Source organism: Octopus sinensis, linkage group LG1, assembly GCF_006345805.1.
Source record: "Octopus sinensis linkage group LG1, ASM634580v1, whole genome shotgun sequence".
Taxonomy (NCBI): Eukaryota; Metazoa; Mollusca; class Cephalopoda; order Octopoda; family Octopodidae; genus Octopus; species Octopus sinensis.
The window spans coordinates 57,590,509-57,831,506 of record NC_042997.1 but is presented as its reverse complement, the minus strand read 5'-3'; the positions used below and the strand labels follow the sequence as shown (position 1 = coordinate 57,831,506).

Genomic DNA, 240,998 nt, shown 5'->3' with positions numbered 1-240,998 from the left:
TGTTTGAAAAACATTTTGGAAAAAAAAAATTCTGGAGAAACTAACAGATTCTGAATCTGATATTAAAAAAAAAAAGCATACTCATAGAATATAATTCAGAAAAATTAATTTGAAAGAAAGCCAAAAATAAAGTTATAATGCTTGTCATATACTCCAACAGTGGTTTTCAACCATCTTTTACCTACGAACCCACTTTGATTACTATTTTGCTCTGGTAGACTTACATAGCCATTCAATGTTTAAAAACTGGTTTAATCAAAACTTCTTTCAAAATTTCTATTTTGCTTTTCAAACATTCACTTGTGTAGTTTGAACTATGTAAAACATTAAAGAAACTAAGTTGTTTCTTGCAATAAATGAAACTAAAGTAAAATTTTTTCATGTACTCTTAAAATACTACTTTGGATCTCCAATTTACTATTTTGCTTGCATGGAATCCCAGTTGAGAATCATTGCTCTAACATGTAGAGAGCAAGACATTCATTTTAGCTTGGATTTTGTTAGCCCCCACTAATTTTTATCATGTAATGGTTGTTGGATTTGTTTTGAAGAGCAACTCAGAATCTACAAATGTATAAAATAATCCTTTTTACTACAGAGGCAAGGATTGAAATTTTGGGAAAAGATGCTTGTTGATGATATCAAACTCAATGTGAAGATGGATAAAATGCTTAGTGTCATTTTATCCAGCATGCTAACAATTCCGTTACCTCAGTATATATCAGAAATTAGTTATAATTTTTTAAAATTATTTACATTTGACAGATATTTGCACTGATCTTGTTAACATGTTTCGGCTTATATACCCTCCAGCCTTCATCAGGTGTCTTGAGGAAATCTTGAACCTGGGTTCCGTGCTGGTGGCACATAAAAAGCACCATATGAATGTTGTTGATGCCAGTGCTGCCTCCCATACCAGTGGCACATAAAAAGCACAATTCAAGCATGGTCGATGCCAGTACCGCCTCCCGTGCCAGTGGCACATAAAAAGCACCATACAAACATGGCCAATGCCAGTGCCACCTGACTGGCCCCCATGCCGGATGCATGTAAAAAGTACCCATTACACTCTCAAAGGGCATCAAGCTGTAGAAACCTTGTTAGATCAGACTGGAGCCTGGTGCAGCCTCCTGGCTTACCAGTCCTCAGTCAAACCATCCAACCCATGCCAGCATGGAAAGTAGATGTTAAACGATGATATATATATACACACACACTCTAAAAGGAATAGGGATTTTAAATCCTCATGAGCATCCTGTTAAAATCTAAACTTGGCTAACCTCATCAAATATTAGGAAACATTTTGAATCACTTAGAATAAGCAATTATAGTTGTACTCCTTTTGATTGATAAATCTCAGCTGGAGACGATGTCTCCTGGGGCAAAATTACAGCAACATTAGTCCTAAACTAGGACTGCTGTGTTATGTTGGCAAACAATCTTTACTTCGCTTTAAAGGATTTCATGTAAAATTCCAGAGTATATTAGAAAGATAATTGTTCAGCTAGAAGTGGCGAAAATATGAGGACACAGATCATGTTGCATAGCCAGCTGGAGATGATGTCGCCTGGGGCTAAATTACAGCAACATTCATCCTAAACCAAGACTGCCATGTTATGTTGGCAAACAATCTTTACTCCCAAGTACTGTTGCTGAATATCTCACGTTGTGAGATTTAAAAATAGCAATTTTCTAATTTATAGATCAGTGACTAGTTGTCATTTTGAAAACTATTTCGAACAGGAATTTGGCAACACAACCTCTAGCCAAACAATTATTCTGTGCTGCTGAAGGGAAATAACCCGGAAATTGCAATACACAGATATTGTTTTGAGCTGAGTTGGGGGTGCTAGATTCCCTTGTTCAAAAATATAAGGACACAAATCATACTGTAAAGCTAGCTGGAGATGTCTTCTGGGACTAAATTACAGCAACATTCATCCTAAACCAAGACTGCCATGTTATGTTAGCAAACAATCTTTACTATAAATATATTATGTTTGCATTTAAAAGTATTTAGCTGTTCCTATTCCTGAAAAATTAAAATGTTTTGGTTTCTTTTTATTTTTTAAAGTAAGTATAATTACATATTCACAAAAAATATACTCATAAAAAGCAAACAAAGAACTGAAGCTGTGAACATTGAAATTTTAGTCGGCTTTTGATTAAAAGAAAATTTTCATTTACCCATTTATTCAGGTTCTGAATCTCTGAGGTTCAAAAGCGTAAAACTATTCAAGTTCTAGTTTTTAAAAATAGCAAAATTATAAAAGTGGGGATGATAAAAATAAATGTCAGAGATTAAAATATACATACAAAAATGAAAATACTCGTAGTATGAGGAAAAAGTTAAGAAAATCTGAAATATTGAAGTTTCCTTCTCCACAATTCTAAATTGATATTTAACCCTTTAGCATTCAAACCGGCCAAAAGTATTCTGCCTGTTTTTTGTTCAAATTGGCCAGATCTGGTCTCTCACACCAACCCTACAATATCGTTTTAAAAATTAACAGCTACCTCATCGAAATCTCAGAGCTACAAGATAATGCATGATTAGTTCAAGACAATGTGGATAAAAAAGGATTAACTTTGGCAGAATAATGCGAACACTAAAGGGTTAAAGCAGAAATGTGGAAAAAAGTTAAGAGAGTTGCAAGGGAGATGCTTATCCCAAAACTGTACCCCTAAATTTAATAAAGATTAACCCTTTAGTAGACCAGTCATAGCCACCCCAAATATTCCACCTGTTTTTATGTTCAAACTGGCCAGATCCAGCCTCTCACACATACCCTACAATGGTTTTCTAAAATAAAATTAACAAACACATCAAGTCTTGAACCTATGAGATAATGCAGGATTAATTCAAAATAATGTAAATAAATAAGCATTACATTTAAAAGAATCTGAATGAGGAAAATGAGAGTAAGATGTTTGAAACACCAAGCTCCAGAAATTAAATTTCTTAGTTCAAGCTTCATCTGGAGAGGTCTTATTCCAAATATAGAATTAAGACATGGAGAATATATCTTTTAAAACTTTATATTGAATACAGTCTAAGAAATATGGATTTATATATGGAAATTATTTCAAAACATGCCAACATACCTCTCTAAATCTACATTGATGCTTCACAATTGCCTATTTAAGTTACAAATATACAATCAGCTATAACTTTCCTATATTTCATTCAAATTCAGTGTATCTAGAACATTATTATCCAATATGTCTTTTGAGTAAGGTATGATTTGAGAGTGATTCCATTGTTATTTCTAGCAGGTCAAGCAACTGGATAGCAGTTTTCTTATTAGCTCATTCATTTAGGTTTTATAAATATCAAAACATTGTACTTGGAGGAGGAACCTGCTGTACCTACTAGAAAAAAAGTCACATTTGATATAGTCCAGTGAAACAAGGAATGGTTATACTAAGAAAGCCTTCATTAATGACTTGAACCTAAAGAACAATCGCTAAACTACTTGGCTTTTGTTCCTTCAAATTATTGGAAGCCTACAGAGGACACTATATGGATTTCAAGCCTAATTTTTAAAGATTAGAATGTAAAACATCAACTTTAGAAAACTAAGATGTTCACCCAACATGCAGAAACAAATAGACATTGAGAAAATCTACGAGTACTATCATGTTTTACAGGAATTATTTCCCCTGATAAAGGCAACAACTTAGATCCAGCATTGTATACTTAAAATTATCAGTTCTGATTTTTGTTTACTTCCAGCATTTTTTGATATTAAATAGCATACAACCCACTATTTGTTGTGGGTCGCTGTACAACACTATCCCACTACTTCTCCAAGCAGACTAAAGCTTACCACTACATACTCTCTCTAAATAACTCATTCCTTGAGCTGGAAGTTTCCCAAACCCCTTACATTTTCCCTGTAACAAACAGTTCAATAAACATCAAATCCCCTATAAATTTGGCACACCCTAAATTCCAAACTGAAATCACCAACCTTCAATGCCTAAGCAGTTGTAATCACTTTCCTCACACACATGACAAAACACTACAATAGACAGACTTTCTCACAAAGTATACACATTTCACAGTTTGACTATTTCCTACATGTGGTTAAGAAGTATGGGCTATAATCAGACAGTACCATGTTCAATCCCACTACATGGCAAAGTAAGCTTGGAGTGATATTGCATGAGTGGGTTAAAAACATGCCAATTGGCCTTTATCAGAGTCCACTCTAGTGCAAACATTCAAGCTAAGAATAACCTGCATGTTTTTTTCATTCCACATCACCAGTCTCAAAGACCAGGAAAAGATAGAAACAAAAAACATTGGTACTACTCTTCCTTCTGAATAAAAAAAAAAAAAAAACACGTCAAGAATATCACAAAGAATTTACATAAACAGAAAACTTGATTATTTATTCCATATTGAATAAATATTTTTGACTTGATATTAGAAATCATGAAATCAAGGCACTACTGATACTTTCAAATATCTTTATTAAAAAAAAGAACCCATCAAAGAATTGAATTTGCCAGTTTGCAAAATATTGGCAAAATGCTTCTAACATTTTCAAATGTTTACCTGGAGAATTTTGTTTTGCATTTTTTTTGTTTTTTTTTCTTTTCTTTTTTAACCAAAACACAAATGTTTCTAATTTCAGTTTTCTAATATATATATAAGACACCAGTGACTATACAATTAACCATAATGCATAACTAAAATCATTAACGAGAACTAAAAGGAACATTTCATTGCCTCAATTAAACAAAAACTAAGCTGGTTTCTTCAGGCCAAATCTCTGCTATAGATATTACAGTGATTCATAATCAACATACAAATTTGAAATCAGTAGTAAACATCTGCAAGCAAAGTAGTAAGCATTACCAAAGAAAAAATTATCATATAATCACAATGTCATCAAGTAGAATACTACATTAATTTGGCATATTCTACAAACAAATAAAAATTATTTAATCATTTCACAAGGATAAGTTTCCTTCCAATTAATAATGACAATGGTATGAAAAAAGTCAAGACAATAAGAAGCTTTCAATGTTTTAAGCAGCACAAATTTTCTGTTGTCTTAAAACTTTATACAAAATATTACTAATAGCAACCATAACCTGGTTACACTAGAGGAAGCCCTCAACCACACCCAATCATTATAGGAATTATTTAAAAAGTGGGTGTAGGAAGAGGGAGATATTAAAGAGAAAACAAAATTAACAAAATGTTGAACAACTGGACTAGAAATAGAATAGATTACAAATGTTTTGAGATTATTTTTGATGTGAGTGTAAAAAAATTCAATTAGAGCAAATGATAAGGAATGGGAGAAGTATATTAAAAACTACGATTTCCATTATTTAGTGGAGTAGCCAATTTATGCTTCGTAAGTCCAAACTTACTTCCCAACAATAAAAAAATTTTTTTAATCATACAGCCAAAATCAATGCCTATTATAAAAAGGGAACAATTTTTAACACTGTACCTTAAAGGAAAAAGAAGTTCACTCAAAATTCAACAAAGATATTTTAATCAGTTTACAGATAGAAAAACAAAATAGATAATATCTGAATAAATGCATGCCCCTTGCACTACTGTGTTTTCTTTATTTTATATTTTTTTATGGGTAGAAAACACTCCGAAAAGATTTAAGATGGTAGCACAAAGGGTGTCATCTGACATCTGTGATCAACTTGCTATAGTAAATCATCTCCAAAATTCTAAAGATAAAAAGACTACTAGATACATTAGGAACAAACTAACTAGTCAACAGTATAATAGAAATCTCTAAATACCAACAATTGAAGCCAACTCTACAACAAGTAGCTCACATTCAATGTCAGTGTCAAGAGACATTTTATAAGCAAAAATTCCTCTAATTGTACATCCTAGAAAAGTAGTTTTGTAACAGAAATTGTATCCAGATGTCAGCTTTCCGAAATATTTAGCCTTCAGTAAAAAAAAATTTAGAAGAAACTGCTTTAAATGTACATTTTCAGAACAAACATTTAAGCAATTTATCCCAATCAATTTTATCAAACAGGCTTTATAATTCTATAATTATAAAATAAAACTAGATTCTGTTAATAATTTCTCAAAGTGGAATTAATAACAAAAATTGCCCAGCTTCTTTTTCTGATGTCTGCTTTGTTTCTTAAGGATACTATTAACTGTCAATGGCAATACTAGGCAGTATCATAGGGTAAAGTCCTTCATCAATGATAGTATACTAGACCAGTTATACGACTTATTTTAGTTGGAATTATTGAGTGAATTCAATTATATCACTGATACACTGTTTTATCTTACAGAACAGAGATATGATCATTATATCAAAATAAATGAGGATAAGGGTACATATTTCAAATGTGCCAAAAATGCATACCTGAAGTTAAATGAAGAAGCAGTAAACCCAAACCACTTATCAAAACAGGTAAAAGCAACAAAGAAACTTAGAAAATATATTGCCAGCTCAAAACCGAGATAATGTTAAATTGATGGATAAAATATTTTAGAGTTTGGAATGGAAATACAATCAATACATTGTCTTTCATATTTTAGAAAATAAATTTTGGTAAAACAGAGAGAGAGGAAAGCAGAAAATTAAAATGAGCTATCAGATAAAAAATAGCATGTAATAATTTGTCTAATATAAAAAGAAGCATGAAATTGGCAACCCTTATCAACCAAATATTTGTGATCTGTGAGGCAAAAATGTGACCAATCAGAAAAGCAACATTAGCAAACCTCACTTAGTCTGCATGTCATTAAGAAGTCCATCAAATTAGCAGATGATACTAAATCCATCATCTGTATAGTGAAGTCATTCATATGTGTGTGTATATATATATATATATATATATATATATATATATATATATATATATGAGAGAGAGGGTTGCTTGCACAAATACTATGGTTGAAAAACATTTTAAAATATCCCAATATCCCAGAGCAGTTCTATGACAGCCACAAGGTTGCAAAATATTCAAATAAACTTTCAGACAATAGGGTTGCAAAAAATAAAAAATGAGCATCACATCTTTTTCTCATTAAATAGAAAACAATTTTAGATTGTTCTTCAAAAAGTAGGAAGAGGGAGTGGGGGGAATAATGGAATAGTTAGTGATTTGAGTTTAAAACTAATTGCAAAGCCTTATTGATACTATACAAAGAAAGTTAGATAAGTATATGATATACATTTTTATATAAAATTTGTTAAAACCATTTTTTTTAGTTTTTGAAGTGGAAATATGATTAGCAAAGTGGTGGATTAAAAATGATGACTTAATGGCAGATAGTTATATACTTAGATTAGAGTAGGAGATTGGTGGAAAGAGTCAGAAAACTAAAACACACTAATTCACACTGACATCCATAGTAAAATCTTTCTTTCCTTGCAAATTAGATATTTCTGAGGTTTTGGTTGTGGAGGAATTGTCGCTGAAAGATGTCTCCATTGAACCAGGTAATTCCACTTTGGGCACCAAAACATATTTGCCATGCCCAGTGTTGTGCACTTTGAGGAAATAACTTATTTCTTCTGGAGAAAGTTTTTTGGAGATGCACAGGTAATTCTTGCCTTCATGTTGCCTGACATCCATTTTCAGATGTAAGTTGAAAGCAATATTTGTGACTACTTTCCTTTCAAGAGAAGTGATGCCAGGACCAAAAATGAGATCATCCAGAGTCTCCTTTTCCACATACTCATTCATTAACTGTTCCATGTATTTGACAGCAAATTTGTTCAAACCATCACTATCAGCATTTTTCTCATTTTTCCCATCTTTGTTTTCAGGCAGATTTTCAAAAATAGGCAACCCTCCAAGAAGGTCAATATTTCCAGAACATTCGTTTTCCAACACTTTTCCTTGTTCAACAATCTGTTCATAGGGAATCCAGCGAGTTGAGTCATCTCTCCTCACAATCTGAAAATAATATAAAAATATTCAAAATTTTCCATTTTCAAGACAGTGCTTTAGCATGGTCTTAGTCGTAAATGCTGAAATTAAATGAAGGACTGACACTGATAAATCTATTTCCATACTGATATTAGAATCTTTTTGATGAGAGGGTAACAAATAATAAACAAACCAAGAAAATTCATGAGTAGTAATAAACACACATCAATAATGCCTACATATGTTACACAATCATCATCATCGTTTAACGTCTGTTTTCCATGCTGGCATGGGTTGGACGGTTTGACTAAGGTCTGGAGAGCCAGCGGCTGCACCAGACTCCAATCTGACCTGGCAATGTTTCTACAGCTGGATGCCCTTCCTAACGCCAAGCACTCCGAGAGTGTAGTGGATGCTTTTTACATGCCACTGGCACAGGAGCCAGTCAGGAGGGCTGGCATTGATCATGTTCGGATAGTGCTTTTTACATGCCACTGGCATAAGAGCCAGTCTGTGAGTACTGGCATCGGCCACATTCAGTTGGTACTTTTAGCAGTGTTGAAATTTATGTCCAACAGAGTAGTGGTTCATTGTAAAGGCGTAAAAACAATGATGAATGCATATTTGAGTGAACTGATCTGTTCATTTTTAAAAGATGTAAACATCATTTGTTTAACATCCACTTTACCATATTCACATGAATCAGAGAAAATTTGTTGAGGGCAGATTTTTTAAAGCCACATTCCCTCCCTATCACCAACATTCACCTGTTTCCAAGCAAGATATTTCACCTTGGCAGGACTGAAAACAAGGGATAGTTATGTTCATGTATAACTATTGTGTGATGCGAAGACAAGGCAACAAACACATGCACGCATGTATAGATACACATGACAAACTTCTTTTTAGTTTCTGTTTACCAAATTCACTAATTATTACATTTGGCCAAGATACCCTGCAGTGGGACTGATCCAAAAACCACACAATTGGAAAGCAAACTTCTCCACCATGCAATAAAATGACGTTTTAATGAGATGTAAGTATAATTTGCTTCAGCCAAATTTAAAAGCAGTATAATATTTCTATAATAAAATCTTAACTTTTACATGATCAGTTGTCAAAAAAGGAAAGAGTATAATTCAAATGCATAAGCTAATGTATAATACTGATAGTTATTTTGATTGACCCCAAGGAAAAGGAGGCAAGTTAAGTCTGATAAACTTTAAACTCAAAAGACAAAATGAAATACAATAGATAAGGACTTTACTTTTTCATCCAAGTACCTGTAAATTATCAGAATATCTTAAATTAGAGATACCCAACATAACATTACCTCATTATAGTGTTATTTAATACATAAAACTATTCAGTCAATATGCTAATGTTGAGTGATATTGCATGATATGTATACTTGTACATGTTTAACCTCTTTGCTACCATATTCCTGTTGAAATATGCTGTCTTTGTTTCAATTTTGTAAACAATGAAAAATTTAATAAAATAACTATGTCCTTATTCAGCTATTGTTTGGAACATAAATTAATTTGAAATGTTGATGTAAGATTTTTATTTACATCACTTTAAAAAGGAAGTTTGTATCATAAAACCAAGGACAATCTCAAGCAGGTTGGTACCAAATAGGTTGACTACCAATTCAATGTGCCTCAAGGATAATGTAAAGAAACCACAATTGTCAGTTATATCAGTTATAAAAGGAAGAAGCTTTGAACCAACAAAAACTGACAGCTCTAATAATCAGCTAACACAAAAATCGAGTTTAATGATAATGATGATGTAAATACAGTTTACCTCAAATGTGCTTATGTCAAAATTCTTTGCATTATGTGGCACCAATGCAATCACCAAATTATTCTACAATTCAAGATTATTCAGTGGAACATTTAAAGTGCTACACTGAAAAAATTAACTAAACCTAAAGAAAGATTTATCTCAAGGAGGTCAAAATTTTTGATCCAAATTAAAAACAAAGAGAATCAGTTAACAGTTTTCTGCTATGATTCAATACACATGCTTCTTCTAAATCCTCTATAAAGATGATCCAAAAGCAAAGCTTATAAAATTTGAAGTAAGGCTTTGCTTAGAAACTTACTTGAAAAGAAACCTTACTAGAAGTGTCTAAATCTGATCACCTTGATTGACTACATCACAACAAATATAACTAAGGTAGAAAAATTCTAAGACAGTGGTGACTATTATTTTTTTGTTAGAGAATGATCGATTCCATTAATAAATATATTTTATAAATGAAATCAATCATGCCCAGACAAAAAAATGACAATTCACAATTGTTCTAAGAATTTTGTCCACTTCAAACCAGGTTAGATTTGTTGCAATAGCATAGTCAGAGTAATACAATGAAGTTCTAATACAAAAGTATCAGACACAAGTTTCTATTTAAATCTCTAAGCATATTAAAACTGCACCAGTTGTGGACCATTGCACTTTTCTATGTTTTGTCCTACATACAAGAAGAAATGCTTTAAACACACTAAACTTGACCTTTTCAATAAAATCTGCAGGTCAAAATTATAGTATTCTACCAAGTTGGTCCACAATGTTAAGAGTCTAAAGAGGGAGTAATTTTCAATATTAATTGTGCAATAATTCACATCAGGTTAATTGTAAAGTGAACAGACAACTCTTGCTAAGCATTCATGATCTTACGATGAGTCAAAACTAGATTTGGCACTACAACATTGGTTCACTTTGTAAATAAGCACAAAAAAAAAAAAAGCACCTGAGCTCTATTGTGGTTATCAGCCTTCAAAATTTTGGAATAATCAATGCAGATATTCTGAAAGTTATGTCCTATTATTATGAGTATTTAGCACCAATAAAACACTAAAATTTTACTATCAGATACAGTTACAAATAAAATTTGTCCAACTTCGGCCACAGCCCTTGAGATGAAACTAGTAAAAGAGTATGCACATCATTAAGGCATTAATTGTAATGAATGCAGGAAAGACAGCACTGATTACAAAGATCATTAAATAAAGCTTTTCACGTAAATTTCTTTAGCATTATGATTTTGATTGCTTGCTGTTTTTTATGTATATTTATTTTTTATTTCTTTTATTTGCTGTTTGTAATATATATTCCTAAAAGAATTTAAATGAAAAAATAGTTTTCTGAAGCTAACAATTTTATTTTACAGCTTAATTAGCACTCATTCTATTTATTACTAAAGATGATGTAGAAAGTTTAATAAAATTGAAGTACTAAAAAATGCTTATCTATGAAGAGAATATTAGGTTACAGGGGAAAATAATTTATAAATAAATATAAAATTGTATAAAGTAATTTATTCAATGTTCATTATTAATGAACATTCATGACTATAGTTAACCTCAATTTTTTCAATACTAGATTGCAACCTCCTCATTTTTAACATTCAAATATAACAGTGTGGTCATTAAGAATATATTTTTCATTTGTATCATATCAATACAGTTGTGTAGGTTAAGTTATGTCATTCACAATGCCTTCTTGTAACATGAAAAAAAAAATTTTCAACTTGTGCCATGAGACCAACCTACAGTAAAAAAGGCTTGGGGGAGGGGGAAAAATCTTGCTAGGAACTTGTAGAAGCATATCTAAAGAACTAGTCTTAAGTTAAGCAACAATGCTTATAATGAAAATTATTAAATGTATGGTGAAAAGAAAGGATAACTAAGATATTCTTACTCTGATAACATCTTGAGTTTGATAGAGTTTCATCAAAGCAATTGCAGCAGCAGTGTTACGAGCATTGTTCTTCGAAGATGCTGAGGCCTCAGCTATTAGTTTCTTCTGGATAAGCATCTTACATCTGTTTGAAAAATACATCAAATGACATCTGAACATGAGAAGATGACACATACATTCAATTACATATTTATTCAAGATATCTGTTACATTAAAAGAAACAGTTGTTCTCTGATTAGGAAACTATAGCAGAAGATTGTATATTCAAATTCTGCTATATCTGTTAGCATTGTAACTAGCAGGTTGTTCTACCATTTCAAATTCCAACCCTTACAGGAAAATGGATACAAGAATCTGATATTATAAGAACCCGTGGAAGAGGTAGACCCAGGAAAACTTGGGACGAGGTGGTGAAGCACGACCTTCGAACTTTAGGTCTCACTGAGGAAATGACCAGCGACCGAGACCTTTGGAAATATGCTGTGCATGAAAAGACCAGGCAGGACAAGTGAGTCCAGCCCACTTATGCATGCCTTTCCTCCCTTGGACACACAAAGACCTGTTGAGGCAAGCGAAGTCGATATCGAACCTCATCCGACGACAGGCACCTTTGCTTGCGAAGACCCATTGGGGCAAGTGAAATTGGAATCGAAATTGAACCAATCCTATGACTGGCACCCGGCAGATGCATGGACCCCTGGACTGGAGATACATAAAAAGCACTATCCGAATCGTGGCCGATGCCAGTGCCGCCTCAACTGGCTTCCGTGCAGGTGGCACGTAAAATGCACCAATCCGACCGTGGCCGATGACAGCCTCGCCTGGCACCAGTGCAGGTGGCACGTAAAAAGCACCCACTACACTCACGGAGTGGTTGGCGTTAGGAAGGGCATCCAGCTGTAGAAACATTGCCAGATAAGACCGGAGCCTGGTGCAGCCTTCTGGCTTCCCAGATCCCCGGTCGAACCGTCCAACCCATGCTAGCATGGAGAACGGACGTTAAACGACGATGATGATGAAAACTGGTTAATGTTATTTAAAATGACTATCAAAAGTTCTGAGCAGTGACAGAACTATAGCCTTTATAATTAGTGCACCCCAATCACCAAAACTGGAAATTATACTGATTTTGCAAGTAGTAAAATAGGTAGTATAAAACCAGTATTTGACTAACAAATATTCAAGATATATTCATTATTACTTTAATATCATAATTGGAATAAATTGTAAATAAACAACATTCTCATTGAAGCCTTCTCTTACTCAAGATCATGTAAAATAAACTAGAAAACTTGCATTCACTATTGCTTTAGAAATTCTATTATAGTATATTCTCAACAGAATTTTATTCACATTTTAAGCTGTTAAAATGATACTTTTTCTTTATTCTGCCTGATACATAAAAAAAAATGTAATGTTTAAGCTTTTCTCAAAGTAAAACACCAGTTCAAAAACTGAAATAGATACAGTTAGTCAGCTATATTAAAATAACACTACACCAACATATTTTGCAAGATAAGATTTGTTAGAAGCTTTTACAAACTTCAGGGATTGTGCATTAATGATTATCACCCAATCCTGAAACAAACAAAAAAAAAAAAAAATCACCATATTCTAACCATGCAACCAAATCCTTGACGTGTGTTTTAAATTTGTTAAGGAAATTAATTGTAAAGTAATACAATTTGCTTAGTTTAGCTAACATCTTTATTTTTAAAAACTCAAAAAAAACCTTTAATTGAGTATTTTTAACTTCGAGAAATATTTGTTAGCAACAGATAAAAAAAATAGAAAACTACTTACTTGAAAACATCTCCTTGTGGTTCTATTTCCCATTCCATTAACATGCCACACATTGTAGAACTATTGTTGAGAATACAGAAAGCATGCCGCTGCCGATCATATTTCCAGTCTTCATGTTCCATAATTACTAAATCCTCAATAGATTTGGAATTTTCTGGACTTTGAATTCTGAGCCTGCGAAGTCTTGGCAAATTAGATTCACCATATTTTCCAAATCCCTTCACAACTATATCAATTACCATTGGATCAAGTTTATCTTTCATGGTGAGAGTATGATGCTCACTGATCAGATAGTTGGGTGTACTGGTACTAAGAACCTCCCATGCATTTGTATAGGCACCAATTTGGGCATCCTTTCTGGTGTCACCTTCACCCTTTGCTATTAGAAGATTGTCCAAATAGAGTTCACAAGCTAGCGTCCGTTTCTGCATGTCACCTTCAACTTTACGATAAAGGCAAGTTGGTGACAAACAACACTGGACAGCCATTGTATCAACAGCATTAACTGTATTTGCTCGATGTGCTGACTCTTTGATTAATTTAATTAATGCTTCCAGTTTAGATGATAAATCAGTGAAAGTGGCTGTTTCTCCAGTTGTTTTTGGAGATTTCACCTCAGTACTAGATATGTTGAAACCAGAATGTTCCACAGGCTGTTTTTTATTACCCTTCATTACAATTTCAAGAGCATTATTTTTGATGAATTCAATAGCTTGTTTATAGGCTTCATGTTTAGCATCCTTCTTCTTACAACCCATACCTCGTCCAACCACCACATTTCCAATGGTTACTGTGCCATAAAATACAGCTTTGCCATTAGCTAATCTGGAATCTGATGGAGTATAAGTATGTTCTAAAGTGCAATGTGAAGCAGAGAAGGCTTGGATGAAGGCAGAAATTTCATTGTCAGGTTGAGGATTGGTAGCTTTGAGCTGTGCAATTAACTGTTGGAAACCCACTTGTTTCTCATTGCCATGAAACGTTTTTTCTGGAGCACAACTCAGACCTTTTTCCTTACAAATATCTACCACTTTCTCCCAGGAAGGTTCAGTTTTATTCTTAGTAAGAGAATTAGTCAATTCTGCTCTCATTTTTTCTGGACCTGGATCTTTCTGTTTTACAATGGACGCAACAGACTGCTTTGTCAGAACTTCAACAGCCTTTTTATAAACTTCATGTTTTAACTCTTTTTTACTAGCAGCTACAGCTCTAGCCATGAATTTACCTTCAACTGTTAGTTTGGCAGTGTACATAGATCGGCCACCAATGCGCACCAACTCTTCAACATCATAAGAATGATCTAATTTAAGTTTGCAGCTAGTCAAAGCATTTTCAATTGTCTGAATAGCATTGCATTTGGGGTAATCACGCTTGAGCCAGAGGGTAAAGTATTTTATTTTTTCAGATATTGTCATTTTTGACGTATCGGCAGGTAAATTAACTCCTTGCAAAGGGGAAGCTTTTGCATTTTTTCCTTTGACTCCTTGAGATAATCCTTTTGCAGCAGCCTGGAGATTTCGTAGACCAGCTTTCAATGAACCTCGATCACCAAAATTTGCCAAACCTCCACGCTGTAGTTTTCCTCGTGAAGCAGCACCTCTCTTTGCTAAAAGAAATTTAAAATACTTAAATCATAAATAAAATTAATTTTTCACACACAAACACAGAAATTTATTATGTAAATTAAATTTGAACATTTTACAAAAATGGCAACTGGATAAAGTTACATGATGATGATGATGTATATATTTAAATATAGTAGTAACTTACCATCAACACCAGCTCCTCTGCCAGACTTCCCTTTATATTGATTCCCTTGTCTGAAGGTATCAGATGCATCAAGTAAGAAACTTAGATCAATGTCGCTGTAACCTTGAACAGTTCGGATAGCATCTCTGATGCGGTTAATTTCAGATCCAACACCACCACCACCTCTTCCTGCACCACGTCGGCCTCTTCCATAAGGGCTAGACCCAGCACTGCCAAATGTCAAAGAGTTCTCATCAGTAAGCCATTGGCCCCAAATTGGTTGGTTTCCAATACGTCCACCACGGTTGGAGGCAGAACCACGTTGTCCTCGGCCACCAAATTTACCGCCACGCTGTTTTTGATCATACTGATAAGCTTGATCACCAACATAATAATCATCAAATGCTCCTTGGTTATCAAAATAACCAGCGCCAAATTCACCAAAGTCTGATTCATCAACATATTGTTCAGCAGAGTAATCCCAGCAATAATCGTTACCCTGATATCCTGCTTGATATCCAAAGTTTTTCATACCCTTTTGTGGAGATTTCCCCTGCCAATGGCTGTTACTGTTACTATTATTATATTGTGCCACTGATCCCCAATTTGAAGTAGCACTTTTCCTCTTTGAGTCATTCCAGTTTGTATTGTATTGACCAGATTGATTGGAATACATTGCATCGACACTACCGTATTGATCTCCTTGACTACCATATGACTGGTTTAATTTAATCATTTTGTTACTTTTTTTCTCTTCTCCTGGGCTAGCTGACTGCCACTGACGTTTGTAACCACTAACATTGCTAGATAATCCAGCTCCATAGCTAGTAGAAAAGTTGTTGCTGTTACTGCTGCTGTTGATAAGATTGCTGCTTCCCATACCATCCCAGGCTGTTGCTCCAGAATTCCAATGATTGCCATAATTTGAATTGTAATCAAAGCCTGACATTTCTTTGCCACCTGACCATTGACTGACTCCACCTCGATTCATATTTAAAATCTGGTGCAGTCACCTGCAAATAGAAAAACAAGCAAACATAAAATCTAAATATAACCCAAGGAGAATTTTTTATTTCATCAACTTTTATATATGTATTGAGTAAACTAGTAAACTTTAATGATTGCATGTGCTTTGTAGAAAATTATGTCAGAAAATAAAAATAATTTATAAATCAAACATTTTGATTTAAATAACTGTTGCCAATAATGTGCAATTAAATTATTGTCAAATGTACTACATATATATATATATATAGAGGAATGATTCATTCCTTAGAATACCCACTTAGATTAAAAATCAAAGAAAAAGCTAAAAACTTAGAAGCAAAACCATGAAAATTTCATTCCTATCTAACTCCAAAGAAAATATCCAGAACAATCAACAACCAAGAATTCATTCACTTCAGTGCTGATACAAAACCAAGATGATATTCAATCACAATTTAACTATTTTAATAAAAACTTCAACAGATAACGTTATATAAACGCAGAATTGGGGAGTTTCTGGCAATGTTTATGATTCCAATAGGAAATACAACCTGAGTGTCAATTCAAACTGTTTAAGACACATCAGAAAATTAACTCCAACATTGTTTATACTGATGCCATATTTTCTTTATGCAATCACAGATTAGCCCAACAAATTCAGATATTGCATGGATTATCAAAGCAATGGTTGGCTGGTTGGTTGTTCCTAATACCAAACATATCACACACTATTTTAAATATTCTATATCTCACACAAGACTTTGCTCTCTCCATTTCCTCTTTGTTGGCATGAACAGAACAAGTCAGCAAATCTACGACAAAAATATGGTCTATATCAGATATATTTAACTGGTGAGTAATTAGCAGTCATTTAAGAATGTCAAAAAAGTGGGACATGAAATAAAAGGAATCTAAGACACAATACTAACTAAAAATTTAAAACATTACCAAAGAAATATACTTGTTTAAATTGAAGATTAGTAGCAAAAATTATCTTTCTTTTTTGGTACATTAAGGGAGGGGAAATAACAAAGCAGTTAAAAAGTTTTTTAATCTTACATCATTTTAGCAATGCAATCCGTAAAAACCTACAATTATTATCTTATCCTTTATACTTATATATCTTAAGGGGTTTTACTGAACAAACTTGTATGCTTAAGTTTAGGCAATAAGTGGAAGAATTATGTCTGTTATGTAATGCAGTGTTTTTTCCAACTCTCTGCACTAAGTTCAAATACTGCCACAATCAACTTTGCTTTCCATCTTTTCAAAATAAAATAAAATACTAATTTAGTGAACAGAATAATTGTTCTTTTTCTTTCTCCTTGGACTATAACTGCAATTCAAACGGTTCAGTTCTGTCACACTGGATTAAGACTGTGTCTGTAGAATACTCTGCTATTCACAAGTAGAGATTCAACTGTAGATTGAACAACTGACTGCTCATCATGGCAAATGGAGGATATAGCATCTTATGGTCTGACAATAAAAATGACACTCGTATATCAATTAATAAAGCATAACAAAATTGGGTTGGCTCAAGACATTGATTGGAACTATCAAATATGCATCAGCAGACCAGTATTTAAACTTCAGGTGCACTGCAACTTCATCCCTTCTCATATTACTCTACAAAATCCTTATACTCTCTTAAAAAATGTCAACTTGCACAAGTGAATTTACAGGATGTTCCATTCCAAAGTTGATCCATGAATTTTTTAAAGCATTGAATCATCCTATATGCTATAGAACTACATTTCTGAATAAAGCACATCAATACTTTGTGAGTGCCTTGGTTATATATCAAAGAATGTATTGTAATATTTGATACTTCCAAAGATTTTTTTTTTTTTAATGGTTCACTTTCTTCTACTTTTGAAAATTCAAAATATTTAAATTTAGGAAAAAGGAAACCAATGATCTATTGGTTCTTTGGAACTTAGCTTCAACATTGTATCAAGTGACCCAAGATAGAAAATATTAATAAAAAAATTAAACATGTTATTGCCATAATGTAGCTGTATAAAGACACAAACAATCTATTTTAATGACTAGATTATCAGTAAAACATGTTCAACTGCTCATAATCTCCTAAACATATTACAAATACAGAAATCCACTACCTCCACTTGTTCTAGACAGGCACAAAATAAGTCATCAAATTTCATACCCAGCTCAAAATCTATAAAGGTATTTTAACCACATAACAAATGCTAAGGAACTGCCAGTTATACTCATTACCAAACCTACTGATATTCTTTAACATCCCAACTTGTTACAATGAATCCTACATAACCAAACTACTGCATAATGGAAAAGGTTAAGTCACCAGTGAAGCTCATGTAAATAGCAAGCAATGTCCCTCAAATCATACTCTACTGTCATATATACAAAAATGTGTGATTACAGTGTTTTTTTTTATCATGGGTCTGCTCAATTAAGGTTGATCTGGGCGTAACATTTTGAGCCATATCTAACCCAAATATCCTACTGTTTTATGTTCAAACAAACCAGATCCAGCCTCTCACATCTATTCTACAATGTCATTCTAAAAATAACCATAACATTACGAAAATATCAAGTTATGAGATAATGCAAGATTAATTCAAAACAGTGTGAATAAATAAACATCATAACATTTGACTGAGTAATCTGAATGCCAAATGTTTAAGAAACAAATAATCAAGCACAAATCAACAAGGCTAACTGAGCTACTGAATAATTAATTAAGCTGCTTATTTATATATTAAAGGCATAAGTAAATTGCATTTTATAGTGGTTCTCACAAAACTGCTGTTTAACAGAAATGAAAGATAAAAAAAAATAACTATTTTGGTAATTAATTAAATAACCAGTGTAATAAACAATGGTTAGTTAACACAATAACATATCCCACTTGAAATGCCTTTATATTTTAGCTATGTTGGCACTTCCATTAAATAAAATAGGAGCTTCACAAGAATCAAGATGTTATTGCCAGGGAGAAAGAAGCAAATTTTAAAACCTAATAGTGCAAAGTTCTAACACATAGAAACAACGATGAGCCAAATCCTTTGTTTTGAAGCTCATATCAGTTAGCTTTAAACCTTTGTGAGATTAACAAAATAAATACCCTACATCGTGTTACTTTTTACAGTCTCCCTCGCAAAATATAATTTAATTCAAACCTAAAATTCAGAAATAAATATTTTCCTAATTAGTATTAATTGAACAGTAAACAAGTTACTGAACCAATTGTTTAGCAGTTCAACATGCTGTTATATGTATGATTTGAGGAAAATTTGGCTGCTGTCTGTAACAGGTCAGGCAACCAAACAGAAGCCCCTTTAAAGTAATTTTTGCTCAACTAAAAATATGTAAACAATAAAAAGATGACAAATCTACATGTTTAGGACACTGTTCAATATTTTAATCATCAAAACAGTTATTAAATGGTAAATATAAACCAATTCTTGGACAATAGTTTCTGATTGCTTGGATACACATTAAATTAAAGCAAAATACAAGTTAGAGGAAGCAACATGTTGAGACACCATATCACACCATGATATGTGCATAGACAAGCAGTGGGAAAAGCTTTGTAGTTGCTGGAACATATAATCTAACAATTTAAGAGAGAACAATAGGGCAATACACTCCTAGGTGTATAGAGTGATCATAACTGGAACAACTGGATCAATGGTTTGCTCAACTATGGTTCATCTCCTCACATATCTGAAGCATAGACTGCATATAAGATGAAATGCAAAAATTTTAAATCTATTATTTCTATTTCTATATCTACTTTGGCACATATTAAAAATTTTACCCATGCAATATCAAAAGCTGAGACTCTTCACAGGAATTACTTATTAAAAATGTCACCTACAACCTGAATCCACAGGGTCAATGCTCATAACTTGCTCTAGCATTAATCATACAATCCTTATTGAATAGAACTTGTCAATTCTAGTGGTGGTTGTTGCCATCACCAACACATTAAGGTATGCGGATGCCTACATTGTGTGAGGTAGGTTTGACTAACACAATGCAAGAATGTGAGCTTGACTACTTGCCAGGTGCTATAATGATTTGGTCACCCATGAAGTCATACAGTTCTTATCATTTAGCAAGCCAACCAACCCATTTTACAAGATTACAGAATTTGATCCCAGTTGGAAAGATGAAACAAAAATTGAATGGCAAAATTGTAAAACAAGTGGATATAAAATCTCTTTCCTATCTGTATATGGTTGTCAAAAATAATCTCAATGTGGTAACAAGGGCTAGCAAGAATAAGGAATTTATACCTCTAAGTCGTACCATTATCAAAAGTGATCAAGTACATTAAGAAATTCATTAGTGTGGAAAACTATATTTACTGTCCTCTTAAGAAATTCCCATAATCTAACAAATATTATTCACTTTCACAAAAATAAATCAAAAGCAATAAATGGGCTAAAATTTGTAAACAAAGTTTATTCACCAGCTAATAAACTAATTAGCTGATAATTGGTAAGTTTCCTTCCAAGATGATATTGGCTTCAGTTTGATATAATTATGCCACAGCTATGAATCCAAATACCTTTTTTAAAGCTTATTTTCAGATAAAATACTTTTAATTGCCAGTTGCTTTTTTTTTTGCCTTACTAGCACTTGTGCTGGTGGCATGTGAAATATTCGAGCGAGGTCATTGCCAGTGCCACTGGACTGGCTCCTGTACAGGTGGCACGTAAAAAGCACCATTTGGGCATGGCCGTTGCCAGTACCACCAAACTGGCCCTCGTGCCAGTGGCACGTAAAAGCACCCACTACACTCTTAGAGTGGTTGGCGTTTGGAAGGGCATCCAGCTGTAGAAACTCTGCCAGATCAGATTGGAGTCTGGTTCGCCAGACCCCAGTCAAATCGTCCAACCCATGTTAACATGGAAAGCGAACGTTAAATGATGATGATAAAATAACCCTTTAGCCTTCAATAACAGATATCTGGAATATAAAACAAGTTGATAAAAGAGATATTTAAAATCCCTCCAAAGAGTACACATTCTTCTGAGTGTATGTATGATTGTACAGTTTTAAGTTCACTTTGCAACACATGGTTCCAGTTTCAATCACCTTTTTGTTTTCCCTGCACTGTGAGCAAGTTTGCTTGGATTGTTGATCAATATATCAAGAGTAGAATTTGACAGGCAAAAACTATGCAGAAATTGTTTGTGTATTTATGTTGTTCCATTATTACCAGATCATAAACCAAGTGTTAATACGATGACCCTTGAAGGCACCCAAACTAAAACCAATAACAGAATATAATACCAAATGTTTGGCACAAGTTGCTGTTTTAAATCTTCAGTGGATACACTACCTACTGCTAAGAATACACACCCAATTCGTGCTTAGTAATTATGCGAGTACCAATGAGTAAATAAGGTGTATATGGCTAACCAATATTTTTAAAGTTCAAAAGAAAGCCTTCACGAAAGTCATTGAAAATACTTACTGAAATGACCAATCCACCATCTACAATTAACAGTTTATCATGTTTAAGCACTAATGATGAAAATACTTTTTAGCAAATAATTGACTATTCTTAACACTGATGCAACTAAAGTTCACCCGTTAGCATTCAAGTTAGCTGAGATTTTGATGATGTGGTTGTGTAGTTTTAGAATGATATTGTAGGGTAGGTGTAAGAGGCCAGATCTAACATAAAACAGAATATTTGAGCCGAATGTAGCTGGTTTAAATGCTTATTCCATTCTATTTCTTTGTTCCATAAGTCAACTTCTAAACTGCTAAATATTTTTGCTTCTCATTATTACTATTTTTATTTTAAGAATGCCTGCAATATTCTCATATCGTACACAATCACTTTCCAAAACCCTAAGTTTTTTGGTTTCATGAATATTTATGACCAATATTCCTCAATCACCATCTACTTAGTTACTAATGTCATTGAGAAAAGAGCAAAATAATTTTGCACTTTTAAGTTTCCTACCTCAGTTACTTTTTAATATAGATACATTCAAAATACATTTTGAATTTAAAATATCATGTCTCAAATTTTCATAAATTTTAGAATTTCATCTGTCTGAGCACTTTACTGGAAACAGTCATAACAGTTTCGACTGACCCCCAACAGTGTGTCTGTCTCACCAAGAACTTAACAGAACAAATTCAAGATTTTCTCAAAGATTGTATAGTAATGACAAGGTGACTCCCAATTTGCAACATTCAGATGAACATAGAAAAGTGTAGTACTTTTGCCACAGGCACTGCAGGTATAAATAAAACATACCAAGTTTTTCATACAGAAAAACGATTATCAGTATATATGTAAAGCAACTGCAATTTGCAAGACAATGACATTATCATCCTCTGTACATTATAGGACATGATTACAACCCATCAGAGTTGAATGGCAGTACATATTTGACACAGTCTTCCTGTCTGTAACAGCCAAAGCAGACCAGAGATATAATAAAATATACCAAACTGCAGTTGTTTTATAGCTGTCCTGAACAGATTTTTAACTAGCTTATACTAGTTGTGTTGAAGAATTTTTACAATTCCAACTCAGCCTAAGAACCAAATAATCTAAACCATTCTTTTACTATTTAATTCTATTCTAAGTCTTTCAACAAGACATCAATAGTATGTAATAAGGATATGGTAATCCATATTTGAAGGATCCTAGCTAAGAAATCAAATGTCATAGCAAGACTAAGAGAGAGAATAGAAAAAAAAACAATCTTAAAACCCTATGAATACAAAGTTTTTGTCTTAAATGTAAATCTTAAGTTGGCTCAAATTGTTGGATTTGACTGAATCAGTTGTAAGATGGACAGTACAGCATTTTCAGACAAATTTGTGAAACAAAGATTCCCAAATCCCAACAACTTAAGAGAAAGTGCTTCAATTTTGGGTTTTTTTTTAATGCTTTAAATCCATTTTCTAATGCATGAATGAATGTTTCCACTTTTCCTTCCATAAATTTTATACTTCAATATAATTGGGCTGAATGTTTCGAGATAATATCCCAATCAATAAATATTGATTAAGAGAGAAACAAGCAGACTGAATAGAACAAAAGATTTAAACTTTAGAAAACATCACTCTACAACCATGAGGTTTCAAGTTCATTGCACAGCACCTTGGACAATTACCTTCTATTATGGCCCCAGGACAACCAATGCTTTGAGTGAATGTGGTTGCCAGGAACTGTATAGAAACCCATTTTGTGTGTGTGTGTGTGTCTCCATAGCACCATTTGACAATCAGCGTTCACTTGTTTACATCCCAGTTATTCAGTGTTTCAGCAAAACAGACCAATAGAATCAGTGCCAGATTTCAAAAAAAATTCTGGGGTGAATTTGTTCAACTAAACTTGTCTAAACATATTGGCCCTTTGAGCCTATAACTAATAGCCAGTAGTAATCACTACAGTCCAGCAAAGGCATTCATATATGTTAGAAATAACTACCAAATCTCACCCAAATTACATTCTAAAAAGAAGTGGGGTGAATTTGTTCAACTAAACTTGTCTAAACATATTGGCCCTTTGAGCCTATAACTAATAGCCAGTAGTAATCACTACAGTCCAGCAAAGGCATTCATATATGTTAGAAAATAACTACCAAATCTCACCCAAATTACATTCTAAAAAGAAGTACAGTCAATACCATACAAGGCAGCAAGAAAGCTTTAATTAAAAATCTAAAATAAGGATGATTTCAGGTAAAACAATAATAGAAACTGTTCAAGTCGTGTACAAACAAAATCTAATTTAGATCCTTTTTAATGTAAATTACATACCAGCCGTATGATATACATATAACTATACACTATTATTGTTATACTATAAAAAGGTTGGTTTTCAACTAGTGTAGTGTAGCAGAAAAAGCCTTTTGGTACCAACCCACCTCAGACTGCCCCTGATTTTATGACTGCTTCCTGTTTTAAAGTGATCTAACAAAGCCTCCAATCATATAAATTTATGATTCAAACACCAGCTTGATATTGAAATTGTTAAATTCATTATTTTAAAAACTAACTGAAACAAAGACAGTGTATTTCAACAAAAATATACTAACAAAAGGGTTAAGTTAAATGGTTTATTCTACTCTTCCATTCTTCCACATTAGTCAGTTACATGTAATATACCATATTTTTACATGTCCTATTATATCTAAGAGAAAACATATGAAGCAGAAATTTTTTTTTTCTGGGAAAGGAACTTTAAACTCTTAATTCACTTAGTCGTTATTACTTTGTATTTTCTGATAATGTCATTATCATTATCGTAATAAAAAAAAATCCATCAAGCTTTATATCCTTAGTTCAGCAGTTTCATTAAACCAAAGTTAGGGCCAGTAACCAAGACAAATAAATTGTATGAAACCCTGATATGTTTTAATTTGTTTTTTGTTTGCTATTTAATCCTTATGATACCCCCAAGACGTCTCTTGGTTTTCCAGTATTGGTCATTGTTTCAAGCTTTGCAAGAGACATCCAGGTGAATATAATTTTACTTGTTTTATCCTACCCATCAGGTTAAATAATAACTACTTTCAGTTTACAATCAGTGGAAATTAGGAAAGCTACTAGCTGGAATTTCAAACAATACTACAATTAATATTAACTTGTAGTCAGGTTCAAATCATTAGGAAAATTAATTTCATCTTACTGTAGCTCAGAGAAAACTGATCTTTGGAATAGTATTCCTGAATTCCATAAATAAACAAGTTTTTAAAATTTCTTATGTCAGAAGTACTGACAAAATATTTTATGTTGCTTGGTTACATGCTTATGCTAAGTCTCAACTTCCCCTTTCCAAGATTTATCAATCTTTCTACTAAAGGAACAAGGCCTGAAATTTTGGAGGCAAGGTTAAGTCGATTACATCAACCCCAGTGCTCAACTGATACTTATTTTATCAAACCCCAAAAGGATGAAAGATAAGGTCAACCTCAGTGGAATTTAAACTCAGAACATGAAGCTGGAAGAAATCTTAGATTGAGTGAGTTATAACTTAGAAGACATTTTCCCAGCATGGTCTCACAGTTCAATGATTGAATGAAATTAAAATGTTACATTCCTCAAACTTTCAAATACAAGTTGATTTACAAAATGTGCAATAAAATTTCACAGAGTGCCCATAACTTAGAATAAGGTTCATTCTCCTAACATCCTCAAATATTTCATAGCAATGAGCTCCAACTCTTTACCTAAATCTAAAGCATTTAAACTGTTTTTCATCTAAATTTATTTAAAGAGTAAACTATATTTTCATATTAACTTTATAAACCACTTAGAAATAAACTGATCTTTGTAGGGGTAAAAAAAAATGCAAGGGTGTCTAATACCAAATTATATTTCTGTAAAATTCCCAACGTTTTTAAGAAAGCAGATACAAAGCTTTTAGTTAAGTTATAAGTTGCTCAAAAAACAACTAAACATGTAAGCTTTAGCATTAAAGCAGTACTCAATACTTGAATCTTTAGTATTCTAATTAATGTGATAGCTAATAAAACAAATAACAGAAAACTAGTTAAATTCCTAAGAAATTAAGTATAAGCAACTGTAGCTCAGCTTACCTCTGAGTGTTAAATATTAGGAGTGGGGTTTATGTAACATAAAAAATGTGCAACAAATATTGAAACGCATATTCAAAACAAATATACCAATTAGAATGTCAACTTAAAATCATTTAACAAAATCAACACTTGTAATCTAATTTTGAAATGAGAATTAAGCAAAACATGAACTGGAGGGAGGTTAGTAAGTCAGAAAGAAAGCAGAAGTCAGAATAAGCCTATATTAAATGCTTATAAGGAAAATAAAATCAAACATTGGTTATAAGCTTATTACTTAAATATGTTTTGATGTACAGAAAATTGAAATGTTAGATATGATGGCTTAGTAAGAAAGGGAATATCTTTCTATAAACAAGCATGCAGACCGTTTCAAGTTCAAGCCAAAGAAAAATGCATGCTGTCTTCAATAAAATATATTTTATTAGCCATAAGTCTTTTAACCAAATTTCCAAATATAACTGAAACATCTGATTAATTTCATAAAGAATGCAATATATATATATATAATGTATATATATATATATATATATATATATATATATATATAATGTATACATTTCAGTTTAAATTTAATATTAAAATTAATGTTTCCTATTTAATTTTATCAGGCTTAAAATCTATGGGGAAAAAAATTAACCAAGTGCAACTCTGGATGCAAAAAATTAAGCAACCCAGCCAAAAATATTCATCTAAGTAACAACTAAAATCTAAAAGCGGTGTTACAATAAAACTTGGATAATAAATCAGATAAACAGACTAATAGCAATAGCAAAATAAAATATATTTATATTAATAACAAAAGGAAACAATCTGCAAACCAGTTCTATGCTACTTGTCAGCTCCAGTTCAATAAATTACTTTTAGACAGCAAGACTTTTTTTCAATTACTTTTAAGGTGAGCCTTACCAAATGTGCAAAGCAGGAAATAGAATTGAATAGAGCTATTAGACAAATTAGAAAGATAATATAGCAATAGGACAACCTAATGCAAACAAAGTTGGTATTGTACCAATTCTATTAGATGTGCCAAGACAGAAGGAATAAAAATAGTGAGACTGGTAACTGTACATTAATATTCCAAGAGCAATATGCATTGGCACACCACAAACCAGTGGAAATATTAGGAGAGGAAGTAGAGCTTGAAAAGGAGCAAAGCAATGATTCAATGTGAAATGGGAGTTCTAAATTAACAGCTATCTATTCATAAAGGGTTTTTACTTGCTTTTAGGAAAAATTTGGACTAAGATGTTATACAACTTTAAGGAAAAAAATTAACACAATAGAGCAGCCACTGCAGTGCATAATTTATGCAATAAGAAATTCCTCACCATGCTTGGAAGAATGACCATCCACCAGTGCAGACTAGAGCCCCAGGGAGAACCTGTGGTGGACAGCAAAGCAGAAACTTTAGGAAAGTGGTATTTCACCCAACCAAAAACTAAATTCTGCAAATTAAAAACCAGATTGGAACAAGAGAATCCTAAAATCTTAACATTCCTTGCCAGGAGCATGCCCAACAATTAAGAGTCTTACCAATATGGGAAATGGGATCTTGCTCATTTCTAAGTGGTGAATAAAAGAAAATATATAGTGTAATACTATTTTAACATGTATATGCATGTGTGTGTATATTCATATACACACACACATATATATGCATTAATGAAACAAACTCCAAATTTTTTAGTACCTTAATGTTTGTGTAAGATTTATTGTAAAATATAATTTTAATATAAATTATTAAGGAACTTTTTTTTTAGCAAGGCTCTTCACAAAATTGATATATGTAGATGTAGTCATATACAGTAAAATTATTCAAATTGGTAAATTTAAGTTTTAGTTGTGCTAAAGATTTTCCAACACCCACAATTACTTGGTTTGAAAACACTAAATTTCTTCTAAAGTACAGTATCTTTTGCCTTTAAGTTACCTAAATACTGAAACAATTGGATAACTCTTAAGCTAAATCTTGTATCCTGGTCAAATAAATTCATCTTAAAAACTCATGGAAAAATGCAAAAATCTGTCACATTGACAATGCTTCTAAGAATTCAGACACCAACATGAATTATGCATATCATTCACATCCTTAACATGCAAGTTATTATCATTATCGTAATAAAAAAAAATCCATCAAGCTTTATATTCTTAGTTCAGCAGTTTCTTTAAACCAAAATTAGGGCCAGTAACCAAGACAAATATAAATTATATGAAACCCTGATATGTCTTAATTTGTTTTTTGCTCTTTGCTATTTAATCATTATGATACCCCAAGACATCTCTTGATGCTATGTTACAATCTTCTTGTTTTAAGTAATCTTAAAACCTATTTAACTGTGTTAATTTATGTTCCAAATACCAGCTTAAAAAGTTATTTTACTAAGTTTATTAATTTCAAAATTAACTAAAACAAAGGTAGTGTATTTCAACTGAAATATTGTAATGGGTTACATTCAAAATTTAGATAACCTGTCAAGTATTGAGTTTTGTTAAAGATGTTAAAATCCTAAAGGTAAATGTTAGTCTTCAGAAACCAGTGATACAGCTACATCTGAAACATTACCCCACACATGCTTTAATTACTAATCACACCTTAAACTTGTAATTTCTCTTAACAGTTGAAGCTGGTATAAATTACAGAAGAAACTTTAGCCCAATTAGTCACTGCAGTTCTTTTTGTATTCCACACCCATTTCAGCATTGGGATAGTGTCATATAACCATTTTGGAGCATGCCAAGTATATTCATCTTGACTATATTCAATGTTTTTAATTTCAGAAGTGTATAAATTTATCTTAAAGACATATTTAATGGAGGACTGATTCATTTAGAATTAGGGCTAACTAATGCATAAAAGTGTATTTAGTGTTTAATTTCTGAATACTATTTTTTTTTTTTGTGCAAGTGTTTTCTTATACAGCAGCTTTCTGATACTGGAGAGTGACAATATGTACATAGCAGTATATTAGTTTGTTTCTGAGATGAAATCAATGCACAGCAGTGTTGTAGTTCATCAGAAACAAACAGTGACAATAAACAAAAATACAATATAAAAGGTAAACCAAAAGCCCACAAGACTATTGGAATCCCTTTTAAACAAAAGAGCAGCAACAAGTAAATCCAAATTAACTCAATCAGTGGCTATGATAAAGAAAAAAAAAAAAAAAGAAATTAAAATTATCTACCATCTAACTTATAGAAATACCCATCCTCAAAGTGTAGTGCCTGTATAAATATGAAATTAATGTAAATCAAATACAACACACCAGAAAACAACTAAATAAAATACATAAAAAAACAAAAACCTTTATAATAAACTATTAGCTAAAATTAGTATAAAAAATATTTTAACACCACAAAGAGCAAAAATTTTATAAGTAAACTGGTATAATCTGTTAATGTCTAACCCTTTAATCTACACAAAGAATATAAAAGTGTAAATAGCAAAATAATTTTGTATAATTTGGATTTACTTGTAGCAAAATGAATATGAATGTTTTTAGGTCTGTGATGAGGCAGAAGACCTAGTGACTGAAATAACAGATACCTAATGTTGCATTGTATGTACAATAGCAAATGCAGCATTAGATAAATCTGTAATTTCTTTAAAACAAAGTCTCCTACCACATCACAACCACTAACTGTCACATACCAAATCTTTACAATGGCTTTTACTCTTTGTTAGCACTGCCAGGTGTCTTGCTGCTTTACAAGAAATATTTCCCAACCTTCTCAGCTTCTTTTCTCGTGAACCTATTTAAAAATGTGTTGGTGGCAGAAGAGGGAAAAATAAAGAAAATATTAGACTGTCAGCAAGTGTATAGAACTTGGGGTAAAGCCGGTACTTAGACACTGACTAGCAAACCAACCAACTTACACCCAACTTATGTAAGTGGCTGAAAACAGTTACTTTTAGAAAAAGTAATTTTTCCTTCTTTAGAAAGCTTGTTGAAGTAAGCAGAGCTCAACTCCTTTCTCAATAGTTTCAAAACAAGCCGTTCGTAATACTTTGAAAACAAAAATTTTTTTTTAAATTTCAGATCCATTTGCTTCAATGTCAGTAACATGTGAATGCTTCATCAGCATCTTTTCCCTACAGATTCACCCCAAGATCAATATAAACATGTAAACAAAAGTAAATTACATTATGAGCAATGTTAAAATGACTGAAAAATCATTTTGACATTTTCTTTTCATAATATGAATTAAAACTTCACTTACGGAATATGTGCATCCCTAAATATATATACTTTTTATATTCACATGTGCATGTGTGTATATATATATGCACACATCAATATTACAATTCTAAACTATGTTTACATGTATTAGTTTAAAATTGCAATCATATACATATATATACACTTACAGATATACATATCCGTAACATTCAATAATATATATTTGTATGTATGCATATATATTTTTGCAATATATACATGGATATATATGATACACAGTACATGCATATACAATATATAAGCTGTATATGAATATATGCAGTAAATATGTACACCATACATACATACGATGTTCAGATATGTATACTACAGTGTATAATTGCTGCATATATGCACTATATATATATACACACAAACAAACTGTATAAGCAGTAAACATCAATATACAGCATATATATATATATACATACCAATTATGTATATGCAATATATATATACACACAACCATATACCTGCAATGTATACATATACAAGCTATATATACATGTAAAACATACATGCAATATACATACACATATATAAACTATATATATGCAATATACATATACACATAAGCTATATGAAATACATTTACACAAACTGTGTCTGTGCAACATATACCCACATATCGACTGTGTCCGTGTGACATATACCCACATACCGACCATGTCCATGCAACATATGCCCACATATAAACCATGTATATGCAACATATGCCCACATATAAACCATGTATATGCAACATATGCCCATATATAAACCGTGTATATGCACACACGTCATGTCTATGCGATATATGCACACAAGCCATGTCTATGCGATATATGCACACAAGCCATGTCTATGCGATATATGCACACAAGCCATGTCTATGCGACATATGCACACAAGCCATGTCTATGCGATATATTCATACACAAACCATGTCTATGCGATATATATACATACATATAAGCAATATATACATATAAACTATATGCTTATATATATATACATACACACACACACATGCAGTGTATGCTTACACATACCACCACATCCACATGTGAGAGACCCGAGACCTGCAGAGGAAAAAAAAAACTTGCATTTAAGCCAAATATTCGTTCTTCACGCTTCCGGTGTGAATAAAATCAAAAGATAACTAAGAAAATTAAAACACCATTATTTAGTGGCAGAACCTGTAAATAACTGAAATTTACTAATCTTGCAGAAGGAAAGTAATATTTTATTGGCAAAAATCAAAATACAAAAATTTATTTAACATCATTTTAATTTCAGTCAGAACATGCAGTGACCCGTTTAGTTTCACGAGAGATCCATCGTATGAATATCTCTTGGTTTAACTTGCCATACTTATACAAGAACTACTGCAATAAAAGAAAAAAATTAACAGTATAAGAATTACATTAAATATATATAAGAAATGCAATAACTGATACATATAGTCCCTTCCTATATGTCCTTCCAAAATAGCATGGGGGTGTTTTTTTTTTAAATTATAAACCAAGTCTTACATAATACCAAGGATATTCTATAGACTTGATACCTTGACAATATCCCTAGGTCCATTGAACTCATTTAGTCCTTAGACCTCGGATTTGAAATTCATGTTACTTTCGTAGCGAGATAAAATTTACATTGAAGCTAGGGGAAATAATTCTTGAAGTATTTTCAATATAAAATCTCTTATTAAACTTCCATTAATCACTTCCTGTGTTTAGTAATATAACAGTTTGCCTATGTTTGGTATACCCGAGACCCACATCTACAAGTTCACTTTTTCTTTTCATGAGGACAAGGCCGATTAACAATTCAATTTTTTCCTGAAGCAAATTACATTTATTGAGGTGCAACTGAACCCGTACCTTCGATAATTTTACAGAATTCATCTAATATTGTTATTCGAAGGCTATTTTAAAAAATTACCTATAACATTGTCAACTAAGACTGTGAAGCAAAAATAAAAACACTTATTGACACCAGTTTTGTAAAGTGGCATTGGTTTAACGTGAAAGCCCATACATGACCTGGAGAGAAAAAAAAAGTAATTTCTTTACAATGTTTATTTGAATTCACGAAATGATGCTTTAGGTAAAGAAAGGATTTCAAATACGAACGAATCTCAAAACTCCACCTTAAAAAATTTCAAAAACGAAAAGAAAATTAAAACTCGGTGAATTAAAGTTAATGGTCTAATACTAGTAATTTTTCATGTACGCAAATACAAAACAGTAGTCGATTGGCAATTAAACAATGAAAACCTGCTCCGTGGGTCCAATTCGCCTGAGGTTTTTTCTCTCTTAAGGCAAACATTATCACGTTTACGTGTATCAGAGGATACCGCAATATTTGGGTAATTTTAGATTGGAAGGACATAAAAGGATTAGAGTAATGCATTCTATATAATTTTATCTTCAGTTTCACAGAAAAATTAGAACCACGTTTATATACATAAAAGCTTAATATTCAGAATTTCCTGTCTGACAGCAACGTAAGTAAGTATGCTTGTCACGAAATTAGACATGGTAATTAAAATCGAACTAGAGATATTTTAAAACAGGATGAATAAAAAATATTCAAAGTACTTTTTAACGTCAAGCACCACCAGAAAGAAGTCGATTGTTGCGAAGGAAATTAAGTCCATAAGTAGACATAACTGTGTGTAACACATACGCACACCCCCCCAAGAAAGAGGCAACTGAATGACTTTAGATATAAGCTTGGCCATGAGAGATGAAATGACAAAGGGGCGGAAAGAAATACGTACACGACCAATTTTCGGCGTAACAAAAACTGTAACTGTAATGCTAACATTAAACCCTAAACACCGGGTGTACGTATTACTTTCGCTAACAAACGTTTAAAACATCTGCATAATGACAAAAACCACAATTACGTCGAAAAATAATGCCGAAGTGATATTTTCAGTTGTCACATCACATTCTATAAAGTAGATAGCTATGTACTTACATACACGAAGTGGATATGCAATCTTCCAGATACGCTTTCAGGAAAGATATGAATTTAGAAAGCATGCATAGATACACTACATACGCATGCACACAGACATGTGCAATGAAGAGCAGTGATTTAAACTGAAAAATCTATTATAGGCTTCTTCAAGATGGCTACTCCGTGCCCAGCTTACTCATACAAAGCGAGTCTACAGGCTACTTTATGAACTGTAAACGAATTAGGTTTTCTTTTTCAACATAGGTACTGATCAAAAGTACATGTAAAACATTAACATTTCCAGAAGTTGAAAGTAAAAAACGAAAAAGCAGAGGATGTAGCTATGTCTATGATATTCAATTTTTAATTGATGCTTCAATGCGACTTTAGGCGAAAAGAGAAAACTTACAGAAAAGAATGAAGATTTATTAAAGAGGTAATGATATATAAGGACTGGGTTAAATAAGAAACTACGACGTTAATCTATTTCTTGAATAAAGGAGTGTAAACCGATGCGAATGTTAGCAAAGAAAAATCTCGAAACTAAGTTGGGATAACCGCTGTACAAGACTGATGGCTCTGCTTCAGCTAATTGTGAAATGCAAATCACGATCTAGATTCGAGTGGAGTCCAGCAAAATTTAAAATACTAACAATTTTAAAATGAAATAAGTAAAAGCTAATAAAAAATGATGCAAAGCCTCGTGTATGAAAGGATAAAAATGTGCCACTCGTTAGCGACATAGAGGGTGTGAAAAAGCTACAAATAGGAAAAATAACGACTCGGTGAGGGAAGAGAAAATAATTACAATTAGATTAAATAACGTGTATCCAATGTTTCTTGATGACGAACGTCAGAGAGAAACACGTGAAGCAACAACGAATTAGGTCAAGAAAACTGAGGCGATAAAATAATAAAAAACAAGAGGGGGTACAAATACATGAAAATCGACATAGTAAAAAAAATCATACTAGCGAAATAATAAAAAAAATTATATAAAATAAAGGGGGGAAAAAATTGGAGGAAAGAGACAAAGACGGCGACTGGGTTATCGACATCACTGAAGGAGGAAAATGTCGGTGTCACACAGGCGCGATGAGATTTTTTTTGCCAAAGATATTTAACAAATAATAATTTTAAAAAAAAGACAAAGTTTAACAACAGAAGTCATTCGTTTCATATACCTGATTAAAGTCTTGTATGGTATCAACAGCAAGCAAATAACTATAATAATGAACGACGATAAAAAGCTAGAGCCAAAATACGACGCACTGCAATAGTATCAAACCGGTATTAAAAATGGCGATCTAATTAACATAATATCTGTCTGTGTCCTTGGATCTGATTGGTTGGTGTCAGCACTCTCCTCATACATAGATTGTATTTTTCTTTCCTTTTCTTATTATTCATACAGATTGACTTATTTACTTTTTTTTCTCTCACACACTTCCCCCTCTTGATTTTCTTTTTTTACTCTCTCCATCCGATATCTCTTTCTGACTAAGTATTTTATCTTACTCTCACTGGTTTATTACCCTCCTATGTCTGTTTTCACTTAATTTTTTAAATTTCGTTTGGTCATGAGTCTTCCTCTTACTCTCTCTTTAAACACTCATATTCGTGTACAAGGAATCCATATCTGAGATTAGACAAATAAAATGTTAGCATTAGTGATATGAACCATGTGTTACATAAAAAACAAGAAATACAGTGTTAAAGAAGAGAGATGCAATAATTCTTTAAACCCTATAAATATACTATAAAGTAGAATTCGAATAAATGAATATTTATATAGTTAAGTTTTAGATCAAATAATTAAAAAAAGCTAAATCGTTTCTTTGCAAATTTAGTAACATGTTCAACTCTGATGTCCTCATTATACATATACATACATATCCTCGCGCACGCATACATTCGTATAAAATCCTGCAAGTACCATTTTCTCTATCTAAATGCAAACGCATATTTTTAATTAAAAATGCCTTGACTTTCTACACTAAATATGCCAGAACCTACTTAAAATTTTTAAATAGCAGGCAGCCCCCAAAATTTTCCTTTCCCCAATCATATGTGATACATATATGTACGCGTGTGCGCGCGGGGATTTTGGGGTTTTTTTTTATTTACATGTTGCAGAAGAAACAGTTATAGTCAATACGAGACTAGTACCTATCTAATTGACTTCCGGAAGTATAAAAAGACAATGTAGATCGCGCGGGATTTGAACTTAAAATAAAGAACGTTGTAGCTATATTTTGTTCGATGATCTCTTGTATCTGTTTTCCTCCATTTATGTGGTGTAAAAGACCTTTCAATCGTTTAACTCAGCTTAACTTAGAGTCAGCTCTACTAGAGCGGACCTATGACCATAAGCGTTCCAACAGTGCCTATCCAGTTTTTAAGGCATAATGTATAGTGGGCTATATAACCCAGTATGTTGATCATTTCTTTCAGGTAGATATGATGTAGAGTAGGTTTGACAAAGTTCTAGCAGACTTTATATATATAATAAGTAGAAAATGGAGAAAACATTTGATCAACAAACAAATTGACCAACATCGGTTAATTATTTTTCAATACAAACCTTAACATTGCTAACTGATGTTGTCAATTTGTTGATCAAAAGTTTTCTCCACTTTCTGCCTATTTTAAATTTGATTCCTGATAAACTCTTGTTTATTCTGTTATTACCTGTACCCTATGAGCATAATGTGCTTGCATACCCATGCCCAGGGTTAACATAGATAATTGTTACCCGTTGTAAGAACAGATATTATTGTCCCTTAGACGGTTATTTCAACCGCTAACTCTACTTACTTTATATAATACATATATATACACTCCATATCATGATCCACAATTTGGCTGTTCTAGAAACAGCTACAAGAGACTTTATATGCTTATATTCTCTTTTCTAATTAAATGATGCCATATGTTTTAGTTTTTATCCCTACACATTTTTTTCTCTTTTTTTTTTTTCTTTGGTTCTCTCTACAGTTTTCGGTTTGAACGGGTTAGTTAGCGTTCGGGGTGGGGGAAGGGTATCTTTTTTTTTTTTCACAAATGTAAATAAGCCCAATCTGTTTCTTAAACGAGGGACATATTCATACGGCACAGAATGCTTTTTAACTCAATAGACGTCACTGATTGGTTGAAATTGAAGAAAAAAACAACAAATATCTTACAAACTATAGAATTTTCTCAATAAAGCCAAGAGAAAAAGATGTTTTATAAACACATTCTACCAGTATATGAAGTTTAAAATTTTTTAGTTACCTAGAAATTATGTTAAAAACTGCCGTTCAAACCGAAAAGATCCCAGTTTTCTTCCCAAACATTAATCTAATATACGTACCTATTGTTCCCTCAACTGTCTTCGTCTTTTATTTTCTGTAAATTTGAACTATATATATATATATGTGCGTGTGTGTATTATATCAAGGGCTATAACTGTGCGTAAAAGTCACACGCTTTGATGGGATTCTAAAATCAAACTACTTGAATTAGTTTGGCTTTAGAGTCCCATTAAAGCGGTGGCTTTTACGCTCGATAATAGCCCTTGATATTATAATGTATTTTATATATAAGAGAAAAAGTTTGATACCTTGTATTCATTTTTTTTCCTTAGTTGGTTTACACGCTGGCTACTCGATAAAATCTCAGATTTTATCCTTATATTTTATGTGTGTGCATGTAATTCAATTGTCACTAATTGTGGGCAGCACTTACATTGCTAGAAATAAGAGTTTTAAAAACTCTTAATCGCAAGGAAGCACAGTTCCATACACTGACAGGGAAGATAACTGCCCCACACGAAGCAAGATCACTATACTGGTCTAGTTTTGCTTAAAATTGAAACTCATTAGTAGTGATTTTCCATTGCTGGGTGGTTTGGCTAAATCCTGACGATCAGTATATAGCATTTACCATATGAACCAATGGCTGATTCAGTGAAATGGTAATGTGAAAATTATAAAATAACAAGGGCAACTGGACGCAATATAAAACCAAAAAGGGAAAATTCAGTTAATTTAAATGGTGCATGGTGGTTCCTACATTGCCAGGAATAAAAGTTAAAAGCCCTTAGCTGCAAGGAAGCATAGTTCCATACACTGACAGGGGATATAGCCACTCCACAGCAAGCAAGATCACTATATTAGTCTAGTTTCACTTAAAATTAAGGTTCATCAGTAGTGACTTTTTGATTTAATATTGTGTATAGCTGCCTTCTTTATTTTATATATATAGACAGACAAACAGATAGATAATCACAGAAAATGTTATTAGAAAAAAATTAGCTTAAATAAGATGCAGTTTGGTTTTGTACCTCCTTTTTTTGCTGACTCCTTTCTAGTGGGAGAACTGCAAGAGTGAACAATTTTCCAAACTTGACATACCTTGAAGGACAAATAAGCTCATAAATCCTTGATTTGGGAGCTTATCTATCCTTCTCATTAGAAGTTAGTCCCAACTTCTACAATATGATTGATCTCTTATAAAGGAAATAATTTCCATAAACCAAGAATCTATCTTGTATGTATTTAAAATACATGCCACTAGCCACTCTAACTTACTTCTTTCAGCTCAGTTTATTTTATGTGAATTACGTAAGCCATAAATATGTTCTTACTCTATTTTGTATATGTCTAAATGTACCCTTTGTTGGAAATAAGGTAGTACAATTGTAGTACTGATGATGCCTATCAAAGCAGAAACATGACTGTTACCTCCAAATAATCAGACTTTTTTCCTGAGGAACATGTCAGTTTTGGAAAATCTTGAGATTATCTTCCCTTCTTATTTGGAGTTGATTCCAATTGTCATAAAGCAATTGCTCTACCATCCCTGGAAGCAGAGATACTTTCCAGAATTCAAGAGAATCTATTTTATAGGATATTAAATATACCCTTACTCATCTCTGTTGTTCAAATACATGCCCACTGATCTATTGTTTGCAGTAGGTTGTCCTGTTGAAGCTATCAGCTATCTTCTGTGTACTTTGTTCATTTTCTACCTACCTCTCATTGTACAAATCATTGAGCACTTCTTTGAAGTCTGGCTAAAAGATCTTTCAGCTTTCATATTTTCTTCTTCAAATTGTCCTGTGCCTCTGAATCCACCTAACTCTTATTTCATTGTCACTAATCACTAATCTCTTTTGAGTGGTACATTCTTCATCAGGAGATTCATGATTCACAAATTTGTCTATTGCATTTTATGGTGAATATAAAATTTATATGACTTCACCTGTTTGCCTGAATGGCTAGTGATTAGAAGTCAATCTATCTGAATAATAAATTATCAAGAGTCTGTCTATCTGGCTTGATGTATTCGTCTGAACAAAAAGGATTTGGCAGACTGTTTAACCAAACTGCAGGGCAGCAGGATAATGGAGGAAAAGGAAATAATACAGACAATGAAGAGAAGTCATCTCCTTGAAATTTTTAGAACATCATCTACCGGTGAATTATTTGGATTGTTAGTTACTGAAGGAAAACAACTGATGCATAAGATTCCTGAATCATTTTTTTTTTTTGTCAAGAAATTATCTGGAAGAGATTGCCACAGCCTCTTCTTGGACAATCTAAAAGTAGTGCAACACTATCAGAAAAATAGTTTACACCTGACTCAACATCCTCTAAAATAGGTTACTCTATGAACTCACACTAGGGACAAACATATCTTTCAGCTCTTATGGTGATATACATTTTTTTCATTTTTGTTTTCCTCAGAGTTTAGTCAGTTTTCATTGATGCAACCTCTTTTTGATTATGTTCCTTGAAGTTGATGGACAGTTTTCATCTCTGCTTCTGACCCAAGTCATTTATGTTCTTTTTGTTCACCTCCAAGCTCATAGAATTGTCTAACATACAATTTTGAAGAGACATTAGACCACAATGCTCTCTGGGAAAAGTTCAAACATCAAAGAAAGCTCTACACAATATTTCACAACTACACATATACTATTTGCATTGGTGAAGTGATTACTCTGGAACATTTTTAATGCCAAAACACTAGATGATGTCACTTTAAAACAAGCCCTGAATAGATGATTTGTATGTACTCTTTTGAAAATTTGTTACCATTTGCTGATCCATGGGCTGTAGGGAAAGAGTAATTCTGGAAAACAGGAAATGGACTTTGATAAAATCAAATCCCTGTGACATTTAGTCTGTGAAACTAGCAGGGTGTGCTGGAGTATTGTCCATATCAAGAAGAACCTTAATTTGAAGACCCTACTCCTCGAGATAGTCATGTACTGTGGGAGCAAACATATTAGTGAACCATGCAATAAATAAGTTCCTGGGAATCCAGACATTTGTGCACAAAGCTTGTTTGTGTTGATGTTCTTAAAGACACTGAGAGTCTCTGAATTATACACTAGGCATGGTTTCACCTCCAAGTCCCTTGAGGTATTGGTGCTGAAAAGTAAGGTTAGTATGTATGCAGACAACCTAGTCTTTTCCAGTGTGATATAAGTTCTCTTGATGCAATTAACAGATTTACCATACTTCACAGCACTGTGAGTACCAGAACTCTTTCAACAAGATTTGAACCAACTCTTGCTGGCTTCCAATTCTACTGGTTTTGTCTCATTATTAGGCAAAACCAGTAGAATTGGTTTTCAGAGTATCTCTCTCAAACTGCTTGTAATGAGGCTTAACTTTTTCACAAATGCATATTTAACACATTGAAACACCATCTAATTGTTTGTCTTTCATCTCAACGTTAGTAAGTGATTGCCCACCTCATCAGTATGCAAGGCATATGTATTATTAAGGTTGCAACTGATTACTAATAATCTTGAATATTTTTTCTCTCAAAACAGTACTGATTGCAGGTTTGGCCAGGCTATATTCTGGACTAAGATAATTTAAATTGACACCATCTCCTCTCTTAGAAATAATTCCTGTCTTTATTTCTGCTCTAAATTTGCAAGGTTTTTTTCTTCTGTGTGGAGAATATATTTATAAAAGAACAAATCACAACATTGATTTTCATTTTTTTTTTTAAGAAATTTGTTTTTTTTCATATTTTTAATGAAAAAAAAATCTAAGCTCTTCTTTGCCTTGAAAATAATTCTGCCTTAGAAGAAATAACAGACCTCAATGATTAAAAAATAAAGGATGTCGTTTTACATATGCACTTGTAAGCAGTCAGGAGTACAGGTGTACAAATTGAAATGCAACCCCCCCCCCCCCAAAAAAAAAAAATAACAAATTGAAAGTTTGGTAATGGCATTTATTTCCACCAAGTGACACTTATGAGATCAACATGCTGTCTATCGAAAGAATGCTCTTTGGTAAATACTGATGAAATTAATTTAAACCTTTCCAATTTCCCTTATCAAAACTGCTTGTGCAACAATCTAACATATAAGTTATTGTCACCTGAGAAGAGGATTTTTTATGCTCAAGAAATAGAGTGTATTTAATAGAACTGTATTTGGATCTAGTTAGTTTGAGTCACAAAATCAGCCCCCTTCTAAAATGATGTAAAAAAAATCTGAAAATTTGTCATATTAAACATTCATTTCTTATTCAGGATCTAGTTTGTTTCGTTCACAAAATCTGCATTTTTTAAAAGGAAGTAAAAAATCTGAAAATTGCTTATCTTGATGCAGTTTTCCATGCTTATTCCTATGAAGCCATGAACTTCTGGAGAAAAAATTTGACACACACAAAATTTTTTTTTAATTCATGGTTTTAAAATACAGAAAGTCCGAATCTACCATTCGTTTCTCTTTCTAATTTCCAAATAATTTTTTAAATACTTCAAAATTGCATAAATATGTGTGCCAGAAACAGTAGTTAAAAATTAAGGAAATAGATTTTTGGAAGATGTTGTGTTATGACTGACTTTTATTCCACTATTCTAATATCTTCTGAAACTTATATATATACATGTATAAATGAATACAGAAATGTACAAATATATACACACACACATACATTTTTACAGAGTTAGTTTTATATACATCATTGTTTATATATATAAATATTTCGGCATATTACACAATTGTGCCCCAATGATTTGCTTCTTCATAACCTTGAGAAAATCAAATATTTCTTTTCTACAAATACGCTTCAGATCAAGTAGATTCCAAATAAATTGGAATTCATTGTGAAAACAGTTTGTCCCCAAAGTAGTTTTAGAAAATTCACACCATGAGACTTTGCTTTATATATATATGATAGATCGTTAGCTCCTACACGCATTTTTTTCTTTCCTTGTTTTTTTTCTGTGTATCTTTCTGTCGAAGAGCGTAGGCTCGAAACGTAAAAGACTTGTTCTATTTCTATTCCTGAGCGCTATACTAATACATTTGTATATATATATATATGTATATATATATATATATATATATATATATATGTATGTATGTATGTATGTACATATACGTGGGTGTATATGTATTGTTTTAATTATATCTTTATGCACATACACATACAAAACTGTCACAGTATCGGTTACGACAACCACAAGTATTCAAAACTTCTTCATCACTCTTCCAACTTCGTTTTTCCTCTTAAAAAGAAGGCTTTCATCTACCATATGTCATACCACTGCATGGCTGTCTGTCTTCTAATATTGCTGATGGACATTCAGCATATCACTGGTATTTCACATATAAAGGATTATGTGAAAAAGTGTGAAGATTTTTCTTTTACTTTTCCATTTCTTTTATTTGTTTCAGTCATTTGACTGCAGCCATGCTGGAGCACCACCTTTAGTCGAACAAATCAACCCCAGGATTTATTATTTGTAAGCCTAGTACTTATTCTATCGGTGTCTTTTGCTGAACTGCTAAGTTACAGGGACATGAACACAATAACATTGGTTGTCAAGCGATGGTGGGGGGACAAACACAGACACACACACACACATATATACATGACGGGCTTCTTTCAGTTTCCGTCTAGCAAATCCGCTCACAAGGCTTTGGTCGGCTTGAGGCTATAATAGAAGACACTTGCCCAAGGTGCCACGCAGTGGCACTGAACCCAGAGCCATGCGGTTGGTACTACTTACCACACAGCCACTCTTGTGCCTGTTAATTTCTTCCATAAAAGTGTTGAAAAAATTATTTGGAAATTATAAAGAGAAACGAATGGTAGATTCAGACTGTCCATATTTTAAATCCATGAATTAAAAAACATATGGGGAAGATTTTTTTTGTTGTTATTGTTGCATAATCATATCAGTTTCATTATGCAGAAGACAGAATCGAAAAAATTTGTAAAAGTTCGTAAAAGTACAAAAGTTATGAGGGGTTTTAGCACATGCTTACATCATAACTCCACCCATTCATGTGTGTGTGTGTCTGTTTTTCCTTTAGTTTTTGTTTACAAATGAGCCAATGAGGTATTCTCTGTATGGTTGTTTAATTTGCTAGAAATAACAGCCAAATCTCCCTCATACTATGCTCTTGTTAGTATTAAGGGAAGGGAAATTGTTTATTCCTCTCCATCATTATGATTAAAATAAATATTTTTGACTTTGTTTGGCTCTATGAATTTAATTTTTTTTAATGCCTCTGTCCATTGCTTGATACAGGAAATTGGAAAATCCTGACCAAAACAGAGAAATTCTAACTTGACAAAAAATATAGAAACACAAAGAAAAGGTTCTGTTTTCCAAAGCCAAAAGATGTTTTTAGCTGGGGTGTAATTTTATAATTAAAACAAATTCAAAATTTATATTTCAGTACCATGTTTTCTGGTGTATAGCAACAGTTCAAATGAGCCAAAGCCTAAAACAAATGTGTGCGGCTGTGTGTGTATGTGTATGTGGGGTCTTTAATAGCCATAGGTCTATTTAAGTTCAATCGCAAAAAGGAATTCAAAATGGCAACACATGCAATCATATACATACAAACGTACCCATACATACACACACATACACAAATACATATCTATCATCCACTCCCAAAAGCCATTTTGATCCAAAATTCTAACCACCATTCTTTATATATTTGCATTCAAACACACACACACACACATTTAGCTTTTTGCTTTTATTCATTATTTTTTCTCTTAATTATCTGTCACTATTAATCTGTTTTTAGTTTTTGTTTTTGTTTTGGGGGTTTCACTTTAGCAACAACAGTTACACATGGTACCAGGAATTTACTTGTCATCAAAGTGGAAAAAGTGTTTATTAAGTTTTTGAAAATTTGAAACAAAAAGGCATGGTTTTTTAAAACCGACTGTCTCAGAGATGTGAAAATATGGCTACTACTTGTTAATTTGAAATTAAACTTACCAAAGACAAGGGTCTTCCAGTGCCCCTTCCCAAGTCTCTTAACGCTCCTTTTCTCCAAAACAGCCCCTTCAAGCTCCATATGGCCTCCATTTAGAACCTTTGCTTTAGAGAATCAAATTCTCCTTATGTCATTTCAATCTTTATGAGTTTTGTTTACTTTCATTTTGACACATAATGAACAACAGTGTGAACAAAGGGAAATGATTCAACATTAAGCTTTTCATGTCTACAGCTGAACACAAGCATATGTAATTTGTGTGGGCGGACCCTAATGATTTTTTTTATTGCCTTAGATTTTAATTTGGGAAATTTTTATGGAAATCGTTCATTGACATGATTATATTTGTTGCCAAATTAACAGAAAAGTGTTCGTTAGCAAAGGATCCACTGTATATATTTTATATATGATTGCCTTTACAGTTTTGAATCAAGTGGACAGAGACAAATAGTTTATAGTAAATAGTTTATTTACAATGTTAAAATGATTCTCATTCCTTAAAGGCTGTTATTGCAAAAGTTAGAATTGATAGCAAGCAACCACTTGACTTTTCAGGCAAAGAATTTAATGCTGTTCTTGCTGTTATATCAGAATTGGACTCAATACTGGAATTTGAAAAACTAGATCAAAAGGATTCAATCTTGATTTCTACAGAAGGCATATTTGTTATATTCTGCAAGGATTGAATCAACAAAGTACTACAGTGTCCCTTTAGCCAAGACAATGTGTGAAGAAAAGAATGAAGCAACAAAGGAATTTTAAAAATCTAATTTTATTGATGGCAAATCTATATTCTCTTCTAATCTTTCAATTTTGGATACTCTTGACTCAGAAAATTAACTGCAAAATATCACAAAGAAACTGCATGGAAGAATGTTTATCATTTTGTCAGAAGAATCCCAATGTTCCATTCTGAATCCAAATGCAAGGTAACTGAAATGCCAACTTCATAAAAAAAAATTAACAAAAATGTTAAAACAATCAAGAGAACATTCAACCATCTTATAATCAAAATAACATTGTCCAAGAGATGAAAATGCTTGAAGTTATTAGACTTGTAAAGACTGTTCCATAACTTTCATTACCATTCCCCTAATTTCCATCAAATCAGAGTGTTTTTTTCTGTGGTAGATCTCTGCCACAAAATAGTACAACATCTCAACAATATATGCCTCTAAAGGCAATAATTTCAATCTAATTGAAACACTTTTGAGAATTCAGGAAATTTTAATTTTTTTTTAATAACTTGTTAAAATGTTTTTTAAGTATACTCTTTAATAAACAAAATAAAGTTTGTTTCAGAGCTTAAAGATAATATTAGGATTTATTACTGGAAAATTTAGAGGAACAGACCCTCCATTTTTTTCAGTTTTGTTTTATATTTCTCAATTTCTGGGAAACGGTGAGTTTCAGGAAATTAAGAAGCCTCACTGCTATTTTTATCAGGTTGAGCAACCATTTAGAAGCTCACTTTTAACTTTTTACTGTTGTTGCTGATTGACCAAAATTATGTTCATATTACTAGACTTTGGCAGGATTATAATTCTTGAGGTAGGATATCGTAGTGTGATGAATCTTCTGGAGACAAGACTTGAGGTATAATGTTTCAGGTAGGGTTTAATTAAAGTCATAAATCACTGACACATTTCACTGATGACAATGCCAAAATTGCCACTGTCATTACTGCTACTAGCAATACAGCCACCACTGCTATAACACTATAATTACCACCATTGATACCTCTATCATCATAATCACCACCAACACTAGCACAAGTGTCACCATTATCCTCAGTGCCTCCACCATTACTACTACCACCACCACTTCACCCCCACCCCCACATGCTGAGATGTACACCATCAACAATAAGTATAGAGAAATACTTATTGAACTCTGACAGAGTTCAGTTTACCCACACATTGTGTATCAAGCACCATAAACTATGGACGTGTAAAAATAGACTGGGCAGTAGAGAGAATGTAAAATGCCCAGACTATCATGGTGCATCCCATATAATCATCATTACATGCTGGACTAAGTAGAGACATGATATAACTGAAAAAATGGATTTGTGGATTGCATCATGTCATTTGAAAGGCTCCTTGCATGCTATATCCTGCTTGATCAGGACTGAAACCTGAAGATACACAACAATAACAATCAATTGGTAATGAGCTGACAGACTTGTCAGAATGTCAGAAAAATGCTCTGCGCTGTTTGTCCTGGCTTTTTACATTCTGAGTTCAAACCTTACTAAGGTCAACTTTGCCTTTCATCCCACACAGACTTGATAAAATAAAGAACCAGTCAAGTACTAGATTCAATAACTTATCCTCTTACCTCAAAATTGCTGGTACCAGGATAGTTCTTATAACCTGGCCACTTTTCTGTTTTGATATTAAGCTCCAACTAACAACCTTAGTATCAAGCAGTCTCCTCTTTGCCTTTTATTATTCTAATAATCGACTGCCTTTTGTAATATTTTAACTGTTCCTGATAAGACACCATCTCTAGAGGTCAATAAATTAAGTATTTTATGCTCTGAGTTCAAATCCCTGAGTTCAAAAGGTTGACTTTACTTTCTATCTTTTTGAATACTGGAGTTGATGTAATCAACTAGCCCCTCCTACCAAATTACAGGCCTTGTGACTATAGTAGAAAAGATTATTATTATTATTATATATAAATGCATATCTATTCAATTACAAATATATTCTTATATTTTTAATATCTGTATGCAGTAAAACCTTTTAAAGAAACTAGTGTGATGACAGAAAATAAACAAAACAATATTTTACCATGCTAGTTTTTAATGTAAATACAATGGATAATTGGGTTATAAGATCTTATAAATTTTCTTTTGGATTTTGTTTTCTTATAACTATTTAGTTTTTTCCAGACTTTCTCCCCTTCCTTTCTTGAAAAATGTCGAAAGATGGAACTATGTTAATACTTGATAAATAACTATATTAAATTAATGAATATTAAGTTGAAATAACTTTTGAAATAATGTAAATATACGAAGAGTTAAAAGGAAATACATTATTTCTTTTTAAGAAAAAGAGGAGAAATTTTTGAGAATACTGGTCAGATATATTAGGCAGATTCCATAAATGGTAATTGAATTTTTTGGCAAATCTAGGCGTGTCTTGTTTCCTAGTTTCAGTTCTCTCTAAAACCTGGTCCTAATATTTCGCTACTGCAGAGGTCAAATATTGTTTTATAACGAAGTACATTTCAGTTCAATGGACATACTGTTTTATTCCTAATTAAAAATATGTTATCATTTCATATCAGTATCCATAACTATGAAATTATATATATAAATGCGTAAAATAACTAATTCCAGAAGATTTATAAGCGTTAACAAATTTGGGCTGATCACCGTTCCATAACAAAAGACGAACATAACTATTTCAACCAATCAACTCACATCTTGCATTAAGTGGTAGGTTAGTGAAAATTTCCCTTAATTTAGGGTTTAAGAAATAAGGTTATTTTTCTTTCCAAAATGTATTCTTTTTCGGAAAGCCAATACCCTTTCCGATAGCTAAGGATCATATTATTCCAATGGATTATAAGGCTGATTTACTCCTCATTATGATCTAATATAAATTTTGCGAGTTAAGGTAAGTTCTCTCCGGTAAAAGCTGAGAGGCATTTTACACTTTTTTAGTTCGACATCTCGTCATTCCTTTTTTACTGTTTTATTCCTTGATGATCAAACTGTTAATATTTATTCATAATTATGCTCAAATGAAGACTTGTGAACTTTATTTCTACGCTAACATAAAAGTGTGAACTTAGCTGTAATTCTGTCTTAGTGAAAAACTATACAAAATTGTATGTACCCTCATATATATTCTAGCCATTAAATTTTATATTATTCTCAAGTTTCAGAGTTTTATATTGCTATTTACAGGGAAATGCACATTCATTTATGTACACTGTTGAAATGGATGCACTGTCACTCAATGATGTTTTTTTTAAAACTATAATGTGTGGTCGTAAGTGGAATAACTTGGCGAAAATTCTAAATCCTAAAGTAATGTGACTACAATCTAGTGGAACTCATTGACTGCACAGTAAGCAAATTGCTCTCTTCATTAAAATACTAACTATACGTCTTACACATACACAACATGTTTACCTATGATATTCAGTAACTTACTTATTTTCTTTATTAATAAAAATAATAATAATAATAATTACTCCGTTCCACTCCCATTTTTACGAAATCTCCCCAAACAAGATATTCTAGTCGATTGAAATTTCCTTGATTTTTTCCCCTGAACTCGTAATGATATATATATATATATATATATATATATATTGCGAGAGATGAAGATAAACACAAGCTTATATTATTAGTTCCTTCGTACATTTCACCATATTTTGTTACTTAAGAAAGGAGTGTTTGCCATACAGCCATATCCTTCCAATGAATTTATAATCATATGTGTAAGAAATCACTTATTGCTAACCATTGCATTTATGTTTACCAGTATTTTAATACAGTGTTGTCATTGTTTGTTCGTATCAAATGGATGTATAGTTTAACTTTGAGATTTTGTCTGAAAAAGCTAAGCAAAGAATCTTCGTTATCGTTCGAATTACTAAGAATAACAGCCTAATCTCCCTTAAATCTCATCCTACCGTATTTATTAACAGAAGGACAAGTTGGATAATGTATTCGTAGGCATCTATAGAAAGCCAAGATGGTTCTGGTTTAGCATCTTTCATCGTAGAACTGTTTCATTAGGGCAGACATTGGTGTAATCATATTTATAGTAGCAAGATCAGCCTGATAATTCAGGGCAGCTAAGTTCATGAATCTTGTTGGATAAGATGCTACGTGTTACGTCACTAACATCTTTACCAGTGATTGTATATATATGTATATATACACAAACATACTCATAGACACATACATCCATGTATGTTTATATGTGTGTATGTATATATGTTCATGTATGCATATGTTTCATATGTATGTATGTATGTGTATGCATGTGTGTGTGTGTGTGTGTATGTATATATATATATATATATGTATATATATATACATACACACACACTTAAATGTGTGTGTATTAATATCACTGTATTGGCCAACTATTGGGTGTTATACACCCCTGGTCTCATGCACTTCTTTGCATTGATGTAGCTTTCAAATATTGCTACTCCAATGGCTAGATAGGCAGGCCAACATTCCCTCTCAACAGAACCTCAGCCCATCACAGGGGTACCGATTTTCAGCTGAGTAGACTGGAGCAATGTGAAATGAAATGTTCTGCTCACAAACACAACACACTGCTGGTCTAGGAATCGAAACAACAATCTTGTGATTGTGAGTGCAACACCGTAACCACTAGGCCATGCATGTTCACATGTATATGTACATGTATATATGTACATATATGTGTATGTTAATGTGTATCTGTATACATGTGTGTGTATTTGTGTGTATATTCATATAATATATATATATATCATCATTTAACATATGTTGTCCATGCTGGTATGCTGGAAAGCTGTGCCAGTCTCTAATCTGACTTGGCATGGTTTTCTACAGCTGGATGCCCTTCCTAATATCAACCACTCTGAGAGTGTAATAGGTACTTTTATATACCACTGGCATGAGTGCCATTTGTGTGACACTGGGGTGCATTTACGTGCCACTGGCATGGATACCAATTTGCGTGACACCAGTATCTGCCACAACTGCAATTTTGTTTGGCTTGGGAAGAATAAGGCCATCTTCTTGCAAACAAAAAAAAAAAGACTCCTCAATTCATTGATATTTAGCATAGCCACTTATGGAGCAGAATGCTGGATTATTAAGAAAATTGATGTGCAATGAGTGACTCTGCACGTACAGCAGATTGTAAGCATCTTGAGAGGAAAATTGGGCATAAGTGGCATCAGATGTGGTGTTCAAGAGAGGAGACTGCACTGGTGTGGTCATGATGGTCATATGATGCATATGGATGAGGACAGTTGTGTAAAGAAGTGCTTATCTCTAACTGTGGAGGTAATCAGTGGAAGAGGTAGACCCAGGAAGATAAGGGTTGAGGTGGTGAAGCATGATCTTCAGATGTTGAATCTCATGGAGGCGATGACTAGTTGTGCTTGAGGAGACACGTTAAGCCGAGTGAAATTGTAGTCGTGGTCAGTAGTTGGCATTAGGAAGCATCCAGCCATAGAAACCAAGTCAAATCAGACTGGAGCCTAATACAGCTTTCAGGCTTACCAGTCCCAGTCAAACTGTCTATCTCATACCAGTGTGCAAAATGGATGAGGATGAAAATACAAGCATTTTCACAATGGAATTTTAGACACGTTCTTAGATTAGGTTGGACAGATAAAAGAACTAATGAGTGGGGTCTTTGCAAGATAAAGTGCCAGGAAAGACTGTTAAATACTAAAAGGAAAAGAAAATGGACCTTCACCAGCCATATACTTAGAAGACAAGACCATGACAAGTTCCTGTAAATAGATGTGACATGTGGCAAAAGAACAAGAGTGAGGCCTAAAACAAGATTTAAACACAGATTTAAACACAGAACTATGCAGACTGACACAGGACAGATATGGGTGAAGGGCTGCAGTGGTTCAATTATTTGACACTTTTATCTAGAGAGAGGGAGAGAGAAAGATATATGCTTGTGTGTATTTATACATATGCATGTGTGTGTATTAGGAAGAATATTCAGCTGTAGAAACCATGCCAAAACAGACATGGAGCCTGAACAGCTTTTCAGCTGGTCAGCTCCTGTCAAACTGTCCAACCCATGTCAGCATGGAAAACAGATGTTAAATGATGTTGATATAGATGTATATTTGTGTTGCCTCATCATGACAGTGTGACAGTTGCAAATGAGTGTCATTCATTTCAAGTATTCTTCAAAGATATGCCTGGCCATGGGGTAATACTACCTTTCTTGGAAACAGGTAAGGGTCAGTGACATCCAACCATAGAAAATCTGCCTCCATAAGCTCTGCCTGACCCATGCAAGCATAGAAAAGTGGACATTAAAGTGGTGATGATAATATACATATGTATATTTGTTAGAACTAACAAGATAAATAGAACTCAATATATGAGTATGTATATTTTATTTTTCATAATCAGTGAGGCACATGGCTTAGTGGTTAGGATGTTGCACTTATAATTGTAAGGTCATGGGTTTCATTCCCAGACTAAGTGATACATTGTGTTCTTGAGCAAAACATTTCATCTTGTGTTGCTCTATGATCACTTTGTCTATCAGACGTGTGGTATAGTGTGTATCTGTACAGGTAATGTTGATTTAATGCATGGAGTGAGCTAATGTGCGTCATGAACATCTGATCATTATAAACAAATCATCCAAGCAGATTAGTTCCACAAGAAATTGTAGAAACAGCTTTCTTAGGCTTGAAAGACTACCATACATTTATAATCAGCAGAATTTAGAAAGTGATTCAAGGCCATGCATGAAACTCTTGGCCCTTGAGTACTTTGTAACTTCTACTGAATAATAAAATATATGGATTTATATTGATATCATCATCATCGTTTTAACATCCACTTTTCTATGCTTGCCTGGGTCAGAAGGTATTTGTTATTGCAGATTTTTTACTGCTGGATGTCATTCCTATCACCAACTAACACCTGTTTCCAAGCAAGATATTTCACCAAGCCTGGACATATTTTCAGATAACTAACGTCACTTGTATGACTGTAATACTTGTTTATAACTAAAGGAAGGTGTCAAGGCAAGGAGACTCAAACAAATCCACATGCATGTATATATATTTGTGTGTGTGTATATCTGCGATGAGGAATCGGTTTCTGACTGAAGAACGAAGGCTTTGAATGACCCGTCTGTCTCTTATGTTCGTCCCTTCGTGTATTTCACGTTATTTATTTATGTAAAGGTTTATTATATTATTATTATATATATATATATATATATACTTTATTATAAAATTGTTACAGTTTCATGTGTGTGTGTATGTATATATGTGTGTGTGTATGCTTATATGTGTATGTAAGCACAGTTGTGGCTGTGTGGTAAGAAGTTTGCTTCCCAACCACATGGATCCAGGTTCAGTTCCACTGTGTGGCACCTTGCGCAAATGTCTTCTACTATAGCCTCAGGTTGATCAAAGCCTTCTGAGTGAATTTGGTAGATGGAAATTGAAAGAAGCCTGTCATATATGTCTGTGTTTGTCCCCTATCCCCCATCACTGCTTGACAACCAGTGTTGGTGTGTTGACATCCCTGTAACTTAGCAGTTGAGCAAAAGAGACCAAGAGAATACTAGGCTTCAAAATATAAGTTCTGGGGTCAATTTGTTCAACTAAAACACCTCAAGGTAGTGCTCCAGCATGGCCTCAGTTATATGCCTGAAACAAGAAAAACAAAAAAAACACACATATATATATATCTTGAGGGTATTCAAAATGTATAACCCAATGAGGTTGGCGATTTCAGCCCTATCAAAGCTCCACATAGAGACATCAAACAATGGATCACCATTTTTCTTCACCCAGAAGGAATTGCGTAGACTAGAGTTGACTTTTTAGCGTTCATGATGATTCTGATGTCAAGATCACTTATGCTGGTAAATTGTTCGGCAAAAGTTAGGGCCTTCAGGAGGAGTTGATAGTATCAAGAATAGGCTTGCAAATGATACCTATCTCACTTTCGAAGGGGTTGATCAGCCTGCATTTGGGATTAAAGAAGAAATTAGTGTAACATGGTGGGGGTTGCGTGGTGAGGCGATCCACACGATCCTAGGCACAGAAATGGCTAAGAAATTTACTCCTAAATGATATGGTTTCTGGTTCACTTCCATTACATGGCACTTTGGATGTCTTCTACTATACTCCTGGGTTGAACTAGCCTTGTGAGTGGATTTGGTTGGTGGAAGCTGAAATGATCCATTACACACACACACACACATATTCATATATGTGTGTGTATCTCCATCACATGATAGTTCTTAAATAAGTGTTACTGTCATATAAGCAGTTTCATTCATTTCCAATATTCAGTGTAAACATGTTTGGGCATGGGAAATTATTACTTTGCTTGGAAACATGAGAATCAGCAACAGGAAAGGCATCCAGCCATAAAAAATTTGCCAAAATAACCTTCAACCAAGTCATGCAAGCATGGAAAAATAGACATTTAAATGATAGATATGTGTGTGTATTGAAAAATTGCTATTTCAAATGAGTTAGTATAATAGTTAATCAATGCTTAGAACTCTATGTAAAGCCATGTATATCCAAATTCCAATCAAGTATAAACATAATTTGTCCTCTGGTTTTTCTTTTGGTTGTTTACAGAGTGTTAATCTGGGAGCAGAATAAAACAGATTTAGTTTACTTTTTATCCTAGCGTTGTAAATTACATACTCTTTACATGTGCTTTACCAGCGATTGTATGTTGTAATTGTTATGTAGATGATTGCATAATCACATTGAAATGCCGGATCTTCGGAAGAAAGTGGTAATTTAATCCATAGTTATTTACCGGCCTTACTTGGTTGGTGATGTTAAATATGAACTGTAGTGTAAATTTAGGAGAACGTTCTTTGTACAAATAGTTCAGAAAAGAGGAAGGTTATATTTTTTTTTATTTTGTCAGTGAGATAAATATAGAAAAATCAAATGCAAATGCAATGGTAGTTAAGATATCGAAGGAAAAAAGGAAATTCAACACTTGAACTGTTATGGATCAAAGTAAATTTCAAGTTATCAGTGGTAAATTGTTCAGAAGTTAGTGTAAAGAAAAAGAAGCTGGAATTCAGTATATGAAAAATAAATCTATGTACTTCTCACACATGCATGTTCTCACACCCATATATCAGGTTTAGTAAAAAATAAGCAACATTTTGAACTATGAAGAATTTGTACTGGACTTTTGCAGAGTTTTGAATTTGTTTTAAACATGTTTTTGCAATTGTCTGATAATGCAGATATAGATTTGCTCAAATGCATCAATAAATTAACATTGATATTCTTTCACCGTTGTTACTATCATCTGAAACGGAACTGTCAAAGCATGATATTCAAGCAATTTTGCTATTCAACTTCAAAAAAGGACGTAAAGCAGCGGAAACTGTTCATGATATCAGTGAAACATTTGGTGAGGAAATGACCAGTGAGTGGTCAGCTCAAAAACGGTTTTGGTTTAAACGATTTTGCAGTGGAAACCTGAGTCTTGAAGATCATGAGCTTTGTGGACACTCATCTGTCACTGATGATGGTCAATTAAAGACCGTCATTGAGAAAGATCCACATAAAAACCGCTTGAGAACTGGCAAAAGAGCTTCAAGTTAGCCAGAAAACTGCCTGCAACCATTTGCATGCAATTGGAAAATCAAAAAAAGCTTGACAAATGGGTACCACACAATTTGAATGAAAATCAGAAAATGTGCAGATATAAAATTTGTTTGTTGCTTCTCTGTAACCAGACCAATCCATTTCTCAGTGGTATTGTAACTTGCAATGAAAAGTGAGTTCTGTACAATAATAAAAAAACGTTCTTTGCAGTGGTTGGATCAAAATGAAGCACCAAAATCTTTCCCTAAACCCGAGCTGTTCAAAATGAAGATTATGGTGACTGTTTGGTGGTGTACTGCTGGATTCATCCATTGTAACTTCTTAAAACCATTACTTTTTAAAACATATTGCCATGAAATTGCCAAAAAGAATGAAAAACTGCTATTCCTCCATCCCAGTCTGGTCAACAGAAGAGGGCCAATCATTCTTCATGACAATGCTTGACCACACATTTCACTAATGATGCTCCAGAAGTTGAGGGAACTTGGCTACGAAGTTCTTCCCCACTCTGTATATTCCTCAGACATTTCTCCTACTGACTACCACTTTTTCAAGCACCTTGATGGTTTCCTGCAAGAGAAGGAGTTAAAAAATCAAACCGATGCTGAAAGTGTATTCAAAGAGTTCATCAGCTCCAGAACTTCAGATATTTATGTTACCAGAATAAACAAACTTGTAACTTGTTGGCAAAAATGTGTTGATTGTAATGGTATTTGCTTTGATGAATAACATTTCTACATTGTTGAAATGTATTGTGATGAATTTCATGTTTCAAAACGTTGCTTACTTTTTACTCAGCCTAATACATTTATAACATTTTATTTACTTACACCTACCGAGATATGATTATAACTGTAAATCTGAGCATACACATATACAAAAAGTAGCATAAGTTTAAATATACACTCACATGCATGTATACACAGTTAATCTCTACCTCTTCAAACAAAACATTTTTGAAGATATTGTAGAATATGGTAACTCTTATAAAATGATTAAGTATAATGATATATAACACACTAAAAATAACATAAACTCTATAGTTACCCTATAAATCTGTATATCCCTAAAACATGAGATTCAAAATGTGGTAAGCAATGTTACAATATCTGTAACACCCACAACTCTTCATTTCATTGACCCCAAAAGGATGAAAGTAAAGTTTTCCTTGATGGAACTTGAACTCAGAATGTAAAAATAGGTAAAATGCTACTTATCATTTTGTCTGGTGTGCTGACAATTCTTCCAGCTCACTGCCTATAATAATAATGATGATTTCAAGTTTTTGTACAAGGCCAGCAAGTTCAAGGGATGGGGTAAGTCAATTATGTCAACCCCAGTATTTAAATGTTACTTATTTTATTAACCCCAAAAGGATGAGAAAGGCAAAGTTGTCCTCAGTGGCATTTGAACTCGGAACATAAAGATGGATGAAATGCTGCTGAGCATTTTGTCCAGTGTGCTAACAATTCTGCCACTTCACTGCCTATAATAATGGTGCCACATAAAAAGCACCCAGTACACTCTGTAAAGTGGTTGGTATTAGGAAGGGCATCCAGCCATAGAAACCAAGCCAAAACAGACTTTGAAACCTGGTGCAGACTCTGGCCTTGCTAGTTCCTATCAAGCCATCCAACATACTAGCATGAAAAATGAATGTCAAATGTTAATGATGATGACAACATACATGAATTCAACCTCTTTACAATAAGTACTGGGGTTGATTTGTTCGACTAAAACCCTTTAAGACAGTGCCCCAGCATGGTTGCAGTCTGATGACTGAAACAAGTAAAAGATAAGATGGGTTTTTTTTGTGTGTGTATATATATATATATATATATGTATATGTATGTATATGTATGTATATCATTTAACATCGATCTTCCATGCATGCATGGGTAGAACTATATATATATACACACACACACACACACACATAAATCATTGGCCAAATCATTTAAGTTTATCTAAAACAGGTTTGGTAAGTTCTCGGAATTTTTTTTTTCTCTCTCTCTCTCTCTCTCCTTGAGACAGGTACATGTATATATTGTTGTTTCATATAAAGAAATAGAGATTAACGATGTGTATATGTGGACATAAATTTGAATTTACACTGCTTTGCATAAAGGTATATATTAAGACATGAATATACACATGTTGGTATGTGAAAGTAAATAAAAAGTTATGTACGAGATCTGATCAAAAGGTATCAGGACTAGTGCTATAAAAAGAAAACTACAACACATATCAATTTGGCATTTAATCTCCTTTGAAGTAGTTCCCTTTTGAAGCTATATACTTTATCCTGTGTCATTTCCATTGATGGAAGCATTCCTGGAACTCCTTTTTTGAAATAGTGAGCAGCTTCTTCATCACATTCTCTTGGATTTTTTTCAATGTCTCAAAATCCTGTTCTTTTCAAGTGGGATTTGATTTTTGGAAAGTTTCTTGGCTATAATAAACTTCAAACTGTATCTCTTTCCATGCACACACACACATACACATATTTTCCCTGCCATGGTCACTGATAGAACCTCTGTGGTGTTGTGAGACAACCAAGCCCTTCACATTATACTGCCAACCACTGCTATAAACAATGGAAGTGAGCAAAAACGTTATAACAAGTTTAAGGTCAATCTGAGCCAAGTGGCTTAACTCTGCTTACTTTAGCTCTGCTTCCATAACAGCAGTCCTAATACATTTTTATCAGATCTCATATGTATATGGGTCTGTGTGAGCATGCATGCATATGTGTATGTGAGTGAGTAGATATGTATGTCTGCTTCTTACAAACAAAATTCCACCCTCTTTTTTGTTATTACAATCTTCTGAACCATTTATCATTGTTAACTTGGAATTAATCTTTGATCTCTGACAGTTTAGGTGTTGATATTCCATTTTTCCCTTTGACATCTTGACTACTCTCCCTTCTTTATCTTTATTTCACTGTGATAAAATAAAAATAATAACCTTCCTTTTCTTAAATGCTACATACAAAGTAATTTCTAAATAAATGCAGTTCTTATTCAACATTGCCATCCAAGTAAGGTTGGTAAATAACTATGGTTTAAATTACTATCTCCTTCTGAAGATCTGGCATTTCAATGTGATTGTGCAATCATCTATATAACAATTACTGCAGAACATACTAATATTTGCTGGTGAAACACATGTTAAGATTATGTAATTTATAATGAAAAGATTAACTAAATCTGTTTTATTTTCCTCTCGTACATTACACACACACACACACACACACACACACAGGGTTGGCCAAGGGTCACCTGACAGTAAATGAAAACCATTTAATTCCAAAATTTATTTGTGTTTAACAACTGAATGAATTTAGTAAAAGCATTTAAATATGAAACATGAAAATTGTTCAAACTGCAGTCCTCCTTGAGCAACACATTTTCCCCATCGAGTCAATACAGAATTACAGATAGTATTTATGAATTTTGATCTGATGTCAGGTGCCTTCTGCCCCTCCACAGAGATAATGATGCAGGCATGGTAATGTGGTTAAGAAGTTCGCATTTCCAGCCACATGGTTTCAGATCCAATCCCACTGCATGGGCAAGTGTCTTCTACTATAACCCTCGGCTGACTAAAGCCTTGCAAGTGGATTTAGTAGATGGAAACGGAAAGAAGCCTGTTGTATATGTGTATGAATGTATACTGGTCTAGATATCACATGATGGTTGCAAGTGAACACCACTATCATGTCTTCAGTGAAAATAAGTTTGGATAAAGGAAAATATTTGCTTACTCAGAAACAAATGAGAAAAGGGCACTGGCTGTTGAAAATTTGCCCCAGCAAATTCTCTCAGATCTATGAAAGCAAGGAAGCGTGAACATTGTCATGATTATATATATATATATATATATATATATATATATATATATATATATATATATATATATATAATGTATGTGTACACTAACACACCAGTATTTTGCGAGTAAAATATAGTTGACAGAAACTGTAAAAAGCCTGTTGTGTGTGTGTATGGCAGTGAAACATGGGCTGTGACAGCCAAGGATATGTGTGAGCTTGAAAGAAATGAAGTGCATGTTCAACAGAGTGTAAGCATCTTGAGAGAAAAGTTGGGCATAAGAGGCATTAGATGTGGTATGCAAAAGAGACGACTGCACTGGTGTGGTCATGTGATGTGTATGGACAAGGACAGCTGTATAAAGAAGTGCTAATCTTTAACTGTGGAGGGAACCTGTGGTAGAGGTAGACCCAGGAAGACATGGGTCAAGCTGGTGAAGCATGATCTTCGAACTTTGGACTTCACAGAGGCAATGACTAGTGACTGAGACCTTTGGCGATATGCTGTGCTTGAGAAGCCCCATCAAGCCAAGTGAAACTGTAGTCATAGCCAATGCTGGTGTCACATAACTTGCACCTGTGCTAGTAGCACGTAAAAAGCACCTTTCGAGCTTGGTCTTCATGAAGACAAAGTGGCCAATGCTGGTGGCACTTGAAAAGCTCCTTTTGAGTGTTGGGCCTCACAGAGGCAGTGACAAATGACTGGGACCTTTGGCTTTATGTTATGCTTCAGAAGAAGACCGATCAAGCCAAGTAAAATCACAGTCCTGGCAGATACTGGTGTCATGCAAATGGCACCCGTGCCAGTGGCATGTAAAAGTACCCATTACACTCTTGTATTGGTTGGCATTAGGAAGGACATCCAGCTGTAGAAACCATGCCAAATCAGACTGGAGTCTGGTGCAGCTCCCCGGCCCCAGTCTAACTGTCCAAACTGATGCCAGCATGGATAATGGACATTAAATGATGATGATGATAATATATACGTGCATACACTTTTCTTATTGAACCTGAAACTGACAGTTTGCCTAGTAACTTGAGTTTCACACCATATTTGTTCATATCTCACATTTTACAATCATCATCCTTTTTGTGCTGCCACCCATTCCTCACTCTTCTCCAGCCTACTTGCTAATGACATCTATTGCTCTCTTACTCAGTTCTCTCTCACAACAGCAAACATGTAGCTGCTGTCATTGCCTCCCTAGTTCAATCAATCTCCCATTACTCTATCCTTTATCACTCTCACCTTTTTCAAAAGATTCTCCCCTCATATTCATGCTCCTCTCACCTACTCACCTTGATATACTATAGAAAGCCTTCTGGTATTTTAACCATATTACAGCTAATTTCTTTTGTTTGTTACTGTTTTTCTCTCTATCCTATTAGTAGCTGCTTTATACAGTACCATACTTTCTTTTTTCCTTCAACTTGCCTAGGCATTATATTTGTAGTGTAATAGCTAAGAGAACAAAACTTTACTGCTTTATTCTGCAGTTGTTTGATAAAAATTCACATACAACAAACTGTCCTATAACAAGTATCAGCAATAACAACCAATCCCTCTTGTGTATAAATTTTGTTTTCACTATAAAACACTAGGTTGTACCACTACATTGAGACCCAACTACACTTTAGCTGAGAAAATATATTGCATGTATTGAAATAATTTTCATGTGAAAGGAAAGCTGAAGGATTGTAAAAGACACTTTGTAAAAATTATTCATATTGCCCTTCCCTACCTACTTGCTTGTCAACACTTGTGTGGACAAGAGAGAGAAAAGTCAAGTTAAACCTTGCAGAACCAAACAATATCTTAATTTTTTGCAGATTTTAATTTTTTACTATTTTTACAACACTAAATGCATACATTACAACTGCGAGCTAGTTGGCTTTTGTTTTTCCCAGGCAGCAGAAATAACAAAAATTCTGAAAGTGATAATATAAATTTAACCAGTTTATAACTTTGTTAAATCAATTTTTTGATACCCTTATCAATATGGCAAGCAATTATAGAATTCCTAAAAAAATAAAGTGCTGGTGAACATGTTTTGTTTGATGAAAAATGTTTTTTTTTTTAAATGGATAATAAGTGCATTTGTCTTATTTGCAATTAACAAGTAGCCATTCATAAAAAAATATCTCCAAAAATGCTTTGTTCATTATTGCTGTGACCAAGGCCCCTGCCTCTGGCTTGATCTCCCAATCAGTTCCACAACCAACCATTGATAGGTACATACATTTTTGGTAATGAAGTCCAAAGTTTCTTAAGGTAATCTCTCACCTATTCTGCTGTCTCTTGGATGTAATAATCAACACAGGAACTCATGGATTCCTTTATCCTATCCACCTTTTCTAAGATAGTTTTTAAAATTGCTGCCATTATTTTTGGTACAGACTTTAATCCAAACATGGCTCTGATTAGACAGTACATTCTATGTTGATAGTTTACCAGTTGGTACTGTGTGAAGGCACATAGCTCAGTGGTTAGAGCATCGGGCTCGCAATCATGAGGTAGTGAGTTTAATTCCAGGACCTGTGGGGGGGGGGGTTGTTCTTGAGCGAGACACTTTATTTCACATTATTCCAGTTCACTCAGGTGTAGAAATGAGTTGCAACATCACTGGTGCCAAGCTGCATTGGCATTTGCCTTTCCCTTGAATGACATCAATGGTGTGGAGAGGGGAAGCTGGTATGCATGGGCGATTACTGGTTTTCCATAAACATCCTTGCCCAGACTTGTGCTTCGGAGGGTAACTTTCTAGGTGCACTCTCATGGTCATTCATGACAGAAGGGGGTCTTTACTCTTTACTTTCACAACATTTTAGTCACTTGGAACTTGTAAAGAAGCTGGTTTTAGGTCAACAGTTGTAGCTACTCCTGTCATCTGTGACCATGTTCAAACGCTCTCTCCATATATGTACATTGCATCACAGCTCCTGTGACGTGTTATGTGATGATTCAACTTCCTATAGTCAAACACTAGTCTTACCTTGTTCTTTGTTAGCTGAGCTACTGTCATCAATGGCAGTTACCTCATCAAAATTCCAAACCTACAAGACAATGCAAGATTAATTCAAAACATGTGAATAAATACTTTGGACAGAATATGTGATTGCTAAAGAGTTAAACTTTCATTCTTCCATTTATCATCTTCCCCAAGAGTTGTTATTCTTTAATTCCCCTACTCTAATTATATTCTTCTCTCAATTCTATAATTTCTTTCTCTCTTCCAGTCCTTTCTCTCCCTGTTCACTTACCATTACTCCTATTTGTTTACTGGGACTGTCTCTGTTTGCCATACGTTGTCACAATGACTGACACATTTAATTGGATCTATTTTCTCTCTATTTTTATTTTCTTTTATATTTCTCCTTTCTCTTCTGAGTCACTCTACTTCCTCTTTCTTTCCACCCCCTCTCTTTCCTTTTCTCTTTTCCTTATCTTGCCTACATTTTATTGTTTACGCTTTAATTTGTTTCCTCTCTTTTTCCTTTATTTATTTATAAATACTTTGTCAACCAATATACATTTAAATGTAAGAAGCTTTTTTTCCGCCAAATTTTAAATATATATTGGCCTATATTTTAATAAGAGACATTTTTTTTTTCCTTTTGAAAACCAGCAGTGCAAAACATAATTGTTATGTGTGTGTACATATATATATATATGTGTGTTTCCCTGTCAATTGCTCTTTAATCTTTCATCACTTAATCATTTTATTGAAACGTTTAACTGTTTTTATGCATCTTTTAAAAACTGTCTGTGGATATTTATATCGTGAACATCAAAAATTCAGAATCTACAAAACATATTTTTTAAAAGTTTGTTTTAATTTTTTTTAATTATAATTTTTTTTTTTAATTTAAAGTTAAAAAAATTTTTTTTTTTTGTCTATAAGTGTAATTTATTCCCATCAGAAGAGCATAAATATAATTTTGTTACATTTCAATACATTACCTGTTTCACTTTTTGAAATCTTAAAATGCTTTTACTTCTATTTTAGTTTATTAAGGATGGAAATACAATATACATATGTGTAAATATAATATATATATATATATATGCAAACATACAGGTGTAGTTGTGTGGTAAGAAGTTTTTTTCCCAACAACATAGCTCCAGGTTCACTCCCACTGCTGCGTGGCACCCTCGGCAAGTGTTTTCTGCTCTAGCCAACCAATGCCTTGTGAGTGGATTTGGTAGATGGAAACTAAAAGAAGCCTGTTGTGTGTGTGAGTGTGTGTGTATACACATAGGATAGATATACAAACATTTATGTGTGTCTGTGTTTGGCCCCTGTTGCTGCTTGACAGTTGGTGTGTTTACATCCCCATAAATTAGTGGTTTGGCCAAAGAGACCAATAGAATAAGTACCAGACTTAAAAGAAAATAAGTATTGGGGTTGATTAGTTTGACCAAAATTCCTCAAAGTGATACCCCAGCATGGCTATAGTCTAGTGATTGAAACAAAAAGTGAAAGAGAAATGCAATATATATATTATAAACTTCAAATGCAAACTGAATACATATTCAAAAAAAGAAAGAGTACTAGGATTCTCAATCTCTGAAACCTTCATCTGTCTCTGTTTTTAATGAAAAAGGAATATTTAAAAAATTAAAATACCTGTTTTTGGCAGATTCTGAATCTCTGATATTCAAAACATAATAATTCAAATAGCTTTTTTTTTTATATATATTATAATCAAAAAATTGGAAGATTTAAGCAATCCATGTCAAAATGAATAGGTATCAATCTCTCTCTCTCTCTTTCTCTTCTTTACTCATTTCTCCCCATCTTCCTGTTTGCAACATTCTATCAGTGTCTGTCTGTCTCTCTCTCTCTCTCTCTCAACTTATTTCTGTCACTCACACACACACCAAAAATCTTACGAAGCAAATGCAAAAATTAAGTAAAACCTCTGTCTTTAATAAGATTACTTTAAGCCCAGTTAGTTCTATGTCTTGCATCCAGATTTGGAACACATTATCTAATTCTTCAATAGATTCAGCAATGAGAAGTAAGTCATCAATATACAGAAGTTTCCATGAACAGGCAGTCTTAAACTTCTATGTTAGAACTGGAAAACTGTAATAAATATGAAAGACTTGAGAACTGAGCTTTGATTGACATCAACCTGCATGCTAAATTCTTACTGACCTTGTTGCTAACTCTAATCTCGTTGTGTGTATGTATGTTTGCGTGTACAAGCATCACCTGCATAATGGAAGCATTGCATTCCTGAAAATCTTGCCATAATGCTAAATTTATTTTGTGTTGACTGACTTCCATGTTAAAAATGGTAGTAAATGGGGAAAATAGTTTTTGTGTGGAATTCCACATTATAACAAGAATTTCAGGAATGTAATAGTTCCGCAAAATGAGGGGATGTCTTTATAGTGATGTACATTCATATGTATGTATACATATACACTTACCCCTTCTCCTTCAACTTCTTGTCCTAACAGTTCAATCTGCAGGAGCTGAAGATGTGTAATAGGAAAAAGTAAAGGTCTGGTCAGTTTTTAAACCAGTATGAATGCAATAAATGGAGTGTGTGTGTTTTTTTTTTTTGTAAATTCTTATTATATTTATATATTTATTTATTTTGTAAAAAGATGTCCTTCAAGATATTGTATTCCTCCTTTACAAGACACTAAGAAAAACAATTGAATTTGCTCTCTTCAAGCTGACAGTTCATGCTATACTTCTAGTACACTGTTTCTAATCGAGAAGGGGAATGAGAATTGCAAAAAAAAGAGGTGGACAAGTTGCTTTGCAACATATCAAAGAAGGAAGAAGTATTTGGAAGCAAACTCTATTTGTCTTCTTATTAATAAAGAGTGGGGCAAATTATTTCCATAATGTAGTTGAGGAGTGGGGGGGGGGCTGAGTTTGTCAGTTTGTGGACCATTCCATTCACTGCTGCTTTAAAATGTTCCCTCTTCTCAGTGGCTTTTGCTTATGCATTGCTACATTTCAAATTAGCTGCCTTTATAATAACAAACATATTGTATCTGGCTGCATCATAATTACATAGTATCAGATTTGTTTACATGGCAACATATTTGGAGGTTTATTTATAGCTGGCACAACCATAGAGTTTTGCCTTCCCAATTTCAAAAACTTTTTAATTGGTACGTTAAATACCAATAAGGAAACTCTGCAAATTGAAATTTGGTATTAAAACTCATCTGTGTAACTTGTTTGTATTAATGTCCCAGCCAAAGCATATATCTAATATATGCTGAACAGAATCGCTTCAAATATTGAATAAAACAATGAAAGCTAAATCATAATGTGAACTGTTCTTTTCCTTTCCCCATTTTTTTCAGTTTTTAATTTGTATCTAGTTCTTTTATTGGTTAGACATGTATGGTTTGGATAGCACTTCTTTCTTTTGATTGCCCCAGAGGTTGTAAAAAGTTAGTGTGAAGAACAATCTAAAACAAGGATCAACAATTTGTGTGTATTAAGAGTCTGTGGATTGGAAATGAAATTTTTTTCTGAAATGCTAAAATGAGTTATTTGCCTTTCTGATCAGCAGATCACATTTCTACAAATAGTTTTGGAAATGAGAACTACATTGTTAATGAGGCATTCTTGAATGTCTGTGATGTCACAAAATGGTAGAGGATTGAATCAACTGAAATTTACAATAAGGCTATTACTGTTCCATCAAGTACGAGGAATTGACTTCTAAATTTCAATATTTTCCTGTTGGTTCTTGTAGATGCAATAGTAAAATCCCAAATATATAAATAGGTTTTGAGTCTGGTGATTATGATGATATTGATGTTGGTAAGTTATGTAATGGTGGTATTCAAAAGATGGATCTTCAGCACCAAATATATACCTGGTAAATTTGACTATTTGAATTTAGCAATATGATCAGCATTGAAAGAAGTTGAAAATAAGAGCTAGATGAATCCAAAAGTTCTCATCTCTGTCAAGACTGACTTACAGAGCACCTGTTGACTCTTATCTGTTAAAGTGATGAAGGAATGGAGGGAATGTTTGGCCAATTTATGTTGTATTCGTTGGTAAGTGTTCTTTGAACTTCAACTAATAGTTATAAAATAGATTAGAAATAGAAATACATATTTTAAACAGAGAAATCATAGAAATTAAATGTGCACTTAACCTTGTATAATATTTTCACGTGAAATTCTACCGAGATCAACTTTGCCTTTCATCTTTTGGGGTCGATAATTTAAGTACTAGTTGAATACTGTGGTCAATCTAATCGACTGTCACCCACCCCCAAAATTTCAGGCCTTGTGCCTAGAGTAGGAAAGAATATTTTCATGTGCGCCACTGTGTGAAAATCTATATGGCTGCTCAACTTGCTAAAAACAGCTGCTATTTCTCCCTCAAACACAGCTACTGTCTAAATTTGGGCCACATCAATGTCATACTAAATATGCTACTTGAAAAAATAAGGATTTGTTTAATCATCTTTAATCATAGGTTTACAAGATCAAGACTGTCTTGGGGGTTATACAGCAAAAACTATTTGTAAATAAATTTCGGTTCATGGTTTATTTTTATCATGGGTAGGGAAGGTTGCTTTTGGGATGGAATAGTCTATTCTTATTTTGTTGATTCAAGTTTCATAGTCTATCAGCTCGTATTTTCTTTTTCAGTTCCTCAGTTTAGCCTTATATAAAAATGATTGAGTTGATATAGTATTACTTTATCAACATGTTCGGCAAGAGTTTTGATCTGAACACTTGTATCCCATATTATGTTTTGGAAGGGGCATCTTGGTCAGAACACATTGCTGTATTAATAATTTCTGTATTCTTTCATAGTCTCTCATCAACAACTTATTTCTTAATCATTAATATTTGCTGCACCAGGAGTATGATTGAAGATTAAAAGAATAATGACGTGAATAGTAAAGCTAGTCCATGTATTTAAGATGCTTATTCCAAAATACAATATTAAATATCAGATGACTGACTGTGTTGTGAATTTACATAGTTACTGCAGATTAAAATTATTTTAGTTGATCTAATAGCCCAGTGCTTATTGAAATTAACTGAGATCCATCCATCATATATATATCCATTTCAATGTCTATTTTTCCATGCCTGCAAGAGATCAGATGGAATTTATTGAGTTAGATTTTTTCCTATACCCGGATGCCCTTCCTTTACTTATGTCCAAGTAAGGCAAGATTTCCCCATGGTCAGGCATGTTTTCACAGAATATTGGAAATGAATGATACTGATTTTATGACATTGATAATCATTTACAGCTACCACATGATGTCAGGTCAAGGAGACACAGACACACCACAAGTTTCTTCAGTTTCCACCTACCAAATCTACTCCCAAGCTTTTGATTGGCTTGAAGTTTTAATAGAAGATACTTATTCAAGGTGCTACACAGTGGGACTAGTAGTATATTTACAGCTGAGTGAGTATCAGAGCTATGAATTGAAACACATTCATTGCTGGGCGACATTCAGAATCATGGCCATTGAATAACTATTCAGTGCTTGAACTCTTCACCTTTGTAACATTTTGTAACCACTGTGACATTCCTTAAAAAACAATGTTTTCATTGTCAGTGTCACATTAAACTATCTGTATTATTCATAATGGATGATATTAATAAAACAAATAGTAAACACTTGACTCAGTAATTGTGTTTTAAATGGGTGTACATAAAAAGAGGATATATTTATATTTGTTATGTTTCCTCATAGAAAACAGTAGGGATGAAACTGGATATTTTAAGCCTCTAGCATTCAGATTATTCTGTCAAATAATAAACACTTGACTCAAACAGAAATCATGTTTTAGATGGGTGTGTAAAGAGAAGATATACAGGGTGAGTCAAAATTATGTTAACACTTTTCTGTTCTGTTACAGATAGACGTTCCCTATAGCTGCCATACTCACATTGGAACAAAGAAAGGTGGTTGCAAGCTTGATGGAAGTGTTTGGCTCGTCAACAACACAGTGCATCAAAAGTTTGCTGAATGATTTCCAGATTGTGACCCACCAAGTCATTTAACAATTTGTCGTATCCATGACAAGTTTGTATCGACTGGATCAGTAAAAGACAACTATCAAGGAAATGCAGGCCAGCCCAAATCAGGCAGAAGAACCTTGAACATTGCTGCTGTGCAGCAGGCCGTACTCCGGAGTCCATCTAAATCGACGAGACGATGCAGTCTGGAAACAGGGATTCCACAGAGAACAATGTGCCGAATCCTATCCAAAGACCATATCGCATACAAGTTGTCTAAGTTTTGACAACTCAGCAAAATCAGTTTCATGTGGAATGCTGTCAGATTCTAGCTGAAATGACAAATATCCAACTGGACATTGTAAGTCAAATGGAATTCAGTGATGAAGCCATTTTTCATACAAGTAGTTATGTCAACTGACATAACACCATTTTCTGGGGTACTGAAAACCACGTGTCATTCAAGAGCAAAGGTAAATGTGTGATGTACCGTGACCACTACTGGCATAATTGGACCCTATTTCTTTGAAACTCCAACAGTGACTTCAAATGCCTACTTACAAATGCTGCAGGAGTTTGCCATTGATGAAATACCTCTACGAATCATACGGACAGAGTATTTCCAACAGGATGGTGCACTGCCTCATTTTGCCCATACTGTTTGTGCTTTTCTCAATCAAACATTTCCAAATCGTTGGATAGGTCGTGGTAGACCAGTGACACTCCCTTGATCTGACACCCTGTGACTTCTGGTTATGAGGCATAGTAAAGGAGCACATGTATAGCAAAAAAGTTAAATTTTGACTCACCCTGTATTTATTGTTTCCTCATAGAAAGCAGAGTAGGGAGAAGTAAACTGGATATTTTAACCCTCTAACAGTCAGATTATTCTGTCAAACATAATGCTTATTTATTTTGAATTAATCATGCATTATCTTGTGGTTTCAAGATTTTGGTGATGTGGTTATTTATTTTGGTGATGTGGTTATTTATTTTCAGAATGATGTTATAGGGTAGGTGCAAGAAGCTGGCCAGTTTTCACATTAAACATGTAAAATATTTGGGCCGGATATGGCCAGTTTAAATGCTTAAATGGTTAAAGCTTTTATCTTAGCAACACTGATAAATTACAGATTAACAAGTGATTTGAGAAGTATTAAGAAAGTTTGCTAGTTGTATATAAAGTTCATTGATGTGCTATAAGATGAACCTGACATTAATGGACACAAGTATGGCTGTATGGTAAGAAGTTTGCTTCCTAATCACATGGAGCTGGGTTCAGTCCCACTGTGTGACATCTTGGGTAAGTGTCTTCTACCCGAGCCCCTGGCTAACCAAATGGGTTTGGTACACTAAACTGAAAGAAATCTGGTTTATATAGATGTATGTGTTGGTGTGTGTGTGTGTGTTTACTGTCTTCTTGCTTTGACAGTATGTGGTAGTTGTAAACAAGTGTCACTGTTGTGTAAGTGATGTCCTTTGTTTCTAATATTTTGAGAAAACATGCTTGGTCAGGGAGAAGTACTACCTTACTTTGAAACAAGTGTGTGTTAGCAGTAGGATAGGCATCCAGCCGTAAAAAATTTCCCTCAACTAATTGTTTGACCCATGCGAGTATAGGAAAGTGAACATTAAAATGATGATAATATTATTCCTGTCTCCGTATTTACAAGACATGAACAGCCACATTTTCTATTTATTTCACAAAATATTATGCATTTAAAAATGTTGTGTGCATGAAATTAAATTATATTATTGTGTAAAGAAAACATTCAAGTTTCGATAATGTTTACGACACTAATACCTGAATTTTTTTTTTTATACACCCCTCATAGTATGTTTTTATTTTATGAATTTGTGTGTTCTTTTCTGTTTTGATTCCTCAAATAACTTGAAATAATTTTACTTGTTTTCCAGATTTTGCAAACAAAACCTTTATTTTGTTTTTTATTTTACTACAATGGAGCGCCCTCCGTCTCCAGCACGGCTGGCCTACACCTCAGATAAACATCCGCGGCATACATTAGAGGCCATCAATGTTCTTCGGAAATTGAGAGAACTGTGTGATGTGGTGCTTATTGTTGGACAACGAAAGATTTTTGCTCATCGTATGATTTTGTCAGCATGCAGTCCTTACTTCCATGCCATGTTCACTGGAGAATTAGCAGAGAGCCGTCAGACTGAGGTCACCATAAGAGACATTGACGAGAATGCCATGGAGCTTCTCATAGACTTTTGTTATACTGCAAACATTACTGTTGAAGAAAGCAATGTACAGACTTTACTGCCAGCTGCATGCTTATTGCAGCTAGCTGAAATTCAAGAAGTGTGCTGTGAGTTCTTAAAACGGCAACTGGATCCATCCAATTGCCTTGGGATTCGTGCCTTTGCTGATACTCATGCCTGCCGAGACCTCCTAAGGATAGCTGACAAATTTACCCAACACAACTTTCAAGAGGTAAATTTCGTTTTTTTTTATACTGTTTTATTTCTTGTATTTGCAATACCAATTGATAAAGGCATTACCAAATGCTTTCTTGCTCCCATGACTGATCAATATATTTAGCACTTAACCGCACTATCTCTACATATTTCTATCATAAATCAGATTTCTTATAACAAGCAATCATTTATGTGCATGCATGCATGTGGTGTACATACATCATGTATACACAAACACACACATACATGCACATGTATATGTATATGTAGGTGTTATGAAACCTTGCAGGCATGTGTTTTCTATTATAGCTCCAGGTGGGCCAATGCCTTGTGAGTGAATTTGATACATAGAAACTATGCATGAGCCAATCATATATCTGTGTGTATGTGTGTGTATACTCACACACACACACCACACACACACTCACAAATATGTGTGTGTGATTTGTGTTTGTGTTAGTTTGTTTATATCTCTGTAACATAGTAGTTTGGTAAAAACAGAATCTGACAGAAGTACCATACTTAAAGAATAAGTACTAGTGTCAATTTAATCAACTAAACCCTTCAAGGCAATGCCCTAGAATGGCTGCAGTCTAATGACTAAAACTTGTGCAAGAGTAAGAGTGTTCATAAATTTACTAGTCACAGCTTCTTCAAATGAAATAATACTGTGTAACGCGATTTTTGTCCCTGGGTAGTAACTGTTATTTCCTCTTTGCTTACTCCTAGAAAGTATGAAAAATAACTAATATTTATTTCCTTCAAACCTTGCTTTTGTTACATTTATTTAAACCCCAAAGAATCCTTCTCAACACATTGCTATGATGCTCCTGCACATATTGTCATGGGACATGCACAAGTGGTTATAGTGAAGCAACTGACAAGCAAATCTGTGGTACTGAGCAGGATATTTGCTATAATGATATTTCTGCTTCAGTAACTCTGCACTAAATGTAATGGAAAATTGGTCAGTTTCAAATCATTGATATCCAGGTCACAAAGCAAAGTTTGAAGGGAATAGTAGTCATTTCCTTTGATTTCTAGATAAAGGCAAATAGGAAATAACGTTTATAGACCAAAGACAAAAAAAAAAAGAAAAATTAAAATTTCGTTACACAGTGTAATACTTCAAACATAATAAAAGTATAGGGAAAATAGCTGAGTGGCTATGATATTGAGCCAGGTGTTCATATCTTAATTCACCTTGGTATCAAGAATGAACATCAGTTCTTCAGGGAATGTTAAATCAAATTAGACCAGCATACTATAATGCAGTTTCAGAGATACTTGAATTTTCAAATGATAATGTTTAAATTTTTGTAGGTGATGGAAAGTGAGGAATTCTTATTACTTCCTGTGAATCAACTTGTTGATATAATCTCCAGTGATGAGCTGAATGTACGAAGTGAAGAACAAGTCTACAACGCTGTCATGGCATGGGTCCGTTACAATATCCAAGAGAGAAGGCAGCATCTTCCAACTGTATGTCAAGCAATACAGAATTCTTTATTCTTTAATAATCTATTAATTGTATTTTTGGTAAACGAACAAATGTATATAAATAAATATTCCTTTTGAAATATTCTTGCAACATTTCTTAAATAAAAGTTTCACATTTATTTTTCTCTGCAAGTATGATTATATTGGAATCAAATAATGTTTTCATTAATATTGTCCACAGCTCAGCAAACTGGGTATTTGATTGCTTACTCCTAACTACCCATCTGTAAAACTGAAATAGCAGACTGATATACTCAAAGAAATATAACTTAGCCATGTGTACAATATTAGGCTTAACAAGCCAACCATGTTTCATTGGAGCAGTGTTTCCAATATTGAACCATGCTCTATGCAACTTGTCCAAAGTAGTGTCCTCGTGACTAAGTTTCAAATCTTCCAGAAGTTTCAAATCTCAAGTCAATTCAAACTGAAACCATTCTGCCACTTCATTTTGAATTCTAACGTTGAACTTTTATTGGGGGCAATTATGTAAAATATGCCAATGAGAGCTCTTTTCAACCTGAAAGAAATAACAACCAAATTTACCTTAAATCACATCCTGTTATTTAAAAAAAATGGACATTATAGTACTAGAAATACCATGGCTGACTAAAAGATGGTCATGACTGGAATGCTTTTGATCAAAAGCCTGCTCATTTCAGGTTGTCTTGGTGCCAAAGAATGACATAAGACTTGAACCTGTGAACTTCACAAAACAACATTTTTTGTGTGCTTTTTAAAGTTGTACCATTGAAAATTACTGTTTTTACATTTGTTTATGGCTTCTATGAAAACATGATCAATGTGTACAACCTTAATGTACTCCAACATCTACACATGAAGTTTTACTTAGGATACGTAACTGAATGTTAGATATATTTATTTAGATATCTAATTCATAATTTACTTAGATACCTAAATTCCTTACCAGAAGAGGAAAACTTTAATAAAAACTCCCAAAGTAAAGGTATGTTATAATGTAAAGGATATTTTAATTGCTTTTATAGACTTTGTGTGAATAACAGGAAATATTTCTAAAATGTCTATCCATTTATAGGTCTTACAGCATGTTCGTCTCCCTTTGATGAGTCCGAAGTTCCTGGTTGGTACTGTAGGATCTGATCTGCTTATAAAAAGTGATGAATCCTGTCGTGATCTGCTAGATGAAGCTAAAAACTACCTCCTCTTGCCTCAAGAAAGACCCCTCATGCAGGGGCCACGAACAAGACCTCGGAAACCCATTCGTTGTGGAGAAGTATTGTTCGCTGGTAAATATTCTCCTTGCTCCACTTTTAATGGCTTGTTCTTTACACAGCATATTTTTCTTTATTTAACAGTCTTGTGACCGTTTCAAATCTTTTCTCATTAAGGCAAATGGTATGTTTACTATTAACACTGATTCATTTATTTTCAAATCTATGCTGGAATAGTTGGCATAGAATTGAAAATAGAGCCATATTGTTAGCATTTTTATTATATCCCATGTTTATAAGATGGTCCGATATCAGTATTGCATCTAAAGCAAACAATCATAAATTTTACTACACTGCAATTGCATACAACATGTGGTACCTATTGAGAGCTTTTGAGAGTCAAGTATCACATTGCAGCAGCAGTAACAAAATATGTTCTAGCTTGTTGATTCAGCTATCTTTAACTCTCAAACAGTGGCTAATAAATAATAAACTTTTACTCTGTCTTTTTGATAAATATAGTTTCATATTGCAAATGAAAAATGAAATTTCTCTTGAGAGTGGTTGTGCTGCTTTTTTGATTTGAACTAAACAAATAAGTCAGTTTGTTCATCTTAAAAACTTTTCTTGTTTTGATATATAATCCTTAAAAATCTTCAATTGCAGTTGGTGGATGGTGTAGTGGTGATGCGATATCTAGCGTTGAGAGATATGACCCTCAGACAAGTGAATGGCGCATGGTAGCACCAATGAGTAAACGACGCTGTGGTGTAGGTGTTGCTGTCTTAAATGACCTTCTTTATGCTGTAGGAGGCCATGATGGACAATCTTATTTAAACAGCATTGAAAGGTAAGAGTTTATCACATATTCATTTTGTAATAGGAATGTACTGACAGTCTTTGACATTATGTATTAACCTGTTCATGTGATAGCAGTCAATGTTGAGTAGTATTTATGATGTAAGTAAACTTGGAATGAAGTAATTGAATGAGATCATAAAAGTGTGAACCTCATATTGAAATGTATCGATTGTTGTATGTTGGAGAGCAAGTAGGAGCTTTTGTGGAAATACATGAGTTCAAATGTCATGTTAAAAAATATTCTACATCTATATATTCATGGAAATTTAATTAAAACTTACCTCATTTTCATAGCAGATACATAAATTGAACTGCAATTATAAAAAAAATTTATTAGAAATTTATGTTTGATTTCTGAGATAATATTTTCTTCAAGAGATGAAAAAATGCTTAGTATTTCTGAAATAGCTTGACTATTTAAGTAGCAGCAGTCTGTACTTGTCAAAATTTATTTAGCAAAGGCCTCAGAAAATATATTTTCTGGAAGATTCGCAGAAGTCTGTACTTGTCAAAATTTATTTAGCAAAGGTCTCAGAATATATATTTTCTGGAAGATTCGCTCTGTCTTCTTGACACAGTGTACATAATTTACCTTATGACCTTTAATGGCAGGTATTCAGACATTGTTAACACTTTAGTTACAATGTCATTATCTGAAATGATTATAAATATGAAATCACATGTAGACATCAGTAACATTTCCATGTTATAATGTCACAATGTAAGACACGTAAATTGTTATTTTCCTTCCATATATTTTTCTAATTCCAATTATGTTGTTTTTTCTTAATACTTGAAGATATGATCCTCAAACAAATCAGTGGAGCAGTGATGTTGCACCAACTAGCTCTTGTCGAACAAGTGTTGGAGTAGCTGTATTGGATGGACACATGTATGCAGTTGGAGGCCAAGATGGTGTATCTTGCTTAAATTTTGTAGAAAGGTATTTTGGGCTCTTTTTCCCATCTTTCAAGGTTGAATCTGTGCGCTAAGAAAATCCTTTAAGGTTCTACAATCTATTTCAGTAGGATAAATTATGAATTTATTTCAAATTCTAGAGATTATTTGAAGGAACAAGTATGTGTAGTAACTACAAAGGAAAAGATATAATACACTACAATAAGCTTTTGGCTATATGAATAGTAACCAAGTAAGACCAGAAAAAAAAGCATAGATGCTTGGAGAGTAGTTATACGTTAGAAAGAGAGGATGGGAGACCAGTGTTCATGACATTTGCAGAGGGTAATGAGTGAACACGATGTTTATTCTGGGATCTGAAAGATAAGACTTACCAAGTATTATGAAACAAGGAATGGCAATTGTGTCAAGTGGGCGTGAGTAAAGGGCATCTGCATAGTTCAAACAAGAAGGGACAGAATAAAGAGATAGTGCACCCATGATCAATTCAACTAATTCAACTGATCTGTAATCAGTTGAAGATTGTCATAAGTTAATGTTTGTCAGTTGGTCAGATGGCCCTCTGTTGGATGTAACAGCAGTAACATCCAAGACAGGTAAAAACTACTTCAGTGTGAAATTTTGGAAACAGAATTATTAAGCTTTTAAGCTTTTGGCTTTATGGTGACGAGATTAATTTGCGAGGTCTGATGTAAGGTAAAATAAAATAGTATTTATAATGATCTGATAAGAAAATGCTAAAAGATATATTTTCAGAAAGCAGTTTTTTTCCCTTAAATCTTTTTAAAAAGATTAAAGTATTTTCTTTTTTATTTAGTGTTTTATTTAGTGTTAGAAGACGGACGCTAAACGATGATGATGATGATGATGAATGTAGTTTGGAATAGAAACATATCAGTAACAACGAAAACTGTTAAAATGTTGAATGAAGAGAAGAAAGCTATCTCTATAATTTGGAACCAATGAGTGCAGTAAAAAAAAAAAGATGCATAACAATGTCTATTTTTCTTGACATCTATTTGTCTAAGAGTTTGATGGTTTTTCATAGTTCTACAAATTTCAATGTTCGCATACGAGTTGTTGATGATACTTGTACTAGAATAAGAAAAAAACCAAAAGAATTTCAATCATTAACCTGGGAAACTTAGAATGTACTTGAAAGTAGTATTACAAGACTAAAATATATGGAAAAATACTGGATTGTGAATCTCCCCAATAGATGAAGAATACTCTCACTAGCAAATAGCTATGAAGTGTGTATAAAATTTTTTCTTAGTCACACTGGCTAAGAGAAGTGGTGTTATACTGTAGCTATATTAGTTTTCAATCAGTTATTTAGTTTGTTAAGCACACAACCACTATCTACCAAATTTTTTTTCATCCATCAGAGAATCTAGGAAGATCAAGGGCACAGTCCCTTCTTCAATCTGCTGTACATGTTTTTTTTTTCTTTTTTAATTTCAGATATGATCCTCAGATAAATAAATGGACCAAAGTGGCATCTATGAGTACCCGAAGGCTTGGAGTAGGTGTAGCTGTACTTGGTGGATATCTGTATGCAGTTGGGGGCAGTGATGGTACTTCCCCACTGAATACAGGTAAGGATTGTGTTTCATATTAATGCTAGCTTCTATTTCAGATGGAAACAGGACTGTTTGTGAAAGTAAGTGCTTAGTATATTAGATAGAAGCCATTTTTTTTTGTATTTGACTGTAGCCATTACAGTGTGTTGTGTTGTCTGATGATAGTAGAAATGATGGTGGTGGAAGTGGAATGTTAGAATGAGAATTTTGTTATGTGATAGTAGTAATAGATAGTCAGGTTAATGTTTACTTTAACTCCTGGTCATCAAAAATAAATTTCTAATAGGTGTTGAAAAATATGTAGTAAACAAATATAAAAACAAAAATTTGTGCAAACAAATGGGGTGGGTGGGGAGAGGACTGACTTTTGGAAAATTCACACAATCTGATTTTTTCCCCTCATAATTTTCTTTATAATTGTAATCTATGCCATTTGGAAGGTATTTCTATAAAATTTCATAAATATGTTCCATTTCCCTGAAAGTTATGAAGGAAAAATCAGATTGTGTAAATTTTCCAGAGCCACCCATTGTTCGTTTGTGCAAATTTTTGTTTTCATATTCGTTTTCTACACATTGTTTTTGCTCCTTTTATACTTTTTTTTTTCGTTTTAGTGACTGGGAGTTGAAGTAAACATTGTTGTTGTTGTTGTAGTTCCAGTCAACCCTAATCAAGTAGATTTGTGGTACATAGATTAGCGAGTTAACTGACAGGATCCAGTATTTATAAGTACTATGCCTTCACTGAGTTAAGGACCATACTGTGCGCTTCATTATGAGTATTTCATTATATGCATTTATGTGGAATTTTTCCATAATCTGGTGTGACTATGCTCATATTTTCTGCAGTATGATCACACTAAAATATATGTGACACTATTTTGTCAAATTATCAATATTTATCAACTATTTTCATTTTCTATTTTGGTTCCTTTGTTGCAACATTTCTTCATCAGTTCAGTCATTATTTCTTGTTTGACTTGGTTATCTTGGACAGTATCAGGGTTCTGTTGACATAATTTGGAAAACCATGACAATAGCTTTAGAATAAAAAAAATCTACCTTTAGTCACATGAGAATCTGTTCTTTTGGACACTTTGCATTCACTGTAATCACTATTGTGTACAAAGACAAACTCAACACCTCATGAACGTTTCTTAACTTTTCTTTGATAAATAGCTGAAGAAATGAGCATATTAACCTGATTTTCCATGCCCAGAAAGGTTCTGTTTAGGAGATAAATTCATGAGGATGACCCTTTAATCAGAGAAGTTGAACTATGAAATACTCACATTTGTTTACCCAGTGGTTAAAAAGAATACTGTACCAATCCATAATGACATGTCCCATGCTCCAACTGGAAATATTGATATTCCTGAAAATCTCTTTCACTTGCACATCTGATGAAACAGTTACACTGAAACCTGATTAAGCATTACAAACTAATGAACTGTCTATAAACTTTGTGCCACATCGTCTTACTTGCATTAACCTTCAAAACACTGATTAAATTTTTGCATACTTACATGCAAATACTGAATTAATTTGTTAAATGAAACATGTGTACTATGTCATATAGAAATGTTGAGATTTCTGGAAAGTGCTCCACTATAAAAAATGAGTTAACTTAGTTCCCATGTCTCAAGTGAACATGCACAGAACAGAGTATACTTGATTCCCACTCAATAAGGGTTAACAGACCTGTTGAAAGATACAGATCTACTTGAGTATTTTGTATTAAATGATTAGACTTAAAAATACTGAAATTTTCTGATATTCTAATATATGTACATAACTATATATTTATATGAAAAGCAGGTAATAATTTTATGTAAATAATGCTACATTATAATAACAGAAATGGTTTTCAAAACTTGGAGAGGTTCTCTAATTACTACTTGCTAATACTGCTGCAAATCATCTCTTAAACTATTATCTCTACAGCTCTGCCAATAGATGTCAGTGAGACTTTTTAATGAATTAAAACCTAATTTAACTTCTACCTTAGATTATTTACACTTTACATTGACATTTATTAATAGCTGGTTTTGAATAATACAACTCTGAATTGGAATAACTAAATTTGACTTGATAGAGGAGTTATAGTAAGATACAAGAAATGATATATATGATTATGTAACAGCAGCAGTGATAAGTTTATTCATTAGGAAAATGATTTTAACAATTTTCTTAATTTTTTTCCCCTCTCCAAACAATCTAGTTGAACGCTATGATCCAAGAACTAATCGCTGGAATCCAGTGTCGCCAATGGGAACCAGACGAAAACATCTCGGTGTTGCTGTATATAACAACATGATATATGCTGTTGGTGGTCGAGATGATACAACAGAGTTAAGTAGTACAGAACGGTATAACCCTCAAACAAACACATGGCAACCAGTTGTAGCTATGACCTCACGACGCAGTGGTGTAAGTGTTGTAAATTTTCTATTTTTGATTTTATTGAAACTCAATATATTTATAGTTTAAATATGATTTTGTCTTAAATTCAAATTATATATTTAATTTAAATCCATCAATCTATACCCAATTGTCTCTTCTGTCATACATTTACCTTGTATTCTATTTAACCAAAATTCTATTCCTTGAATATGGTTCTTGGTAAATTTATCCTGATTACATCCAGTTATCTTTCAAGACTGCATCAATGAATTCTTCTTTGCCTCATGACTATCTCTCAGACTTTTACATATTTAAAGCCATAACTTATATGGTGTCCTCTGTTTCCTTAAAACATTAAGTTATACATATAACTCAACAGAGACAATTGCTACATTGATATCTCCTAGAAGTTTTGTTCTTAATGACTTTCAGCTTCCAAAAGGCAATAACTCTGGTCTAGAAAAGTTTACTCAGAACATAATTTTTCTTTTTAGCTATGCTTCTTTGTCATTTCTGAATGCGTCTTTTCAATTTGTGGATGGAATCTCACAATTCAGGACTTCACCATAAATCTGCTTTCTTTTTTGTGTCTTCTTTCTCATATTTGTGTTCTCAGTTATCAATTCTATTTATCAGTGCATTAATTAACAAAACAACACTTTGTTCTGTATCTCCTATTAATTAGGATTGTCTTTTACTGACCAGTCTATCACTTTATTCTCAGAATTGAAACTTTGTTTCATTGTGCCTCTGGGAAATCAGTTAATATAGCTATAAGCTAGGCACTTTCACACTTCAATATATAAGTATTTGAAAGTAGGAAGTAACTATGTTGCTGTATTAAAGAAAAAAATTCATATTCAGATATCCTCCCATGAAAAAATTGGATGTTAGTAAAAATTTTTTAAATCAGTAGAATTTGTTTTTATTGTAGTTATCGTTTTTCTTTTTCCAGGTGGGCTTGGCAGTTGTGAATGGTCAGTTAATGGCTATTGGAGGGTTTGACGGCACAACATATTTAAAAACCATTGAACTTTATGACCCTGAACAGAACTGTTGGCGACTATGTGGAAGCATGAACTACCGTCGTCTTGGTGGTGGTGTCGGTGTGGTGCGAATGCCACAGCATGAACCCCATCTCTGGTAGCACTAATTGAGGCCTTTATTGGCTTTATTTTGTTTTTTTATTTATTTATATTTTTTCCCTATTAATGAAAAAGAGCAATTAAAGGAAAAAAAGAGGAAAACAACCAACAAACAAATGACAAGAAGGAATGAAAGAGCAAAGAAGAATAAAAGGGCCTTGGTGTTACCTGTCATTGAAGATGACACTTAGTTGTTTCTCACTTCTAGGGCCATTCCTTTTACCAGCACCACCAGTGTATCGAAATCGTGTGGGTGTGGTGTTTGAGAAGCTTCACTAAATGGCAGGAAGATACACTTGTTGATGAATGGCTGCGCAGCACGTAGATGTGTATGTAATCACATTTTATTTGTACAGTATTTATTTATTAGGCTTCATTTAAAAAAAATATATTTAGACAACTTCAACTTTGTTTTTTTACAATTTATTTATTTCAGATTTTAATCCCCTCTTACCATAACTACTACTACTAAGTTATCTTTTTTACTTCCTTTATTCTGGAATGCATAAATTTCTAATCAGAACATATTTTCTATTTATGAAAGGTGAAATCATTGATCTAAATTTATTTATCCTTTGTTTTATTCTAGTTTTTCTACCTTCCTTTTCTCATGATTTCTCTGCTTGGAATATTGCACTTTTCACCATCATTCTCAAATTCATTTCCATTTATTTTCCAAGTTTAAGAAGATGTATGAAATAACCAAAGAATAACTTATGTTTTTCCTTCCTTTTATTTTTATTAAATATGTGAAAAAAAAAAGAAAGCAAGCAGAAAGAAATGACACCCAGTTAAGGTTGCTATATAATTCACATTTGCCTCTGTCTAAATTCTACTTTTTTTTCTGGAAGAGCATTTTAGGCTTCAGATGTTTCCAGAATATTTGGCTGTGTATATTTATAACATGTCTGCTTGTGAAAGGAAAAAAAAGCCCATTTGCCCACCCTTCATCAAAATTTAATTCATTCTCATGTTTCTCATCCACTGGCATTTATTCTAAACTTTTTTTATCCCATATCAACATATATGTTGGAGGTTTTTTTTTTTAAGTTCAAGAAATCAATATCTTTCTCACTCATGAAAAAGTAAACCCAATAGTATGGATGAAATACAATGATATTTTTTTTTCTTCTATTTTCTTTCTTTAAGGTAATTTTTATTTCTGTAAAGTATTTGATCACAAATTTAATTTTATATAAACCTGAGCAGATCAATACATATGCCTAAACAAAAGTTTCATCTTGTAGAGTAAGTATGAAAGCAAACAAACTAAATGCTACCAAAATGTGGAACATTTTGGATGTTCACTAGACAAGTAAATAGTCCGTAATTTATTCATATATGAACTTTTTGGACCATTAGAGAACAAAAAATACCAAATTTGCAGAGGAAATTTAAAGAAACATTTTAATTTTTAAAAACTGTACCCTTAGATTATTAAGTGTATTTTTTCTGTAAATAATATATTGTAAAAGCAATTTTCTATATAAAGATTTCATTATTTTAGTGGTTTCTTCTGCTTGAATACAAATTTTAAGTTTTGAGAAGATTTGAATTCACCGTTGACATATCAGTGACACTTTTAATATCTTAAAGCTATTCTGCTTCTCTACTGACTAGGCATGCACACTACCCCAACACACACACACACACACACACAAAATTGTCTTTTTAGTGATGAAGGGAAGGAAGATTGTAGTAAAGGCTCTTTTGGATCCTGCAGCTTCAAGCACATTTCTCTCTCTTTCTATCTTTCACAAACAACATACATCAAGCATTAACAGGTGAAGTTGTAGATTGTTTACTAGTGTTTTATATATTCTCCAGTAAAATCTATTTAAAACTATAGATATTTGTATTTGCATTAAAGTCAAAAATGTAAACTGCTTCCAAACTGAATCTATTATTACAGAGGTATGTGGATTCAGTTAGTTATCTTAATTATATGTTCTCTGAAAGAACAAACCATCATCTACTTTCCAACAATAATTATTTATTTGATAAAATGTTGTTGGGTTTTGAAATAGGTTTCTGATTTTCCACATTGTCTTCTTTAGGTTCAGATAACAGTTATTTTTAGGAATCATTCATATTTGTGTGATAGCAGTATGGTGGACTTGATAGAAATTTTTATATCATTTATATATATATATATATATATATATATATCTTATATTTCAATAACAGCAAAATACTTTCATGGAATAGAATTAGAACATCATTAAAATAAAATATCTTACTATGGTATATGTTCAAAGCAATATAGATTTGCTAGATGCTGCTGTTTCATTGTTTAATTTCATGTGGTAATAGATAGCAATTTAGTTCAATTGTTAATACATATAAAAGTTTATAAACATTTATAATAAATTGTAATATGCTTCAAATTGATGATTTACTTACAGTAAATAACCCTAATTAGTTAAAATCATATGAAAGAATTAATATTAGAAAATACATGAGATATTACTTTTACTTAAGTATTCATGTACTTTTGATATAGCTATTTTAAACTTAAAACTGTAAAGAAAAAATCTGTTTATAAGAAGCTAGATATTTTTCATTTCTGACATATCAGTTAGCATTAGAAGTTATAGTCTGAAGTTTCTATACACATTTCCAAAACTCCAAGTTATTCATATTAAATATGATGAAATCATTTCTGCTTAAAATTTTAATACTGTTTCAGGATTTAAACTAGGGAGGTTATTTTGTTGTTGTTTGTTGGGTTTTTTTACTCTGATGAAAAATTATAGTTTACTCATGTTTTTGTTGAAAATTCAAAGAAGCAAAAATAAAATAGTGGGTAGGAGGTATTATGGAATTGTTTTAATTCATTTTAGTGTAACTCCAAAAAGTTAGTCACATACTTGCAGTCACCATCAATTCTGAATAGTAGTCTATCTTCCTTTATAGTTTCACCTTTGCTTATAAAATAACCACCAAATATATACTTGGTCAATTCAATCAACTATACCTCTTCTCTACAAATGAGTTACCATGTGCTTATGTTATAATCATCATTGATTATATCTTATATGTACTGGTGACAATATTAGATTCCCTCATAAGGTTCTGCATCTGCATGCTTAGGATGATTGAAAACTGGATGTTTGATGATGAGGGTGGATTAGTTTGGTTTGGATCATTGGCTTCAGGATCATATAGTTGCCTCATCATTCATACTAGGATACTTCTGAATATGCCCACATAATTGATGTTAATAATCTGCAAACTTTTTCATTATTGATTCTAAGATTAAATCATAACAAGATTTTGTCATTTGAAAAAAAGTTATCATTTGTGAGTAATGGTAAGCTTCAAGTAGAAGCAAGTTTATAACCTAGTTATATTTCCTAGTTGAAGCAATTTCACTTCATTTACATTGCCTGATTGCCACATTGTTTCCCACCCATCTCTATATATTTTAGGTCTGAGTGCCAATCTACTGCTTGTCAAGAAGCAGGAAAGTTGATTCTGTGCACAAGTACTCTACTCATCATCATTGTAATGTTGCACAGGCATTTCTTCCCTAATTAATTATTCCAGTCAAATATCAAAGATCAATCATTATTCTGTTATTTTTGCAACTAGTTTATTTTGCTTGTTCTTTAGAGAAAATTAATGAAATATTCCCTTCAAAAACTTTCACCTTAAATTTAAGCAATTGACGTAACTATGTGTAATCTCTACAGTTTATCATTTCAACAGTGAAATTCATTTGGGAAAAACAGAACTTTCATTTCATTGATTTCACTGTACATTTGAAATGTTCCTAAATTCTATTTTCTCAAATAAAACCATTTTTTAAAGAATTTTCTTAATTTTTTTTTTATTTACTATTTATTGTTTATTGTAATATGTTGAACCACATCCTAATCTTAGACTCATTTAACTATCTGAGTCTTCTCTCTCTCTTTCTCTTGGATTTGGTTGCTAGTCCATGTGTGTTGTTCATGGTTAGATTTAAATCACTGCAATATAAGTGATTTAGATAAGAGCAGTGAATTTTACTTTTCAATAAAACCTATTCAGGTTTTTATGGATACAGCACAGTGAAGCTTACTGGATTAAGAATATTAACAATGGGTGTTAGTGCAGTACTCTAATAACTTGCTTCATTAACTCTCTCTTCGTGATGTTTACATTAAAAAGTTGTTACATTAAAAAATTATTATACTTTAAACAACTGGTATTATTTACAAATAGAGGTTTTAATTTTTTTTTCTTAATTATTGTTAAGGATAATGTAATTATAACCAGGGACAACTTGGTTTGATACTTAACCAAAACTATCTTAGTTTTATCATGGCCCCTCTCTTTAAACTATAATAATTTCTTTCATTATAGATTTGTAGGGAGGCGGAGTGTTAGTTGACTGAATAAATTCCCCCCACATGACTGATACTTCTTTGATCAACTTTTGAGAAGTAAAAGTTGACTCCTGCAGGATTAGAACTGAGAAGAAGGCTCAAAAATGAAACAAAAACATTGAAAAGCATTTAGTCTAGCACTGCCATTAATGATAATGATTTTTAATTGTAGTGCAAAACCTTAGATTTGAGAGGCAAGATATAATCAACTGGATCAACCCCTACATTGAAAGGTACATATTTCTTAAACAGTAGCAAATTGGCAGTCATTAAGTGTTGGATAGAAGCCTTGTGGTATTCTCACTCTGTACTACAAATTCTGCTGAGATCATCTTTGCCTTCCATTCTTTTGGGATCAATAAAAAATGTACTGTCTAGAGTGATGGATTGATGATGGGTGGAATTGTTAGAATGCCAGCCATTCTAACAATTCCACTAATATCTGTTCCAGTTCTGAGTATTCATTCTGATTTCAAATTCTGCCCTGGCACTACTATCAGGAGTTATGACTGACAGATTAGTATAAACAATTTGAAAAGTAGTTTACTTCGTTTGATCAGAAAATTGACTGCCACCACAATCATATTTCATTAACTCATAATGATCAATGAATGAGTCCTCAACAGAATTTGAACACAGAATATATATATTCTGAATTTAATCAAGTACTTCAAGGTATTTAGTTCAGCACTCCAATCTGCCTGGGATTGAAGGCAATGACTGTTTAACCTACTTACATTAATGACCTGGTACTAATTTGTGAATGGGCTTATTGGAACAACTGAAGCTATTAAATGATACCTAGATTGTCTAATAATTTCTGGAGGTCAGTAATTTTGTTATACTAGTGCAGCGACCTTCTAAGGTTTCCCTTGTTGCTAATCATTGTTAGTTAAACGTCAAGACAGTTGTGTCCCTTAGTTACGCACAAAATATGGTTCTAGTTGTATAATAATAATGAATTTATTGTATACAGGGCTCCAGTACACATGACAGATTTGAAAAAAGGAAAAATGTAACTTATAATTTTTGTAAATCCCTGTTTAGAAATTAATATTAATACAATTTTATTTTAATTTCTTTAAAGCTTTTTTAAATAGTTTGTTAATGAATCCATAGCATTTAGATTTTTTCACAGGCGTTCATTTTCATCAAAGCATTAGAACAGAGTAAAAAGTTTTATTATCCTCTACTATTCCATGGTAATACCTTATGAATATCATATTCGTCCTTCTTTAGGTGAGTATTGGTGATCAAAATAGGCATCAGTTGATCCAGTCAATATTTGTCACCTACACTAATTTAATTTAAGAAAGAAACATTCATTTTATCAGTAATGGGTGGGAAATCAGCATTATTCTAAGCCATCACTAAAAGATTGGTCTTGGCAACCAAATTAGAATTAAAATTAGCCTCTGATGATTCAAGCTTTTATTTGTCGGAGACTTAAGTTACTAATATCTTTGAGTTAGCATTTTCTTTTCTCACAAAATTAGCCCTTTTGTGCCTGGTTAAAAGAAACCTATTTATTTATCAATGCTACTGGCTTTAAAGTAGAATGTGAACAGTCCCATAACTTAATAGATCTCTGGGGGACCACTGAAATTTTTGACATGTATTTGGTGTCAGCCTATCCCTCTTCAAACTATACCCATGGAGTTCATTCTTGAAATAGAGTAATATATCAGAATAAATTATCTCCACTGTTGAGAGAGAAAACTCAATAGTTCTTTCAATTAAATTTTCGTATAGTTTTCACCCTTTGTTGGGAAGTTCAATCCATGACCCACTTTTGACTTCCAAATTAAGTTAATTTATTTACAATATCAATGTCTTTGGAAAACTCCTGAACATTTCGAATTCCTATTTGATGGCTAAAATTGCAAGTGAAGTAACAGAATTAATAGAGAGATAGACTACTAAACACCTTTCAATATTTTGTCTTTTTCAAACTCTAGCTATGAATTTTGCCTTTTCCCTCTCCAGTGTTGGTAATATAAGTATCCTGCATAATAAATGGAAATCAATTGAAACAACTGCAGTGTGATCCTCAAAATCTGTGACCTTGTGTCATTGTAAAAACTAATGAAGTGGTGGGTACTATGTGCAGCAATAAGATTTTAGTTTCAGTTTGTGAATGGAAACATGTTCCTAATGAAATAGCATTTCCCCTTTCTCCAATATTTGAATTTTCACATTTAAGTAAGAAATTATTATTATGACCAGGAGGCCATTTGGCAGAGTTGTTAGTATCAGATAAATTGCCTTCCAGTATTAGTTTCAGCACGTTACATTCTCAGTTCAAATCCCATCAGGGTCACTTAGCTTCAATTTTTTCGGAGGTCAGTAAAAGTACCAGTCAAGCACTGGGGTTGAGTAATCAACTGACACCCGCCTCTCAAAATTACAGGGCTTGTGCTTTATTATTAAGGTGGCAAGCTGGCAGAATCATTACCACTCTGGAGAAAATGCTTAGTGACATTTCATCCTCCTCTACATTCTGAGTTCAAATTCCACCAAGGTCGACTTCACCTTTCATCCTTTCGGGGTTGATAAAATAAGTACTAGTTGAGCACTGGGGTTGATGTAATCGACTTATTCCCTCCCCTGAACTTCCTGGCCTTGTGCCAAAATTTGAAATTATTATTACAGTGAAGATGACTGAAACAAGACCAGACTAAATGTATTATATTTAGTTAGCTCTGACTCATTCCACCAAAAGTCTACTACTCCATAGTTGATGGAAAAAATAATATACTGGGTTGAGGATTCATACCTTCTGTCTTTATTATAGTTTATCATTTATCTTACATTTTTGTACCATACTGCAAAAACCAAATGAGTCTTTAAAGTATCTTCTCGCTGAGTTAATCTGTCCTTTAGTAAGAGGGGTCTTGTTTAAAAAGTTTGTTATAGTCTATTTCTACATTGGTGTAACATTTAATTCAAATTACCACACTGTATCATCTCATTGTCATAAACTCAAACACACACACACAATCCAGAGGCTTTGGTACCCTATCTGGGATTGGATTTGCTCAATTTTATTGATTTTTTTTTTTAAACCTTGTCCCTATTTTTGTATATACTTTATCCCAAATAGTAGCAAGTTCAGTCCTGAGCATTGTACTACTTCTGAAAGATATGGAATCTGAAGATAATGGTCAAAATGCAATGTAAACTAGTTGGAGATCCAAATTTAAGAAAGCTCAACAAATAAACTGAAAAAGTTGCAAAATATTTCATATTCAGTCCAAAACTGTTTCTGTTCTATAGACTTGACTGCACTTTGTGGTCTTTGTAAAATAGCATATATATTAGTTAGCCACTGTACTCTGAAATTTATTAAATATTATCTTGAAGTAAACTTGATAAAATATTTGTGTACTTAAATTCTGACTTTTTCCAAGCTGAAAAATGGGAATAATTCAGTAATAATTATATTACTTTATTATGGCCTTTCTTCGGTTCATACTCTTTTTTTCTTCTTTTTATGTATTTACTTGAAACACATGTTAACATATTCCAGTGAGCACTTTTTTCTCAACTTTGTTAGTTAATTTTCTTCTTGTTACACGAAGCAATTGTCAGTTTTTGAAATTTTGTTGCTTTATTTTAAATTTTATTTTGTTTTTTTCCTTAAAGATTTGTAAGAAAACTATTTAAATGACAATTTGATATTGATAAAGTTATTTAAGTGTAATACTTGCCAGCTTAGTTTTTAGATCTTGGTATCATTAAGCTAAAATAAGATTCAAACATCTTACAAAATGATATGTGAGTATTTTTAAAAAAATATTTTGACTTTCTACAGACTATATAAAAAGCATGAGAAACATTCTTTTGTAAGAGAATTATAACATTTTGTACAAGTTAAATGCTGTATTTCAATTATAGTAAGAAGTATTTCAAATGTTGAAATTTTCCAAATATTTCAAGTAAAATTCCTAAAAAAAAAAAAACTTTTAAAAAAAGTTCTGTCAGTTGTGAATTCAAGTGCAAGAATAAAATTTTGGTTCTTACCTTCTGCCTATGAACAAACAAATTCTAAATCAGCATTGTAGATGAATCATGAAGCTGATGTTGTACACACATAACATAATTTATTCAAATCTATTAAAATTATATCTTCATTGATTTATTTATGCGCCAAAATGCTATGCAGTATTTATCCTCCTGTTGGAATTTGAAATAGGGAAAAAAATGTATCAAAATCCTTTTATTTTAACTCATAATGAAAGATATACCTATATAATTTTTTTCATATAACTTTCCTGCAACTGGCTTCTAAATTACAGGTCACTTTTACAGCTTCAGTAAAATGCTTGATATTTATGTTAAAGAGGAGCTTCTTTGTAGCCTCCTAACTTGCATTTGTGACCACATCTCAATGACACTGGTTTAATTTTAGACAGATATTAAGAAGATAACTGAATTAGTGCAGTTAAACTTAATATCGTTTCAGAGGAAAATAAAATTTTTTTTTACAAAAGTATAATCACTATACTCTAGAACTGGCTCCATGTATACAATGCATGTTTCTGATATTTGTACAGAGAACTAAATTTGCTATATTGATTATTAGTAGCACTTCCATGTCATTGATGATTCAATTCATTGTGCTACATTACCTAACCTGAGATATATGAAGACATAAATTTAAAAAGTGTGAAACAGCTCATTGTTTATCATACTCAGTTCTGTTGAAAAGCAAATGACAGATATTCATCTTGCCTTTTAATATTGCAGTGCAAATATAACTTTGCATTAAAATGAAGATGTTGGAGTTAGAGCCTACTCTGAACTGAGTTTCTCTAAATTCTCAATTTTTTTTTTCTAAATAAACTATTAAAGCAGTCACTATTATTATTATAAGTGTTACGGATTAGCTGGAACGGTAATATCAGTCTAAATACCTTGTGGTATTTAGTTATGTCTTTGCTTTACTGAGATTGGAAAACCCTACAATTGTGGGCTTGTGCCAATGTAAGAAATTGTACAAGCAAATATACTGATATGGATTGAAAACAATACTTGCTTTATCTTTTTAAAACATTTAAACTTCGTAATATATATCTAAGCTACCATGCTGAATTATGGAACTTGAATTTAAAACACTGAGTTGATGCAGGTACAGTGTTAGATATGTTAGTGTACCTGGTTAAACACCAGATCAATTTCAATTAGACCAATGTAACATTTCATTTGAAGCACCAGTAATATGCTGAAGATCACTGAATGATCTCTTCTCTTTGCTCTTATAAGATTTTGACCTAAACAACAAAAGTCACTAATATAGGTTAACATTATCCTGCAGTAATGAACTCTTTGTGAATCAAATCTGCAACCATGTTTTGAATCTAGATTGGAGCCATTTCATGTGATTAGGGAAAAGCAGAAATACAACTTGTGTGTGTGTGTGTGTGTGTGTGTATGTGTGTGCGTGTGTCTGCATATATACACATATATATTTGAAGCATTGTTTACGTAAATTATTATTATTCACAGAATAAGACAAAATTACTCCCACCTACACATTTATATTTCTCCAGAAAAATGAGCTACTTATTCTGTGTACCATTTTTTAATAGTCAGCAGTGCTGTAAGGTCACTTGCATCTTTCCAAAATGACATTCCTGGAGAAACAATATATTCAATTTGAAAAGAAAAAAAATTATTTTTTAAAAATGCTGTTTTTAACCTGAAAATAAACTATTTCAGCAATAAAATATTTTATTTGGATATTTTTGTTTCATCTTTCCTAAGTTGAGGATGATATATTCAGTATGAATACTGAAATAATCATCCCCTCCCAAAAGAATTCTTGTGAAAAGACAATTTTCATTCCATTAACCCTTTAGCATTTAAATCAGCCATATCTGGCCCAAATATTCTACCTGTTATAAAACAGACTTCAGCCTCTCACAAAAACCTTACAATGTCGTTCTAAAAATAAACAATCACATCAGTGAAATCTCGAAGCGACAAGATAATGCATGATTAATGAAAAACAATGAGAATGAATTAGGATAATTTTCATTTAGCGTCCGTTTTCCATGCTGGCATGGGTTCTGAATGCTAAAGAGTTAAATTATTCAATTTGTGTAAACAAGATGAAGTAAATCCAGGTATAAAATTTGAATTTGAATATTGTCTTTCACAAGTTTCTTTTATAAGTTTGCAAATTTGAAAATATTTTCATGTTGGGGGAAGGGGCAATTCTAACATTTCAAACATTTTCGTTTATATATATATATATATAAGTTTAAAAAGTGAAGTAGTCTCCTAACTGATATCCTGTTTCACCTATACATAATGCATCAGTGTTCAAGTGCTGTACATTTGAGGTTTATGAAAGTATAGTGGTAATATATATTCAGTACCAGGTGTTGATGTAGCTGTGTGTATATTATTACAAGAGTTCATATAGATATGAAGAATAAATTCAAGAACTATATATTTACTACATAAAAATATATTTTATTTACTGGTCAATGATGATACATAATCAAAATGTAGAATCTAGTTCAATGAAGTAATCTATGAAAGAATGTTCAGCGATAGGAAATATAGAAATACCAGCTAAGTGGTGGTTTTCAGTCATGTGGCATAGAGAAATAGACGGGCATAGCAATGACGTGAATGGCTCTAAGTCTAATTGACTAAGAAGCGAAGAGCAAGGTTAGCGAGCTGTTTTTATTAATGGAACACTAGACATTCTAGAAACTTCCAAGAGAAATGCTAAGCTTGAATAATTAAGAATTATGTCACATGACAGATGCTTTGAGAAACTTAGGGAGGTTACTCTTTCTTGCAAGGGAGATCATTCAACTATCCAGCTACTGCTACAAAAGTTTAGCATTGAGTGACAGAGTACTGGGATTTTGAGCCAGTTAATGAAGCAATATTGGAAATAAAGAAGTATGGTTAGGGACAAGGAAGTTTCTAACCAAAACACAAATTTTTTTGGTGATTACTTAATCAGAGAGAAGAAAGCAAAAGCTAGAGGAAATTAGGTTTTTTGGTGTGCAATGGTTATGCTGACAGCTGAAGAAAGTGTGGTGTTTGGAGAAAAAAATTACAGCATTTTCTTGGATAATGTTGAAGTCCCATGTCTTTACTGCAAAGCTGGGTGAATCAAAGAAATAGAGATAGCAGATTTGGTGTGAAGAGTGGCTGTACAGTTAAGCTTGCAACAACATGGTTTTAGATTCAGCCCCACTGTAGCGCCTTGAGAAAATGTCTGGGCCAACCAAAGCCATGTTAGTGGATTTGATAAACAGAAACTTTAAAAATCCTGTCATGTACATATATACACACACATATATATAGTGTGTGTGTGAATGTGTTTGTTTCCTAGTCTTGAAATTGCATGATTGTTGTAAACGTCACTCATTTCCCATATTCTGCAAAAACACATCTGGCCATTGGGAAATATTACGTTACTTGGAAGTAGGTAAGGATTCGTGACAAGAAGGGTGTCCATCAAACCCGCCTCAATAAACTCTGTCCAATCCATGCAAGCATGGAAAATGGATGTTAAGACAATGATGAGGATGAGTGAAGGGAAGAATAGTTGAGATAGAAAGAGAATTAGTAGGAATGTAGTAAACAGAGAGACAGATATTTTTAACAGCAAACATGATCTAGCAAGCTGAAGGAAGAATCAAAGTGGAACTGCAGTTCAGAGTAAGATGTTAGTGAATGAGATAAAGTGGCACCAAACTACTCGACTTAGCAACCATATAACTCTGGGGGTGTGCTCAGTAGACTAGACAAAAATCTACACTCCAACATCCCATTCTTATAAAAATGATAACTCCGTCCAAATTGGTGTGCTAAACACGAATTGTCGTTTCTGTAGAGCTTTACAATTTTCAAATAAAACAAATGGCATGTGCTGCTCAGGTAAGATTGCCAGCACTACCTACTTTTTCTCAACCTCTTATGGATCTTCTAGAAGACACTTACATCCAGTCAAAGGATTTTCTGAATAAGATCAGATAATACAACTCTGCATTTCAAATGACATCATTTACTGCATCTAAGAAGATACTTAAATATGAATTTACGCCAACGTCAAAGTTCAAGTCTATCATCTCATTGGTTCCCTGTTACCCACAAATGAACCACAGTTCCTCTAAATTTACTTTGAGTGATGTAGGACATCAAACCCAAGCAGGTGTCAAAATTTCAGACGATGGTTCATGTTAGACACAGTGCAGACTGCTGCAAAAGACAGTATATCCACTGACAGCTTTTCGGTTCTTTCAAAAATCACATAACCCCCACCCCCAATTTTCCATGACAGGTTAGGTCCTGAAATACTCCAAACGGACATATAGCATGTTGCTTAGTCGAAGTAGCCCATCATTTATTCCACAAATATTTTGTTGTCAATGCTGCACTTTCCCATATTACCTGTTTCAACATAACTGTAATATAATATATACAAACTATGTCATTTTAATCCTGAGCAACGCCAGGTATCTCAGCTAGTATATATATATATAAAACTGAGAATGTGTGTCTGTATGTGTGCATCACTAAAACTCAAGAACTACCCAACCGATTTCATTCAAATTTTACACATGCCTTACTTTGGGTCCATGCAGTGTCATGGGCTAAAAAAATTTTTAACTTCTGGCCAGAGCAATCTCTTATACTGTTTCAATATTTTTATCTGCATGAGCATTTATCATATTTGTATATAAGGCAGTCCTGAGTCCATTTACTGGCATTGTTACTCTGTTAGCTACATCATAAGTATTTCTACTACTACAAATTTGTTTATCATTGCAGTTTACATCTCTTTGGTTGGTATTTTGATGCAAATGTTTGCTTAATCCAGCCGGTGGGTTACTGAACCTTTGCCGCATTTTGCTATTGTTTATGTGATGCATAAGCTGCTCTTCATGGTGTACCAATTAAAAATAGCATGATATCTCTTAGATTTAGAAAAACACATGTCCAAAGCAGCAAAAAATTTTCCATCGATCTTGGTTGAAATATGCAAACTGAAAATCAGGTTGAACCAGAGGACATCCTGATTCCTATATCTTTTGTTAGGCTTATTTGATTGAGTGTGTTGTACAGGATTAGAACAAGCAGTTGGATTATGTCACATGTGTCTGAGTTTTTGTTGGTATTTCATTGATATGACCAATTCTTCTTGGCCTGTATTCTTTATCTGAGTAAGTTCTCAAACAATAACGTTGTGGTGGTTTACAATGTGCATCACAGTTGGAGGAATTACCAGTGTTGTGTATGCCTGTTTATTGTATATATTGAATTTTTTCTTGGTACCCAGCCCTAGCTAGAGCAGCATTATAAGTTGCATGTGATTTGAAAATTTTATTATTAGCAGATAATCTTTAAGATTCTTGTAGAAATATTAACTAGCCCCCATATAATCAAGGATGGATGCTATGTCAATGTACTTAACATGATCATTTGGCTTATGAAATGGTTCAAATAATCCAGTATCAAGACAGAAGGTAGCGTTAAGAAAATTCACTCTATGATAATCTTTACCCATAGTAATTAGTCCAAAATTTTTGAAAAGTCTAAAGAAATTTTACCTATGCATTTCTAACTGTACTTTGTTACTTCTGTCCAGAAAAAATGTGTCATCCCTATATAGACCCCCTGTTACTTTCAGAAAGGAAGACTGTATTAATGAAAGGATATATATTCCAACTAGGTCACTGGCCTGAGCAGAATCATGAGCCCATTGCTATATCAAATGCATTCTCTCTATCTAATCTACTCCATAATCTACTAGTGTGTCTGTGTTTGTACTCCCACCATTGCTTGACAACTGATGTTGCTGTGTTTACATACCCGTAACTTAGCTGTTTGGCAAAACACACTGATAGAATAAGTACTAGGCTTACAAAAAATAAATCACGGGGTCGATTTCTTTGACTAAAGGTGGTGCTCCAGCATGGTTGCAGTAACATGACTGAAACAAGTAAAACAATAAAATACTATACCATTTTAATCCCGAGTAACACTGCTAGTGTTGAATAAAATCAGAATTAACTGATCATATTTTCTTTTACCCAAAGCCAGGAACTTTTCAGCATCCCCTCGTATAAGTGTATGTTTGTGTCACCTCATCTTAAAATCATGTGACAGTTGAAAACAATCGCCACTTTCAGACAAGTAGAGTCATTCATTTCCAATACTGCAGATTGGAGACAGGATGCAAGTTAATTGGAGGCAACAGTTGGGATTAAAAGGGTAAAAAAATATTTTACCATCTAAACACTACTCTCATGTCAGGGTACATTTTCGCCACGAGTAGTCAGGTCTTCTACAGCACTGTATATCACCTTTGTTATAACATCTTCAGATCAGTTTTCACCACTACATTCCAAGTCACCCTTGGTCTCACTTTGATAAGTACCATTTACTTTAAGTGCTCTGCACTTCTTTATGCAGCTGTCATCCTTCATAAGCATCACATGCCCATACCAGTGCAGAATATTGAAAACAAATTACAAAATATTGTGTTGCATAGACCCTTCTTGGTGACAAACTAAGTAAATGCTAGTAAAAAGTAACCTGGTCAGGCAAATAACCAAGAAAACTTAGGATAAGTTTTAATATGTTAAATGAAGACTGGTCCTATGCTGTGTAGACTTCATCATCAACACATAGCATCTGTTTTCAATACTGGCATGGTTTAGACAGTTTGACTGGAATTGGTAAGCCAGAGAGCTGTACCAGGTTCTAGTCTGTTTTGGCTTGGTTTCTACAGTATTATGCCCTTCCTAATGCAACCACTCCACAGTGTACCAGATGCCTTTTACGTGTCACCTGCACTGGTTGCAACTACAATTTTGCTTAGCTTGATATGTCTTCTCAAGCACAGCAAATTGCCAAAAGTTTCGGTTACTTGTCATCGCCTTAGACTCAAGATCCAAAGATAATATTCCACTAAAGAGATACTGATGTCACTATGACAGAGGTTACTGTGTATATAGCTGTCACTTACATGTAGCATGTACCATGTTTTCACCAACTTCTTTGAGCCCATGTAGTCGTAAGTAGGCAACTTGGTCTTTCCAAAGCAGGATGTCCAAATGTGACAAGTGGCTGCAAAGCATAAGCACATGTTTGATATTCATGATAGGTGAGTAGACTAAAGTAACATGAAATGAAGTGCCTGGTCCAGAAATCATAAGATAGTGAGCTGAACATCCTATCTATATATATTAAGTTGGGTGGAGATAAAGGACATGCACCCACTTATGGGTTTTTTCCTACAGAAACTGACTTTTTTGACTGTGGAGATTCCGAATCTGCAAAAGAAAAAAAATAGGCATTTCAAAATTTTACCCCCCCCCCCTTTTTTTTCATTTTTTGGGTGAAATACATAGAAAAATACGGAGATTATGATTTCTGAAACAAAAAATTTTCAAAAATAAATAAACACCCCCTCCACTCCGCCAGCGCATCTGTGACAGAAAGTGAACATCTTGTGGTTAAGGGTCTTTTGGAATTAAGAGAGGTAGGTAAAAATGAGTTTTTTTTGCACACACACACACAACAAAATGACATTTAAAAAATTTTTTTTTCTTTTTTGGTAATTCGTATTTAGAAAGTGGATCTTCGGTTTGGCTGTTGTTTTTAGCTTGTCGGACTTTCTGGTTGGAACGGTCGAAGATTTTGAAAATCCCAAAAACACGTTTTCAAAATTTTAATTTTCCCCTCTTTCCACTCTCTGGCAAAGAGTCTACTCGCCTATCATGAATATCAAACACGTGCTTATGCTTTGCAGCCAATTGTCACATTTGGATGTTCTGCTGTGGAAAGACCAAGTTGTCTACTTACGACTACATAGGCTCAAAGAATCATAATCTCCGTAATTTTCTACGCATTTTGCCAAAAAAATTTCTTTAAAAAGTGAAGAAGGGGAGGGGGGTAAAATTTTGAAATGCCGATTTTTTTGCAGAATCGGAATCTCCGCAGTCGAAAAGGTGGGTTTTTGTATATAATAACCGAAAGGGATTGCGGTCCATGTACTTTACCTCCACCTTAAGTTGTACCTTTTTTTAGCACATACCTTTAACTGAGACTGTAATCGTTATAATCAGCTAATATCATTTTAACCTTTTTGTTACCAATGTACTTAATATGATCATTTGGCTTATGAAATGGTTTTTGTTATCTTTGTTTCAATTCATTCCAAAAATAATAAATTTAATAAAATAACTTTGTCGTTACTAACCTGGTGTTTGAAACGCAGTTGTATACATCATATAGGCCTCTACCTGCCTAAATAACTACAGATAGCGCGAACCCAGCATCATTTGGTTGCGAATAGAACGCAAAGTCATTATATAATTAGTAAAAGAGAATAAATTAACAATAATCTTCGAAACAGAATGACGAAATTACCAAAACAAAAAAAAAATAAATATAACAATATATGTGTGCTTTATATAATACAAATGTTCTATTTTAAAATAATATGAATGATCTTACACAAAAACGACATGTTTATTAGGTCCATCAGTTGATTTAACAACCTTTTGGGGTTCTTTTTCTTCGGCATTTTGCATATTCATTTGTCTCAGTTTTCGTGCCATGTGTTTTGGCTTATTTTTCTTTTTCTTCTTCTTAACAGCTTTCATACCAACAAAATCTTTATTACTTTCTTTTCCTTTCAATTTCTTTCCCCTTTTATTATCATCATCATCAATTATTTGTCGATCCTTATTCATTGTAGATGATTTTACTCGAATCTTTCGACCTTTTAACTCTGAATCGTTAAGTTGCAGTGCAAACATCGCAGCATCCGTGTCTTCGAATGAAACGTAACCAAATCCTTTTCCAACACCGGTTATCTTGTCCCGAATGACTCTAACATTAGAAATTGGACCACAGTCAAGAAAGTGTTCCCTCAAATCTTGCTCATGAATATCAAATGGCAGGTTCCCTACAAAAGCCGACTTCTTGTGATCAATGTTTTTCTTTTTAAACTTAGCTTCGTTGACTTGGATGTGCAATCCATCCAGCTCAGTGCCGTTGAGACTTTTAGCTTTCGGAACAGCTTTTCTTTCTGTAAAACATATATAGGCATTGATACTTTTGCATTTAGGGTGAAATTTCTTTTTCAAAACAGCAAACTTTTTACCTCGTTTGAGATCAGCTGGTATAGCTCCTCGAAAACGCGTGTTTTCAATAGTACCAAAGGGACTGAACATTTTATGAAGTTTCTTTTTGGTTATACTAAGAGGAAGGTTACCAACAAATATAGTCTTGGCGTTAATAAACTTGTCATCAGTTTTTTTAGGAATCTTTTTACGTTCTGTACCATCTTCCTCATCTTCGGAATGACGTCTCTTTCGTGTTTGTGTCTGTCTAGGGTTCAACCTTCCGACGAGTACTTCACTTGTATTACAAAACAATTGTTCTATAATCTTATCATTCGACCGACTGCTTTGATTTGCAACATTTTCTGATGTAGAGCTTGAATCTTTTAATATTTTCGAGTTACATTTGGTATCGTCATTTTCGACGGAGAGATTTTTGCCTTTTACTTTTCCAGGACCAACCTTTTTTCCAGAGTCGAAAAGTTTATTGAGTTTTTTCTGTTCTTTTGATAACTTTGAATCCGAATTTGATTTTGCATTAATTAAGGAAGACACTGACCCAACCTCATAAACATCTGCCATCGTCGCAACTTATTTTATAAACATTTACATAGACATAGCATACATACATACAAATACTACAGGCTCCGAGGTTGGACAGCAACACGTGTGGAAGTACATCCGGTTTCCTCGAATAGAGTTAGGATGATTAGTTTCGTAGTAAGGTTTAATCTAGTTGATTAATTTTAGTAATTCATATATCTACACACACACATATATATTTAGTTTGTAAAATTCTTTATGTGAATTCCTGTGGTGAAGCATATTTTATTGTGTCTGGAGAGAGTCACTCTCTTTTAGTTCCTTATTAATTTAACACACACACAAGTCCGATTTCCACTGATTTATTTATTTATTTTTACTAAAATTTTCGTTGCATCTTGCAACCTTTTCGATAGTCGTTGACTCGGATCTTTTCGGTTTGAACGGCAGTTTTTTCTAGCGGTGTCATATGAAATTGTCACCCATAATTATGACCCTAGTATCGATCTATTGCATTTCAATTTGTTTTAGGGTTAGGGTTGGGGGGGTTATATATTTTTTTCTTCACAAATGTAAATAAACCCAATCCGTTTCTTAAACGAGGGACATATTCATACAGCACAGAATGTTTTTTTTTTACCTCAATAGACGTCAGTGATTGGTTGAAATTGAAGAAATTGAAGACAAAAAACAACAACAAATATCTTACAAACTATAGAATTTTCTCAATAAAGCCAAGAAAAAATGGTGTTTTATAAACACATTCTACCAGTATACGAAGTTTAAAATCCTTTAGTTACCTAGAAATTATGTTAAAAACTGCCGTTCAAAGATCTGTTGACTCTGTCCATTATTGGAGCCTTTTTCTTTAGCTACATGCTGGATGCTCTCCATTATACTCCTCTCAGTTTCTACATTGCAGTTACTAGAGTTTGTCCTAACTAGAATGTTAATGTCATCTGCATACCTACAGTAAAGTAAAACAGTAGTCGATTGTTCTGCTTAGGATTGTTTTAGATTTTTGTCCCACCAAGACATGAAGAGGCCGGTCACATATCCAGCTACACCGACACCAATGACTGCACCTTCAACCTGCATGTATTGTTTCTTGGTAAACTTTACTAAATGGGTCTTTGTAGCAGAGCTACATATTACATAGTAATATGTGAGTCGACCTGGATAGCAGACGAATATATTGATGATGTGTCTAGCTTCATTCTGAGCTACACTGTAGAAACGGCCCCAGTTCTTGCCAGGCTTTGGTCAAAGACACATGTCTTCTCTGCAGCTCCATGTGCAACTCACGTCTATTCACCTCGACACGAAATATATGGTTTGTAAATGAAGATATTTTATCACACATACATTCTCAAAATGACTGTTCTCATTACACGCATGCATACATACTGTAATATAAATATTATATGTTACTTCTTTCAGTGCAAAAGCAAAAATCAAAACTTTCTTTGTATGTAAACACACGTTTTTGTATCATACTACATGCTTCCACCACAAAAAGTGAGCACAGAACAAACAGTATATTTATACACAAAATGTCTTATGGTGATTCATACTAACTATTTTTCCATTTAATAATACGCACTTGAACAGCCAACGACACTCGTTGTATCTTAAAGGTGGTTCTTATGCTAGCCCCTATTGCATTCTTTTCACCTGACTGTTGTGCTCAGTGTTTAGTTAACAAGAAATTGTGTTGAAAACTGCCGTTCAAAAGGAAAAGATCCCTCAAGGATCCTCAACAATCTTATTTTTCACATTAAACTCTGACATAATCGTAATCCACACCACCTGAAAGATATTTGTGAAAACCTTCATTAAAAAATACCCATTTTTTTCTGAAAGTTATGAGGAAATAAAGCAGACTCGTGTGAACTTTCCGAAACGCCTCTCCCACCCTTGGAAAAATTTTTTCATAACAAATTCCGATATAATTTACACCACCTGAAGCGTATTTGTAGAAAATTTCATAAAAAATATCCATTTTTCTGAAAGTTATGAGGAAACAAAGTCGGCGGGAGGATACACAGTTATGTAGGCATGGCCAGTTTATTTATGTTACCAAACAGTTTCATACTGAAGAACCTAATAATTGTGGAGTTATATTAAAAACCATCAGACATGGCTGAATGAAAAAGTATAACTCAAGCTCTCTGTTATTGGAAGCCTGAAACCACCGCACGTGGTTTATGAGTCCCAGAGCTATGAAATAAAAATAGAAACAAGCAAAATTCTTAATTTATTAGACAAAAAGTAGCGCGCGCACACACATACTTACCCATGCACACGCACGTATATACACACACACACACACAAAGGCTAGTTCTTAATCCTCTAAGAGTTATGTCCCTTAGATTAGTCGGGTTTTATTTTTGTTTTTTTCTTTCGAGCTTGTGACTTGTACGTCTCATCTGTCACGTACAAAGACTAAAGTAGTTTATTAACCTTCCTGTGAATCAGCTGCACCTCTTATGTGTCCATAGTTTGCACTGGGCACATGTATGGAATGTGTCAATCTGTAGAAAAGGTGTAGGTATAATACCTACTCCTTTTCTACAGATTGAGCAGGGCTATTTCCCTGCTTTCCTGCTTACAAGGACTTTGGTCTTTGATTCCAGGCTTTGCTTCCACACCTGAAATTTCTTCCCTAATTTTGCTATAAATTCAGCTATAAGAACAAGGTCATCAGCACAGAGTAGCTCCCATGGGCAACTAGTCTTAAACTCCTCTATTATGATAAATAAGAGGGGTCGGAGAACAAGTTATAGTGAACTCCTTTTTGCACGCTAATTTCATTACTATATGCATTGCTGACTTTTACTTCACTGACAGCATCCCTGTAGATGGTTTAGATAGCTCTCACTAACCATTATCTATCTCTAGCTTCCACTGAAACCACCAGGTGAGAGTACTTGTCAAAGGCTTTCTCTATGCCAACAAATGCCAAGCACTGTGGTTTATGTTTGGCTAAATGTTTCTCTAGCTGTCACCTTGCAAGAAAGATAGCATCAGTAGTACTTCTACCTGGTAGAAAACCAAATTACATCTCATCTAGGTTAACTTTCTTCTTAATTAGTTGAACTCTGGCCCTTAATATAATTTTCAAAACCAAGTTCAGCAATTTGATACCTCCGTAATTACTTCTAAGGCATCTCCCTTTCCTTTATAGCAAGTAGTTGACTATAATTCTACTATTCCAGTTGTTAGGTACAAAACCTTGTTGGACAATCTGATTAACAACACAATTAACTAAGCTGTATCCTACTCCACCAAAATCTTTGTCACCCTTTTAATTTGTTGTTTATACCTTTACCATTTTGAAAATCAGTACATGATTTCAATGGGTTTTCTTATAACATTGACAAAGGAAGTTTGAGTTTAACCCTAGGATTAAGAACCACTGATGAGAATTAAAATGGTGAACACCAAAATTTGAAATTGTGATAGCTATATATGCTAGGGATTTACCTCCCTGTGTCAGTCATTAAGTGCGTTAGTGGCTTTGGAGTTAATTTAACTCTTATATTTAGCATCCTCTGTCACTTTTGTGACCTCTGTTAATTTTGCCTTTAGATTCTAATTGCTAATAAGCCACCCTTTTAATTTGTTGTTTACACTTTTACCATTTTGAAAATTAGTACATGATTTTAACAGTTTTTCTTATAAGATTGAAAAAAGAAGTTGAGTTTAATTCTAGGTTTTAAGAGCCGCTGATGAGAATTGAGGTAGTCTACACCAAAATTCGAAATTGCGATACAGCTATATATGCTAGGGACTTACCTCCCCTCGTCTGTGGCTTTGGCGTTAACTCTTATTTTAGAACAAGCGGTGCTAGGCAGCACTCTCCATAACTTTTGTGACCTCTATCAATTTTGCCTATATATATATATATATATATAAATAATATATATATATAAGTGAGAGGAGAGTACTGCAGTTCACTTGAAGCATTGTGTACTGTTTGTAAAGAATAAAAAATTTGAATGGTACAACAATGCACTATAATACAAACAATGGTCTATATACCTGTTGTAATTTAGTCATCTATGGTCTAATAATATTTTGGAATAAAATTTCTTCTTCAAGTATTCATAGATGGACTCACTGCTATAATGGTTTTCCAATGGCTTCCCCTCCCAAAAAGCCATTGGAAAACCAATTATAGCAGCGACACCATCTAAGAATATCTGGAGAAGAAATTTTATTCCAAAATATTATTAGACTATGGATGACGAAATTACAACAGGCATATAGACCATTGTTTGTATTATAGTGCATTGTACCATTCAAAACTTTTTATTCTTTATATGTAAGTGGGTTTAGAGGGATATACAAGGGGGTACCCAAAAGTAACCAGAAACGTTCTCTGTGAGACAAGTCCATTGTAGTTCAGGCTTCCACTGCTAGAAGCCACTTGATGTGACCCTTAGGCATCAGTCTGCCAATCAGCACTGTTGAGTGCTTTGTTTTGTAGTGCTTCTCCCCTGTTCATAGATTTTTGTGATGGCAGAAATGAAGGAACAACATGCTTCCATGAAATTCTGTTTTCTTCTGGGGAAAATAGCAACTGAAACATTTGTCATGTTTCAAAAAGCTTACAAGGATGCTGCCATGAGCATAACAAAAGTTTATGTATGGTTTTCATGCTTTAGGAATGTTCACTAGTTACTTGAAGACCAACCTCATTCAGGGCAACCATTGACCTCCTGAATAAATGAAAACATCACAAAAATTTGTGAACTGACTTTGGAGGACCGTCGCCAAACAAATGACAAACTTGTTGATATGACTAGTGTATCCTGGAGCTCCCGCCAATGAAGTTTGAATGAGGAATTGTGAATGAAAGATTTGTGCCTTGCTTGCTCATGGAAGATCAAAAGCAGTCATGACTGAACTGAAAGAAGAGTTGGAAGTTGATCCGAACCTTTTTTTGAAGGTCATCACTGGTGACAAAAGCTGGTCATCATCATTGTTCGACCGTGGTCGAGACAATGGAATTTACTATGTTACGCCAGACTTCACGGTCCATCATAGCATTACGGAGGTCCTGTTGCTGGATGCCTGTATCCCTGGAGATTACATCAGGGTAGGAGAGTGTGCGCCCTCTGGTATTGCGAGTAGATGGCTTCCAGAGAAGAGTAGAAATTACTTCTTTTTCAGCTCTACAACAATGTCCAGCAAACTGGTCTCTTTCACAAGAGATGACACAGGTGGTAGTTTCCCATATATTTGCATTTTGGTTGGATGGCACTTCCACGAGAGATTTTGAGCTCTCATAAGGAGGCGAGTGTAGGTTCCATCCAACCGCCTCTCAAGCTTCTTTGATAACGTCCAAGCTGGTAATATGGCTACGACCTGCAAAACAAAGCATCAATCAAGACAATGGAAGCATTCAATGTCATCATGCCCCCAAAAAAGCTTGTCAAGTGATGTTCAATGTCAAGATAATGCTGATTTTTCTTCTTTTCAATTCTTCTGAAGACAGATGTTTTATTTGGGATGGGGGAACAGTAAATGACTCAAACGTTACACATCTGCTTGGCATCATCTCACAAAAGAGCTTGTTTGTATTTTTACCTTTGTCTATATGTTTCATTTATTCATCTATTCATCAGAGTTTTAATTCACTCAACAGAATGTGAGCAACCAATGCCTTGTGAATGAAACTGCAGACAGAAAGTGCAAATCCATACATATATATAATAATTATGTGCATGTGTTTGTGCTTATCTTCAAACTGTCTGATCCATGCTACCATGGAAAATTGAGCATTAAAACCATGATTGTGTGTGTGCGCACGCACGCATGTAAGTCATCTAAGAGTCCATATTTACATACACATATGCACACACACACACATACACAGATATCATCAGTGGATCATATACCTAAAAAAGAAGCATACTCTAAAAGTTAGAGCAGTAATATATTTACATGAAGTGAAATATGTCTAGTCATAGAGTGATCAATGGTTTTACATCCATAAAGCACTTAGCTTTATTCCTCTTTTACTTGCTGGAACATCACTTTAATTTTACTTAAACCTGGTATTTATTCAATCAGTCTCTTTTTGCCAAGTGGTTAAGTTACACACACATTCTTGGTTTGCTTAAAACAATGAGAAATTTGAAAATACGTTATTTTTTTAAAGGAGCTACTACAGTGCAAATAGAGATATAAATAGTTTTATCTCATGAAAAATATCCTTTTGACATTGGGAAAAAGTGGACAGAATAGCCTATGGGAATTGGACCACATATGTCATATACCAGTAGACAACAGATACTGGTATGCAATTATTCATACTGTAAGCCTCTTTTACATGTCTGCTGAATGTTTTTCATTTTACCAGAAATCCCTCTCTGCCTTGTGTTTACCAATTATTCAACTGACTACAGTATGCCTGTTGCCTATCTACTCCTTTAAAGTATAATACATAAACTTATCTCTCTCTTTAATCTTGTTGAGCTCTAACAATGTATTATAAAGCAATATTTTAATCTTGACCATGTTTCCCTTCAAGCCTTTTGACAGAAGGCTACACATGCAAGTTCCAAACACATTTTTTAATAGTTTTTTTAATTTGATTTTTCAATAAAAATTATGTCATCAGGACATCCACTCTTGAATTCATTTATTATATCCTTAAAAACTAAAACAAAAAAATATGAAGGGAAAAGGAATGAAAAGAAACACCTGGTGGATACCTACTAGTATATTTAATTCCTTGCTGAGACCATTGATTAGCTTCTATACACTATTCATTCACACCAGAATGGATATATTCATAAAATTTACAAAGGTCATTAAATTGTCTAATTTTCTTCATGGCTTGGAAAATAACATTAGTACTAAAGAAATCAGTATTATGTTACAATGAAGATTTAGTGACAAGGTTTAATCTAAATCTACTGTAATCTAAAACTAAGCTTCAGATAACCAATACAGGTTTACAACATAGATAATCTGGATTATCATTAAACCTTAAAATGAAATTAGGATATTCACAGTAATGGTTTATAGGAGAACAAGCATTTTTTAAATATTGATTAAAATTATATCATTAATAAAAACTAGATTGCAAAAGGAAAATAAATTTGCAGACATATACTCATATGCATACATGCAAACACACACCATATATACATGCAATTAAGATAGTAATCTCAATAATCATTGTCTTCATTAACTGTTTTATTATATGCAGATTAGATGATTCATCTGCACATCACATAAATGTGTCAATTCGTGCTTCATATTTCAGTACTAAATGTTGTTGCACTTAAAGCAAACAAAACTTGATAGTCAACAAAAGAAGTCAGTTTCCTTGAAGTCTATTGAAGCCATTTTTCTATTTTTATCTTCTTTTGTAGATCACAAGTACAAAAGGATTCTAGAATGTTCTGAAAAGTAATTGAAAGGGGAACACATAATCAAAACAAAAATTAAAATATTGTTTATTGTAGAAAATAATTTTCAGATTGCTAAATAACCTGAATATATATAAAGGTTTAGGTATTTTCTCAAAGATTTCTTTAAGAAGGAGCAAGGAAATTGATGGAACCACTTATGATTTTGTTTAACAAATCCATAAAAACTATAAAATTAATAAAAGAAAGAAGGTAAGAAAAAGACAAAATAGTTATAGGGCTGTGACACTAACTTTACAAGCTGTTGAACTCTTGTAAACAAATATTTATGAAGAAGAGGTTTCAAAACTTTTTATAAATAATGGACCAACAACTAAATGCCAACATGCTAGATAAATTTGCTGGAAACAAAGACTAGACAAATATATATATATATAATAGCAGTAGACCTTTTGATGTTGCGTACTTTGATAATGAAGAAGAATCTGATATTGTACCACTCCAAATGCTATTATATAAACTTAATAAACATGTGTTACATAGCAATGTTCTAGGCTGAATGGATGCATATTTAACCAACAGAAGACAATATGTGTATTTGGTAAATAAACAGTCAAAGTGGCTTAATGTGAGAAGTGGAATGCCACAGAGATCAATCCCAGGACCAGCTCAACTCCTAGTATTTGTAAGCAACTTCTTGAGAGATATAAAATGAATTTGTTGTCTGCAGATAATGAAATTTATAATAGAACTGAGAGAACAGATATTCTTCAAAATGATTTGGTCATAATTATGGAAATTTAACAGATAAATTCAAAGCAGTGAATTTTAGTTGTGGTAATATTTAAGCAGAGCATAAGATGTTTAATATAAGAACTTAATGATTTTAAGTTAGGAAAAGGATTTGTGAGTATAATAACAAGAAATATGAAATTTAGAAGCCATTTTTCAAGCACTAAGAAAGGTCAACCAAATGCTGTTTTGATTACATGTTGGGTGTCATTCTTGATATTGTACAAATGGTATCACATGTTGGGTATACCTGAACAGCATATGTGAGACCATGTTGGAGTATGTTGTTCTGTCTCCATCTTTATAGATTTATGCTTCAGAAAAAGTTCAGAGAAGATTGAGTAAATTAATTCAAGAAATAAGAATCCTGCATTATAAAGAACAACTACAAAAACTCAATTTAACCATGCCAGAGAAGTGGAGAAAGAGGGACAAATAAATAGAAACATAGAAAATTGGAAAATGTCATCAGATTTAATTCCACAAGGAAAATAGAAAGAGGTTAAGTATAAATAACAAGAAACAGTAAAACATCATAAAGTTTTCTTCCTCAGATAGAGATGGTTGACTTTTGGAACAACAAATTACTAAAATGGAATACTTAATTCTACTGCATTAAACCAATTTAAAAAATGCAATAAATTAAAATTCATCAATAATAAAATAAATTGTTCCTAGTAATGAGACAGGGTTTATAGCAGCAATGGGTAACTTCTTTGAGAAGCAAGCCATGTGAGACATGGTTTATCATCAGATGAACTGCACGACTAAAAAAAATTCAAGGTAATTTTTAGGTATGCCATTTAGAAAGTCCCTAGGGTTAGTTTTCCAATGACTGGTTTAGAGGCTGACAGAAAACACAAAAAGTACATACTTAGAGAAATTTATAACAGTAAAAATCACCAGCATCACACACTATTTTTTGCGTGATGATTTGAGCGGTTTGTTAGGTTTATCTATTTAGTGCTGGAAACAAAATATTGTAGTACTTTGTCACACAGAAAAGGCGATCTTTCGTGAAAAATACTTTAAAATAGGGGTACAAAATAGGAAATTATAATAATCAGTAACATAGCTAACAAATTTAAATTAGCACTTTAAGAAAAAAAATAATATATTCACAAAACTACAGTGAATACTGAATAAAGTTAGTTCAACATATAATAGGACTTGTAGAATATCCACTAGAAGTTCATGGTTTAGACAGTAAAGATAATAAAAATCAATTAATAGAATAATTGGTGTTGAGGTAGCCACAGGAATACTGCTGTCTTCTCCGAACCAAATTAGAAATGTCAACAGTCCACTTGGCTATATAAATATGCACCTTAAAATTAATTAGTGTTTTGTTTATCTTTTTTTGCTGAGATCTGAAAGTTGGAGAAAGCATTGTGAATCTACTAATTGCATCTCGTTTACATTCGGACAACGTGGAGGCTGGTGAAGCAAATATATTACTTATCTACAAAGGTGTCGACAAATGACGTACATGTGAATGAATGCATGTCTAAACATTGTACAAAAGAAATAAATGCATCACATAGATGGGTTATAAATGATTTCTTTTTAATTCATCAAACGAATATACAAAATATCAGAGATAAGAAAGATAACACTATGAAACAACAAATGTTTACTCAATCCGAAAAGTTGGTTTTATGCGTATATAAAACTACAGCCAAATGTTCAGCGTTTCAGTGGGAAAATGATCTGAAACTTATAGTCACGGAAAGTAAACATTATCCATGATCTTGATAAACAATATTCCAGCTACTTTGTTGCGTTTTACAAGTTTTTTTTTTAATGTTAGTTTCTCCTTTAGTTTAAGGCATTTGTTTTGAAAATGATGTCTCAAATCCATCCAATAAGAAATTACATTTGATCTTGTGACTTGAAGAGTATATTATATATATATATATGGTTTCATAGCCCAACTCGCCACGTTCTTTCAGCTTCTTTAAACATACTTATTTTCTGCTGTTTTGTAGCAAATAAGGAGGTGGAAAGCGGGTTATGGGACACGATTTTCTTAAACGCCCTTAACAACACATACACAAGTGAATTAGCAGACATTACAGAACTAATAGTCTGAATGTACAATTTTCAAAAATATTATTTGATGGTCCGATTCAAAATTTTAAAATTTCATGCCAGTATGCTTCGTAACAGATATACAACACAAAATTAGTTAGCATGTTGAAACTGAAAGTGAAAGACGGACGTTGCTGTCATAAAGACATTTATTGTGAATGGATTGATAATAATTTCAAAGGAATTGATGGAGTTAGAACTAAAACTACGAATATGTTGGTAGAATAGTTCGCTTTAGAGGGTATTGGTTAAGCGGTGGATTTTTTTTTCAGGGCCGCTTAAGAGCCACTCAGAAAACAAAACATTCTACCAGAATCGAATAATGTCCGATTTAATGATCTGCTTGTGTCCAAACAGACCAAACTGGAGGTGATGGAATTTACATATATGACGGAAATTTTGTTAATAAGAATATTTATCCACAGTCTTTTGAATCTCTCTGCAAGAGGGTTGTAGAACAATTCAACTACTTTACCCATCGTAAATGAAGGAACTACGTGGAGAGAAAATGAATGGAATAGCAAATATCTACAAGTATTCCCTGCATTTTTGTAATTCTTCATGTATGTTTAATATTGTCATAATTATGTTTTGTTTCATATTTTTATCAGCTAAAATTAAAATTTTGGGGAAAAAAGTAATAAAAACGAAACAACTTTCATTAGGATCGACGAACAATTAAATAAATAGTCAACGGTAAGGCAAAACAAGTATAAAATGAAACATGTATAGATTAGAAACATAGATGGGGATGGGATGGAAATGTTATTGAGCCCGTGAAGGACAATATAAAGATACATAAATAGATTATAAAATAAAAGGGATAATGGCAGTACGGTTTCGAGGAAAATCACTAAATTCTCTTTTGTAATTTACAAGTTTGTTGAAAGACCATACAGTCATTTGATAGAAACCTGCCAGGGTGAAGAGTCCGACAGGAAAACACTGTGTCATCGCTGTAAAACCGATCCAAGCAAACACCTCGTAGGTGTAGTTTGGGCAGCTAACGAGATGGAAGAGCCAAGTGAAAGGGTTCAGGCCCGGATAAGGTATCAACCGCCGCGTAGAATTGCGGGGCCGGAGGTTGCGTAGTGCAATATGAATAGAAAAATTACCGATTTCTGAGAGGATGAAAAGTGCAAGACCTGTATATATTTGTTTGTTACCGAAGGTAGGTGGAGTGTACAGAGGATGATTCATATAATAAGCAATGTAAGCCGAGAAGCCCCAGTAGTACCCACAATTCTTGAAAATATTACGAATAGGCATGGTTGCATGAGAAAATCGGTGTACAAACAGGGTCTCCAGTAGTCTTTTGCCATAATGAAAGCACCAACAACCGGCAGCGAGATCCACTACGAAGGCACGAGGTTCGTCCAAAGCATTCTGTCCATAAATAAAACTAGGACGAATATAAAAGAATGCATAGATAAAAAGGGGTCCAGCATATTCTGCGAGAAATACTGTGGTCCATCCTATTTGAGGACCAAGGTCTTTGAAGTAAAGGACAGCTTTCTTGTTGAATCCCAAACTTGCTAGTGTTTCGTCATCTCTAAGAAGCCTGCCTCGCGCTTCTTTACGAAATGATTGTCTTTCAAATGCCAATTTCGGACTGAATTTCTTATATTCCTTTTTAACATCTTTCACTGTCGATAGAGGTTTGAGGTTACTGAAGGAAACAATACATTTCCCAGTTTTCGCGCTTGCAATATCAACTTCCATAGTTATGAATATGGCAATAAGAAATGCACTAGTATAGTAAAACAGTAGAATCCGAGGGAAGTAGAGATGTTCAGTGTTGTTAAAAGATGATACATATAGATTTAAACAGAATTTTTAGGCCGCAGAGAAGTAGGGAAACGTGACGTTTTGAAGAGAATCCTTCGTTGGAGCGTAGAAACATCAACGGGTGTAGAAGTAAATATAAACGGGATTTAGTGTGTGTACATGTGTGTATGTAAGAGAGAGAGAGAGAGATGAAAAAGGGAAGTAGTAACAAGTGTCAGAGAGGTGGCAACGGCCAGACAATGAAAAAAACGTCAGCCAGATTTCATAAGCGGTGATGGGAAAGAGAAAGAGAGAGAGAGAGAAAACAGTATACATATACACATGTATACACGCAGTGAGTGAACAAACGAAAACGATACGCATTCAATCAGTTAGACCTCAATTCCACATAACATGCACATACACACACTAGAGTGTGTGCTACCCGGGGCAGCCCTGAACCCCACAAAAAACACATAATGCCTACAGCAATAGCCTACAAGATGAAACGTGCCGCACCCACTAACTACGCCAGTGCACACGCACACAATGAGATTACAGATGAGGACAGAGGCATTATCATACACACATACAAAAAAACAAAAAATCCCTGCTTTTCAACGGACTGGCCTGGGCCAAGCGCACCGATTTAAAAGACTTCTTCGACGTAGCGAATGGTGCTTTCGACAACGCTGATGTGTGTGACCTCGTTGGCATTTTTATTTTAGATTTACTTAATAAGAAATTCCCTTCAACTAGCTTAGGCAACATTGGTGGCCCACATACTCGCTAGGCTTAGGAAGGACCTTGAATTCCCTAGGCTTCCCGGTTACTATAGAAACCAACCAAAAGACAGATAATTTCCTTGATGTGACCTTAAAGTTAGAATCTGGTGCTTTTAAGAAGCCGAATGACAAACTGACATACATTAATATAGCTTCCTTTTCCAACCATAGTGTTCGCGAACCTTATGAAAGGGATCAGGAGAAGATTCTCCAATCTGTTTACAAGAGACTTTCGACCTCACGGCTCCATACCACAATGAGGCCTCTGGCTGCCACCGATTTTAAAGATAGGATTAATTACACACGTGACCATAACCCCAACAAGAGAAAACATAATTGGAAGGTATTGTGGTTCTCACTTGTTCTCCCAAAATGTTAAGGCTTGTATTGGTAAGATCTACCTTAGCTTAGTGACTATACACTTCCCTGTATGAATAGGTTCTATAAAATATTTAATAGATACGCTTTAAGTGTTTCTTTTAGTTTACACCTAGTCTCTTGAAAATTTTAGGTGGTGGACCCACGTCAGAGACAGAGACAAGATGTTCAAGTAGCAGCAACACAACATGACCTCTCAACGACAGCTGCAACACCGTGATCGTTGTATATGAGACACAAGTGACGCCAAATGACCCCCAACAGGCAGTCAAATGTGCGAGAGTATGTGGGTGCAACAGAAAGTCCAGGAGATTTTGTCTACATACATCCATAACAATCATAAGTCCTCCTTTAATATTAATGAGAAGTGGAATATAATAGCCCTGGCTTAGCATGCATGGTCGTTGGAGGAAAGCACCATGGATTACAAGATCAAGTGGAGAGTGCTAAGAAGTGCAAGCCTAATTTCAACAAAAGCAGGAAGTGCAGGTTATGTCTAGCTGAGAAAAGAACTGTTTTGAAGAACTCTCTTCACCCGGACACTTATCCAAGCCTGCAAGAGTGAAGTTTTTTGCCTGTACCCACATGAAAGAATGTGATTGTTACCAACAGGCTCCAACATGATTATAAACCTTAGGGCTCCTTCACTCAATCCTCCCACCACCACAACCTGAAGTCTGGTAAAGCACGAGTTTAAACTTACCTAATCCCCTTCCTCCAACACTCCTACACATATCAGTCCCTTTTCACCTGTTCCCTGACCTCACTCTGTTGGCAGTTATCATTTATGCAGGTTTTGGGACAAGAGACATAACTCTTGAAGGAATCCGATCTCTAATTGTTTTTCACGGTATTCACACACTGGATCGCCCCTTCCTTGCATTCATACATACAAGGGGATACCCCCAAAGTAACCAGAAATATTCTCTGTGGGACAGGCCTGTTGTAGTTCAGGCTTCGGATGCTAGAAGTCACTTGATGTGACCCCAGGCATCGGTATGCTGACCAGCGTCGTCGAGTGTAGTTCTACTGTCACATGGCGCATCTTTGCTTTGCAGTGCTTCTCCCTTGTTCGTCAATTTTTGCGATGGCTGAAATGAGGGATCAGCGTGCTCCCGTGAAATTCTGTTTTCTGTTTGGGAAAACAGAGGCCGAAACAGCTGTCATGCTTCTAACAGCTTAGAAGGACGCTGCCATGAGCAAAACACGAGTTTATGAGTGGTTTTCACGCTTTACGAATTGTCATTTGTCGCTTGAAGACCAACCTCGTTTAGGGCGTCCATTGACCTCCCAAATGAATGAAAACATGAAACTTCATGAACTGATCTTGGAGCACCGCCACCGAACAATTGACAAACTTGTTGATATGACTGGTGTGTCCTGGAGCTCCTGCCAACAAATTTTGAGCAAGGACTAGCAAATGAAAAGAATTGCAACAAAATTTGTGTCCTGCTTGCTCACGGAAGATCAATGACATTCATGCTAATATGTCTGCTACATTTAGGAGGGGAATGGAGAATCTTGAAGATGACCTAAAGTCTGGACGTCCTGCAACTGCCACCATCAAGGAATACATTGATTGTGTTCACCACATGGTGATGGATGACAGGCGATTGACTATAAATCAAATAGCAATGCTATTACTAGATCCCGTAAGAGAGTTGAGAGTACTCTGCACAATGAACATGGCATAATGGTTTCTGCTCGGTTGGTACCACGTATTCTGACACCTGATGGACAGCGCACCAGGCTTCTCTGAACAACGCAGATTTTTTAATAATAACTCATTCGGTCTATATCATTATACAAATAACATTATATACATACATCATGTAATGCTCACAGGTCACACTTTAGTTTCACCTTCTGCTCATAAAAACATACCGTTAATATTTCTTTTCCCTCCGACGAAAGTTCCAGCAGTATTTCAACTCAGACTGCAGGTAGCCAGAGCGAACATCGCAGGGCAATCTAGCTAATGTGTTCACGCTGTGACCAATTCGTTGCACACCCCTCCAATCAATCTGTCTCTATTGCATTCTAAGAGAATAAAGTCGCAAATCATCAAGTGTGCCAAAATGCATAATTTATTCGGATGTGTATGATTTAAGTATAGATTACGAATCTACAAAGAAAAAAATGGGAGGAGTGATTTTTTAATCTCTCTCTCTCTCTTCCGTAATTTTTCAGCTTTGACTTTATTATTTTTCCCGAGATCTCCATTTTGAACGTCTAAGGGGCATACCTACACAATTGTGCCCCCAACTATGACTCTGTTTTCAGAAAAACGGGACTTTTTTAGATGAAATTTTCTACAAATGCCTTTCAGATAGTGCAGGTTACAATTATACCGGAATTTAATGCGGAAAAAAGAAAGAAAAGAAAAAGACAAAAATTGATGGGCGAGCACAAATACTGACATGTATGACAGACATATCTACAAAATACAACTTTTTTTTTTTTGCTGTAGTTTCAGCTCATAGCTGCAGCCATGCTGATGCACTTAGAAACATTATTTGATGTGTGTCGATATGTATGTGCGCTTGCTTACTTTATTTTATTTTCTTTCATATAGTTGTAATTTACACCATATAATTATACGATATAATTGTAATTAACACCAGCAGAAAAGCATTGTAGATAATTTCATTTAAAAAATATCCCCTTTTCTGAAAATTATTTGGAAACAAAGTCGGTGAGAGCACACTTTTGTTGGTATGGTAGATTAAGCTACTCCAGAACATTAATATGATAAACAAAAAAAAATGTAAAACCTGAAAATATACGTAAAAGGGGGAGCCCCCTTAACTTTCTTTTCACATTTAGTGCGTACGATACTCAAAACATACAGATTCCAAGAACTCGCGATTTTTAGCGCACCGCTATTAGAGAGAGAGAGAGGTGTATGTTCGTTAATAAGAACTACAAATATAGAATTTTTCTTTTTCCACACGGCATAAAGCTGAAACTACAGAATCATAAATACACTTGCAGGACACAGACGAAAAACTTCCGGTGAACGAAACCGTTATGAAACCGGGTACCGGAAATACATTTCCACAGCTTTGGAATTATTATTTATATACATGTAATTTTTTTTATTTATTGCTATATTTATCTGTTTATAATTAATTTAGAAATATTTAGTTAACAGAATTTCCTCATCAAATTAAAAAGAAAATAAACATTTAAGTTATTACATAAAACTATTTACAATATTGAGTATCAAAGTATAGCTAGAGACGAGATACATTCCTTCCCTTTATGTTCCTTGAACTTTTGAAACAAAGATAAATAACTTAATGCAAATAATTAGTTTCTACAAAATATTTTAATCTGCTATCTTTATACATATTTTTCGTTCATACCTACTCACAAACCAAATTTCTTCACATATAATTCACAGAACGAAAAGTAAGTGTCAAAAATACCGTTATTTAAACTTTAATTAGTTAAGCTAAATATTCAATAGTGTTTCTGACCCTCTGTTATTTTTGCCCCTTCATAATTGCATTCAAAATCATACTTAATTTAGTTAAAGACTATACCTTTTTCTAACTCAAGAGATAAATACTTTTTAAATCTATATTTTTAAGCCATTCTAAGCAAAACGAAACCAGATTATCAGGGTTCAATTACAGGATGAGAGGTCCAGTGCGGGGACCTCTCATCCTGTTACACAACATTGTCTGACACTAATTGTTTTGTATTAAAGTACTAAATATTTCTAAGCCAATGGCTATTTTAGGCCATTCTTGCAGTACATGCCCTTACGCTTGATTCCTCTTATTTATTTGCATATTACGATTTTGTTAACTGAAATTCAAAGATTCGCCGTTTGCAGATTGTTCATGTCATTTTCTTTTAATGTATTTTCCCGAATGGTTTTGCTTTCATTATCACTCCCGGAGAATATGTACTAAAAAAAAAAAAAAAAAATCGCCGTGTTAATAGTAATCCTAGCTATATATTCATATTAGAATGGTTACATTCACAAAAGGTCATTACTTTGGCATTGACTAATGTTACTACTTCCACCGAAGCCACTATTGTCATGTCAGTATCAACACGGCCTACAAATAAGGGACACATTGGATAATGTATAGTCATAGACACCCCTAAAACGATGAGATGGTTATGGCTGAACTGGCTTTGATTATAAGATTTGTTCAATCAAGATTCACCTGGAGTTAAAGATCATCTAAAGTACTAAGTAGCATCATTGCTACCAGCAACAATAAAATTGTATTATTGTCACTAACATTATGTCTCTTATAAAGAAGCTGCAACATCACTACAAAGGTCAATGTCTGAAAGCTTGTTATCAGTCTTAACAAGTAAAGGATTGGAAGTGTGCCAGATAAACTGTATTTAGTTATTTCCCTTTGAATTATGCCAAGGTTGATTATCATTAATCCAGAAATGGGAGGCGAGACATGTCGCATTGTTTTCGTTGACTAGATTTGTTGAATAAGATAATTATTAGTTCTCACTACCGGGATAGTTTAATTAACATATTTTAGCCCAGTGCATTAAGTATGTTAGTGCCCACTTTTGTACATTTATATTTTCCACACCCAGACCTGTAAGTGTTTCTTTAAACATATAGAGAACCAATAAAATCTCAGGTCTTCGTAAACATTTTAAAGATTTTTAAACTGCGATAATCCTCCTGATTTAGTTTTTTTTTTTACCTTTCTTCGTTTGTAACGTTTGATGAAGTTTTATCATTTAGATCCATTCCTTACACACACACACATACGAGGGTTGACCAATAAGTATCCGGACTGTTGCTACAGTAACGAAGCTGAAGCACGCAGAGTAAAGCCGCTCGGCACAGATTTACCTTGTATTCGGCTATGCATATGCAATAAGTTTTAACGTTCTAGCTCACTTCCACTGTTTAAAGCAGTGCTTGGAAGGAAGGTGTGTAGCATGTGATTGTCACATTGACCATGACGGGGAAGGTTGAGCAGAGAATCTACATCAAATTTTGCTAAAAGCTTAGCAATACCTGCACAGAGGCCTACGTAAAGTTTTCAAAAAGATTTCATCGTTCTCAATACACTCAAGATCTTGTGCAACTGAAGTCCAAATGTCTTTGGTCAGCTGAAAGCAGTTTTGGCACAAACTTGGCAGACACGCATCTCATACCCAAATCTTCAGTGATAATGGACTGAACTGAACGATAACTAATCTGTACATCCTCTGACAACTCATGGATGATGATTTGACAATTTCGCCTCACAGCTGCACACGTCTACGATGCTTTTCTCAGTTCTGCTGGTTGCTGGTCTCCCAAAACGTTCGCCAATATTGACATTTTTTGGCCATCTTGAAAACGTTTGAACTACTTGTACATTTATGTGCGGCTCATACAGTCCTCTCCATACACTTCCCCTATCTGAAAGTTTTGGTTTTTCTGGAGTTTTGTTTTGACAAAGAAGTTTTTCCCTCTTTCTCAAAGCTGTCATTACTTTTGAGACAGTAGTTCTTGATACACCAAACATTTTGGCTGTTTTCATTATATTGGCACTTGCCATACAAGCACCAACAATTTGACCTCTTTGAAAGTCCGATAGATCTGTCATTTTAATGAAATTTAATTACTTTTTTCTGATGAAAAGAACAGCAATTTTAGCAAAACATATTAAGCAACACTAATAATAAATCAAAAAACATAAAAATAAACAAGCTTTTGATGGGTTTATAAATATTTCAAAATTATGATGCTAGGTGTTTCCATTATTTTGTCCAACCCCTGTATGTACATATATATATATTCAAAATGTGACCGCGTGTGTACCGTTGGCGATTTTTTTTTCCTCCGTCTTCCCTTCTTTGGATCTTTCCTTCTCCTATGTTTCTGACGAAGAGCTCCACTCAAAATGTTAAACTCTCCTTCTTTCTTTCTTTCCTGAGCGTCCAATAACACTATACTTGTTCCACGTCCTCACGTTGTTGTGTTTTCATGTTTGGATTAACTATATATATATATACACGTAAAACACCATCCGTTCGTGGCCGTTTGCCAGCTCTGTCTGGCACCTGTGCAGGTGGCACGTAAAAAACACCCACTACACTCGCGGAGTGGTTGGCGTTAGGAAGGGCATCCAGCCGTAGAAACACTGCCAGATCTGACTGGGCTTGACGAAGCCTTCCAGCTTCACAGACCCCAGTTGACCCGTCCAACCCATGCTAGCATGGAAAGCGGACGCTAAATGATGATGTTGATGATGATGATATATATATATATATTCATGATAAAGATTGGAGCAAAATATTTTTCAGCATATAAAATTCTGATATTTGTTTCTGATGCATAAGTTTCTAGGGTTCTTAGATGCGATAGTTCTATACTTCAATTTATACTAAATCAACCACAGTATTGGCATACAGGTTTGCTTCGTTACTCAAGCTGAGTTATCAATGAAGATATACTTTAAAAGTATACATCGCCATTGCCAAAGTGGGTGTCAGTGTTGGCTGCAAGAATAATTACTGAAGCAAAGTCACATACACATAACTTGATATTTCTTGCCAGGCATAATGATATTTGGTGTTGGTTATTTACAATGAACAATATTAATAATTGCCAAATAGGATAGTGAGAAAAACTACGCCATCTCCATAGCGGTTTCTTATGACACATTGGGTGAATGCTCAAAATAGATTTGTCCGAGAAACTGGAGTTGTCTGTGCAAATGTTCAGAACTGTCTGCTTGGCAAGAGAGGAGGCACATGAATCAGTCAGCCACCTTCAACACCATGCAATGGATTGAGCACCGGAAACGGTTTTTAATAGGGGACAAGAAGTTAAATTTTAGAACATTTGAGAAAACCATATCATTCCACAGCCTCATGCTGATTATTTGACTTATAGACTGATCATGTGAAACTTTGAGGGCTCATTCATGGTATCTGACTGAGAATCTAGCAGTCAGGGTTTGAATCCTTGCTACAGTACAAATTCCAATTCAAAGACTGACATTCTCATATAGTTTTTTTCAAGATGTTCTCTGTACAAGTGAAGCAAACTTTGGTATTAGATATTTCAGTTTGCTTCATAAACCTATCTGGGGAACAATTTGTAAAAAGTTATATAAGAATGTCAGCTTTTGGATTGGAATTTGCACCATAATTGATTTAATTTAAATTGATTGGAGGTACAGAACTATTGCATTAAGAACCCCCAGACACTTATACAACAAAAACATATGTTGGAATTTTATTTGCCGAAAAAAACATTTAATTAAAGATGTATAATTCGCCATTCTTCATTGTGCCACAAGAAGCACCCATGCCAGTAGACTCTGTACGGTGGTTAGTGTTAGAAAGTGCATCCAGCTGTTGAAACTATGCCAAAACAAACATGTCAAACTGTCCAACTCATGCTAGCATGGAACATGGATGTTAAATGATGAGGATGATGATAATGTAAAAGTTTAAAACATTAAATGCCTAATGCTAAATTATTTATTGGATTTAGAATGTGTTTGATGTAGTTCTAAATGTCTGCTGTATTTTGTATTGTAATAACTCATCTTTTGTTTCTGTTACCAGAAACAGTGTTAACTAAGTGATTTGTCAATATGTCTGAAAGCATCTTATCACCCAAAGCTTCCAGCCAGTATATAGCAGAAACAAGTAAAGATGTAACAATATGCTCTGAAGGTGTGGCAAAAGTTGCTAATTTGGTAAGTCCAAAGATGTTCCTGTTTTTTTTTTAATCATTTGTTTTGTAAGCAGTTTAATCATACAACATAAAAAACCTTATTTAATGCAGTGAATAAGTTCTTGTAGTATGAGACTAAATCTAATAATAGCAGTAGGGTTGACAAACAGCTGTGTGTTTGTTTGATCTTGATATTTTTCTTCTCAATATGGTTGTAATTTTAATGAATTAAATATTTTTGGCTCACAATACTGTCTGGCATGGATGTAACTATTTACTTTTCATACAAATGTAATTTCTCTCAAGTTATTTTTTCAGTTATCATGTCTGAGTTTATTCACTCAAACTCTATGTCTGTATCATCTTATGTTCAGACAACTAGCACTGGAATATGCCATAATTCACTGAGATGTAATAAGATAAACATATATCTAGAACTATCACCAGACTTGCTCTCCACTGAAGCCTTCATTCAATTTTCATTTGATAAGAATAGAACCAGTAAAAGATGTTGTGGAAAGAAAGGGAAGGAGATGGTTGGGTCATGTACCAAGTAAGGACGAAAGTAACTAAGAGCAGTGATGGAAATGAATGTGGAAGGAAGTAGAAGAAGGGGGAAACTGAGAAAAAGATAGCTAAAAGTGATGGAAGAGAAAATAAAGAAGGAGGTGTTGTTGAGGGTGAATGTAAAGGCTAGAACAAAATGGAATAGATTGTTATAGAGACCACAAATCTAACTTCTGCTTTAACTGGAAAATTGCCTTAAGATGTGGTTGTTGTGGCTGTTTCTGCTGGTGATTTATTTTGTGAATGTTTTTTTTATAATTTTTACTACAGGTATAGTTTTAATCAGTTAAACATTTTCTTGGCCTTACTACATTAAGCAAGAATTTTTACAAATAAGCAATCAGTTATTAAGTGGCAATGCTCCTTATTTTTCAGTTGGATAGATTGAAGAAAATAGAGTATTATATATATTTTTATGAAAAACACAATGTCTGTGTGTTTTTGTATATGCATGCATGCATGTGTGTGTGTGTGTGTGTGCGCGCGTGCGCTGTGAGTGTGTGTGCATTAAGCTTATTTAGTGCTTATACATTTTTATATTCTCCTCCCCTTTTTAGTGCCTTTTTTTTGTAGGCTATTATCTGAGTTGTTTTTTTTTTTCTCATTAGTCATATGGATTAAAGCAGCAGGGATATATTTCTAGCTGATTGCTTTTTAAGTAGCAAGCTAAAAGAGAATACACCTTGGTTTTGAAGTGTCATTTTTTTAGACCTGTCACAGATTTAGTAAATAAAGTATTCCTTTAGAGATTGTTTTATGTTACTTAGATGCTATTAGTTGCTATGTTAAATGTACAATCATTGTTTTCCTCTTAATTTTCATTTAAATCATTTAGTTCTGTTGGACTGGTACTTATAGAAGCTTGAACTCAAAGTTGTGAGCCACCAAACCAATACAGTAAACATCTATGTAGTCTAGCATGCTGCACCTGAATCACGCTTCTTTTTTCAATGACCTCATGTATAACACATCAATCCAGGTAGATGAATGACTAAATCAGTCTTAAACAGTGGTTCTTAACTCCAGTAATAACACTGTTATAGAGGCATTGTGAGGTCACTGGGTTTCACTAGAGGAATGGGCATATTAAATTTTTATGGAAATCACAGAAAGAAGGTACTGACTTAAGGAATGATAGCAGGACTGTTATTTTTCTTATAAATAACATTTTTAAACTGGTTACAATATTTATATCTTGAACATACTTTCAACAGAATCTATGTTTGGATTTAAATATGAATTGGACATTGTGTTATGAGTGAATAGAATCATGACTGTTGATGCACCAAGGTCCAATATCATTCCTTAAGTCAGTGCCTTCTTTCTGTGATTTCCATAAAAATTTAATATTGAAGTATCAGTCCATGCAAATATCTAAAAAGGGGCACATATTGCTGAGAATAATATAAGAAAATCTGCATAATAAACTACTGTACAAAATTCACTTCTATTTAATTAGAAATAACCTGTCTCTTTTTTGTGTTTTTTTTTTTAAATATAAGCAGGAGTCATTCTTTGTCAGTTAACTGAATTATTATTTCCATGCACTGTCTATTTAGATATATGAATCTGTGAAGAATAAAAGTTTCGATATAACAAATTGGAAGAAGCATGCTCTTAACCCAAAGACAATGGATGTCAGTACTGTCGACTGGTAAATTGTATTTCAACTTTTCTATCACATTTAATTACATAATTCATATATCTCTTTGTACATTGATACAGGTTGTCATGTTAAATATTTGTGCATGCAAGTGTGTGTGTGTGTGTGTATGTGCACACGTGCATGCCCCTGACTGTATTCTATTTGTATTTGTGTGTATATATGAAAGATCAGAGTTTATCTAGGTTTCCTACTAATCATCATAAAGAAGTTTGACATTTGAATTTTCATTTGATCTTCTCCATACAAACAACCTCACTTAAAAAGTAGTTTTGATCTATGTAAATTGAACTCGAGTTGAAGTTTTTCTGTAAGGGTGATCATGACTGAGACTTTATATATATATATATATTGTTGTGGTTCAACTTAAGGACAGAGCTGGCGACCTACTTTTGGGAATGAATCCATTGTTCTGCCAGATGCAGGTTGATTAATTAGCTCTGGGGAAACTCCCCGACCCTTTCAGGTGAATTAGGGTTCATTTGAGGCCTACCCCCTTAAATAAGCAGTTCAGTTTGTGAGAGGCAGTCAGCATTTGGGATTCAAGGCAAGCAGTTGGCAGTTTGGATTTAGCAGTGGCTGTTCTGCTGGTGACAGTGTACCGAAAGAGGAAGACAGTCATGGGAGAGGACAGGCGAGACAGTGAGAGAAATGTTGAGGGGCTGAGGAGGAGATATACAGAGGATTAAGCAGCTAATAGAGATGGACTATAATGTAAGGCATTGGCTGATGTATGGAATGTGTTTAATTGTGTTGATATGTGAATTATGTAAAGAGACTATAACGAACTGTTACAGAAGTGAGTAAAGGACTTGTTGATGTGTTAATGAATTAATGTGAAAAGAGAACTGTGTAAAGACATTGTGTACAGAGTTGTTGAAAAGAAAGACTCTGTTGTAGTCTGAAAAGAATTTAATGAACATTGAACATATATGTGTTAATTGTCCTCTGAACTGTAACGTTAATGTGATTTGAAACAGAACTGTTGTCTCCGGACTGTATATTGCATCAATCCGAACTGTTATTGTACCCGAATGCTTTGATCTGTTGTATACCTGTATTGATTTGTTGTTTTCTTTAAATGCTGTTGTTTCTTGCATGTATTTCCTCTTTGATGTACCTGATATGTATCTTGATTTATTTGATGTTGTAACAATTATAAAGTGTTATAAACTAGTAGGTTAAATGTAGCCAATTGCCTTCTGCTGTATTTCTTTGTGTCTCTCTCGGTATCTCTTCCTCTGTTTGTTGTTGTTCTCTCCGGGAGTGGTTGCCAGGTTCGCCGCCACCTTCTCCCCCACTGAATTCTCTCTCTGGGTCCGTGGCGAACTTTCCTGTTCGACCGAGCGACGGCAGGTGGTCCGTAACAATATATATATATATATATATATATATATATATATATATATATATATATATATATAGAGAGAGAGAGAGAGAGAGAGAGAGAGAGAGAGAGGTGCAATGGACCAGTGGTTAGGGCAGCGGACTCGCGGTCGGAGGATCGCGGTTTCGATTCCCAGACCAGGCGTTGTGTGTGTTTATTGAGCGAAAACACCTAAAAGCTCCACGAGGCTCCGGCAGGGGGTGGTGATCCCTGCTGTACTCTTTCACCACTCTTTCTCCCACTCTTTCTTCTGTTGGCCTGCTCGCTTAGCCAGCGGGGTGGCGTCATTCAAAGGCTAAAACAATGCGAACGCATTGTGACCAGCGATGTGTAACATCATCTGATGGTCTGGTCGGTCACGTGATATATATATATATATTTTATATATATAAAAGAGAGTTTATATGTGTGTGTATGTTCCTTATGCATTCCAAAACTGAGTTGCCGTTTTTGATGTATGGGGTATCAAAAGATTCAGTAAGCTTTTGGCTACCCACTAAACTATATTTTCATTCACTTATTTGCATTACAAAAATTTAACATTATCATTTTTCTTGTAGTCACCTATCGTAAATGATATCTTTTACTACCAACCAACAGTGAAACGCGCTGATATTGAAAGTTACAATGACTAGGTTTCATTACAAAGTGAAAATAGTTTCACACTTTCAATTTCAACCAAAATTACAATGTTCGATTATGAGACAGACCATGTGTGAATAATGAAAGTAATGTTCCTCCGAATTAGTCACATCTGTATTATAATAAAGAAAGTTGCTTAGGCAATCTTTCATTTTGACTTGCAGAGCTGTCATTTGCATTAGTTAATTTCTGTAGAAATTTTTTATTTATTTACTTTTGTTTTAAAGTGAAAGAGAAGAGAAAATGAAAGATGTATGTGTATATAAAATGAGTGTGTGTGTGTTTGTGTGAAAGAGAGAGAGAGAGGAAGGGAGAAAGAGAGAGAGAGAGAGTGACTGAAGGGGTGAGTTGTCATCTATATGTATATACATCAATACATATGCATACATCTTTTTTTCCAACCCATGCTAGCATGGAAAGCGGACGTTAAATGATGATGATGATGATGATGATGATGATGTGAGAGAGAGAGTGAGTGAACGTGTGTGTTCTCATGTATGTGTAAGTGGCACTCACACACTCTCTCTCTCTCTCTCTCTCTCAAACACATACTCACACACACACATCCATTTCATATACACATATATTTTTCACTTTCTCCTCTCTTTCACTTTAAAACAATAGCAAATAAATAAAAAAATTTTACAGAAATTAATGAATAAAACAGCTGATCCAGATGCCAGTTCATTGACAACTTTGAGAGTTATAACGAAACATTACTGCTGCTTATTATCTATCTACCAAATAAATTATGTTTTCACTCAACAACTCTTTTTTTCAACTAAAATAACCTCAGCAATTATGCTGGTTGCACAATTTTAAGGTCATTTTTGGACAATATTTCAATTTGCTTCTAATGTTTCACTTTTGTCTGATGTTTAACTCATGCGTAGAATTCTACTCAGACAAACATTTATGTAAATGTACTCATAAATATTGTATTAAAATAAGTCATAACCAAAAAATTTGCACTAAAAGACATCCATTTCTCTATATATTATGAGGAAATACAGTCCCTCTCTCTCTTTCACTCTCTCCCACACAAAAAAGATGTATGCATATGTATTTCTGGGCGAAGGTAAAGAATATGCACACCCAATGTTTAGGGTTAGGGCTACGTCAAAAATGGGTGGTGTACATATTCTTTACCTCCGCCCATTTATGTATGTGTACATGAAAGATAATGTGTATGTGTGTGTGTATGTGACTGTGAGAGAGAGAAAGAGTGGTGACACATACATGCCAAAAAATTCATACATCACAACACACACTTTCACTCATTCACTCTCTCTCTCTCTGATACACACACTCACACACACACACACACGTCCATTTCATATATATGTACATCTTTCACTTTCTCCTTTCACTTCAAAGCAAATGTCGCTTTTTCATTTTATCCTCTCTTTCAATTTCTGCTCTTTTCAAAGCATAAAGAAATTAAAAGAATTCTACAGAAATTAACGAACAATCATATGATCCCACATATGTCAAGTTGATAACTTTGCTTCCTCAAACAAAAGAATGCCATAAAATAACTTCCTATGACACACACACATACACACGCTCTAGGTAAAACTTCTGTGTGAATTATGTCATTTCTTGCAGTGTGCATGCACAGATTTAAAGCTTACATTTAATTGAAATAATCTTTTTCTATTGTGTAATTTGTTTGTGATGAGTGTATTTAAAAACCTGATCTTCAATATAAACTTTAAAGAAAGTTTTCTCAGAAATCCTGTCCTTTACCTCTTCTTTCTAGTATGTCCGAGGCGACTTTTTGCTCCTTATTTATTTCCTAAATTTCTTCGGATTCCTATGTTTGCGATACAGGACATTAGGATTTCACCCACAAAACATGTTCTCAACATTTAAATTTTCTCCCTCTCTATACCAAATTCATTTTTTGCTTTTTTCAAATTTTTTTTCTTGGTAATCCTTGGAGAAAAAACAGAGTATGAATCTTTAAGAAATTTACCCATCACCTCACCACTTTCAAAAAGTTACACACTTCCAATGTTTCACTTTTAGCTTTTTGGAAAGCGGAGAAGTTTCTTCAGAAATGATGTCGTTTAACTGTTGTTTCTATCATGTCAGGTTTTCTGGTGGTGGTCTGGTATTTTGTAAGTTTGCTATTTCAGTAGAATTCTATGCATGCAGGAAGCATCAGATAAAAGTGAAAGTGAGTAGGTGATGGGTGGGTGAGTTGGAGGAAGGGGCATTGAGTGTTTCTTTAAGAAAAATTAAACTATAAAAATTACATGTAAAATTAAACTATAAAAATTATATGTATTTCCCAGATTCATAATCTCTGTATTTTTCTACGTAGATAACAAAAAAAAAATCAAAAGGTTACAAATTAAGAAATTGCAGTGAGAATGGAGGAAAATTGAAATTTTGGAAACATGATTTCTGGACAAAATTGTATTAATTAATTCTTTCTCTATTGGCAAGAAATCTTGAAATAAACTGAATAATGACATACATGCATGCGTACGCACACATTTGTATGTGTGCGTGTACATACATGCACTCACATACATACAATACCATATCATATGTAGCTAGAAATAGTAACCACATTCCTTCATGTCACACCCCCCCATCTTGGAAAAGAAATGACAATTGAATAATGCAATATTAAATATACAAAAGTAAGGGATGGTCTCGACTACAACTCCATTGGTCTATGACTGCTCAATCAGGGCTGCCTTTATGATAAAGTGTCACTCATGGTTCATAGGTTTAATATCATATGTTGGTGTATATGTTAGGTTGGAAAGCACAGAAGATTGTGCCTAACATCAAAATTGTCATTTACTAGATTATGCATTTATTAGCATTTTATAATAAATTAAAAATCATGTACATTTATATTTAATCAAAATTTATAGTTTTATTCAGGATAGGTTCTGTCTACCTTGCCTACACTGAGGGTACATCTCTGATATATATACTTATATGTACAAGTCAATGTGTTTCTTGCATTTCTTTACATGATAAAAAGATGTCTTCTTGAAATGGAACTACCAGTATCACTGAAAAATGAACAAGCTCTCTATTTCTGAAATTTGATTGACTGAAATGTATAAAAAAGTTTGCTTCCATCTCCCTAAATTTATATTCCATTCAATGTGAAGCTATATAGCTTAGTGGTTTGAGCATCGGGCTTACAATCATGAGGTAGTGAGTTCAATTCCTGGACCAAGCTGTGTGTTGTGTTCTTGAGCAAGGCACTTTATTTCATGTTGCTCCAGTTCACTCAACTGTAGAAAATAAGTTGTGACATCACAGGTGCCAAGTTGTATCGGCCTTTCCCTTGCCTTGGATAACATTGGTGACATGGAGAAGGGAGGCTGGTATGCATGGGCAAGTGCTGGTCTTCTATAAAACACCTTTGCCCAGATATGTGCCTCGAAGGGTAACTTTCTAGGTGCAGTCTAGTGGTCATTCATGACTGAAGGGGATCTTTACCCTTTACTCTTTTATTCAATAACCAAGTATTGATTATAATAACCAAAAATTGATTATAGTAGTGTTGGTAGGAGTCTGTTGAAAGAATTTCACTATGCTTCCCTGGAAAACTAACTGATATGTATTATGTTTTACTTGCAGGATTTTTGTGCTTGACACAATGAATTTTTCATTTTGGAGTGAAGATGCTAGCAATAAATATACAGTAACTTACAAGGATAAAGCTTACACAGGTTACTGGTCATTATGTGCTGCAGTCAATCGAGCTTTAGATGTAAGTGGATTTTTAACTTTTACTGTGAATTCAATTCATGCCATGATTCAAAAAATGATTAACAGTTACTCTTTTCTGTATTATGAGAAAAAGATAGTGCTCACAAATATTTTAGATATTTTCAAACTGAATTTAACTTTTCTTTTTATAAATTAGTCAGAAAAGGAGGAGTAGTGATGAGCTTTATAGTCCCTCCCAGGCAAGAAAAACATGGATGAGAAAGGAACTGGGACTCTTGTGTGAATACTTGCAACAATATGAAATCCATTAAAAGTCAGCAAGGACCAGGTGATAATGTTAAACTAAGTAGTGTGTTTGGCCTATCATCTATTTAATGAGTGCTCATAATATCAGTGGTTTGAAGAAAAATATATGGAGTCACCTCTTGCAGCCAAGTTATAGAAGTTACTTTTTTATACCTTAGTAATAGCAATCACTTATACATAATCATCTCTTTGTACCTGTATTATTCTTTTACTTGTTTCAGTTATTTTGACTGTGGCCATGCTGGAGCACCACCTTTAGTCGAGCAAATCGACCCCAGGACTTATTCTTTGTAAGCCTAGAACTGATTCTATTGGTCTCTTTTGCCAAACCGCTAAGTTACGGGGACATGAACACACCAGCATTGGCTGTCAAGCGATGTTAGAGGGACAAGCACAGACACACAAACACACACACATACATACATACAAATATATATATACATATATATGAAGGGCTTCTTTCAGTTTACGTCTACCTCACAAGGCTTTGGTCGACTCGAGACTATAGTAGAAGACACTTGCCCAAGGTACCACACAATGGGACTGAACCCGGAACCATGTGGTTCGTAAGCAAGTTATTTACCACACAGCCACTCTTATTCTAGTCATAAGTTTCACTTCATTCATTCTCCTTATAGTTGTCACTCATGATATTACAGCCATTGTGGTTACCATTAATTAAGCTTCCTATAAATATATTTTTTTTGTTTTTTGAATGGCATCTCTATAATTCTAGTTTTCTATTGTGATTTCATACAGAAATATTTCCCAATGAGAATCTTCCCTACATTAACAGATATATTAAATTTCTCTTTTCAGAATGGCATCCCTATCACTACACCTGCATATTGTGCAAGTATTTCTGGAGAACAACTCGCTGATATATTAAAGTCTGATTCCAACCAAGAAATACCATTGTTTTCCGAAAGGTTACAAGCCTTGAAACAAACATGCAAGATTATTATGAAGGTTTGTTACAATACTGTTGAACATTTGAAACTCATTCCTGTCACACACATTCCTCAACATTAGTAATTAATAAGGTTCATTACTGCTACTTCTTGAGTAATTCTTGATTAATAAAGCACATAACTTTAGACATCATTCATAGATTAGAGAAAGTGATCAGAATCTGAGGGGATCAAGTATGTTTGCTTTCATTTATGTATCCTTGTTGTAGATCTTGTTTTCATAGTGGTAGTGTAAGGGTGGCACAGAAAAAAATTCAATTGGTTTTTGACAATTTATGATCCTGATTTCTTTCATTTTCATGTTAAGGATCAGAGGAAGTGCCTTGATCTTTGCTAGCTACTTAGACTAGTGTGATCAGTGTGACTGAAGTTTATCCAACTTGAAGTTTTGTAGACATGTCTATAAGGAATATGTGAGTGGGAAAGGAGTTGCAGAGGGATCCAGTTCTAAGAAGGTGGATTGAGCAAAATATTTATTGTAGGGTTTGTGAAGTGAGACACAATAAGGATTATAACAGAAAGAAAGATGGGTCAGTAGGTGAGCTTAGGTTGAATTGGTATGGAGGGGTGTATGTAGCTTACTAGTAGCTGAGGTTTATGCATTGGCAATAAGAGAGATAGTGGAAAGGAATAAAACATTTGTGAGCATTATAGAACATTGGGGTGTGAATGCTTATTAAGTAGCTGCATAATGTTTATTTTTTTATGCTAAAATGTTAGTGTTTCTAGTAGCTGTTCACAGCTCCTGCTCTAGTTTTGTAGAAGGTTAATGACTGATTAGAGCTGAAATATTTTTACTCTGAAACAGAAACCTAGTACCTAGGATGCAGTTTTTGCTAATGATAGTGTAGTCATAAGTTATTATGAGGACTTTGAGGAGTGTAGTTATATGTTGTTCATGTATAGAAAGAGTGTAGTCAAAATTATTTTCTTCATATGTGTAGTGATTGTATCTGAGTCCTGATAAAGGAAACTAAATTACCATTGGTGGATGTTTTGCACGTTTCCCTTTATGGAAAAAAGTTTGAGTCTGCATGAGATGTCTAGGTTGTGCACAAATAATACTTGTGTGCAGAATATTTCCGTTGAGTGAATTATTGGGTCATCTTCAAAGGTATATGTGTAGTTAGGAGTAATGGTAAGATCATTAATATACAGAAAAAAAAGAGTCTGGATAACAAACTGTGAGAAACTCCAGAGTTGATAGTATATGGCTCAAAAAAGAAATCCATTGACACAATGTGATGGAAACTCTAAATTTAGAAACTGATTTAAAAATGGAACCTGTAGATGAGCAACTCCACTTAAAAGTTTCCATACCAGACTAATCAAAATCTTCGCTGATATCAACATTATATAAGGGTGAGAGAACAGTGATGCATGATATAGAGAAGCAGATGTCTAGTGTCTATGGCTCTACAGAAACCACAGTAGTGGTCAGCGAGAGGGAGAGACATGGAAAGTGATTAAGGACTTGGTTGTGTCTCACAATGTCCATTACTTTTGAGATGTTGAAAGTATTAAGGATAGATGAGCAGGTTTAAAGAGGTTATCGTTTTGTGTAATGAACATGATATTACATGTGTCCACAGGTATATGATCAATATATGATCAACTATTTCAATCACTTCAATGCACTATTCAGCCTTTTAGTTCCTGAAGATTAACCAAATGATTCAACTGAGGAATGTAATCTTTCACACTGACTTAACCTGAGATTCTTCTCGCTTGATGCAAAATTCTTAGCCAAATTATTCACTAATTCCCACATAACTCTTGCTATTTCATATTCAACCAATTGTTAACATCCAGACACACTAGCAACACCACATCTTTGCATGAATGCATGTGTTGGCTTGTAAGGGTTGCTATAAATTTTGACTAGGGAACATTAACTTACTGCTTGTAAACTTAGAGCAGGCTCAAGTGTATTTGATGTACTAAGCCAAAAATTTCAAATATCAAAATTTAATAATGTGAACTTTTATTATCTAAATGACTAATTCTGTTTAAAAAGAGAGATGTAGGTTTTTCATTAATTAACTCTCATTATCATCATCATCTAATGTCTTTTATTATGCTGGCATGGGTTGGACAGTTTGACAGAAGCTGGAGAGCTGAACCAGGTTCCAATTGTCTGTTTTGACATGGTTTCTACAGCTGGATGCTCTTCCTAATGCCAATCACTTTACAGAATGGAATGGTGCTTTTTATGTGGTACTGGTACTGGTGCTTTTTTATGTAGTACCAGCACCAGTGGAGTCACCAAATAGCTCTTAATTAAGAGAAGGAATTGAATTGAAGGAAGTGGCTGTGTGCCAGCCAAGAGATTAACGCACAATAGAGGAACAGAGACAGTTGTTTTACTATAGAGGAGACATTTGGCTACCCCTGTTGGACAAGGAAGTAGAAGAAAGGTGGGATAGAGTTAGAGAGAAAGCTAGAGAGGCAGTCAGAATGAGAGAGAAGCAGATGGTGTTGGAGATGTATTGGGACATACCCAAAGGAAACAGTTGGAGGAATAGAAGTAGTGTTCCATAAGAGTGTGAGTGATATGTTTAGAGATGAGGAAGACATGACTCTAGCAAGTGATGGTGAGGGAAATTGGAGTGGCTGGGAGGAAGGTAAGGAAGATATGTGAGGACATGGAGAGTGCGTGAATAAGCACATGAAAGAGAATGGAGGCAAAGTGACATAATAAATCTGCAGACTGTAAGAGAGACATGACATTAATAGATAATTTATGATATGTCATTATTAGGAATCTTGTCAATCTCTGCAACAGTTATTATAAAATAAGTTTACTAACTGAGTGTAGTTCTTGTACAATCATTTTTTTTTTTCTCTAAACAGAAATATCAAGGTAGTTTTGTTAACTGTATCAGAGAAAGTGATAACAGTGCTGAAAATTTGTTACAGCTCATTGTCAACAACTTTCCTTCTTATAGAGATGAAGCCACATATGGTTCCAAGCAAGGTATTTATTAGAATTCCTATTTTATTTGGAATATATATTTTTAGTAAATTTTGTTATTGAATAATAAAATATAAAATAATAATGTCATAGACATGATAAGGAAAAGTAAGAACTTCATTTTAAGGTGTTATTATAATCCATGGTATTCCATCCTGATAATTCAGCAGATAACCGAAGCCTGTTTTCTACTTCAAATATCTTGTTTGAATATATTTTAAAATATATGAAACTGTCCACCATAGCAAAACTGATACTGGTGCTGGTGCCATGTTAAAAGCACCCAGTACACTTTATGGAGTGATTGGCATTAGGAAGAGCATCCAACCACAGAAACCATGCCAGTATGGAAAACATGTTAAATGATGGTGATAATGATATGCAAGTTATGAGGAAAATGCTTATCTTTATGAGAATTTTTTAAAAAGAAAAAAAAAATACACCAAATAGCATGTGCAAAAACAGCTGTTTTAAGCTAATTTTTCATTTCATTTTTAATTCTCATGTAAATACTTGAAATGTTTTCAACTTCATACAAGCGTTGTCACTCTAATAATTTTCCTCATGAAATTGTATTGTTATTTAAGTAATGCTTTAAATAATTTTAAAGATAACGTGTGTGATGCATTAATGTGGTGTGTGTCAGTGCACATTTTGTATGCATCTGCATGTACATATATCCATACATACATGCACGCGTGCACACACACACACACACACTCATACATATATGCACACACACACACTTATATACTTACAGTAATTACTCATTTCAACAGCATTTTTTCTTCCTGAACCAGAGAAAATTTGAGGCAGCTGATATTTGCATACAAAGTGCTAACAATTCCATTCTTTTGTTCAAATTATTTCTCCCTTGAACTAAAATTCTTATTTTTTCACTCAAACAAAGGTCACACCTCATTTTTTATTTGAAGCTGCCATTCTTGTTTGGTTGTGCCTTATCTATAATTAAGCAAATAATTTCAACAAAAGCATAGTGAATTTTTGTTTATGGCTGACAGATTAATGTTTGTGCTTATGAATTCGATTTTTGAATGTTAGTTCAGCTACCCCAGTATATATTTTTGGGTTCATCTCTACTGTTTGTTCTACATTAGTACTGTATCGACTTTGTGAGACAGTTACCATTGGTAGTTCTCATGATTGTTGCTGGCCAGCTGTTTGCTTCTCCTTTTCATTCAGATTTGCAGTATTATAACCTCTGATATTATGACCAAAATTCTTACTAGCTAAATTTAACATAGTTCCTATTTAACATCTTACTATACTTATGACCTAGTAGAAAATGGTGATCTATTAAACTAAGGAATCCCTAGCTATATTAGTTCTTATTGTTATATTAAATATTTAACTGTTGTACGAGGGAACTGTATTGTGGGAAAATAAGAAACAATTCACCTACTTTCTTGTCATCTGCTGTCCAGCTGTACTCAATCCAAAACTTGCACACCTAACGATAGCAGCTGCTAGTACCCATCCTTATCAGTTCACTCGCCTCATGTCTGTTTGTTGTGAGCACCCAAGGCAAAATAGGATGAACCTGGTCTTCCTTCTCTCACTCTTCTTGTTCTGATCAAGCCCCTTGACCGTTAACGTCACAGCCCTTTCCTTCCAGCTCATCTCATCCCCACATTAACCTTAGGATCTTTTATTGTAGATTACAGAATTTATAGTGTTTTATTTCATAGGCCCTTGTATCAAATAACATTTAGTGTTCTAATAATATTTTATCTTAAACATGGAAAAGTATAGTTCTATTGATTATATGATTGAATCTATATAATTTCTGCATTGCAGCTTTTATAATATAAATGCTTTTATTTCATTAGTGAAACTGACAGGATGATATTTGTGTATAAAAGAATGCTAGATAAAAGTATCACCAAGAATGTGCATTCGATAATTAAGTACTTAATCTTTGATAAATTGCTGTTTTTGCCTTCTACAAATATTTATCACTTTTATCTAAATTTTTCTATATTGCTATTAAATGCCCTTATACAAATCTATACTATATTATCATCAATTCCTTTATACAGACCTGTATTATATTGCCATTAGCTTCCTAAACTAAATTATATTAGATATATTAAAGTGATATATATTAAATTGTCTTTAGTTACTTTATATAGGTCTATACTGTTGTTAGTCACCTTTTGCTAACATGTCTGATATTAGTACTTGTCTTATACAGTTTCTATACTATGTTATTAATAGATGCCTTCTTATAATATTTATAATATTGCTATTATACAACACTGTATTATATTGCCCACAGTTTCCTTTTACAAAAGAGCACAAATTCTCATAGCGGACATATGGACCTGTTTTGAAGGTCAAAGTTTGGGTTTCTTTTACGATATAGAGAAACTCACTATGTTTGCTGATTACAGGTAAGATATTTGTCTCCTGCAGCCTTATTCAAAACTCTACCTAAATTTAAGTTTAATCATATGAGAAGAAAATTTTGGGGGTGTAAATCAATCATATCATTGTTTCAGTAAAAAATTCTTCATGCCACAAAAAAAAAATAAATTAAGTCATGCTATTGTAATTTAATCATTGCTATGGTTTATTTTCAAAATTGCATTTTTAAAATTTTACTCTTATTATTTGGCTTCTTACTTGACTGGTATATTCAATTTCATTTACTTGAAACTACTTCAATTTTTATTCATTGTTTATAAATAATGGTCATGAAGGATTATGCTTTGAACATTGTAATTGAGATAGGGAATAAAAAAATCTTAGACTATCTTGAATTTCAAAAAAGTTGAAAATTTTATCTCCACTAACTCAGAATATTTTTTGGTAACTTTACAAGTATATGCTTTCAATATTTTGTACAATCCTAAGCACAAAATTTCTTATGATATTTAGTAATATGTTAACACAATCTTTAGAACTTACTCTTATATATCAGCCAAAGCAATAGTTGCATATTATGTTTTATTGTTATCATCATAATTCCATGCTATATAAATAGTGTAAGATTAAACATTTAATCAGCCACAAAGCTTTGTTCTTTAATAATGATTTTTTTCCATCACTTTACTTGAGAAGACCCGACAAACCAATACCTGTGGGTGTAACCAGCCCACTTCTGAATACCCCTCATTCCTTGCTTGTGAAGACCTATTGAGGCAAGTGAAATCAAAATCAAAACCACTGACATGGCCGATGACAGTACCGCTTGATTGACACTCGTGCAAGTGGAACGTTAAAAGTACAACCAAACGTGATCGTTGCCAGGGCCACGGATTGGCTCCTGTGCCAGTGACACGTGAAAAGCACCATTCAACCATGATCGTTGCCAGCATCACCCTACCGGCACATATGCCGGTGGCATGTGAAAAACAACATTCAAGCATGATTGTTGCCAGTGCTGCTGGACTGATTCCTGTGCAAGTAGCACATAAAACTACCTTTTAAGCAGAACTGCCTGACAGGCCCTCATGCCAGTGGCACGTGAAAGCACCCACTACACTCTTGGAGTGGTTGGCATAGGAAGGACATTCAGCTGTAGAAACTTTGCCAGATCAGACTGTGCCTGGTGCAGCCTCTGGCTCACCAGTCCTCAGTCAAACTGTCCAACCCATGCCAGCATGGAAAGCAGACATTAAACAATGATGATGATTATCTAACTGCAATTGTTTTTTTACCAAAGAATAGAAATTCTTAATATTTGTTATTATTTGTTTAACTTCACAAGGAACAATATATTTTCAAAGCACTTATCTTAAAATTGTTTTGTAGGATACCTCAAATTCTTGCCTATTATGGTGCACTAAAATATTCAGATAGTTTGATGAAAATACTAAAAGATGGTAAGTTACTGTTTCCTTTTATTTGGCATCCTATTCAAAGTTGCATTTTGGTCTGAAATAAGTCTTTCAAATTTCAGTATAGAAAATATTCTTCAGATATTGTAAATATCATTTCAAATTTTCATATTTTCTGCCATAGAGTTGGGATAAGCTTCTTGTAATTCAAGTCTGTGATAACATAAACTGAACTTAAGGTGAGGTGTTTAGAGAAGTGAATGTATGATAGAAGTAACAGATTTATTGTTGTGAAAGGGCGGTAGAAGAGAGTATAATAAAAGAGAGTGATTGATAAGGTAATGGAAGGGAAAGAATAGTGTAAGGAGTAAGAGTGATCAGATGTTGGGGTTGATTGACTAGAGGGTGATCCTATGCTATCCCACTTGATACAAGTAAATATGAATGGATGATGGAGGGGGTGAATGATAAAGAATGAGAGAAAGATGAGAGCTAGTGAAAGAAAGAAAAGACAATATCAGAGAGACATAGAGGATGAATGCAATGAGAGCATCCCAGCTACCCTCACTACTTCCATTTCAGTGTTTTCTTTGACCTACTTGCACAGGGACTGAAGGTCTTTTCTAGTGATGCATGTCATCACTTGTCCCTTGTCATCTCTTTTGTGGGACTCAGTGTCTTGAGATCAGTCTTCACTAATTCATCACAGGTTTTTCTAGAACTTCTTGTACAGGTTTCATTCACTAAATACTATGCTCTTTTTTATACAATTGTTATCATCAATATGCATCACATATCTATACCAGTGCAGTCTTCTCTCTTTCATCCAGATTTTCTTTTAACTGATTTGAAATCCATTATTCATGCACACTAAAATTTGACATGCTGTAAAGCAGGCTCACTTGATTTCTTTATACTCTTTTCAAATCCTCTGAATTTAAGGTTCATATTTCACCACCATGAATCATTAATCCTTGCTCACAAACATCATACAATTTGCTCTTTAGTCTGAAGTGGTAATAGCTCCATGAACTTCTTCCAACCCATTCTTACTCTGGCTACTATACTCTCAGAATACTCACCCCTACTGCTCATTAGATCACCTGGGTAACAGAAACTATTAATTACTCGCTCCAGTTATTGTCTGACCAGATTGAAGCCTCATTTACTCTTTTACTTCATGTGGAAGAAATGCCTTCTACTGATCAGGTGGTCCATTTGTTGCCAACACCTCTGTGCAGTAAGTCCAGTCTGCTGAGGCTAATGATGTGCTGTATCTGATATCTGAGACATCTACATATTTCTCCTGATGCATTTTGAGGACTGAAAGTGTAGCAGATTCAGAATATTTTCTGAGAACATGCACTTTCAAGTTTTTTTCAAAATTGCAGCTGTTTGATGTAAAATTTTCGGCAAGTTCTGTTGAACTACTGTTATTGTGCCTGACGTCATATCCATGCCCATTGAATCTTTTGTTTAGTTGTTCTGTTGTACAAGCAACATAAATCAAGTTGTGTTTGGTGTACCATGGTACTTTTGCTCCACCATTTTTTGTTCTCTTAAGTTGTAATTTCTCCTCAACAAGTAGCACAATAGCTCAGAGATTTCTTGTTTGTGTTATATCCTCCATCTGGATGAATGGTATGACAATATTTATCTTTTGTGTTACTTTATTTATCATACTCCTATCTACTCTTCTCATATCCATGGGGATTTTTTCTTCTGGAACATTTGAGTCAGTGAGTCATCTTTGAATTTCAAGCAATTCCTTATCTAGTTAGTTCATTTCTCCTGCATGTCCACCCACCACAGTATCAGGGTTCACTGTATAACGTTCCTATTCCTCATCCTTAACAACCCTTTCTCCATTTCCCTGTTCCTCCTGTCTACTCTTCTCTCTGCTTTCAACTCCTACCTTCGTTTTCAACTCTGACCATCCTTTGTAGCCCATCCGCAGGGTCTCTCAGACTCTCACTAATCTGAGATATTTCAACTCCAGTTAAGTAATCCTTCCTCCTAATCACTCTCACTTGGTTCATTAGTTTATTTTCTGACATTGGACACATGTCCTTTTCCATCCAAAATTTCAAGGTGTCAGCCTACTCTGCCACTTCTTTCCAGCTTTGCTCTTTCATGACATTCACTAAGTGTATTGTACTCTTCAAAGTGACACTGGGGTAAAATATAGCCCAGTATACCCATCATGACTACCCATCTGATAAGGGTACACTAGGCACATGTATCACAACCATGTGTGCGCGACATGGTGATCTCATATCAAGATAAACAGCACATGACCTTGCAGGTGGGGGCCCAATTAGAATTTTCTTCTGTTATTGTTGTTGTCATTATTATTATTATTATTATTATTATTATTATTATTATATTATTATTATTATTTCAGGTGTTCTCATGAAGAATGGAGATAGATTAGAAGTAGAGATCCGCGGTTGCTCAATCTGGTCTGTTGAGGTAATTTGTGTTGAGTTTTGTGTATTTATTACTTTTAATCCTGTAGGTGTGTATACATGATTGTAGGTCTAGTTAGGTGTGCATGTGTGTGTGCATGTGTGTGTGTGTGTGTGTTTGTCTTTGCGTTTGACCCAACCACTGCCTGATGACCAGTGTTGATTTGTGTACATCCTTGTAACTTAGCAGTTCAGCAAAAGAGCCTGATGTAGAATAAGCACCAGAATAAGTATGGGGTCAAATTGTTTCATTAAACCCTTCTAGGCAGATAATATGGCCCTGAATAAAAAAGAAGGATGTAATGGTCATGAATAGGATGTCTTAAATCATCAGTTTACTTGATCAAAGATACCTTGAGGCTAATCAGGAACAATAATACATATGAAATACTAGAATATGTTTTATGGCATGAGGAAGAAAGGAAGCCAAATATTTTTTTATATATATAAGTAAAGAAAAGATTCTTCCATTGCTTCAAACTAATTTTTCTATCGTTTTAATTTGTGTGTGCGTGTGTATTTGTATATGTGTTTGTATGTGTGTATATATATGTATACATCTAAAAGTTCCTCTCCTGATGCCACATAAAACCACTCACACCAGTGCTACATTAAAAGCATCCAGTACTCTCTGTAAAGTGGATGGTATTAGGAAGGGCATCAATCTGTAGAAACCAGGCCAAAACAGACAAATGGAGCCCAAGCAGCTCTCCAGCTGGCTAGCTTCTATCAAACTGTTCAACCTATGCCAGTATGGAGGACAGAATTTATATGACTATGATATACGTGGTCTGATCAATAAGTATCTGGACTGTTACCATAGTAACGAAGCTAAAGCATGCTTGGTACAGACTGACCTTGACCTCTGCTGTGTATGCGCACTAAGTTTTAATGTTCTAGCTCATTTCCACTATTTATAGCAGTGCTTGGAAGGAAGGTGTATAGCATGTGATTGTCACATTGACTATGACAGAGAAAGTTGAGAGAATCTGCATAAAATTTCGTCAAAAGCTTGTCACTATCTGCTTAGAGGCCTACACAAAGTTTTCAAAAAGATTTTTATCATTCTTGACACAATCAAGGAGACCTTGTGCAACTGAAATTCGAGTGTCTTTTTGGTCAACTGAAAGCAGTTTTGGCATAAACTTGGCAGACATGCGTCTCATACCCAAATCTTCAGTGATAATGAACTGAACTGAACCATAGCTAATCTGCACATCCTCTGATATCTCACGGATGGTGATTTGACAATTTCCCCTCATAGCTGCATACACATCTGCGATGCTTTTCTCAGTTCTGCTGGTTGCAGGTCTCCCAGAATGTTCGTCAATATCGACATTTTTTCGGCCATCCTGGAAACATCTGAACTACTCATACACTCGTCTCTATACAATTTCTACAACTTTGCATTGGCCTCTAAGCAGGTATTGCCATGACAACTTTCTCTATCATGGAAGAGACATCTGATAGAGGTCAGAGGATAGAGACTTCTGGTACAGGTGGTGGGGGTGGGAAGGGCAGATGCACTGTGAAACAGCAAAAACTGAGGCTGCTGGTGTGAAAGAATATTAATGATAATGAGGTAGAATTGGGCATTTGCATTCTCAACTAGAGTTATAACCAACAGTTTTCAGTCAGCCAAACTGTTACAAAATTAGATAAATGAATGAAGAAATGACAATAATAAATGAGCATGAAAGAGAGGGAGAAAGAGGAAGAGTTGGATTGAGCGAAGGGTTCTTAAGTTTTTTCCTCTAAACATACAGCATAGAAGACGAAACTGTGATAGATAATAAAATGAAATAATAAAGTAATTGTAATTTGCACTGGAAAAGAGGTATGCTAGGTTGGAAAACAAAGGTGCTTATCTGAACTTCTGATTTCTACCACGTGTGGTGAGGTATTAAAATATGAAGTAGGGGAATCTGAATGGGTTAGTTTATATAGGGTGGGGTGGGGTGGGGGAGCAGAAGTAAAGTGTTGGGAGAAGCAAATGGTTAACGAAACTAAGAAAGAGGAAGAGAGAGAGAAAGAGAGACCAGAGTTAGGCTGGTTGAAGACAGAATATGAGGAGATGGAATTTTGGGATTTAGGGTAACATAATTGAACGAATGGCTTTAACATTGCTGCTGCTGGAGCAGAAGAAAAGTAATTCTAATAATGAGTTAGAATTCAGCACTGTGAAACATCAAAAACTGAGGCTGCCGATGTGAAAGAATATTAAGAATATTAATGATTATAATGAGATAGAATTGGGCATTTGCATTCTTAATTAGAGCTATAACCAACAGTCAGCCAAACTGTGAGATGCATATTTATATTTGTATGTGTGCATGTACATATATTTTTGTGTATATGTGATATATATATATATATACTTACATGCACACATTCATACACACACACACACACACACACCCATCAATTAGGTGAACAAACAAGCCAAATAGATTTCATTCTCTCCAAGAAAAGGATAAACAGATGGTTGTGAGTGTAAAGCTTTTTTCCCTGGTGAAGTATGTATACCCAGTAGAGACACAAATTGTTGGAAAAGGGAAATATAGAAGCTTAAAGATCCAGTGACGAGTCAAAAATTTAAGGACCTACAAACATTCATGTTAAACATCAACTACTAATTCAGTCTCAACAATCTAGTTGGGCCTGGGAAAGTCATTACCCTTCTGATTAACTTATGAAAAATGTAATTGACTCGCTTTCAGTTTTCAATAAAATATTCCTTTTTTTCACTCTTTTTTCAGATGATTCGAGAGGAATCCCAAAAATTACTGGACGAAGATGAAGAAACCAAAAATGCCTTGTTTAATTCTGTATTACTTGATCAATTTTTGTGGGATTATCGTCAATTACATGCTAAAGAAATGGATGTTATCCCTATCCACAAGGTGCGATGCATATATTATTAATTGAAAAAAAAATCTTTACATTCTTAGTGTGGAAAAATAAAGACAAAGTTTTAATTACCTTTTAGATATTTTTTTGTTGTCACTTTTTTTCACACTGTAAGCTAGTTAACCATTGATTTATTGTAAATCACTGCCATCATTCCTCGTATCCAACCACAAATAATATTGATTCCATTGTTTTGTCACATTTGCAGTTGAATTCTATATAAGTAGGTTATATGAACAACAAACAAAATTACATGAAAATTTAAATGCAATGAATGAATTACACTTTAGTTCCAAAGAGTTATTATTTTAGTTATTTCATCATTGTAACTACCTGTATTATTATCCTCAAAAGGTTGGAACATTATGACATCCACTCAGTATCACAGTATGAATACTATATCAGCACAGACATGATTATTAACATAGTGTACATGTACTGTCGATCTTCCAACTTTTCCTCTGTCAACTGGCTTCTGTCTCTTTATAATGGCTGGCTACTATCACTTTTCACTATACAACCCTACCTTTTACCTATTTGTAATAGAATACAATTGATATGATGAAATTTACACAAATGCCTGTATTCTGAATATAATCCTCAGGGACAACCAGCATAACACTGTGTGACATGGCTGGGGCCATTATTACTGATGTACTCCATTTTATGGACTTTTACATAGTTCCCACATCCCACTTTCACTCACATTACTTAACTGGATCTCAAATTTTTATAGAAAACACATGCACAAGGTACTACATACTGGGATTGAACCTCATGATTGCAAATTTCTTAACCATTCAACCTTTTAAAATAGGTTCACACATTTAATAATGCTTTTTCTTTTTGTATCACTTCATTTATTCCACTATTCCCACCTCTCTCTTTTTTCTCCTTTCTCTCTCCATTTTCCATTACCAACTCCAACATCACTGCCAATATCTCTGCTACCACCACTCCATAACTATCTACTGTTTACTTATTCTATTTTAATTACTTTCATTTTCATTACACAGTAGGTAAATAGGAAGATACTAGTGTATTAATAAATAGTAGTAGTCTAGATAAGCCCCAGATGGCACATTCTTCATATACATATATGCATGCATGTATATCTATTTTGTGGCAAATCAAAGAATTAGAAGTTCCAAATGTGGAAATTAGTTTCTTGTGGTGCACCTGAGCACTGTATACAATAATTTCATTATTATTATAATTAACAGGGCCTAAAAATATACCTCACAGAGTCACTTTAGCAGGATAAGATGCAAATGCTTAAGGAAATGGCCATGCTCAGTATTTAGAACTGAAGTAGGTAGGAATTCCATACAGTGTATTTAATGTAAACTATAGATTAAAGAAGTTATCATCTTTGAGAATGAACCTGATGCTGCATGTATCAACAGATATATTGTCGGCTATTTAAATGATTTCGTCTACAATAATGTACCCTTATATCTTTTAGTTCCAGATCGATCAAATAATTAGCAGTGTAATACAATAGAAGCAAGGGAGACAACTCTAAAATTTACTCTGAAATGCAATGAGAAAGTATTTCGTGAATGAACATGGAATATTATTACGAAAACTTACCTAGGAACACTTTATGCATGAAAACTAAATGTAAAATGTGCACTAATACACACAATTTAGTGAACCAAGAAATTTAATTAAAATTACATCCTTAATAATAGAAATAATCATTACATAGTTGATTAATTCTAGTAAGAAAAAAAAATGGCAGAAGAGAAAATTCCAAAATTTAATTAAAATTTATTAAATAGAGAATGTGATGAGAAATGAGTGTGATCTTTAGCAGTATGTTGCCTATTCTGGTCATGTTTCAGTTTTATTAGACATCATCAACAATGCATAATCTAGTTGTAATCATTAGAGCTTGTAGTGACTGAGTAACATTGTAAACCTGCAGTTAGGGCAAAACGTAACAATAATAGACAATTTGTTATGTCATTATTAGGAATCCTGTCCCTCTCTGCAACAGTTATATGAAATTAGTGTAATTATCCAGTATATTTCTTGTAGATTTTTCTCTCATACACACACACAACAGAAATATGATGGCTGATTTTGTTAACTGTACTGGAGAAAGTTTAACTGGTGAAAATTTGTCACAGCTTATTGTTTGCAACTTTTAGAGATAAAGCCACTTACAATTCCAAAAAAATGTATTCATCAGAATTATTGCTTAATTGGAAATATTTTCCTTTTTGTTTGATTTTTTTTGTTAAATAATAAGAGTTATTCAGACTATTAACATCATCTTTTGACCAGCATGATTTCTGATTATCTTCAGGTATCAATAAAGTTACTATCAAATCATAGACCATTCATTAGTAACTCTATATGAAAAATCAGTGTGATTTTAAAGGAAGAATGGAAACGCAGAAATAAATTCCTTTTAATTTCTCTGAATTCATAGATAGACTTATAGTCACCAGAACATATTAACAAAACACTGTTACCCACTGCTTAAATTAGATAGTGGTGCATATCCTTTACAAGTAGTGGACACTGACAAAATACTACTTGAATAATTTTGACCATGGACACTAAACAGTGATGGTGATAGGATACAAACTACTAATGCTTTGGCTAGTAGTCTGACACATTGTCAAGGCCAATTACAACTCTAGAGCCAACATATTGATTACTGGGATTGATATAATCAACTTAACCTCTCCTTTGAAATTGTTGTCCCTGTGCCAAAATTTGAAACCAATATTTTGTACAACCCTTTGTATAAAGACACCTTAGAGTATTCAGCAATGACTTCTCATAAATTTTGGAACCTATTTTTATGTAACAAAATGGGCAATTGCTGCACATTATGTTTTATTGTAATTGTTATCATCATAATAAATGCAGGCATGCTTGTATGGTTAAGAAGTTTGCTACAGAACTACATGGTCCAGTCCCACTGCATGGGTACTATTGGTTGGTGTCCTGTACTATAGGACAATAGGTACAGTTTGGCTCATACATTGTGATTGAAATTGGTAGTCAGAAATGGAAGGGGCCTGTTTTGTGTGTGTGAGAGTTCATATTTCTCATCTTCTATGTTTGCTGATTGTAAATAAGACCCTCACTATTCATACAAACTGTCATTAGCTTGCAGTCTACTGCAAAAGCATGGAAAAGTAAATGTTAAAACAATGATGATGATGACAATTACATGCCAGGTTTGGTTGTTATTTTTGTTGCTTTTGCAGATTCCCATGACTCTGACACCATCCATTTCCATTATAAATTTGAATTAGGAGCTTGAGTCATAGTGCATCTTTCATTAGCTAATTACACAACCATGGATGCCATCCCTATTTATCATTTTCAACTCTGCAGTTGTGTGTACATGAATGTAGAGCCTGATTGTATGTGTGTGTATATATAGATGATCAGTTTAACTCTATATGTTCACTTGACCTGCTAGATATACCCTCCATCAGGCATTTGCCATATTCTGAATGCCTTACTTCCCTGGGCATGGATACATTGAAACTCCGACGTCTGGCAGCTGACTTGGCAGACACCCATAAAATTATTAACCATCTTAAAAACAATAACTCTGAGCACCTTTTCAAACTCCATTTGTCTAACACCCATGGACATGTTTACAAAGTCAGAAAACAGCACAGCTCCCATGACTTTCAGAAACATTTTTTCACGCTAAGAGTTGCTGAAGCATGGAACAAACTGCCGGCATCAGTTGTTAGTTGTCGGAGCACTGCATCCTTCAAAACTTCCATGCTTCCTGAGATTCGCCAACGCTACACTTAATTTTCTCCCCTCCATACACACGCAAGCATGTACCTGACTCATACACTGTTTGCTTTCCAGACATTTGTACATTACTGCATATACTTTATATGCACTTTTGACAAGTTGTGGTGCACCTGAGCGCTGTATACAATAATTTCATTATTATTATTATTTATATAGCAACAAAATCTCCTGTAAATTACCCTACCATTTCAAGAAGCAACACATTGAACAGTATAGTCCTGGGATTGTGAATGGGATGTCTTTGATCACAGGTCTACTTGATCAGGGTGGCTTTGAAATTAAAAAATAAGAATAATGAAAATAGAATAGTGGAGTAAATTTTATGCTGTAAGAAGGTGTCTTCCACTATAGCCCTGAGCCGACCGGAGCTTTGTGATTGAATTCGGTAGGTGGAAGTTACTGCCGTGTGTGTATGTGTGCGTATAGCTGCTCAGTGCCACTCCGAAAGAGAGAGAGGGAAGGGAAGACTAATGTTTCAAATACTTTTCCTTCTTCAGAGAAAGAGCGAGAGGAAAATGCAGATGTATTGTATTTTAGATTTAATTGCTAATGAGAGTATGAATTAATAAGCAGAGTGACATAGAGTGGTAAGTAATGGGAAAGAGCCAGAGGAAAACTTGTAATAAAATTCAAGTTAGTTGAAATGAGAAGAAGGTTGTGAGGGCCAAGTCATGTAAGTCTGAAGAAACTTTGTGGGTGAACATGAGTAGGGTGAATGCTCATGAGATGAACTGTACATATAATTGAGGTGGCTGCCTTTGTCTTGCAGTGTCACAGTAAAGATTGCCTCATTTAACAGCAATAAAAATAGCTAAAATGGCATACCAGCAAATAGTTTTTACACTATTTATATATAGTCATAGACTGATGATTCAGTTTGTCACTGGTTCAGTTCAGATCTGTGATGTTCATAAGCCACAAAAGTTGTGAAATATCACGATACGGTTGGGAAACAAGCTTCTTGACCATACACCCACACCTTCATGCACATGTATATCTATCTATCTATCTATCAATATATATATATATATATAATTTCAACAATTGAGGGCAAAATTAATTAATTATTATTAATCAATTTCACCAAGTGTTCAGTATGCAAAGGGACCATTCAAGGCGAATTCAAATTATTACATTATATAAAAGGGCTTAGTAAAATAAATTACTTTGCCGCATACTGAACTCATTAGAAATAGCAGCTAAAAAACTTTTTTAAAGCTATTTCTAATACTTAAAGAAAATCTCTCTCATATATAGTATTTGCTTAATTCAACTCACAAAAGTTTGGGGGTAAGGACATCGAAAAATCAAATGCTAAGGTTATTTGAGAACGTACGTTTCAAGATTAGTCAAAACAACACTTCTATCATCAGCTCAGAAATTCCTTGGTTTGGATTTGGAAACACTGAAAATAAGAACATACCCTTTCGAAGATCTGCTCGTAACTAACAGTGCCAACAATTCAAAAAAGCAAGCGAAGAATCTCTGTTCTCCCCTTTCCACCAGCGTGGGTTAAAATCATCAAACACTATGCTTATTTCGGTAAAATCCGAAGCATTATCAGAGGGAGATTAATTATAATTTCAACAATTGAGGCAAAATTAATTAATTATTATTAATCAATTTCACCAAGTGTTCAGTATGCAAAGGACCATTCAAGGCGAATTCAAATTATTACATTATATAAAAGGGCTTAGTAAAATAAATTACTTTGCCGCATACTGAACTCATTAGAAATAGCAGCTAAAAAACTTTTTTAAAGCTATTTCTAGAACAGAGATTCTTCGCTTGCTTTTTTGAATTTGTTGGCACTGTTAGTTACGAGCAGATCTTCGAAAGGGTATGTTCTTATTTTCAGTGTTTCCAAATCCAAACCAAGGAATTTCTGAGCTGATGATAGAAGTGTTGTTTTGACTAATCTTGAAACGTACGTTCTCAAATAACCTTAGCATTTGATTTTTCGATGTCCTTACCCCCAAACTTTTGTGAGTTGAATTAAGCAAACACTATATATGAGAGAGATTTTCTTTAAGTATTAGAAATAGCTTTAAAAAAGTTTTTTAGCTGCTATTTCTAATGAGTTCAGTATGCGGCAAAGTAATTATTTTACTAAGCCCTTTTATATAATATATATATATATATATATATATATATAATGCACACACATGAGCTTTATTCACACATATCATACATGCTCTCTCTCTCTCTCTCTCTCTCTCTCACACACACACACACACACACACATAATTTATTATAAGCATGAATGCAGCCTCTGAAGACTTGATCATGTCATTATTTAAGCAACAATATCTAATTGAGAAAATAAATGTATTCCTTTCTATGCCCTATTTTAGCTGTAAGTAAACATGTTGGATTAGACATTTTGTGAGAGATGTATTGATTGTCTTGAGTTTCTATTTTAGATAGCATGTATAATTGAAGAACAATTATACATAATATCTAAAATAGAAACTTTCTACTGGAGTGACCTGTGCTGCTTGTGGAAAATTGGAAAATAATATAGATTTATAAGGAATGTGGATTTATTGAGATAAACCTGTCTAGTTTTATTTTTTATTTTATTTTTATTAATTTAGTTTTATTATTTTTTCAATCAATTTAAAATTTTTAGTGTTTACAGCTATTTTTGTATATGCTCTGTTGGATGTGTAATGTCAGTGTGCATACTCAACAGAGTGTAAGTGCCCTGAGAGAAAAGCTGAATATAAGAAGCTTCAGATGTGGTGTGCAAGAGAGACGGATGACTGCACTGATATGGTCATGTGTTGCATATGGATGAGGACAGCTGTGTGAAGTGTTACATCCTAACAGTGGTGGGAACTTGTGGAAGATGTAGACCCAGGAAGACATGGGATGAGGTGGTGAAGTACAACCTTCGAATGTTGGGCCTCACAGAGGTAATGATAAGCGACCGAGACTGTTGGAGATATGTTGTGCTTGAGAAGACCTGGCAAGCCAAGTGATATTGTAGTTGTGGCCAATGCCAGTGTTGAATAACTGTCCTGTTTAAAAGCATCCTTCAATCATCAGGCAATATGCTGTGCCTGTGAAGACCTGCTGAACCAAGTGAAATCGTGGTCATGGCCGATGCCAGTGCTGCCTGACACATAAAAAGCACCATTTGAGCATGACCGATGCCAGCGCTACATTACTTGTACCTGTGCCAGTGGCACATAAAAAGCATCATTTGAGCATGGCCAACACCAGTGCCACCTGACTGGCACCTGTGCCACTAGCATGTAAAAAGCACCGTTCAAGTGCAGCCAATGCCAGTCCCACCTGACTGGCTCCCATGCTGGTGGCAAGGAAAAAGTGCCCAAGGCACTCTCAAAGTTTGCCAGTCCTCAGTCAAACCGTCCAACCCATGCCAGCATGGAAGGTGAATGTTAAACAACAACAACAACGATAATGATGATGATGATTTAGTTTCTTTGTTGTTACTATTCTCTCAAGCATAAAGTAGGTTGAATCTGTTTTTGTAAGTAAGGTAAGGAAAAGCAAAAAGACACATGTACTTTTCCAATATCTAAATACATAATAAAATAAAAATAAAGAAATAAATATATATTTAATATTTTCTTTTATCTTTTACTTGTTTCAGTCATTAGACTGCGGCCATGCTGGGGCACCGCCGTGAATTTTAAGTCAAATGAATTGATTCCAGTACGTTTTTTAAAGCCTGGTACTTATTCTATTGGGCTCTTTTTGCTGAACCATTAAGTTAAGGGGACATAAACACACCAACATTGGTTGTCAAGCTGTGATGGAGAGACAAACACAGACACAAAGGCAAACAGAGACCCTGATATATTAATGATCACTAAGGAAAACATAACATTTTATTTTTAAATTTCCCTTTTTCAGTGAGTTATTTGAGTATTAAATTCGTAGTTAAACTCTGTGGGTGAACTATAAAGTTATATAACCAAGAAAATCATTTTACATGAAAAATGAAATGTAGTGAATGAATGAATCCCCAGTTTTAATAAACAGATGTTCAGTTATTCGATCGCTGAAACTGCCAACTATTAAAGTAGTAATATATTAGCAAAGGAAGGCTTCAAACTCTTCAAATCATATAATATCTCATATCATATTTTTACACATCTCAACAATTAACATTTACGTTTTTGAAAACTATTACTCTCCAACAGTTCACTGCATGCGTTGTAATTTATACAAGGGAGACAACCTCGTATCAACTTCGCTAGTCTCCTCAGGTTTTTAGTTTCCACTGCTAGTTCTCACAAAACATCGTATAACACTTCAAATAGAGTTCCATGTTTAAGCAATGCCTTCGACGGAAAATTCCCCAAACTACAAATATCCAAAGTTCCCAAACATATTATTTGAAGTGGTGCTACGAAAAAATAAACAGTAATAATTCAGTTTGTCTCAAAATTTTAGAGGAAGTTGATCTGAAATCTGTCCATGACTTCTGGTCAATTTTAACTTAACTTCCTTGATGATCATCATTTCTTTTAATTTTATTACATCACCTCTAAGATGACAATTACTAACAAGAATAGATAACTTTAAGGACTCTATAAATGATAAATTGCCAATTTCACAAAGTACATCACATAATCTGGACAGCGGAAAAATCTGCTGTATCATAGCAGCCACTTAGAAACTAGCATCACTACTACTTCACTGAGTGCAAGAGTCTTTGAAACTAAAAGACTTTGTTTTTTTAAGTGACCAACAAATTGGAGCCATCTTGTTCTTTTTTCCAACAAATTATGATAAAACCACCTTATAAAGACCCATCCTCTAAGATGACATAAATGTCATCAAAAGAGCAAATATTGTTTTCAAATTTTGGTACAAGCCCAGTAAGCTAGAGAGAGAGAGAGGGTGGTCAGATGATTACTTTGATCCCAGAGTTCAACTGGTATTTATTTTATCGACCCTGAAAGGATGAAAGGCAAAATCAGCCTCAGTGGAATTTGAGCTTAGAACATACAGATGGACGAAATGTTGCTAAGCATTTAGCCCAGCATGCTAACAATTCTGCCAGCTCACTGGCCTAGAAGAGCAGATAATATTCAGATCTGAATGCTTTCCTAAGTTAAATATTATATGGAACATCTCTTAGATATAAGCTTTGATAATGCTTTATAAGATTCAAACAGCTTACTTTGGGATGTTTTTCAGTATTATCCATTCTACAAACATCAAATAATAGATTTGGACAAGTCTGTGTTGATAATCATATCATCTGACCGGCTGACCTTCCTTTCTTTATTTCTATTGAAGGTATGGATGATATGCATAAATCTTGAATTGAATAACGTTTAACTTTAAATGCTTGACTATTCCACTCTCATGAGTTCCTACTTTAAATTTCTTTTTTTACTACAGTAATCATATATCCTTCTCATGTGGTAATTCATTTCCATAGAAATACTATAAGTTACTTGCAGCCAGAGAAATAAAGGATTGTCATAAACACACACTACACCTCACAATTTGATCAGTATTTGCATGACCTTATACCATTCAGCCCATTGTTACATCTCTTCAGCTTCCACACCTGCAATTCTGGACATATATACAAAAGTAGGTTAAGGTTAGTCTTTGATAAAAAATACTTTTACTAAATGAGGAAGCCATTCAGATTTGTAACTGAAGGTCATTTGTAAGAATATAATTCTTTAATGCCATTTATGCTCTTGTAATGTAATCTTAAAGAATGATAAATCTTGGCAAGCTCATCAGTCCAATGTCTTTAGTCCAATGTCAGTGGTTGTTAGGTCACGTAAACATTCATGTATATTAGAGAGGGCCCCAGCAGCTCTTTGTTTTGTTTTTGGACAAAGAGCATAAGAATATATTACCCATATTCTTAAGTCTTGTTTTCATTCTGTATAAACTTCCATATTGATGAAATTAGCCATTGAATCCAAATGCACGACAGCAAACTGTACCAGAAATAATATTTCTTGTCATACTAGGATTAAAGGCATTGCTTCAACTGTGAAAGGTTCTGCTTGAACCAAGGGCAACAACTCGTATGAAATAAAGGGGACAACCGTCCTGAACATAATATTGAAGCACAATCAGCATAACACTATATGACAGGGTGAGGCCCATTATCACTGATACAGGCTATTTGATTGGCTTTCACATAACCTCTGTCCTTTCAGTTTCAGTCATAAGTGTGAGGTTCTCTTTAGACAATGGTAGAAGGTGTTATATACTAGGACTGAACCTCATTATTGTGAAGATAATTTCTTAACAATCCAACCCCGTCTGTGCCTTTTAAAATATGTTCACATACTTAGCCATGCCACTTCTCCCAGATGTTGATGATTAACATAACAAATTACATTTAAATATTAATCCATCTGTATTATATATAATAATATAAGTAAATATATATATATATATATATATATATATATATATATGCAGTAAAAGCAATTAAGATTCAAGTGAGTTCTGTTGAATTCACATGAATGAGGTACTTAACTTAGATGCACCAGAAATCTATACGGTATTAGCCATAAGATAATGCGGGGTGATTATAAGCAAGAAAAAAGCAACAAAAATGGATCAATATTTCGGTACAATTGTTTCGTACAAAGACCACCTTTATTATGGCTGCAAATATTGCAGCAAATACACGTGACCCGTACTCATCAGCCGAAAAAACATCTGAGTTCTCAAAACATCTAAAGGGGTGAGGCTACAGTCATGAAACATTAGGGATAGTTCTATAAAAATCAGAACTGGAAGTCAGTTTATTATCTAAATTTGATTTTTATAGAACTATCCCTAATGTTTCATGAGTGTAGCCTCACCCCCTTAGATGTTTTGAGAACTCAGATGTTTTTTCGGCTGATGAGTACGGGTCACACGTATTTGCTGCAATATTTGCAGCCATAATAAAGGTGGTCTTCATACGAAACAATTGTACCGATATCATCATCATCATCATCATTTAACGTCCGCTTTCCATGCTAGCATGGGTTGGACGGTTCAACTGGGGTCTGGGGAGCTCGAAGGCTGCACCAGGCCAGTCAGATCTGGCAGTGTTTCTACAGCTGGATGCCCTTCCTAACGCCAACCACTCCGAGAGTGTAGTGGGTGATTTTATGTGCCACCGACACAGGTGCCAGACGAGGCTGGCGAACGGCCACGCTCGGATGGTGTTTTTTATGTGCCACCGACACAGGTGCCAGACGAGGCTGGCAGACGACCACGATCGGATGGTGTTTGTTACGTGCCCACAGCACGGAGGCCAGTCGATGCGGTACTGGCTACCGCCACGTTCGGATGGTTTTCTTGTGTGCCACCGGCACTGGTACCACAAAGATACAAATTCCATTGATGTTCATCGATTTTGATTTTTTGATTTTTTGATTTTCACTTGCCTCAACAGGTCTTCACAAGTGTCATAAGAAGGAAGGTATGCACAGGTGGACTGACTACGTCCCAGGTAGGGGCCACGGGTTATGGCCTGACTAGTCTTGCCGGGTCTTCGGATGGTGTTTTTATGTGCCACCGTCACAGGTGCCAGATGAGGCTGGCGAACGGCCACGATCGGATGGTGTTTGTTACGTGCCCACAGCACAGAGGCCAGTCAATGTGGTACTGGCTACCGCCACGTTCGGATGGTTTTCTTGTGTGCCACCGGCACTGGTACCACAAAGATACAAATTCCATTGATGTTCATCGATTTTGATTTGTTTTGATTTGATTTGATTATCACTTGCCTCAACAGGTCTTCACAGGTCTTCACAAGTGTCATAAGAAGGAAGGTATGCACAGGTGGACTGACTACGTCCCAGGTAGGGGCCACGGGTTATGGCCTGACTAGTCTTGCCGGGTCTTCGGATGGTGTTTTTATGTGCCACCGACACAGGTGCCAGATGAGGCTGGCGAACGGCCACGATCGGATGGTGTTTGTTATGTTCCCACAGCACGGGGGCCTGTCGATGTGGTACTGGTTACGGCCACGTTCGGATGGTTTTCTTGTGTACCACCGGCACTGGTACCACAGAGATACAAATTCCATTGATGTTCATCTATTTTGATTTGTTTTGATTTTGATTTTTTGATTTGTTGATTTTCACTTGCCTCAACAGGTCTTCACAAGTGTCACAAGAAGGAAGGTATGCACAGGTGGACTGACTACGTCCCAGGTAGGGGCCACAGGTTATGGCCTGACTAGTCTTGCCGGGTCTTCGGATGGTGTTATGTGCCACCGACACAGGTGCCAGATGAGGCTGGCGAACGGCCACGATTGGATGGTGTTTGTTACGTGCCCACAGCACGGAAGCCAATCGATGCGGTACTACATGCCCACAGCACGGAAGCCAATCGATGCGGTACTGGCTACCGCCAAGTTCGGATGGTTTTCTTGTGTGCCACCGGCACTGGTACCACAAAGATACAAATTCCATTGATGTTCATCTATTTTGATTTGTTTTGATTTGATTTTTACTTGCCTCAACAGGTCTTCACAAGTGTCACAAGAAGGAAGGTATGCACAGGTGGACTGACTACGTCCCAGGTAGGGGTCACGGGTTATGGCCTGACTAGTCTTGCCGGGTCTTCGGATGGTGTTTTTATGTGCCACCGACACAGGTGCCAGATGAGGCTGGCGATATTGATCCATTTTTGTTGCTTTTTTCTTGCTATATATATATATAAATACAAAGTGGGACAAGAAAGCAAAACATCCGGATAGCTAGGTGATACAAAAATGGGACAACTAAACATCCAGATAGATGATACAAAGAAAACCAGGACAGGTCATTCGAAGTTTTCTTTCCTCAGTCAAGCATCAGATTATCCTCGCAATTTCAGCTGATTATACTATCTATCTATATCTATATCTATATATATATGCACATATGGGTACAGGAAGCCACCACCTGTAAACAGCATGAAGTACAAAAACAAACAAGTTAAACACGCAGACAACAAGAGAAAAAAAATTGAAAACATATATATATATATATATATGAATATATATGTATATATAAAGCTGAAGTTGTCTGTGTGTGGCAGGTTTGGTAGCCTTCAACTAACACTATCTCCTCTGAGACCCTGCAGCACAAGTTGACCAAAATTGAGAGTATGATAGAAGAAGGCTTGCTCTTCATTCCTTAGAAGATAAAATTCAAATTGGACCATGTTAACACCAAAAATTATTTACATCAAAAAGGTGCTTTTTTTTCTATGAAAATCCCTATTTTTTACGATTTTTTTGACTGCTGTGTCACCATTTTTTGGTGTATTTCAACCAGAAAAATGTTCACTTAAAGAGAATAACAAGCTACATAATGCAAGATTTTTACTTTTCAAAAATTCCAATTCTAAAGGGTCGAAACAAACCCGAGCAACGCCGGGCGATACTGCTAGTGTATGTATAACAGGAAAACCCAGGAAGATATCGGATGAAGTGACGAGAAGTGACCTTCAGATGTTGAGCCTCACAGAGGTCATTGTTTTCCCCTTCCTTTCATATCAACCTACCTACCTGCACACAGTATGTCCCTGTTAAATATCTTCTGCTCTCTACTAGTGTCTACTCATTACATCCCCACACCTCTAGCACTCACTAGCCTTTTGAAATTTTGTGAACTCACCTACCTACTCATCTCCAATTCCCAGTCCACTCACTATATACACCACCCTGTATGACCCCTGACCCCTCCCAGTCACATCTTCACCATCTTTCTCTTCTCTCTCCATCTGAGGTATTTCTCTTCTGATGCAAGACAGCTTTTCTGTCCCTCAGTACTGCTTCTCACTCAAATTGAGAAGCCGTAAGTTATTTGGTGACCTCACAGCTGCTGGTGCCACATAAAAAGCACCTATACTCTGTTAAGCGCTTAGCATTAGGAAGGGCAGTCTGTTGTAGAAACTGTCACAGCAGACAGCAGAGCTTGGTGCAGTCTTCTGAAAAGTCAGTTCCTGTCAAATCGTCCTACCCATGCCAGCATGGAAAACGGGCGTTAAATGATGATGATGATGATGATGACGACGACCACGATGTGTGTGTGTGTGTGTGCGCGCGCGTGCGATGATGATGAGCATAGTGCTCCCCAAACACAATTACTACTTAATTTTTTTTTTCTATATGAGAGATGTAGATGAACACATTTAGTAGGTTACGAGATCACTAGTGGAAAGAGTCACAGTTCAAAACAGTGTCATGGCGCCATGTCTGTGTGAACACTTTCAAATGCTTGGAAATAGGTATCATATGATTAAACATTTGATTGTTGCGTAAACTGACAAGTGTTTCTGATAAAGCTTAGAGGGACTGACCTTTAATCAAAAGCATTTCAGGCACGACCATTCTTGCACCCTTCGAATGGTGTAACACGTACTAAGTAATCCTATGTGATTTTTTTTTAAGACAATAGGGTAAGATTTGGTCACTATTTCGAGCAGACCGAATGAATACGTAGAGGCTCGCTCGTTATTGTTTAGCGTGTCAAACTATTGAACAGTTATGGTCAAAAGTATTCCTGATATAAACACTCAGTCTTTTTATGGGCATATCTGACTACATTATCCAATATGTCCTTAATACGGTAGGGTGTAATTTGAAAGAGATTTGGTTGCTATTTCTAGTAGGTCAGTCGACCCCTTAAGAGACATCCAGTTGGATTCTCAGGGTCTTGTTAAAATCCCTCTGTGAGTATGACACCTTTTTTAAGATGAAGAGAGCTAACTCAGTTTCATCAGCTCTAGTGCTCTCTAGCAGCGAACACAAAATGAATCATGAAATTGAGTCAATTGTCCAATAACTTACTCACCTGACCATTTCACTTCCCTCTATATAAATCAATTTTTTATATGGATTCAGATTTGTAGAAGGGAATGTTTTTATCAAGGGCATGAGTGGAGTGGGAATTGAAACCAGCTCGCTAAATGACTACCAATGCATAAACAAATGTGGGTGGTGTGTCAGAGTGTATAATACGTCTTAGATTATTTTTAGTCTATTTATTTTTCGTAATCCGTATATTATATTCTATCTCTATCACATTCGTTTTAATATATGGTGTATTAATAACCGGGAAATTATATGAATCATACGACAGCTGGTTGTTACTAACGCGGAAGTGACGTAAAATTGTTATCACGTGACATTTGCAGGGTGACGGGACATTGGATAAAGAGAGAAGAAGGGAGGAAAACATTAATGATGGTAAGAGGAGAAGGAGTCAAAGGAGGAAGATTAAATGAAACTATGGAGATCGAAGATTAAATTGTGCCGAAGTGAAGCGAAGGAAAGTTGTCGCTAAAACTGTCAAGAGGGAACATCCTCCCTCTTACTCTCGTCAATAGTGCTACTGTATTGAATCAGTTTTTCCAAGTCTGACATTAGCTTGTTTTTATATATAATTCTCGCAAAGGGCTCCTGCTGTATACCACGACTCGATTTAGGGTGGTGGTATACAGGCCCAAATTATTTGTCAATTAGATGGATTCCTGTTTAATTGAAACCATTCGGAGAGTTAGAATGAACGACGAACATTTCCTGATGTCTAGCGAGTCTAGTATTGAAAATAGCTATGGTATCTCCGTTGCAGACGTTTATGACCAGGCATCAGGCATTGGCAAAGAACTTGAAAAGTTGATAGACTGCTATGGATCAGAGGCGATCACAGGGCTTATGCACAAAGTCGTACGATCCCTTGAGCTTTTGGAAGCCCTAGCCATTCGTTATGAACAGGAAAACAATGAAATAGGAGACCTTAAATACACTATTTCAAGGTTAGAAGCCGAAAAACTTGAAAAAGCTCAGGAGAGGGCCAGGTACGAACGGGTGAGTGTTGACGCTTATTATTTATAAAATTAATAATCAAGAGCCCCCTAGTTCTGTAAACAAATTGCAAAACCTTATAATTTTAAAAAGAGTAAAGCGAAAGGTTTTCTTTCCCTGTTCTTCTGGTCGATTATGTTTTCATTTCTCTAACGTGATTGTTTACATTTGTTGTGTATGATACTGACTTCTCAACTTCATAAACAGTCGTGTCGTCTTAAATGTTTCATAACCTGGCAGCAGCTAGTACAACCACTGTGGGTGTCAGGGGTATCTAGGATAATTATATAAGTCAGACAACATCTCTATTATCAAGTCCATTTTAATATACATCCTTCCTTTTACTCTCTCTCTCAGTCAGTATCTCTGATGCTAAATAGAGTAACCTCTGTTTTAAAAAAATTAATCAGTCAATCAATTTTACAAATTTGCAACAAAGTCGATTTTGGATATCCAAAATCAACTTTTGTTCCCCGCCAACTGTATCAGACGGAAATATATGCCCATATTGTTTCAATTCAATATGCCTTTCTCAGAATAATTTTGCTGTCGGAACGACACATTCGTTTCCATGACGCGCACACAAGCCCACACTCACATACAGAGACATATTCGCGCGCGTGTGTGTGTGTGTACACACACACACATACGATACTTCTGATGTATATAATTATATGATTGTGTCTGCTTTTAAAACTGAAAATATATTCCTAATCAAGTCCAGTTCGTGGTCGCTAAATGTTTTCCATTCTTTGCTGCTTAGTTTCACCTTTTCTTTTCTTCGTGTTTGCTATAACTGACGACAAATTATTTCTTGTGTTAATTAACTGTTCGTGAAATTAACATTATAGTTCATTTATCAAGGTGAATGGGATGTAACCGATTTGTTTCTTCAGTTCCGCTCTTTACCTGCACATTTTCTGTACATCTGTCTGTCAAATGCGATCTCTCTTACACACTGCCAACAATTTCAACACCCGTCTGGTTTTATTTAATTTTCTATATGTACATTCAGTTACTTTTTTTGTGATGTCATTATTATGCTAATATTACTGTAGTGTTACATGCGTTTTACATGTCGATTAAAACTAAAGGTGGTTCCTAATCCAATGTCAGAATTTGGTTATTCGGTTGAAAAAATCTTAAGAACGTAAAGCATCTACTATTGTTGTACTTGCATAAACTGTACGATACGACACTGGCATCACCGGTTAACAAGGTACTTCCACGCGATGACCCAAATAGACAAAGGTTTATCTGCGATGCTTTCCTGCTACAGCAAGAACAAAAAGAAAGAAAGAAAGAAGTCTTTTGGACACGGTTGACAAGGAACAAAACATGGATTTAGTTTAATCAAAGGCTGGTATGATCGTCACCAGAAAAGTTTCTGTAATGGCAAAGCCTCTGGAAGTTGATGAAATTAATTTACTCTACAAATTCAAGCAATACGAAGAAATCTCTGAGATTGTTATTAATTCGTTCCCAAAAGAAATTAATCGTTACTGAAAGAGTCAGATTCTTATCACTGCCTCAAAAATCTGGCCAAAATGATTCAAAGTTATTGTCTGAGATTACGTGAGTCAGCAAGTTTTTGTGCATTGTAAAAAGAAAATGGAACTTAAGGACATACTGCAGAAGATAGTTGGAATTGAATGAGGACATTGATGACAATCATTTGAACATTGTATTAAAAGCTTTAGAATATCTTTATTTAAATGAAGTGAATCTTAGCGCATACATTGAAGTCATTCAACAGCTTGAAATAATTTCTAAATTTCAGATGATCGACAAGAAAAAAAAAAAATATAGTGATTTTGATGATTTCAGTCATGGTGTCATAGTGATAGAAACAAGTATAAATCTTGTCCAAAATGTATCATCAAAAGGTTTTTAGCAAATGCCTAAAAAGAACTACTTTCAGACAATAAATCTACTAAATTGTTGAGGAAATTGAAAAAATTGAAAATGAAGATTCTAGAAGTGTTTGTGAAATTGGCTTAAAAATTTCTACAATGATCAGTTTATTTGAAGATGCAAATTGATACTGTCATTCAGGTAACAATAATACCTCAAACCCAGATCCATGACATGGTGGTGGGAGAGCAGTCGCCCTACCAAGGAACAGGTGTGGAGGGGTGCAAAATTTTTTCTCGTTTCTTACACATGTTAAATTGGACAGAGATGCAAAATTAACTTCACCCTCAGGTACTGAGATCCTTGTTATGCCTCTACTCAGAAATTTTTGATTGATTTGAATAAATCATAATTAAAGTAATCTCTAACAAAATTTATTGATAAAAAAGTATTCTGTTGCTTTTGAAGTTAGCATGTTCCTTTACAAGATGTTGTATCCATTCATAATTTGAAATTACAGATCTAGGGTGAACCCTAACATTTAACTCCTTATATATTAGATCTAGACTTTGATTTCTGAGGTGTATTTGAGATGCTGATTCCATATTTGAAATCTCAAAATGGAATCATTTTGCCATATCAGCTCTAATTAAATATTGATCTGCAATTGTAATACAAAAATGATCATCATCATTGTTGTTTTAACATCCATTTTCTCGTGTTTTCATGGGTCAGACAGAATTTATAGAGGCAGATTTTTCATAGCTGGATGCCTTTCTTGTCACCAATTCTCACCTGTTTCCTAGTAAAGTAATATTTCTATGTGATGAGATATATTTTCAGGAAAGATTTGAAAAAATGACACCACTTGCATGTTAGTGACGCTCACTTATAACTACCATGTATCAAGGCAAGGAGACAGTAACACAAATATATATTACAGGCTTCCAAATCTACTCATGAGACTTTGGTTGGCTTAGAACTTGCAGTGGGAGTGAACCCAAAACTATGTGGTTGGAAAGCAAACTTCTTACCACACAGCCATGTCTATGACTATAAAAATATATTACAAAAATAATAATGCTATTAATATATTAAAATGACCATATGTTAATAAATCAGTTTATTACAGAATGGAAATTTACAGTGCACTGCATTAAAATCTTTAGTGATTCAAAAGAAAACATAAAATTGTTGTTCAACCCACAAGAAGCTTCTTTTATAAGAATTTTTGAGTAATATTTACCATGACAGTCACATTGACAGTTTCTGCAGTAATGTGTTATAATGTGTGTCTCTCACTTCCTCTGGTACTCATCCATTGCTTTTACACCTTAATGAAATCTTTTTCCTTGCTTTCACTTATATCACCAAGCCTTTCTAGAATGCTAAGTGATAGTGGAGTACAGTAATCCCTCGACTATCGTGGATGTTATGTTGACCCCCCTCCCCGTGATAGGTGAAAATCTGCAAAGTATAAACAGTACTGTATATTTTTTTTATTATTTTTATAATTTGTATATATTTATTTTATTATAAATGCAAAACAACACCATGGAGGAATCAATGTAAGCTTAAATAATAAACTGCGATAGGTGAACCACGATATGGTGAGGGATTACTGTAAATGGACATTGAGTTAAACACAGCAAGCACTATGCCTTCAGAGAGCAGTTGAGTCTGTCATTGAAAATGAGATTGATAATTTATAAAGATGATTATGTATTAGTACTAAAGCTATTGAAAGACTATATATCAAGGTAAATAAGACCAAAGAAAGGTTGAAATTATCAGTTATGGTTATCAATTGAACTAAGTCTGGTGGAGACTAAAGTAATTGTCATTTTGGAAATATACACTGGCAAAGGTGGATATGTCACCAAATAATTATTTAGTAACAAGAATTATGGATGTAAAACCACCAAAGGATAAAATGCACTTAGAATCTTTCTCTGGACTTGTCAGTTTCTATTGATAGTGAATAAAATGCAGAATACAATCTCTCAAGCTTTGAATGATATTTCAGGCTCATTGAAATAAAGATTGTGATTTGACAATTGATGCAGGAATCAACATTGCAAATAGTGTTGGTTGCTCTTTGAATAACTGTTTCTAATTTAGGTACAAGGCCAGCAATTTTAAGGGGAGGGGTTAGATGATGCCATTGAACCCTACTTGGTACATCATTTTATCAGCCTCAAAAGGATGCAAGGCAAAGATGACCTTGGTAGGATTTGAACTCAGAACACAGCAAGCCAACACTATTCTTTTTACCAGTTTAGTTTCAAATTTTTGCCATCAGTTTTTGAGGGGAGGAGTAAGTCAGTTACATTGTCCTCAGTGTTCAACTAGTACTTAATTTATTGATCTCAAAAAATTGAAAAGTAAAGTTGACTCAGTGGAATTTGAACACAGAACATATAAACAAATGAAATGCCACTAAGCATTTTGGTTGGCATACTAATAATTCTGCCAGCTCATCACCTTGAATAATGAAAGGAACTAAACCAGTTTGCTTCTGGGAAATTGTTATGCTAATAGTTGCATGCATTTTACATGCTGATCAACTATGTATGATAGCTATCAGTTTAATGTCAAGAGTTTGACCATTCAGTTAATTTCATGTAAAATTATAAATAACTGCTCAAACATAGTACAATATGACACTTATATTTGAAACCACTTACTTGAGATTGCTTTAGGTGAAACTGATTTATATTTTGTATTTAGTGATTTGCAGCCCATTATATTACATTGGTACTGAGTTATTTTATGGATCTTTATGAAAGAAATTCAGGTTATTTGAAAATAAAGCTATTTCAATTTTAGTTATAGTGGAAGTATTAATGTATATAGAATAAAAGAAATATACATACCCTGACACAGCTAATAATAGTACTAGTGACAGAATAGGTAAAACCCAGGTCAAATTATATCGTATCACATCCTTATTACATTTTGCTGATGTCACTTCTTTTTCTTTATGTTTCTGCTTTTTAAATTGTAATTTAAGCTGTTTACATTTTTCTGTATTACTTCAGCCAGCTCCTCAATCTACAGTAATGATCTGTATGATGGAAACTAAAGATTATGTGATTTATTACCTTACCTTATTGTCATCTTTCTTGTTGATAGGCCACTGCTCATATTCAGGTTACTAAAATAATGTTTTGTCTGGGTTACTAAAACAATGTCTTGTTTAACTTCTTCAATTTCTTCTTCCATCTCTCAGAGTTTTGCATAGTACAATATATATTACTTGATTCAGTCAATTTTGCTATAAAGTTAATACCACTATCATTAAGGTTGTATTTTGTTGTATAGACACACAACTCTAAACTTTACTATAATCTTAAGTTCATTTTGTTCTAGAAGTTTGTCTTAATTTTGCTGTTTTAGGTACTGAGCATGGCTGTCTGTGTGGTAAGAAATTTGCTGCCCAACCACTTGGTTCTGTGTTCAGTCCTACTGTATGGCACTTACTACACTGGTTCAACCAAAGCCTTGTGAGTGGAGTTGGTAGACATGTCTTTGTGTCTGTGTTTGTCCTGCTACCACTGCTTGACAACTGGTGTTGGTGTGTTTATATCCCCAAAAATTAGCAGTTAGGCTTAAAAATACAAGTCCTGGGGTCAATTTGTTTCACTAAAACCCATCAAGGCAGTCAAATGACTGAAACAAGTAAAAGATTACTTGCAAATAGGTGAGGGTTGATGACAGTAGGGGTATCTTGTCATAGAAAATCTGCCTTGACAGATCCCTTCTAACCCATGTGAGCCTGGAAAAGTGAACATTAAAACAATGATGATGATTATTCCACACCAATTGTAGGTTCATTAATATATCTTATCTTGTTTCAGCCCTATTATTAAGAATAAGGTAGAATCTAGAATCCAAGAACTGGAGAGGATCTGCATCAGCAACAGTTACTCAGATTGACAGTTGTGGAATGTTAATAAGTTTAGGTGTCATGCAAAGAAGAAAGTCTGATATTTCAGGCTTTTGTCTTTCAACAGAGAGTAGAAACAACTGAAACAAGTGTTCGTCTGATTAGTTGTGATTTAATGTTCTTTTAATAATTGATATATCATCTAGTGCAGTGGTTCTCAACTATTTTTTTGCCTATGGACTCTTTTGATTCCTATTTTATACTCTACTGGACCTACATAGCCATTCAATGCTTTTAAAAAAAATCTTGTATTTTTATAATTAAATATTAGGAATTGTATAAGAAAATTAAAATATTCTGTGTACTGTAAAAGTATAACTAGTTTATTGCACATAAATTTTAACAACAAAATCTTATATGAATCCCAATTGAGAACTACTAATCTGGTGGGTAAAGGTTCTCACTAGTCTTCTTCAAAACTGGGCACCTCTAGGTGAAATGGTTAAATGTGCTGAGCTATATGTACCAATTGTTGACTCAATTTCAGACCTCAAAAACACTTGAACTTAAAATATAAAAGAATGAACTATATAAAGTCTCTAAGTTCATGTCAACTTTGACTCTGTGCTTATTCATAAAGAAATCAATGCTGTTATCAAATTAAAAAGGATTAATGTTTATTATATGAAATCCTGATTCACATTGTTTTGATTGCCTCAACAAAAGTCCAGAGTTGCAACTCGAGTTGAAGTAGCTGAATGTCTTCAACTCAAGTTGATTTGAGATTTGAAATTTCTGAACAAAACACGGCCATGGTGACTGTGCCTCACAGAGGTTTGGTAGAATAATTTACATGTCTGTAAGAATCAAATCCTGATTTACTAAATAATGTTTGCATGTGGTCATTTTCCTGTTGCCAACTTTCACCTGTTTCCAAGCAAGGCAATATTTCCCCACAGCCAGACATGTTTACAAGCAAGGCAATATTTCCCCACAGCCAGACATGTTTACAAGCAATGTTGGAAATGAAGACCCTGCTTATGTGACAGTGACACCCTCTTACAACTCTTAGGTGATATCAAAACAAGGAGATGGCACACTCACTCACATGCATATAAACATACACACTTACACATATTTATACATATTCACTGACACACACACACACACACAATGGGCTTCTCTCAGTTTTCGCTTACTAAATCCACTCACAAAAGGAACATGCCCAAGTTTCCTCAAAGTGAGACTGAACTCGAAACCATGTGGTTGGGAAAACTTCTTAACCACACAGCAATCTCACTCACTCACTCTTGCTCTCTCTTCCCCCTTCTTTTTCTCTCTCTCTCCCTCATTGGCCTAACAATTACTGTGGTATTTCCTGTTAACAAAGTTTCTTTAGTTATTTTTTATTGTCGTGACTGAATGAATTTGTCTAAAACCTGCTTTAAGTGTGTTGTGTCGCAACTTGTGTTATCTAGATTAAATGTGTTCCACTGAAAGACATTTAGTGCATTAACCAACTTAGTCTTTGATTTTACCACACTTCAGTAATTTTTTTCATTTGTTTCGTTTGATTCTTTTGTGTAGATCAGTGTTCCTCAACCATTTTTTATTCTACTGGACCCTTATACCCATTCAATGTTTTAAAAAATCCTGTCATATTTTTATAATTAAATATTGGGAATTGTGTTAAAAAAATTGTTAGAATTTTGTGTATTCTAGAAATATAACCAATTTTTGCAACAAAATCTTATATGGACCTCCAAGGGCCATGTGGACCCCAGTTGAGAACCACTAGTGTACATTATGTATTCTTTAATTCTTTTATCAGTTTCAGTTTCAGTCATTGAACTGGGGTACCTTCTTCAAAGGGGTATTAGTTGATCATACCAACCTTGGTACTTATCAGTTCAGTACTTATTTTAGACTTGTTCTTATTTTATCAATTTCTATTTATCAAATTCATAAGTTACTTTTTGGTGTAAAGAGATGTGACACTGTTTTAAGAAGCTCGGTTTGCAACCACATAACTTCAGGTTCAGTCCCACTGTACTGCACCTTAGGCAAGTTTCACCTATTATAGCCCCAGGTTGACCAATGACTTATGAGTGAATTTAATAGGTAGAACTCTGTGGAAGCCCATTTTAGATATATTTCTGTATTTGTATTTGTATTTGTCACTTCTTTGTTCTTTCTTTTAAAATTTTTCAACCTGGTACTTCATCATCATTGTTTAACTTTCACTTTTCAACAGCCACATGCCTTTCCTATGACTAGCCCTTACCAGTTTTTAAATGAGGTAACATAACCCATGACCAGACATATTTTCACAGAAAATTAGAAACGAAGGATACCGCTTGCATGATGGTGACATTTATAAGTATCATATGAAGTCAAGTCAAGGAGTCAGTGATACACATACTTATACATACATACTTATGCATGCATGCATGGCTTATTTGAGTTTCCATCTATCAAATCCACTCACAAGACATTGGTTATTCTGGGGCTATTGTAGAAGACACTGGCCCAAGATGCTGTACACTGGAAGTGAACTTGTGACCATATGATTAGGAAGAAAAACTTCTTACCACACAGCTGCGCATGTGCCTATATCATATTATTCACCCGACAGAGGTAGTTCTAAATTCAGTTACATCTTTAATACAAGATGCCAATCTGATTCATCCCTTCCACTCATATACTCTCTCACCTTCACTCTTCTACTACTGACCCTGTTAGTAATAGTGGGAATTTAGTAGGAAATAAAACAAGAAGCAGAAGTTGGTAAGTATAAGAGTTAACGTGAGATAAGTCAAACATTACAACTTCAGCTATAAAAGGAAAAATAGACCAAGAGAAATCACAAGAAAAGGTTGTTAAGTCTTAATGAGAGTAGGGTACATGAGGCTGAAGAAAGCTTGGGGTAGGTACTTAAGATATAATTTTGATTTAGTTAAAAGGTATTGTACAAGGACAGACATTAAACTTGTAAGGAAAACCCTTTTGATACCAACATGCCTGAAACCATCCCCTGGTTCTATGATACAAGCTTCATGTTTTAGAGTGACCTTCCATTAAAATTTCACGTTAATTTATGTCCCAAACACCAGTGAAATAATGACAAAGTTATCTTACTAAATTCTTCTTTCTAGTCAAATTTAATTAAAACAAGGGCAATATCTTTCAACTGAAATAGTGTAACAAAAGGGTTAATGCCTGTCAACTCCTGTAAATCCCAATAACACCTGCCTCCAGGTGAGTTCTTGTTTGGAAACGTCTTCAGTGGGGTTATTTCAACAACAGATGTTTAATTATGTGGAATGATTTGACAGGTTGACATATCATGAATTGATTTTAACTAATTAGTATTTGCCATTTGAAGGCAGTGTAGCACAAACGTTGATATAGAGAAAAAAAAAATCATATCTGTTTATGTATGGTAGCAAGTCATGTTAATTACCAGTCCTTTTGATTGTCTGTTGGTAGGCACTTTAAACAAGGTTGGAGATAGTAAAATTGTTATGGTCTTTATTTTACTGTAACAGTTATGTTTAAGTAGTAGGGATAAAACTGATTTCTTTCACCAAAACGTGTCCATCATTGAAAGATGATAAAACATGCATTGAATGTCATCATTGTATTAGTGATCCAGCATACTTGCCAATCAGTCATTTTTATCAAAATTAATTAATGAGGAATACGAGAGTGATCTGATAACTTTAACTGATAATACTATCAGTTCACTCACATTTAAATTTAGTAACTGGAACAATAAAGTTGCAGGCTGTGCTAAGTCATTTGGCTAACTGTGAACCATAGGATTGATACATCAACTTTCTAATGATCACAGAATGTTTAGGAATCTTGAGAGATGCTTATGTTTGTCAATAACTACTTGACAACTTTTATACTAAATTTAGGAGCTTTATATTTACTTAGTAACTTGCTATATTAGTGATCTATTCAAACCAAAGAATGAATACTCCATGTGAGTTAATTAATAAATAGGTATTGACATTTTCATTTAGTTATTCCGTCATGTTTGCTTTACTTATCAGAAACAATGCCCCACTACATTTACGGATTTATATCAACCACCAAAGAAAATATTCCAAATGTTGTAAGGAAAATATATTCTTCTAAGTATCTAAAGAATACATGGTAATTTCTTTTCTGTAATAGGAGTAAAATAATTTGCCAGTTTTCTGTAAAGAAAACTTTTGGTATTTATGTAAATAAAGGAAATATTCTAAAACATTTCTAAGACTGTGGCAGTTACTTTGTTGAAACTTACCACTAAGATGTGCTACTCTCAGCTTATATTTGACTAAATATTTTGCTACAAATGCATCTGCTTCGCTAAATCATTAACCCTTTAGCATTCAGATTTCTCTGTCAAATGAAATGCTTATTTATTCACTTTGATATGAATCAGTCATGCATTACGTTGTAGCTGTGAGATTTCAATGACTTGATTGTTTATTTTTAGAATAATATTGTAAGGTAAGTGTGAGAAGCTGAATCTGGTCAGTTTGAAGATAAAACAGGTAGATTATTTTGGCTGGAAATGGCTGGTTTAAAGGCTAAAGAGTTAAGATATAACCAAATTTGTAAAGCCATTTCACACTTACTTTTATGGGGAAATGGATATAAAATGGTTGAGTAATTTGGGAGCCATTGACTACAAGGTTATGAGTTCAAATCTTCCATAGCTATTGTGATGTATCCCTAGGTAAAGGATACATTAGGTTATCTATTTAGTATACTCAGCTGCAAATCACTATAAAAATTTGTAATCAGATATCTATTAATAATTGAGAAGATCTACTGACTTTGATTGAAAAGAAATGGATGTTGTGACATTCATGGCATTCCAAGTAGATAATTTAAGCAAGGTGTCTAGACTAGGTTACAGAACCACTGCTAGTTGCTTACTTTCTACTCTGGATCACTTATAATGATTCATTCACAAAATTGCAGAACTATCCTACTCAAGCCAAAAGAACAATGGATGTAGAATCTCATGTAACAACCTGCAATCTTTTTTTATCACTAATATTATCATTGCCTCTAAGTAATCTCACAACATGGTGTTATCTATTAAACATAAACAATTAAATATATTTCAGATACAGCTGTTGACTAATTCAGCTGCTGGCTAACATTAAACAAATGAACACAGTCTTCTTACTGGAGGAAGATGACAATTACAGTAACTTAATAATCTAAGTGACGACTGTGTTAATTTTTACACATTTATTGCCAAACACATACTTAAAATAAGCATTGTCTAGTAAGATGATATTTCCATTGAGTGTTGAACATGAATAATGGATATCTATGTTTCAGTTCTGACAGCTGTTTATATTAATGTTTAATGTCTAAATAACATTTAGGGTAATGCTTTTCTTTACATTTCCCATTTAAAAAAAAATAAGCTCAGAATTCTTTTTGTAATGAGGAGAAGGCTTTAGTTGAATTTTGTTTCATTGTATTTCTGGTAAAGTTAATCCTGGATGGATTTAAGTGTAGAAATATGAGGCACTGTACTAATTAAGATAGTAGAAGTAGCCTAATACGAAGGCTACATTATTTGTTTGAAAAATGGATAAGTTCATCTTTTATCTTTTACTTGTTTCAGTCAGTAGACTATGATCATGTTGGAGTATCACCTTGAGGGGTTTACTTGAACAAATCAACTCCAGTACATATTTTAAAGTTTTCTGGTATCCATCAGTCTCTTTTGATTAACCACTTAGAGGGATGTAAACAAACCAACATTCATTGTCAGACAGTGGTGGGGGACAAACATGAAGACACATGCATGCATGCACTCACACACACACACAAAATGGGCTTCCACAGTTTCCATCTACCAAATTCACTCAAGGCATTGGTTTACCTGGAGTTATAGTAGAAGACGCTTGCCTAAGGTGTCATGCAAGAGAACCGAACCCAAAACCATGTGACTGAAAAGTGAGCTTCATCACATAGCCATGGCTGCACCTATATGTAAAGATATTTCCCGTACATAAACGTTACTCATTTTATCCAACTTTAGTGTGATTTGAAGTCAGAATCTAAAGAGACATAACTAAATGCTGCAAAGAAATTTGTTTGTTACTCTTTCTAGAAGATGACAGTATACAAAATAATAGATTCTCATATAAAATGAATAGTTATAGATGGGGAACTAAAAGTTGTGTGTTTTATTCTTTTGCACAAGCATTAGGAAATTTATTAAAGACAACCAAGTAATGAAATAGAAAGAACAACCAAATTGCAAACTGAATTTGATGAGGACCATAACCTCTTTACCTTAAAGAACGATAAATATATTGGAAAGATCTTTTGAAATTCAATATTTTATAATTTTCTTTTATATTTTGATGCACAATTAAACTTGAATAAAACATAACATTAATAAATATTTCACTATATTAAAAAGAGTTTGATTTTATTATATTGTTAAGATAGTTGAAAGTATAACACTCAAACTTGTTTCATTATGTTAAGGATTTCATTTGTCTTTTTATTTCATTCCACAGTTAAAGTTGTTTACAGAATAACACACTTAATATATACTGTGACAAGCTGAATAATTGTAGCTTAGTACAGTTGATATATGAGCCTTTACTCTTACTTCATTATAAACTTACAATTGAGTGTGTTTGTGAGAGAGAGAGATATCAACTTTTTATAAATCACATTAACGACAGTATCGTACTTCTATTTATTGTTACTATTGATATAACTGTAAGGCGGTGATCTGGCAGAATTGTTAACATGCTGAGCAAAATGCTTAGTGGCATTTCATCCATCTTTACGCTCTGTGCTCAAATTCTTCCAAGGTCAACTTTGCCTTTCATCCTTCTGAGGTTAATAAAATAAGTACTAGTTGAGCAATGGGGCCGATGTAATTGACTTAGCTCCTTCCCATAACTTACTGGTCTTGTGTCAAAATTTGAAACCAATATTGTTATAACTGTTATAATTGTGTCACAATATTAACATGTTTTTGCTGTTGTATAGTAACTCTAGCTTTCCAAATATGAGAATAAAAAGTTAAACATTTGTGAAGTACATCCAGCTCTACAATTCTTGAAAATTTATGCTTAAATCTGCTCTTGGCATTGAGTTTCATTGTACATTATGATATACAGCGATTGATTGTTTGACATGTGGTGTAGTTGTCCTGGTATATTACATGTGTTTGCTTTCCACTCTATTTTTATATGATCAAAGGTTTTCAAAGTCCCCAACCACAAAGAAGACAGACATGCTCAATATTCTGAATTAATTAAACAAAGATGACAACACAACAGAATTTGAATTTAGTGAGTTAACTGATATTGAACTCTGGTGTGTATGTTTTATACTAAATGCCAAAAATACTCCCTATGTTACTTGTGGCTTCTAAGGGTTAATGTTTAGCTTAGGTTTTATGGCACTAGGTGAATGAAGTATAAATTCACTCTAGATAGAAAGCTATTCTATATGAAGGTATTGTTTTTGCTAGAATCATCATTACATCAAAAGAAAAAAATTATTATTACCAATAAATGGCATGGCTCAGCTGTGTGATAGAAGTGTTTGTGTATAAATGTGAAAAATATATCACCATGTTCTGGCAGGGTTTGAAGTAAAAAGAATCTTGAATTTGGAAGTCCTATATCTTATTTGTCTATGTACTTCTTACTAAAATTTCTTGATAAGCTTTTGCCCAGAAAATAGACTTAAAGGCTTTGTCCAAAGATACAAAGTAACTCCGGCATATTATGAACTCAAGGACTTAAATTTTTATCCACTCAGTCATAATTAGGTTTAGTAAGTAGATAAATAGCCATGTGGCTTTCCAAAAAATTGAACCCAGTCATACAACAGCTTATGGCTTCACATCAAAAAGGTATCAGAGTTATATTTTGTTTCAATGGAATATAAATAGCAAAATAGGTGAGATGACAGCCAAGATAACTTAATTATAGGAATTAAAGCACTGAAATTGATTCACATTTAGAGCTTATATTTCAGTTTTTCAAATCCCATTTAAAATGACACAGTTTTTCAACTCTGAGAGAGCTCAGTAAAATAAACACTGAAACTGCTTTAGAGAATAACCAACTTAAGTAATAAACATATAATGAACTTATCTTAGAGAAATTATTGACATTGAGATCATTCCTGACAATATGAAAGAGAAATGTCATTAAGAGCGATAGACTGTATCTTATAATTTGTACCTTTCATTCTAATTGTTTGTTAATGTAAAGACAGGTGGTTTCACTTGTTGTTCCACATGAACCACTTAAGTCTAAAGTGAATAACAATTATTAAATATAGAAAATGAGTTATACCCATTATATCGATCTATATAATAGCTAATTGTTCATAAATTAAGTTATTAATTCATACAACAATGATCTAACAATCTGTATATGTGTGTGTGTGTGTGTATGGGGGGAGCATATGTGCACTGGACCTCTTGTCTATTCCACTGGCTCTTTGCCTGTCTTTATGTATTTGACTATCTCTGTCACCAGTTTCACGTTCACTAAATATATACTAGCAATGATTGGTTAATGTCAACCCCATGCACACGCATTTATAGTGTTAAAATGACTGACATTTACTAAAATGAATATTTAAATGCAAAACGAAAATATTAAAACTACATGTTATTAATAATTTATAATTGCTAAAATGAAAACATTCAGCCATAGCACAAAGCTCATAAAGGATATTAGTAGCTAAAGTAATAAAGTAATACCAGAATTAGAAGTAAGTATTAACAATATGAATATCACAGTGAAAAGTTTGGGGTAAAGTCTTTTTGAGTTTCTGTGAAATACCAGGCTAAAATCTATAAGTTACAATGAGAGGTGGTAAAAGAGCAATGTGAAATAAATCAATATCTGCTCCAGCTATTATGTTACCAGCTATTTTTTGATTCAGTATTCAAACTCAATTTCAGGTATCTTTTCATCTGTAGATAGGAGATATAATTATATAATTTTCAGTTCACTTTGCTAGGGAAAAGGCATCAGGACTCATTTGAGAGAGGGCATTACCTATGTTAAGCTGGCATCCTATTACAAATTTTTTTTTTTTTTTTATTTGTTTAACACTGTAGAAACCAGATCCAAGCCAACATTTTATATACTTAGGAATTCATAGGCATTTTTGATGAAATTTCTCTCTTACATTTCTAGTTTATGTTTTCTCCCTCTTCTCTTAATTTCCATTGTTTGAGTCTAGTTTCCACATGTTACAGGCAATGCTTCTCATCCTTCTTGGGCTCAATAAAAAAAAATATTTGATGACTTTAAAAATTAGACATTGGAATGAATTTTTGGGAGCTAAACTATCAAACATATGGAAGAAATTCAGTGAACACTCTCCATGTAAAATACAGACAACATGAAGCATGTTGAAGAAGCATGATACTAGATATTAATGAAATATAGACTCTGAATGTAAAATATCTGTAAAAGTTGAAGTGAAATGAGTGCAATATAAACCATTGGATATGACATTAACTTGCACAAAAGCCAGTGCATAAGTGAGCTGAGAATGCATCTGAGCAATAAAAGCATCAGCTATTATATGAAGGATACTTGACTGTGCTGACTTGAGCAAGAGATGTGAATGGACAATGATTGCTAGAGGAAAAGAGTAGTACTAACAATTGTTGTTATTGTTGCTGTGCGTGAGATTTGTCCTGATTGATCAAAAGCGTTCCATCTATGATCATTTGGTATATATTTGAAGACCATATTGTCTTATGTGGCCTTGCTGCTTCTTTTTTAATGACAGTGATTTGAGGAAAATTTGGTTGCTATTTTTAGGATGTCAAGTGATATATAGAGGCTTCCTCATTAACTTGTACACTAATATCAAAAAGTGTCTGCAGTAGAGGAAGACAAGGAAAGGAATAGCAGTGCAGTGTCAGATCTCATGTTGCTGGGTCACATGATGAGATGATGCAGGAATTGAAATGAGTGATTTGCCATACTGTAGTCATGTCCAGCTAATTCCAACATGGAAAATAGATGTTAAAAAATGATATAAACTTCACTTATATCCTATTGCAATCTTGGTCTTTGTTTTACTGTAGGGCTTATGTTATAAACACTACTACTAGCTTACTGAGAAATTGAGTTAGATCATCATTCTCCACTGTTTTACTATACTTCCCACCATGTTTTATTGGTAAGGCTAAGAAGTTGATTTTGAGCAACCAAATATTTCTTCAAAAGTATATGGTTCTGTTTACTTGAAAAGCATTTATATCTATTCACAAAGATAGTCTAGCCTTAGGCAGCAGTGGATCTGGCTTACACTATGAGACTCAATGCATTATTGTATCTAATTTGTTCTGAGTTCATATCACATAGAATTTGACTCTGCTTTCCTTCCTCCAAGGTCTGTATATTATGGTTAATTCAACCAATTTTACCACTGTGCGACAAAATTTGGCTGTATGTGTCATCTAATAGAAATTTTATAGCCATCTTTACATGCTTACATAGAACAATTATTTTTGCAGTTGAATACCTTTCCAATTGTTCTCTCAACTATGAAGTAGAAATGGGGGGTAGGTCTCTTTTCTTTTCAGTTAGGCAAGCTGAAGCAGTGTTATGAACCTTATTCAGGAGTCTATGGCAACTTAAGCCTGATCTCATGACTGTCTAGTCCAGTATTTCAACAGCTTACCCTCATGTCATTTGCCACATTTCTAGATATCTTGTGAGTAAAATAACTTTTTGAATTGTTCTTAGCACTTAAGAGTGCCTAAGTATGTTCTTCAATAAAATATTGTTTGCAAATCTTGGATGTTATTTCATCTTTGATCTCTAGTATTCTAAACTGCACTTAGAAGAAAGCCAATCACTTGATCAAAGGACCCCTCACATACTTGATAACTTATACATTTGAATCAGATCCTTATTCAGTGTACTGAAGTTAACCATTAACAACAATCTTGTTATTGCTATTGAAGTCCTTTTTTTCTTATTTGTCCATCCTTTAGTTTAGCATTTCCCTTAGATAATTTCATTCTTAGTGAAGCATAAGGCTGAAATCATCTTTCTTCACCTACTCCCCTCTCCCATGCAATGGCTCTTCTGTCATGGCATGATACTACATGGTCTTCGGTTAATTTCTCTATTACTTTCCAGATCTAATTCTTTCCTGTGTAATCTTGACTGCACATCTCAGACATCTTATATACATCTTACTTTCCAGAGATGCTCCTGAGGCATCTTGCTGCTGCTGCTGGTGTTTAACCCCAAATCAGCTATGACCATCCCATATATTTCTTCGAGCACAGTGTGTCATGGAATGCATTATCCATATATATCTTTCCTTGAGTGACAATAAAGAGGCTTTCTTGTTAGTTCTAGGCCTGTTTTATTGTATAGGTTCTCATTGGAAATGTTGACTAACTTCATTAGATAACTTGGTAAAAGAAAAATATGAAATAGCACAATCATAAAGCAACTTAGAACTTGTAAGATAGCAAATTAGTAGAGTTGTAAGAGTGCTGGATAGAACACCATGCAGTATTTTCCTCAGTCTCTGTGCTCTGAGTTCAAATCCCACAGAGGTCAACTTTTCCTTTCATGGGTCAATTCCTCCCTCCCTCTGGCCTGTACATGAAATTCAAAGGTCCAACCTTTTCACATTGTATCATGCCCTGAGAAATGCATTAAAGGTACTTATATTCTGGTATACTTTTTCTTTTAGAGTAACTTATTAGTATCCTATTAGTATATGAAAAACAGAAAATATTGATTACTTTCCTTTGTATAAGGAGTAAAAGCCTCTTTTGTAACACTAATGCACACACACACACACACACACACACACACACACACACACACAGATACATATACACAATTTGTAATTGTTCAAATTTGTGAAAACCTTTCTATTCTTACTGGCCTGGAAAAAGGAAAAGGGAAGCAAAGAAAATACTTTTGCATAGCTTATTGTTACTGTGGAATATGCAACCACTTGCACGTTAATTTCTCAAATTGGAATTTTGTTAGTCAAACAACTGAATCTACCAAAACTTGTACATAGGTACAAGTTCAGGTATTTAATAGATAACATCCTCTTGAGAAATTGCAGACATTGTTGAAGTTGTTTCCATGTCTACATATAGTTGTTTCTTTTTTACTTTTTTTCTAACAAAACCTATATTGGATATGTACCAATTATAATGCCTATATAAAGCCTATAGTCTTTACAGAAAAAAAAAATAGATACCTGGCAAGGATACAAATTATTTTGTCATGCATTTCATTATGCATACTTGAAGCTATGCAAAAATATTTTTCTACTTCTCTTCTCCCTTTTTCCGTACTAGTATGGGTAGAAAGGTTTTCGCAAATTTGAATAATTCCAAATTGTGTTTGTGTGTGTGTACATTAGTATTACAAAAGAGGCCCTTATGCCTTATACTAAGGAAAGAAATCAATATTTTCTGTTTTTCATATGATTCTAATAGGTTAGTCTAAAAGAGTAGCATTTCAGAATATTTTTGCTCTCTTGGTTTTTTTCTATTCTTTTACCCTCTCAATAACCCCGAAGAACTTATATAAATGCTGTTGCTATACTGATTCAGCTCTAGTTATACTGGTTCAACTCTGACTTTTCTTTTATTGTTGAAGCATTTTAAACCATTTATTTTATTCACAAGTTAGCTTTATAGAATGAACTATTAAATGTCTATATTTCATGCTTGCTCATTCATAAACAGTTGTATCCATTAAAAGCTGATTAGCTTTATTGACAACCTGAATTGTAAAGGTACATCAGACTATTCTCAGTCATCTCAGACATATAGAAACATAATTATTATGATGATATTGTGAGATAAGTAGGCGGTAGAATTGTTAGGGCATTGGACAAAACAAATTATTCATATCCTTTTGCATTCTGAGTTCAAATCTCACTAGGATTAACTCTGTTGTTCATTCCCTTTGTCAATAACAAGAGAGTATAATGATAATTTAGTAGAAGCCAATTTGGTTAACCGTGTCCTTCTCTGGCTTTATACTGTACTTACTATAGCATAAATGCTTTACAATTTTTAAATTTATGACTTCATATCCTTGTGAATCAGTAAAATAAGTACTAGTAATATACTTTTGTCCAATCATATATACCCTCTTTCTTAATAATATCCTTTTCCCTGATCACACATATCCTCTTTCTTAATAATATACTTTTGCCCAATCACATATACCCTCTTTCTTAACACTATACTTTTGCCCAATCACATATACTCTCTTTCTTAATAATATCCTTTTGTCTGATCACATATATCCTCTTTCTTAATAATATACTTTTGCCCAATCATATATACCCTCTTTCTTAATAATATCCTTTTGCCTGATCACATATATCCTCTTTCTTAATAATATACTTTTGCCCAATCATATATACCCTACTTTTGCCCAATCACATATACCCTCTTTCTTAATAATATACTTTTTGCCCAATGATATATACCCTCTTACTTAATAATATCCTTTTCCCAAGTCACAATTACCCTCTTTTTTAATAATATAGTTTTACCCAATCACATATACTTTCTTTCTTGACATTGTGGCTCAGAAATTATTTATAGCAGCAATAGTAATGTGGTACACTAAATATCTTTAGATATTTAATTTTGTCCCTCTGTGTTTCCACTCTAAATCTCTTTATAGAATTAACAAAATAAGTATCAAGCATGCTTTGGGTGCAAGTGACAATATTTTTGCTACTTATTTTTGGTCTTGTGCCAACTGAAGAAATCTATTATTATTATCATCTATTTTCAACAGTTTCATATGAGCTTCTGCTGTACCACTAGACAAACCTCCAAGTATGGGTTTTTATATGGTACATCCACTTTGTTACATGTATGTGTGTGTGTGTGTCTCACATGATTATTATTGTTGTTCTTTGTATTACATTAATGTTTACACCTGTTGTGTAAAATATGACACGATGGTCAACTGTATTGTGTATGTGTTGCGAGAGTTGTATCTTAGTTTTAGATGCGTTTGTATAGAAAATGAGCTGGGTTAGAGAGAGAGAGAGAGCTATAAACTAATGAAGATTTTCTGAAATGTTGGCGAGTTAATAATTATTGCATTCTGTAATTAAATTTTCATTTTTTTTTTTTTGACATTCCTGTCCTCTTCTAGTTTTGTGTACAATGTATATGTATAGTGTATGCGTATATGCTTAAACTATCTTCAGCCTTGATCCAGAGGAGTAAAGAGAAAAAAACAACAAAAAATTATTCACATGACAGTCAGTTGAGTAGATTTGTTTACTGCACTGAAGGAGGTCTTTCCTCACTCCCACTATTACTTTCCTCAATTTTATTTGTGTGTGTGTGTTTATGTATGTATGTATGTGTGTGTGTGTGTGTTTTTTTCTCTCTCTCTCACTCACACACACACACACACACACACATAAATATATACACATGTGCACACACACACACACACATTCTTTAGTACATTCTATTTTTTTTTCCGTGATGTTTTTGTCAGCCATTGGTGATTAATAAAAAATTATTAATATTATTGTTGTTATTGTTTCGTCCCATGATATGAGAGAGGGAGTCTACGAAATATTGGACTAGTCAAGTACTGGGATCAATTAAGTCAACTACGCCCTTCCCCTATTTTTTCTTCTAGGTGTGGCTTTCGGCTCCGTTACAGAATCGGAAAAAATGCTTTGCAATATTTGTTCTGGCTCTTTACATTCTGAAGTCAGACCCTGCCGACATCAAGTTTGCCTTTCATCACTCTGGGATCGATAAAAGTATTAGTCAAGTACTGGGGATCTGGCTAACCATCTCCCCTCAAAACTGCTGGCTCTGGCGAGCTGGCAGAATCGTTAGCACGCCGGGCGAAATGCTTTGCGGTATTTCGTCTGCCGTTACGTTGTGAGTTCAAATTCCGCCAAGGTCGACTTTGCTTTCATCCTTTCGGGGTCGATTAAATAAGTACCAGTTACGTACTAGGATCGATATAATCGACTTAATCCGTTTGTCTGTCCTTGTTTGCCCTCTCTGTGTTTAGTAAAGAAATATGTATTTTGTCTGCCGTTACGTTCTGAGTTCAAATTCCGCCGAGGTCGACTTTGCCTTTCATCCTTTCGGGGTCGATTAAATAAGTACCAGTTACGTACTGGGGTCGATATAATCGACTTAATCCGTTTGTCTATCCTTGTTTGCCCTCCCTGTGTTTAGCCCCCTGTGGGTAGTAAAGAAATAGGTATTTTGTCTGCCGTTACGTTCTGAGTTCAAATTCTGCCGAGGTCAACACTGCCTTTCATCCTTTCAGGGTCGATAAAATAAATACCAGTTGAGTACTGGGGTTGATGTAATCGACAGCGGAAGTAAAGAGTATGTACACCCGGTGTTTACGATTTAGGGTTAGGGTTTTTGTTATGCCGAAAACGGGTGGTGTACGTATTCGCCGTATTCTTTATCTCCACCGTAATCGACTATCCCTCCCCCCCCAAATTTCAGGTCTTGTGCCTATAGTAGAAAGGATTATTATTTATTATCCTTCCGAGGTTAAGAAAATAAAGTACTAGTCAAGTACTGGAATCAATATAATCCAGAGACCTCCCTAAAAAAATTCTCAGCCTAGTGCCTATGTATAAGAATTCATTATTGTTGTGGTGATAATGTGTGCGTGCGCGCGCGCGCGTGTGTGTGTGTGTGTGTGTGAGTGAGAGAGAGAGAGAGAGAGAGAGAGAGAGTGATGACTAGATTTCAGAGTTGAAATCCTGCCACAGTTCCCTTTATCTTTTGTGTCTTGATTAAGTAAGATATCTACCCAACCAAACGTGCCTTGTGGCCTTGTGCCAAAGAAAGAAATATGTTTATTGTTGCATAGGCACAGGTTAACCCTGATGTAACAGACCTGTGATCAAAGACGTTCCTACCATGACCTTCCTATCTCCTTTCTTTCCTTTTCAAACATACTCTAGTATAACTAGAACTATATTATCTAGTATGAGATTTTTAAAGACAGTAGAATGTACGGTACTTTGATAGAAAGATTTGTCTGCTATTTCAAGCTTGCCAAGCAACCAAGTAGAGATCCATTTGTTGGCGCAAGAAAAATATTAAGTGTTATTGTTATGTAATTCGACTCAGTTGGAGTAGCCTTACTTCAATCATGTGATTTAAGTATTTAGCCATGTGACTAAAGTATTTGTGGGGTAGGCGTGAATATTCCAGTTCTTTAAAAAAAATATCTATGGCACTTGTGATTATATAAACATTCTTGTCATCTTTATTTGTTGAAGTTGTTTGGTTTCATTACTTTTTACTTTCCTTCGAAAAGTTTCTATTCTTCGACTGAAAATTTCAACTTCTTTTTACTCCCTATACCTACGTAAAAGAAATCGTCGTTTTTATTTAGATAGATAGTTTTTCTACATTTTTCATGTGTGTTTAGTACCCATGACCTTTGCAGACACTCCCAAAAACCTGTGAAATTAGTTGAGTTGATATATATATATATATATATATATATATATATATATATAATTAAGAGTTGATACATATATATATATATATATATATATAGATATATATATATATATATATATATTATTAAGAGTGATACATATATATATATATATATATAATAATTAAGAGTTGATACATATATATATATATATATTATTATTAAGAGTTGATACATATATATATATATATATTATATATTATTAAGAGTTGATACATATATATATATATATATATATATATATATATATATATATATTATTAAGAGTTGATATTATATATATATATATATATATATTATTATTAGAGTTGATACATATATATATATTATATATATATTATTAAGATTGATACATATATATATATATAATATATATATATTAAGAGTTGATACATATATATATATAATATATTATTAAGAGTTGATATATATATATATATATATATATATATATATATATAATATTATTAAGAGTTGATATATATATATATATATATATATATATATATATATATATATATTATTAAGAGTTGATATATATATATATATATATATATATATATATTATTAAGAGTTGATATATATATATATATATATATATATTATATATATATATATTATTAAGATTGATACATATATATATATATATAATTATTAAGAGTTGATACACATATATATATATATATATATTATTAAGAGTTGATACATATATATATATATATATATATATAATATATATATTATTAAGAGTTGATACATATATATATATTATATATTATTAAGAGGTGATACATATATATGTGTGTGTATTCAATGTTTATATCGTCAGTTTCTTAGTTTATATATATTTTCTGCCCTATATTATAATGACGTTTTGTTTTGGTTGATTTTGTGACAGATGAAATGTTTATTTTGTGTCTATATTTCTAATGTAATATTGATCATAGTACTTTACACAAACATGATGCTTCACATTTACATGTGGATATATGTTATTGTGCTGTTTATGCATGACCTAATGGTGTTTTGCATTTTAAATGAAGACTTTCTGTCTGGGAATTGTAGCTCGGCTACTGACCCAATTTAGCAAAATAGGAGGATTTCATTGAAATTAAAAACTATGAGCTCATAAACTTGAGGTTTTTCAGATATTGCTTTTGCTAATAAAATATTTTAGGTTAATAATGATAATCATTTTTTGATTTCCTTTGAACTAGCTGTATTGATAGAACAGAGGATAAAATGCCTTGTGGTATTTAAATATGTTCTTTTACATCTTGAGTTCAAATCTTGTCAGGGTCTACTTTTTTAGAGGTCAATAATTAAACACATACTAATGGTTGAGGTAATCAATTTTCCCATTTCTTGTGTACAGCTTTGTTCTTACTGGCCATCTTTGTAAGTCTCAGGATTGATAAACCAGTTAAGTAGCTTGGGATCTGGTTTGGTTCAAACATTTAGGTAGATAGAAACTGTGACAAGATAACAGGTTGGCTAGCTAACCTGACCAAGAAATAGCTGAGAGAAAATATAAATATACTGTCCCTGGAAATATAGGCAGTAGTGGCAGATACTTACATTGTCTCTATTGTTTGTATATTACCATTTTTAGCTGATGAGTTTATTCTTTTGTTTCAGTCATTTAACTGTGGCAATGCTGGAGCACCACCTTGAAGGATTTTAGTTGAACAAATCGACTCCAGGACTTATATTTTAAGCTTAGCACTCATTCCATTGGCCTTTTTTGCCAAACCGCTAAGTTACGGGGATGTAAACACACCAAAACTGGTTGTGAAGCAGTGATGAGGGGACAAACACAGAACAAAGACATACACACACACATATAGTTCAAATTCACAGAAAACAAAAGATTAAGACAGGTGTAGAAACAACAAGTAGGTGTATTCATTTAATGCTTGGGAAGAATGGAAAAGTCTTTGACATTGTGAGCCTATGCTTTTTGACAGAGAAGATTAATAGAAAAATTTTGAGAGAGTAAAATGTGTAGAGATTAAACTATTCAACATGATGAAATGGCCACAATGGGCTTCTTTGAGTTTGTTTGGTCAGGCTGAGGCTGTAGTAGAAGAGATTTGCTCAAGGTGCCATGCAGTGGGACTGAGCCCAGAACCATGTAGTTGGGAAGCAAGCTTCTTACCACACAGCCATACCTGTGCATGCCAGTTTGAAAAAAATATGGGATATTCATGAGAGGAACACTCTTGCTCATAAATCAAGGCTAATCTAGAGTCTAGAGTTAACAATAAGCCTTTGTCTTTATACCTTTTCATTCCAGAAGGGATTTGGAGGTTACATGCATAGCTCTTCCTCTTTCGATCAACAAATCTAAATAATAAATCTTTTTAGTTTTGAAACTGTCAACATTGTTGCACAAATAGACATAATAATAGAAAAATATTAAAAAACAATAATGTGCTCTGTAGATATTTGATATTAAATTGTTTTATTCTCAAAAAAGCAGCTCCTTAAATATTCTATTTATCTTTCTTATGTTGTAAAGATTAAAGCTCAAAATTTTCTCAAGAGTTCAAGATCAATGAAATAAAAATAAAATAAAAAGAAAAAAACAATTTTCTTCATTAGATAAGACAATGTATCTCATTTATACAGCCTGTGTCTTATAACAATAAACAAATGTTTATTTTTATAGTAAATTTTCATCATTATGATTTAGAGAGTAGCAGGTGCTTCAGTAGTAAGTTCTCAGCAAACCTACTGTTTGCAACCTACTGTTCAAGCCTGCTTAGTTCAAACAGCTTCAGTTTCTTTAGGTCGCTAACCTTTGAAAAAAATATTAAATGTTATATCTTCCCATTATCTTCTGTTTATATAAGAATTTATACATTATATAAATTCTTACATAATTTATCTTATATATATATATACATATTCTTGCATAAGAAATCGCTTTAAAAATTTGTACATAGAAATCCATGGAAAACAGACATTAAATAATGGTGGCAGTGGTGGTGCTGCTGCTGAAGAAGAAAGAGCTATATGATTTAGAATAGTATATGCAGAATAAGTAGATAGTAATGATTTGATTAAATATTTTTTTGTCAGTTTTACCTTACATCTCTTAGAATAATATAAGTGTCAGTAATATACTGAATTAAAAAAAAAAAAATTATACTTCCTACTCTACAACTTTATCTTTGTGCTAAATCCAAATTAGTTGTTTTTAGTCACTAATGTTCTTGAAAAGTATAAATTAATGTCATGTATTTATTCTCCCACAATGCTCAAGCTTATTATAAAAGGCAGATTTTATCTGCCTCCCTTTGTCTCTTATAGAAATCTACAATATAGGATTTCTTCAATTACAATTTACCTAGCATTTTTAAGAGTAGAATGCATCGGGTCGTGCCAGGTCCTGTTTTTAAAATTTCAACCCCAATTAAGCAAAATTTAGAGAAAACTCACATTGTGGTGTGTAAGTGAAGTGCTTTTCTTAGTGTGGGCTACCACACACGCACACGCACACACAAAAAAACGGAGCGATCTGCTTCACTCACGCTATCACCCTAATTTCTCCTTTCTCTTTGCAAGTGTGCAACGATTAAAGTGAAAGTATTTCTATAAAACGAGAGAAGTGTACCTTAAACCACTACTCAAAAAAAAAAAAAACAGCAAACAGAAACAAATAAATACATAACGATTTACTCCTCACACAATTTCTTCAATTACAGTTTACCTATGATTTTTACAAGTACTTCCATTCGGTCATGCCATACAAAATTTCTTTCAATTTCACCCCCAATTAGGACAAAATTCGAGAAAACTCAATATTTTAACATTTCACTCCAAAAGCATTGATGTACATGTGTGCGTGCGTGAGTGTGTGTGTGTGTTTGATGGGGTGTGCGATACAGAAAGTGTGGTGTGTAAGTGAAGTGCTTTTGTTAGTGTGTGTAAAGAGACGGAGAGAGTAATGTTGTGCTGTGTACCTAAAGCACACACACACACACACACACACACAAGCGGAGCGCGAACTTCAAAAGAACTTCACGTGCTATCTATCTGGTTTGCCATTCCTCACACACATGCATACACATACATATATGACAGTGACAAACACAAACGTTTCAAGCAACTACATACAAACACTCAAACACACACACACGAGTGTGTTTGTTATTAGTAAAAAAGGCGCCAAAACAACAACTCACTTCTCATTCGAACACATTTGCAAAAACACACACACAACTACCGACGGTCGAATTGCCATAACAATACAAAAAGGTAAATTGGTTTTTATTTACTTTCTGTCGTTAAATTTTGGTAGTATTAATTGGCGAGCGTACTTCTGTTGTCAATGTTGACAGAAAGAAATTGTAAGCTAATAAGGTGGTGTGTGTAGGAAGTGAAGGATAAAAATATTGCAAGAAGTGGACAGATGTACATATATACATCCATACATACATGTGTGTGTGTGTGTGTCTATGTATGTGTATTAATGTGTGTGTGTTATCTCTATATAAAGCTGAAGTTGTCTGTGTGCGTCCACGTTTGGTAACCTTCACTAACACTATCTCCTCCGAGACCCTGCAGCGCAAGTTGACCAAAATTGAAAGTATGATAGAAGAGGGTTGCTCTTCCTTCCGTAGAACATAAAATTCAAATCGGACATGTTAACACCAAAAATTATTTACATCAAAAAGCTGCTTTTTTCTATGAAAATCTCTATTTTTTACGATTTTTTCACTGCTGTGTCGCCACTTTTCGGTGTATTTCGACCAGAAAAATGTTCACAAAATTTTTACTTTTCAAAATTACAATTCCAGCGGGTCGAAACAAACCCGAGCAACGCCGGGCGATACTGCTAGTGCTTATAGAAAAAATCATTATCTTGTTTTTGATATGCTATTTTTCAGTTCCTGTTACTGTTCATTAAATTGTACATGACTATCCTATGACATAATGGTTTCAAAAATTTGGCACAAGTCTAGCAATTGTAAAGGAGGGAGTGAATTGATTACATTGACCTCCAGTCATCAACTAGTACATATTTTATTGACACCCAAAAGGATGAAAGGCAAAGTTGCTCTTGACAGAATTTGAACTCAGTACATAAAGCCAGAAGAAATGCTGCTAAACATTTTGTCCTGTGCAGAATCAATTCTACCTGCTCGCTGCCTTGTTTTATGTTACAACATGAGATGTATGAAATATAAGCTTTTAAAGCAAAAGTATTTGTTTTTGTATTTATACTTTAGGTCATTATCTATTCTTTTGTATTATATCTAAACAAAAATAAAAATAAAAGTGTATCAGTTTGTTATTTATCATAAACACACTCCAAATATTTGGTCCACAAGAATGTTGCTTCCTCTTCTATCTTTTCCACCTGTACTACAGTGGTCTCTGTTCTATGAAGCTGGCTAGTCTCAGGCCATCTCCTATCAGGAATATTGAAACCATCATCTCTCTTCATCTTACACCACCCTGCACTAACCACTAAGTCCAGTTCTTCCTTAGAATGTCAATCCTTTGGAAATACCACATTATCCATGTTTTTCCTGATGCTATCAACTGGTAACTGTTGAAGAGTTTTGATGGCTGGAGGGGCAGCTTTTAAAATAAATATAATTGTCATTATTTATCGTATATAAATGATAGTGGATTAGCAAAGTTATAGTGTCAGACAAAATGCCTTGGTGTATTTATCTATCACCCTTTATATTAAGAGTTCAAATCTTACTAAGGTCAATTTGGCCTTTCATTCTTACTGTGTCCATAAAGTAAAGGACCTATCAAGTACTGGTTTGATTTAATCCACTGTATCTTCCTCATAATTTTGTTGTCTTCAACCAGTGTTAGTAGTCAATATTAATGCTCACTTTTCTGTGCTAGCAGTGGTTAGATGGATCTGCATTACAGTGCCTGTTCATATGTCTCAGTGTTGTCTTATGTTATATATCTAGCCAAAATGTCTGGTCATGGGGAAAATATTACCTTACTTGGAAATAAGTGGGAGTTAGCAACAGGAAGGGCATCTGGCCATAAAAAAATCTACCTCAACAACAAATTCTGTCTAGTCTGTGCAAGCATGGATGCTATATATATAAATATGTATACATACATATCAGTGAAGCACGTAAACATAAGTGAAAAACTAGTACTCTTAGAACAAGGGCCTCTACAAGAACAAACTCATTTGCATCAAATTGAAAATATTCCCTTGTTAGTTACCCTGTAAGAAATACAATGAGTAAGTGTTAAATGCATTGGAAACCTGTAACCAGCAGTGCTGTTATTCTCAGATAGCAATATAAAACAGTGAACTTCTGGTTAGTTTCTATTGCCAATCCCTCATGACATACAAATGATGCACACTGTTTTATACTATTAACTGGGACATTTAGTTTGGCTTCAATCCTCTACAATTCTTGGACAAATCTTCTCATAAGATTGCATTTATAAACTTTATTTATTTTCAACATATTTACGTTAGTATGAGTTTGATGACTTTTTGATTCAAAACCTTTGGCTGAATTGTTGAACCTCATGCTCTACAATTACATATTTTCCTCACTTGCGATCACTAGATTTTCATTTAGAGACACAAAAGCAAATTAAGCAGTGTCTAACCTAAATTCATCTGTAATATGATTTATTTTTCTATGAATCCTTAGAATTATACTAAGATCAAAATCTCTGATATAATGTGTGTATCTTGTTATTGTGAGTTGAATTCTGCTTTATTTAAATATAGTTGACATTTGAAGATCAGATCATATTTTATCTCTCAAGACTTTGATGGAATACTTAAATATTTTTCTGCCTGTTTTATGTTATTGCTTGCTTTGCAATTGAAGGTAGTGTAATATTCTTCAGTTAAAATATCTCATAACCTCTCTAATGACTCAGTTTTCAAGTGTTTTTCTTGTGTATTATATTTGCTAACCATGAAACCTTTTGTTCATTGCTCAATACCCAATATGCTCAGTCATGTAAGGCCCAATTTTGTTAAAATAAGCTTAAATAGATATATGAAAAATTATAATTTTTAAGAATTTTCAAATTTATATACATTAATGTGACAGGGAAATTAATTTAATTCTTTTTATATTTACTGTTGTTATTAAATAACAGGTTGTATGAGAATATAATTTTCTCATCTTTGGATCAACATCATGAATAAAACAATATTTATTCAGTTACATACTGCATTTAAAAATTCTTCACAAATTTTCTGTTGTTCAACTCATCAAAATGAAAGAAAATTTAAAAGGAATATTTTGTTCTGTATGGGAGGGTCAATATATCACTATTATTATTATTATTATTATTATTATTATTATTATTAGTCAAGGCGGTAAGCTGGCAGAATCGTTAGTTTGCCAGACAAAATGTTTAGCAGCATTTTCTTCTGTCATTATGTTCTGAGTTCAAATGCTGCCAAGGTTGACTTTATCTGTCATCTTTTTAGAGTCAATAAAACAAGTACCAGTTGAGCACTGGGGGCAATGTAGCACCTCCTTCCAAAATTTCAAACCTTGAGGAGAAAAGATTCTTATTATTAATTAACAAATCAAACTCAGTGCATATCTTTATTAGTGATATATTGACCCTCCCATACAGAACAAAATATTCCTTTAAAATTTTCTTTCATTTTGATGAGTTGAACAACAGAAAATGGCGGTGCCCCAGCATGGCCACAGCTCGTGAGCTGAAACTAGAATCAATCAATCAAATTGATAATTGGTCAACATTTAACCAATTAACTAATCAATTGTTTTATTGATCATTCAGTCAGTCAATCAGTCAGCTAGTTTTGTCAAAGTCCTTTCATTGCCATTCATGACCTCATCCATAACATCAATGATATGCTCTAAGTTCACATCAAAATACAAAAACCAAATATTAAAAGAAATATTTTTATTCTTTTAAAGTCTTCTCACTTTTCATTTTCCACTCATTTCAAATGCTTCTAAAATTTCAGCTTATTTCATAGATCGGCAGGAACAAGTTCTTTCATTTCTGCACAGGTATTTTCATGCTTGTCACTGTTGCTGCTGACTCTGTAAGATCCAGTATGCAATTGATTTCCAGTTTTCTGTATTGATCATTTGATCAAAATTCACTTCAGAATAAACTGCAATGATTTTGATTGATGCTCTGAACCAGCTTTTCTTCCTCTCAACATAGCTATTATTTAATAGAGATTCTCAGTTCTTGAATGTTACTAGTTCTAATGTTTTTAAGAACATGAATTATTTTTGCATCAAATCATTTGTCCTTTCATTATTTTCCATCAAAATATGGAGCTTCTGACATTCATTGTTTAAGTTAAAATAAAGATTCCTGGCTAGTCTACTGGCATCAATTCAACTAACAGCTTTTAGAGGAACTATAGAATTGATTATTTCTGATGGAAGAAAGTAATAGGAAAGAAGCTGTTAAGCTAGGCTATACCTACTTGACATTTTTTGCATGATAATAGATTGAGACAGTTGGGGGGGGGGGGGGCTCTTGATATTTATTTTAAAAATTGATACATATTTCAGTTTTCTAAAACATTTTTTACCATTACAGTCTGCTTTTTGCTTATTTGCTGATATTCTTTTATTTATAACTACTATTTTGTTTCAATGATTTCAAACAATCAGTATACTTAGTGGTTTAGTAAAACTTATCACTAATGCTCTAAATTCTCTCAAGAGTTGATGAACCATAATTTGGTGTTGAAGGATTTTGAAATTTAAATATTTAAATGCTTATTCTTCTGCAACAAGACGAAATTTTAATTTGTGTAAGATATTTTTTTTTTTTGAGACATTAGATTATGTTCATATTTTTCTCAATATTGTTCAACAGTATTCTAAAGGTAACTGTTATTATTGTTTAACCCCAGGTCTGCTCGATCAGAGCTATCTGTCCCATTTTTTTTTTTCACACATAATGTACCTAAGACTACAACATCCTATGGATCCTTGTTTTTAAGCTGGCAGTGTGTGATTTGTTGGAGATATGGCTGCTGTTTCTAGCAGGTTGAATGACAGTATGGAAGCTTTCTAGGCCCAGTTAAAAAAAGAAATGCTGTCTCATCAGCATAGTAGTAGTTTGGGTTACTGACAGAAGGAAGTTTATTATTGAAATATAACAGGGAAAAGAATCTTCTTCTTAGTCATTGAAATCTTGTTGAAGATCATTAAATGTAGTGATTTGAATTAAACAAAAACAAAACTAAATTGTTTAGTTTGTGTAAATAATAATTTTTGGGGGACAAAGATTATGTTCATATTTTCTTTATGTTGGTTGACAGTATTTTAAGGCCTAATTGTTATTGTTTTTGTGTATTTGAAGAAGAAAGGTCCATAAATTTATAGTTTTGCTGGGAGTACGATCAATAAAAAAGTTTAAGTATAGTGTCAGAGGAATTTGAGACATCATCATCATTTAAAATCTGTTTTCTATGCTGGGATGGGTTGGACAGTTTGACAGGAGCTGGCAGGCTCTAATGTCTGCTTTGGCATATTTTATAGCTGGATATCCTTCCTGATGAATCAAATAATATAATTTCTCTGCTAGCAGTTCTAGTAAATCCTTCTATGCCTGTTGAGCTGGGTTTCTTTTTTTTATGGAGTAATGCAAAAAACAACTAGTGGTACTTATAATTCATTTGTTCATTTGTATGTTGACTTTTCCATGTTGACACGGCTTAGACGAAAACTTATTTGAGGCAGTATTTTATAGCTGGATTGCCTTTCTGATGTCAACCCTTACCTGTTTTTCAAGTGAGGGATTTTCTTATTGAACTTGTCCTCACAAAATGCAAAGTTATGAGATGTTGTTTATTGGAGATATGAATATGACTTTTTTTTAGTTTGGTTGAAACACAGAAAATTAAATACTATCTCTCCCCTTACACACACATGTATATATATAGTGATATGTACATATTTTTAACATGTTCCTGCACACTAGAATGTGAATAGCATTTGCTGCAAGATTTTATCTTGGAGAACAAATTTCTCTAACTTTGTGTTATAAAAACATGTGGTATCAGTGAACTACTGGACCAGGGTTCAGTCCCACTCGAGTATGTCTTCTACTATAGACCTGAGCCATCCAAATCTTTGTGAGCAGATTTGGTAGTTAGAAACTGAAAGAGGTCCATCATGTATGTGTGTGTGTGTGTGAATGTATTTGTCCCTTCTGCTTGACAACTGGTGTTGGTTTGTTTATATCCCTGTATTATAGCAGTTCAGCAAAAAGAGATTAAATAGAGTAAGTACCAGGCTTAAAAAAATAATAAGTCCTTGGGTCAATTTGTTCAGCTAAACCCTTCAAGGTGGTGCCCCAGCATGGCTGAAGTTCAATGACTGAAACAAGTAAAAATCTATTAGGTATTTTACCTTCCATGATATTTAAATGCATAATAAGATTGGCTACAACAGAACATTGAGGTCTCCTTGAATGTTTACTAATGAAGAACGATGCCAGATTCAATGGCCACTATTGAACAACGGTATCTCTTTGAATGACTGCTAATGAATAAAAATGTCTCCTTGACTGTCTGAAATGCATAATTTTCTTTTACCTAATCTCAATTTTTTCTTCTTATCTTTGTAGCAGTAGGATGTTTTATCTGAACCATTGTTCACAATACTTTTTAGACTTCAACAATTAAAGTGAAATCTTGTTTTGTTTGATTTTTTTTTTATTTAGAAAGAAAACAACAATTAACATTTATATAATTTTTACAATTGCTTATCTAACTCTACATACAAATGCAATACCTAAAGATAATATGTAAAATAGAAATTTCAAGGAAACAAATAAAATACTGTTATACAGCTTGCAAAAGTCAAATAGTAAATATATATATATATATATATATAATATATATATATATAGGCACAGTGTGGCTGTGTGGTAAGAAGCTTGCTTCTCAACAACATGGTTTCTGGCTCAGTCCCACAGCATGGCACCTTAGGCAAGTGTCTTCTATAGTGGATTTGGTTGACAGAAACTGAAAGAAGCCTGTCACGTGTGTGTGTGTGTGTGTGTGTGTGTGTGTCTGTGTTTGTCCCCTCACATTTCTTGACAACAGATGTCGGTGTGTTTACGTCCCTGTAACTTAGCAGTTTAGCAGAAGGGGCCGATAGAATAAGTACTAGGCTTACAAAGAATAAGTTCATATGAACTTGTTACCCTTAAATTGCAGCCTACTGGCAAACAAAGTACATACATTGAGTATGTGTGTTCAGTAATGTTTACTACACTAGCACTGCTTGTAATTCATATATGAATTTATTCCTATGTATGCATCAGCTGGACATACCAGCAGTTGATTTTTACACTATCTTATGTATAGTCATGGACAGACTATTCAGTTTGCCTAGTTTAGATTCTTTTCTCTCTACTGTGAAGAAGGAGGTTGGGTTTTTTTCCAATGTTTGTTTGTTTCCATTACTAGTTGTAATGGTGAACTATATCTGCCAACATTACAAAGTTACTCTGCACCCCTAGAAACAGCTGTCAGGCTTTTAACACCATGTTTTCTCCCCTCTAATTCTTTGAGTCCATATAATGTAAGTTTGCTCTGTCAATATATATGTAAATATATATTTATACTTGAATGTTAATCATCTGAACATCTTTCAGTCTTTGCCCTTTCTTTATTTACAGGAATACATGTGTATATATTCTGTACATCAAATCCAAGGAGTTTTTTTCTGTTTATTTGCATCATTGTCTCCATATCTGCTCACTTGAATTCCCTTTATAACCACTCTTTACCCAGCTTTCTTGGTTCTCAGTAAAGATTTTGGAGTGTAAGTTCAAATCTTTTGAGTGCTACTAAGTGTTTTCTATGTAAAAATTTTCTTCATCTCATCTGTTAACTCTCACTCAATTGCCAGGCAATATGCTGTGCATGAGAAGACCTGTTGAGTCAAGTGAAATCGTAGTCGTGACCTATGTCAGTGCTGGCACCTGTGCTGGTGGCACGTAAAAAGCAACATTTGAGCATGGCTGATGCTAGTACTGGTGGCATGCAAAAAACACCATTCAAGCGTGGTCGATGCCAGTGCTGCCTGACTGGCTCCCATGTCGGTGGCACGTAAAAAAAGCACCCACTAAACTCACTGAGCAGTTGGCGTTAGAAAGGGCAGAAACCTTGCCAGATCAGATTGGAGCTTGCCAGTCCTCAGTCAAACCATCCAACCCATGCCAGCATGGAAAGAAAACGTTAAACAATGAGGATGATGAGAATAATATAATATATATATATATATATATATATTATATATATATATATATATATATATATGATAGATAGATGAAAATAGTCATTTGATAACAAGAGATTGCTAATATGAAAGTGAGTCTCAGGTTATGTAATGTAGTTGATATAAGAGATTCTTTAACTTCTTAGATGTATGGTTAAGAAGTTTGCCTCCAAACTATATGGTATCAGGTCCAGTCTCACTGTACGGCACTCTGGGCAGGTGTTTTATACTATAGTCTTAGGCTAACCAAAGCCTTGTGAGTGGATTTTGTGTATGGGTGAATGTGTGTGTGTGTGTGTGTGCATGCACATGCTTGCAGGAGTGTGTGTGTGCATATGTGCTTGTTTACATTTGGAATCTATGAAACTCGCTTGCTGCAAGTGATGCTTTTATTGTCACTTCGTTTGTCAACAAATTGCCTGCTTGCCTTCAAAGACATATGAGACAAAAACAACCCTTGCTTGATTGATAAGCAGATAAGCGTTAGTGATAAGCAGAACATCTAGTTGTGAAACAATGCCTCAATGATATATTCATCTAACCCATGATAGTATAGGAAAATAGATGTTAAAATGAATGAAATAAGATAGGTTATGTATCTAAGCAATTTCCATTACAATAGTTGTTATCATTTGATCCTAAAAGTTTTAAGGTTAAAAGGCAATCTATTGATCACTACAATCTCAATACTATTGTATTACCACTTCACCTGAGAACATTTACTTTCATTCACTTTTAAGTGATCAGAAAAATGAAAGACCCCCTTCCTACATAAAGTACCTTTAATAATATGCAAATGCTCAAATTTATTGAATGAATAAATAAATAAGTTAAACATCATATTTATTAAAACATTGAAAATATATCTAAGCCAATTAAGAAAAAAACCCTTTTAATTTACAACTGAATAGCATCCAGCTTTAACAATTGCTCCAGTAATGCATATTTTAAATGCAATGCAATTTCCCTATTTGCATGGAACAAAAATGCTTGTTAAAGGGTAAAATAAAAAGCTAAATAATATAGAGGAAAATTTTAAGACATCTCATCAATATTTTCATAAATTAACATTTTGTTCATGGTATTTCATGTGCCACTATTTTTGTACCATTCATTTTTTTGGTGGGGGGAAAAAGGGTAGGGATCAACTTTATTACCTTCCTTCTTTGGTTGTATTTATTAATGTATACTTAACTGCCAAAACTGAAACAATTTTATTTCTGTGTTGCCATATTACTATAGTTATAAGCTCCTTTTGCAGTTCAGATACTGTTCAAGTGAAGCTCCCTTTCAATCCAAATAATCATTACTTTCACCCCAGATTCGTAGTAGTAAACCCTAGTTTATTTTTATTTTCAAATGCTCTTATTTAATGATTTAGAGTTTTGAACACTCTAAAGCAAGAAACATCAAGATTTATTCCATAAAAAAATTGTGCTTGTGTAGAAATTACTGACAATTTACAACAAAATTTTTTTTTCTTTCTGAATACTAAAACTTCTTTCACTCAGAGTGATAGTATTGTTTCTAGAAGCATAAATTCTTGATGGTGTTGTCACTCAGTTTTATAACAAAGAGTCCCTTCTGATCTGGTGGAAACAGAAAGATTGGTACTGAGGACAAGCAAGAGTTTCTACAAGTTCTGTGTCCTGTAATTTCAAGTATTTTCACATCTCTTCTCTTTAATAATGTTTTTGGATCAGAAGATGATTGAGTATCCTTTGTTGATTTACAACAGCTTTGTTAATGGCAATATTTAATCTCTGTTATAGAGATATTTGTTTTGAAGGAGTGGAGGCTTTATTTATTATAGGGTCAGTTTCAGAATGGGGTGTAGGAGATTCTTCTGACATTGTGATGAGCAAACATTCTTTCATATGGTTTCTTTGCAGTATTTTGCAATGAAGTTTCTAATGACAAAATTAGAAAGGAGTCATGTAATCAAAATTAAAAGAGGAGTATTTAAATACTTCATCATTCTATTAAACATTTATTTCTTTGCTGTTCAAATTCTTTTCCTGATGCATTCTCTCATCGAGAGGCACATTGAAGTATTTTTCAGTTCACTTGTAGAATAAAAAATAAATATACCTTCTGCAGAGATCAAGGTTGCATTTCTTCATCCCTTCAATCTAGTTTTTATATTCCAATTTTAACTGGATAATGCTTATATAACAGCAAGAACAGCATTAAATTCATTGTGTGAAAAGTCAAGCGGTTACTTCATGTTGGTTATAACTTTTGCAGCTTCTAACCCCTCCGCATTCAAACTAGCCATATCTGGCCCAAATATTCTATCAGTTTTTTTTGTTCAAACTGGCCAGGTTCAGCCCTTCATATCAACTCTACATTGTCATTCTAAAAATAAACAGTCACATTATCGATATCTCAAAGCTATATGATTCATGATTAATTCAAAACAATGTGAATAAATAAACATTACATTTGACAGAGTAGTATGAATGCTAGAGTGTTAAGGAACATTGCAAATCATTGCAAATAACTATTCCACCTTCCCTTAGTATCAGTGATTAATTGCAATTCATAGTCATGGTCCTCTTTAAGAGATTTCTGAAATATTTCATCTTTTAATTGGAGACCTATGAAATAAAGTGACAATCAGTCTCACATTTTTACATGACATTATCAATGCTTGAATTTACTTCAGTGAAATGGTCTACTGCAATGCATAATACATAATATTTTAACCACATTTTGATCATCTTCAAATGTACACTCACATTTATTAGCATTGTTTGCCTCATCACAGTTTCCTTCAGGTTTCTTGTAAGGAAAATCACAACCAGCTAAATGTAATCCTTATATGTAACACAACTGATGCTTACAGTTAATATCTTTACTAAATCCAATCATGACACATGCTGCTCCTTAATTTATGACTACAAGTATATTTTTTCCATCCATGGACAATGTTCCATAATATAGACCAGTGGTTCCTGACCTTTTTCAGCCCAGGGACCATTTTTTTACTTGAAAAAATTTCTAGGGACCACTTCTACTTTTACTTTATGCTGTTCTATTTTCACACTAAAATACTTAATGAAAAGACAAAATAGTCTATTTACATTTTAAAATTTATTTTAGCAAACAAAAGATAAAATTTAAAATTTATTTTAGTAAACAAAGATAAACACAAGCTATCAAAATCCTTTTTCATAAAGTCGTTCATTTTTAGGGCTAGTGACTAGCTTGATATTGGTGTTTCTGACGCAAGATATCATAATCAATTTCAATGAACTCATTATGTCTTAGTCTGATAGTTCCTCTGCTGTTGTCATCTAATTTATTTCTTTTTCTACTTAAAATATCTACAACAGCTGAAAATGCAGATTCTACCATCCATGTGGTAGGGAAAAATATGATGCTTGCTTCTACGAATATTTCCTTTATGTAGGCAATGACATCTTCTTTTTCAACTCTTCTCAGTTTCATATTCTTTTTCAAATCCAACAATGTTTCAGCCAACTCAAAATTTTCATCTCCAGAGTGGATAGTCCGCCTTTAATAAATCATTGTATCTTCTCTCAAAGTCTACATGAAGACCTTCAAGATGGGCAATGCATGCAGCACTGCATTCTGATGTAGGAACAGTGGTGTTAAAATTTTGAAATGATGCCAAATTTTTTTTTCAAACTGTTTTTTCCAAAATTTTAATTTCCCCATCTACCCTTTTATCTTCTGAGAACAGGTGACCAAATCTGATTTTCTACCTTGCAGCTCTAAGTTAAGCAGATTCACTGTTTTAAAAATATCACTCAAGTAGAATATTTTTGATTTAAACTCAGAAAGACTTTCCAAAATTTTCTTAACTGTATCAACTTGCTTCTTGGAGTTGTATTGAGTCATCTGACTCTTGAACATGAGAAAGTTGATTAATTGTTCCTACAAATTCACTAGTCTTTCAAGGCTCAGGCCTTTTGACAACCATCTTACTTCTGTGTGAAGCAACAGGGTTTTCAAATCTTCATCTTCACAGAATTGCATAAAAAATCTATTATTTACTGAGTTTGATTTGACAAAGTTAATTGCATGTATGGCAGTGTTGAGTGCTTCTTCCATGTGTCCTCCAATATTCTTAGCAACCAAATACTGTCTGTGGATAATGCAATGTACATAAAAAATGTGAGGAGCAACTGATTTCATTCTAGAAACAAAGCCTTTCACTTTTCCAGTCATGGCTGCAGCTCTATCTGATGCAATGTTGATCAAATTAGTCAATGGAATATTTTTATCATTAAAATACTGCATTACTTCATTGAATATATCTTCTCCATTAGTAGTTTCAGACAAACTTTTAATGAATAACAGATCTGAAATGGCTTCAATTTTTTTTATGGCTATGAATTCTCTGGGGACCACCAGTGGGCCCCAGGGATCACGTTGGGAATCACTGATATAGACGAGATGACTATAATTGAAATAGTTTGAATAATTCTTTTACCATGTTTTCCTACATTTGTAAATCTACTTGAAAAGTGTTGACTTGCAATATGCATATCTTCTTTATCTAAGATCTTTGCTTTTTTTTATCTTTTATTTGTTTCACTCATTAGACTATGGCCATGCTGAGGTTACCACCTTGAAAATTTTATTCAGAGAAATTGACCCCAGTACTTATTTTTGAAGTCTAGTACTTACTGTATTGTTCTTTTTTGCTGAACTGCTAAGATACAGGAATGTAAACAAACAAACACCAGTTGTCAAGTGGTGGTGGGACACACACATATGTGCATGCTTGCACACACACATGTGCACATGCATGTGTACCCCTTTTTATGTACATATATACAATACATATTATGGACTTCCTTACAGTTTCTGTCTATCAAACCCACTCACAATGCATTGTTTGTCCAAAAGCTATAATAGAAGATTCATGACCAAGGTGCTGCACAGTGAGACTGAACCCAAAACTGCATGGTTGTAAAATGAGCTTCTTAACCACACAGCTATTTTGTATTTCCATCCACCTAATTTGGATAGTCAAAAGTGTTAATAGAGTTTGAATGTATTATAGTCAAAAGTATACATAACAACATTGGTTTGTACTAGCAGCGTATTAACATATCGCATTCCTTGTAATAATATGTATCTATGATTGTAGTTTTATCATATTGGTCTTCACTGGTCGCAATTGTGATTTAAGATGCAGAATTTAATGATACATAACAAAAACGAATGTTTAAGTATTACAAATTTAAATAACATTTGTTTCTTGAAATCTGTTATATACGAGTTTTCATTTGTTTTCATTTTTTTTTTTTTTCATTACTTCACACATTTAGTGCATCTTTTTACTGCACACAAATTGGGCAAGATTGTGAAAATGGAGAAAGGTTGAAAGGTGCTGTTGTTTAAGAAGAATGACAATACAGCACTTAAATTTGAAGTGTTAGTCATAGATCTACTTATTTACAGTTGACAAACCACTTTAAATAGTTTGTTTTCTCGGAAGTTCTATTACAAAGGAAATAAATTAAAATAGTAAAATGTGTATTTGTATTCTTATTATTATCATTCATGTTTTAATGTTTGTATTTCCATGCAACATTGATTGGACAGTTCTCTATCTTCAAGGGTTTCCATTGTGGATCATTTAATCTGTGAAGATATATATACTAGCATATATATCTATTTAGATATATACATGTATGATATATAAACTAAAAATTAAGTACACTGAAAAGTCGAAAGACACTGAATATAGAATATCCCACTCCATATAAAGAACAAAAGTATCAATAATATGTGTATGTATCAGTCTATCTGTATCTATTATTCTGTCTGTCTATCTCTGTCTGTCTGTCTATCTATCTATCTATCTGTTTATATATATATATGTATGGTTTCTTATATGACTCACACATGTATATATAGATACACACACACACGCACACACACACACAAATATGCTAGTGGTATGTAAAATGCACCCAACACACTGTAAAGGGGTTGGCATTAGGAAGGGATCCACTCATAGAAACCCTACCAAAAGACAGTTGGAGCCTGGACAGCTCTCTAGCTGACCAGCTCCTGTCAAACCATCCAACCCATGCCAGCATGGAAAACAGACATTAAACGATGATGATGATGATGTGTGTGTGTGTGTGTGTGTGTATATATATATATATATATATATATATATGCACGTACCTACACATTCATACATAATACATGCATAAGAGATTCCACCTAAGCCTTGCCTTGTAAATGAAATTAGGTAGACAGAAACTGTGTGGAGGCCTCTGCCATGTCACACTGATTCTAATTGAGTATATTACATTAAGAATACAAGTATTTGTGGAATGCTCACCTTCTTACATTATAAGCAACAAACGGGGAGTTCCATTGTTCAAACAACTAGAACATTGTATGTATGTGTTTGTGGATATTACGCAAACACACATATACAGAATATTTTCAGAACAGGTCTCATTTGGTTCAGTATTTTATATGTCAAGGAGAAAAGTAGAAATCATTAAAGATGTGTCTCTTGTAAAAGAAAACCTGTTTTGTCATTGAACTGCTTTCTACTTAAAATATTTCTCTATTTGAAACATATGGCTATCTTCTCAGAAATGTAAATTGAAATAAGTTCACTAACGTATTAGTGACACCGACTGCTGGATACAAAAGCCATAATTAACAAGCCACAGAGAATCACAACCATTTTATATTTAAAAGGACCATTTTAGCTATATTGCATATTAATGGCTATAACAATCCTTCTGCTTCTCCCTTTTCTCAATCTCCATTTGACCCTTGCAATGCTTACCAAATGTATTATATTGCTGCCTATGTATTCAAGCTGATAAAATTACAATTTCTCTTCATATAATACAAACAAGTTTTTGCTCTTGTTGTTTAGTCCCAATTCAGTCCTACTGCATGGCATCTTAATCAAGTGTCTTCTATAGCGCTGGACTGACCAAAGCTTTCTGAGTAGATTTGGTTGACATAGACTGAAAAATGCCCACCATATGCATGTGTGTGTGTTTGTGCGTGTGTTTGTGTGTACATACAGGTGGTGGAGTACTGCCTCCTTGCCTTGACATCACAGGATAGTTGTAAATGAGTGTCATTGTGGCATCCTTCATTTCCAATACACTTTGGAAACATGTCTGGTCATTGAGAAATATCACCTTATTTGGAAATAGTTGAGGATTGGTGACAAAAAGGGCTTTCTGGCCATAGAATCTGTTTCAATAAATTCTGTCCAACCCAAGCAAATATAGAAAAGTGAATGTTATGATACTGATGATGATGCTTCTCCTCTATAAATTTGTACTTTGCACTGGTGTAAGAAATTATTATTATTCCTAATATAATACTCAACTTTTAAGTTATAAGTATATTCTTCCAGTTAAAAAAGCAATATAATTCTGTACGTATTTCTCTTAACTACTCATTAATACTAACAAGGTAGTTGATCTTATTTAACTACAACCCAACTTAATCAAATGGAATTGTCACATTGCCCAGAGACAGGTTGAAAATAAGTCACGAATAATTGTTTAGTTTTTGTTTGCTTTCTCTAATTAAGAGGGAAATGCCAATTAAATTAATTGAGAATTTTTTGCACATGCCATTCAGTACATCATCCCCTAACTCATCTATATTCACACCATTGGTCCATTTGAGTTATTTTCCTTAACTCTTTTTTTTATAAGGTTGCTTTACAGCATGAGGGAGTTTTTTTCCATTGGGTAATTTATTTTACTGTTTCATTATTCTCTTATACTCTTTAGGATAAGTTTCCTTACTGTTATTTAATTTTTTGAACTACATTTATTTGCATATAATATACACTTGTGTATAATGCACACCTTTATTTATGGACTTTGAAATCCTGGAAAAAATATTGCTCATATATAATCTTCTATAGTATTAAGAGATATAAAAAAAGAAGTATATATTGTAATTGCTGTCTAAAATGCATTATAAAAGTTCATCATCATTATCACCATTTAACACCCATGTTCTATACTAGTATGGTGGGTTGGGCAGTTTGGCATGATCTTATGGTTCCAAGGACTGCAATGTGCTCCAGTGTCTGCTTTGACATGGTTTCTATAACTGGATGCCCTTCTTAATGCCAATCACTTAACAATATGTACTGGGTGCTTTTTACCTTCCACCAGCACTAGTGAGGTCACCATACTGCTTATAATACCATGAACCCCGAACAAGGGTGGTAGTTTATGCTACAAGATGGGAAGCAGAACAGGTTTTTCTTCCTATATACAAGGCTATTCATGCTTTGAAGAGAGTGTGAGAATGAACTATTAGAGCTGGAAAGAGATAAAATAACAATGATGAGGTGTCCAGGTGGTCCCTCAAAGAGTGAGGTGAGTTAAAAAAGTGGAAACAGAAGAACTAGAAGTGTAGGCAGGTGGGGGTTTGCAAGCATATATGAGGGAGCAAGCAAAGAGGGGAATTGGTGAAGGAAGAGGAGGTGGGCAACACCTGTAGAAATTGGGTAGGGTTGGAGGTAGATGTAGTGAAAGGTGGATAATGGGTGGGGGATGACCAGTGATGCATGAATTTTAGGAAGTAAGGAGATGCAAAAGAAAGTTGGTGAACAGAGTAGGATAGTAATGGTAATACAGCAGACAGAAGGGGGATGAGAGAGCAATGATATATGATTGGGCAGTTTGCAGAAATAGGGGAGAGAAAAAGAGGTGTAGTGCAAGAGGAGAGTGAGAGGCATATTGGTTGTGAAGGAAGAAAGATGATTTGATGGTCCAATGGGAAGAGTGTGAGGGAAGAGGACAGTATTAATGGATGAAGAATGGATAACAAGTGAAATGGTTCCCAATTTTAAGAGAAACAAGTAGTATCAAGTGAGAGCTGCAATAACAGGGATAATAGCTGCTTGGGAAGTTACTTAGGAGGAGATTGGGTGAAGGGCCCATTTGTGCATTACACACACACACCGCTTCCAGAACTCGGTTTCATCTAAGTGGGCAGGACTTCTTAAGAATCATGCATTGCCAGTTATCCTTGTCCTTTGTCATTTCCTCCATGAAACTCAGGCTCTTACGGTCAGCCTTTGCCATTTTATCCCATGTCTTCTTTGGTGTCCGTCTTTCACAAGCTCCACCCACAGTAAATGATTGACACATCTTTATACAGCTGTCCTCATCTATATGCATCACACGTCTATACTAATGCACACTATATCTGAAACCTGTTTCAGTACCTCCTATACACAGTTTTTGTCTCAGCTCATTTGTTTGTTTTTCATACACACTTACAAATGGAAGTAAGCTTGTTTCATTTCTTTCCAGTCTTCTCAAGTCCTCAGTATTCAAGTCCCATGTCTCACTACTACACAGCATTTCTAGCATAAACATCATACAATCTGCCCTTCACTGTAAGAAATATTTGTTGTCAACAGCAGTAGTAGCTTCCTGAACTTTCTCCAACCTGTTCTTTCTCTGACATTATACTTTAAGAGCAAACACCTCTTTTGATAATTACATCTCCTAGGTAACAAAAGCTATCAACTACTTCTAGTAAGTCCTCCAGGCAAGTCTGTGATTCCACTATATCTCGTGTATCCATAGCTTACTTTGAATACATCATATGGAGTCTTTGCCCACTCCTTTTCTGCATATTGAGCAAAGCACAGGTGTAGCTATGTGGTAAGAAGCTTGCTTCCCAACCACATGATTCTGGGTTCCGTCCCACTGCGTGGCATCTTGGGCAAGTGTCTTTTACTGTAGCCTCGGGTTGACCAAGGCCTTTGTGAGTCTAAAATTTTAAATATATAATTAGCATGTTCTTTTACCTCAATACTCCTTTATTAATACCAGTAAATATCATTTAATCAATATTCAAAGATATCTGATAAGTTAGTATTTAAGTGAATAAATATTAAACTATTTCTATATTTTCTTTTCCTCCCTCTATTGTGTAAAATTTGATATATACTAAAAGTATTCATAAATATTCTTCTTAATAATCTTTTGAATAGCCCTAAACTTTATCTGTATATAATATAGCAGCATTGTTTTATTGTAGTTAACTGTAGTACTACATGATAAGACTTCCCCTGTCCCATTATCATTGGTCTGCTAGTGGGCGATCCCTTAATAGCAGCCAACAACTTGTTTGAAGTATTCTCTTACTATATCTCATACCATTGCTTCAAATAAATCTTGATTTTATGACTATGCCATTTAGAATGTCTGTCTACTCCACCGACTGTACCCCAAACAGATACTACCCTCTGTCTTCTCTCAGCCTTAAATATTCACTATATATAGTGAATGGCAATCTCTATATCCTACTAAATATGGATATATAAAACACCAAATATTGCAGTATTCACCTTGAGAGGTCCTCTCATATAGACATATGGTACTAAGAGCACTGATGTATATTGTAACATGCCATTAACATTCATTTCTATATCAAAATATATTTAGGAAAATATTAAATTTGACCAGGACTATGCATATGTACACACACATATGAGAATGACCATTGGCTGTTGGTAATCAATCTCTTGCTAATCCAGTTGCTACAGATTTTCCATGCCAAGAACAATACATTCAGCTTCCAGTAGCTAGTTCCCTGTCACTGCATCCTATCTAGGTTGATTGTGTTGATCACAGACTTGTGGTCTGTGTAATCTACCAACCAAAACTTACAATACTCTATCTAAATATGATTTGGATCACCCTGTACAGTTTGCCTGTGTCCACTTTGGCATCTTTCAAGAAATCCAGTTCTTACCTGACAGATATTTAGAACTTCTTGAGTAGGTTTAAGAAGTTTTTACATTCACTTTTCTATTGGATATCCCTACACAATCTCAGCATGAATCTAAAATGCTATTCCATTCGCCATCAAGCACTAATAAATGGAACATTCCTAAAAAGACTCTAGATGCCTGGAAGTCTGTCTTCCCTGCCCATTTGGGGCATAAATGACCACCAATTCATCACAGGTGTTCACATTCAGAACTTGTCATTTGGACCCAGGAAGATTGTTTTTACCTTGACACTGAGATCTTCCCTAAACATCATCTCTCTTGATTTGAACTAGCTAAAAAATGCATACACCTTGTAGCTGTTGAGAAAGGGCATGAGTAACTGCACGCAGGAAATCCTGAGCTTGCTGATGACATTACATCTAAATACACTGGCCTAAAGCTTTTCAGCAAACAAAACTAATATGATATTGTATTAGTAATTTCATATTATATCTTACTGTTCAGCATGAAATGAACATATATCAAGCTTAGGATAAAGTACATATGAAAACAGAGAAAATTATCTTGAGTAACTAACTGTTTTAGTTAGAATTAAATACTGTTTATTTCAGGTAAGTTGGGAGAATAAAACTATTCTAAGTTAAATAAACAATGGCCAGGAAAATACTTTGACTGGATTTCTAAATATAGTCTTAATCACTGATGCAATTAACTTTGATTGGTATGTCAACAAAGTAGTGTAAGTAAATTATGTGAGTCCAGAGACTGAAAGTAACAATTCAAATGCCAGTGGAGCTCTTAATGTGCTCTTTTTAGTTTGTCAGGTGCAACTGATAAATCAAGAAAACCATATTGCTATATCGCTTAGTCTAAGCTTATGAGAGTGAGTAAAACTAATTTTGAAAAGTGTCATTGAGTCAACCATTTTTATGGAAAAGAAAAACTTTAAAAATGTATCAGTTAATAAACCACATTTATTTAGAAGCTGGATTGGATTTCGAAAACAAAAAATATGTGTTCTGCTTCTTATATTTTCACTTTGAAAGCTTAATGGTATATAGTTTACCTGTTTTAGATTTTAGTCTTTCATTTAGTAGATCTCAAAAAAGAAATGCAATGAATTGAAAACAATTTGCTATGTCACATCTAACCAGAATTGTCTTTTGAATAAATTAGTATCGTACCCATTTGGAAATGTCTGTCAGATTTGATTAATTTTATTTTTGAATGTGGAATAGCCTTCCTTTCTATCAGACTGACATGAATAGAATAATAAAATGGTGATGAATTTTGGTTTTATTTATCTAAGAAAAATGAAGAAAGTCAAATAGTCTGGCTTGAAGTTTATTACAAAAATGTTTCTAGAGGAAAATGACATGAATCATGACACATTTGCTATTTAATAAGTAGCAGTTCTTCATCTAAACTTGTGTAGTGAGCTCAAATGTATGGCATAGCCAACAGTAAGTTTACAGCAAATGAAATCTACTGCCTACTTTCTGCTCTTCATTGGAATGTCTTTCTTTACAACTTTGATGATTTTGCTATATTTTACAAATTTTCCCTAATTTTAAAGTAAGACAGCCATTTAGAAAAAAATCAGTTATATTCTTTGGTTCTTAAGAAGCTTTATAGATTTAACTGATTATTCATAAAATGTGGAATTGCTAATAAAAATTTTAACTAATTTTTCTCTTCATTATTAATCATTGTCCTTAAATTGTTCTTGATTGGAATGTGTGTGTGTGTGTGAGAGAGGGGGGGGGGAGGGAGGTAAAAAGTTTGCTTCCCAACCACATTATTTCAGGTTTAGTCCTATTGTGTGGCACCTTGGACAATTGACTTTTATTACAGCATTGGGCTGACCAAAGCCTTGTGAGTGAAATGGTAACAGTTTGGGATAAAAGGATTAATGGGACTAAAATCAAATTGAAAACCAAAGAATTAAGCCATTAATGGAGTTAAAGTGCTTGTGATTTAAGAAATGAAATGATAGGCTAATAGCAATAATATTTGAACTAGTATGGAAAAGTACTAAGTTAGAATAAAAATATTAAAATTTAAAAGATGCAGTAAAAGAATTTCCAATAAAAATTAAAGTGAGTAATAATTAATCAAGGTCCAATATCAATTATTTCTTAATAACCATTACTTTAGGGAAAAAAGTAGACAAAATAAGTGTGAATATGCAGAGATAATTCCCCTGCCTGGTACCCCCCACCCCAATGCTAAGGTTATTGGAATTTTACCAAAGACTTAGTTATTTGTGTGAGGAACTTAATGATTCATTAGGCTTGTTTATTAGACTATGTTTCTGCTGTAGGGTCTCTAATGCTGCTAATGAACAAAAATTGCATACACTTCCACCACCCTTGTTTGGAAAAGCTGTTGAAACAACATCTTCGGATACCTCATACTCTATTCTTTTTATTATATGTTTGTGTGTGTGTGTGTGTGTGTGTGTGTGTGCGTGAGAGAGAGAGAGAGAGAGAGAGAGAGAGTGAGCATGTATATATTTATATATATGCATTTGTTATATGTGTATATATATGTGCTTGTATGTGTATGTGTGTATATTATAATATATATTATGTTTTATGCAGGAACTGGAGTTAATAGAAGATAACTGGCAAGAAGAAGTAAAAGACTTACTAAAAAATATAGATCACCTCCAACGTGAAAATAAACAGTATCACAATTTAAGAGAAACATTGAAAGAACAACAGAAGTTGGCTGTAGCAGAGGCTCTGGCAGCATCCAAAAGTAATTTTAATATTTTTTTCCTTGTTCCATTTTCTCTTTTCTTTTTTATCTTGTCCCATTTTCTCTTTTCTTTTTTTCTTGTTCCTTTTGTTGTCTTTTTTTTTCTGTCTTGATGTATTTGTTAGCTTTATATGTAAACATATGTTTTGCAATATACGTATGTGATCTCTTAATTAAAATACATTATTGCTGTCTTTTTTAATATTATCATTTCACCAGTAGTTCTTTGCTCCTGAGAACTTCAGCAATAGCTTTGTCATTGCACTTGACATCAGCAATGATTGTCAACTGTTTTTGCATGAAAACCTCCTAATTAAGTTACTTTCCTGTTCTCTTCATCAGTATATAATTTTTGCTTTTCTTTTTTAAACCCCATGATACTTATCAGACCACAGTATTGCACCATGTGCTGATAGAATCTCACTGTGGTCCTCAATCTATCATCTTTGATGTACCTCAAGGTTTGGTAATGTCCTCCACACACACTCTACTGTCTGTACATTAATGACTTACTTGTTTTCACCTAAACAAGATAAACACCTATACAAATAACATTCTTCACTTGTCTTTCCACATAGAATCCAAACATCTCATGCCAAACATTCACTGATTTTACAAAGACATTAAGAACATCTTTCAAAGGGGACATGACAGCCTAGTCTCTTTCAAAAGCACAGATGCAATCACTGCTCTCATTGTAACCTAACATACATACCATTGACAAAACTGTATTACAAAAACTGTAAACCCTTTCTGGGATCACAAAATCAGCACTGATTTGAGGTGGTGTTAACCATGTACACAGTTCATTTGAGGGATCTTGTCTTGTGGGTTCTTGGTGATCTCACCAGTGTTGGTGCCATGAAAAAAAGGACCCAGTACATTTCTGTGAAGCGGTTAGTATTAGGGATGGCATGCCGAAGCAGATATTGCAGCTTGGTGCAGCCCTCTGGCTCATCTGATCATGTCAAACCCCTCTTAGTTGATGAAGTGTCATCAGCACAAGCTGAGTGTGGCATTTCCTCAAGTTCTTGGAGTTTGTTGCAGGTCATTCGAGTGGTATGAGGCCTTGCATTGTCTTGCTGCAAAAGAACTTGCTTTCTGTTAACCAATGCCACACAATGACATACATTTGCTCCAGAGGTTTGGAGTACAGGTTAGCATTGATGGTTCAGCATACAGATTGACATTGATGGTTGGCATCACTGAAATGAACTGAAAGTGAATTATCTCCTGATAATTCCAACAGACACAGAGCATCAACTTGTCTTCAAAACACCCATGTTTGACAACAGGTTCTGGAACTTGGCTCTTGCTTAACCACTGCTTGTGCACATTAGGATTGCAAAAAAATATTCCCCACAGATTATTATTTGTTCCAATCCATGGCTCACTTCCTGCACTCATGACTCTTCATCAACCAAGAGGAGGTAGAAGCTTCAGTGAAGGATTTCTTTGACTCAAAGGAAAAGAACTGGTATCAAGTATGGGATCAAAGAATTGGCAGAAAAGTGGCTTCATATGGTGTTACACAATGACCTCTACTTTGAATGCTTGGCTGCTTTTGTTGTAACTTGATGAATAAAGCAAATAAGTTATTAAAATATTATCAGGTTGAATAAAAAGTAAGCAACGTTTTGAACCATGAAGAAATTGTACTGGATTTTTGCAGTTTTTTATTTTTGAAATTGTCTGATAATAAAGGCATAGACTTGCCCAAATGCATCAATAAATTAACATTGATATTTTTTCACCGTTGTTACAGTCATCTGAAATGGAACTGTTAAAGCACAATATTCAAGCAATTTTGCTATTCAACTTCAAAAAAGGACATACAGCAGCTGAAACTGCTCGCAATATCAATGAAACATTTGGTGAAGAAATGACCAGTGAATGGTCAGCTCAAAAATGGTTTTGGTTTAAGCTATTTCGCAGTGGAGACCTGAGCCTTGAAGATCGTAAGTGTAGTGGATGCCCATCTATCATCGATGACGGTCAATTAAAGACCGTCATTGAGAAAGATCCACATAAACCCACTTGAGAACTGCCAAAAGAACTTCAAATTAGCCAGAAAACTGCCTGTAACCATTTGCATGTGATCAGAAAATCAAAAAAGCTCAACAAATGGGTACCACCCAATTTGAAAGAGATCAGAAAATGCACAGATATGAAATTTGCTTGTTGCTTCTTCTCCATAACCAGACCAATCCTTTTCTCGACTGTATTGTAACTTGTGATGAAAAGTGGATTCTGTACAATAATAAAAAACATTCTTTGCAGTGGTTGAATCAAACTGAAGCACCAAAAACCTTCCCTAAATCTGAGAAAGTTATGATGACTGTTTGGTGATGTACTGCTGGACTAATCCACTATAACTTCTTAAAATGTGGAAAAACCATTACTGCAAAAACATATTGCTATGAAATTGCCAAAATGAATAAAAAGAACTGCTACTCCTTCATCCCAGACTGGTCAACAGAAGAGGACCAATCATTCTTCATGACAATGCTTGACCACACGTTTCACTAATGACACTCCAGAAGTTGTGGGAACTTGGCTATGAAGTTCTTCCCCACCCAGCTTATTCCCCAGACCTTTCACTTACCGAGTACCACTTTCTCAAGCACCTTGATGGTTTCCTGCAAGAGAAGGATTTCAAAAATCAAACAGATGCTGAAAGTGCATTCAAAGAGTACATCAGTTCCAGAACTCCAGATTTTTATGTTACCAGAATAAACAAACTTGTAACTTGTTGGCAAAAATGTGTTGATTGTAATGGTACTTATTTTGATGAATATAATTTCTGCATGGTTGAAATATATTGTGATGAATTTCATGTTCCAAAACGTTGCTTACTTTTTACTCAGCCTGATACTAAGATTTTGACTCAACACGATATTAATAATAGCGTATTCCATAATACATTAGTTTTCAGGATCCATTTTAAAATAATGATTTCAGCTATCCATTGAATCCCTGAAGACCACTAAAGACTTGAATTCTTGTAAAATATCTAGGACTACTTAGCTTGTCTGAATGAAATAATGAAACATTTGTCCATTTCATTGCGCTCGTGTCACTTACAACGCTTAGTTTTGTCAACTCATCCTATCAATTTACATTTAAGTGGACTCTCTTCCCTGACAGGATATAGCTATTAGTCTGACCTTTTATTGACTTAACCGACTGTAATGTTAACTTATCAAGGATGTTGAATTGGCAAATATAATAAAGCACTAGTCCAAAATTAAATGCTTCAATATGTTTAGCTTCAGATCCTGAACTTATGGACCAGAAAAGGGATCATGGTTGCATGACCTGTTAGAAATAATACTCAAATATATCATCATCATTATCATCATCATCATCGTTAATGTCTGCCTTCTATGCTAGCATGAGTGGGATGGTTTCACAAGCGACAGTCAGGCAGAAGCCTATACCAGACTTCTGTGACTGTTTTGGCAGGATTTTTTACAGCTGGACGCCCTTCCTAACATCAACCACTCAATAGAGTAGATATTAGATAAAAAAAAAAATAGGATAAATTAAATACAATGAAAAAAGATGAGATGATCATTGCTGGAATACTCTTGATCATATGTTGTTTTCAGTTAAAGTGTTTAAACAACATTCCTTCAGGACCAACTTGGTTTTTCATCCTTTCATAGTCTGTAAAATAACTAACAGTATTAAACCAGGTTCAGTTAATTTGTCTATATATGCTTCCAATAATAATTGGCTTTCAGGCTGAGTTTGAAACTTTAATTACTAAATAAATAACTGAATAAGAAACTTTTTGAAAAAGATTTATAGAATTCATGTTACAATTTTATTTAATAAATAGAAATTATTCATATCTAAAGTTAACTTCACTAAATCATTAGAACATTAAACAAAATACTGCTTGCTATTAAATTATGGGCCTCTACATTCTGAGTTGAAATTCTGCCTTTCATCTTTTCATGGTTGATGAAATAAAGTACCAGTCATGTACAAATTCGATGTATACTCTTATAATGCAACCTAGATATGAATGGCAGAATTGTTAGCAGCATCTCTTCCAGTTTCATGTGCTGACATCAAATTCTGCTGAGGTTGACTTTATCATTCATTCTTTCACAATCAATAAATTAAGTATCTTTCAAACCCTTAGGTCAATGAAATTGACTTACCTCCTCTCCACAAATTTCAGGCCTTATGCCTTGTCTTAATATGTCACCCACAAATAAGCAGGGAATTATTTCCAGTCCATCCATAACTGAAAAACTAAAAGGAGACATTTTTTGTCGCATAATAACTCATGCATAAGCTCATTAACATTGCATTCACATTATCATTACATTTAGTTGTTATTCAAATAACCACTCATCACCATCATCATACATAGTAATTATTGGCATTGCTAAACTCTGAACTGATGCTGAATTATACATAGTTTATAATTGTTATGGACAAAATATCTTGTAGACGTTATGATTATATTCATTTCGTTTTCATATTCATGGCTGTGTGGTAAGAAGTTGCTTCCCCACTGTGTGACACCTTGGGCAAGTGTCTTCTACTATAGCCTCAGGCTTACCAAAGCCTTGTGAGTGGATTTGGTAGGTGGAAACTGAAAGAAGCCCATTGTATACATATAGTGTGCGTGTGTGTGTGTCTCAGTAGTTCAGCAAAAGAGATTGATAGAATAAGTACCAGACTTAAAAAGAAAGTAAGTACTGGAGTTGATTAGTTTGACTAAAATTCCTCAGAACAGTGGCACAGCATGGCTGCAGTCTAATGACTGAAACAAGTAAGAAATAAAAGATTATAATACATTTATCTCCTTGTTTTGATGCTTCATATATAGATTGTTCTGCAATCATATTAAATACATTTCTAATCACCACACCCATAAAACCGCAGTCATTAACACATACCTAAAGCTATTAAATTTGTCTATGTTTTCTTCTTAAAGCCATAGTTTTGAAAAAATTGCCTATCCCCATTTTCACTCTATTACAAAAATTTGGTGCAGACAATTATTGAAAGAGCATGATAGATCTCTAGCCACTAAACCTTTTTCTATTTTCTTTCCCTGTTTATTTCTGTGTTCCTTTCTGTCGAAGTGCGAAGTGCGTAGGCTTGAAACGTAAAAGACTTTCTCACTTCCTGTGCATTATTTACACACCCGTCTTCATCTTTTTTTTATTTATAAATTCTCACTATTGAAAGAGTTAACTGACTGATTACCACCGAAAAGACAGATTACTAGAGAGTTGCCCAAGAGAGATATCTGAAAAATAAATCTAAAGCTGATAATTAACAGATGGAAGTTGTATAGAAATCCATCATATATATATATGATGATGATGATGAAGTTGTATAGAAATCCATCATATATATATATGTGTATATATATATATTGTGAACACTCATTTAATTGTCCTAATACAGGGAAAGAGTTTTCCAATTTAACCAACTATCCATATTAACTGAGAGTAGCTGTTAATATTGTAAGCATATATTCCATTGAAAATATCTACAGTATAATAAACAGTAACAAAATTATAGAAAATACTGTAAACATTGTATAACTATATAAAACATGAAAACATACTTTATTACAATATTTAATGTTACAGTATGTAAAGATCTAAAAGCTAATTCTGTAAATTATTACTTATGACACATGAGGTTGATGTGGTGAAAATGAAACAGAAGTAGGTGTGACCCCTTGTCCTTATGAATTATAGTAATAATCATTATAGTAGAGATATGATGGTCCACTGTTCCCTGCCTCCTGCTCGTAGAAATCTGAAATGATTGATGGTGAACTGCATCAACATTTGGTGGATCTTCACTATCAGAAACATACCTAACAGCTGTAACAGGGTTTAGTCAAATTGACTTGGAGAATTTCAATTGTTTACTTACTAGTGACAATTCTAGATAATTAATTTCTGTAAGACTTTAAGATATTGATTTCTGGAGGCAGTTTCCATTAACAAGTTGATGGAAGAAATGTTGTTAGCCAGGGATTCAAAGGATTCTCATTTAACAGTGTTTGGGCTTCTTGGGCTATGGTTTATTGTCTTCAACATCCCCACTTTCTTTCCTGTCAATTATGAGAACTTCATTTGCTATTTCTTATTTTTTAGCCTTTTGCCTGTCCTGTGATACACAGAACATATTCCTCTGGCATCCATGCATCATATATGATATACATTCAAAATTTTTTTTCAACCACCAAAGTAACTTGGGATTTATGAAAGGAAAGCTTCATATTTGAATAAAAAAAAATTCCCTTACTTAAAAAATAGGTAAGGGTTAGCAACAGGAAGGACATCAAGATATAGAATGTTGCCTCAAATTCTCCCCATTATCCAATCCACATTGATATGGAAAGACAGACATGGAACAAATGAATAAAGTATATACAAAATGGTTCTCTCTAAGTTGTACATATGCTCTACTATGTAGTTGCCATTGTATACCTGTATAACTTGGTCTCTTACATTATGACAACACAGAAAAAGCGTATTGACTTTTGCTATTACATTAATACATGGTATTTTTAAAAGATGATTAATTAAAAATACTTTAAGCTATTTTTTTTTTTTGAAAACAGTTTCCTGTTACCATTCCAACCTGGTTTAAAGTTGTACAGGCCAACCCAGTTGTTGCTACTTGTGAAGTTGTCTCACTAGCTTGCATGTAAATTGATTCTGAGTGACAAAAGTGCCAGTAGACTGTGGATAAATTGACTAGAAGCAATATATAAAGATTAAAGATTTAGAAACTGGTTATTAGAATATAACTTACTTTCAGTTCCACTGATGAGATGATGCAAGATCATGAATCAAAGAAAGTTGCTTTTGCCAATTTTACAACCCTTTGTTAATATTTAAAAAAAATCTAAACTCAAAATGGTGACAAGAATATCAAAAATTTTTATCTTTCTTGTGCGAAAGCATTTTCAAAAAATTGATTATGCAAGTGAGAAAATATCACTAGTATAAACGCGTAGTATGTATGCATGTATTGTCACCATCTTTGTTATCTGTCAGCAGCAATTTGTCATTATTTCTTGAATATATTGAATACAGAACAGCCAGCCTTTTTTCATGATTCCATATTAGTCACCAATTCATCTTATTGTTTGAGAAATTTCTCAAAGTAATTGGCGTACTTTTCTGCCATAAGCAAATTATTTTTTGATTTAGAATGCAAAAGTACTGAGAATAATTTAATAAAGATTAGAGCAAGCAAACTCGAGTCCCCAACAGCTGTCAATTTATACACCTCTAGACTGGCACAAAATCACCATCTAGTTTTCTAATCTGTTTTTGTTTAAACATTTTGGTTTGATCTCTAGTAGTTAAATGTTTATGTTGTTATTTGGCTCCCAAAACAGCCATCATCAAGCAAATCTATAATCAAACATGATTAAAGACATTCTAGCCATTACCATCCTGTTTTTGATTTTTAGGGTTTTTTTCAAGTCATAGTGCACCCAGCACTACATTATCCAATTTTCATTTTTTAAAATAGTAGGTTATGATTTGAAGGTGTTTTAGCTGCTACTTCTAGCAGACCAAACAACCTTACAGAGACTTCTTCATTGGCTGTTTTGGCTTGTGCTGGAACATATCTTAGCGCTTTTTGACAGAAAATTTTATGTTATTGTAAAGTAGTTCCAGTCAGCCTCAAATAGTATGGAAGTAGGAAAGCAAATGCTTTATATTTTTATTTCTTTTTTCTATTGGTTTCATCTGGAGGAAAGGGCTATGCAGGCTTTTCAAGCTTCTGTGAGTGATGAAATCACAGTTTATATTCCTCTTAACTCTTTAACATTCAAACTGGCTATATCCAACCCAAATATTCTACCTGTTTTGTGTGCAGATGTGGGAGACGTACTTTGTTGTATGTCTCACTTAATCCTTTTCCATTCACACTTTACTCCTTCACATTGTTTTAAATTTATATGATTTTTTTATAGCTTATAGATTTTGATGGTGTGCCTGTTTATTTTTAGAATGATATTGCAGGGTAGGTGTGATAGGACAGATCCAGTAGGTTTGAACATAAAACGTGTAGAATATTTGGGCTCAATAAAGCTGGTTTAAATGCTACAACGTTAAGCTTTGTTGAGAGTTGATAGCTGTTTGTGGGTAAATAAGGCTGAAGTATTTTTGGCTGTGAAGAAGACCATTCTTTATGATGCAGTCTTTGCTATGTTGCAGATGTGCATTTACCAGGGGAGATTCTCTGATAATGAGGCCTAGCATTTGTAACAAACTTGCAAGTTCTAGTTGGATGTTATTCAAGGGGATGGGTTGTGATAATATTTCTTTGATATGTGTACTGATTGTCATTATGCTATTAAAGCAGTCAAGATTGACCTAACCCCATTGGGGAGTGATTTTTGAGATCTTTGTTCATGGAGTCAGTGTAGGTTTGGTCAGATGTTTAGGTTACATGTGGATGATGCTTAGGTGCAGAATGAATGAAGGGTGGGATCATCTGCATAGGAATGGGCATTGTTGAATGTAATGACAAATATGTGATGGAAATGAATGAAACACATGTGGGCAATTTTGCCAGAAAATCTGAATGTTAGACACAGTTGAAACCTTTGCTGTTGCCAAAGGCAACAACACTGTTTTCACCAACATGTTCATTATATCAAACATACCATGAGTGTCAATAAAGAGAATATTTAGCTCCAGTTGCATGGCATTAATTGAAGTAAATTTCCCCCTTGGTTAAGAGACCACCAAATTACTTGGTATCTATCCCCAAAAGCTTGGTGATGAGTGCATGTAGAATTAAGTGTTCTTTGCTATTACATAATGTGTGTACAATGTATTTGAATTGAAACCTTTTACAATGGGAGTCCAATTCTATGACTACTTGACTGTTTCACTTCAATACAACAGATATGCCATACTTCGTTCTTATCAGTGAGCATATGATGTTTAGCATGTCAGTCATAGTCAAGGTAGTACTGATGATGATTATGATGATGATGGTAGTGATAATGATGATAGCAATGACAAGTACAGTAGTGGCAGCAGCAATGATAAGACTAGTAATTGATAATAATTAAGTATAAAATGTTCTGCTTGAAATAAGTTCAACTGTTCTTATTTAAGTAGATGATGAAATCCTGTAAAATTAAAAATAGTCTAAAAGGACAAAAGTTAAAGGTTTTACTTGGTCACAACACTTGTTTGATGTCATTTTCTCTAAATTTGTAATAGAACAACTGAATTACAACAAAGTGATTAAATTGACTCTTCAATCATGTTGATGAGGTCAAAAGTTAATGAAACTGTTATTGTCTAATTGTAGTCTCACAGAATTATATTTTAATAAGCATTGATGCATAAATTGTAAATATACATAGATGGCGTTAGGAAGGGCATCCAGCTGTAGAAACATTGCCAAATTAGACTGGAGCCTGGTGCAGCCTTCTGGCTTCCCAGAACCCCGGTCGAACCGTCCAACCCATGCTAGCATGGAGAACGGACGTTAAACGACGATGATGATGATGATGATGATGCAAGCATGGCTGTGTGTTTAACATGTTTGCTTTTCAATCAGGTGATTCTAAGTTCAGTCCCACTGTTAGCACCTTGGGTAAGCACCTTATACTCTAGTGCTGGGCTGACCAATATAGTCAGAAAATGAAAAGCAGCCCATCATATGTGCATACATATTTGTGCGTATGTGTGTGTATTTGTGTGTTTATTCACATTTTTATATGCTTCTATGAACATCACATTTAAGTGGTATTGTTGTTGGCATTTCTCCTGTCAACAGATTATCTAGCCACTTCATGCCTTCTAAACCATTTGGAATAAGTATTAACATTAGAAGGACAATGCCACAATAACATACTCATCTAACCCATGCTGTCATATAAAATCAATGTAAAAGTCAAATACTCGAGTAAGTATTTATATTATATGAGGCCAATTAAGTGGCTGTAAAATTTCATTGCTGGACTTTTGATCACTGGGTCATGAATTGAAATTTTGCTGTAACTATCATGAAAAATCTAAGAGCATTATAACAATAGTCAAGGAGCTTTACTCTCCTTTTCCATGTATACATTCATGAAACTACTTGTCTCCCCACTTTAATCTTAGCTTATCTTGTGTATCACATGTGATATGTAGAACATTTTTCCCTGGTGTCCATGCATCATATATGATACACATTCCCAATTTTCTTTCAACTACCAGAGTAACTTGGATTTTATGAAAGGAAAGTTTTATATTATTCAGGGGGTTGCCAATTTAGCATATTTTATGCTAGATCTAGCATTTTTTTTCAGCATTTAGCAGAAAATATTTGAATTTAGCAGGGAAAATAGCAGGTTTAAAATTTTATTTAGCATTTTTTTTAGCATTTCCACAATACTCTTTGTTTTCTTCTTTTTCCTCCTTTTCTACTTTTGTTAAAGTATCTTAAAGCCAAATTTTAGTACTATTGGCTATTGTTGAAATTTCAAATGAAAGTTTATCAAAAGGAAGTTTATCAAGTTATGAACTTTTCCACCCCCCCTCCCTGCTTGGATACAGAGTGGTACTGGTGGGGGGAGGGGGAAAAGATAACTCACATCAGCACCTTAACTCACTATGCAATAATGTAAATATGTTGCAAAGAATAAAAGCATAGAAATTTGTTCTAACAATGCTTTATTCTGTAGTGATGAGTTTCTATCATGACAGGTTGACTGATTTAACTGTGTTAAAATAGGCCTGTGTTTTTTCATGCTTGTTTTGGATTATATATTTTTATATTTCTACTTATTTTTTTTTTTTTCAAGTATTGTAGTTATATTGGTGGTTTTACCAATAGATATATAGATATTAAATATAAGATTAGAAGCAAAATATGATATTCCCAGGTTTATATCAGAACACAGTTTTAGGATTTCTGCAGATTTTTCTTTTCCATTTATAAGTTGGCCACCCTGCATCCTGAATCAGTATTCTTCACCTCAAGAATTTGTAAGCAGCAAACATATGAATTGTTAATGGCGAATGAAAGAATTATTAGTGGCAAACTGTTAACTTGTGTTTTCAATGTTATATTTTTATTAATTATTCATTTTATCTTTTTGCTTCCCACTGCATTATAATGAGCAAAGAAAAAACAAAATTGTACCAGCAAAAATTCCGAAAGGAATGCTTAAGATGCCAGCGTTTACGAAGTGGTTGTGTGAAGTACCTAGTGACCAATCTAAAGCACATTGCAGATATTGTAGATGTTATATGTTAGCAAAATATTCACTTTTAGTAAAGTCACTATGAAGCAAAGAAACATAAGGCATCAACTCCACAGCAAATGATTCCTCTTACCAATTTTATAAAAACCAAAAATGATAAGACATCTATGCTTGAAGCAAATTTAGCAATGTTTATTTGTTGCCGTTGCCACTCATCATTTAATAGCTGTGATCACTAAATAGAGTTATGTAAGAATTATATGTCTAATAGTGACATTATATCCAAAGGGAAGTTGCATCGTACAAAATGTGCAGATATTGGGAGAAATGTTCTAGTTCCATATTTTGATGGAGATTTGATTTCTGATATTGGAGATAGAAAATTTTGCCTGTTATTAGATGAATCCAGTGATATATCAATAAACAAGTTGTTAGGAATTGTTATCATATATTACAGTGATACTCACAAAAAAGTGGTACATAGATATCTCAGTATGATATCTTTAGAAACATGTAATGCAGATGCCTTAAAAAGTGAATTAGTGAAAAAGAAATTAGATATAAAAAATTTACTGGCTATAGGAACCGACAATGCTAATGATAGGAGTCAACAATGGTGTTTTCCAGAAATTAAAAGAAGTTGTTCCATCATTACTTCTATTTAGATGTGTATGTCATTCTTTACAGTTGGCAGTATCCCACACTTGTGCTGAATGTCTGCCCATAAATTTAGAATTTTTAGTATCTGAAACCTATAAATGGTTCTCTCATTCTTCAACAAGACAAAGTGCCTACAAACAACTTTACCTTGCTATCATTGATAAAGAGCCTTTGAAGATTGTGAATTCTTGTACAACTAGGTGGCTGTAAATAGAACCAGTGGTGAATAGAATTTTAAGCCAATGGTTTGAATTGCAAACTCACTTCCAAACTACAACTACAAAAGAAAAATGCTTTACAGCACAAATGTTACATGAAATGTTTTGTGATTCTAGGAATGAACTTTACCTTTTCTTTTTGCATCCAATTTTAAAACGTGTTCAGGAAGTGAATAAACTGTTTGAATCAAACACTGTCGACAAAACAAAATTACTTCAAGATTTTTCAAATTTGGTCAAACCTGTTGCTAATATGGTAGTGTTGTCAACATGTAGAATCAATCCCCTTGATCCTGATGCTTCTATTGAAACATTTCTGGATCCTAAACCAAATTTAGGGTAAAGGTTCGAGTGAAAGATATCAGAAATGATTATCATGAAAACTGTAACAGCCACTGGAGAAAATAATATTCACAAAAGGGCACAACAATTTTTACTCTGCCTTTATAAAGAGCTCAAGCACCATTTGCCAGAAAATATTAATATACTAAGGAATATCAAATGTTTTTCAGTAGAGAATATTTTGCTGCATTTCAAAGAGCCAATTTTACCTGTCTTAGAAGCAATGCATTTAAATGAAGAAAAAAATGCTTCAATTGAATTTCAGTTTAATAGCATTCATTTAGTTAAATGGACAAATATGTCTAATACTGAGGCATTCTGACTGGAAGTCTTGGAATATAAAGATGCTACTGGAGGAAATCCTTTTAGAGATGTTGCAAATTTTGCCATTACTCTATTGGCATTGCCAAACTCAAATGCAGAAGTTGAATGGTTGTTCAGTAGTATGAGTGTAATCTAATCAAAATTGAAAAGCAAAATGCATCTTCCCATGCTTAGATCAATACTGTCTGTAAAATATGGCCTGAAAAGATATGGCAAATATTGCAAAAACCTCGATATTCCAAAACACATAATTAACAAGATTGGAACCTTGAATGTATACAGAAGTCAAGACGTAGGCAGTGATCAAATCAGTGAAATTCAAGAAATTATTTCTCAATGTTGAATATAATTAAAGAAAGTAAATAAAAATGTAAATAAAAATCAAGCTTTTCAATATAATTAGTCTTTAGCATTTTTTTTCTTATTTAGCATTTTTTTGGTATTTTTACTACTGAAATTTAGCATAAAATTGTGATTTTAAGTTGGCAACACTGCTCAGGACATATGAAACAAGAGCTAACTAAAAGTCTGAAAACAAGTACAGATACTTAGGACAGACTTATGAAATGACTTTCGACAGGCAAAGGGTTAAAGTTAAGTTGCTAATGTCTGAAACAGATAATTGAAAATATTTGGTCCAATATATATTGGATTTGCAAACACACTCCCCATTGATTAAATATTTGAGATGAGTTGTTAATAAAGTAATAATTTTTTTAACTATTTACCCTCATTTTCAGAAGTGAAAAATCTTTATATTATGTTTTGATTGATTTTATTTCCAATCACCATCAATCTTATTCCTAGATGTGTACACATAGTGCAAGACTAGATTCTAAAAATAACCTATCTCTAAACTAAGGGTAGTATTCGCAAGTACAATTACTATCATAGTTTTAATTTATTTATATTTACCTTTCCAAAATGGCAGCCATATTGATCTGAAGTCAGTGCTGGGCTTACTGATTAGGTTATCAGTAAGCATTATAAATAATGCTAATTTTGATTTAAAAAAAAAAAATTTCAACTATCTGTCATGGAAATTCCATTCTACCACAACATATTTTCGTTCTCAAACCATATATTTTCAGCTTTATCTTAATTTGGTGTTTCTCTTCTTATATGACACTTCAAATTGAAATATATAGTCAGTTCATGTGGTCTACATGAGCTTCTGTCTTCTGATATTCCTCTTATCTGATTTTAAAATCTTGCCCCCAATGCACTTCTTTATTAGACCTCCCACAAATTAATGAGTTATTATAAATGCAGTTCTTACTACTTTGGGGGGAAAATCTGTAAAGTATGGTATTATTTTGGAACATAATTCTAATGTTATATGTAGTGCAGATTTTCTAAATTTTTTCAGATCTGTCGTTGCAGTAAAATAAAGAAACAGTGGAGTTTGATTTAGCTTCTACATTTTACTTTAGGATGGCTGGGTATTTTGCTGTTTAGTAATGTGTTTTTCAGGTGACACATTTCTTTTGTATTTGCTTATACATAGGTGCAGATTGTTTTTACCATATCTTGTAGCTATTTGCCAATTCCTTTCTTAACACTGTGTGGATGGTGTGATTCATAGTTTAGCTCTTTCGTTACCATATTTTTAATGCAGTCCACTGCTTATGTATCTCAATTAATTTTGAAAATAATAATCAAGAATTAGGAAGAAATTAGTAAAATAAACTCATTTGTTCCTTATTAAGCTAAAGTTAAGAACATATTGACTCAAAATGTTTTTAAATATGCAATAATAAATCTCTGAACAGTATAAACAGTAGCTGCACGACAATATGAAATATACTTGCCACTTAAATGTGGTTAACCACTAAGGGTGGATGCTACTGTAGCTTGTAGCCCCAGGAGAACATCCTCTCCAGCTGGCTATTGACACACTTTCTGTGCCCTATCAGTATTTGCAAAGGGAAGCCATCCTTCCCATTGTCAACCTGATGTGATACGTACAGACCCAGGTTTCTGGGTATTTACCTGTCGTCAGCGTACGACAATCACCGGTCTTCGATGCAAAGGGGTCCCAATGCAAATACATATATCCTTTTTCCAGTGACAAAAAGTCACTAATCTCGAAAAAGTGTAAACAAGCAATAATAAATCTCTGAACGAGGTATAAACAGTAGCTGCACGACAGTGTGAAGTATATTTTACCACTTAAATGTGGCTAACCACTAAGGGTGGATGCTACTGTAGCTTGTTCTCTTGGGGCTGTATTGAAGTATGTAATGAGTTAAGGTGGTCTACAAGATCTTGGACATCTCTTCATGTTGCCAGATTAGAAAAGTATCATCCACATATCTTAACCAGTCTGTTGATGCCAGATAAAAAGCACCTGGCACTCTCTGTAAATTGATTGGTGTTATGAAGAGCATCCAGCTGTAGAAATCATTCCAAAGCAGACAAAAGAACTTGGTGCAGCCTTCTGACTTGCTAGCTCCTGTCAAACCATCCAACCCATGCCAGCATGGAGGGACATTAAATGGTGATGACAATGATGTACTTTCAAGTGTTAAATTTCCAATGTACTCTAATCTGTATGTTAGCCATTGCTGATGATCATACCAAAACATTCTCTTCAAATTGGTAAATTCCCTTTTCAGTCAGAAGTTAACCATTCTTAAGCATAGTGTATTAACATCTCCTTGATGTTATCAGTATTTTTTTGCATTCATGGAGACCTTGGTCTTTTTCCATAACAGTTCTAATGACTGACAATATCTTATTGAGAAAAAGAGAATTAGAGAAGGATAGGGGAGAAAACAGTATAGAGTAGAGTTGCATCAAAAAGGTGAAGATAAACTTATTTGGAAATGGATGTGTGACATTCATTTAAATAATAATATAAATTATATACACACACATATATATATATATATATATATATATATATATATATATATATATATATATATATATATATATATATATATATATATATGCATATATGGTTATAGGATGTCACCAACTGTTTAAATATGAAGTATGAAAACAAACAAGTTAAATATGCAAACATATATAAGAAAAAGAGATGACGAAGGAATAAATGATTATCTTATGAACATCATTAGCTTACAGCTATTTCTGTTTTAAGATAAATGGAATCATAGTTGAAAGTCTGAATAACACCTTATGGCTTCATCAGGGCCTTGAAATATGAAATGCAATTTATTTGAGAAAGAATTACATTTGTGCATGATGTATATAACCAAGTGTATGTCCAAAATGTAATGAAATATATTTGTGGAAACATATGTATATATATGTACACATGCACTCTGAGGCACCCACAGATACAGAGACACACATAACACATATATATTTACAAAACTGCAACAATATTGTATCCATATAAGTGACCTTGTTGATAAGAAACATTATTATTGCTAGTTTAGAAAGTTCATAAGTCAAATCTAGTCTAGTACTATGTACACATCTGAAGATGATCAGAGATTGAACCAAATGAAATATAGTGTAGATTCAAATATTTAAAAAATCTTTTTTTCTCTAAAAAATTAGGTTAATGATTTGAAAATGCATAACCTTATTCCCATTGATGTTTCTATTGCTAGTGTTTCTGATTATCTTTGGTCTGATTATCTTTTACATAAAATATTATCTTGGGTCGGGTTGAATTATGCATTTACACTTATTCCACTAATCCACAGTCATCAAAAATAAAGTTTGGTAGATTAAAGCATTAAAACATTCTTTATGATAATGTGTACTGTAAAAAAAATCCAGCATGGCAGTGAATATACTGCTTAGGATGCATTTTAGATTAAAACCTACCAAATAAAGAGCAATAGTTTGATCAAACTTGGCAAATATTGTTTGTCAAATTACTCTTTTAGAAAATATATATTATACCACCTTTCACATTTCCATCTTCGCAAAGCATTTCTACTTTCTAAAATTATTTTGTATATTTTATATTTATTTGCGTCAGTACTCATAATATTTTAAATTCATAATATTACACTTTAAAATCCATAAACAATACATATTTGGTATATTAAACAATCTGTCACCTGGTAATGGCATCATCACATGGCCTTTAGGTGCTGTTAGCATTCAGGCCAGATTTCTATGTGAAAATAATTCTCTTCCTCCCACCAATACTGGATTCTCTGGAAAAGGCCATTGGCACTGCTATCCTTCCCAACTAAGCCATAAAAGTCAAAAATAAAAAAAAGGAAAAAAGAAAATATATTTCATTTTTATATTTCGTTTGCAAGATTCTTGATGTGAAACCGTGTGTTGAAACAAATTTTGTTGTGTCTTGGAAGAGTCATTGCACCAATAATAATAATAACACATGCACAGGTTCAGTTCTACTTCTTTATTATTAGTCCTCTTTGAAATCTTGGATGTCATTGTAAATTATTGGAGTATGTCTTTTCACAGTTGGACATTCCCTTAGTTTACCCACTTAGCCATGAATGGTTAATGAAATATATTTTAACCCTTTAGTGTTCAGATTACTCTGTTAAATGTAATACTTTTTCACTCAAATTGTTTTGAATTAATCCTGGATCATCTTACAGCTTTGAGGTTTCAATGATGTGATTACTTATTTTTAGAATGGCATTGTAGGGTAGGTGTGAGAGGCTAGACATCGCCAGTTTGAATATAAAACATGTAGAATATATTGGGCCAGATTTGGCCAGTTTAAACACTAAAGGGTTAAATATGATAGACAGGTTGAGAAAAATAGACCACTGTGGTTTAGTACACAATAAGAACTAGCAAGTTCTGAACTCTTGATATTATAGTTGATAGTGAAGCATCTCAATAACTATGGCATTTCTTGGAGATGTTTAGGAAAGAGTTAAATGCTTTACTTAGAGTTGGAGTTCATTATCAATTAAGAAATGAACATGTGATAGATATTTTGTGTTTCAGGAGAATCACAGAAATAAAATTGAATGAGAATCCTTGATTTTAGTTCAGTTAACAAACAATTGTAGCTGCTTTTTTCAGCCTCTGCTTATAATTGAATTATGCTGTTAAGAGTTGTATGGAGAAGTGTAATGGTGCCTCCAACTATTATTACCACGTACACAAGTAATATTTTTCAAAGCACACCTGTTAGATACAAAGACAGTTAAGCTTTTCTAAACACTGTTGGATATAAAGTAGAGAAATTGAGGCTAACATCTTCCTATGCATGTAATTTTATTTTTGGAAATGTATTTTCATATGATTATTTGTTTAATTCAATTTTCAAATATCCTTTTTTTATATACTCATTACCAAATTAAAATGTCACATCATTCACAGAATAAAGCATAATCCCCTTTGATGATGATTTCATGAGTTAGTGCAAATAGTTTTTTCACTTAAAAAAAAAAAATAATGTTTTATTTTAAATTATTTTTAAATATTTAAAAACACCTTAAATAGTTTATGCTAATGCCAAGAGATGCTAAGCTGAGAAGTTAAAAATCGTGTTTAACAACTCTCCATAAATTAGAGCCATTGCCAAATTGTTTGACTTGAATTTGTTTTTAAGTATGGCGTTGGATGTTTTCATATTAGGTCATCATCATCATCATCATTGTTCGACTGTGGTCGAGACAATGGAATTTACCATGCTACGCCAGACTTCATGGTCCATCATGGCATTACGGAGGTCCTGTTGCTGGGTGCCTGTATCCCTGGAGATTACATCAGGGTAGGAGAGTGTGCGCCCTCTGGTATTGCGGGTAGATGGCTTCCAGGGGAGAAGAGTAGAAATTACCTCTTTTTCAGCTCTACAACAAGGTCCAGCAAACTGGACTCTCTTACCTTTCACAAGAGGCAACACAGGTGGTAGTTTCCCCATATATTAGGTCATGGTTTCGGTAAATTTAGAGTAAAATAATGATACATCAACGGAGAATGTCTATGAAAGTCACATTAGCTAATCAAACAGGAGAGAGAGATTATTCTTGATGACTAATATGACCATCCCATCAAAATGTGGTACAAACATACAGACTACATTTTAAAAAATTGTGAGATCTAAAAGTAATAAATTAAGTTGTGAAGCTAGTAGAAAGACTTGTAGACAAGGTAAGATAGCATAGATTTGTGTTGCATAAAATCCATTTTAGCATAATCATATATTGAGGACACTAGGATGCCAGAAGCATCTCAGAGAAAGCATAACTGAAAAACCTTAATAAACACTATAAAAATGAGATTTGGGCAGGGGTAGTGAGGGAACACTCAATATGTACCTGGCTATCATGTTATAGAAATTTGGAGGAAAAGTTGCAAAAAGGTGAAGGAATTTTAGTCCTGACCTCTACAAGATGAGATCTCAATTGTTCAACCTACTAGGACCTTGGTTTGGCTTCTACAACCACTAGAATGATGTATGTCAAGGACAAGGAGTTATTCCTTTGTTTTTAACCTATTGTGTGTGTGTCTGGTGGAGAGTGATAAAGTGCTAAAATGTTTTCATTGAATAATACATTTTCATTTGATAACAAACAAATTAAGAGGAAGAAGATAGTGAAAGCCTTGTGGAAATTCCCACATATCTTCTGATTAATACCAAAGTTCATCATTATGATGCTATTGAGCCAGTGAAAGTTGCATTGCCATGCGGTTACTGAGTTTGCTAGAAACAGCAGCCCTCTATACACCCTACACTCTTAAAAAAAAGTGGAACACTTTGAAATAAGGTAATACATAGATCTGTCTGAAAATAAGATGGCATTATACTGACTTGCTATATTAAAGCTGACTTAAAGCCAAACGTCAACAGCATCAACTATGCTTTATTCTTCTATTCGTGTATTATACCAAATTTTCTGTGTCAAATAAAACGAGAAAGAGAAAAGGAAATCAATAGAATTTTATAAATTAGTTGTTTTTCTGTAGAAATTATTGTTTTGTTTTGGTTTTTGTTTATTTTCTACCCACTCACCTGACCTGAAGAGATAGATAATGTTTGGATGTCACCTATTGTTAACCATTTTTAGATTATCTGAAGTCTATTGTGGATTATGGACGAAGTCATCATTGATAGAGAGTGCATATGACAAATGTGTACTTTCAACAGTTTTAGTAGATATGCTGCAAGTTATGTTGCATAAAGTGAGCTTGTTTATTATGCCTTCATTGAATGAGTACTTAAGACTGAAATAATCAACAGCAGCAGCAGCAGCACCACCACCACCATCACTGTTAACAACAGCTTGCAATGTCAAATGATCTCTACAGTGTTCTCCATAACATATCTTTCTGGATTCTACACTTGTTAATGTCTGTGCTGAATATGTCATTTACTGTTCTCAATATCTCCTAATATTAGAAGCTAAAAGTACTTTATTGACTGAAGATTATTGGTATTTCTAAGCTGGTGTAGTAGACTTTCCTGTCTATACCAGCATGGTAAACAGATGTGAATTCCAGTGTTTTTAAGTTCAATGTTTTTAAGCCTCATCTCAAGAAGACTTCTTTATCTGTCTCTTCTGCTGATGACTTTCTAATACAAACTCACAACATTTTCTTATGCAGCATATTTCATCTATTCTTATAATATGTTGTGAGGATGTGTGGCCTAGTGGTTAGGATCTTGCACTCATGATCACAAGATCATGATTTCATTTCCTGGACCAGAAAGAACAAACTACTTCATTTCACGTTGCTCTGCAATCACTTTGACATCTGACATGTGGCACACCGTGCATCTATACATGCAAACAAATCATCTTTGCAGGTTGTTCAGCAAGAAATTGCAGAATTGTCTTTCTCAGACTAGAAAGACCACCAAGAAGATATAACATGTTTATCCCATAGAAGTTACTTTTCCTTCATAAACTGCTCACTTGATTTTTCATACCACTTTTTCTCAGGGATGTATTTTGTTTTTTTTAATCTTTTCACTACACATCCTGAAGATGGTACTCAATTTGTTCTTAAACAGTTGCTGCAGATACTCTGAATTTATAACCAATATTTCAATGTTAAGGCATTAAGAGAGAATTTTTAAATTTTGAGAATTAGAGTACTAAAGCACTGAGTAATTGTCCAAAATGCATTACATAGGCTAGGAGATTAATAGTTAATTGCTACTAATATGAGATCTTTTGAGTATTTAATGATACGTTTTAGTAGCAGTTCATCTGAAAACCTGTGGAAAATGAAAAATACATCCAAAACAATAACATGATTATCCTGTAGAATTTAAAGAGTATTTACTGACTTTCTGTAGTTGTTATTGGAATAAATTGTTGCCAGAAATCCTGGCTATTTGAATATGAACAGATATGGTAACAATCTTTTCTTATGACACTCTCAATATTGTGTTACAAGTGGTTTCAACTTGGAGTAAAAATAGTGGAAATAAACATGCACAGAACTTTCAGCAGGTGTGAATTTTTCGTTGCCCTTCATGTTTCATGCAAAAGTTTTTTAAAACAAATCATCACCAGTCATACTCTGTCTTGTCTGAATTGTGAACAACATACCCTTAACAGACTTTCATTAAATTCTCATTCTATAACATTAATGATAAAGTCATCTTGCAAAACACTTTTTACTCTTGATTTTTATTTGACCTTTAAGATGAATCACATCAGTTATTGCCCTTTGGTAGTTACTACCTTGGCATAGCTGTAGAGGCAATGATTTTTAAGCAATTTAATTAACTATGGAAAGCTAAATGAAAGCTATATTGACTACACTAATGTCTAGTGTAGCAAGGAGCAAGATGCTTCACCTTGAGTTGGCGCTTACAATAGGAAATAACCCCTTCAATAAAATTATGAATGAATTAAATGCAGAGTTTAAAGGTAAAGTGGGTATTAGCCATTTATTAGTACAAATTTGAGACAGTAAAGGGAAACTAGTGTCAATAAGGCCTGTTTCTCTTCTTTTATCTCAAATTGTTGATTATGATGTTTATTGATTTCTTTTTACTAGGCATAACAAGAAAAAGGTTATAGTCAATTGATTTGACCTAAGTCTAATAATGATCCAAGCAACACCTAGAGAATAAAAATCAAAATTGTCAGCAAAATCTCAATTTTCACTCTGTGCCAGGAAAAGCATCCAGCTACAATGCAACACACACACACAAGCAGTACTAAAGTAGATTAAATTATGTTGATTTATAGGTTAACTATTATACAAATTTGCTTTGTATTTTCTACAGTTGCCTATATTGTGTATGTAAAATGAACCTTTTATCTCTTACTTCCATTCACATCCTCTGTAAATCCAATTCTTTTGATATTCTAGCAGCATGGGAGAGAAAAAGAAAAATATTTTCCTGAGGACCCTTTCTTGCTTTTGATTCTTCTTGCAGATTTCAAATTGTTATAAAAACATCTTTATTTTCAAATATATATACAGAGATAGGTGCAATGTTAGCAAAAATACTCCGAGTTTTCACATGTATAACACAACTCAATTTAATTTATAAAATATTTTGTTTTAATACATATGATTTGTATTTTTCTGTTTGTAAGTTTTTCTGTTGTATTTTGATGTGCTTTGCCTTTGCATCTTAAAATTCTATTTGTTATTTACTTATCTTCTAATATTTATTGTATTTTAGTCAATTTTCCTTTTGTTATATATTTTTGTTTTGCTTTTAGTGTGTATGTGCGTGTGTCTAGATCTATTTAACACATATAGTTGTGTTTATCAGCTTATTTTACACTTATGTTTCTGGCTTTATATTTTGTCATCTAAATTCATTTAATTTTCTTTTGTAATTCATTTCATAGATTTTGTTGCTTTATCTTTTGCCAAGCTAATTATTCTCATTATAAATCTCACTTTATAAACTATATAAATAAGCCTCTTGTTATAAATAAAATTTATTCCTTTTATTTTTTTATCAAGTCCAAACACTTAATGTAAGCTAGTTAGTTATATATCTATGAACTATTCCTTGTTTATTGAATATATCAAGGGAAATAGTTATAAAACAATGATATATTCATTAATGTGATCTTGGTAGTAGACTGTGGGCCAGCAGTAACTCATTGAATTAAGTCTATAATTCCACTTCAATTTCTAGTTGGAACCACTTCACAAATATTACTAATTCACTTCAGTTGTGAACATCAAAATTTCTTTATTCTCCCCTTTTTGTATATCTTTAACTCTGTAGTGTGTTTTATTTATCAGAAGTCAATGTTAAGTATAAGCCAAATGGAATTATGAGCGGTTTGAATATTAGGGACACACTCTCAATGTTCCTAAGGAATATCTATTGTTATGTTTTTGTATTTGTTTTGCAAGATTCTTGATGTGAAATCATGTGTTGAAGCAGATATTGTTATACTTGAGGATGGTTATATTTTGCTAATAAACACAGACACTCTATCTTTGGTCTTTACTTCAGTTTTATTATTATTTTTATTTTAGTGTCCTTTGTCAAAGCTCTTCTATCATATATCCTGTGACCTCTTCAACAACTCTTTATCCCACACGGCTCCTCTTGAACATGGAAGCTTGGTTAATAATGTAGATATCAAGATATTATCAACACATAGAACAGACATGACACTTAGATTACAGAAGCCACACACATAGTAATAGACAGGCCAAGCCTCAACAGAAAGCATGAATGGAATAATAACATCCCTCCACTCCACCACACTACACAACCTGATGAATAAAGATAGAATGAAAGAAGAAGAAAAGACACAGATACAAACATATAATACATAAATCCATATATATACACACACACACATATTAAAGATAGAATGAGAAAAAAGAAAGAGCAAACAAAAACCAAATAAACAAATAAATATAATAATCAAATGAGAGACATGAGTACAAGGAGTCTTGTAAGCAAACTCATATACACGCACATGAAACACAATGAAACACACATACTAAACACAGACACGTGTGCACACACACACTCATACAGACACAAAAACATGTGCAGATAAGGATACTACAGAAGGACAAAATGGACTAAGCAGAACAAAAGGAGATACGTGGGATAAAGAGTCGCTGAAGAGGTCACAGAACGTATGACAAAAGAGCTTTGACAAAGAAACGTAAAAAAAATAATAAAGCTAAAAGTAAAGACCAACCATATAATGCATGTGTTTAATTGACAAAATATGACCATCTCCAACTATAACAATATTGTATTTTCTCATATTATCAACACTAGGGTCATTCCTTCCTTCTGAACCTTCTGCATAGTAGGAAACTATCTGCTTCCTGATCTCAGTAATGAAGTTCAATTGCTCTAAGATGTAAATTAGAATTACCTTAGAATAAGAACCATTGTGACTACAGTTGATACTAGGATTTGGTAGAAGGGTAAAGAAGTTGGTGATAATAAACTGATGTCTTATGATTAGTTGAATAAGCTAAAAACAAAACAGAATTTAGGTGGCTGTAGTATAACTAGTAACCTATAGTTTTAGTTTGATTGCCAGTGTATATGGTACATTCTCACATAAGATAAACTCTTACTTTTATGTGGAAAAAACAAATTTCATTTGTTTCATTATACACTTGGTATCCCATCCACAATACAGTTGTATCAGATGCATGGTAAGTTTTTGCTACATGTGTCTTATACACTGGCATACACAGTATCATGATGTTTGTCATCTTTAGCAATTGAAAGTTGTTAGTTTAGTAATACTTTAATATTTCTGTTGCAATTCATTTGTAAATATAAGAAATCCAAGTTGGTAGCTTTTAAACTATTTTTTTTCTCAAATAACAGCACTTTCAAATTATATGTCTTTAAAAAAATATATATCTTAATATAAGACCTTAATTTACTTTCAGGATTTTATTATTGGTTTATTTTTAATCAAACTTATATGTTAGTGTAGTAAATCTGCTTATGTGAGGATATTGTTTGACACTGTTAGCTGCATATAAACATGCTTAAGAACTGCAGCCGATATGGGATATTAGTTGGTGGATCCAAAACCAGATATTGAGCTATACCAGTAACTCAGTTACATTATTTGACTCAGTTTACTCAGTCATAAGATAGATTTCACTTATTTTTATGGCTAATAACCCGACATTAAAAAGCACAATCCAGTTGTTAGATACATTTTCAAACAAGTCATGAAAAATTCTGGATTTCTAAGACAAAGACTGACCTATTTTGAGTTGAGAAAAGAGGTAAAAGTCTAGATTGGTATTACTTTCAGTATTAAGTTTTACATCCATTTGTCTATACCAATACCCAGAAAATGATAGATTATAAACATTTCTAAAAATATATAATTGTGGTCAAAAATCTGAGTAAGTGAGATAGACTAGTTGTTGATGCATCATAAGTTTATTGTTATCCAATGATAACAATTGCATTACTAAATCACTTAATTTCACCTGCTTTGAACCACTGAGGAATAGTTATCAGACTGTGTTAATATATTACCTGGAATGCATTAGTGTTCCATTTTCAAAAAGTGACTCACTATTTTATCTGCTTAACACTGTTAAATCTGGAGCTAAACACAAACCCTAGAAATCCTGTGTTAGACCACACTTTTACATTGAATCTCTAATTAATTTCACATTGCACAGAGCATTTATCAACATCATAAATATAACAAAAGTATAAAATGTAATTTAAACATGCCTTTTTTTTTCTGCTCCTGCAAAAGTCTGATCATTTAAGTCACATAATTTTTATTAGCATGGTGCTGGCATGAAACATCTTTTGTTTTTATTCATCAGTGGTTGTTTTATTGCATGTTGTTTTAAAATGGACTACTGACCACTTGTGTTACTTCTCAAGTAGGCAGAGTGAAGAGCTTTCAGCAAGTTTTTTATGAAGCACTCTCATCAGTCATTCTGTTTCTCCCATCATAATATTTCTTTCACCCTGTTTCCTTGTTCATGCTCTGCCAATGCATTCTCTTTCACTCACCCTCTTGGCCTCATTGCCCTGAACAGGGACAACATAGCATAGTGAGAACTACTTAGTTTTGCTGGACATAGGCAACTCCACTAGTGCTGGTGCCAGAATAAAATTCTTTCAGTCACACTCTTTAAAGTGGTTGGTGTTAGTGAGGGTATGCAGTTGTAGAAACCATACCAAAGCTTAAACATATATGTAAGACATAGTCCTCCAAACTATAGAGGAGAGCAGTAAATTTGAATAAGAACTGACTCAAGCTGTGATGATTAGACCAATTCATGTCCACATAGAAAGCAGACATAAAATGATGTTGATGCACTCTGAAATAGATTATATAATCTCTAGGATGTGAAAACCTGTATAATCTTCAGGAAGTGAGATACTGTGTAATCTCCATAAAGTGTCTTGTGAGATAAAGTTATATTTGTTAAATTTTAGGACACCTCTCAATGGCTATAATAACCATTTTGTCCACTATCAGGCTGTTACATTTCACTCTTGTTTTGATTACCATTATAGCTTATACTTCTCTGTAACACTAAGCAGTTCCTATATCGTATACCCATTCAGTTTTCTCTCCTTTCATAATCTTCTTACTACCATGACAATTTGTCTAATAATTCCTCTCCAGAATTACATTCCTCTGAAATATTTTTCTGATCCAATAATTGAAGGCCAACATTGTGGCATCAGGATTTTGAAGTGCCTACCCACAATACCAGACTTTAAAAAAATTACAGTAAATATTAACTGTCCCAGAATGGTTCAACCTTGCAAATCTTTTAGATCAGAACTGTTCTAATTCTATAATAAAGGTAGTTCCTCTCCAAGAAGCAGTACTTTAACAAATGTTTCTTCTGTGATTTGTGGCACACAACCTAGCAAATCATACTTACATCTCTGCAACATTTGGCTCCTTTTTGTTTTCTTTGTGCGTGCGTGTGTGCGTGTGTAACAATACATATATACATGTGTGTGTCTTTGGAACAAATATTGTGTTTTAGAAGAGTTATGTTTTTCTATAATTATACACATGCACTGTTATCTTTTCATTTTTTTAATTATATAATTATTTGATTAAGCATATCAAAGTCTTTTATCAGTTTCCTTACATAATAGAGATCAGTGGACTGGTTATAGAAATGTGATAAGAAAAATATTTTGACACCGATAATCAAATAATTATAGAATAAAGAAATGTATAACAGTCAGTGTATGTATTTAATTATTGGCAAAGGTGTCTGTTCTAAAATACAATATATATCTGCAAACTTTCCAACTCACTGCCTTACTGATGTACTCTTACTATATGCCAAGATATACCTTTCCCATTACCACAGTCAGAGGTTTTGTTGCTTTTTCCAGTTACTCTGAACTTTTAATAGACTGAACTATCAGTTGGTGGTGGCTGTAATAGTGTTAATCTTAACGTTGATGTCAGGGAAGCAGGTTAGAGTGATAATGGTAATGCTTTCGTTATTATACCATTGATTTTGCTGACAATCTTGCCTTGATTTCCCATTGTATTAAAGATGCAGAATCTTTGTTACAAGCACTGGAGAAAACAGCAAACTAGGTTGGCCTTTACTGCAATGAGAGTAAGAGAGAGTTTATCATGACCTCTTCCAAGTTAACTGACAACTTTAAATATCTTGGATCACATATAGTTGACTTCCAAAAGGACTTTTGCATCCACAAAGATCTTGTTTGGGATGCATGTAACAGACTTGATAAGATCTGGCACTCAAACTTTCCACCCACATCAAAAGTTAAAATATTTAGAACACTGATTGAGCCTGTCCTTCTGTATGGATCAGAGACCTGAACCTTATCAGCTCTCTTAGAAAAAACACCTAGATGGAACATATCCCAACCTGCTCAGAAAGATACAGAACATCAGTTGGAGATCACGCCCAACAGTTAGTAACATCCATGGAAATCTGATACCAATATCCCTCAAGCTAAAGCAGAAACAGCTACAATTTGCTTGCCACTGTCATTGGGCAGAGAAAGAGGTTATCTCATCCCTGCTCCTATGGCATCCCTCTGGAAGTGTTTTCTCCAGGAGACTGACATTTCCAGATACTATATCTTGAGACTCAAGGCTGGATATTAGAGATCTGAATGCAGCAATGTAGGACCATGTAGTGTGGAAAGGGATTGTCAATGGAGTTTCGACCAACCATAAGTTGGTCGAAGGATGATGATGATGAGAGTGATAATGGTAACTTATACTATTATTACTCAAACTTATGAGTGATGGAAACGATAAGTTGTAACATACTTTGACTTTATGAAAAAAGTAATGGTGATTTAAGCAAAAGTGGTTCCAACTTGAAGTGAAAATGGTGGAAGTAATAATTCACAGAACTTCCATCCTCTAATCTTATTTCTAACTGTTTTTATGTTAAAATTTGGCAAACATGTCATAGCAGATTATAATCTTCCCTGTCTGAACCAAGAACAATGTCCCTTATAGTTAGATAAACTGTACTGATATAGCTTTTTAGCTTGTACTAATTGATTAATTCAACTATACTGCTTAAAATTACAGTCAGTTCCTCGACAAGAGACTATTTTGTTATAATCAGCATATGAAATTCCCCAAAATTTATATCCTGCTACAAAATTTTAGATTTTTACAATACTGAATTTGATTTTTACAAATGATCTTTTTCTACACCAGTCAAATTGCTACAGTTACCTTTTCTGGAATTATTGTTTCAGGTAGTTCATTAACATAAAAATATTGTTGGGAGCTACTGAGTTTAAAATCCTCCATTTCATCTGATCAAACCTTTAACCATCATATTCATAAAAAGAGATACATCTTTTAAAATGAAACTTAAACTTGAAATTTCTAATTTAAGCATATCAGCCTATCCAGATGTACACTAAGGTAATGGTAGCTCTAAAATCAATAATTAGTATTCTGTGCAATGAAGATAGTTCTTATATCTAGGAAGGCAGCTATTCTTATGAATATGATGTGGTAAATATGACTACCTCACTTTATCCATTGTAGGTTCTCTTAAAAACATTCAACAACAAAACTTCTAGTCAAATATGTATCTTAATCAAGAACCTAGAAAAGCATATATTATATGGCAAACTGTTTCAAATGTTTTCAGAAACATTTAGGCTTTTTACAACGAGGCTAAAACATATAAACAGTAGAAATTGAACTGAAATCCAAGAGGAAAATCCATGAAAAGATAAATATTGTTACTTCATTCTATTTTGTGTGTGTTTGGGTGACTGAGATAATTCTACTCCCTCTTTCTTTCTACTTTGGACTAAATATAGGACCATTGCTTCTAGCTTTATTATTTTGTAATTAATAATTCTGCTTGTATATATTCACTTTCAGTCTTTACAACAGAAGCTGAGGCCTCGGCACCTCCACGTATGTATTTTATAGCAACCTTATCACAGTGCTTCGTTTTGTTTTTTCTTTACTTTTTTTTTTTAGTTTTAAAATTAAGTAAAAATAGCTTATTTTTGATAACTTGAACAGTTAGTGTCAGCTATGTTTTCTTTTTTTTTTCAATAATAGAAAAATACCTAAGAAAATTTTAGTTGACTGGTTGCTTACTTTATAATTTTATTTAGACACAAGAAAGTTATTGATTAGTAAATATACACCCTAAACTTTGATAATTGTCAGATATTCTTAAATTGAACTTTTTAAGGTGCAGGTGGTGAGAACACTATTTGTCAATTCTTTACTTGATTTTTATCATAAAATATGTAATATAGTTCCTTGTCATTTGTTAGTTTGTCTTTTGCATGGCTAAATTTCTGTAATAGCTTTAGTGTTAATGACATAAGTTACACTATGGCAAAATATATAATCGACTGTTGAATAAAGTTAACCTTTTTAAAATTTAAAGGTTTGGTATTAAATTGAAATAATCTTTTAAATAAAAGTATTGATCTCAAATCTTAAATTCATAGTTAATATTATTCTATTGATAGCAAAATCCAATATGACATAGATTATGCTGTAACTTTTACTAGACGCATTTGACAAGTGTATATAGCAGAGATATTAACTGATATTAACTACATGCATAAAGATATATAGTCCCAACAAATGGGATTTGATGATCAAGAAATAACGACCCAGTGATAAAAATTACAGTAGATAGGATTGATTTGAGTGAAGAATTGGCATGGGATAATTAGGAGATGTTGGACAGAATAGATCAAAGCAATGTGAATTTCAAAGGTATGATGCTTGATAGAGTTGCATGGAAATATAAGGTCTTGCAGATCCCTTCAACTTTAAGCCAGCATGAAAAAAATGAACTCGTAACTGACGATGAGGATTATCAAGGTGATCTCAATTTACAAAGGTTTATTTTGAAAGTTGTAAAATTTTTGTGAGAATGTGTGGTAATTGCCTTTATTTCATCTTTTGTTTTAACAAGTTTAGGATTGTACCCGTCTTTAGATTTGTGCCTGTTTATCTTCACTTGGGGATAATTAAATATGTCTGAACCTGGAAATTTGTTTTTACTTTATGTAGAATCATAATTATCCTGCTTAACAAGTTCATGGATTGTGATTATGATATACAATAAGTAAGAAAGATGTTAAAAAAGGACTGTTTATTACATGGTATAACCTTATACAGTTGTTATTGTTAAATACTGTAGTTTAGCTTGGTAGCAAACCATTGTCTTATGCAGTTGAGTTTTATTCTAGATCAGTCACTCATTCTTCTATAGTCAAATCACACCAGAGTTAATTTTGTCATTCATTTTTCCAAGTTATAAAATAATTAACAATAATATCAAAATAGATGAACATCAATGGAATTTGTATCTTTGTGGTACCAGTGCCGGTGGCACGTGGCACACAAGAAAACCATCCGAACGTGGTCGTAGCCAGTACCGCATCGACTGGCCTCCGTGCTGTGGGCACGTAACAAACACCATCCGATTGTGGCCGTTTGCCAGCCTCATCTGGCACCTGTGTCAGTGGCACATAAAAACACCATCCGAGCGTGGCCGTCTGCCAGCCTCGTCTGGCACCTGTGTCGGTGGCACATAAAAAACACCATCCGAGCGTGGCCGTTTGCCAGCCTCGTCTGGCACCTGTGTCGGTGGCACATAAAATCACCCACTACACTCTTGGAGTGGTTGGCGTTAGGAAGGGCATCCAGCTGTAGAAACACTGCCAGATCTGACTGGACTGGTGCAGCTTTCGGGCTCCCCAGACCCCAGTTGAACCGTCCAACCCATGCTAGCATGGAAAGCGGACGTTAAATGATGATGATGATGATGATGATGATACTAATATAATATAATTATCAATGATATAATAATGTAAAATAATTCTCAATAATTTACCAATTTGGTTAACATTACTTAATATTAATATTAAGAAGTGACTAAAAAGGTTGGTGTCAAGGAGGGCATCTGAGTCCCATCTTACCCAAGATAATGAAGCCCCTTAAATTTTCTTTCATCTCATTTACTGAGGTGCCAAAAAATGGCAGTAAGCTTTCAATGTGCTAAGCCTGGAATCCAGTAGAAGCCATTTCACTTCACTTTCATTAACTTAAGATATGAAGAACACAACTGTTCAAATTCTTTGAAACCAACATACGTATTCATTAATTGATGCTTTCTACTAGCTATGAATAACAAGAAAAATTTGAAGACATTAGGTTCTTGAGATAAATAAGTTTTAAGATGAATTAATATTATTAATTATTATATTAACAGCCATATTTATTAATAATTTTAATAATCAACTTATACACTTGGACTTATAAAATTGTTTCTTGAACTAGTAGACTAATAACTAAATGTATATACGTATTAACAAACTCTCACAAGATATGTATATCTGTCATTGAAAATGTTTACATACAACAAAGAGCACTTAAACTACAAACATATGTGATCTATATACACACATAAGTGCATACATATATACTTCTACATATTACCTACATAGAAATGTATAGGCATATTTGTGTTTGTGTATACAAATTGAGATCCAAACGAAGCACTGAGATTCCATCTCAACTGTACCTTTCTAAGAAAATTCATTATGGCATTTGCATCTCACAAATGCTAATTGCACTACCATCCTCACCCAATATTTCTGTCCAGCTATAGCCAAGCATGCTTTATCCAATTTCATTCATTTATTTTACCATACTCATTTATTCTTCCACTTTTCTTTCAAATACCATACCATTAACTGTGCATGCCCTATAATGCTTTCTTTCACTGATGTTACTGTATTTTGGTCATTTTCACTTCTTGCTTTCTCAAAGAAACCTGCTGTGATATACTGGTGTTTACCATGCCAAAGGTTGTGGCAGTATTTACCATCATTTTCCTTTTTTTTTTTTTCTTACTGATTAACCAGAGGGATAGGCAACACTGACGAGCCTTTATTTTTTCAGGGCTTCTGAGAGTGGTGAGATGAATGGAAGATGTTATCCTCAAACAAGAAACCTGGCCCAGGGGCTTGCAACAGAATGAATTCTACTAAAGGCACTCAAAGACCAGATGGTGGTGCTAAACTAGGCAATGGATTGAGGTCTACCAGCCAACAACTTAAAATAAAAAGAACTGGAACAAATGAAAAAATGCAGCAAAGCACCCAGTCTAACGCTTTAACAGTTCTGCCAATCCAGTGTCCTGGACCAATATTTTCATTCATGAATCCTGAAGGGATGAAAAGAAAAGTTGACCTCAGTGGGATTTGAATTTGCAGTGCAGAAAGCCAGAGTAAATACCACAAGGCATTTTGTCCCAAGCTCTAACAATTCTGCCAATAGAGTAGCACTACTTTCTGTAGTGATGGTTACAAAAGTGTTTACTATGGTGGTAGCCATGGTGCTGTTCATTATATGTTGATCACAGTGATGGTTGCAGTGGTGTCGACGACCACTGTGAGAGTTGCAGTAATGTTAACTATACAGATGATTGTGGGGATGTCGACTGTGGTGATGTTTCTGTTGGTGTTGATCACTATGATTTTGATTGTAATGGTTATGGTGATGTTAAGTATGGTAATAGTTGAGATGTTGTTGATGATAGCCCCAGCTGGGCTGCTTGAGCATATGATACAGATGATCAAATTGTTTGTTATTGTTATTTAGTCTCAAGTCAAACTAATTGATCAGAATAATGATCAAAGGTATTCCAACCATCTGTCTATTTCTTTTTCAGACACCTAAGACTCCATTATCCGAGGATTCCTTTCTTTTTTAAGAATAGGAGGGAAATTTGACTGTTATTTCAAGTGAACAACCACATAGAGACTCTCTTATTGGTTTCATGAGATGTTTGGTCATGATGATGTGCTGTGTGTGTGTGTGTGTGTGTGTGTGTGTGTGTGTGTGTGCGTGCGCGCGCGTGTGTGTGTGCATGTGCGTGTGTGTGCATGTGCGTGCGTGTCTGTTGAATTAAAATCAAACAAAAGAGGCCTACCACTATCTTCTCAACTTGAGTGTTTTTAAAGAATTCATTATAGTATTTGTATTTCACAGAAGCTTCTCTTGTTGTGATGGTGGTTATAATGTTTTTAGTATTAGAAATTGTGGATATAGTCGTAAAGTAACAATATCCATTTCTGTTTTTTATATATCTGTCATAAAAGTAGATTATCAGATATGTTGAGAGAAACTTACAAGCTCAGCATTTTAAATATGTCTAGTTTTTATTTTAGTTTGAGACTATGCTGTAATGTAATTTGTGTAACATAGGTTGTGATGTAGAAATTGAAGCATGTTTCATTTGATGTTGTTGTCTGACTTGTTTGTGTATGGATGTAAGCTCTGGTGGTTAACAACAATAGAGAAGAGGTAGGTAGACTTGATTAGTGTTCAACAGCCTCAATACCCAGGATTTATTATTGGTTGTAATCCAGTAAAATATTGGAGCTTAACTGACTGACAGTCTTTTCTGTCTTCTGATTGCTTGCTTGATCTGGTGATCATTATATTTGACCTCTCAGAGAGATCACTGATAGCCTATAATAGGTTTGGGGTTGAGGATAAGAGGTATCTTCAAGGCCCTACTTTGTTGTAGCAATCTACTTTTGACATCCTAGTCAATAATAATTTTTGCAAGTGCCTAATGTCTGGTTTCAAGCAATCAATACTACAGCTATTTATATAAGTATGGGTCGGGAGATAACAGGATCTAATAAGTGCAGGAGATATCAGGATCTAATATGGCTCTGTTAAGATGTTTCCTTTTTTTATCACATAGTTCTGGGTTTACTCCTACAGTCCACTTTGGCATGATCTCTAAGACTGGATACCCTTCCTAAAATGGTTGGTGTTAGGCAGGGCATCCAGCCATAGAAACCATGCCAAAGTAGATGTTGGAGCAAATGCAGTTCTTGGACACAGGAAATCCTATCAAACCATCCAACCCATGCCTGCATTGAACATAACATATGACTTGAGTTAACCCAAGCTCTGAAACAAAATTGGGTAGACAAGTGAACAGAAGCCCATCAAATAAACAGTTTTTTTATGGTAGAGTTAATCTCCCATATAGTATAATAAAGTCCTCTCTACAGCAAGCATTGGACCAGTGTTCCTTTCTTTTTCACAGTAGTCTTAGAGATACTGTAAAGGATGTTACATTCTTAGGTTAAGTCTTAAAATTTTTTTTAAAGATAGAGGTAGCATTTCAACATTGTACTTTTGTAGAGTGCTGGAGTGATGATAAACATAATTAGTTAATTTGGGAAAGTTAGACATGTTACTGAAAAGTTTTTTATGTTTGAGCTTACTTCTATCACAAGTCATGCATGTCCACATAGCATTTTAGCGTTATTACTTTTGCTTGATGTAGGTGGTCAATAGGTGCAAATATGTAAGTTCAGTCTTTTATGATACAAAGATTACTGTTTTGTGTGGTATGTAATTTATTGTGTTTAATGGTAGAGAGTTTTAAAGGTCCAAGCAGGTCTAGCATAGTCCATAATGAATTTAATGTTAAGCTTATAGATTAGATAGTGTAACTGTTTATATATTTTGCTTGAATTTTGCATCAGGAAATGCCTGCTTTTTGTGTTGAATCTGTATGTGTGTTATGTATGCTTGATTGTATGTGTGCTTAAGGCATGGGTTTTCTTTTCCTCTTGCAGTTTTCTTTTCAATTAGGAAAATATATAATAATCAAGTGACAAGTAGGTTATGCTGGCCTTGTTAATCTAAAAGCTAGTGGAAAATGTGACAGGATGGCTTTTAATCATGTTTTTTCTGAGTGACTTGGTGGTGACAAATAAAAATACAAAAAAAAAAAAAAAATTCAACTGATTGAGTTTTGTCAGAAACTCATAACTACAAGTTTATTAAATTCTTTTTCTTCTTCTTGTTCCACAACTAATCTGTTCTTTGCAGATTGTAACACCTTCAAACCAGTATAAATGATCTCCAGGTTCTCATCTGTCTTCCTGTGTTCAGATTACTTTCTACTCTCTTACAATATCTCTTCTCCTGTGCCTACTATCCATTCTTGTTAATTGAGTGGCACATCATTTCTAACTCTATAAACTTTCTACACATTTTGCTCAACAAGCTTGAAATCAGAACACAAATACCATCCTAGTTTATGATGCAGAATACTTTTAAAGTATTAATTAGCACATTTCTAACCTATTTGTCATTGCATAGGGGATAGTTTTTTTTTTGTTTTTTTTTCCTTAATGTTTTTTTCATCAAATGTTGCTGGAAATATTTGCTTACTTTTTTGCTTGGAGATATTTTACTTCATGAAGATAAACTGGATATAATGAATATTTTCCTTTTCTTTTTATCTTTATCAAGGAAAAGAAGAAGAAGAATTGCAGGTGTTGACCAGATTGAAAGAAACTATCGATAAGCAGAGAAATCAGATACGTGCCATGAAAAAAGAAGTCAACCAAAAACAAACGGATTCAGATGCAGTAAGTTCACATTTCTTTTCCAAACTTCTTAATTGTAACCCTCACCTCATTCACACCTACCAAATAATTGTTGTATGTAGCTTTTATCGTTTGCCTTTTACCTGTGGCCATGCTGGGACATCGCCTTGAAAAATTTTTAGTTGAATGAATCAACCCCAGTTCTTATTATTTTTTTAAGCCTGATACTTATTTTATTGGTTCCTTTTGCCAAACTGCTAAGTTACGGGCACATAAATACACCATCATTGGTTGTCAAGCAGTGGTGGGAGACAAACAGACACACACACACACACAGATATATGACAGGCTTATTTCAGTTTCTGTCTACCAGATCCTCTCACAAAACTTTGGTCAGCCTGAGGCTATAGTAGAAGACACTTAACCAAGGTGTCACACAGTGGGACTGAACCTGGAACCATGTGGTTGGGTAATAATTTTGTGACCTAGGATAATGATAGGAAGTTCATAACCTGAATTACTATCGCCAAAGATATTCCTGATTTTCTTTTGTTGATTCAAAATGTTAAATACTGCTAAACTTGAAGAGACATTTTAGTATATAAACAAAGTGAGAAATTGACATGTTTGAGTTATTTTTGTGTCTTACAATATAAATGGTTGCTATTCGGTTATAAGCATGCCATTTCAGGATGTGGATCCATATCAGTGGTGGAGGAAGCAGATCATTGATAACACTTGATATATAATTTCTAATGGTTGTAGCTTCAGGAAATAATTGTGTAGGCTGGCTACTTTCAAATTAGCCAGATACATAGGAATAATAGTTGAAAGATTAGGTACTGGATTAATGATTGTAAAGTTTAAAGTTCAAGTATTTCAGTAGCCATTGTGTTTAGCCATCTAGTTTACTATATATGACTTATCATCTAATTTACTAATTTCACAATTTTTTTAAAAGTAATTTTATATAAATAGTCAAAGTTACAGATAAATGACAATTTTAGCATTAATAAATTGAAATAAAATGATTTAACCCTTTAGCATTTAAACCAACCATATCCAGCCAGAATATTCTACCTGTTTTATGTTCAAACTGCCCAGATCTGGCATCTCTCCCCTATCCTATTGTGTCATTTAAAAAAATATATGAGCACATCACTGGAATCTCAGAGCTGAGGGATAATGCAGGATTAATTCAAAATAATGTGAATAAATAAGCATTACATTTGACAGGGTAATCTGAATGCTAAAGGGTTAAACTCCCTCCTCTTTTGCATGTGTAGATGTGGAATAGATGCAGTCATGGCTGTGTGGTTAAGAAGCTTGCTTCCCAACCATGTAGCCTTAGGTTCAGTCCCACTGTGCAGCACTTTCACAAGTATCTTCTACTATAGCCCCATGCCAACCAAAGCTTTGAAAGTAGATTTGGTGAAACTGTTGTGTGTGTGTGTGTGTGTCTTTATTTAGACATCATGTAGTGGTTGTAAATGAGCATCATCATCATGCAAAGTTGTTCGTTTCCAGTCTTCCACGAAAAACATGTCTGACCATGGAAGAATGTTACATTGGTTAGAAACAGGTGAAGGTTGGTAATAGGAGGGGTACCCAGCTGTAGAAAATCTGCCTCAAGAAATTCCATCAGATCCATGCAAGCATGGAAAAGTGAATGTTCAATGAGGATGATGGTGATGATGACAATGACAATCTCTATTGAATTATTCAAATAATACATAACCCTAGGTCACCAGCAAACTCATTAAGTATTGTACTGCAATACTTCAACCATTAGAAATTATATATCAAGTGTTATCAATGATCTGCTTTCTCTGCCACTGGTATGGATCCATATCCTGAAATGGCATGCTTATAATTAAACAGCAACCATTTATATTGTAAGACACAAAAATAACCCAAACATGTCAACTTGATGAACTTCTCACTTTGTTTATAAGCTAAAATGTCTCTTGAAGTTTAGCAGTATTTAATATTTTGAATCAACAAAAAGTCAGGAATATTTTTGGCTATAGTAATTCAGGTTATGAACTTCCTATCATTATCCTAGGTCTAAAGTCCAGCTCAGAAAATTATTATCCTCCATTGAAGTATTCAAATAATACATAATCCTAGGTCACCAGCAAACTCATTAACTATTGCACTGCAAATATTAGAACTCACAAGTATAGCATACCATACATAGTTTAAATAAATCTTCTGTTTTATCTTCATCACCCTTTCAAAATTTCAAACCAGAAAGGCGGTGAGCTAGTGGAAACGTTAGCACACTGGGCAAAATGCTTAGCAGTATTTCGTCTGTCTTTATGTTCTGAGTTCAAATTCCGCCAAGGTCGACTTTGCCTTTCATCCTTTCAGGGGACGATAAATTAAGTACTAGCTGCGTACGGGGATCGATGTAATTGACTGGCCCCCTCCACCAAAATTTTGGGCCTTGTGCATAGAGTCGAAAAAAAAAAAAAGTTTCAAACCAGAAAAACATTTCAGAAATTCATATGAATCAGTTTTAAACACATTAAAACTAAACAATCTCATTATGCTGTATTGTTCCTCAGTATTTTATATTACTTCACAACTTCAAGTTGAAACAAGCTCTTATTTTACTTTGCAGCTTCAAGTTGAAACAAGATCTGTACTTGATGATGCATAAATAATACATAATCCGTAAGGAACATTATCCCTGTTGTCACCACAACTATTATCACCATCATAACATCACAACTCAAAATCATTTCTTTTTTATGTGTGTAGTCTTTATTTTTCTTTTGTGCATTATACTTAAGTGATGGTGGTTGTGATGGGGGAGCTAACATACTTAATGTAGTGAGCCAAAAAAATGTTTAACATGAGAAACACAACTCAGAGTCTGGAGATGCTTTAGGCACAGTCCCTTCTTTCTGATCATCCCATAAGAAAACATAATCCCAAAATTACTAAAAATGTTAAGCTTTACAATCTAATGAATATACAAAATATATATAACATTGCCAAAATTGCATTACAAAGACTACTGTATTTCTAAAGATGTTCAGAAGAGAAGGGACTGTGACTATAAATGTTTCATAGTTGCCTTAAACTGAGTTGATAGTGTAGTAAGTTATACTGATAATGATAAATTG

The 240,998-nt window shown here is 33.8% G+C and overlaps 6 protein-coding genes and 2 long non-coding RNA genes across 19 annotated transcripts in view; 4 read left to right on the top strand and 4 right to left on the bottom strand.

Moving 5' to 3' along the window:
* Nucleotides 1-4,459: 4,459 nt before the first annotated feature.
* On the bottom strand, nt 4,460-34,409 carry LOC115215926. Of its 6 annotated transcripts, none has more exons than XM_029785306.2 (7): nt 34,066-34,408; nt 29,362-29,462; nt 27,243-27,271; nt 15,172-16,163; nt 13,402-15,007; nt 11,599-11,722; nt 4,460-7,917 (listed from the first exon to the last, which is right to left on the bottom strand). In XM_029785306.2, the coding sequence occupies exons 4-7, from the start codon at nt 16,139-16,141 to the stop codon at nt 7,348-7,350; spliced, it is 3,270 nt and encodes a 1,089-aa protein (XP_029641166.1). In that variant the 5' UTR covers nt 16,142-16,163; nt 27,243-27,271; nt 29,362-29,462; nt 34,066-34,408; the 3' UTR covers nt 4,460-7,347. The 6 variants fall into 6 exon arrangements, with proteins under 6 accessions (XP_029641166.1, XP_029641158.1, XP_029641192.1 ...); XM_029785298.2 differs by lacking the exon at nt 27,243-27,271 and adding an exon at nt 27,038-27,090 and having other exon boundaries at nt 34,066-34,407; XM_029785332.2 differs by lacking the exon at nt 29,362-29,462 and having other exon boundaries at nt 34,066-34,409.
* Nucleotides 34,410-34,957: 548 nt separating this feature from the next.
* On the top strand, nt 34,958-43,902 carry LOC118762538. Its single transcript, XR_004998293.1, has 2 exons — nt 34,958-35,335; nt 43,701-43,902. It is a non-coding gene; the product is annotated as an uncharacterized LOC118762538 (long non-coding RNA).
* A 2,418-nt stretch (nt 43,903-46,320) lies between these two features.
* LOC115218952 (kelch-like protein 20) lies at nt 46,321-83,281 on the top strand. 2 transcript variants are annotated; one of them, XM_029788985.2, is made up of 10 exons: nt 46,321-46,774; nt 47,068-47,230; nt 68,223-68,763; nt 70,071-70,229; nt 71,305-71,515; nt 72,107-72,290; nt 73,101-73,244; nt 74,684-74,817; nt 77,023-77,231; nt 78,160-83,281. In XM_029788985.2, the coding sequence occupies exons 3-10, from the start codon at nt 68,266-68,268 to the stop codon at nt 78,349-78,351; spliced, it is 1,731 nt and encodes a 576-aa protein (XP_029644845.1). In that variant the 5' UTR covers nt 46,321-46,774; nt 47,068-47,230; nt 68,223-68,265; the 3' UTR covers nt 78,352-83,281. The 2 variants fall into 2 exon arrangements, with proteins under 2 accessions (XP_029644845.1, XP_029644838.1); XM_029788978.2 differs by lacking the exon at nt 47,068-47,230 and having other exon boundaries at nt 46,322-46,774.
* On the bottom strand, nt 70,621-74,310 carry LOC118762521. Its single transcript, XR_004998277.1, has 3 exons — nt 74,214-74,310; nt 72,583-72,612; nt 70,621-70,767 (listed from the first exon to the last, which is right to left on the bottom strand). It is a non-coding gene; the product is annotated as an uncharacterized LOC118762521 (long non-coding RNA).
* An 11,856-nt stretch (nt 83,282-95,137) lies between the features above and the next one.
* LOC115213105 (RNA-binding protein 34) lies at nt 95,138-96,523 on the bottom strand. The gene has a single exon (XM_029782035.2). It carries the CDS (start codon nt 96,408-96,410, stop codon nt 95,214-95,216), a length of 1,197 nt encoding a protein of 398 aa, XP_029637895.1. The 5' UTR covers nt 96,411-96,523; the 3' UTR covers nt 95,138-95,213.
* Nucleotides 96,524-106,684: 10,161 nt separating this feature from the next.
* On the top strand, nt 106,685-138,728 carry LOC115218810 (queuosine salvage protein). Of its 4 annotated transcripts, none has more exons than XM_029788766.2 (10): nt 106,685-107,205; nt 117,136-117,269; nt 119,374-119,468; nt 125,122-125,254; nt 126,340-126,489; nt 129,345-129,468; nt 131,765-131,879; nt 133,243-133,313; nt 135,673-135,740; nt 138,496-138,728. In XM_029788766.2, the coding sequence occupies exons 2-10, from the start codon at nt 117,165-117,167 to the stop codon at nt 138,658-138,660; spliced, it is 1,026 nt and encodes a 341-aa protein (XP_029644626.1). In that variant the 5' UTR covers nt 106,685-107,205; nt 117,136-117,164; the 3' UTR covers nt 138,661-138,728. The 4 variants fall into 4 exon arrangements, with proteins under 4 accessions (XP_029644626.1, XP_036357064.1, XP_029644610.1 ...); XM_036501171.1 differs by lacking the exon at nt 106,685-107,205 and adding an exon at nt 112,567-112,660; XM_029788750.2 differs by lacking the exon at nt 106,685-107,205 and adding an exon at nt 112,738-112,986.
* LOC115218830 (very-long-chain enoyl-CoA reductase-like) lies at nt 106,903-108,792 on the bottom strand. The gene has a single exon (XM_029788778.2). The coding sequence runs from the start codon at nt 108,362-108,364 to the stop codon at nt 107,450-107,452; it is 915 nt and encodes a 304-aa protein (XP_029644638.1). The 5' UTR covers nt 108,365-108,792; the 3' UTR covers nt 106,903-107,449.
* Nucleotides 138,729-153,566: 14,838 nt separating the features above from the next.
* The window catches only part of LOC115219140 (RILP-like protein 1), a 110,817-nt gene continuing 23,385 nt past the window's right edge, over nt 153,567-240,998 (top strand). For 2 of the 3 annotated variants that reach the window (XM_029789236.2, XM_029789246.2), the window contains exons 1-4: nt 153,567-154,265; nt 202,169-202,328; nt 231,344-231,379; nt 237,788-237,906. In XM_029789236.2, coding sequence (XP_029645096.1) covers nt 153,921-154,265; nt 202,169-202,328; nt 231,344-231,379; nt 237,788-237,906 — 660 coding nt within the window. In that variant the 5' untranslated portion in view covers nt 153,567-153,920. The remainder of the gene's footprint in view (nt 154,266-202,168; nt 202,329-231,343; nt 231,380-237,787; nt 237,907-240,998) is intronic. The other variant, XM_029789254.2, reaches the window with a different exon arrangement.

Coding starts and splice junctions, on each gene's coding strand:
- LOC115215926 (XM_029785332.2), bottom strand. CDS start 16,141: ATGAATCGAGGTGGAGTCAGTCAATGGTCAGGTGGCAAAGAAATGTCA. Junction 15,008..15,171: donor CAGAGGAGCTGGTGTTGATG/GTAAGTTACTAC, acceptor AATTTCTTTTAG/CAAAGAGAGGTGCTGCTTCA. Junction 11,723..13,401: donor CCACAAGGAGATGTTTTCAA/GTAAGTAGTTTT, acceptor TTTTTCAAACAG/ATGTAAGATGCTTATCCAGA.
- LOC115218952 (XM_029788985.2), top strand. CDS start 68,266: ATGGAGCGCCCTCCGTCTCCAGCACGGCTGGCCTACACCTCAGATAAA. Junction 72,291..73,100: donor TATTTAAACAGCATTGAAAG/GTAAGAGTTTAT, acceptor TAATACTTGAAG/ATATGATCCTCAAACAAATC. Junction 77,232..78,159: donor TGACCTCACGACGCAGTGGT/GTAAGTGTTGTA, acceptor TTCTTTTTCCAG/GTGGGCTTGGCAGTTGTGAA.
- LOC115213105 (XM_029782035.2), bottom strand. CDS start 96,410: ATGGCAGATGTTTATGAGGTTGGGTCAGTGTCTTCCTTAATTAATGCA.
- LOC115218830 (XM_029788778.2), bottom strand. CDS start 108,364: ATGGAAGTTGATATTGCAAGCGCGAAAACTGGGAAATGTATTGTTTCC.
- LOC115218810 (XM_029788766.2), top strand. CDS start 117,165: ATGTCTGAAAGCATCTTATCACCCAAAGCTTCCAGCCAGTATATAGCA. Junction 117,270..119,373: donor TGGCAAAAGTTGCTAATTTG/GTAAGTCCAAAG, acceptor CTGTCTATTTAG/ATATATGAATCTGTGAAGAA. Junction 129,469..131,764: donor CACATATGGTTCCAAGCAAG/GTATTTATTAGA, acceptor TATTGCCCACAG/TTTCCTTTTACAAAAGAGCA.